Below are 247,657 nucleotides of genomic sequence, written 5' to 3'. Positions count from 1 at the left end.
TCACTGGCCGGGACTGCTGCGGACCTGCAGCCCTTGTTGAACGATTATCGGGCCGTGTAATAGGCCCAGTAAACGAGCGCCGATCTAGCAGATTGGTGCTCGTTTACATTTATTATCGGGTCTTCATCGGCCCGTGTAATAGTACCCTTAGTCAGTTGAGGTCTTATTGCCCTTTTACAAGGGCCAAGCTAACAATACTGTGCTTGTGGATTTCCAGATGGCGGTGTTGCATATTTTTACTCTTTTACTTTTAGTTACACTGATCCATTTATATTTTTAGACAAGTGTATAATTATATATTGAGATCTTAGATCTCAGCATTCTTCTTAATTAGAACACAATAATTATCTGACCCGGCTGATATCTGTGGTTGATGCGAGAAGCTATACATTATAGTAATTGGATTGTGGCTTTTCACCGTATTTAATTGACCGTGTAAAATTATTGTGTTTTAAATTCTCACTGAGCCCGGGTACTAGGTAATTAGACAAAGGAAGGAGCCACCCCATTGTTGCCCAGCGAGGCACTGATGGCTTGCTATAGCAGCTAGGAGTCCTAACATAGGCACCACCTAAAAGATTTCTTGTCTGTTTATTAATAAATTTTTTGCTAAACTGAAAATTCATACTTTATTTAAAGTATAAAGTGAGCAGTGTTAAATAACCAGAAAGAACAATGGTTGGACCCCCCTCCAAAGAAAGTGTTACTCTAAAATTCTTATGGTAAAATTAGAATTAGTTCTACAAATAAAAGCCCATATATGGCTACTTTGATGGAAAAGTAAAAAAAAAAAGTTATGGCTTCTATAATGTGGCACATTTTTCAGTGGCCATGCAAGGCTACCAGGACTTTCGCCAACACTGCATGGCCTTTGGAGAATACAAAGGGGTGTAATTTCAAATGTATGCATTTGCATGAAAATAGCCTAAGGATACTATTACACTGCTAATGAAGGCCCGATCAGTATTTTTTACTAGGCCTATTACACGACCAGATAATCGTTTAGCAAGGGCTAAAAGAAATGATCAACCGATAATCATTTTATCAGGTGAAAGTTGTCGCTATTTCTCGAGATATATTTGGCCGAATCATCCCGATCTGGCCGATTATTGCTCCCTCATGGTGCCTTCACCTTGACGTGGTGAGGGAGCTTGCGTGCCTTGGTGATCCAATGAGCTAAGCTGGTGGGAGTAATACTCCTGGCAGGATCACGCGTGCCAGACAGGTCAATGGGGAGAGGCCAGGAATAGGGAACAGGACTGCACACCTTTTTCACTAGGATAGGTGCTCTTGTAGCAATAGGTTCTTCAACCGATTATCATGCATAGAAAAGCCACGACACACCAATTTAGAATGCAGGTGAAGTAGTTTATTTACAGTGTAAGTAGACAAAAAAAGTCTTTACTCCAACCAGGGTAAGTAAGTAGTTACAAAGACATGAGACCAAAATGGTTTTGACGTTTCGGTCCTAACCAGGACCTTCCTTAAGCATAGGGGTCTCTGTAATGGAGGACAAGGAATCCTGGCTGATGGAGTGTCACACTTCACCAGCCAGGATTCCTTCTCTTCCATTACAGAGACCTCTATGCCTGAGGAAGGTCCTGGTTAGGACCGAAACGTTGTACCCATTTTGGTCTCATTTATCTTAGGAAGAGCATAAAAGATGAAGAACATGAGTGTTGAGTAGTGATGAGCAGACAAAATAGTCAAACTGTTGGGCTTCGACAATGTTCTCTGTACCCGAATGCTCAGCATTTGATTCCCTGCAGCTGCAGATTATGTCTGCAATTCTGTCTGCAATTGCGGATCTAAAGTTGGTTCAATGTATTTCAGAGGCCCCATTCATACATCTATAGTTGTGTACAGGGCTGTGATCTGCACTGAAAAAAAAAAAAAAGGCAGGCCCTAGTGAAGGCTGAAATTCCTCAACGGACACACCAATAAAACGCTATGGGATCCATATTTTTGCAAATGCAATCCACAAAAATATGGATCCACAATCCGCAAATAGTGACTAAATAATGATTAACCACACTTTAATTTTTGCGGAACAGCAAAAAATATGTATGCAATATGGATCCATTACGCATGGAAATTTGCGGATTGCTAATGAAAAATAGCAGACTCAAATTTGAAAATGTGTTAATAGATAGGGGTCGAAAAATGGCAATGCAGAGAAATGAAAGGAAAAAGTTATTAAATAGAGATGAGGGAAATGGGTTCGGGTTCGAGTTGATCCGAACCCGAACGTTCGGTATTTGATTAGCTGGGGCTGCTGAAGTTGGATAAAGCTCTAAGGTTGTCTGGAAAACATGGATACAGCCAATGACTATATCCATGTTTTCCACATAGCCTTAGGGCTTTATCCAACTTCAGCAGCCCCAGCTAATCAAATACCGAACGTTCAGGTTCGGATCAACTCGAGCATGCTCCAGGTTCAGTCATCTCTATTATTAAACAAAAACTATATAAAATTGTCATCATTGTAATTATACTGATCTACAGAATAACCTTATAGGGTATCCTCTTCACCTAAACTTTTATTAGTTCATAAAGAATTCAAAAGTAAGCAATTTTGTTAATTTTTTGCATTTTCGGCTCCTTTCTCTCTCCCTATAGTTGACAGCCTGTTGCGTAGGCTCCCGACCACCGCTCTCCGCTCTGTTAGCAGTAGCCGGGCTGTGACGTTCCTGTGTATGGGGATGACAACAAAAGGATGGGGGAGATAACTGACAGCTGAATGATCGTTCTGCTTTCATTTATGAAGGTTTATGGCCTTTAGAAGGCAAGAAGTAAAAAGTGTAAGGAAAAGAAGGAAATTCACTGCAATGGGAAGGAACCAATAATAATTGTCCAGTCTTAAAAAATGTTGAATAAGATGAAACAGTCAGCTCTTTTTTTTCTTTTGACTTACTAACATTATCAGTGCTATATATACCTTTCCAGAACTCAAAATCATTTTGGCTCTTGTCCTTTAGGCTACCTTTTAACTACCTATAGTATTTCATGCTATGGGAAATCCTGGTAGACATATTAAATGCCGTTTCAAGTTTGGAGCAGCTTGTTTATTTCATTTGTTTTGTTTTTTTTCTTCTAAACTAAACCTATTATTGTTGTGTTATGTGGTTGTTATTTCATTATTGTCTGGGAGGTATAGGAGGACATGTATTATAACTGCGCCCAGTCTCCCTGTGCCATATATCTCTTCTGTCAGAATTCTATGGCGTCTGGAATGCATTAACCCAGCAGAAATGAAATAAGTGGTGTCTAATACCTTTTTCTGAGTTCTAGCAAGGAACAAAAAAAAAAAATAAAAAAATGGAACCCAGAATATAAAACATTTCACCCAGGCAATCTGTGTAATATGCTATAAAAGGCTTGGCTGGGATTCAAAGAAGACATTAAGAAGATACACTTCATCTATACTTCGGTCGGGGCGAATGCTGGAAAGTGTCCAAGACTCGGGTAATAATAATCATGATCACAAGATTGCCACGTCGCTCTTGAGGACCAAGGTTAATTATTGTATAGAAATAAACAAAAGGCAAAATACAAGCAAATCCAAGATCTCGGAGCATATTTAATATTGTCAATGTTTTATTACTTTCCTCTGACTCTCATCCTATCTTGAATATCTACTGTAGTTGTAAATTATGAGATAGCATCCTTTTCATCTGAGTCGCTTGCAGTAAAATCCATTATCTTCCTTTTGTTTGAATTCAGTTCACATCAGCTTCTCATAGACTATAAAGAGGTTCAATCTGTTCCAGAACAGTAATCACAATCCATTAAACTCCGTTCCCTGTAGCCTTTGTTCCCAGTTACATGTGATACTGTAATTCTGAACAAGCAGGCAAGAAACTGTAGGTATATAGGAAACCCAAGAATCAGTACCTGTGTACTGACTGTGCTATGTGTGAAAGGTTTAATATCGTATCACAGGTTCATTATGGATTCCACATTGCAGAGAAAATTAGACTGCGGATAACTGCACCATCATTGTGACATACATAAACTGCACTATGTATTGGTATGTGTATAATGGGACATAAAATGCCAGCCTTATGTAGTATCACTGTAGTATATATCACTACACCATAATCACATTTGTTATACATTTTATGCAATGAAAATCCACTATACTGCAGTGCAATATTAGTGAATAGGGATTTTGGCTTTTTTTCACTGCAATGCACAAATTGTGTGAAAGGTTTATATGGCACAAAAATATCCAACAGTATCAGTGTTAGACTGGCATGCCTTGGACATAAGGAAGACATTATTCCAAAAGCCCTATAGAACATATACATATGTGCATGTCCCCTCTCAGCTCTCCTGACATATGAAGAGTAAGGCCTTAGGCACACGTTCAGTATTTTTTTTTAAGTCAAGTTTTTTTCGATTCCTCTTGCTATCCACCTGCAGGCCTGTATTTAGAGTTCATGCTGCCCTAGGCACTTTGCACGCAGAGGCGCCCCCCCCCCCCACACACACGTTACTGTACATGCATGGTATATACCCTGGCACTTGGGTGCCGCTCCGCTTGATGCCCGCTGTTCTCATTAAACAGACGTGATGGAGGAAGGAAGGAGGCCGGGGACGTCTTAGTTTGGGGACTGGTTCTGTCCAAATCTGTGACAAATCTCAGAACACCCTCCATTTATACAGCTCTCAGGGTATGCTGGGAGTTGTAGTCTCTGAGAGGACAGCCCTTTAATAAATCACTGTGTGCAGAGGCTCCTGGTGGCTGCAATCTGTGGGTGACAACCATCAGCCCTGGAGGTCCAGCAATACATCTGTCTACAGCGGCAGCTATCAGAGGATTGTACTACTGTACTACAACTCCCAGCATATCTTGAGGGCTGCAGACTGTCAGTACATGCTGGGAGTAGTAGTGCCTGCAGCTGTTGTAGTTGGGTCCTATACACTGAATGCTTTGTGGCATATAAGAATACATAGATCTGTGGGGGCTCAGTGTAGGGAAGTGACCCCAGAACAGCACTAATAGGGATAGAACAAAAACATCTCCCCCTATATCTTATTAGTGATGTTCTGGGGTCACTTCCCTACACTGAGCCCCCACAGATCTATGTATACTTATATGCCACAAAGCATCCAGTGTATGATGCACCTAGGACCCAACTACAGCAGCTGCAGGCACTACAACTCCCAGCATATCCTGAGGGCTGCAGACTGTTCTGGGAGTTGTAGTGCCTGCAGCTGTTGTAGTTGGGTCCTGGAGGCGTTTTGGGAGATCAGAATACATCACTAATAGGGGATAGGGGGAGATGTTTTTCTTCTATCCCCTATTAGTGCTGTTCTGGGGTCACTTCCCTGCACTGAGCCCCCACAGATCTCTGTATTCTGATCTCCCACAAAGCATCCAGTGTATAATGCACCCAGGACCCAACTACAACAGCTGCAGGCACTACAACTCCCAGCATTTACTGACAGTCTACAGCCCTCAGGATATGCTGGGAGTTGTAGTGCCTGCAGCTCTTGTAGTTGGGTCCTAGTTTAAAAGTTTGCGTTAGTGTACTGTAGTGACCGCAGGGCTGTGTCAGTACACTACCGCAAACAATACACTGACCCATTGAGACCCCAATGGTACACAGGCTCTGCACACTATAGAAGTGATTACAGTGCAGTTACTAATGACTAACAGGTGACGTCTTCTCGAATTGCCGTCGCTAACTTTTTGCTTTCTTCTCCATCTGGCGCAGCATCATGAAGACTTCTCCGACTACAACTCGTCTGCAGTGTGGGCAGCTGGGGGCGACTGGGAAAGGGAGGCAGCTGGGGGTGACTGGGGAAGGGAGGCAGCTGGGGGTGACAGGGGGAGCAGCTGGGGGAGCCAGGGAGAGCAGCTGGGGGAAAGGGAGAGCAGCTGGGGGGCAGGGGAGCAGCAGGGAGGGGCAGCTAGGTTGGCAGGGGAGAAGCTGGGGTCCAGGGGGGGCTGGGGCTCAGGGGAGAAGCTGGTGTTCAGGGGGAGAGGCTGGGGGGCAGGGGGAGGGGCTGGGAGGCAGGGGAGCAGCTGAGAGTGCAGGGGGGAGAGGCTGGGAGCAGGGGGAGAGGCTGGGGGTCAGAGGGAGAAGCTGGGGGTCAGGGGGAGGGGCTGGGAGGCAGGGGAGCAGCTGAGAATGCAGGGGGGAGAGGCTTGGGGCAGGGGGGAGGCTGGGGACCAGGGGAAAGGCTGGGGGGCAGGGGGAGAGGCTAGGGGGCAGGGGAGAGGCTGGGGGGCAGGGGAGAGGCTGAGGGTTAGGGGGAGAGGCTGGGGAGCAGGGGAGAGTCTGGGGGGCAGGGGAGAGGCTGGGGGGGGGTAGGGGAGAGGCTGGGGGGGCAGGGGAGAGGCTGAGGGTTAGGGGGAGAGGCTGGGGGTTAGGGGGAGAGGCTGGGGGGTCAGGGGAGAGGCTGAGAATACAGGGGGGTGAGGCTGGGGACCAGGGGAGAGGCTGGGGGGCAGGGGGAGAGGCTGGGGTCAGGGGAGAGGCTGGGGGGCAGGGGAGAGGCTGAGGGTTAGGTGGAGAGGCTGGGGGGGCAGCGGAGACGCTGGGGTCAAGGGAGAGGCTGGGGGTTAGGCTGAGGGTTAGGGGGAGAGGCTGGGGGGGCAGGGGAGAGGCTGGGGGTTAGGGGGAGAGTCTGGGGGGGTAGGGGAGAGGCTGGGGGGGCAGGGGAGAGGCTGAGGGTTAGGGGGAGAGGCTGGGGGTCAGGGGAGAGGCTGAGAATTCAGGGGGGAGAGGCTGGGGACAAGGGGAGAGGCTGGGGGGCAGGGGGAGAGGCTGGGGGGCAGGGGAAGAGGCTGGGGTCAGGGAAGACGCTGGGGGGCAGGGGAGAGGCTGAGGGTTAGGTGGAGAGGCTGGGGGGGCAGGGGAGAGGCTGGGGGCAAGGGAGAGTCTGGGGGGCAGGGGAGAGTCTGGGGGTTAAGGGGAGGGCTGGGGGGGCAGGGGAGAGGCTGGGGGCAGGTGGAGAGGCTGGGGTCAGGGGAGAGTCTGGGGGTAAGGGGAGAGGCTGCCCCGCCAGCAGGGGAGCAGCTGAGGATGCAGGGGGGCGGGCAGACGCTGTGGGGCAGGGAGGAGAGGCTGGGGGGGGGGACGGGACGGCCAGGAGCAGGATGGGCAGGCAGGCTGGTTCCCTCCCCCCATGCAGCGCCGAGGTCCGGGGCAGGGGGTGAGTTTATGGCACACACAGCCTGACAGCGTCCGGAAGCTCACAGCTGCAGCCCCGCGGTCCCGGATCTTCTCTCCTGCTCGGCGATGACGTCACATCACGTGAGCACCGGACCACGGGTGCCTAGTGGCAAATACGGCCCTGTCCACCCGTATAATCCGCTAAAAATTACAGATTGGGCATATGTTGTGCATCCGTAGTGCATTCTTAGTGCATCGACATTTTTTCAACATGTCAATTGTTAATAACTCATCCGTATTTTTTTTACGGAAATAAGGATGCCATGCCAAATAGGGTAACAATCCATAAAAAATAGCGGATCCCATTTATTTCTATGAGAGGATTCGTAAAAAAAATCTGGGTCCACACTAGGCAAGCGTTGCAGTGTTCAACTGAACACTCACAATATCACTGTTTGCCAGGAAACCACATTTCCTGGCATCCAGTCAGACGACTAAGCCTGGCAGAATGGTGGTGTCAAGAAGTGAAAGAGACCACATGTGTTGCTGGAGGACCTGCTATCAATTGTTCAGGTCTGGAGCTGATTCAACGTGATTCAATTTATTAAGTCTGGCGTTTTCTGAGCCGGACTTAAAAATGTCGCAGCAGCTCCCGCACTACGGAGATTTATGTAAAGGCGCACTGCGCATACACATATGCCGTGAGCGCCGGTGCGCATGGCAGGTAACCTACGCCAGCTGAGAGCTGGAATAGGTATTCTGACTATATTTCCGCCAAAAAAAATGCTGAATAGCCCCCGCCCCCTCCACACCCCCTCCCCCCCCCTGGCAAATGGACACTTTCCGCAGAAAAATACGCTTTTGCTGGTTGATACATGTCCCCCAATGTTTCTACATGTAGAGAAATATATGAGGCTGAAACCACTGTCCCCTATGCTCCCCAAGATGGGGCATCCTCAGGCTCAGTGCCTAGGGCAACAGCAGCTGTTAATACGGCCCTGTACAGCCTGTGCAGTAGGCTAAGAGAAGCTGAGAGTCTGTGGAATGTAGTGGTGTAGCAGGTACTATGACCAGTGGAGGCACATAGAAGTTTAATGCAAGCTGACTGACACTATGTGGGATATTTACTAAAGAGTCTAATAAGTGCAACTATTCTAATGTGGATTGGTGTGTATTTTGTTCTAATATCTTGTGACTGATTCATTAACATGTAGCACTGCCATAGTAAATGCATCTAAATAAAAAGGCGCAAAAAAGGCGCAACTATGAAAGAATTGCGCAGTTTTATTCACCTGGTTCTGAGCAGACGTAAGCTTGCGTCTGTTTATGTGACTTTTTAAAAACTCGCAAATGATTAATTGGGCGCTAATCCCAGATTATGCGAACTGTTGGGTGAATACTTAAAACAGGCAGATTAAAAAAAAGTCGCATCTAAAAATATTCACCCGTCAAATACTGGTTCACAAATAGAACTTAGACCAAAAATGGGTAAAAAATACAATTATTCACCAAAAAATAGGCGCAAACCCCTTGATAAATGTCCCCCTATCTGTGTGTCTGTGGTAGAGGGTAGCCTCTGAGACACTGCAGCACTGTAAGACAAGCTGCCTAGTTTGTGGTCACTATGATGCATCCTGACCTGGTGGGAACACCTGAGAAGTCAAGATCCCCGAGGCGTTTCCTGAGAAACCAAAGCCTGAAAAATTTATAAAATGCTTTTCACAATCTATGTTTTAATGAAGACTAGTGATGAGCAAGCTTGCAGAAAATTCGGGTTTGGCCGAACCTGAACACTTGATATTTGACTTTCGATGGCTGCAGAATTTGGATGCAGCCCTTGGGTACAGCCTATGGCCTATGGCTGTATTCTTGTTTTTCAGGACTCTCTAGGGCTGTACCCAACTTCTGAAGCCATCGGGAGTCAAATGCTAAGCAAACTCGTCCGAACATGAACTCTCTGCAAGTTTACTCATCACTATAGAAGACCCATCTTTTACAAACTTGTAGTCTAATGACTACAGAAGATTGGAAACACCCAACCGTCAGTTTTTCATACAGTTTCAAGAAACAGTGCATTGCTGCTGTTACAGGGAATGTAAGTATATTTGCATGACAAAAGCAGGAAATGTGTGGGATGTTACTTATCTGTGAGTGTTTCTGTGATTTTATGGCGACAAAATAAAGCATGATCTTTGTACACCATAAGGCCCCGTTCCCACTGAGCAAAACTAGCGGAATTCCGCGGCGGAGAATGCCGTTAGCCTCCCGCTCATAATGGGAGTCTATGGGAGGCGCGCGCTCCTGCTCTGTCCGCGCTGAAGAATGAACATGTTCAAACTGCCCACAGCAACCAGTTTTGGGCAGTTTACACCAGGTGTATATTTACACCCTTTCAGGAAAAAGATTGACTTTAGTCTGTAGGGAACTATGTTCGGTCTATTAAAGTCAGAGAGCCCACTGTGAGTATGCATTGGAATACCTACTAACGTCATGCCTTAAAAAGGTTTTCTCACCTAGTTAATTCAGCTCAGCATCGCTGCGTCCCACCTCTGGGTTTGCTGGGGGGCAGGATACAGCCGGAGTGAGAGCTGCATTAGGCAGTACTGAATATACATCTTCTTATGTCTTATTGAGATTACAGATGGCTCTGCAAGCCTTGGAGCTGACTGTGATCTGAGTGGGCAACATAGAAGCTGGCTGAGAGTATTCACCAACCGAAATGCGTTCCCTTAGGTCCCCGCCACCAGTGACATTAGCAGCCCAGGCATGGCTCACAGCATTTTACAAAATTGCCTACTTTTGCATTAAAAAATCTTAGCAGGGGGCGTGGCCTAGCGATGAAGGAGTGAGGAAGCAGACCCGCAGTGCTCCCGCCGCGAGGCTTTGTTATACCGCTCTATCCCTCCTGCAGTCCGTTCTTTTGGTGGCCACATGAGCAGGAACAGGCGGCAGATACAACCAGGCACCCGGTGTCTCCGCTCGGCGCCCCGACAGGGCAGCCTGGACTCATATATTCAGCATACCTCCCAACCGTCCCGGATTTCGCGGGACAGTCCCGTTTTCGGGGTGCTGTCCCGCGGTCCCGGAACGGCCCCCAGTGTCCCGCAATATATGTGGCCCCAGCGAAAAAAACAATAAACCAGTAACTCACCTGTCCTCCGGTCCCAGCAGCTCCTCTCCCGGCAGAGAGCACACTCCCGTCATCCTCCGGGGCGGGCAGCGGGGTACAGAGACACTGACAGTACCGGAAGTAATTCATATAGAGGCTGCAGGTCACTTCCGGCACAGTCAGTGTCTGTATATCCCGCTGCCCGCCCCGGAGGATGATGGGAGTGCGCGCTCTGCCGGGAGAGGAGCTGCTGGGACCGGAGGACAGGTGAGTTACTGGTTTATTGTTTTTTCCGCTGGGGCCACACTAATGGGGGGTATTGGCTACTATGTGGGGCACTATATGGGGGGATTGGCTACTATGTGGGGCACTATATGGGGGGATTGGCTACTATGTGGGGCACTATATGGGGGGATTGGCTACTCTGTGGGGCGCTATATGGGGGCATTGGCTACTATGTGGGGCACTATATGGGGGCATTGGCTACTATGTGGGGCACTATATGGGGGATTGGCTATGTGGGGCACTATATGGGGGATTGGCTACTATGTGGGGCACTATATGGGGGATTGGCTACTATGGGGCATATATGGGGGATGGGCTACTATGTGGGGCATATATGGGGGATTGGCTACTATGTGGGCATATATGGGGGATTGGCTACTATGTGGGGCACTATATGGGGGCATTGGCTACTATGTGGGCACTCTATGGGGGATTGGCTACTATGTGGGGCACTATATGGGGATTGGCTACTATGTGGGGGGCACTATATGGGGGGATTGGCTACTATGTGGGGCTCTATATGGGGGATTGGATAATATGTGGGGCACTATATGGGGCATTAGCTACTATGTGGGGCACTATGTGGGGATTGGCTACTATGTGGGGCACTATATGGGGATTGGCTACTATGTGGGGCACTATGTGGGGATTGGCTACTATGTGGGCACTATATGGGGGGATTGGCTACTATGTGGGGAACTATATGGGGGGATTGGCTACTATGTGGGGCACTATATGGGGGCATTGGCTACTATGTGGGGCACTATATGGGGGCATAGGCTACTATGTGGGGCTCTATCTGGGGGCATTGGCTACTATGTGGGGCACTATATGGGGGCATTGGATACTATGTGGGGCACTATATGGGGGATTGGATTCTATGTGGGGGATTGGACACTATGTGGGGCACTATGTGCGGGATTGGATACTATGTGGGGCATATATGGGGGCATTGGATACTATGTGGGGCATATATGGGGGCATTGGATACTATGTGGGGCACTATAATGGGGGATTGGATACTATATAGGGCATTTTTGGGGGGATTGGATACTATATAAGGCACTATTCAGTCAGCAGCATGTGGTGACTGTAGGGGAGTGGCTATGGAGGGTTGCTATGGGGGCGTGGCTATGGAGGGTTGCTATGGGGGCGTGGCTATGGAGGGTCTCTATGGGGGCGTGGCTATGGGGACCGCGGCGCACATGTCCCTCTTTGCTCTTTGCAAAAGTTGGGAGGTATGTATTCAGGCCGGAGCGCGGACACGGGTTCCCCCGCCGGAAGTGAGGGGAGGACGGGCGGACGTCCAGGAAGCTCCCCGGGGCAAGCAAAAGGGCCCAAGGTCAGCTAGGAGCAGTGCAGAGGCAGCGGTGAACTCTGGGACTGCTCCGGTGCGGGTGAGTGGCGGGGAGACACCTCCAAGAGCCTCCCTTGCGGTGGAGACAGTCAGCAGCAGCACATTATCTGTAGAGGCGGCGCCATTTTCCCCAGAGCACATGGCGTCCCCCTCCCTCCCTGCTCATGGTAGCCTCACAGCACCAGGGTCTACCCCAGCCCTCACTCAGTCTCCCTCTCAGACATCCACACCCTGGGAATGGCAGGAGTACATGAAATTGCTGCCCACAAGGCAGGAGCTGAAACATTTTGTGCAGCGTCTTGAAAACTCCTATAAACAAGAACTCACATCCATTACAGCAGCTATTCAAACAACTGATGCTAAGGTGGAGGAGTTAGCTGCAGACCATGCTGCTGTTTCAGTGCAACTAGAGGAAACTGTGACCCGTGTGGATGCGCATGATTATCACATTGCTCAGCTTTATCGCCTGCATGATGACAACGAAAACAGGAGCAGGCGCAACAATATTAGGATACGAGGTCTGCCAGAAGCAACTAAAACGGTGGATTTAATCCCTACCCTGCAAGGGGTGTTCAGCTCTATCCTGAAACGTCCTGTATCTAGGGAATTGGAAATCGACAGAGCCCATAGAGCCTTGGGTCCGGCCAGCTCTGATCCTAACAGACCACGTGATGTCATATGCCGGCTCCACTATTACTGTTAGGATCCCGACAGCAGGACAAGACAAGACAGTGAGCCCTAAGCTCAGCCCCGCCCACTGTCCTCTACCTACTTGCCACAATCCGTCCTAAGATGGCGGCGAGCAACTTGGCGGCGGTCCCTGCACTGTCTAGGTGGGACACAAAGACAAGACAAACAGACAGACAGACAAACACAATGAAGAATAGTCAACAGTCCGGGACACAACAATCGGGCAGCAAAAGTACAAAATCACAATCCAATAAACGTAGTCAAAGTCCAGGCAATATGGTCAAGGGCAGGCGGCAAGCAAGGGAAGTCAAGGAATAAGGCAAAGATCAGGAATAGCAAATACACAGAAGATACAAGCAGGCAGAGACTAAGTCAATAACCAGCAATAAGTGCACAGACTGATGTTTGTTATATAGGAGACCAGGGCTCTGGTCCAGAACGTAATTGGACCATCCCCCTGATCTCCAAGCACAGACAGCTGAGAACAAAACAGATCCACTGGCAGGAAGACCTGTCAGTCACAGCAGAACCAGAACACAGATTAACCCTGACATGGCCAGACAGAACTCAGCAGGTGGAGTCGGGTGTGTCTCCCAAAGAGAGCAAATAAACCAGTGTTCAGACACAGCAAAACAAAACACAGAACAGAATAAGAGAATATCAGCGCCTTCTCGGCCACACAGCACGAGCAGAAGGACGCATAACGCTCCGCAAAGATACCATCCTGACAATTACTCAATAAAAGAGGAGATCATGCGGAAAGCTAGGGGGGAAGGACCCATTGACTTTGATGGTGCCTCTTTAACCCTGCTACAGGATCTTTCCCAGCATACCCTGTCTCAGCGCCGTGCACTGAGTGGAGGATTCTGCACCCGACGGACAGAGACTATTCATACTACTCCCCCGCCCATGATTCCTACAGTCGGATAGACATTCTGTTTCTCATAATGCTCTGGTTCACTCTCTGAATGCCTCCATAGGCACAGCACTTTGGTCGGATCACTGCCCTGTATTTCTTTCTGTAGCTGTACCGGGCGGTGTCCCTACTGAATGGACATGGCGGCTCAATGAATCGCTATTGAAGGATTTGGTTTGTAAGTCAGAGATAGAGAAAGCTATATCAGAATTTCTAAGAGTTCACGAGCATGACCTGACCCCCCTCCCTCTGCAGTGGGAGGCCCTAAAGTGTGTGGTAAGGGGAATCTGTATCCAGCAGGGCTCCCGGTTGAAAAGGGAACGTGCAGCTAAAGTCAGGGCGCTGCTTTGTGACCTAGACAACCTGTCAAAACAACATAAACGAACGTCAGATCCACTACTGTTGCCGAAGCTGGCAGACATTAGGATACAACTTAAAGTGACACTGTCACCCTCATTATTCATTTTTTAATCTATAAAGATGTGTGTAACTAGCATATAGCTCTCTGCATACCTGTTATTTTTTTTTTTTTTCATGAGGCGGGTTTCTGTGAAATTGTAACTTTGGAGAGCTTCTTCTAGCACCACTGGGCGGGGTTTAGTCCCTGAAGCGCCACATAGCCCCGCCCATTACAGCGCCGTTGGCCCCGCCCACTTGGGCACATCATATGTCCCAGCCGCCGCTCACAGTTCGGAGGACTCCTTGACGTCGGGGACGTGCGCGTCCACATCCCCCGGCGTCTTGCGCGTGTGGGTCCGTCATGTGCCGCGCAGGCGCAGAAGGTGACCACCGGGTCACCCACAGCTCGCTGCTGGCTGTGAGGAGGGTTTCACAGCCGCAGCGAGGACTCCGGAGTGATCACAACAACAAGGGACTGTGCGGCTGGTGTAATCCGCGGGCTGTGCGACTGCACGCACAGCCCGGCTGTGGGTGACCCGGTGGTCACCTTCTGCGCAAGAGCCCGGGCCCAGGCGGGTATGCGGCGGTGTTTTTTAAAACGTTTAAGGAGCAGTTACTCCCCTTTATGACAAAGGTATTCAATTCCATCTCGGCGACTAATGGGTTCCCAAAGCAAGCCTTAGAGGCTCATATTGTGGTTTTACCTAAGCCGGGGAAGGATCCGTCTCAGTGTAGTAGCTACAGACCGATCTCGCTTATCAACTGTGACATTAAGTTGTACTCAAAGGTCCTGGCTACTAGACTGAATATGATTATCCCCCAGACCATAAATTATGATCAAGTCGGTTTTGTCCCAGGGAGGGAGGGGCGGGATAACACCCTGCGCACGTTGACAGCCCATGCAACCGCCACTTCCACCAGATCTTGTCTCCTATCTGTCGATGCGGAGAAGGCCTTCGACAGGGTCCGTTGGCAGTTCTTGGTTGCATCCCTGACCCAGTTAGGTCTCGGATCTGACTTCATCACCAGAGTTATGGCCCTGTACTCTTCCCCCTCGGCCAGGGTCAGGACAAACGGATCCCTGTCGGAGGCCTTCCCAATTAAAAACGGCACGAGGCAGGTGTGCCCCTTGTCGCCATTGCTCTACATCATCACGATGGAACACCTTGCCGTTGCGTTACGCAATAATCCCGACGTGACAGGCATAGAGGTTAGGGGTGAACATCATAAACTGGCGCTCTATGCCGATGATTTGCTCCTATATGTTACTCGCCCACACATAAGTCTTCCAGCAGTTCTGAAGGAGTTTGAACAATTTGGCGGACTCAGCAACTTTAAGGTGAACCTTTCCAAAACCGAGGGCCTTAACATCTCACTGACCCCTCCTGATCTCTCTCTGCTGCAGGAGAATTTTTCTTTTAAGTGGCAGAAGGAGAGTATTACCTACTTGGGAATTCAGATCCCTTCACGCTTGGAATTGCTGTTTCCGCTGAACTATCTTCCACTGCAGAGTAAGACATTGAGCATGCTCCAATCGGATGAACGGATGAACGTCCTTAAAATGGATGTGTTGCCGCGCTTTCTCTATGTCTTTCAGACAGTACCGATCCATGTTCCGGCTACTTTCTTTAGACAGCTTCAGCGTGCCTTTGTCAGATATGTGTGGGGTAATGCTAGAGCGAGATTGAGTGTCAAACTTCTCACTAAGCATAAATCACTGGGTTTTCTGCTGAGAGTATGCATATATGTGTTTTTGTAGTAGTTCGAGCATTTTATTTGGGGCTACTGAGTTATGCATACACGGTGGGAGGGCCTTATGGACGCTATCCGGCTATTACTGTACAGTGCTCTCCGTTGGACTTTTGGACCCTTCATGTCATTGTATACTTTTGCTAAAAGAAAGAGAGCAAAAAAACACAGGCACCGGCGTCTCGTGTAACACCTTAGGATAAATGGGATAGTGGGTAGGGAGATGTTGCACTCACCAAGAGCCACTTGGGCTTGATGCGTATCACCCAAAGAGGGTTAAGAAGTGTAGAAATGTCCAGATCCCGGTAGCTGCTAAGCTAGATGTACCAACGGGCGGGATGCTCCCACCGGGGGCCCGTATAGGAATGATGCAGAGAAAGTGATAAAAAACACAGGTACAGTGACTCCAGCGTTGCTACCGTAGGACCATCACAGGATTCCGATAATTAAGATCATAGAGGATTTATTTACAAAACAAAGCATGAGGTTAACATGTTTCGGGAAAAGACTATCCCTTCCTCAGAACCAGTATGCATGATGGTTCTGAGGAAGGGATAGTCTTTTCCCGAAACATGTTAACCTCATGCTTTGTTTTGTAAATAAATCCTCTATGATCTTAACTATCGGAATCCTGTGATGGTCCTACGGTAGCAACGCTGGAGTCACTGTACCTGTGTTTTTTATCACTTTCTCTGCATCATTGTATACTTTTAGCGCTATGATACTGTTTCTGTTGATATGTCTGTAACCCCTATTTCTGCAAAAAACGAAAAACCTTAATAAAATAAGAGTTAAAATAAAAAATCTTAGCAGGTAATTTTCTTAAACCACGCACAGCGCCGGTGTATTCCAGAGCATCGGCCCAGCATGAAGTACTGAAAGCGGCCCCACCGCTTCCCCAGTGTGATGAAACCCCCTCCCCTCTGTGACGCGGCTTCATTAGAATCAATTGAGCCACGTCACAGAGGGGAGATTGCCACATTGGGTGCCAGTGGGCCCGCCTCCACTGCTTCATACTGGGCCGGTGTTCAAGAGTATACCGGCACTGTGCGTGGGAATCAGGCGGTGGTTTAAAAAAAGGACCGCGTCATTGGCATCCTCGCACTGGTACCATTCTATTTATGTGAGAAAATCCAAAGTGATGTACCTAGTGGTACATTCGCTTTAACTTGATGTGCACTACGCCCTAGGACCTTATTACACCAACAGATTATCAGACAGATTTTTTTGAGCCAAAGCCAGAAATGGCCTATAAGCAGACAACAGGTCATAAAGGAAAAACTTAGATTTCTCCTTTTTTTTAATCCATTCCTGGCTTTGGCTTAAAAAAATCTGTCAGATAATCTGTTGGTGTAATAGGCCCCTTAGTCCTTACCCTCAGTGTGGTTATCAATCTAACTCTCCTATTTTAGAAATACAGTGGTGCCTTGGATTACGAGCATAATTCGTTCTGGGACCTCACTTGTAATCCAAATTCACTCTTAAACCAAAGGAAAACTTCCCATAAGAAATCACTGAAATGCAGACAATTGGTTTCACACCCCAAAAATAATGATTTTTTTATTCTTAATAACATGTAAAACAAACGAAACAAACATTTAGAAACAGCTGAATGTGTGATATTATAAGTTATTGTACAGTATAGCAATCAGCATGTGAAGTATAATGTATAGTAATTGCATGAACCTGAAAAAAAATCAGCTGTTTGTGGATACAGGATGGAACTGCAGATCCCCATAATGGCGAGGATGGGAAGCACAAGGGCTGACAGAGACTGCAGGGAGTATGAAGGAATGAGCAGGGGGTAGAGTGAGCACAGTATAGCAGCACTCTGTCAGGGGAGCTATGAAGAAATTACCTCCACAGTCCTGTCCCCTGATGCAAGCCCCAGCCTGAAGTAGATCTGCCATGATTTGGAAGGTGAGGTAGACTTCCTGGGTCAGAGTACAGTGCTGTAGACCCCGCTATGCAGACTGTGCTCCTCCCAACTCCCGCTCCCACCCAGTACAGGGAGATCTTAAACCAAAGCAATGCTCTTAAACCAAGTCACAATTTTGAAAAACTGTGAGCTCTTAAACCAAAACGGTCTTAAACCGAGTTACTCTTAAATCAAGGTACCACTGTATGTCCATACATATACGCTGTTGCCAATTCAGTCAGTAGACGATAAGTCTATAGGCACTACTTTAGATTAGTCAATAGGTCCTTTACACCGCCCAAAAGTCAGCTCTACATCGGCCACAAATCTTCTGTTAATACATCTCCTGTTTTATGAGCGCACAAAAGATCAATTCAGCCAACGAGCAAGCTGATTATCAACTAAATGAGCATCCATGGGAACCCTTGTTAGCAATAATCGACCTATGTAAAAGGACCTTTAAAAAGGTTTTCCAGGAAAAAGAAACTATTAATAGTGCCACAAAAAGTTGCAGTGTCAAACCTGTTTTTTTTTGTTTGTTTTTTAAGTAAAACACAGGTTGCAATGCAGTTAAATTGAAGTTTGTTTTTAATATTAAGTGGAGAAAGAATTGCATTACAGTATTGGAAACTGCAATGCCACCTAATGGTGTGTTTCTACTCGTAGTATTCTTTCTTTAGAATGGTGCATTCAGTTATTTTTATAGCCATTGGAGAATTACCATTTTAACAACCAGTATTTTGTGTACAGACAATATTTTAGTTTGAAAATTTGTGCTTACAAAGTCAAAGCGCCCTGGCAGTGGAAATCTACTGACCCCCATCGGCCACCCTAGTGGTTCGCAGAAATCAATCAAATTCACCACATGGAAAACCTCATTGCCGTTACCCCAGAGGTGGTCAAGAGATTCAATGCCACTTGGGGTCAGTGGTTAAGCTTTTAGGCCTTGGACTCTTATAGAGCCGCAACCGCTTAGCGCCACTGCTGTGTGTTCTGGTTTCCAGAGTATGCTCACCTCCTCTGTCTCGTGTTTCTAACTTTTGCATTGAAGCTTTAGGGGCACCACCACCTTGTTTGTTCTCCCCTTCCCCCTCTCTTCTTTTGTCATCAATAACGTGTGCCAGTGTTTCCTGTAATGAATGGGAATGTGATTATCCTGCTATTTATTTCTCATAGACAACCCCTTTTTAAGTATTCTTTATTGTTTACCTCTCGCCTTCTTCTAAATATTATGCTTGTTGTGGCAGAGTCACTATTTCTCTATTTTCATCTACCATACCCTTCTTCTACTTTCCGCCATGTCATTCATGTTGACCTGCTCCACACATAGGAGCGATTTGCTTGTTGATGTTGTTATCTCCCTCTTCATATTTTTGTAGAATTGTTTATTAGGGCTTACAGCCTTTATTTACCTTGATACTTGATGAGTCAATTTTGCTAGATTATTACTCCCTTGTGCTTTTGATTGCATCTACACAGTATGTATTGTGCATTTTACTCTTTGTCCTACTCCCCCCCACTTTTTTTTTTTTTTTTTTACAGGAACCTGTAGTCCTGCAAACCTGGAGTTTCTCTCTTTATTGTGATGGTTTTCTATTCTTGAAAAAACTTTTAAATATTACAGCACAGCTCAGTCATTCTGCAGGCACCTCTCTGTTACATATATCACTAGTAACAAGCACAGTCTACAAATGTCATTCCACTGTCTGAGTTGATTGACTGCTTTGCTTCTTCTCTGTCAACCTTTACGACTGATCATTCAAGAACAAACACTTTTTAAAAAGGAATATGTCTGTCAAGTCATGCGAAATTGGGTTTGCAGAAAAAAAAATAAAACCAGAGTATGTGTCTGTAAGTGTACAGTAATACCACTTGTTAGAGATCACTGGTCCGAAGCCAATAGATAGTCAGCTGTTTTCACTAAAATCTAATGTACAGTATATGATAATAACGAGATGTACCCTTACTATATACCATATGGGAAGATAGGGTTGGATAGTCTGAATTTTAGCCACCTGATCCCTGTGTCCCATTCTCATCCTGTTCTCATCCTCACCCTGCTCCTTATCATCCTGTTAAAATGTGACTGATAAATAGTCAGGCTATGTCAAAAGTCATAACTACATGGATAGGTTGAGCCCGCTGCACCTCTCTGCTGTGTCCTATAGAGGGAGGACCTAAATTTGGAACCCCCTTTTTGAAATCCAAGCATGTGTCCCAATATCGTTCCATGCATGTGTCCCTGGTATATCATCCCAGTGATGAGGAAAGCCCTTTAAGATAATCACTCCTAATTTGTTGAGGAAGGAATATCACCTGCATCGGTCAAGGAATTGTTGAAGACATTATCATTAGAGATGAGCGAACCTGCTGAGGTTCGGGTTCGTATGAACCCGAACCTCGGCAGGTTCGCTCATCTCTAATTATCATGGGAAATTGGGTTCCCTTAGGAGAGTACTGTATATTATTATTTTTTTTTAAAAGGTTAGACTGGATTTCACCTTTAATTGATTCTGAGTTACATTTCGAGCTGGAACTTGTCACCTTACCAAAATGATGTATATTGGAGATAGGGATTTGTCATTGTATGATTGAGAAGCTTGGCATTATTCAGTAGAGACTTTTAGCTCTGTGTGGGTGAATTTTGCAGCTGAAACTTTGTCAATGACTAAAATTGCACAGTAATGGGTATGATGGAAGAATAAAATGTAAAGAGAAACTGCAGAGCAGAATTGGAAATGGAATTGGAAAAGGTAAAGGAATAACATATCTATGAACTTTAGCACAGACATTGGTCAATTGGACCTTTTCTTTCTTTTTTAAAGTAGAAACTGTAAAAAGACTCTTTATTGTTCATGAAAAATGATCTTAATATCTTCCTTATATTCTCTCAGTATTGTTCAATGTTACAGGTCCACAACCTGAGGCTTCAGTACTGAGAGATTCTAATGACCACTTCTTCTAATCTGATTTTTGTCAGGTGCAGTCTTGTCATTGTGGCTTTTTGTAGAGCCGGATCACCAAATACTGCATATACCTCAACATCCTCTGTGGGCTATATGAATCTGCACAAAGTCTAAATGACAAACATGTATATGACACAATTCAGCATTGTAATCTGAGTCGGTGCTCTTCATGCCTTTGGTCCTTATTAGAGATGAGCACGCTCGAGCCCAGGTGTTCAGCATTTCCATTACCAATAGCTGAAGAAATTGAATGTAGCCCTAGGGCTTTCTGGAAAACATGGATATGGCCATAGGCTCGGGAGTTGAGCTCATCTCTAGTCCTTATCAAATAGACTATTAAAGAATTCAGAAGGTTTTTATTTTTTTAGAGGGAATTCTTTGACCCGAATCCTCATTGGGAGGATTAAGAAGGTTTAGAAAGAGCATTTACTCTGGAGGACATGTCCTGCCCTACAATACACAGTCCATTTATGTAAATGGACACTATGTAGTGCCTCATTTGTCCCCACGGTGGCACTGCAGGGAAACTGAACACAAACCGCCATGTGCCGAACATTATTTCTAAACAGAAAAATATTAATCATGCACTGCCTAATGTGGCAAGGGTGCCCAGTCATTGACATTAAGGAAAACTAAATATGATACAAAAAGCTATGTCAAATATAAATAATAATCAATACAAATGCTTTATTGGATACATCTCATAAGCAATAAGTAATACAACACCTAATAAAAGCATAACACTCTGAGGGACCGTTAACAATAGGAACATGTTCTAGGATAAACCGACATGCAAACTGTGCAATACCTACTTCTATAAATGAGGATGTTGTGCAAACCTGCTTGTATTTGTAAACCATAAACAATATTAGGCTATGTTCACACAACGTAAGTTCAGTATTAATCACGGCCGTTGTTGCCATGATTAATACTGAACTTACACTGTGCTGCAGCTAGAGGGAATCCTGGCCGGAGTGTATACACATAGAATACACTCGGGTCAGGATTGCTAGCGGCGCCGCAAAAAAAATTACATATCAGTTTTCTTTGGCAGCTATTCATTGAATAGTGGCCGCAGAGAACCTGTCAATGCACACAATGGAGCGGGCGGCTCTGGCTGCACGCTCTATTGGGTGCAGTGGTGAAGAGCGGTGAAGCAGTGAAGATTATCCAGTCGGTACTGCAGTACCGGCCGGGATGATCATCAGTAACACGGGCCGGTCGGTGATCCGGTCGGGTCACAGAACGACCGGTGTTTTACTATGTGTGAACATGGCCTTAAACAGCAAGTATATATATATATATATATATATATATATATACATATATATATATATATATATATATATATATATATATCCAACAAATAAATACATGTGAAAGGTATGCAAAAATGGGATGTGTAAAGAGGCAGGAGAAAAATTCAATAAATAAGAAGTTTATTACCAAAATTCCTGGTGCTTAGGAGAGGTCAATGTCACAGAGCTCCATGTGTTCCATCTCACATGGAGACTTCCTCAGGGGTCGCCCTGGGTCAGGTATCATTGGTATTATCACAGGTGTATAGTATATCGTTGAAACATTACCTGCTGGTGGGACTGGAGTTGAGAAACACCGGTCTCGGGCATCCAACACTGGCTTCCAGCACACTGTAACCCTTACAGGTAGAACATATCCTAGGCATAATAAGTACACAACATCCAAAAGGTAAGTATAAATAGGATGATGGGACCACCACATGTCAAACAGACTTAACTTTTAATGCATGGAAATGGTCACGGATACAGAGGCAAAACACAGGGCAACAATCTTTTTACAACAAACCCTCCCTGGCCCTGACATCACATTTACATCCCGTCCCTATATACAAAACTTTATTGTTAGCTACAATCAATTCCCTTTAAAAAAAACATATCAAATCTAAATAAAATCATACAGTGAGATCACATTATAGTCATATAGTACAAACAAAGGCATAATTAGTTGGAGAGAGAAAGAGAGAGAGAGAGAGAGAGAGAGAGAACCTTAGACTGTTCAGATGGTGACCATCTCACATCATACATCATCGTACCTTTCACTCAGGCCAGAAGCTAGTGCCTAAGCCCTAAGGACTCTTTTTTTCAGTAGTACTTTGTGTCTGTAATGTGTCCCACAACTTGCGTAGACCTTCTATCACCACCATGTATCTTAGACATGAGCAGCCTATTCCGGTGTGGGGGTTTTGATGTGTTCAGCGAACCTGTGAAACAATGGATGGGTGGCCTTCCCAATATAAATATGGCCACATTTTTTGAATCCTAAGAATATATTTTGCCAGCATAATAAGTATGAACAGTAGCTACAGTTACCACATTTGTTATTCCCCTTTAAATTACACTCATTAATCCATGCCGACTTAATGGGGTATTGATAGGTCTAAATTTAGATGTTGACCCCTCTCTATGGAGAAAAAGTCAAATACCCAGGATAAAGGATGGTTTTTAAATATATCCAGAGTTGTAACCTGCAGTATTACCAACTCGTCACTTATAAATCACGGACACAGATAAGACAATGTATCATGATTATAAGCCTGGATAAAATGGCCCAAGTTTTATTATGGTAATCACATTTTATAGACAGAATATGGGGCGGTACTACTCATTCATATGAAATACTAGAAAATGTACCCGGCGCTGCCCGGGTATAAAGTGTCAGTGTGTTAATTAGATTTGTTCTAAGGTGCCCAGGAGGCCAATCTAAAGGTATTGTTTCATCTGAGTTAATCAGTGGAATTAGTGTATACCTGTAGTGCATAGTTGAAGAGGTTCTGTATACCCACAATGTATAGTTTTTAAGGGTCTCGCATATCTGTAGTGCATAGTTGGGGGGGCTGTATACCTATAGTGTATGGGGGGGGGGGTTCCTGTATACCTGTAGTGTGTATTTGGGGGGGGGCTATATACCTGTAGTGTATAGTTGAGGGAGGTCCTGTATACCTGCAGTGTACTGTTGGTGAAGGTCCTGTATACCTGTACTGTATAGTTCGGGGGTCCTGTATACCTGTAGTATATAGTTGGTGCTGTATACCTGTAATGTATAGTTGGTGGAGGTCTTGTATACCTGTAGTTTATAGTTTGAGGGTACTGGATACCTGTAGTGTATAATTGGTGGAGGTCTTGTATACCTGTAGTATATAGTTCGGGGGTCCTGTATACCTGTAGTAAATAGTTTGAGGGTCCTGTATAACTATAGTATAGAGTTGGTGGAGGTCCTGTATACCTGTAGTGTATAGTTTGGGGTCCTATATACCTGTAGTATATAGCTGGTGGAGTTCCTGTATACCTGTAGTATATTTGGGGTCCTGTATACTTGTAGTATAGAGTTGGTGAAGGTGCGGTATACCTGTATTATAGAGTTGGTGTAGGTCCTGTATACCTGTAGTGTATAGTTTTGAGGTCCTGTATACCTGTAGTGTATAGTTTGGGGTCCTATATACCTGTAGTATATAGTTGGTGGAGTTCCTGTATACCTGTAGTGTATAGTTTTGGGGTCCTGTATACCTGTAGTGTATAGTTTGGGGTCCTGTATACCTGTAGTATATAGTTGGTGGAGGTTCTGTATACCTGAAGTATATAGTTGGTGGAGGTCCTGTATACCTGTAGTATATAGTTTTGGGGTCCTGTATACCTGTAGTGTAAAGTTTGGGGTCCTGTATACCTGTAGTATATAGTTTTGTGGAGGTCCCGTGCACCTGTAGTGTATAGTTTTGGGGTCCTGTATACCTGTAGTGTCCTGTATACCTGCAGGGTTGTATTTACCCATATGGCAGTGTTATTCAGTCACAGTGTGTCGGTATTGGTCATGTCTGGTATGGCGGTGTTATCCAGTCACAGTATGGCGGTATTGGTCAGGTCTGGTGTGGCGGTGTTATCCAGTCACGGTATGGTGGTATTGGTCAGGTCTGGTATAGCGGTGTTATCCAGTCACAGTATGGCAGTATTGGTCAGGTCTGATATGATGGTGTTATCCAGTCACAGTATGGCGGTATTGGTCAGGTCTGGGGTGGCGGTGTTACCCAGTCAGTTTGCCGGTATTGGTCAGGTCTGGTATGGCAGTGTTATCCAGTCACAGTATGGCGGTATTGGTCAGGTCTGGTATGACAGTGTTATCCAGCACAGTATGGCGGTATTGGTCAGGTCTGGTATGGCAGTGTTATCCAGTCACAGTATGGCGGTATTGGTCAGGTCTGGTATGACAGTGTTATCCAGCACAGTATAGCGGTATTGGTCACGTCTGGTGTGGCGGTGTTATCCATTCACAGTATGGCGGTATTGGTCAGGTCTTGTATGACAGTGTTATCCAGTCACAGTATGGTGGTATTGGTCAGGTCTGGTGTGGCAGTGTTATCCAGTCACAGTATGGCGGTATTGGTCAGGTCTGTTGTGGCAGTGTTACCCAGTCACAGTTTGGTATACCTGTTGAGCCCTGTGTATACATGTACTGTATGGATGGAGTAGGGGGTCCTGTATATACATGTACTGTATAGATGGAGTAGGGGGTCTACCAGTTATTACTGTGGATGTTGTGAGGCAGCTTCCCTAGCAACCATTGCTCCCTGTGAAAATGAAAGCAGTAATCCTATTGGTTGCTAAGGCTCCAACTGCCGTGTCTGCTGCAGCTAATTATATCACCTGTGTTTGCAGTGAGGAGATTTTCCCATTCATCTCTATGGAGCGCTCTTTCCCCTCCCCCTCCCCTCCTGTACATCTGGCGGGGACGGGACCTTCGCAATAACCTTCCCGGGCACCCAATGTATCTGTGTGCCAAATTTGGGGTCAAACGGTTCAGGCGTTTGGAAGTCTATAGAGGACAGACAGACAGACAGACAGACAGGAGGACAGACAGACAGACTTTGATTTTTATGATATAGATGTAACAGCCAATACAGGCGGGGTTCCAAGTCACAAGACACATACATGTCACACTCTGGTAGCCCAGTCCACAATTGGTCAGTAGCATCCTGTACTGCGCAGTCAAGGTAACACAATGTTTTATTATTCAAAAATTGTTTATAGATAAGTCTCTCTCCTTTGTTCCTCCGTTCCTTGGGTATTGTCACTATAAATGATAACTTTCCAGGAGCTGTTCTCATTGACGTGCTTCCAGCATTCCTCTTCTTCGTCCAGAACATCTCCCTGTCACCCTCTGATCACGCTCTGATCACGCTCTGATTATCTCCAGTCTCTTCAGAGGGCAGTATATATAGGTGTAGTCATATAGGTATGGTGCAAGTAGGTAAAATCCCAATTCCTGGCCTTATTAGGTATTCTCATCTCAACTAACATGGATGATATCTACGTTCTGCTTCTAAAAGGGACTGAGCACCTCCACCGAGGGTGATACCTCAGTGTGTGCTTAAACTATACTGCTACACAGGCCAACAGCAGCACATGGACCATCCACACTCTCCCCTGTTAGCACCAGCTTACATCAATAGGTGGCAGCATAATACAGTGTCTGGACATAGAAAGAGTAAAATAATACAATGCAATGCAAAACCCACACAATGACACAAAGTTATAACACTCCAGCTCTCCAAAAACAAGCTTGCTCCATGCAGCGGGATCTGTACTAGGACACTGCACACAGCCCGCTTCAGGTGTTCAAACTGGTAGTGCCACAGAGTATTATGACCCACTGTCCAGAAAACTAGGACTGCAAGGAGCAAACCTACCGAGCCAAGGGGCACACATATGTAACAAAACTCTGTACCAATAAATAACAGAGGTGAACAATATATTTTTGTTGGGTGGAGGTCGGCCACAGCTTTAATATTTGCATTATTCATAAACAACTGTGGTGGTTGCTCGACCGGTCACTTGCTAGATGGTACTGTGTGACGCCACTACTGTGGTGGTTGGTCGGGGGAGTGTAGCTCAGCCAGATGGTATGTTGTTGTGACGCCAGTGCTGATCCAGCACACAGGTTTGAGACACACCTGCTTTTAGTTTTTTGAGGCTGGCTATACCCTTTCCCCAATGGTCAGTTATCTGCCGGGTTGTGACAAGTCCCTTGGGGGCTTATCGCGGTGGTCCGGAGTGGAGTTATGACCCACCCGGACTGTAGGTACTGCCACCTACAGAAAGGGGAGATGACCCAAGGACAGTGTAGCCTGTGTAGGTGCTTGTGCAATGACCATTCAATCCCGGTAAAATAAATAAGCTCTTCTTTACTGAAGAAATACTTTAGCATACAAGCAGACAATAGACTTTTGGCTTGACTGGACTAGATCTGCGCTGAGAACTGTAGAGGTAGAATAGTAGTGCTGACGTGGTTGCGTACTGAGAAGGTAGGGTGAGTTCAGAGAAGTGGGGAGGAGTAGGTTGTGAGAGTTCACAGTGGTGAAGAGGAGTTTGTCTTAAGAGTCCCAACCTAATTTAGTAATGTGGTCTGCCAGAACTTTAGAAGAAAAAGAATACTTGAGAATACTCGAGAAAAGAAGAATACGTGTACCCGTGTTTCGACCTTTGTTGCTATACCACCTTTTGCCCTACAGTGTCGGGTGACCTGTCCTCCTAGGGTAACACAAGTCCCAGACCTTGTTACCTGAGTTGAGCGAAGTGTAGAAAGTTATCTGGTTTCACCTGCGTTGCGAGTACGTAGGCTTGTAGCAACTTTGCTCTATCCGGATCAGTTCCTCTGCTTATAGGATACTATCCTGCACCTTTATAGATGTTCACGGCATTGGTTGGGGTGATCCCTGCCTTGTCCTCTTTTTAGTGGTTTAGCACTGCATAGTATGATTAAGTGTTGCTTTAGAGAAGTTCCATGAGCGTCCGTCTACCACCACACATCAGACTAGACTACTTCGGACTGACTACATGTGAGACTACACTTCCTCTCCCCATGTGCCAACTTTCTACCGCGTGAGTAACAGCTCCTTTAAGTGGTGGAGAAGAAAGTGCAAAGAGAGAAGAGGATAGATATAGGTGAAAAAAAAGAATAGCTCTCATTGGTGCGCAGATCACAAACAGTAACCCTTGGTTCACTACAGCTGTGCAATATACAAATACAGATATACATATTAGCGACACCTAGTGGCAAAACCTATACATGACTTCATTACAACTTGACTTTGAGTACAGGCTTCTGCGAGGGGTGTTCAACACAACCACGGGAGGTGTTCCAACAAGTGTATGCCGGCCTCCGACCGATGGTGGGCCAGGCACATCCACCTTCAGTCTCCTCCAAAGTTAAGTTATCTCAACAACTGCCAGCTGTGACCTATATACTGCATACAGCCCAACCTGATAGGCCAGCATGCCAGGAGGCCACAATTACTTCTTCCCGATAACCACCAATAGGATTACAAGGACAGGTCGAAGAACCGTGATTTTGGCCCCAATTAACCCTATACTGCACAACCTCTACAACGCCCCAGCAGTTCTATACCCCTTACTTAGGCAGGTCGGTGTACTCAAAAAAGTAAAGTTATTATACTGTGTATGCAGTATATACAGTACAGTTACTTATATACACACAATTCATGAAGTGCAAAAACAAACTTCTGTGCAGTCCCCCAGAATACTAACAGGCCATTTAAAGAAATAGGCATCCAATGACATAGGTTATTGTACATTGACCGTATATGCTCTGTAAAAGAGAAAGCAAGCATAACATTCACCTGCTTTCAGCCTGTCCTATCAGATCATAGTATTTAGGCTTCAATGTTAAGTCCATTACTCAGGGTTTCAATAAACCTGGGATGATTCAACATTATGCAAACATATGCAGTTCTTTAACCATGTCCACTATTGCCAGGGCCTTCCACTGTCACTATGTGTATTCCACCTATTAGGGGAAATGCATGCATTATTATTTTATTATAATATAAATTAAATTGTTATATGAATGGTTTAGCTTTGATTGACACTGTTGCTAAATGTAAATGGGAATATTCTGAGCACTTTGACAGTGTTCTACCTCTGGAACAGACATTATATTGTCTCATGGCAACATAGATGACAAGGTGATGACTTGAGTAACAACAATAGGCAGTAAACAAAAACACAAAAACAACAATAAAGTAATGAAAGCTTCACCCTGTAACTGCATAAATAGAAAATAAAAAATTATGGAACAAAATTCATGAATTACTAATAAAACCTTTTGCAATGCCTAAAATTATGAAATGCAGTCACTTTCCTGGGACTTTAATTGGTATCAAGGTTTAAGGATCGCTTTACAGATTTATACATTTTTTTTATTGGAATAACAGAGCTAAAATTGGAAATGTAGCAATAAGATGTTATCAATATTAACGCTTTTAGTGCAAGACTTTTTAACAGTGAAACATGTCGATTCTATGTAATCATTGAGTCAGTTTACACATGAACGCCCTTTGGTCACGTTTAAGAGGTGTACTAACCTACGAGATCACTTGGTTCATAGTAGGATCAGAGAGGGAAAAATGCGGACTGAAAACTGGCTCAAAAAAGGAATGACATCAGGTAATTATAAGTGCAGCGACTGTAATCAATGTAACCATCCGCATAATGTAAAATGGATACGTCTAGGTAGTTCTGAGATTATGGTAAAGGGGTAATCACATGTAGAACAACATATGTGGTTCATGCAGTAGTTTGTGTATGTGTTTTTTTTCTACTTAGGCAAAACCATACCACCAATGTGTAAAAGATTTTTTGAACATCGTATATCGGTCAGAACGGGCAAGGACTGTCCCTGATTAATCGATCACATACGGACATGTCTAGCATGAAATTTATGGCACTACAAAGAGACATCCAGCATAGAGTGGGGGTGACCAGCAAAGGCTGTTATTGCAGAAAGAAATGTAGTTCATTATAAAAACGGGTTTGAATAAGCGATCTGACATAAATGTGGCAGTGTAGATCTAAAAGGATATATATTGTGAGACACTGAAGGGGTTAATCCTGGATGGTCGCTATGTTTCGCCTGTGTTCAGCTATTACACCTACTAGGACTGAGGGAAGTTCATGTCTGACTAACTGAGACATGGAAAAACCAGGGATGTGATGGGATCTCCAGCAAAGGTAGTTGCTGGGGATGTATTGATAAAATGTGTTTGGGCCTGGTTTTTAGGAATGGATGGCAGGCTTGGTAGTGGGGCTGTCCATTCCACTTCCTCCACTCCAGATATTGTTTGGCATCAGACGCCACAGGTGCTGAGGCTGGATCATCAGCAGCTTCATAAAGTTTTGCAGAGCCATGGACAGAGTGAGGCTGGGTGCAGCTGAGTGAGCTGGAAGGCTGCAGCCTCAGGAGAAACCATATACCTGACCAAGGTAAATACTGGACTGTATACAATGTTATGTTCGTGCGACTGCAGCTAGTCGTAGCGTATAGACAGGGCCGTCTTCTGTTTAGTTAGTGCTGGACAAGCAGAGTTTATTTTGTGTTATGCCTAAAGCCAAGGCTGTTTATTTGTTTTCTTGTATTGGAGAATAAACGCAGGTAAAGCCTATACTTGGACTTCATTTGTTTGAGCCTGTTGACTGCTGTTCACACTGCAATCCTGCACTCTACTGAGCAAATCCTCCCACAATATGTTATTGCTTTTCCAAACAATAAAAGACTGTTAACTAAACTCTCTATATGTTACTAGTATGTCATTTGAAAACAGTTTTGTAATTGTTGGGTATGAGTATTTTTAGGAGGTCCAGGGGAAGGAAGTGATGTAAGGGCTGTGACGAAGAGAGGTTTAGTGCGAAACGATCGTCACCTTTTTTGTATCGTTGTGCATCATTTAATTTTTGTATGGCTTAAAGTGACTGTACCCCCAGGCCCAGGTTATAGCACTGGAGGTGGGCCGACCCACCCTTAGTGGGAAGAAACTCCAGCCCCTCCATGACATGACTCCATTAGAATCAATGGAACCCTATCATAGAGGGGCTAGGGTTTCCTCCCACTAAGGGCCAGTTCACACTGAGTAAACACAGTGTAATTCCACGGCGTACTGCTCTGAGCGGCGGCAGCGGACGAGCATGCGCCCTCTCATTCACTTACAGCAGCACACTGAGCACGGCGGGATTCTGCGGCGGAGAGGTCTGCCGCGGAATTACGCCGTGTTTACTCAGTGTGAACTGGCACTAAGGGTGGATCGCCCCGCCTCCAGTGCTTCAGCCTGGGCCTGGTGGCACAGTCACTTTAAGGTGGACTGGAAATGAGTGCTGCATTGTATGTTCTTTGCCGAATGATGTAACGTGCATCAGCCACAGGTGGGAATATTTTGAATAAATATGTACTTTAAAATCTCTGACTTTATTCGTTCATTGCAAAGCCATTAACGTCTCAGCACCCCCTCGTAATGCTTCCTGTGACATGGCAACCAATGCAGGAACTGGCCATGGCATGGTCACTAAAGCACAGGTAGCAGGAAGAAGTCTTATACTTTATACTGTTGCCATAATACCGTAGGAGCTTTCATACCCTTTACAGGTTTTTGACAATCATGCCTGAATTAATCCTTGAAATAAATTATAGACTGGACATCCCGCTCAGCCAATCAGTGCACTGCCACGTCGCAGCCACTGATTGGCTGAGCGAGGCGTCCAGATGCCGGGAACCCCTGAAACATGCCATAGCGCGGCCTGGTAATGTGTGTGTGTGTGTGTGTGTGTGTGTACGGGGGCTGCCTTTAACATAGTCACTGCGGGTTGATAATACCGCTGCAAGTATGTAATCTCATTGAAAGTGACAGTTAAGAGATCCGCAGCGTATTTCCGTGAAATCCGCTGTGGATACGTTATGTGTGAACCCACCCTAAAACATTATTATCATATTATAAAGTTTATTGCTCAGGTACGCTTTCATTTAACAAGCGGTTGGGTCCTAACAATAAAAGCAACACAAAGCTAAATCTCCATTACTTTTTCCCTGCACAGCAGCACTCCCCACTGAATCCCTACTGCGGCCCCTTCATCCTCAAGATTAGTGAGGGTCTCAATGTCAAACCCTAAGAAAAAAAAAATAGACATCAGAATTAATAGCATATATTTGGTTCCATGTTCTGCATTGTCCTTCCTTTCCTTCTACATCAGTTTTCAGAGAGCAGCCAATATATTGTCTCTCCAGTAATGATCACTGCCTGTACTCCGTATCTTAAAACTAATTACAGCAGCCGCCGCCCAGTAGTCAAAGCACATCTCCCTATGGAAGTATGACTGAAGGGTCAATCTATAAATGGTTTGTCCGGAATCCCTAGACTGTAGAAGTCTAATTCAGCACTATCAATCTCTGGATGGTATTAAGAGATCTGTCAAATTATAAATTTGAAACTCACCAGCAACTGTATGAATTGTGATACACGAATAGTCTGCAATATTGCCCTCTCTTCTGCCAAAGCTACCCTATATTCGAGGGACATGGCTCAAAAAACAAGTCAACAAAACAGCCTGGTGAAACTTTAGGGTGAATAAATAAGCAAAACAAGAGTCCGTGGAGCCTTGGTTGCAAGTCTCAAAACACGGTATAGCCAGATATCCCTAGCCTTTTGCCATGGGGTGCCTCCATGATGGGGAGAGCACCTCACCACCCTGATAGATAATCCCTAAAGTCCGACTTGGTTGCGAGTATTGGAACATAAATAGGGAAACAACAGGGTGGCCCCTTTTTGTCAACGTCCAACTCAAGATGTGAGTATTGCGATCATGACAAGGGCTTGCCAAGGCAGGCATCCATCCAAAGACAGCCGTTTTAGGGTATTTGCCCCTCGTCAGTGTGGAGCAGGATTCTGGCTGGTTGGGGCAATGACAAATCAACCAACAAAACATAGTAATCACTGAACTCAAGGAGATCTGTAAAAAAATTCTAATGAAATACTTAATCAAGAGTCTCCACTGATGCCCCCCCAAAATTTAAATATGCAACACAAGAGTCCATGGAGCCTCGGTTGCAAGTCTCAAAACACGGGATATCCAGATATCTCTAGCCTGATGCCAAATTTTTGGGGGCATCAGTGGAGACTCTTGATTGATTACTTCATTGGAATTTTTTCACTGATTCCCTGAGTTCAGTGATTACTGTGTTTTATTGGTTGATTTGTCATTGCCCCAACCAGCCAGAATCCTGCTCCACACTGACGAGGGGCAAATACCCTGAAATGGCTGTCTGTGGATGGATGCCTGCCTTGTCATGATCGCAATACTAGCATCTTGATATCCTTGAGTTCAGTGATTACTGTGTTTTGTTGGTGAATAAATAAAAAATAATTTAGATTACTAGCCCCTTGTTCTGGATCAACAGCAACAACTCATTCTAAACAGTAGAGCTCTGTGCATAGCAGCCTACGCGGAACAAGCAGTAGTAATTACTGCTCTTTCTGCAGAGTACAGTATCCCAGAACCCATGTTCTGAGTTATTAAATGGGTTCTTCAGCTCTGTATATACAAAAGATGAGGGGTGAGCTGAGTTGGGCAGAGTCAGTGCTGAAGTAGGAGGGGCCAGTCCCAGTAACCCATCATGTAATGCACTGAACTGGCTTACTGTTGATATGATCCAAGATAAATTAAATAAACTGAATGTGAGCAAAGCTCCAGGGCCTGAAGGATGGCACTCCAGAGTTCGTAGGGAACTCGGTTCTGTAATTTCTTTACTCTTGTAGAAAATATTCTGGGTTTTTTTTTTTATTTATTTATTTATTTATTTTTTTGGGAGACTGGTATTGTGCCGCGGAACTAGCGTAAGGCAAATGTAGTGCCAATCTTCAAAAGGGCTCTAGGACTTCGCCAGCTAACTATAGACCCGTAAGCTTAACATCCAGTGTGAGGGAACTACTCGAGGGGCTTATAAGGGACTACATCCAGGAATATGTAGGGGTAATAGTATTATAAGTGATAACCAGCATGGTTTTACTAAGGACAGATATTGTCAAACGTAATATGTTTTATAAAGAGGGGAGTAATAGAAGCATTTGACACTGTCCCTCATGGGCGTCTGATGGGTAAATTAAGGTCTATGGGTATAGAAAGTTGAGTTTGTAACTGGATTGAAAACTGGCTTAAAGCGACTCTGTACCCACAATCTGTCCCCCCCCAAACCACTTGTACCTTCGGATAGCTGCTTTAAATCCAAGATCTGTCCTGGGGTCTGTTCGGCAGGTGATGCAGTTATTGTCCTAAAAAACAACTTTTAAACTTGCAGCCCTGTGCCCAACGGTCGTGGCTTGGAGGATCTGTGTCCTAACTTTGCACCACCCCTCTGTCCCTCCTCCCCACTCTCTTCATCATTAGAAATGCCCCTAGAACATTTTCTCCTGTCTGAACATTGCACAGGTGCCTTAACGATCCAGCCCATCTGACACAGGTGAGGAATAGTAGAAAATGTGCCTGGAGCTTTCCTAATGATGAGGAGGACGTGGAGGAGGGACAGAGAGGTTTTGCCAGTCTAATGCATACACAATCTAGGCCACGGCCGTTTGGCACAGGGCTGCAAGTTTAAAAAGTTGTTTTTTAGGACAATAACTGCATCACCTGCTGGATGGACTGCAGGACAGATCTTGGATTAAAAGCAGCTTTCTGAAGGTACAAGCGGTTTGGGGGGAAGGGGGGGGGGGGGGGGGGTTGTCAGATTGTGAGTACAGAGTCACTTTAATAATCGTACCCAGAGAGTGGTGGTCAATGATTCCTACTCTGAATGGTCCCTGCTTATAAGCTTACCCCAAGGGTCAGTACTGAGACCCATTTTGTTTAACTTGTTTATTAATGATATTGAGGATAGAATTATCAGCAATGTTTCTGTCTTTGCAGATGACACCAAGCTTTGTAGTACGGTACAGTCCATGGAAGATGTGCAGATGTTACAAGCTGACTTAAACACGCGGAGGGGGGCATTCATCAAGACTGGCATACTCATACGTCAGTCTCAAATAAAGCCAAGTCCCCCTTTTCCAGGCCGGATTTATAAAGAGGCGCACAACTTAGAGAACTGCACATATAGATAGGGGGTGACAGTTCAGCAGCGAAATCCACTGTGAAACTCTGTAGCTTCATTCCCTATGGCTCTACATTCTCGCAGTGGATTTTCATTCTGCTAAGAGAATGTAGCCCGTGCCCACTTACCCCACCGCTTTCAGGCTAATACATTACCTGTCCGTGCTCCCTGGCCTCTGCTCAGCCAATCAATGCTCTGTCCTGCTGCAGCCACCGATTGGCTGAGTGGGACGCCAGGGAGCCGAGAGCAAGAGAAGCAGGTGGGAGTGTGGGCAGGTAATGTTTTAGCCTGGCAGAGGTGGGTTAAGTTGGCAGTGGATAACAATACAGCGCATTGCAGCGTATTTTGCTGGGGAACTTGCAGAGTGAAATCCGCTGCGATAGTGTATGTGTGAAGGCACCATAAGAGGATATATGACAATACATAAACAGCCTCTACAAGAAATATAGGGAAAAGATATTCCAGGTAAAACCCCCTCAAAAGACAAGGGGACACTGATTCCTCCTGGAGAAAAAAAAGGTTCACTCTCTGGAAACGACAAGCCTTCTTTACAATGAGAACAGTGACTCTGTGGAACAGTCTACCCCAGGATCTGGTCACAGCAAAAACAGTGGAGGGCTTTACAACAGGCTTAGACAAGTTCTTTTCCAAAAATAACATAATGCATATGTATAGAATCTACCCATTACCCACCCCCTTCCTCTCATCCATCCCCTCCTTGGTTGAACTTAATTGACATTTTTTTTCCAGTTGTACTGGTTCTATTCATGTACAGCAAGCACATGCTGTTAATTATGTATGTGACAGTGTGACAGTGTGTACATGCTTGAGAGGAAGTTTGCCAGCCACCTCCTTTCCTCTGGGACAATCATTGACAAGACTCATGGGAGAGGCAGTGAGAGTCCCAATTACCCCACCCACACAGGGTGATTGACAGTTTTTCTTATATGCACACTGATAAAGGGAACGTTATCTATCACTGTGTGTGTGTGTGTGTGTGTGTGTAGCAAAAGCTTTAAAGCACTCCTTTGGCCACATAAATATATCAATGGTAGTCATTGTTTTGTGATATGGCCAATTCAATGGATATACATTTAAAGGTGAAGTCCAGCCAAAAGTATTTTTTTATGTTATTACTTATGGAAATTAGACAAATTTCTAATGTACATTAATTATGGGAAATGCACATATACTGCTATTTCCCTTAATTTATTAAATCATGGAGTGTTAGAATTCTCTCAGAAACCGTGACGTCATGACGAAAGGTGTAATTTCTATGGAGTGTCCATTGACTTCTATATATAGTGCGCCCCTGCTGGACACTCTATTGAATCAATGGATGTTTATGTAAATGTTATGTACAGTACGTTTTGATTTAATACATTTATAGAATACTTTGGGGAGCAAGTGTCCTTGCTTCCCAAAGTGTCCCATAAATGTATTCAATGAATACATTTGGAGGGCACCGAGCAGGGAGGGAGAGAGGTGCCTATGCATCTACCTCCCCCCTCCCTCCCTGCTCGGTGCTGGGCACATATACACAGTACTACTCCTCCCATCCTCTGCTCATAGTATGAGCAGAGGATGGGAGGAGTAGTACCTGTGCTATCCCGCCCGCGCCGCTCCTCACACAAGGGGCCGCTTCATCATGCCCCCTCCTACTTCCTACTTCAAACGTGTAACTATCCCACCGCCGGCTGCCGCTCCTCACACTATCCCACCGCTGACTCCCTGCCGCGTGCCGCCGCTCTCTGCTCCTACATACCGGCATCAATGACCCCAGGTTGGGAAAGGGTTAAAGTTTGTTGTTGCTTCTTGGTCTTGGTATCTAAGTCCTAAGGCGCCTCTACCACCTAAGAGAACAGAAGTATTATATATGGCATGTAACTATTAAGGGTCGATATACAAATTTTGCATAATTTCCAAGAAGCTGCCAGTTACCCCCCTGACGCCAGCCATGATTAATGGCAGCGGCATCATGAGATCATCGACTGGTGAAATAATATTCCACTGAGATAATGCTGTACAAGATTACAAGTTTTGTTCTACCGGTTCTAGGATATTGCTAGCATGACCTCTATGTTTGTGTTTGAACTGAGCTTTATAAAGCCTACTGTAAATGCCAGGAGGTCAATGAAAGATTAGTTAAAAGGGGATGATTCCAGCTCCACGCTAATGTAGTGTCATCGTCAGATGCCATATAACATTTCTGAACAAAGTGCAGACTGCAGCACGTCACCTTTTTCAGATTGAAATATCAGAGAGGTCGGGTTTAACCAACCATGTAAAAGCTTTTAACACCGCGCTTCATTGTAACAGGATTAAACAGAAAATACATTCTTCATTATAAAATTTTAATAGTGGAGATTGAAGTGTGTGAAAGTTGGGAATATAAAATGCTAATTGAAATGTATTTGTAATAAGAATGCATTATTAATTAATCAAATGTCACACAATCCAGCCAAGCATGTTGGCTTAAAAAAAAAAAGTGATTTTCAATCTGTAACCCCCCTGACCTGCGGTGCCTGGATGTGTAATAGATGTGGAGGGACTCTCTCTGCCCCTATAGTCCGATCTTTCTGCAATTTTGCTCATGACAGATTGATGAAAAGCAAATATCAGAGTTAGTCCTTCTAGTGCAATTTTCTGGATCACAGTCCTGCAAATATACTGGCACTGAGCTAGCAGTGGGTACCATATAGAGGTATTTGCTTTCATCATAGTTTTACATACACTTTTAACATTTGGCAACTGATAATCACTTTACGGCCTTCATTGTCCACAATCTTTTCTTTCTTTAGAGAGGGAGGGGGATGGGTGAGGAGAAATGGAAGTGCATTGAGTTTACTGCAGCTTCACTGCTAGATTCATAGCTTAAGGTTCCCATCCATCTTATATTTCTTTTGGCCACCAGTATAGGGTGTGTGGGTCTCTCCCGACTGTCCACCAACAGATGATGTCGGTGATAGGGTTTGGTGATAGGTGATAGGGGTTGGGTGTGATAGAAAATCACTGCCCGGCCCTTTGTTTTGGGAGAGATAAACCACAGTCAGAGCTCTATAGCTGCAGCTTACCCCTCACCATAAAAAACTCAGCAACGCTTGGCCACACGCATGACACGCAAGACAGCTTACACTTAAAAATTATGTCTATTGACATGTACACTTTAATTTAATCTGAGATGAATTAATTTCCCAGTCCTCAAGTTGCATAATTCCCCTCCCATCTCAGACTTGCTATAGGGTAAGTGTGCTTGGCTTATTTTCCCTTTTGACCTTATATCTGCTCTCATATTCATGTACGGATTAGCTACATTTAGTAAGGTTGTTTTTGGATTTCCTGTAAAAAAATATGTTAAGAAAAAGTGACATTATGGAATCCAGTGCATAGGTGCCAGAAGAACCTGCATGGTAGACCAATATCTCATTGAAACCAATGGGACACACTTTGTACACATTCTTAAGGGTACAAACACACACGGCATATACGCTGCGTATTTACTGCTGCGATACGCAGCAAATACACAGCAGATTAGGTCTAAATAACTGAACACAGCATCAAATCTGCACCATCAAGTATGCGTATCTGCTGTGCATCTGCTGCGTATACGCTGTGTGTGTTTGTACCCTAACTGTGAGAATTTTGGTTTGCATTACACAACAAAATACGCATTAGCAATGGGGGAATCAATTAAAGCTGTCAAAAGAAAAACTGTTAAGTGCTCTTTTCTTTTTTTTAAAATGCAAGCTGTGCTGCGATTGGTTGTATATCACGGTCATTGCATATAGAGCAGGAGCTGAGCATCTTCTATAGGTGGCAGGTGCTTGACTACAGGGAGCAGACTTTAGCCTCATCCTGGCAATTTAACCCTCAAAACAAGAAAAATCAGCTCACTGATATAATGCAATCCTTTGGTACTTTGACCTGCACTCAGCTGGTGTCCTTATGTAATCCAAAAAGAAGGCAGTTGATCCAGCACTTGATCAACTTGATGAAGATGAATGCTTTATTTCTGTTTGTAAAACATATGCATGAACACCATAGTCTGATTGTCTGTGGGGTCTCTGTGTGGTGTGTGCCACTGGATGATGATGTACTGGTTCTTGTGACAGTTCAGCCAGATGTAAGTGTCGTGACCTCAATGCTAGTTCAGCACACAGGTGTGATATTAGTACCTGCTTTTAGTATGGCTGGCTGTATTCCCCAGAAATGGTAGGTAACCTGCCAGGCTGTAGTGGGTCCCTTGGGCTCTTGTCACGGTAGTCCCAAAAGGCAATTGACCCATCCGGACTATCAGTACCGCCACCTACAGAAAGGAGAAATATAACCCAAGGTGTGTGGATAGCGAGTATAGGTGTTGGTACGGAGGAAAGGATGACTGAGCCCCACAGTCTCTTAATAGTAGAAAAGACTTTGGTAGCAAATAGATAATTCTTTACAAGGGATATAGTGCTTGAACTAAGTTGTGCTGAGGAGATACTTGAAGACATAGAGTATAGTAGACGTAGTTGCAGCAGTGCTTGCATAGCTGGAACTAGAGTAGCATAGAGAAGAGGAGTTTGTCAAGGTAGTCTTAACCCAATGTAGTACTGTGCTCTGCCGGAACTTGAGAGAATACTTGAGAGTGAGAAATACTTTGACCTGTGAATAGACTGTAGTCTGACCACCTTTTGGCCTACAGTGTCGAGGTACCTGTGCTAATAGGGTGATACAAGCCCCAGCCTTGGTTACTTGGGTGAAGCTAAGCTTCCGATGGTGTCCCTGTTAACCTGCACTGCGAGATAGGATACATAGACATTCTTTATGGCAGCTTTGTCCTATCCTTTGTCCTATCCAGGCTAGCTCCTCTTGTATATCAGGATACTGCCCTGCACTTTGTAGAGTGGTTCTTGGCGTGGGCTAGGAGGATCCCCGACTTTTCTCCCTTGGCACTTACAACAATAACCCTTTGTTAGCTTCAGCTGTGCAATACATAAGAGCATAGACATAAAAGACTGACATCTAGTGGTAAAACTCTAGAATACCTTCATCACCACTTAACCTGCAGTAAATAGCTTTTGCGACAGGGGGTGACTTTTTAAGGCCTCTATAGCTTCCCTGTTACAACTGCTTGTACATTCTGCCTGGCAGGGTGTACAGACAGAGCACCAATTACACTGATCAATGTATTAGCAATGTATTGATCTGTATAAGCAATCTAATGATTGCATATAAATGTTCCCTAGGGTTAAAGAAAATAAAATGTAAAACAAAGTTTTTAAAAGTATAAAAAAAAGTTCTCCCCCTAATGAAAGTCAAAATCAACCCTTTTCCCATTTTTCAAAAAAAAAAAAAAAAAAAAAAAAAGACCAGAATAGACCAGAATAAAGATAACATATTGGTTTTGCTGCAAGGTAAACATTTTAAAAGCAAATTGCAGAACTGCTGTTTTCTAGTTTCAGCCCTCAAAAATATTTTTATATTTGCTTTTTATCCGATCAAAGGGAGTCATGAACTCTGCTGATGATTAGAAAAGAGCTATTTGTATCACTAGGTCAATCCCTGACTATAATGGTCAAGTGTTGCTGACAAGAACCAAGGAGGCATAGTGCTTTCCTATTACTTAGTATACTTTCTGTTCCTCAGGGGACCTTCTGCTTACAGAAGCCTGGGTATAATGTATAGGTCTGCTGGCAAGTACTAAGAAACATTCTCAGTACTACAAACAGGTATGTATTTACAGTTTATCCTGCCCTAGGCACTTGGATTTATAGGGGAACTATAAGCAGGTTAGATGAATCTAACCTGTCGATAGCTCCCTAGTGGACATGTGGCGCTGAGGATGAAGGTATGCCTGTAACCTTCATCCTCTGCTGTGTTCCTGTACTGTTTATTGTTAAATCCTCTGCTTGGTAGGCCTTAGGAGCCCTGGGGGTGGGGCTACCACCCCCAAGCACCGAACTGGCCCAACTCGGCCAGAGCCCCGCCCCCGCACAGCGACCTCTCCCCCAGAATCAGAATCATCATTATCAGGATCATAGGATCATTATCAGAATGTTTTCACTACAGTGATAACAGTAAATCAGGGAATTGTTAGCACTGCCACCACCATCCTGTGCCGTGACGTCAGCTGCATTGGGCATCTCTTGGTCCAAGTTGTGCCTCCCTTCTCTTTAAACACAGAGTATCACAAATGCTGTGTCTGAAGAGGAGGGCAGCACAGCTTGGACCCAGAGACGCCCACTGCAGCTGACGTCCCGGCACAGAATGACGGCACTGGAACACAGTTGTGCCGTGCCATCATGCTTCCTGCGGCAGTGCAACTCTGGAAATAAGCCGGACCAGAGTACCTTTTTAAAAATCTTCAATAACAAACCTAAAAAGTTAAATCAGTATAATAATTGTAACGACTGGAGTTTTGGAGCCACTGTACCGCTGTCAGCGGTGGCGTAAGCCACACCAAGGAGCGGAGTCTAAGGGACCGCTGGTCTTCCCCAGTGCCCGCCGCAAGGCGGGATGGGCTTGCTGTGGCAGGCAACCCCCAGGTCGCTACCCCTGGCTAGGCTTGCTAATGGCGGCAGGCGAGGTGTAGCTGGAGGCACTCGGCCAAGCAGGTACACAGCAGGACTCATGGCTGGAACCGCAGGCAGCAGGAACACAGCTGGGCTGGCAGCTGGAACCGCAGAGGGCAGGAACCATGGACAGGAACAACAGAGAGCTGGGATCACACGCTTCGGGAAGCATGCAGAGGCTCCAACAATGCAAAGGCAGGACAGGTGCAGATATTTATAGTGTGCAAATGTATTGGGTGCAAACCAATCAGGGATACAATGTCCCTTTAAATTCAAGCAGAGCCGGCATACGCGGCCGCCCTACAAGACGGGGACCACGCGCCAGCCCGAAAACAGCTGAGAGAGGGAGGAAAAAGCAGGAGACCGCCGGGACTGAGGTAACAGCGGCTGTGACAATAATGTTACAAAATATCAATCACTTCACCTCCTCCAGTCCAAGTGCTCTATGCTAAAAACCAAGTAGCTGAAAAAATACAAGCTTAATTAATTATGCATATCCTGGACCTGGTCCATGTCAGGAGCATTGCTGCTTAAAGAGTGTGAGAACCTCTTATTCTTTTTACTGAAAGAGTAGCTGCTCACTTGTCACAATAAATAGATGAAAGAGCATAACTGTTCTGTGAGCGTGCCGGATCTTATTGACGGCTAACCTAAATTTTAAGAAGCTGCGTAAGGCAGCACCACGGCCAGTGATTGGCTGTGCGGGTTGTCACTCCTGAGACAAATTCGTCTTGGAAGTGGAGGTGCAGTCAGCGGGGACACCAGAGGCTCGTAGGAGGATTATTTTCTACATAACAGCAGCCATATATTAAAAGTTGCCTAATTTTGGACAACCCCTTTAAGTAGCACGCTTAGCGGGGATTTCTTAACAGGGTTGTCTGGATTAAGAAAACTTTTGACATATAGCCGCTGTTATATAAAAAATAAAAACGAACCTATACTTATCTCCCCACGCTCCCTCTGTATCCTGCTGCAGCGTCTCCGGTGTCCCCTGTTCACTGCAGCCCCTCAGCTTGCAAGACGTACTTGTCTCAGGAGTGACAGCCCTCTCAGTAAACCACTGACTAAGCCAGTGCTGCAGCCAGTGATTGGCTCAGTGGGCTGTCGTTCCCGAGATGAGTCTGTCTCGAAAGTGACGGGGCTTCAGTCAGCGGGGGAAACTGGAGACACTGCAGCAGGACACTGGGGAGCACAAAGAGGTAAGCATAGGCCCTTTTTTATTTTCTATATAACAGCAGCTATATGACAAATGTTTTCTTATGCTGGACAATCCCTTTAATACTTTCTTGCCCCACCACACCACCATCTTCTGTGTGATTCAGGAGAAGATACCTTAGATTCTTTCTGTCGCCTGTCTACCTTTGTAAATTCAACCATAAAGGATTACACTCAGTCCCACACTCAGACTACAAACTGAGCAACATACACACCCTAAACAGTCCAATCCCTGGGAACATCAATGTTGCCCGCACTTCTTGACTATGGGTAATAATAAGTATTATGAACAAGCCACAACATATACTCTTATACAACCTATATATGTGGAGATGCTTAGGTTCTTTTAGGGTTTGGGCCATGTTCCCACAGCGTGAGAGATCGGCCGTTCCATGACCCGGTCTCCCCCTGGTCAGGGGACGGAAAGTGGGGGCAGGGGGCCAGATAGCTTATAGACACACATTACAAAGTTATATAACTTTGTAATGTGTGTTAGATAAGCTAAAAAAATCATGGGAGTTGTCCTTTAAAGGTATAGTGCTTAATAAAAGACATATATAAATTGCACATATAAAGTCATAAAATAAAAAGGACAAAGACTGGAAAGGCTAATTAATAACCACCCGTTTACCATTGTATGGAGGAGCTGCATTTGTATTGACTAGTTTTACAACTATATTAGGTGTAACACACAAATGATAATATTGGTGGTTTTTCCTGGAGGAATAACAGAGGAATTACACAATGTGGGACTATAAGAAAAGACGCTCCAGCATTATTTTAGGAGGATTACAACTATTTCCTAATATATAGAAATGTTAGTAGAGCTCACACATCTTATTTATGATGTATGATGAATGTTCACACAGCGTATTTTTTATGAAAAGAACAGAAGTTGTTTTTAATTGAAGTCAATGCAAGCAATGCCCATTGTTCACACAATGTATTGCTCAATGGCTGTTGTTAGCAATGACCGTGGAAATAATTGACATGTCAATTATTTCTGTCTGTTCTGCATTGATTAAAAAAAGAGACCAAACACAGGAAGTCCCAGGCCCTTGCTTGCTCCCACAGGGAAAGGCCACTGTTCATCATGCAGGCTGTATATCAACTTAGAGCTATTAACTTAACCCCTTAAGGACAGAGCCAATTTCCATTTTTGCGCTTTAGTTTTTTCCTCCTGGTGCGTAAAAGGCCATAGCGCTTGCATTTCTTCACCTAGAGACCCACATGTGCCCTTATTTTTTGCGCTAAAGAGCTAGGAACTGATGGGTGGAGCAAAGTTGCAGTAAGCCTATGAACTCCATCTAGCAGCACTGGTGTCAGCAGGGGACCCTCAGCATTCTGCTCACTCCAGGTAACAAGTTTTGGGCCCTGTGTCACCCATTAGTACCGTTCGGCCAACACTATTGGGCATAAGGTGGTGTGAAGGCTAAAGCAAAGGTCAATACACAGGCACAGGTGTTCTTCTTATTCTATTCTATTATTCTATTCTTATTATTCTTTTATTATATCCTCCAACATCCTGGCAGAGCACACTACTACATGGGTTGAGACTCTCACGGCATCCCGCTCTCTGCTACTCTACCTCAACCCAACTCTACCAACACAACTATCTCCTACTCAGCACTTATTTCACAGATATGGTTGTCTTATGTGCAAGTGTTTATTGAAACTTTTGTCAAGTGTCTACCAAAGATCTACTGTATTACCTGCTGCACATTTACAAGTAGTAAACCAACTCAACGTTATCTCAGAATCTGTGATTATTCATCACCACCAACACAGCACATACACCGCAACCTTGGGACAATTCCCTTTTCTGTGGGTGGCGGGTCCTACTATCCGGGAGGGTCATTACACCGCTCTGGCCACCTGTGACTACATCATCTGCCCGGCAGGACACTGACCACAGAGGAAAAGGGTACAATCGGCCTTACACATTAAAAGCAGGCATGCCATCACACCTGTGTGCCCACCAGGCACTGGCTTCATGTGGCAACATAATAAGGTCCGGCTGTATCTCGACCATCCACCACTGGAGTGGCGTCACAGTACAACAAATAGCAAGTACTGTAACACCATCCAGGGGCTCACCACACTTATAACGCTTTCATCCTTTGGTCTATGGGCCCTGGGGGAATTCTAGTATAACTACTCTGATCTCTCATTGAGATCTATGCAGTATAGCTATACTGCATAGATCAATGAGATAGGTGTTCCATTGCTCTCGGCTACTGTAGCCGAGAGCAATAGATTGCCGAGCCGGGATCAGTGCCATTATGTCAACTTTGACAGCTGCATTTAAATGGCTAATTAGCAGGCACGATTGGACTCTGCGGCCCCCCTCTGAACGCCCCTAACGACGACAGGGCGTACATTTACGCCCGTGGTCATTAAGGGGTTGATTATATTAATAACTTTTGCTAATTCTATTATTAAATATGCATGCTTACCATGAGACTATTCTCTTTGTTATGCAACAACTCAGTATAATATCACCGAGTGGTTACAGAGGTTTTGGTGCCGTATGACAGGAGAGCTGACCATACAATGCAAGCACCCCCAGGATTCTCTGCTACTGAATGTGGATGTACACAAGCGCAATGAAGAGAGACATCTAATGGCCATACGTATAACATTGATTCAAACAAAGAAAAGTAAAAAAAAAATAGTATATTTTTGGACAGTGCCTCTTTAAGAGTATTCAGTGAGTAAACAGTATGACTGACCTGTTTGCAATCATATTATCCCAGTGATACGTTCTATAGCATCATTTACTTCTTAAATGAAGACTTTATATTCCGAGCTTAGTAATGAGGCTGGGGGGAAGAGCCCAGAACATTTGCAGATAGATGTTCACAGACATCAAGGCGCAACATTCTGGTTTTGGAATGAGAAGAAAAAAAAAAAAAAAAGATTAAGCGAGGATGTGTCAGCTTAATGCTGATTCAGTCTTATCTGCACTTTGACAGCATCCATGACATCTCACGTCTGTAATATAATTTCACATACGAGAAGCGGTTGGTATGACTTTATAGTACAACAGAAAGATTTATTATGTTAACCAGCATTGGTGCAGAAAATAGAGCCGGAATATATTTCCTATGGATTCCCTTTTATCTCTAACACATGAATGGGATCTAGCTGAAATGAGAGGGAGGAAGGCTTACATATTCTTTGATGTTTCTCGAAAGGTCATGCTAGAGATGTCTCTAATATGATCCCATGAAATGTGGACTATTAAGCACATCAAGATGTTTTAGGCATTAGAGCCCCCACATCATGGGTGGCGTTTAATGTTTTCTTTCACAGTCAGATATTTAGTTCCTCAATTGCTTTGCTGATACCCTGGAATCTATTTTTTGCGAGATCTTCATCACAGTTATGGTTAATGTCCCTCGAATATAAATACAGGGGAGACGAGAGGCAGACATGCCAGTAACAGCTGTATAGGCAGTGTTGCATAGCTGCCTGGCTTGGAGATATGCATCTCTTTGTTTATTGAGGATTTTTTATGTATTTTTCTACCTGGAACTTCAAGTCGAGACAGATTATTAAAAAGATTGTAAAATAGACAGATGGAGCTGCATTATGAGTCTACAGCCTATGAATAATAAATATGGATACTCTACGTCTTCTAGTTCTTCATGAAAGTATGAATACTTGAAAGACCACTTTTGTTTACTATAAGGGGAAGCCCTGAGTGTTCCTGACATGCCTCTTTAAAGGGAACCAATCAGCCCTTTTTGGCCAATATGGTTCCCTGAACCGCTGTATACAGCTCCTATAGCAACCCATGGCACATACCGACTGTGGCTGCACCAGGAGCTGTATAACCGAGAAAAAAAGGTCTAATAATACGGGCATGTGACAGGCATTGACGAGGAGGTAGTAATCTGTGCAGGTCCCCGCCCCTGTCTAGTCACCGCTCTCTGCCTGTCAGCGCGCTCGGAGGGGATGATTGACAGGTAGAGAGGCCTTTAACGGTCCTCTCTGTCTGTCAATCATCTCCTCCGGTGACTAGACTGGGAGCCAAGATGACTACCTCCCCGCCTCTGCCTGTCATGCACCCGGTTTATTAAACCTCTTTTTCTCGGGTATACGGCTCCTGCTGCTGCCACGGCTGGTATGAAGCTCTATACAGTGGTTCAGGGAACCATATCAGCCCAATTGGGCTGATTTGTTCCCTTTAAATACTCACATTCCCCATACAATACATTTCTAAAATAAGTTAGGGTGCTCTTCTATATATATATATATATATATATATATATATATATATATATGCAAATGTTTGGCCAAAACAGTAAATTTGAGCTATTTTGGCCAATAACCCTTTATAAATTACACACAATTTATGATGGCTGATGGCAAACATATGTCGGCTAAAATCTGATTGGCCAAGCTGGATTTTTTCAACCATGGTCAACTGAAAAAACAAGTGTATGTTATGGCTGGATGATTTTGTTCAATTATTTGTTGCGTTGCACAAGCTCACTTTTTTACGTTTCTTTTTTTTTTTTTTTTGTCAACAGTGAAATTTTTGCCAGTGGCGCAATTTGAGAAATTTGGCTCTGGCCCATAGGGGATAGTGTCGGTCTGCTGCTGCCGCTCCTGTTGCACAGGGTAACAACAGAAGATCGTGGCCAGGCTGATCATTTGTGTTTTCAGGCAGTTGCATAATGTCGACTGATCTTTGTCTTCTATTATACAAAGCGATTATCGTCTGTAATGGTCGATATCTTCCAATAATCGCTTCGTGTAATAGGGCCTTTAGATGTATAGGCTGTCTAGAAGAACCACTGACATCACCTTATAGAGGTGCCCTTTGTTCTGGGAGAGATAAGATTTAGCAAGAGCTCACTCACTGCAGTTTACCCCTCCCTATAGGAACGCTGTGTCATGTTGAATATCTAATTAATAGAGAATTCCTTTTTTTAAACAAATGAATAGTCTCTAAAACATACAGAGGCTAATCTTTTATGCCGATTGCACCATTTTGGGGTACTTTGTGACTTTTTGGTCTAATTTTTGGACGTTGGTAGAAGTGGGCAGATTTGATGTCACAAGTTTTTTTCTACTCCCTTGCCTTCAAAAACCAAATGATAAATGCTTTTCAATACATTACATGTACCATAATAATTCAAAGTCATGCAAAAACAATGCTCATGCTGCTACGATGATGGGGGGAAAAACATATGGCTTCTAGAAAGCATGGAAAAAAGAAAAATTAATTGCTATATAAACAATTCTGGTTACAGGTTAATGTATGTTTTAGTTCCTCATAAACCGTATTTCTTCAATCATTTTGAAATTATATAAATATGGATTAAAACCACAGAGCTGGACAATACAATAATTCTTATAGCTGCAGGAAAGGTTTAGAATCTGAAAGAACATTGAATTCAGAACATTTATATTGATTTGCTGCATAAAATTCCATGGATTATTATCAGTGACTTTACATTAACACTGTCCAACTCCAGGATAGGAAAGGGATGAGTATACCTAGTACCTTTCGCTCTTTGACTGAAACTGTGTTTCAGGTATGAAACAGATCCATTGGTAGCCATTTTAAGTCAATATGTGTTTTAGGACTTTTCTTAATTCTGGCTGACTTTTTAACCGAAGAATGCAGAGTTGAGCTACTGTATGTTCCCAGTATCCTATATCAGGGAAAGGCGGATGTCTATTGATAATGACAGCCACGAATAATAATCATTATTCGTGGCAGTGATTTTAACGAGATGGACGTCTTTCCCCGCCATGTTCCCGTCATAGAACCATAGCCTCAGTATGGCCTAACAGAGCACTAGAAGCTACTTGACATGTTTTTTTTAATCTCTTTAGCTTAAAGCATAATACTGTAAGCATAATACAGGTCTGTATTTTTAAGCCAGACATGATTAAAGATTTGCCGTTTTATGTCAGTTGCCGTGATCTTTCTTTTTTCATCAGTTATGTATTGAATGGGTTAACCATGTACTTGTGATTCCTTATGTTTGCCTCTGTATGACACTGTTTGTTTAACATATGATTGAGGTACTGAGAAAAAACTAGTTTGAGGGAGTTCTGTTGACAGACTTCCATGGCGTAACTGTACGTTCAGGTTCGTCTAGGGGTTAAAGTACACAGGCTGATCTATTCAAAGTATATTCTGCTAGCGAGAAGCTGAGATTTGTCCATATTCCACCAGCGAGAGTCTGTGATCTATAATGTCTTCTATTTCCAAGTCTATTCAAGTATTTTTCTAGTACCCAGCTCAAGTGATCTCAGTAAACCCCTGTGTATTGCACCTTACCAGGGACTGTTTATTGACTGTACTGAATATATTTTACATGAATGAAAATCCCACTGCGGGTATGTGACCCATTCCTTTCACACTACCAGGATCCGCAGTGGATTTCGCTGCAAACTTGCAACGTGAAATCCCCATGCGGATCTGGTACGTGTGAAGCTACCATAAGGGTAAGTTCACACAACTTATTTTTTCAATTAATCACGGCCGTTGTTGCAAATTGCAACAACGGCTGTGATAAATAGAAAAGATACATTGCATTGAAGTCAGAGGGAATCCCGGAAAGAGTGTATACACATAATATACATTCTGGCTGGGATTCCTAGTGGCTGCAAATAAACTGACATGTCAGTTTTGTGTGGCTGCTATTCATTGAATAGTGGCCCCACAGAACTGAGAGTTTACACAATGGAAAGAGCGGCTCCGGCCGCACTTTCCATTGTGTGATATGGTGAATTGGGATACGCCTGCATCCTAATTCAACAGAAATTAAAGGGGAACTCTGGATAAGAAAAACTTGTTTTCTATTAAAAGTACATTAAAAGTTATATAGATGTGTCTATACAATGTATTACTTACTGTATCTGTACGGTTCTGCCACACTGGTAGCTGATAGAAACCCAGGAAGTGAAAAAAATTGCCTCTGTGTCAATCCACATTGTCTCCTGCTCTTTCTGCTGTCCCACCTTAGGAGACAAATATCCCATGCCTCTGTCTCACATTGTGTGTGTCTGCTAGTCTCAGTCTGCTCGTCTCAGCAGGTGTTTCAACTTTCGCTGATTGTGCAAAAGTCTACAGAGAAATTAGGGCTATGTTCACACATGTTGGAGTGTCATTGCAGTACTGCGGTATCTGCACAAAAACGATGCAGTAACACAAATAGATAATGCTAAACAGCAGAGAGGATAAGAGCCAGCACTGCCAATCCCACCTGCACAAAAAACAAGGCATAAACAGTATATCCCATGTGAGATAATATCGGATAATTTCCTTACTGTGGGAATCAACTTCAAAGATAAAAGATGCTTGATCATAATATGTGTGTGGAAAGGGGGGGGGGATTATTTAGAAAGTTCTTTGCTTTATTCCAATATCAGCATTACAGGTAGAGAATACAGCGTGCTGTGTGGGTGGGACCACAATGAAATGATAAAGTACTGCAAATAATTCTGTAACACAATGAAACTGCAATGTGTGAACACAGCCTAGATGTTCTGCAATAGCTTTGGGCGGGGAATAGGCAGGGTGGGGGACTGTGATGGAACAGCTGAGGGAAAGCATTGCATTCTGGAACCTATAGTACTGAGTACATCTGCTCAACCAGGAAATACAGAAATACAAAACTAAACAAAACCCCCCAAAACAAATGGATTTTTGGTAGTTTCAAGACTGGAATAGATAGGTAAGTAATGCTATATGCTTCTATTATGCTGCTATTATGGTCCGCATTAGGGAATGTCAGTATTTTTTGTGGAATGAATCACGCCCAAATCATGGATCCATAAAATTACAGACGTGTCAATAGAGCCATAGAAACTGTATAGGACTGTACTTTGGCCACAATTACAGATCCGCAATTACATGCGTGTGAATGAGATCTAATAATGGTCTTGCTATTATTTGCTGGTAGTAATGAAAGAACTGTAAAGGAACCATGAGGTTTATTTTACACCAGCAATTCAGTAGAGAGAAATTTTATTGTCCATTAGAAGAAGGAAAGCCTAAAATCCAGAGCAGTGTGAGTCATAACAGCAGAATCTAGGTGCGGAAATGATGAATAGCTCCTGTCACTCTGAATAAAATCACAAGCTTCTGAAATATTACCTGTGATCATTGATCGTTCCCAAGGAAGAGTACTATCCATTCTGGAGAATGCATTCAGGGACTATTAATATGATCATATAGTGTGATACAATGTAGGAAGTGGTGATTCAGCAGATCTAATTCATACATATTCAGAATGGATTAATAAGTCCTTGTGTGTACAGAACTCATTGCTAGGTTAACGGCTGCTGAGGCTTGTGCTAAGCCAAATAATAAAGCAAGTAGATATAATAATAAGTAGATATGTTTATGCTAAATAAATGAAGACTAAAAATGCACACAGTATGCACATTAATAGACAGGACCCCCTTCACTATCATGATAAAATGGGCATAATCATCTGCATCATGACATACAGCGTTATCATGACTATCATGCAGTCCTTCATAATATAACAATAAGGTAAGCAGTGGGAGACTGTAATATACAGACCAGCTCCTGACAGTTTCCAGGTGTGAAAGAAACTCAGCCATTAACCCCATCAGTGGTACAACATAATCCTAGCACTGTGCAAGGATAAAAGGGTCATGATTTCAATGGGAGACGGAACCATCTGAACTGAGCGAAAACACCTTAGCTTGATTCTTTGATCAGCTTAGGTCTAAATCAGTGCATTTTTTGAAAAACACATATAAAAAAAAAAACTCCAGGCTAATATAAAAATAAAAAGACATGGAGGGGGGTGGGGCTAGTGCTAACATAACAATCAAGAGATACTTACCCATTTGCTACAAGAGGTGTACAAGCATCTATACCAGTGACAGCGAAACTATGACACTCGTGTCAGCACTGACATGTGCAGCCATTTTTGATGACACACGGCCTCATAGAGAGAAGTACGGGGCCGAGAAGGACGTTTCATCTTCGGTTCCTACATGGCCAGAAGCATTTGCTGTAGTGTAGTGTAGTAGACTTTCTGTGACGTGGATCTGTTGTTTTGGCCTACAGACCTCCAGCACAGAGTGTCTGCTACACTACAGCAAATGTTTTATCTTTGGTTACTGGCCGTGAAGGAACTGAGGATGAAACGTCCAATCTGGGACTTCCGGTTGCAAAATTATGGTTTCTTTCTAGAAGTGACACACCACCCGAGTTATGCTTGTTTTTTTGGTACATTTTGCCAGATCAAGTTGAAGGATGCCCATCACTGATTTAGACTTTGGTATCTGAGCGGCCCAATGACGCTTCCACCTTCCACCACCTAAAAGACAATCGAATTATAAATCACATGATGAATAGGGCTCCTGTTACTGTTATTTTGCACTGGGGTACAAAAACTTTAGGTTGTGCCTCTGAGCATTGAAAGTAATAATTGAATACATACTGTATAGTACGTTAAAATTCTTTTACCCATTAAGGTCCATATTCTTGTCAATACAATGCAGTATATAAGCATCTATTACATATGTATTCAATTGTGCATCAGGCCTACAGTTGACTGGATTTAAAAAGTGACACTGACAACCATTTTTCCTAGCTTTTAATGTGCATAGTGCAGTCGCTTTCCCCACTTTTTTTTGTGGTTCACATAAAGTGCACCGCCCTACACTGGGTGCTCAAATACTACTTATCCGCTGTGGTGTCATGTGACTAAGAAGCTTGCGCCAAAGCGATCATCATAATTACAGTGACTTAATTTGTGACTGAAATGTTATCCTCATTTACTAGCTCCTAATTTAGCCTCTAAAACATGGCTAGATTTCAGTGACAATTACATCTAATTTAAAAATAAAGCCAATATCCACTTAAAGTCTCCAGTACAATAAAACAATACCAGATAATTACAATTAGGACTCCGGCACATTGTTAGCCATTAATTATTATTCCCTCTGAATAATGTATATTTAGCAGGCTACTAAGTTCTTAAAATAGAAAGGGCGAACTGAAAAGCGGCAACATTGTGCCAAGAGTAATTTTATTTTAAATGGGAAATCTAAAGAATTTCTTCTCAATTGTAGTCAGGGTAAAGTCATTTACAGATACTCCACATTTCTATACTTAAAGGGTAAATGTGCAGCATATAAAAACACCCTCTGATGTGTCCCAGTGACATGTGAAATGATGGTATTGTGAGGAAGCATGAGCGCAGACCCTTACCTAATTCATAAACTGACAAGGTCATAGCGCTGCGTGAAGCACCCAACCAACTTATGGACAGGGGACCTATAGGCTTTTGAATGCGTGGGCTGGCTTCTTTGGCAGTGCAATCATTATTGTTGCCCATCCACCCACCACATATTATTCAGTGTTTTTTTTTTTATATTGGCTGATTATTTTATAATAAAAAAGCAATAGAAAAATGTATTTAAAAAAATTGTTGGGAAATACATAATATGGAGCAGTCTTTGAGTCTGTTTGTGTAGAAGTTATATATAAAGGCCCTAATACACAAAACAAGTATCATCCTTATTCGGCCAATAGCGTCCGTAACGGCCAATAATCGTCTTGTGTAATAGAAGACAACAATTAGCCGACATGAACGTTGTCGGCTGATCGTTTTCTGTCGTTGTCTTTCAACATATTGAAAGGCAAATGACCTAGATAGCAGCGATATGCTGCCGTCACTCCACAGAACATGAGCGGCAGCAGCAGACCACCGCTATCTCCTATGGGCTGCCCGGACGATCAAGCGATCACCGTTGCAGCCTCCCCACAGCTCTCTGCGGCCCCCCTGGACTCACCCGCCCCATGTAATAGGAGCTTTAGTCGTAGCTAGTGATAAAAAATGGGATTTTGAGTTTTTTAACCTAACGTTGTGAACCTGTTACCAGTCCTGATGGTTTTCTGATCACCTAAATGTAACCTGTTCCCAACTCACATCCTCTAAATGAATAGTTTTTATGTCTTCTGTTCAAAGATTTTATGTGGGTAAGCCTTGTTTCCACAGATGACATTTATCATTAATAGAGGAATGTCTTTTGTCAGGCTGAAAAAAGACATATGTCCATCCAGTTAATCCTATTGATTCAGAAAAAACGCAAACAAAGGTCCTAACTGCCTATCTGGCAATTAGAGGAAATCGCTTTCTGGAACAGTTTCCTCCTTTCTCAAGCCTTTTTGTGTAGTTTATCTTTTGTTATCTTCTGTTTACTTGATAGTCTTTGTCCTCTCAGTACTGCAGGTTCCAGCTGTGAGATGCATCCATTGGAGATATTGCTGATGTGATAGCCACAACTTCACTAGGCCTGACTAGAATTCCGAGGTACCTAACTTGGATTTTTCTTCTGCACTGTCTTAGACTGCTTTATGCGTACTCTACCTTCCTCCCTGAAAAGAGGTTGGGAGTAGCTTAATCTCCACCCAAGAACTAAAAAATGAAATGCTCCCAAACTTAGTTGGTCTTACTCAACAAGTCTCACTGTTTTTTTTGAGCTGCCTCACGTCTTTCAAGCTGCCGCCGTTCCTGAGTTACAACTTTTTCTAAAAGCCGGTCTATATCCAAGATGGCGCCAGCTGGGGAACTTCATTTACCAGCATGCATTGCACCTCAGAGCAAACTGCCAAGTAGCTGGCTCAATCTGCTTTTGCTTTACACTCTATCTATCTATCTATCTATCTATCTATCTATCTATCTATCTATCATAGAAGGAGAGGTAATAGAGCAATTTTAAGAACATTTAGTTTTTTTTCTAAAAATTTTTACTTTTTTATAAGCTGTAAAAAAATTAAAAGTTATATAAGTTGCCTATTGTTGACTTGAGATAGGTATGATTGTGTGACAGCCTCAGCCCATACCAAGATGAGGTAAAAAGGATCTATTTTGGCGCTGAACGAAGTAGATCCTTTTTACCTCATTCTCGGTAAGGTCTGAGGCTGTGACACGATCATACCTATCTAAAGTCCTAGACCTCGTGGCTTAGGATCCCAGACTGAACACTTGGACTGGCTGCTGCGGCCCCTCTTTACTGATAGCACTGCAAGGTGTTACACCCTCCGTACAACACACAAGGCGAGCATACCCAATTGTGCTCCTTTTGCTACCATTGTTTTGACGATATTACCCTATGGAGCCTTTCATCTCTTTTTAGCCTATTCATCTATTGTTGACTTGAGGAACATAGATAACATTACAAATAACTGTAATTATTTTTCATTAAATAGCGGCCATCCACTCCAGGAAGTTTCACACAGAACGGAATCGCAACAGATTTCACGCTTGCGAGTTCACATCGAAATCCGCTGCGATTCCTGTAACTGTCATTTTCAATAGGTTTGCATACTCGCAGTGGAATTTTAATTTCTCTGTGTGTGGTGTTTACATACTTACAGTGGTATAAAAATTCTCCTGCGAGTATGTAAACCTATTGAAACTGACAGTGTTGGGAATCGCAGCAGATTTTGCTGTGAACTGGCAAGTGTGAAATCTACTGTGATTCCGTACCGTGTGAAACTGGCTTAATTTTATATTTTCCCATTTAGTAGTAATATTGGAATAGATTTCCTCTCCCTATGTGCATGGAATAGATTTCCCCTCCCTTTACATTTATCAGCATTAACCTCATTAAACATAGTAAGGCTATGTTCAGACGTGGTAAGACATCAGTATCAGTTAAGATTATCCTGGCCGGTACTGCAGTACCGGCCTGATGATCTTTACCGTCGCTGGTGTGGCCTAGAAAGTCTGTGCATTAGGCTGCCACAACCTCTCTGTCCTTCCTCCCCGCCCTCCTCATCATTAGGAATGCTCCAGGCAGGTATTCTCCTATTCATCAGCTGTGAGAACACAGCACATGGGCTGGATCGTTAGGGCACCTGTGCAATGTTCACTGCAGAGGAATAGGAAAAATCCTGCCAGTGGCATTCCTAATGATGAAGAGGATGGGGAGAAGGGATGGAGGGGTGGTGCAAGGTTAGGGCACACACACTCTAGGCCACAGCCGTTTGACACAGGGCTTTTTTAGGAAAATAACTGCATCACCTGCCGAACGGACCCCAGGACAGATCTTGGATTAAAAGCAGCTATCTGAAGGTACAAGTGGTTTGGGTGGGGCAAATTGTGGGTACAGAGTCGCTATAATAAGGTTGAAAGAAGAAATTATCGAAATCCAATTGTAAGTGTATACTGTCTTCCTTTACCAGAAGGCATGTACTAAAAAAGAAAAGCAAAGAAATGGAACTCACCCCTGAACTCATATTGTGCACATGACAATGCAGCAAATCTCTATCCTCAGTGGTTCCTTCCAGTATGTGCTGTATACAGGTACACATGACAAACATCTACGGCTCAGCAGTTGTTGCTGACTGCCACCGTCCTCCTGACAGTTGTCCCTTGCACAATCCCTGGCTTGGAGGTCTTTTCTTCCCTCACTTTCATACTCACATCAACAGAATCAATATTAGCTCAGTCTCCTAGGTATGTTATGTGGTGCTGTCACAGCCATGGAATCAATAATAATAACTTATTGCTACATATCACAGAAAAGCTAAACCATCTGTTTTATTTCGGCAATTATAAGTCATTCAGAATCAAACTAGAGATATAGACTGTGAAACACTATGTCACAAAATATACCAAATTGCATATGGATATACAGTATATACTGTATAGCCAGGGAATTGGCAGGCAATAGAATAGGAGTGGGTAGCAAATATGTGTAACCCTAGTATACTATATTAATGCCCCTAACCATGGGCATAGCTAATGTCTCCTGGGCCCTGGTGCGAGAGGCCAACTTGGGCCCCCTCCCCTCCTTTCACGACCAAGTGATGCTATTGGTATCTATATATCTATGTATTTATATATATATATATATATATATATATATATATATATATATATATACATACACACCAAGACAGATATTACCAATAACACCAGCATATTGGAAGAGAAAGTATTATCACCGTACATATTACCGCCATACTGTTACCGACCAAATCCTGTATACTGAGACCAATATTACCAGTAATACCAGTATATAGGAAGGAAACATTACCGCCACACCACAACCACTACCATCACCACCATATTGTTACTGACCAAATCCAGTATACTAAGTCACCTCATCCAGTCATATAGAGGTGGCCCCAGCTCTACACAGGTCCTGTACACCAGCGTTTCCCAACCGGGGTGCCGCGGGATCCCGGTGGGAAATGTCTCTTTAAGCATCCCGAGAAGCATGGATCACTTTCATGTTCCGCCCGCACTGTGAGCGGGCGGAACGTTAAAGTAAGCAGAATATAGGAGCAGGAAGTGTCAGCGTCCTCCTCCTGCATTCCCTCCCATAGGCTGCCGGCACTTCATGCCAGCAGCCTATGGGAGGCTGGGACGTGACGTCTCTGGCAGGCGTGATGATGTGACGTCATCACGCCTGCCGGAGGTTCCGTCCCCGCGGCTCGCAAGATGGAGCCCGAAGAGGAGAAGGAGAGCTGCTGCCTGCACAGCGCGGATTAGGTGAGTAGGATGTTTGTTTGTTTTTAGGGGCAGAGCAGGGGGCATTATTAGTTCATGGTGAGAACCTCTCGGGTCATTATTAGTTCATGGGGGGCACCTCGGGGGCATTATTAGCTCATGGGGGCACCTCTGGGGGCATTATTAGTATATAGGGGCACCTCTGGGGGTATTATTAGCTTATGGGGGCACCTCTGGGGGCATTATTAGTATATGGGGGCACCTCTGGGGGCTTTATTAGTTCATGGGGGCACCTCTGGGGGCATTATTAGTTCATGGGGGGCACCTTTGGGGGCATTATTAGCTCATGGGGGGCACCTCTGGGGGCATTATTAGCTCATGGGGGCACCTCTGGGGGCATTATTAGCTCATGGGGGCACCTCTGGGGGCATTATTAGCTCATGGGGGCACCTCAGGGGGCATTATTAGTTCATGGGGGGCACCTCTGGAGGCATAATTAGTTCGTGGGGGCACCTTTGGGGGCATTATTAGTTCATGGGGGCACCTCTGGGGGCATTATTAGCTCATGGGGGCCCCTCTGGGGGCATTATTAGCTCATGGGGGCACCTCTGGGGGCATTATTAGTTCACGGGGGCACCTCTGGGGGCATTATTAGTTCATGGGGGCACCTCTGGGGGCATTATTAGTATATGGGGGCACCTCTGGGGGCATTATTAGCTCATGGGGGAACCATTAGCTCATGGGGGCACCTCTGGGGGCATTATTAGTTCATAGGGGGCACCTCTGAGGGCATTATTAGTTCATGGGGGCACCTCTAGGGGCATTATTAGTTCATGGGGGCACCTCTGGGGGCATTATTAGCTCATGGGGGCACCTCTGGGGCATTATTAGTTCATGGGGGCCACCTCTGGGGGCATTATTAGTTCATAGGGGGCACCTCTGGGGGCATTATTAGCTCTTGGGGGCACAGCAGGGGATCCTACATACAGGGGGCATCCCACATTCCTACTCGCTTTACTGCACATAACACCAAACAGCGCAGTTACTTTGGGAGCCTACAGGAGGGAGAAAGGAAAGGAAGCTGCTAGAAATGTGCGGAGCCTAAATTGTTTGTCTCACAGGTTTGAAGAGATGAAAAGTAGCTGGAAGAAATCATCATGGCGGATGGAGAGGAAAAGGGAAAGTGACTCCTCAGATCAAAGAAGACGTCACCTGTGAGTCACTGTATGACGGTTTTCTTATTTTGTAGAACATTATTTAGTAGGGGTGCCCCGAGGAAATTTTTTTTTCCAAGGGGTGCCCTGAGGTGGAAAAGGTTGGGAAGCACTGCTGTACACCCTCCCTTATAGATGGCCCTCTCCCCCCCCTCCCTTATAGATGGTCCCCTCCCCCCCACCCTCATAGATGGCCCCTCTTCCCCCCCACCCTCATAGATGGCCCCTCTTCCCCCCACCCTCATAGATGGCCCCCTCTTTCCCCCCCACCCTCATAGATGGTCCCCTTTCCCCCCATCCTCATGGATGGCCCCCTCTTTCCCACCACCCTCATATATGCCCCCCTCTTTCCCCCCACCCTCAAAGATGCCCCCCTCTTTCCCCCCACCCTCAGATGCCCCCTCTTTACCCCCACCCTCATAGATCGCCCCCTCTTCCCCCCACCCTCATAGATGGCCCCCTCTTTCCCCCCACCCTCATAGATGCCCCCCTCTTTCCCCCACCCTCATAGATGCTCCCCTCTTTCCCCCCACCCTCATAGATGCCCCCTCTTCCTTCCCCCCCCCCCCCCGTGCAGGCTGATAAAAGAAAACAAACAAACAAAAAAAAACTTAACTCACCTGACAACGCGCTCCCACGTTGATCCTCTCTCCTCCTGGTCTGTCCCCGGCTGCCGGGGGTGTCGCGTCTTATCCCAGGCAGCGCGCGCATCCCAGAGCTCCCTGGGCGCCGGAACCGGAAGTCAGGGCCCAAGGCACCCAGGGAGGTCTGGGATGCGCGCGCTGCCGGGGATAAGACGCGACACCCCCAGCAGCCGCGCAGCAGCTGGGGGAAGACGGAGCCGGACTCTTGTGACTGCAAGCAAAACAATGCTTGCGGTCACAAGAGTGATTGATCGGGAGGGACTCGCTATGCCACTGCCCCTAACTACTTTCCCTGTACCTCAAAAGAGTTATTGCTCTATGAAGGGATCCTATCCCTTGGAGCCCTGTAGACCCCTAGGATAATACCAGGGTCACTATTTTATAGACCACCACCTAGAGTGCTAGCCATGGCTACCTGTCAAAAGGCTCAGCCCAGTATAGGTGTGTGTATATATATATATATATATATATATATATATATATATATACAGGCTCGGACTGCGCCACCGGGGGGGCCGGGGAAATCCCCGGTGGGCTCCGAGCTGGAGTGAGCCAAAGATCGCTTCCAGTTAAATGTAAGCAGTGTTCTGATTGACAGGGCGGAAAGCCGTAGGCTTCCCGCCCTGTCAATCACTCTTGTGACCGCAAGCAGAGATTTGCTTACGATCACAAGAGTGTCGTCTTCGCCCCCCGACAGATGAAGTCCTGGCAGCGCCATCACTGACCTCGTGTGCGCCGCGGCGGCTAGGACTTCTGGGTCATGGAGCGCATACCGGAAGTCCCAGCCACCGCGGCGCACACTGAGGTCAGTGATGGCGCTGGCAGGACTTCGCAACGAAGCTGCTCATCTGTCAGGAGAAGAGAGAAGAGGAGGCCAGTGACCGACGGGGGAGCGTGTGGTTAGGTGAGTTGTCTTGTGTTTTTTTTTTTTTTATCAGAGGGGACAAAATAAGGGGGCTATATACAGGGGGAGGACAACATAAGGGGGGCTATATACAGGGGGAGGACAACATAAGGGGGGCTATATACAGGGGGAGGACAACATAAGAGGGCTATATACAGGGGGAAGACAACATAAGGGGGGCTATATACAGAGGGAGGACAACATAAGGGGCTATATACAGGGGAAGGACAACATAAGGGGGGCTATATACAGGGGGAGGACAACATAAGGGGGTATATACAGGGAAGGACAACATAGGGGCTATATACAGGGGACGGACAACATAAGGGGGGTTATATACAGGGGGAGGACAACATAAGGGGTGCTATATACAGGGGGAGGACAACATAAGGGGGGCTATATAAAGGGGGAGGACAACATAAGGGGGGCTATATACAGGGGGAGGGCAACATAAGGGGGGCTATATACAGGGGGAGGGCAACATAAGGGGGCTATATACAGGGGGAGGGCAACATAAGGGGGGCTGTATACAGGGGGAGGACAACATAAGGGGGGCTATATACAGGGGGAGGACAACATAAGGGGCTATATGGGGGGTAGGGATGGACAACATAAGGGGGCTATCTATATGGGGGGATGGATAACATGGGCCAGTTATAAGGGGGACAGCACAGGGAGCCATCTATAAGGGACACTGGATGGGGGCAATCTATAGGGAGGACAACACTGAGGAGGCATCTATAAAGGGCACTACACAGAGGGGGGCAACAATGGGGGCATCTATAAGGGTAACTATACTGGGTGCAGTGTGTATACAATAGGGCATGCACATAGGGGGCCATCTACTTTAGTGAACTACACAGAGGGGTCATTTATAAGGGGACTACACAGAGGGGGCCATATACTATAGGGCAGGAATAGGGAACCTTGGCTTTCCAGCTGTTGCACAACTACAGCTTTACCTTTATCTTTGGCTGTCCAGGCATGATGGGAGTTTTGCAGTTTTGCAACAGCTGGAGAGCCGAAGTTCCCTACCCCTGATATAGGGAATGCACAAAGGTTGTCATCTACTGTAAGGGGATTACACAGAGGGGTAACTCTACTATAGTAGAGGCACACAGGGCCATCTATATGGAGGACTGAATACTTCAGTATTCTTGCAGTATCCTGGTACAGGTGGTCCACTAAGCTTCATACCACCTGGATAAAGTGCCTCTGTTAGGTATAGCACAAAAGGGGATGAAAGTGTATATATTTCCCCACTAGGTGTCACTCTCTGTGTTGTATGTATATGCCTTTTCTGTTGGGCACAGCTGAAGGCAGGGCCGATTCAAGGGTTTCTGCCGCCTGAGGCAAACCTCAGGCGGCCGCCCCGAGTGATAGCCGGCATCCCCCCGGAACAAACCCCCCCCGCCACCGCCGCCGCTGCAGGAGCAGCCATCTACTCACCTGTCCCACACCGCAGCCGGCCCGCGATCTCTGCTGTCTCCACATCCCGTCAGGTCCCGCGATGTCACCCTGCAGCTGTCACGGACCTCCAGGCTGTGGTGAGTGAGTGGGGTGATCGGGTCGCGCGGGGCGGTCCCGCGCGACCCGATCACCCCAGCGCGTCCCCCACCGACCCCGGCCACTCACCACAGCCTGGAGGTCCGTGACAGCTGCAGTGTGACATCGCGGGACCTGACGGGATGTGGAGAGCGCGGGCGACGGGACAGGTGAGCGGCCGCTGTCATTTTTGTTAAGTGATACTTAACAAAAATGACAGCAGGGGGGACATAATGCCGCCCCCAGCCGGACCGCAAATTCTGCCGCCTGAGGCGGAAGGCTCATTCCGCCTCATGGCAGAAGCGGGCCTGGCTGAAGGAGAGAAATGGGTTAACAGTCTGTTAACAGTTTATCATGTGTTACTCTATTGTCCTATGACAGGTGCAGGTGTTTTTCTCTCACTTTTCAGCCTATTACACTTCTTCTCTTTCCTATCCACACACAGCCCCACCAATCACAGTAAAACTCAGTTACCCCAATAAAAGTGAAGATAGTTCCAAGTGGGAGGTCTTCAGTTAGTGGTGTGGAGGAACTAAGACAGATACTGGTACTGAGAGATCTACTCCAGTATGCAGTGATAAACCCTCAGGAAGGGTAACTGTGCTCTGAAGAAAACCTTGTCCATGCCAGGGACCTGTCTCCAGTATTCTCAGAACAGTTACCACAGGAAGGACATAACCAGGGCCGGCGTCAGCACCCGGCTAAGTAGGGCAAATGCCGGGGCCCCCAGCTCCTCTAGGGGCCCACTCCCGTTTGTTACTACATTTTTTTTGTTAGTAAAAAAGAAAAAAAAGTGTAGTAACAAAGAGGACTGGGCCCCTAGAGGCCGCATGTGACAGTTAGGGGCCCGCCGATACATACTGGGGCCCCCGGGCACCTGTCTTCCATCACAAATCTTCCCTACAGCCGAGTAGGAAAGAGGACCTTTGAGTCTGAAGGACCTTTGATGATGTCACGGGTCATGTGATCGGACACATGACCTGAGGGCAGCAGGTAGGCTCTGCAAACTAAGTGTCCTGTATGTGCTGGTTCTTTTACTTGTTTTGTGTATAGAGGTCCTGCTGCTGTAATATATCTATTACAGCAGGATATATATATATATATTACAGCAGGACCTCTATACACAAAACAACTAGATATCTGTATCTATCTATCTATCTCCTATCTATCTATCTATCTATCTATCTACCTATCTATCTATCTATCTATCTCCTATCTATCTCCTATCTATCTATCTCCTATCTATCTATCTATCTATCTATCTATCTACCTACCTATCTATCTATCTATCTCCTATCTTCTATCTATCTATCTATCTATCTATCTATCTATCTATCTATCTCCTATCTATCTATCTATCTATCTATCTATCTATCTATCTATCTATCTATCTCCTATCTATCTATCTATCTATCTCCTATCTATCTATCTCCTATCTCCTATCTATCTATCTATCTATCTATCTATCTATTTCCCTATCTCCTATCTATCATATGAACATGGTGAGACCTCTAGTTCTCCTATATTCAGGCCCTGCAGTGATATACAGTGTGTGTGTGTGTGTTTGTGTGTGTATATATATATATATATATATATACACACACTGTATATCACTGCAGGGCCTGAATATAGGAGAACTAGAGGTCTCACCATGTTCATATTATAAATAAATATATATATATATATATATATATATATATATATATATATATATATAATGCTGGTGCTGCTAGTTCTCTAGTATACAGCTCCTGCTCTGTGTGTGTGTATGTATATACACACACACACACACAAACACACACAGAAGGAGCTGTATACTAGAGAACTAGCAGCACCAGCATGATATATATATATAATCCTGTGACTGGGTCTGACTCCTCCAGAGTCCTGACTACTGCAGAGATCAGGAGATACAGGAGGAGAAAGATATGCAGCAGCCGCATGCTTCTTCTGCTGCAAATCTTTCCTCGCCTGTCTCTCCATGATTTGCTCCTCAAAGGGGCCCGCCGAGGCTCTGTCGCCCAAGGGCCCACAAAAAGCTGGAGCCGGCCCTGGACATAACCACATCAGATGTATCCATCCCGCTTGCTTCCTTCCACACTTTTCACATTTTACCAAGGTCTTCTTATTTATTTTAAGCAGGAATTTTGGGGTGTAATATACCCTGCTGACAATATTAAATTCTCCAAGATTCTATTCCACACTTCTATTTTACTGTTCTTCTACTAATTTACCCTCTACTAATTCCTCCCTCTACTTAAATGTTTATTGGCTCGCCACAGGAATTGTGCAAAAATGTACACCTCCGGAGCCGGCATTTAAAGGCTTTACAGGCATAAACCTTAATAAATGAGGTGTGGTAAAAGGCTACCTCTCCTCCCAGCCTTGTCATGCCGCCCCTGCCGCCCATCAGGCAAGTGGGGTTATGAATAGCATACGCTATTTTGATAAATATCCCCCCTCTAAGTTTGCCGTACCTTTCCGCCAACCCTCTCTTGTGCTGTGTATTCACTTTCATTGTTCTAATAATGTCTGGCATATTTTCCACATCCTTTTTTTTATTTCTGTTTGTCTGTACTTGTGCTGTAAACTTTTATATTCGAATCAGGCCCTATCATCCAATCCATACTCCACTTTCGTCTCTCCCATGATTTTAAAGAGCCTCTTTGAATAGATCTTGCACTTTTCTTTATTCCTGCTTAATCTCAAAATGTAAAGTTTATTTATTTCCCCTAGATTTTTTTTATTATACTATAGAGGGGTAATGTCTAAAGATAAATGGAATACCAATTTCGCTCAAAGAACTAAATTCAATTCAATAAAAGTGCATCACCAAACTTATATACAGTATGTACAGTTCTTTCTCATGCGTTTACTTAGAGGAAAAATGGTTCATCAGGGGACCTTCTTAGAAGTAAACAAAACACCCATACATTTCTTCTCAATAGCAATGCAAGAGACAGGGAAATACATCTATTGTGATGTCCATAAGAAATCCAGTTTGTGAAATATAGTTCAATTATGTGTGATTTTGCCTTGCAATCACTTCTCAGTGACTAACTCAATACTACTACTTGTGGCACTTTGTCATGATCCTCAAGCTACATTATCGCCTAAAAGCTGCTTGTAATATTTATATATAATATCAGGTCATACTATATGTTCAATCACATGCTATTTTCTTAGCTATAGGTGGAATCATTTGTAGGATCGGCAGCATTGTTCATATGGTTTAACTTGCAGAACAGAATAAGTCTCTGTATTCGCGATGAATTTATTCAAGTTCGGAATACACAGTGTAACTAGAGTACTAGTAAATGTAACTTATGCTTCGGAATAAACTCTAATGAGGAAGATTGTCCTGAGCTTACAGCAGAGCGATGGTGACATTTTGCAGAGCTTTGGGCTAGAAAGTTATCAAGCGTCATTGTCTGGTGTCCTTATTCAGCGCGACCACATGTTTTTGTATTGTATATGGCTACGCTGAATACCGAGTCCTCTGTTCAGGAGCACAGTGGGGATCCGCGTATTCAATTTGAATAACAGTAGAAATAATAAGTGCTTGACTTTATGAAAAGTAGTAATTTGAGGAATAAGTGGAGGCTGACGAAGCAACAATGATATGTTGCTTGATTGCACCCGAATTACCTTTATATCATAGGCATCAAACTGTGCATGATTAGGGGCCATTTTAATTCTAATAACATAGGAATATTTCTACATTGCAGAACGGACAATGTGAGGTCTATCATTTTTCTGTTGGATAAATGACCATAATTACAGTTAACATAGAGCATCTCTGGTCTGCAAATACTATGGAAATTAGTATAGAGGCTTCAAAGGCAAGGCCTGTAAAAAGGCATGTATTGAACTCATTTTATCTACCATGTACAATACCTGGTATCACACTGGGGTCCATGTCACGGCCGCTTAAAACATCTGAAGGCTAATTTGTTCTGGTCTTAGAATATGTAGTCGGCTATCAGTATAATAAACCTCACAACCTTTAATGCATGGTATAACTGTAATAGCAGCTGTGACATTTCTAAATAATACACCTAAGGAAAGTGGAGATGCTGCCTGGAGAATAGCTATAATTCACAAACATGTGATAAAGCTTGCAGAAAATAACCATGCTTTATGTTAGATAGTAAGGAAAGCTTAACGAAATGATGTATAACTAACATAGTTCTGTGCAGCTAATTTGGAGATATCTTTCTGAATAACAAGGTCAATAACTAGTCCTCTCTGTTACGTGCATGTGCTCAGGAGTCTTGGATATTTATGAGCGCCAGCACACTATGTGCACCAGCCGCTGATTGCTTATTGTCTATCTGTGCTATCTATAGGTAGGACAGCTGTCAGTCAGCCAATGAAGGGCAGAGTCAGTGGTGTGGCACAAAGACCATTTTCCTGCATATTAGGAGAATGGCTGAACAGAACAATGTAAGTAATACACTGTTTTGTTCAGCATTTCTAAAACTAGTTTATACTGCTCTCATTTAAGGCATCATTCACCTAGTGACAGATTCCCTTTAAGTGGAGTAGGTTTTTACTAGTGCACCTGTAGAAAAGGAAAGGATTCCATACTATCTGAGCTGCTTATAGGAAAAGTAGGAGGTCGCAGGGGTCTGACCTCTGTACCCCCATGATCTCTGTATCAGACCACTCCGGTAAGCGACCCACGACTCTATTCATTCCTATGTAGCGCCAGAAAGAGCTGAGTATGCCGGAAGAACGATGGACTCGGCTCTTTCCGTCGGCTCCATATGAATAAATCGAGACGCAGGTCCCGTGCCGTACCCATGGCTCTTTTCATAACAGAGACGGCGAGGCCTCATACGGAGATCGGCAGGGGGTACAGAGATCGGACCCCCTCGACTTTCTACTTTACCCCTATATTTCCCCTATACATATCAATTTAACTAAATAATAGAACACAGCATCAAATCTGCTGCAGATCCTGTGCGAGTGAATGGCCCCTAAAGCGGTAGTTGACCAAAAAGTGTTTTCTTCCAAATCAACTGGTGCCAGAAAGTGCCAGAGTTCTGTAATTTACTTCTATAAAAAAAAAAATAAAAAAAATCAAAAAAAAAATCTCAATGTGTCCAGTACTTATCAGCTGCTGCATGTTCTGTATGAAGTTGTATTATTTTCAGTCTGAAGAGCAGAAGAAGGTTTTCTATGTAGATTTGCTACTGCTCTGGCCATTCTTGACATGGACAGAGGTGGCAGCAGACAGCATTGTGTCAGACTGGAGAGAATACATCACTTCCTGCAGGACATACAGCAGCTGATAAGTACTGGAAGATTGGAGTTTTTTTTAATAGAATGATATTACAAATCTCTGGCTCTTGCTCAGAGCAGTTGATTTGAAAGAATTTTTTTTGTACACTACCCCTTTAAGGTGGTGGAGGGTCTGCTTACATAGGGGTAGCTTCCATGGATTATAATGTGGTCTAGATAGAAGAGTCTTCTGAACAGGGTGGTCTTCTTGGAAAGTTTCACTCTATATGGAAACCAATCCTTTAAAGCATTTTTTTTTTTTTTTTTATAGAAATAAAGGATTCATCTGGTTTAAAAGGCTCATGTAGGAAAATTATCTAAGCTCTATACTTTCTGTCTGGGTGAAGATGTCACATGAAAGAAATCCTTACTTCACCTTTGCTGAAAAACTATATTTATCATACCCTAGGAAACGTGTTTGTCACAGACCTATCTGCTTTTCAATTTCTGTATAACAGGATTGCGCTGGGAAGACTTAGTGAAAGTTTAATAGACCAATTACCCACCCCGGGTGAATACGCAGCCCCATGCAGTGTTTTTCATTTCTCATTCCAACCACTTGTTGAGTGGATTTACATTTCATTTTTGGCCACAGAAAACTTCTGTGAAATGTATTTTAATAAATGGAATAAAAAGCTTTCCATTCAGATGTGAAAGAAAAGTCAAATAACTGTAAATTGGTCTCCGGTGGCCACTTTAATAGAATGGTTTGGGCTTTTAGCCATTACTAACAGTAAGTAATGACAGTATCACAAAAATGAAACTTTTAGTATTCCTTGAGAAGTAAGTTTAGCCTATTAGTTTGGAATGTGTTTGCTTTTCCACCTCTGCGACCAGGAGAATAATGTGTCTCCCTGAGGATACTACCAGACTAGGTATGGAGCTTTACAAGTCCATTGCTTTATAGGAAGAGAATATGCAAAGTAATTGATTTCCTGAACTGGAATTATTTGCTCTACAGTGCCATCTACTAGAAGGTTACTTCCCTTACAATACCCCCCCCCCAAGTATATATATTTGTTAGTAACAATAATATTTAAGACCACGGTTGAATAGTTGTTCCTCGTCCTCATTGTGGCTCTAGTTGTGCAGAACACAGAGTAGTTTCTACAATCCTGACAGCTAAACCATTGAACACATGATTAGCTAGATAATCTGGTTGTGCCTGCAGGGCTAACATAATTAACAGCAAATCCACTGTGATCCATTCCACTGCTCTGGCTTCTGATAAAACTTTGCCAGTTTTACTGACTCTAGAAGCTTTGGGATGCAGTAAAGATGGAAGCGAGGAGTGGATTAAAAAGGAAAGGGAACTGTAGATCCTGATGGATCAATGTGTCATAATTCATGATGATGCTTTGAGTCCCGCTCCCTCTAGCCCCTTCTACTAGTTTTAAAAGTACAACATTTCAACATTACATTTAGGCCTTATTCACGTCAGTGGTCGCAGATCCGCGATCACGGACAATTTTACAGCCAATTAAATCCTATGTGTGCATTCACCACCATCTGTGCCGTCTTCATGATCCTTGCCGTGAAAAAATAGGACAGGTCATATTGCAGATGGCGGCGGGAATGTCTCCCCCCCCCGCTCCTGTCACCGCTCCCATATCCTGCTCTTGTCTCTCCTATCACCTGCTCCTATCTCTCCCCTGCTCCTGTCACCCTCTTGTCTCCCCCACTCCTGTCACTGCTTTCGTCTCCCCCGCTCCTGTCACCCGCTCCCATCTCTCCCCCGCTCCTGTCACCTGCTCCCATCTCTCCCCCGCTCCTGTCACCTGCTCCCATCTCTCCCCTGCTCCTGTCACTGCTTCTGTCACCGCTTACGTTTCCCCCGCTCCTGTCACCTGCTCCCATCTCTCCCCCGCTCCTGTCACCGCTTCTGTCTCCCCCACTCCTGTCACTGCTTCTGTCTCCCCCGCTCCTGTCACTGCTTCTGTCTCCCCCGCTCCTGTCACCGCTTTCGTTTCCCCCGCTCCTGTCACCTGCTTCCATCTCTCCCCCGCTCCTGTCACCGCTTCTGTCTCCCCCGCTCCTGTCACCCGCACCCATCTCTCCCCTGCTCCTTTCACCGCTTCTGTCTCCCCCACTCCTGTTACCCGCTCGTCTCTCCTCTGATCTTGTCACCTCTCCCGTCTCTCCCCCGCTCCTGTCACCAATCCCCTTTTTCCCCTGCTCCTGTCACCCACTCCTGTCACCACTCCTGTCTCCCCAGCTCCTGTCAACGCTCCTGTCTCCCCAGCTCCTGTCAACGCTCCCCTGACCCGCAACCCAGCACATCTAAAAGAATGCAAGACTGTTTTTCACTGAGTGGACAAAATCACTCTCCGGGAAAACACTGGACATGTGAAAAAGGCCTTACTACTACATCAGTTTTAGGATCCTAAATTGGCACCACCTCCTAAGGAGGAGCCAGACAAGAACACAGCCATCTCTAGCAGTGCCACAGTGATCCATGGCCTGCCACCTCACTGTTACTCAGTAATTACTGTGTCTAAAAGCACACTAGAAACACAGTCCTATAACATACGTATATAAAATATGTTTGGGTTTAGGGAGACATCTGTTAAGGCCAGTGAGAAGAGGAAAAGGTGCTAATGACTGCCTGATTTTAAAACTGTGATTCCTAAGAAAGGCCGGAGTGTTTCAAAGTGAATCATACTCCTTTGTACTAAAGGAGTCTGTAAGTTTCATGCTGTCTGTGGTACAAGCCTCATGAATGTAATAATTGGTTTATTTAAAAATGTAACTGTCATTTCAGAAAACCTCTGACATGCTACTGTTAGAAGTTTTGGTTGGTGGTGGTATGGGGCCTAGGATTCTCAATAATTATTAAAGCTAAGTGACAGAAGTGCCCAACTAAGCAGAGTGCCCTTTATCTGTAATGGGTTCTGCTTGTATAGTGTTCCAGTACAGGGGTCACTAAGCTTTTAACCGCCTGTTAGAATGTAACTCTCTCAGGGGTCACACCAAGTGCTGTCAGCTGTGATTTCCACTTCAGCCACTAGATGTCTCACTCTCCCCAGAGCTGCTGTGTGTGTACAGGTTTAGCCCAACTGTGTTATGTTTAACCAATCACAGGTGCCTCCACTCTACCTTTCTTGCACTCTCACACCCTTACTTCCTGTCACACCACCCTATATAAGGTATGTGTAGCAGCCTGGAATGAGGGGAACTCAGGGAGGATAGAGGTTATCTTGAAGAAATGAAAAATATCCTGTCACAGGCCAAGTGGTAATAACTAGTGATGAGCAAACATGCTCGTCTGAGCTTGGTCCTCGTTCGAGTATTAATTTACTCGATGATACTCGTTACTCGGACGAGCATCTTGTGATACTCGAGAAAATCTCATCATCCATTTCCTGTAAGTTTGGGCGCTATTTCTCAGCCAATAAACATGCAGTAGACTCTTTGGTACATCCTGCGATGACGTGGGACCCATACATGTCGATAGCAGCGATTGGTTGGCAGATCAGATGACCCTGCCATATAAAAATCTCAGCCGCGGATGCTCGGCTCACATGAATGCTGGAAGAGATTAGGGACAGAGCTGCTGCTCGTTAGGGAGGGAATTAGTTTTTCAGTAGGCAGGGAATACTAGCGAAACAACCAAACAGGCCTTGTAAGGGCTTAAAATCCTTTTTTAATTTGTATTACTTCAGACTGCTGGCTGGGACTTGCAGTGCAGCTACCACGATTTCAGCAGCACACTGTGGTGATTGACTGCTGGCAGAAAGGGGACATTAGGTGTTGCATACAGACCCCTAAGAAGTTCTCAGTACTCTTTAATTATTTTGTGGCTGGTGGTGCTGCTGTAGTAGATTGTATTGCTGTCATTTGAAGTACACCTGCATAGAACTTCACTGCTCATTGTGCCAACAACAGGTGCCATAAACCACAGACCACCACTTACACACAGACTCTATACAACAGCCTCCAAATACTAGTGTGACACTGACCACCAGTATATTTACTTATTTCTGTATTTCTTACTGAAGCCATACCCAAGTTCACTGCAAATTGCCCTGTGTTAGGGGGTGTCACACAGTGTATAGGTGCAGCCACCAACAGATTGTATACCACAGCCTCCAAAGAACTAGTGGGACCACTAGTATATTATCTGATTCTGTATTTCTTACTCAAGGCATACCCAAGCTCACTGCAAATTGCCCTGTGTTAGGGGGTGTCAAACAGTGTATAGCTGCAGTCAGCAACAGATTGTATACCACAGCCTCCAAAAAAATAATGTCACCTGACCACCAGTATATTTTTTTATTTTCTGTATTTCTTACTGAGGGCATATCCAAGCTCACTGCTAATTGCCCTGTGTAAGTGCTGCTATACACCATATAGCAGCACTTACACACAGACTCTATACGACTACCTCCAAAAGTAGTCTGAGTAATATATTTTCTCGGCTTTCTGTGATCTGTAGTGCAGCTATCTCAGTCTTGACCGTGCAGTGTCCATAAAATGGTGAAGCCCATGGGTAAGGGTCGAGGGCGTGGGTGTGGGGTTCCAAGCGATGCAGGGTGACACAGCAGCACCCGTTGAGGAGGGAGCAGTGGCACACCGCAAACATTCACTCCCCAGCTTCTTCTGGCTACTTACGGGGTCTCAGGGTACACCACTATTGAAACCGCAGCGGTGTGAACAAGTTCTGACGTGGATAGCGGATAATGTGTCCAGTAATTTATCCACCACCCAGTCTTCCACGCAGTCCACCCACGCTACCCAAGGGAGTGGAACCCTTGCTCCAGAAGCTCAGCCTCCTTCCCCACAGCCTGTGACCACCACTATATTTTCTGATTTCTGTATTTCTTACTCAAGGCATCTCCAAGCTCACTACTGCTTGCCCTATGTAAGGGGGTGTCACACGGTTTATAGGTGCAGCCACCAACCACCAAGCACAGAGTTCAACTGTCCCTATAACAGACCTTTGAATGGAAGCGCAAATACACTGCAACTCACCCACATGCACGAGCCCTAAATGTTCACATAGGCAAACTGTTGAGCCTGCAGATGCTGCCCTTTCGGCTGGTAGAGACAGAGGTTTTTAGTCAGCTTGTCAGGCACCTAGTGTTGGTGCTGTGTTAGGCTTAATTTTGGGATGTTCATATGCTACCTCTGTTTTAATGGTTCTCTGCGTCCTCACCGCCATGCTGTGTCGGGCCTAATTTTTGGGAGGCTCACTTGCTACCTCACTTTTAATGGTTCTCTGTGTCCTCACCGACATGCTGTGCCTGGCTAAATTTTGGGGTGGTTCAAATGCTACCTCTGCTTTAATGAAACTCTGTGTCCTCACCGCCATGCTGTGTCAGGCCTAATTTTTGGGAGGCTCACTTGCTACCTCACTTTTATTGGTTCTCTGTGTGCTCACCGCCATGCTGTGTCAGGCAAAGTGTTCCCTGTGTTCTCACATATATATATAAATAAATGTATATATAAATATTATAAATATATAAATACAGTATCTATCTATATATAACTATAATATATATATAAATTGTAAGGGATTAGGTAGCGGGAACGTCGTCTCCTGGGTAGACGGGCACACTTTATCAGGCACAAACATCAAACAACGAGAGTTTCATGCCACTGACCTCAGCCAGTTTTATTGGCAAAATATAAATAAAATAAAGCAAACAAAAATCCTATGCCTGTCTGGCACTAAATAAACTACAGGTTACCTCTCTAACCAGGTGCCGGCCTAATACCGGGCACCCAACATAACAGTATTGTACATACCACTGGTAAAGCTCCCACAGGCTCAAAGCAGATGACCTGTTTCCAGGCTGAGAGCAAGGTGTGTCTGCAGCCCTGGCCTGTTATAAGGCTTGCACACCTGAGGACTGACTGATTAATCAGACAGCCCAAGACCCGGACTGTCTGGATGGAGTGGGGCCCACCCTCACTTCCCACTCCAGCAACACAGGCCCTGATAACTGGATTTTTTCAACCCAAATCTGAATTTCAAAGACTAAAGATCTCTGGTCACTATTTCCTGGTTGCTATTATACACTGGACATGATGAATCTTGGGCAAATATACACCCGTCTACAACTTCTCCATAATATATATAATTTATAGTATATTTATATACTATAAATATAAAATGTAATTTTATATTTAGTAATAAATATACTGCCATTGTGTCAGGCTAAGTTTTTGGGTGGTTCATATGCTACCTCTGTTTTAATGGTTCACTGTGTTCTCATTGCCATGCTGTGTCAGGCTGAGTTTTTGGGGGGTTCATATGCCTACCCCTGTTTAAACCAGGCTGTTGCCCATAATTTGGCATTATGGTGTGATTAGGCAGCCTCAGAGGCATCCATGCATGCTGCCCCTGCTGTTTCCTGTCCATTTCCGTTGTGTTTCCATCAATTTCTGAGGTTGACAGGTTTTCACACGACCTTCCCTCTACCGAACTTGGGTCCCCTGCAAAAATGCTCGAGTTTCCCATTGACTTCAAAGGGGTTTGTTACTCGAAACGAGCACTCGTGTTTCGGGAAATACTCGTCTCGAGTAACGAGCACCACAGCATTTTAGTACTCGCTCATCACTAGTAATAACTTCCTCCCTTTCTGAGGTGAATACTGCCACAGAGGTTAAAGAGACTGCACCTAGGTGTTTAGTGATGATGGTATGAGTCTTCACTTTTTTTTCCCTACTTTCTCAAGCCAACCTCAAAGGTCTATCTAAATCAATGTTGATTTTGCTCTAAGCACCTGTGAGCAGTGTTTCTTGTTATACTTTGTATACTTGTACTTTGCACTGAAGTTTTTTGGGACTCTGTGTCGGGATCTCTTGCGCAGCACCTTGCACCTGTACTTACACACCAGTTCACACCAGTTCTACTAAGGTCCCGGGCCCGTGTGTCCAGGGGTAGGTACTACTACTCCTGGCCACTGTGACAAGTTGCCCTAAAATGTCAGTCTTATTAAGTGTCCCCCACAGTCTGTACACCACAGATAACGTCCCAATGGGGCACAATGCTCTCCCGAAATCCTCTGCCCCCTTCTCTGAGCAGCCCAACTCCCACCGATCACAACGTCTGACATATTACAATGTCATGTGAAGAGTTCTGAAATGATAGCTACACTTAAAATTTTCTCTGTAGATTAACCAACCAGAACAACTCATAAAGCATCTAATTATAATGTTAATATTACTATCATCATCATCATCATGTTTCATGTTTCAAATACACATCTCACACTTAATTTACTTAAGCAGTCAAAATCCTACAATCTGATTATTTGAATAAAAAATATAAATGTGAAAAATTCTGATAACCTATCCCCTAATCGACTGTGAAGTGGTTAAATTGACTGGATATATAATTACTGCTAGATTGTCCTTTATTATACTGGAGTAAAGATTACTTTGGAGAAGTGGCTTGCAGGAAATTGCAATTCATCCTATCAGAAATAACATTACAGTGGTGAGGAGGTTAATCCCCAGAAACAGAGAGGCCACACGTTATGGAGGAGCCATGTAATCAGCTAATGGATGAATTTCATTGAAAAGATTGCAGAAAATGTAGATGGTGTTCCTGGCAGGATAGCTGTGTTAAATACCATGCATCATGACGTCAACATGAATGTGGCCTTCGATCTGATCATAGCCATTACTAATGCTTCACTGTCTACAAGGATTTTCTTTTTTTTTTTTTTTTAAGGAAATATCAGTGGCTTTAGCACTTAAAGAAGCACTCCTGCATTTTTTTTTTATTCCTCATTATTCAGCTAGTCAGCCTATATATAGAATATAGCTAATAAGGAATCCACACACTTCTCGATAATGGGGGTTCTCAGAGGTTATGCCATACTGAGCCTTTTATACCAATTTCATATGTTTGACTAATAAAACACAAAGACTTAGAAAAATATACGTCCACTGGTCACAGGAACAGTAAACCTATAAATAATTGATAATACTAATACATATAGTTGAGTCACATTATTATAACCACCAGCCAATATCTAGAGTAACTGGCAACACAGACAGCAGCTAGATGGACTTGGAGTGATTCAATAAGGTCCTGGTAGGTTGTCATAGGTATCTGGGACCATGCTGACTGCAGAGCATCCTACAGCTGCTGGAGAGTGTGTGGGGAAGGTGCCATAGAATGCACACCATCAAGATGACCCCACAGATGTTCAACTGGGTTCAAGTCTGGGACATCGGGGGCAGGGTAGTACGTCGAAGTCATGGTCATGCTCTGCCAACCAATGTTGGAAATTTCTAGACGTGTGACATTTCATATTGTCTTGCTGGAGGATCCCATCCACCCCAGGAAAGACAATATATGATGATGAGATACAAGAATAGATTTATACCCAATTCGGTAGAGAGTGCCTTCCACATGGATGAGTGGGCCCAGAGAATGTCATAAAAACATTCCCCAGACCATAAAGTAGCCCCCACCAGCTTGTTTTCTTCCAGCAGTGGTTGCAGGCTGTTTATTCTCTGATGTTTCTCACCTGACACGTCCATCCGTTCGATGAAAAAAAAAATGTGACTCATCTGAGAGGGCAATCTAATTCGTGGAGGTCCAATTCTGATACTGCTGTGAAAATCTAAGCCTTTTCTGCTGATGCAACAGCCTTATTAGTGGTGCAGTGACCATTTGTCTGCTTCAGAGCCCCATATGCAGTAGGGTTCAATGAACTGTTGTATTAGACATGTCTGGAAGACCCCTGGTTCATTTTGGCAGTGAGCTTCTCCGTTGTAGCGTGTTGGTCCACCCTTATGAAACTTCATAGCTAACTTTAACTTCTCACATTAATGGCATGTGATACTCTGCAGTTTTCATGCTGCTTATTCAAAATGGTGGCATTTGCGCACTCATAATACACTTTCACCACAGCAGCAAACATCCAGTTCACAAACTACATAGTTTCGTAAAGGCTGCAAGCCTTGGCCTGGAAGCCAATAGGCATCTCTTTTTTGCAACTCCTTTTGTACCTTATATACCCACTGAACCATCTCATGACATGTGTTTTGATTTTTAGATACACGGCCCACAACATTTACTGAGCTGCATGACTTTCTTTTTTTCCCTAAAACAGTCTTGTGGAAATTCTACAACACAGTGTTAAAGGGGTTGCCCAGCAATTTTTAATTGTTGCCCATGATGCAAGTTCAGATATGAGTACTTCTGACAAACCACTTCAGCCAATTAACTATAGGAAGTAGCAGGACATGGCTAAGAGTATGTTCACACTAAGCAAATACGGCGGAATTCTGAATCCCGCCGTGCTCAGTGTCCCACTGTGAGTGAATGAGAGGGTGCGCGCTCCTCTGCTGCCACTGCTCTTCGCTCAAAGAGGTGACATGTCATTTCTTTGAGCGGAGAGTGGCGGCTGTGGAGTAGCGCTCGCTCTGCCATTGAAATGATACGACACACTGAGGCAGGCGTAATTACGCCTATTTTACTCAGTGTGAACCTACCCTAATAGGACACACAGAGAAGATTTCTTTATGTATTTCCTTTACACACAAGGATGCAAACGAGCAGTGATCAGCGAGATCGATGCTCATTTTCAGTTCCAATTAATTGTGAGGTCTTCTAGAGGTCAGGATCTGGGTGTTCAGACCCCATAAGAGAGCTGGGTCAGGTACTCAGCTGTGCGTTTCTCTCCCTGTCTCACCGCATCTCTGTCTTATTGCAGAAGATGGTCTGTATAGGCTTACAATGGAGACTGTCTCCTGCAGTAAGACGGGGCAGCTAAATGGAGAGCATACCTCTCAACTTTTGCTGTGAGGAAAGAGAAACATGCATGGCTATGTACTATGCCCCCTATAGCCACATCCCCATAGCCATGCCCCCATATCCAAATCGCCTACTATATTCGAAACAAACATTACTACACCTTCACCACATGGTGACTTATACCCCCATACCATTACTACATAACATACCACTTTATAAAGACAAGTACCCCCCCATACACTAACCAATATGGAGGTATATACAAATGGTACACAGGCTCTACACACCATAGTGATTGGAGCACAGCTACTTCAAGTGACTCACAGGCGGTGTCTTCGCTGATCAGATTTGCTGACTTTTTGTTTTCTTCTCCATCTGGCCAGCCATCACAAAGACCACTCCCGGAAATTCCTCATCTGCAAAGAATCTGCCAGGCTTTTTGCTTTTGCACCATCCCTACCATCTATACAAAGTCCCCATCTGCATTGCTCCATACTGTAACAGTGTTTACTCTGTACAACCCCATGCAGTGTTAAACCCGGTGTGCACCCTCAAATAGTACTTAGGCAGACCAGTCCCTCCATGACCTCATGTACTATATGAGGTCAAGGAGGGACTGGTCGGTGCTCGCTTGCTCCTTTAATATCGGCTTGTGTAATAGGGCCTTTTCTCTCTGAGATTGGACTGGCCATTGAATTTCATATAAAATGGGAGTACTTACTGACTTAGGCTATGTTCACACACACTGTAAGAGACCAGCCATTGTTGCAATCGGCAACAACGGCCGTACTTCTACGAAAATATACGTTGTGTGAACATGGCCTAACTGTATACAGCATTAACAAAATAGCTGCAGATGTGCAATTCTTTCTATGGAAACATTAGAACTCTAGTACAGATACCATCACAGAATGAGCAATTTTATTACTAATGAATCTCATTATAATCCAGCAAGCCAATGGGACTAATTACATTACAGATCTATAATGTTTGCTGGTGGATGCAGACGTCACATGGTTACCAAGCACCATTCGCCGACATAATGCAGTAAAGCAAAATATGTAATTTAATTGCCGACCTTCTAGCTTTCTGCGTATGTCGGATGATCTTAAAATGACTCCATTTCTAATCCTAATATACTTCATTTAGAACATAGTTGTTTTATAGTTGTTCATTTCACTGTTTCGGAACCCATTAGTGTTAGGGAGATTCTTAACAAACAAAGTCGTTCTAATTTTGTTTGCTGGAATCATTTGTTCCGCTTTGCAGGCCTAGTTTTTTCGTTCCTTCGTCATACTGTCCTAATTAAGTCTTTCTGTTGGATTTTTTTTTTCCCCATTGTGATTGAGTATTGATTACTACATCCCGGTGCAGTGATGCTGTGCCAGGTCTGCCATCCACTTTAGTATGCTTGAACTATTTAAGAAGCACCATATTTCTACTTAATGCAAAGAAGCAAATTAACCTTCATTTGACCTTCTTCTTCCGGTTTTAAGTGCAGTAGGGAGTGTTACTGTTAACAGCGGCCATGATGTTACTCACTGCTCACATCCATTTACCAAGCTTATATTTAGGACATATCCATTGCAGACTTGCTGTAATCTAATTGAAAATACTGAGGAGTGCCAGATTCTTTGCTTTCATTGTTAGGGCAGCCATGTCTGGCTTTAGAGCTCCAGCAGAAATTACCAATATACGTAATCAAATTTTAGCTAGAGATTTTGCAGATGTGGCAGTATTCTAAATTGGCCTTGAAGCAGTAGAATGAAGATACTGTGTGAGTTAAACTGCAGTGCAAACTGGACGTCATTTTGAAGTTGTGGTTAGTGTACAGAATATGTATCTAAAGGTCATGTTCACACAACGTAATTTTTGAATTAATCATGGCCATTGTTGCTGATTCGCAACAAAGGTCGTGATTAATTCCAAACTTACGTGCACTCCGGCTGAGATCCCTAGTGGCGTCTAAAAAAATGACATATCATTTTTTGAGCAGCTACTCTTCATTGAAGCCTACCGCACGCTCCATTGTCAGCTATGGTGAATTGGGATTCAGACGCACATGGATGTGCCCGCATCCCAATTCAGCACAAAGGAAGATCATCAGGCCGGTACTGCAGTACCCGCCGGGATGATCTTCACAAACACCGACTGTTCTGTGATCCGTCTGGGTCACAGAACGGCCGGTGTTTTACGGCCTAAAGCAGTATTACACAGCACAATAAACAGGGGGAAGCGAGCGCCTACCTGTCAGTTCAGTAATCGCTTTGCCCTGGTTCTCTGCTCACTGCCTGTGCAGTGGGTTGCCCAAAGAGCCTAGTGTTTGTTTCCCCCTCAATGCCCTTTCCTTGACACATAACGGGCCAGTTCCTTGCCCCCTTACAATGCAGTTCACCTGGCCAGTGGAGTCCTGTACAGTTATTGTAGTTTACCAGAACACTATTGGGTTGTGTTTGGCTGAGGAGAGAATTGTTTGTCACAGCTAAATGTGAATAGTTATTCAATCTAATGTGCAGTTAACCTTCTCTATTCTGATTGGGATTAATACTGTATTTCTTCATGCTGCTAAGGAATGCGGCTTCCTACGCACACGGATACACACACATAGGGCACAATGTACTATACATACTGTATGCAAATGGCTGACAGCTTGTTGCAGATTTTTGCACAATATTAATATTGCTATATTGCCTAAAATTGCCCCCAAACTTTTTGTATCTTTACAAATCCCTACAAATTCTGAAGTTAGTTTCCCACATCTAAGTATTCTTTGGCCGGTTAGGATCATTTACATACTACAATACTGCAAACATTTTGCGCAGTGGGACTTCAAGTTAGAGCACACTTATAGTCAATGGGGAAATTCAAAGTCTAACAGACTATAAACAGAGATCAGGTCATAAAGGAAAGCCTGAGATTTCTCCTCTTTTCAAATCCATTCCTGGCTTTGGCTTCAAATCTTTGGCAGATAAGCTGTCAGATAATCTTTCTGTAAATGGACCCTTACTTAGCACTTAGGGACAGATTTTTTAGCAAAAAATCTGAAAAAACCCCATTGTTAACCTGTTAATTTAAATGAAGCATAAAAGAATAAGTGTAATACTAGAACAAGAGAAAGCATGAACAACAAAAGGACAAGTTAGTTGCCAAGGCCAACCCATAAACGGACAAAGCCTGGTTCTTGCTGAATCTTTTATGGTCTGGGTATTGTCAGAGTGGCAGCAACAATGGATCAGACAGGTATTGTTTTCAGAAATCTGTCAGTTTAAACACTTGTAAAAAATATATATATATATATATATATATATATAGTGCTGAATAACTCCTTTTCTTTTAGGAGGTCCTGAAAAATGCCGCCTCATAATCACTATCGCTGTTTCATGTATCTCCAGGCTTGAGAACTCAGCCTTCTTGCATCATGTTATGGATGTTCACAAGGTTCCTTTCCATAGAAACATTAGTTGTCATCTAGAAGAACTATTAGTTACACATAAAATATGACATCAATGCTTCCGTCTATTCATGTTCTTGTAAGAGATGTACCTGGCCACTGCGCTTAGCTTTACATTTAGAGGACGCATCATGTTGGTTTGATGGTTTTTTTCTTGCTTCATTCAGCCCATGTCAAATTATGTGTGACCTCTGGCACCAGTAGGATGCATTTTATTACTGTTTTTAGTACCTGCTGTAGAGTGATTGCTGATTGTTTCCTGGACCTGACTATACGCTTTACAACTAATAGCTTGTCTTATTGTCTTTGCTGACTCTAGTTCTGTTACTGTTCCTGTTGAAGAGATTCACTTGGAAAAAAATTTTAGGTGTAATTTTTTGGTGAAAAAAAATGGGAACAAATGTCAGAAGATCCTTTAAAAACAACTGTTTCTTAGATATGCCTTACATTTTATATCCCCAAACTACTGAATATAAAAACAGGATACAGGCCACACAAGCTTAGGGCTGGTATAAGGTTATAACCAACAGATGGCTGATAAGTAAGCTTTTTGAAGAGCTTGTTGGAAAATGGACAGTTAGCAAACAGTGTCCAAACTCATTCCGACAAAAGGACTGTACAATCTCTCTTTCCAGGGACAGTCCAGGACATCCAATTTCAATTCATGACTTTCACAGGATGCTGAAAGAATACATATCCTCTGATTAATCTGGAGCAGTGATCATTGGAGGATGAGTAGGTCCCAGATAATAAAGATACTTGCGCTAGGCCTCTCTGTCCCTTCAATGTAACCTACCCGAGTTTAAAACAATCTATTTGATGTAACTAACCGTCCTTTTAAACAATATGCAAGGAGGCAGGAAAGCACTGATAAGTGAGATCGGCTGATCACTGACACTTTAACAGAAGCCGATTATTGACTGAAGGAGTGTTTTTAGAAGTGCTCCTTGCTGGTAATAGGTCCGTGTTGATGTGGCTTAAAGGAGAAGTCTGGCGCAAATTTTTATTATTGTATTGTATTGCCCCTCAAAAATTTTACAAACCACCAATGTATACTTATTACGGGAAATACGCATAGAGGGCTTTTTCCCTGCACTTACTACTGCATCAAGGCTTCACTTCCTGGATAAAATGGTGATGTTACGACCTGACTCCCAGAGCTGTGCGGGCTGTGGCTGCTGGAGAGGATGATGGCAGGGGGACCATGAGGGACACAGGGCACTGGAGGGACACTGAGCATCCCCCTGCCTTCATCCTCTCCAGCAGCCACAGCCCGCACAACTCTGGGAGTCGTGACATCACCATTTTATCCAGGAAGTGAAGCCTCGATGCAGTAGTAAGTGCAGGGAAAAAAGCACTTTATGAGCATTTCCCGTAATAAGTGTATATTGGTGGTTTCTATAACTTTTTGGAAGCCAATACAATACTTTAATAAAAGTTTTCGCCGGACTTCTTTAACACTTAACCAAGTCTGCATATTGTGTTGCAATTAATGACTGGCTGCTCTCAGGTCATGTCACTGAGGTGATTTACACTATTGAGCCTTTGGGGGAAATTTATGGTGTAAAGTGAAACATGGTGTAAAGTGAAACTGGCTCAGTTGCCCCTAGCAACCAATCAGATTCCACCTTTCATTTCCCACAAACTCTTTGGAAAATGAAAGGTGGAATCTGATTGGTTGCTAGGGGCAGCTAAGACAGTTCCACTTTACACCATGTTTGATAAATCTCCTCCTTACCACATGACTTCATGTATTGTAACTTCATTTTGTGGATCACAGAATTATGCTAAATTACTCACATAGGTTCTCTGAACCCCGATATCTCATAACACTATACGCTGCCACCGCCTACTGTATACTTACACAATAGTTAAGGTCTTTCCATTCAGAAGTATAGGTTCTATAAGACTACAAGGAGGCAATTTATTAATTTTTAAATGTACTACACAATACAAAAAATAATTGGCAGATAAAACCCCAAAAATTACCAAAAAAGAGAAATACAAATACAACAAACAGAAGTGATATCTGGACTGTGGGGTACAGCAGAAAATTATGGTCCGCTCCTCCAAGTGAATTATTCTTTTCCTGGGATTATGAACACAATTTTTAGCATCAGAATGTCTGGCTGGTGATGGAGAGACAACCGGTCACACGGTAATTTTTATGGATTTATTCTGTTGCATATAAAGCCCCCCAAAACGACCATTTTTCCGACCTCCTAGAAATATGGTATTGTCGTCACTCATCTGGGCATATCCCAAATAACCATTTTATATTAAACAGCGTTAGGTCAACGTTGTAAACCAATTACTTATATCACATTGTTCCTCTGGGTGTTTAGCCAAGATTTTGACAAATGTACACTAGCTATTTTCGCCAATCATAATTACCTTGTTGTTGTCCCATCAGTTATGATGGGGTTTTCTTCAATACATAATTTTTCCATTCAAAACTTAGTTCTGTTAATAGGGCAGCCAGCCCAGGAATGTGTGTGCGGGTCAGAGGTGTGAATCAGTGTTCCTCCTGTAGGTGTGAATATTATCACAGTGCCAAGAGGAGCCATAATGCTTTTATTTTATTGCTTTGATTTATAAAGCGCCAAATCTTTACATAAATTGTCGATTGTGGTCCTTGTCCCTAGTAGGGCTCAAAAGCTAAATTAACCTATCTGTATGTTTTGGGAGGAAACTCATGGAATCAAACACAGAGAGATTATATAAACTCTCAGCAGATGTTGCCATTAGTGGGATTTGAACCAAGAACCTAAGCACTGAGCAATCATGTTGCACATCTTTAAAGCAACTCTGTACCCACTACATGATCCCCCCAAACCGCTAGCTGCTTTTAATCCAAGATCTGTCCTGGGGTCTGTTCAGCAGGTAATGCAGTTATTGTCCTGAAAAACAACTTTTAAACTTGCAGCCCTGTGTCAAATTACCCATGTCCTAGGATTGCAACATCCCTCTGTCCCTCCTCTCCACCCTCTTCACCATTAGGAATGCCCCAGACAGCATTTCTCCTATTCATCAGCTGTCTGAACACTGCACATGTGCTGGGTCGATAATGCCTGGGGCATTCCTAATGATGAAGAGGGCGGGGCGGTGGGATGAAGAGGCGTTGCAATTCTAGGACACTCTAGGCCACGCCAATTTGACACAGGACTGCAAGTTTAAAAGTTGTTTTTTAGGACAATAACTACATCACCTGCCGAACGGACCCCAGGACAGATCTTTGAGATTTTTGAGATTTAAAGTGTCACTGTCGTGAAATTTTTTTTGCAGAAATCAATAGTCCAGGCGATTTTAAGAAACTTTGTAATTGGGTTTATTATCCGAAAAATGCATTTTTATCATGAAAAAGCAGTTTGAAGCTCTCCCCCCTGTCTTCATTGTTCTCCTATGGAGAGAGCTAAAGAAAAGACCAAAACAGGACAACAAAGGGTTAATCTACAAATCCCTCACGGGATATCTCTTCTGACCATCACCAGTGACCTGTCTGAGCTCGGATTACAGCTGTCACCCAGCTCCGTGCCTGTAATCCTCTGTTATCTGCTTTCTGCTGCCGGCTAACTCCCTCCTTCCTCCTCCCCCCTCCCCTCTCCCTAGAACAGACAGGGTACGTCTCCTGCAACAAGTCACAATTTTCAGATTTTTCAGAGTGGATGAAAAAGAGGAAGGAGGGGGGGACCTGGGAAAAGGCTTTTTACATGCAGATAATGGCAGATTTGGCTAATAAACCCAATTACAAAGTTTCTTAAAATCGCCTGGACTATTGATTTCTGCAAAAAAAAAAAAAAATACGACAGTGACTCTTTAACACATTGACAGAGGCAAATGTGTTCCCTGTGAGCGTTGATAAGGGCCATTAATAAATCAAATGTCATAAGGCTGCCTGTAATATCACAACTTGCATACTAACATCATTTGCTAATTGTGCATTATCAACAGTCTTTTGTACAATGGTGAATGCTTACTTATGGGTCATTTGTTGGTTAGAACCCTATACCAGCCCTTTTTATATATTATGTAGTAGGTTGAGTATATAAGATTTTTAAGGCATTTCTGATAAAAGTATTTTTTTTAAGTTTCTTATGATATTAGTGATTCCTGTTTGTTTTGGACAACCACAGAGTGAGCCAATCCATTGAACTGTTACCTAGGTCCATATGTATAATGTATCCATCTAATGAATTTGCAGAAAAACAACTAATAAATAAAACTCCAGGGCCAATAGTGTTCTTTCTAGGCTTCAGGGCAAAAAAGGCTTACTTTTTGTGAATAGGCCAATCTGTGGACCTTTTCCCTAAAATCTAATACAGTCTAAGGCGATGTTCCCACTACGAGAAAACAATTGCTGTCATTCTGGATGGCTGTCATTTTAGCGCCAAAAGAAAACTATTTATTCTTATGCATTTATGTTCGTGATCATTATTTGTGACCATCATTATCAAACTCAGTGGTCCAAGAAGACGGGCGCCATTTTTCTGTTGTGGGAACATAGCCTAAAGTCAGTATATAGCTGTTAAATTTTATGTTGTGAATCCTCATTAGGAATTCACTGTTCAGAGGTCAAACAGGGTAGTGTCTTGCTATAAGCCATCCAGATGTGTCTAAATAGGGAAACCACATAGTGTGTTTTATTGCTCCTATATCATGGGAAACATTAAACTGTCATTAACGTAAGGAATTTAATTGAACATTAAAGTTAGTTCTACAAATTATTCCTAGGCAGAACGCTGTGCTATAGAATGCTGTGATCTTTGAGCACATAGGAAGGTAACCTTGGCCTCCAACATTTATACATATTTAATCGGAGATTAATTAAAAAAAATAAAGATATAAATATCTTCCAAGGTCAAACATTTTCTTCTATCCAAACATCACAGGAGTGATGACCATCTGAGATACTTCTTGCTGATCAGCGCTCCTTTGCATCCTTGTACGGACCCATATCGGAGCCATAAAAGGACCCTTATTTACTATAGGATGTTGGCGGAGATACCAACTGGCAGCTTGTAGAAGAAGAAGGAAAAAAGGAATAATTAGCTGTGTATTCCACATTACTATATATAAAAAGGCAAATTACACAAACATTCTCCATACTACTGTAAAATGCTACTGTATATCACATGTATGATCTTTGCAGGTTTATTAAAGGGAACTGGGAGAAAATCTTCCTTTATTGACTCTCTGCAGGCTGTTCTGTGGAAGGAATAACAGGAGATGAATTGTGCCATCAATTTTTACATATGGTACAACTGAGACAGTAAGGACCTTTTTTATTACCATATTAAGCTATTACTACAGTATATGTGTGTGTGTGAGTGTGTTTGGGATTTCTTTTTGTAGTCACATTTTTCCATTTTTGCTGCCAAACCTTAGAAACTAGATGGGACATATATGAAGTACATATGAAGTATGGCATTATTTGCGCTGGCTTAAAAATGTCCCCACAGCGCCGATGCTCCCTGGATTTATGTAAAGGCGCATCAGTGTGCACAAGTAGTGAAACCTATATCTGCTCAGAGCTGTTGGAAAAATGTTAAATTCGGCAGATGCAGAGACTGTGCCCCCTGTTCCACCCAGTCCTCCCCACATTGGTGTAGAGGCTTTGCGACTGGCATAGACTGGTGTAGAGGCCAGAGCCAGATGCGAAATTTTTTTTGCAGAACAAGCGCGTGCAAATTAGTTTATTCGCACCTGGCCCCTCTGCACCAGAAAATACAAGGTTTGCAACTTCATAAATTTCCCCCTAGATGATGTTAGTTTCTTGTGGAAAAATAAAAAAGCTAATAATATCTCTATTGTGCTCTGATTTTAAAACTGTTTTGTAGAATCAGAACCCATTAGTATCTGAAAAATACATTGGGGCAGATTTACTACCAAAAATGCATGGCTTAGAAAAAAGCTTTGTGGTTTAAGATGCAACACCATGGGGGACATTTATGAAGTTTCAAAAGTTGTATTTTTTTTACATACAGGGGCCAGATGGGAATACATTTATTAAGGAATAACGCCTACGCCAGGTTTACGTGCGCATTGGGCCTCTACATAAATCCGGGGAGCATTGACCCTGCGGTGAAATTATTTGCGCTAGACTTAATAAATGTCTCCCCATATGTCAAGATTTTCTTAGAATTAAGGCACAGTTAAGACAGGTTCACACTTTGTAAGACAGCGGTCATTCTGTGACACAACCATGTCGCAGAACGGCCGATGTCTGTGAAGTTCAACCCGCGGTTTTCATGGAACAGCCAGAGAGCCTGGGTGGGAAAGACTGCTCCCATACTCCAGATCCACAGCCGACGAGTGATGAAAGGTATATAGAAAATAATAACGATAATGCTTACCTCTCCAGACTTCCCCAGTGTCCTTTGAGAAGCCGACCATCGTCCGTGGATCGCTCCATGTAATAGATGATCTAATTCGGCCCTAACAGAGTTGTAAGCTTGTAGGATCTGCTCATCTAGACGGTGAGACCGTTGCCTTTTTGTTCTGTGTTACTTGAAGTAAGGATGGTTATTTGGCTCGAAGTGTTTTATTTTTATGCTGAACAAAAGTTATATGCATTTATATGACTGTATCCACATAATACAGTTTTTCCGTTAATTTGACTGGAGTCTGCGCTAGTGGACTGTCTTTGCGCTACACTACCCCTACACTATTGGCTACAGGATGCAGGTGGAAATTTAACTGATATAACTGAAGTTAGAGGAATGTCTTGCTTATCTTTGCAGGTTTCTTGAGCATTAGAATCAATATTCAATAAGCGAATATTTTTTAAATGTGACTTTTTTTTAAATCTACTTGTCTTCAGTATTTACTCCAAAATTCACATTTTCCGGGATTTGCACCAAATTTATTATTTGCGACTATTTAAAAAGTCACACAAAGTGGTGAATGCCTATGTCTGGTCAGTACCAGGTATATTTGTCTGCATTATTTGTTTTGAATATTCTATTCACAAATTCATGAACAGTTTGTTAAATTAGTCCTATTTGGCTGGGTAAAAAACAGACGAATACTTGTAGAAAAAAAACACTTTTAGACTTAAAAGTAAGTGACGGCTACGACAGATGCATTTTGAAACAGATTTTAATTACTCTATTTGGATGCCATTGACTTATAATAGAGTCTGTTGGGTTTCTTTTGGGGATATTGGTACTTTTGACAATAAGAATAGTGCTGCAAAGTGTACTGTTCTAGCTGTCAAAAATACTAGAACCTTTGAAGGAAAGAGAAAAACTAAAGTGTAAATTGACACTTGCTTAATATTTTGTACGGTCTCCAAAGAATAGCAGTGAAAGACTCTACATTGCCATTCTTTACAAGACATGAAAAATTAATTTCACCCTTCATTACCCTGACGACTTGTGTAGTCCTCAATCTAATTTGTAAAATGCTAGCACACAAATTACTATGTTCTGTTAAATCAAATGCTTGATTCTGTAAATGTGAAACTGGAAACACTTCCTGACAATGTTTGATATGGGTTAAACACACATTACTGCACCGCGCATGTGCTTGTTATTAGTATATGGGGTCATATGCCACGGCTGTAAATTGATGGCTACATGATCACATTAATCTTATGTAAATCATATTATTATTTTTTTGTGTATTGAGAAATATAGCACTGTATTTATCTACAAGGCCATAAAGATCCCAGTGGAGACTTAGTCCCCCACTCATATGAGTGGCTCAAGCAAAGTGAAAGCATACCTGGTACCTGAGAGCCTACCTGCCACTTCAGGTAACTTTTCAGTAACTTGCATAATAAGTTTTTACCAGTTTTCCCTTATGCAGAACAATGATGTCTCCCATTACACTTACATACACAGAATGAGGGATCTAGCTCTCCCATGTCTCTATAAAGTTTCCAACAGTGCTGAATTTTATCTCTCTGTCCCTATTGTGTAACCCCTTCATGATCAAAGTTTGTTAATGCATGGAAGCAGGTCCCCTAACTGAAAGGCTGCTCAGCCAATAGCTGTGGTGGTCCTGACCAGTGATTGGCTGAGCAGCCTGTCAGTTCAGAGATCTGCTCTGAAGCTACAGCGGTGGCTCCAGGAAGCGAGCAGAGGGCAAAAGACAGGGAACCGAGGAGGGGTATGTATATAGTTTATGGACAAGGGCTCCAAGGACATCACTAACAATGTCTGTGCAGCCCTTGCTAAATAATAATTGAGCTTGGACTTAGTAAGCGAGCGCCAATCTACAGGAGGCATTGGGCCATGTAATAGGACCCTGAGGGTATATGCACACTGAGTAAATGTGTCGGAAAACTCTGTGCGGCTCCATAGGCTCCATTATATGCTCCAGCTATTTCCGCTGTCTTCCCAAAGAATTGACACGTCATATAATGGAGCCGGTGGAGAGTGAATCGGGAGCGCGCAGGAACGGTATATGACACATTTACTCCGTGTGCATATACCCTAAAGCAGTGCCCTTCTCTTCGCCTTCTAAGAGCCATAACTCCTAATTTTCCCTCTTACAGGGTGGTTTGGGGGTTCACTTTTTGTGTGATGATCTATAGTTTTTATTGGAACCATAATAGATGTTTTTTTTTATCACTTTCTTTTTATTTATTTTTCTGATAAATAATGTGACAAAAAATGCAATCCTGGCATTTTTATTTCTCTTTCCTCTGTACAACATGCAGGAGCAGCCTATGAAACAAATATGAAACTTAGACGACAAGGACATTTTTTATTTGTATAGCGCACACATAGCTCACATATAAGCATTCTGCTCAAGTACTAAGACCAAGCAACCTTTCCAAAGAGCAAAAAAAAAAAAGCATTTTTCTTTCACTGTGCCTACCTGCCATAAATTACTTCCCATGTAAGCAGGCTTAGTTTTGTCTTGTTTAAGAGTACAGTGACTGTGTGAGAAGAATAATGTTTGTTTTTCCACAAAGAAAACTTTAGTAATATAAAAATTCTGGTAATATACAATGTTACACTCATTGGATGTTTGTTTCATGTATATGTAAAGTCTAACTGTACTGTACAAGCGATTTTAAGAAATTCTGTAATAGGTTTTTATAAGCCAAAAAGCCTCTTTCTGTACTCAAAAAGCTGTTTTACAGCCTCCCCCCTCACTTCTTATCTGCGCATTATCAGGCAAAGCCGTCTTCATTACAGAGGTGTAAAGTAAAGATGGGTTTGCTAAGTTATAACTAGAGATGATCAAACAGGGCCGAGGTTCAGCATTACCTAGGCTGTATCCCTGTTTTCCATGCAGTACTCGGGCTGTCTCCACCCTACCCACGTAACGGGAAGGCAGCAGGAGTCAAATGCCGATCGTTCGGGTTCGTACGAACCTGAATCTCGGCCCTGTTCGATCATCTTTAGTTAGAACTGATGGAGGGGGAGGAGCGGAGGGGGATGAGTGAGCAGGTAGAGGCGAGAAACAGTTCTGCTGTTTAGTGACTGTCTGGGCAGATGAAAAGCTGATCTCACAGGTCAGAAAGGTCAGTGCTTATCTGGGAACTTAATGTGATATGTTTGCAGGATGATATGCTCTGCAGCGCTGCCTTTTCTCCTCTCCGCACTCAGTGCCTCCCTCCTCCATAGAGCGTAATAGACGAAGAAAATACTGCTTCTCCTGAAGTAAGGGAGGGGAGGAGGGGCAGCTTTTTGAGCACAGAAGGAAACTCTTTTGCTTAATACACCTATTACACAGTTTCTTAAAATTGCTTGTAATATATATATATATATATATATATATATATATATATATATATATATATAAACTCCAAATCAAACACCAGGAGTAAGGGCCCTTTTTTATAAATAGGATAATGCAAGTAAAGGTAGATGAACCGGTCACCAACCAATGACTGAATGGACTGGTCAAAGTGCTTGGAGTAAGGGTTGGCATAGGGTTGGGGGAGAAGTTGACCAGTTTAGGGAGCCTGATAGGTCTGGTTGAATAAATGAGTTTTAAAGGCACTTTAGAGATGTGTTTAGATGCAGGTGACAGGAAAGTGAAAGGGATTTAATGTGGGGACTGTTTAAGGGTTATGGCCTCATCACAGATAGACAGATGTCAGATGGAGGGCGGTTAGAAGAGAAAGGAAGTACAAAAAGCTCAGTTTTAGTAAGATTGAGTTTTAGAAAGGAGGGGGATGTTAAAGATGGTGGACACTGAAAACCAAACTTGTTGATAGTTTGTCCAATGGGGAAAGTGTAGAGTGACAAAAGGAGAGGATCCAGGGCTGATTCCTGGGGAACCCCGACAGTAAGTGGAAGAGAAGATGAGGAGGAGCCAGCAAATGATATGCTTAAAGAGCGGTCAGTGAGGTAGGAGGAAAAGAACAGAGTCCTTGAGGCTAATAGAGCGAGCATATTGAGGAGGAGCTGGTGGTCTACAGTGTTAAATGAGCCAAGAAAATTAGCATAGAGTGGTCTCCTTTAGATTTGGCAGTCATGAGATCATTAGAGACTTTAGTTAGGGCAGTTTCTGTAGAATGAAAAGTGCGGAAATGGGGTGATGATGGTGTGTTTAAAAGTGGAGGTAATAGGAATATGGTCACTAGAGCAGGTGGTGAGGTGAAGGAAGGAGAGGAGCCTGGGAGACTTCTTCCTCTGTCACTGGTTCTAAGGCTGCATTCATACATCCATGTTCACTCTGTGAAATACGGATGTGGAATCCTTGCACTGGAGAGTTCTTCACATGGCATGATGTATTAATATCATGACGGGAGCGGGGAAACTGTTTAAATGATTGCACTGGTGTAATGACACAGCTTTGCGGCTCTGTCATTACAGCAGCGCAAACATTTAAACAGTATTCCCCGCTCCTGGGGCCATGCCATGCGGGGAACATTCTAGTACAGGAATTCCACATCCGCAAAGTCAGTTTTTCACAGAGCGAACACGGGACATGTAAATGCAGCCTGGGGCCATGTTCACACAACGTATGAGACAGGCCGTTCCGTGACCCGGCCGGGTCACGGAACGGCTGGTCTCTGAAAAGATCATCCTGGTCGGTACAGCAGTACCAGCCGGATGATCTTTTCGGCCACAGGGTTCTGATGCGGGTGCATCTGTGCACACTCGCATCAGAACACTCCACTGCACACTATGGAGCGAGCGGCCGGAGCCGCTTGCTGCATAGTGTGCACTGACGTGGTTTTCTACGGGCGCTATTCACTGAATACCATCCCATAGAGCATGGGTCTTCAAACTGCGGCCCTCCAGCTGTTGCAAAACTACATTTCACATCATGCCTGGACAGCCAAATCCAAAGCTTTAGCTGTCCAGGCATGATGTGAATTGTAGTTTTGCAACAGCTGGAGGGCCGCAGTTTGGAGACCCATGCCATAGAACGTATACCATCCCATAGACAGCAATGCAACGTATATTCGTTGCGTGAATAAATATACATTGTGTAAACATAGCCTAAGGCTGAGATGGATCGGGAGGAAATGTGAGATGGAATTGGATCAATACCGCTTATGGATTGGGAGATGATTTCCTAACAGATTATATCAATTTTGTCTTTGAAGTAGGAGGCTACATCTTCAGTACAGAGGTCAGTGATGGATGTCTGCACTTTCGGTTTAAGGTACATTTCATATGTAGAAATGTAGAAAACCTCCTTTATTCTTCCATGCAAAGTGTCTCAATAGCATCCCCAAGCTGGTGACTGGTGATTTCTGAGCAACAAATCCATGGTAGGGGATAGCAGAGGATATCCATATGAGTATTTTAGAGTCATTTCTCATTAGTATCTGCTGAACAGGCAAAACCAACAAAAAAGGTGCATGATAGTTGCTCAGGATTCCCTTTGTAGCTCAGTTTCCTACCCAAAATCAGACATTTTCAATCATAAGAAAGTATTGGCCTTCACCCACAGGCCATTACCCACAAATAATGGATTTTAAAAATCTACATCTGCCCTCATATAGGAAAGGTAGGATGTTATTGTGTTATCAGGGCAAATATTGGTCCTCAAGCTCTCAGTGAAAATCAGCAGGAAATGGTGTATTTATTATTAAACAATGCCATCCATATCCTTACAAGTTGTGGACACAATGCAGTTCAGGAATTAAAGGGGACACAAAGTCTTTACACAGGAAAATGCATCGCCATCCCCGTTCAATTATTTCAGCAATTATCTTAGCACCCGAACTCCAAATATTATTTTAATTTTTTTCCTTGGTTTATTAAAGTTCTATTTGATATATGTAACTATGTCTCTATGTACAATACTACCAACCTAATGATTAGGAAAATTGAGAATTAGCATCATTAACACATATACACTCAGTACTTGTATATACAGTGCATGTATATGCAAACAGTATACACTGAATGATCACCGCGCTAGGAACAACTGGTACCTGATATATTGTCACTAGAGATAAGCTAACCAAGCCGTTCGAACCCAGAAAAACTTGCAAAAAGTTAAGTTCGCTACCGCACATCTCACATCTCACCTGTCCACGCTCCCTGGTGTCTTCCTGTGGCTCTCCGGTCCCCTCAGCTTCTCCAGTTAGGGACCGCTTAGCCAATCACAAGCTGAATGGGACGGGACAGCTCTGCGGCCTGTGATTGGTTGAGTGGGCTGTCACTCTTGAGTGTAATGTGTGCTAAGTATGCTAAAGTCCCCAAACTCCAGAGTTGTCCTTTAAGTTCCATCTTAGTTGCAAAACCCCATCCAAGCTGGAGGCAAGAGTCATGCTGTCTCTGGAAGAAAGTGGCAATGTTTTCTAATTTTGGAAGGGGTTTATGCTGTGGCATATTGTATATCATCTGGGGTTGATTGACATGGGTGCTCCTCAAAACCTTGCCCCTACATCATCACGGTGCCTTTCTTGTACCAATGAAAAATGCAGAAGAAAGTTCTTCTGGAATGATCAGTCCTGTCTCCTCCTGAACCATGGGGCCCAGGGGCAGAACGACCACCATAGCAGCCATAGCGGCTGCTACAGGGCCTGCCACATCAGGGGGCCTGGTGCCCTGCAATGTCCCTGGTGAGCTGTTCAAGACAAATCTGGCTAACCAGAGATGGTACTATAGCTGCCCCCCCCCCCAAACACACTTCAGCACCTGCTACTTCATACTCCCCTCTTCTCAGCTCCTGTAACATTTACTGGTGTGCGAGCACGGCAGGGGGTGCCCAGAGGGAGGCAGGAGAGGGACCTGAGTCACATGACCCTCAGGTCCTCACATTTACTATGTGGAGATCAGCCTGAGGGGAAGGGGCAAGACTGAAATGTAACTTCTATGTGTCAGTGAGTATATGTATGTGTCAGCTATAGAGATGAGCGAACCTGGAGCATGCTCGAATCCATCCGAACCCGAACTTTCGGCATTTGATTAGCGGTGACTGCTGAAGTTGGATAAAGCCCTAAGGCTATGTGGAAATCATGGATATAGTCATTGGCTGTATCCATGTTTTCCAGACAACCTTAGAGCTTTATCCAAGTTCAGCAGCCCCCGCTAATCAAATACCGAACGTTCGGGTTCGGATCGACTCGAACCCAAACCCGGTTCGCTCATCTCTAGTCAGCTAGTATCTGTGTCAGTGGAGTGTGTCAGTGGAGTTTGCGTGTCAGTGAAGTCTGTGTGTGTGTCAGTGGAGTGTGTGTGTGTCAGTGGAGTGTGTGTGTGTGTGTCAGTGGAGTGTGTGTGTGTGTCAGTGGAGTGTGTGTGTGTGTGTCAGTGGAGTGTGTGTGTGTGTCAGTGGAGTGTGTGTGTGTCAGTGGAGTGTGTGTCAGTGGAGTGTGTGTGTATATCAGTGGAGTGTGTGTGTGTGTGTGTGTGTCAGTGGAGTGTGTGTCTGTGTCAGTGGAGTGTGTGTGTGTCAGTGGAGTTTGCGTGTCAGTGAAGTCTGTGTGTGTGTGTCAGTGGAGTGTGTGTGTGTCAGTGGAGTGTGTGTGTGTGTCACTGGTGTGTGTGTGTGTGTCAGTGGAGTGTGTGTGTGTATCAGTGGAGTGTGTGTGTGTATCAGTGGAGTGTGTGTGTGTCAGTGGAGTGTGTGTGTGTCAGTGGAGTGTGTGTGTGTGTCAGTGGAGTGTGTGTCTGTGTCAGTGGAGTGTGTGTGTGTCAGTGGAGTGTGTGTGTGTATCAGTGGAGTGTGTGTCTGTGTCAGTGGAGTGTGTGTGTGTCAGTGGAGTTTGCGTGTCAGTGAAGTCTGTGTGTGTGTGTGTCAGTGGAGTGTGTGTGTGTCAGTGGAGTGTGTGTGTGTATCAGTGGAGTGTGTGTGTGTATCAGTGGAGTGTGTGTGTGTGTCAGTGGAGTGTGTGTCTGTGTCAGTGGAGTGTGTGTGTGTCAGTGGAGTGTGTGTGTATCAGTGGAGTGTGTGTGTGTATCAGTGGAGTGTGTGTGTGTGTCAGTGGAGTGTGTGTGTGTCAGTGGAGTGTGTGTCTGTGTCAGTGGAGTGTTTGTGTCAGTAAAGTGTGTGTGTCAGTGGAGTGTGTCAGCAGTAATTGACAGTTTTTTTTTCAAAGTTGTTCTGCAGCAGCAGCTGTACATGCTGAGCTCTGATTTTTAGTTGTAGGACGCCTTACCCCATTACACATGGAAGATGTCTCCCTTAAATATTGCCCCATTTTGCACTTCAGTAGTATTTATTAGGTTGTTGACAAGTCTGCTTCTAAAGAGTTGGCTTGGGATTCAGCACCAGCCTTGATCAGTAGCTTTACAGGTGCAGCATAGGTTACTTCAAATGACAATAAGGCCTAATACACACATCTGTTAACAGGACATAGGACCAATATTATTCAATGGCCCTGTTCACATGTCCATACGTGTGTAAAGGGCCTGTAAAGGGCCCTTTAACAAAATAGGACCTGCTGTAATGTGGAACGTAATTTGTGGCACGAATCACTATGTTATGCGGACTGCACTATGGGCACGTGAATGTAGGCTATTGCTTTCAATAACTGCTGTGATAAAAACTGATGGCTACATTTGATGGTTGGGGGGGCCTGTTCAAGAGTTTGCTATTGGGAGCAGCCATTTTTAGTTATGCCCCTGCTGGGGACACATCTAGCACCTCCCCCCCTTTCCGCTAGAATATAAGTAGTATAAGTAGTACAAAGTATAGTAATTAAAAGTGATTAAATCAATGTTTTTGCAAATACAGTGGTTCCTTGGATTACGATCATAATTCGTTTAGAGACCGTTTTAGAGCACCCATTACATTGCACACTGCACAGCGAGGATAGGCTCCATTACTCTATACACATGTACAGCCAGGATAGGTGTAGCTGCACTACAGACCCCAGCAAGCCAAGGTACAGAAGCAAAAATGAGTACTGAGAGGACTTTGGGCAATTTCTTTGGGGTCTTTGTGGACCACATGCTGTCCCCTTTCTGGCACCAGTCGCTCTGCACAGTGTGCAGCCAAGATGTTGGTAGCTGCACTACAAGTCCCAGCCAGCAGCCACGAGTAGCAAAAAAAAATGTAGTTGTAGCCATTAGAAGGACTGTTGGGTTCTTTGTGGATGATTCCTGCCTAACAGACACTATTATTCCCACCCTAACACTCTCCCTTACAGACAGCAGTTCTCTCCCTAAGCTCATCCAGCCAATGTGTCTGAAGCGAGCATCGCAGGACCTGATTCTTGTATGCCCAGGTCATCTGATCTGGCCAGCCAATCGCTGCTATCGACATGTAGGGTTCCCACGTGATGCTACAAGCGCCAAAAGCCTCTCCTGCATGAATGGCTGAGAAAAAGCCGCCAAACATGCAGGAAGAGGAAGATGCCATTGTCTCGAGTATCGCGAGATGCTTGTCCGAGTATCGAGTACCATCAAGTACCCTAATACGGGAACGAGTACCAAGCTCGGCTAACATGCTCGCTCATCACTAATTACCTCCACATTCATGTCCCCTGATGCAAGCCCCAGCCTGAAGTGGATCTGCTATGATTTGGAAGGTGAGGCAGACTTCCTGGATCAGAGTACAGGGCTGTAGACCCCGCTATGCAGGCCATGCCCCTCCCCCACTCTTGCTCCCACCCAGTACCGGGAGCTCTTAAACCAAAGCCATGCTCTTAAACCAAGTCACAAAAAAACACTCTCAATCCAAGTTACTCTTAGGGCTCGTTCACACAGAGCAAAAGCAGCTAAATTTCTGCGCTGAATTAGCGCTGAAATTTCAGCCGGTAAAATAGCTGCAGAGCTAATTTCCATTGTGTTGAATGGAAATTCTGCTCTGCAGTTCACACGGTGGAATTTCCGCACTGAACTAATCCACTTTCCGCCAGAAGAATGAACATGTTCATTCTTCCGCTAGCGGAAGCCTATACAAACCAATGGGGCTCTGATTCTCTGTTTCAGCGCGTAATACGCGCGTATTCAGCGCGGGATACAAGCGTAATACAAGCAGAAATTACGCGCTGAATCAGCGCGGAAATGGGTAAAAAAGGGGGGGGGGATTCTAGTATATATTCTGGTATAGTCTAGTTTACTCGCCAAATACTTGCTGAATTTCAGCGCTGAATGCATGCGGATTCAGCGCGGATTCCTCGAGTATTCCGCTCTGAATTTGTCAAGAGCTGATTACGAGCTGAACACTTTCCTAGCGGAATACACAGGGATTCTGCTTATATTCTGCTCGGAATTCAGCGTCAGTTGATTTCAGGCGGAAATATTTCCTCGCGTAATCCGCCCCTTTTGCTCTGTGTGAACGTAGCCTTAAAGTAAGGTACCACTCTCCCTTTAAATGAAAGGAAGATATTAGCTGACCAACTGCACCCATATTGTCAGGAGGTCTTCCTTGATAGTGTCTTTCCTTAACATGTCTACACCCCATGTTATCAGGCATGGATCGCTACAGAGTGGTTTGAAAAATATAACAATGAATTCTTCATACTGACTTGGTCCCCAAATTCACTGGACTGTTATGGGTATGGGCAGGCATGGGTATGAAAGATGTTTATCACATTGTGAAATCTGTTCCCCCATATATCTAAGCAGTGATCACCCAAAAAAGTGGACTGACATGTTATTGAGTAGGTGTTTCTAATGCAGTGATCTATCTATCTATCTATCTATCTATCTATCTATCTATCTATCTATCTATCTATCTACTGAGTAGGTGTTTCTAAAGCAGTTATCTATCTATCTATCTATCTATCTATCATGCTCTGAAAGGATCCAATTGATGTGGACAACATAGTGCTGTCTATCCTTCTTCGTTGCTACACTTTTGATGGATTTATTTTATTTATTATTTTGTATTTCTAATTACCTTTATTATGAGGAACTTGCAAGTGGGTAATTTCAAGCAGTCACTCACTTTAGCACAAAAAGGGTTAACACTGCACATTGCCCTACAAAGAACTCACTGAAACACAATGGCCCAGATGGACTTTGATTGCCTCCTATCAGAGAACACTTGTAAAAGATGGACACTTGAAACAACCAATGGAATGTAAATTTTAGTCACTTGTTTGATATATAAGTTTGTTTATCACTTGGGGATATGAGCTTGAAAATGCCTGTGTGAGACGGGAGAAACGTCGCTTGATTTTTTGCTATGCCACACTGTTTTTTTTTTGTTTTTTTTAATGTGATTGAATAAATATTTCACGTTTTTGAAGATACCGGGAAGTGCTGTTGGAATTTTTTGAATATAGCCTCCAGGATCCTAGGTCAGGATCATCCAGCCGGCACCCACAAGACGTTTGAGCTCCAAGCTGTGCTGCTTGCAATACTTTTTGCATATCTATCTATCTATCTATCTATCTATCTATCTATCTATTTATCTATCTATCTATCTATCTATCTATCTATCTATCTATCTATCTATCTATCTGTCTGTCTGTCTGTCTGTCTGTCTGTCTGTCTGTCCGTCCGTCTATCTATCTCCTATCTGTCTGTCTATCTATCTATCTACTGAGTAGGTGTTTCTTAATGCAGTGATCTATCTGTCTATGTATCTATCTATCTATCTATCTATCTATCTATCTGTCTGTCCGTCTATCTATCTCCTATCTGTCTGTCTATCTATCTATCTACTGAGTAGGTGTTTCTTAATGCAGTGATCTATCTATCTATCTATCTATCTATCTATCTATCTATCTAGAATAACCAGCCATTTGGATGGATAATAAGTTTGTGCGTATCTACAATGCTCTTCTATCAGTGCTCTTTCCATCTGTACTTGTTCGGGTCACAGCCCAGTGACTGTTACAATCTTGTTTGTATTTTGCATTGTAAAGGGAAAAAGGTAGGGAGGAAGGTATAAATACCCCTATAAGATACATATAGTATAACTAAAGATAAAAAATAGGCACATATCCTACAGGTAACATACCTGCGGTTTTGCAGCACTTCATCACTCTTTACTTGCCTTGCAGTAACCGATCTTTGTACAACATTATGACACATCATGTCTGCAACCAAGAACCCCCCCCCCCCCCCCAAAGAGGAATCAAATAAATGTATGGTAGCAGGGGGGGATCTAAAATGTCTCTATTTTTTTATTGTTAGTCATCTGTACTGCACATACACTGAGTTTCCAGAATGTTGGGAAACCCCTTTAAACCCCGCCCCTTGCATCAGTTGCCAATATGATCAACATTTATGGTCTATGCGTTCTTTCTTTTCAGTTCTTTCTTTTGACTATACAGGACGCTACAGAGACCCTGTAATGTGAATACTTTATAGCTGAATTTGCCTTCCTTGAAAAGTTTGCATTGTCCTTGATATAAGTAATGCTAAGTGGCTGCTACTTTGTGCCAATAATAATGAGATGAGAAGCACTATGCTTACTGGGTAGTATAGGGGACCTTTCCGAATCCTAGATGTGTAAATGCGTAATAAAAGTTGAATGGAGTTCCCTCTAGTCATAGTCAGCTGTTGGCTTGTATTAGTCTTTATCACCCCAGATTAAACACAGAGGCTACCCAGGAGGTGCCTAGTATTCTATTTTCTCCTCTTCATACATTGTTATTCAAGCAAAACGGATAACCCCATATGCCTGCATTCACTCCACCCCCACAGCTGCTCCAGGCTGCTTCCTACTATGAGCTGGGATTGCCCACTCCACTCCCAGCGTTTCAATTATTGATTACACACAAATCTTCCCTCCCTGTTCATTTCATCTGTACGCCTTTACCTCTCATCTTATTCGGAACAAAAAAAGCATGTGTGCATGTGTGTGACACTTTCTTCCTTCTTTATACTTCTTATTCAGCACTGCAGCAGAACAGAACTGCAGAGTAAGATCCACCCAATGTGCTGCTAGTCTTCCCTATTTGGTGGCCCGTTCAGCACTGAGAAGCGGACAGCTCCCTGCACTGACAATTACACTACTGCTGCGAATGAGCGGATAGGAGCAGGTGGACGAGGTAAGCCGGGTGCACTGGGTGGCGGATACTTTCACAGCTGCCCATCAATGAACATTAAGATGCTTACACTTCCTGACATAACACGAGACGCCGGATTTGCATGAACTTGGGAACTTTTTTTAATGCATTTAAACAAATCAGAGGTAACTTGCTAAGGATGTGCAATGAATTCATGTCAAAGGCTAAATTTGCTTATTCTTATTTTATGTGGTTTAGGTCACTTACAGTAATATATTTCAATGTGTATCTAGTGCTAATAAGTAAGACTTAAAGAATGAGCTTCTTATATTACAGTATCCTAAAACGTAATGTTTCTACATGTTTTCATAACTGGATATACCTTAAGATAGTGATGATGGGGGCAGACCTTTTTCCAGATTAATACATTCATCAAGACTGTAGTCAGATCTTACTATGCTTACTGGGAACAATAGATTGCATGGACCCGCACAGTTGCTGTCTGTGAGATATAACTTAGATTAAGCCCCTATTTAATGCATGCATTAATCTGGGGGCTATGTATAGTAGGTGAAATGATGAGGGGTTGACAATAGATTTGAATTTGTTGCTCGCTCGCAGTTAACATTGCATCAGGAAACTTATTGCAGTCTTGTACTTGGCTCAAAGTGAAGGAAGCATGCTGCAGAACTAGCGTGCCTTCACTCTTCACTGCCTCGGCTGCCTGCAGAGCTCTGCTCTTCAAGGTCCCTGTGGTAAAAGAGGGGTTAACCGAGACCTGCTGGTTCTGCGGAGTCTGAGTCATCCACAGGAGCTGTCATTTGTCAAACAACTGCACAGTGAGCCAAATGCAGAGTGTCAGGGCAAACAAAATCTCATTACCAGAATCAGTGTGCGTCAAAGGGTGCGCTGTGATTGATTGTAGTCGCTCTTCCTTCAAGTGGTAATAAAATACGGGCTGCCTGAATTAAAACACTGATAACAATAAACATTTTTTTGGACATGCACAGGATAATCTGCAGTCAACTGCAGTGCAGAGAGCTGGGGATAACCAGACACATGGATAATAAGGAGGAGGGATTCCTGTAACTAGCATCTTACTAGAGCGCTCATGTCTACAATCACCACAAAGTTGACCATAAATCTTACCTTCAGTCACTCAGCTTATAACTTCCCGCAATGCTGTGGCAGCAAGGAGAAACCTTAAATTGAAATATATAGATCTGCATTATATAATATTATAAGATATATGCTACATATGGGGTCACCTCAAAGGTCAAGAGGGAGGGTTGTCATAAATAACATAGGTCAAGCCCATATGTCAGTCCCATTATGTGCGGAATTTATGAGTGTGTATTCTCGGCTTCTTAGTTTTTCAGTGTCCAAGGTGTGCTCTGCCACCATGAGATCACATAACTATCAATTGGATTATACACCCAGTGTAGTCTTTTCCTACTAAACAGTGTTTGCTATTAAACATATTTAGCAATTTGATAAAATAATCTGAAATTTTTCATTTTTCTTCTTTGGATGGTATCTAAGTGTTCTAGACCCAGAACAGAGACTATAGAGATTACGTCATCTGTGGAAAGATCAGACTAAACAAAAGCTATTCAATTACAGTATATCTGTTTGCAAACACAGGGAAAAGAATTCAATAACCACAAACGATTTTATTTATGGACGGCCATATCTGTCTGCCGTATTCAGCGGGATGGACAGTAGAAGCTTCGTAGGCCAGACAATTATAATTCTAATAAATCTGTCATCAGTTGTAATAGAAAAAATAATATCTCTTTCTTTGGTAACTGATTTTGACCCCAGATTTGGAGTAAATAATCCATGTACATTACCAATGCTGTGCGTGTTCATAGAATATCTCCATATGGGACATCAGGCATATTAGTAACATCCAGTATCACAGTGCGGTGGTCCTCTACTTCCCTTATATGGAAGCACATGAAAACAGACATTTAAAAAAAAACAACTTCAAAATAAAGATGTTTATATAGATGATGGTGGGGCTTACTGTTACAGGTTTTACTAATTTCACAAAAATTATTAAAATTATGAAATATTCAGTAAAATTTAGGACATATGTTTAGATGTGGTGCAGGAATAGTCATTACAGTAACCAGCTACTATCACCATATACATGATGGATTGTATGTTGGGATTCTAGAATTTTTTTTTGATATCTCACAATCCTAATATTTTATAAGAATGTGGATTATATGTAAAGTCTTTTCCTTACTTAACCTAATTTTCTGTTCTGATATGCGATAGAGTGGGTGGAATTAAGTCCCCTCATCTCTGTTCCCTTTTTTCTGACACCCATGACATCCTGTTAAGGTTTTACAAGCAAGTAGGAATGTATGAGACGTCATATTGTATAATTCCAACTGCGCCAGACTAATGATAATTGTATTATGAGACTGGGACTATTAACTGTCAAGTGCGACTGGAGTATTTCATGGCGTTGGCTTCATTATGAACATTCCCAGACATTGTCCTGCATCATTCTACGGTACTGTACTGCAGAGAAAATGGCCATTTGCTTCATTGTGTCATAGATCGCTCATGCTGCATTTGTTTTGGACATAACAGGGGTATATGCCTCTGTAGAGATCTGAGTGTGGAGGTGGTGGTATTCAGAGGACTACATGAAACATAAATTGGTCAATTTTCTCAAGGGGCCCAGAAACTGAACTATTATGGAGATTGCTGAATAAATTGATCTGATATGGTTAGAATTATGGAGCTGGAACTATACATTACAAAGCATGTTTCCCAATGGTTAAGGCTTTTTTACTTTAAATGATCTATGCACGTTCTACTCAACATTTGACCTTTTCTTAGGTCAAAACAGGAATTTACATGAGCTGTCTGGGAGTAAAATGGGTGTAATGTTGGTGGTTCACCAGTGGTGGTGGTGCTACAGTAAAATGTGGGCGCGACTTAAAGGGGTAGTGCACCCAAAAAAATTTTCTTTCAAATCAACTGCTGCCATGAAGTGCCAGAGATTTGTAATTTACTTCTGTTAAAAAATCTCAAGCCTTCCAGTACTTATCAGCTGCTGTATGTCCAGCAGGAAGTGGTGTTTTCTTTCCTGTCTGACACAGTGCTCTCTGTTGCCTCCTCTGTCCATGTCAGGAACTGTCCAGAGAAGGAGCAAATCCCCATAGAAAACCTTTCCTGCTCTCCAGACTGGAATCAATACCACTTCCTGCTGGGCATACAGCAGCTGATAAGTACTGGAAGGCTTGAGATTTTTTAATAGAAGTAAATTACAAATCTCTGGCACTTCATGGCAGCAGTTGATTTGAAAGAAATTTTTTTTTGGTGCACTACCCCTTTAAGTCTATGGTTTATTGAAACATGGCAGATTTGTTGCTTAAATAGTCCCATACAGGTCAATATTGTTGTTTCCACAGCACATGTGTTGATTTCTGCAAATGTCAACGTAAACCCTATTCTTGCGATTCTTATTTTAGGCTATGTTCACACACCACCTTTTTTTTGGCCGTCTGATGGCTGTTTTTTGGGACAAGCATTATTTTGAGTCTAAATACTGTCCATTGTTTCATAATGACAGGTGTTATTTCTCCATAACAGCCGTCCAATGGCCAAAGAGAGACGGTGTGCGAACATAGCCTTAATATAATTTTTTATTGTATTATTAGAACAAGGTAACGCTAGGTCACATCAGTGGTTTAATTCTATGTCTGATGCAAAAGTATTACTTTTCCTGAACCCAGTATTACATCATAACAAGCACAGTGGAAAAGAGATGGAGATGACAATGTTCCACTGGGAAAGTGCAAAGTGTTCCATTACTGCTGCAACCATAAACATGCCACAGAGAGATAAAAACCTGGGCTTGCAGGATTGACAAGGGACCTCGTTTGGAGGCACATCGGTAGGAAAATCCTAAAAGGAAAAAAATTTTGGACAAATAAAGCTGGAATTTTTACCGGCTCTTGGCGCTGGAACATCTCTTTCTTCCTCTGAGAAACCTTGGGGGCTGATGTTGAAGTGCATGCTACTTTGACATGTACCTACCTTGTACATACCAAGTGCACCCCTCCTTCATGGCAATGCTATTTGTTCAGAAATGGTTCAGGTGTATTGCCAAGTCATAATGATGGCTCCCTGCCCTCCTATGGCTTGTTTGCAGCTACTGGAGGTGAGTGTGAAGCCAAAACCAGCTGAAAAGCAGGAATTACACAATTTTCTAAATTCCCATTGACTTGTAATGACAATTGGACAAAAAGCATAGCTCACAAGCTACATAGGTTGACATAGCTTCTGGAGTTACATAAACAGTGTAGCTAGTGGGACTAATCCATTTGCAAAACTTTGATTGAAGTCAATGGGGGAGATTTATCAAAGGGTGTAAAATTTAGACTGGTGCAAACTACCCACAGCAACCAATCACAGCTCAGCTTTAGGCAGTGCTGAAAGGAAAGCTGAGCTGTGATTGGTTGCTGTGGGCAGTTTGCACCAGTCTAAATTTTACACCCTTTGATAAATCTCCCCCAATGGATGTTACACAAATTGGGTAACTCCAGTGCTTTTGGCTGTTTTCAGCTTCTTGACTTTCTCATTTGGCTGAAACAGGGTACTGAGAGTAGCCCTCTAAGGAACATGTAATAGTTGTTCAGAAAAGATTTGAGGAACATAAGGACACACTACAGAATTGGCCGAAATTCCGTGCAAAACCCCGCGGTCTCCGTGCCTCTCCGTGCCTTGGCCTTAAAATTCCACAGTTCTCTATCCAATTGCAATATGTGCTGGTAATGCATACAGTATGTGATCTGTGGAGAGCGCACCTCACAACACACAGGACTCAAAGGCTCTGGTGCTAACATCTTGATGCCTGATACTACAGGACATCTTCACAGTGTGGAGGCAATGTCTTGATGGGTCAGAGCTGTTTTGGTGGCACCAGGGCACCTACAGAATATTAGACAAGGTGGTAATATTAATATGACTAATTTGATTAGATAGATAGACAGATTTGTAATGGGTATTGCTTTACTGTATGCCCACTTTTTCTGAAATTCTACATATTCCAGTTATTTTTAGCAAATCATCTTTTGTACTTTGTAAAGAGAACAGGATAATCCATTCAGTGCTTGACAGGAGATCAATATCAGTGGAATTTATAAATCATGTGAGTTGTATTTTTCATCATCCTCCCGGCACCGAGGGCTTCTGTTTTCTTGTCCTAATTATTTGCTTCAATTAGGATAATTGCACTTGGTGACCTGTCTTTTTTGTGGCACCAGTGATATACTTTTGGATGCTATTATATCAGTTGCTAACAGCTGATAGTTGATATGTTATATTTGTAGGATATTCAACAATACAGAACAGTGACATACAATGAAACGCTTTAAAAAAAAACTCACACAATTAGGGCTCATTTACATGATCCGTGCCGCTATCCGGAGGAGGATCGCGGCATAAATCCCCAAGCCGAAGCCCACCCACCGCCCAGCACTGATCCCCCCTGGCAGCAGAGATGACAGGAGAGAATGATGTGCTCTCCTGTCATCGCATCTAATACTCAGCTATTTCCCCGTGCTGACCGGCTACAAGAGCTTACCGGAAGTGGTCTGGACTACTCTGCCGGGAGAGGAAAGCAGCGTACTCCAGGCCACTTCTGGTGAACATGAAGCTGGTCACTTTGGGGGAGTGGGTGAGTAGTAGATGCGATGACAGGAGAGCAAATCATGCTCTCTTGTCATCTCTGCTGCCGGACCGAAGGGGGGGATTTGATCCATGCCGCAATCAGCACTAGGATATGTCCAATTTTTTTCGTGGTGTGGGTCATGACAAGTATCATGTGAATGGCCGCAGTGGTCCCTAAAATAGTTTTATGGGTCGTGTGAATGAAGCCTTAGGCTATGTTCATACCTAGTAAGAGACCGGCCGTTCCGTGACCTGGCCGGGTCATAGAACGGGCGGTCTCTAAAAAGATCATAGTCACCACAAAGAAAATATCTCGGCACTACCGCAGGTGAACCGGACCATGTGAACACTTCTCCAAAAAGACCTTACGTGACTATGGGTGGTGCTCAATCATCCGTAAGAATCCATATGAATAGCACTTCAATAAGTCGATAAAGATGAGGCACTCACCCTTCTTGTCTTCTTAAAAGCAGATGAAGTGTTATTTTACATAACTGCAGGTACAGACACAGACATGTGGACGGGCGACAGCCTGTTTCGCGTGCGTTACTCCACGCTTCCTCTCGGCCCTACGTCACCACGTTCCCATACTCCTTTTTAAGACTTAATTATTCAGAAACCAATTAAAAACATATATTTATGTAGACGTATAAGAACATGATCTTTTATGCAGCATTGATACATAAAGGCACTTGCTTAATAATATCCATATTAGTCAGATCTATCATTTAATCCTAATGGTGCAAGGGCATCTGTTTTCATAATTAGTTTTGTTTCCCTTCTAAGCAACTTGGTATTTCTACCCCCTCCCTCCGGAGGGTTCCTCACCTGTAACAATCCCATAAAAAATAAATTAGATATATCTCCATTATGTACAGTACGCATATGTGATATTACTTTAGGACATCCTTTGCCTGTCCGTATTGAACGCAAGTGTTCCGCAAACCTTACATGCAGGGGACGAATAGTTTTTCCTATATAGTAAAAACCGCAACTACACATCAGAACGTATACTACATGCGTCTGTACGGCATGTAATGAAATCGCGTATTTCCCACGTTAGACTACCTAACCGCACAGACTTTGTTTCTTTTAGATACTTGCAATGGCTACAATGGCCACACTTATAATTACCAGATATTTTACTTTTATGTAGCCAAGTATTTCTCTTCTCCTGTTGTGGGCAATAGCGTCCCCTAACTAGCATGTCACATATATTTTTACACAGTGGCGTAGCTACAGTGAAGGCAGGGAAGGCGACTGCTATGGGGCCCCTGCATGAAGGGGGCCCGAGGAAGTCTGCCCTGCCTTCATGGTAGGTACCCCGCTCCCCCAGGGGTCCAGAGAGGAAGAGGGACCCCCCACTGCACTGTTCAGCCCCCTCACTGTAGTGCTGGGTGAGCAGGCTGAACAGAGGAGCAGGACCTGCCAGACGGCACAGGAGAGGGATTAAGGACCTTTGGGTCACATGACCCAAAGGTCCTCAATACCTATGTGAAGATCAGCCTGGACTACAGGAGGAGGAGGGGGAAGCCTAGGAGCTGTAAGTGCTGTGTATGTGTGTCAGTGAGTGTATATATGTATTTGTGGGTATATGTATATGTCAGTATGTGTATATATGTATCTGTGTATATATTTATATGTCAGTATGTGTATGTATCTGTGGCTATATATATATGTGTTTGTGCATGCCAGCAATGTCTGTAGCACTGGTGTATGTGTGTGTGTTTGCTCCCAAAGATGTTCTGCAGCAGCTTCTATTAATGCTGGTCTCTAATAAAAGAACCCACCACTAATATCTGCAGCATTTTCTTTTATTTCTGGTTGAGTATTTCTTATTACACTGAGATGATTTCCCTGTGTACAGTCTATTCATGGTGTATACATCAGCACTAGTGTCATCAGATTACAGCGTATATATATATATGTGTGTATGTCAGTGGCGTATCTGTATATATGTTAATGGTGCCTCTGTGTGTGTATATGTGCGTCACTGTCTGTGTTTGGCGGGGGGGGGGGGGGGGGGCGTACAGGATTTATGGGGCCCCGTACAGTTTTTTGCTATGGGGCCCCATGAATCCTAGCTACGCCCCTGTTTTTACATCTCTTGAATGCCAGCAATGGTCTCTGCTTGCTAATATCCCTAAAGGCTTCTTAACCTTCAAGCATGTTCCAATGTTTTAGGATCACAGAACGGATCATGTGATCCACTGGGCCATGCCTGAATGTGAACACAAATCTCTCCTGTTTCTTCTTCCTAAAAAGATCATACCAACTGGTACTGCAGTACCGGCCACATGATCTTTAGGGCTGCAGGGTTCTGTTGCAGGCGCATCCGTGCGCCCCCACATCAAAACTCCCCACAGCTCCGGCCGCCCGCTCTATAGTGTACACTGACAGGGTTTTCTGCGGCCACTATTCAATGAATGGCAGCCGCAGAAAACTGACATGTCAGTTGTTTGTGGCGCAGCTCCGTATATGCTCCGGCCGGGATTCCATAGGCAGCAATGGCATGTATATTTTCATATAAATCAGGCCGTTAACAGAAATATAAGTTGTGTGAACATAACCTTAGGCTGCATTCAGATGTTCCGTGAAGTTGTCCTTGTGTACGTATCCGTGCACAGGGACAAATTTATAGCCCATTGCTATTGGGCTATTCACATGTTCAGTGTTTTCACAGATCTCCATAGGATATGTCATAACTCGAAACGGAGGCACGGATCTGATTCTACATAGAAATCAATGAAATACGTGTTTTTCATGGATGTACACGGTTGTGGCATCCGTGTTCGTCCGTGAAAAACATGGATGTGATGTAATCAATTTAATTTAAAGTGCTTTAAAACAGATCAATAAAAAAAACGAACACGGATGCAAAACGGTAGCTAGCAGACCACAATCACAGACCAGGAAAAACACTGAACGTGTGAATGCAGCCTTACACTGAAAAGTGGTCCTCATCCAAGAAAGAAGAATCACTGTGGGCACTCACCGTTCAGTAGACCAACGTTATTCACGTAAAAAGCTTACAAAAACCATTGTGGCAGGTAAAATGCAGAGAGACGCCAACCCCCTCTGCTATGACAGCTGTTTCACGCGACTTCTCCGTGCTTCATCATGAACGGTGAGTGCCCACAGCTTTTCTTCTTTCTTGGATGACTACATTTATCTGAAATCCACTACTGTGTAGAAGCACCCCGCATACAGACCTGATAACCTATATATGTTTGCAAGAGCACGTTGCCGGAGGCTCAGTTACATATAAGGTAGTGCCGACTGCTGTACCTTTTTTTGTGAAAAGTGGTCCTCTATGGGGGTGGTCTTATCAAAGGAAACCACCATGAAGGTAGACTGAAAATGTGTCATATAAGGGGTAGTCTTTTGGAGAAATGTAACTGTATCAATGAATGTTACTATACACAGATATAGCTGCCAGCTGAATAAGCATTTGGCCAGTAGCCACCCCATGTGCATGGTCAGCCTAACAAACTGGAAATAAAGTAAGAACCCTCGTAGAAGGTAATTAGAGAAAGAAAATAGAATAGAATGAAAATAGATATTTTAAACCAACTTCCAGATTTCGTTGCTTTGTAATGTATATTTACTATTGGAAAGGTTACTAAAGAACATATTGATCCATGTCATCTTAAAGGGGTTTTCCCATCTGTCTACAGGATAGGAGATAACACGTTGATTGGTGGGGTCTGATTGCTGAGACCCCCTACCATTCACAACAACAGGGACAAATGGCTTGTACATGTCCTGTGCTCCATTTACACATTATGAAAAGACCAAACAATGATGACCAAACAAATGTTTTGTGGCCCTATAGACAATGAATGCAGCACTGGACACACACACACACACACACACACATACACGGCAAGCATTATTCATATAAAAGACAATTTAATCTCCTTCTGGGGGTCCCAGTGGCCCTTGAAGAACACCCCCATAGCATTATCCTTCATCCACAAACTTTATAGCTGGCACATTGCAGTCAGGCAGGTATTGTTTTGCATTTACCAAGCCAAGACTTGACCATCAGACTTCTTATATAGAAGCCTGATTCTTCACTCCGCAGACCCTACACTAGGCATAACCCAGTCGACCAGTTTTGCTTGAAATGCTTGTTTATTAAGGACACATGACAGACTGTGAATTCTCAGGCCATCATCATACTGCAGAGTAAACATTTGGCAGCACAACATAATAAATTAGCAAAGACATAAGAGACAAGGAGATGGCACGGAGCAAAAAGCAAATGTGTACCATGTTGTTATCTATAATTAAAGTATTGATAAGACTCCCTGGGACTTATCTCGGGCCTCCACACGTGTGTGCTTTCATTGAACATGTAATTATTATGTCTTTAGTTACATAACCATTATATTCTAATGTGCTTTTAACATTCATCATGTTGTATATTGAGCCATAGTGTTGATACAACTTCATAGCAAATGAATAGAAAGAATATGAATTAAACTAGTCCAAGGACGTAACATTAAATGTTCCTCCTCTGGTGATTTATGAGGTTTCATTAAGAGCTTACAATAAATGGAGATACAATCAATGACCTGTCTGCTGTCTTCAGTCTACAGGTTTTCTTTACTAGTGGATTTTATTTTATGTTACTTTTCCACTTTTAGGCTATGTTCCAACAATGTCTTTTTTATGGCCGTTTTGGCCATTTGTGCAATAACAGCTGTCATTAAGAAATAACAGCCGTTACTTGACCTCAAACAGTAAAAAAAAAAAGACTTTGTGGTAACATAGCCTAATAGTGTATTTAAAGGAGAAGTCCAGTGATTGCTAAAATCCTGCAGCTGGTAGGGGGAGGAGAGAAATTGATTACAAGTAGGTACTTACCTCTCCTCATGCCCGTGGTGAGTGGCGGGAGTGGCTGCAGGACCCCCGCCAGATGTCATGGGGCTTATGACCACCCAAAAAGACTTATACTTTCAGTGGTGTACTGTCTCCTGGCTACACTTCTGCCATGATTTGCAAAAAAAATATCACAGTTTTTTTATGGCAATTTTGCACAAATCAGGACATTATCTGTCCTGTACTATCAACGCCAGGCTAGTGCTGCCATAGTTACAGTGGGGTGGGGGGGCCCAGGCTTGGTAAACAGCCCCAGGCCTATGGTAAAGTTAATCCACCCCTGATCAGCAGGGTCGTGACATGAACACCCTGGAGCCCAGCTGGGGTCCTATGGCAGCTCCAGCCGCTTACCATAGCCAGGTGTGGAAAGGTAAGTGTCTACTTGTAATCCCTCCCCTGCAGGCTGCTGGATGTTAGCAATAGCTGGACTTCTCCTTAAGAGGGGTTATCCAGCGCTACAAAAACATGGCCACTTTCCCCCTACTGTTGTCTCCAGTTTGGATGGGGTTTTGAAACTCAGTTCCATTGAGGTAAATGGAGCTTAATTGCAAACCACACCTGAACTGGAGACAACAGTAGGGGGAAAAGTAGCCATGTTTTTGTAGCGCTGGATAACCCCTTTAAGGAACACATGAGAAAAATGAATACCCATTCAATAACATGACATTATTAAAATTGTGCATCTATAACATTTCCATGGTCATAGTCACCAGTTATCAAGTAGATCAAGACCACTGTTTACTACTTTGCTCTATTTGATATGCAAAAAAAGAGCCCATTTAAGAGTCTCAAAACACAGGACTAGCCAGATTTCCCCTAAGGGAAGGACCCAGCCAAGGGCTGGCTCCTGTATGGAAACCACCATAACCACCTTAAGGCTGGGTTCACACTATGTATATTTGAGGCTGTATTTGGTCCTCATGTCAGGTCCTCATAGCAACCAAAACAAGGGGTTGGATTGAAAACACAGAAAGGATCTGTTCACACAATGATGAAATTGAGTGGATGGCCGCCATATAACGGTAAATAACTTCCATTATTTCAATATAACAGCCGTTGTTTTAAAATAACAGCAAATATTTGCCATTATATGGCGGCCATCCACTCAATTACAACATTGTGTGGACAGAGCCTTTCTGTGTTTTCAATCCACTCCTGGTTTTGGTTGCTATACAGCCTGAAAAATACAGCCTCAAATATACGTAGTGTGAACCCAGCCTAATAATTGTCCCTATAAGTCAATGTAATGACAAGGGAAAAACCAAGGACAGGTAACCATCCACATACAGCTGTTTCGGGGTGTTGCCCCTCATCAGTGTGGAGCAGGATTCTGGCTAGTTGGGAGCAATGCCTAGTAGAGCTAGAAAAGAAACAGATCACTGATCTCAGGGAGACCAGCCAAAGACAACACTGCCAGCTGCCGGTTAAAGCACTCAATGCAGTGAATTCCTAGGTACATTGCTCTATGGGAAACATGAATATGCAAAGAGGAAGAGCCCATGGAGCCTCATTTAAGAGTCTCAAAACACAGGACTAGCCAGATGTTCCTCCTCTCTCTATTTGATAGCCAACATGATTCCTAATATTTCTGTACATCACTTCATTAACCAAAAAACAGCAAATTACCCGAAAAAAAACAAAAACTATGGAGGGGTGACTTGTTTCCACCATGTGCTGAGTACAGGAGAGAGACATTGGCCAGAGAAATAAGGGTAAGGAAGACCATGGATGTGTATTACTGGCAAACTGTCCAGCTCTGGTCCGTTCCCTGTGGGAGGATTAATGCTTTCACCAAAAGACTAGTGTAAAAATGCCACACAATATTGCACAACAGTGTAAATTTTTGCATAAAGCTCTCAAATTATTGCGTAAAATAATGTAAAAGTCACAAATTTTTCAGCAAATAAGTGATTGCTCAAAAAGTGTCATTAGTTTTACACCAACACTCACACAAAAACCATTAATAAATTCTCCCTTTAATTTTTTTTTTAGGGGTTAATATTTTTTTATGGGAAAATATTATAGGATTATTATAGGACACACATATTGCAGTGTACTGCCAGCTACTGATCTCCTATTACATTCTGTCTCATTCTGTCCTATGGCAACAGGAAATCTATAATGGGGCCCCTGGCTGCCATGCCACCTGATCTGCTCCCCACAATTGCAATGTGAGGAGGATGATCAGAGACACGATGGCACTTGTCAAACAACCACCTAGGTGCTGTTATTGCTATTGGCCACAGCATCTAAGGGGGTTTAACTGTGAGCTGATCGCAGCATCTGCTGGGGAGCTGTAGTATATAGCCAGCACTGTTGTATATGGAGAGGGATCAGCTCCTGCAAAGTACTTGCATGGCAGAAGGGGTTAATTCTCTCTATGTTATATCAAATTCCCCCTAAACTGTTGACTAGTACTTTGGTATTGGTAATTTGAAAAAATATATATATATTTTTTAGGCGTTTTATATTTTCTATGTCAGGACCTAGTGCACATCAGCCAAAGGAATTCTGATGCCCCATTTTTTTGTTATAGGGATTTCCCAATAATAACATGTTAAAGGGGTTTCTCTTGATGAAATAATTGATAGCCTATCTTCAGAGTGTTCAATAAATCGTTGATTGTAGGGTGCAATAACTGGCACCCCTGCAAGTCGGTAGTTCAGGAGGTCTGTGGCACCTATATTATACGATAGACAGTGCCAGAAGCAATGCGTCGTTGTATTGGTGGCCCCAGATTACTGCGGTTTAGCTCTACTTGAAGCTGTGTACAGTACTTTGGGTGCCATGGATTTCTGAACAGCTGATCAACAGGAGTGTCATATGTTTGCACACTACCGATCAGTGGATAGGCCATCAATCGTTTCAGCCTTTGACAGATTGTTTCCACTGTAGGGATCTCCAGGAGACGGCTGTACCAGCGCCACCACTTTTTTTTTTTATATATATATATATATATTAGAAAATAGGTTTTCTAACCTAGACAATTCCTGTAAAGCAGTTATTTTTTTTCTCCCATAACAGTGGTTATTCTGGAAAAAGTATTAATCTTACTGTCAGTAAAAGGTAAGTGAAATCCCATCTCAAGTCATTACAGTAGATGGCGGATATAGATTGTCTGTTTTTAATTAACTGTCACAAATCTATGATAAAATATAATATATCATAAAGGTTCTCGCCAAACAAGTCTCCAGTGAAGTCATTTATTTTATGACCGTCACAAGTGCTAACGGCGCATGGCAAAGGTGGTGAGCAAGCCTACTATTAGGAGCTACAGTACTAATAATCCTCTACCCAGGAGCCTGCATTAAGCATGTACAATGTAAGATTTACACTATGTGAATCCCAAAACATAGTCTTCATTGTAGTAGATTAAGCAAGAAAAAGACGCAGATTAATTCAATTGATTTACGAGAGAGATAATTTGGGTCTAGGTCCATAGACCAACCTACACCAACATACACCAACCAACACCTACAAATCTGAGTTTTCGGATTTCCTGATGAAGGTTTTTAGAGAACCCATGCCATTTTAACACTACCTGTCATTACCATGGCCACACCTAGGGCCGTATTAACAGCTGCTGTTGCCCTAGGCACTAAGCCTGAAGACGCCTATCTTGACTCACCAATTAGCATCATGATTTTCTTGGGCGTATTGCCTATAGGCGTATTGCTAATAATCCTGGTAATCAATGATTAGAGCAGTCTGCATATTGTCTGAAGGAATCCTTGCTACAGGATTGGTAGATTGGCAGGTAACAGCTCCTGGCGTCATTTTTAACAGAGCCACACCAGACCTGACTAATACCGCCATACTGTCACTGTATAATGCCACCATAACAGACCTGACCAACCTCCCCTTTAGAAAACACCAGATTTACTGGCAAGTCTGAACTGGAGGCGAGAGACTAAAAAAAAAAGAAAAAATGTTGTTTTATTACCCCTGCTCCTGGTGCTTCCCCCCTGCAAGGTTCTGCCCTAGCCACCGGACCTTCCTGGCAGAGTTCTGGTGTGTGTTCGAGGAGCCAGCTCGAGCCTTATCTGCAGAGACTGCGCTCCTCAACCTGAAACAGGGGAACTCCTCTGTTGGGGAGTATGCGATGCAGTTCCGCACTCTGGCCACTGAACTAGACTGGAATAACGCTGCCCTAGTGGCCACCTTCAAGAAGGGCCTTTCCAGTCGAGTGAAGGACGTTCTTTCCGGCCGAGACCTCCCATCTTCATTAAATGACCTGATCCATCTGGCTACCCGGATTGATGTCCGGTTCTCTGAGCGCGAGGAGGAGCTTCAACAAGAACGCCTGCTACATCGTCCTCGCCGGGCATTCCGCCTGGCTCCAGCTTTTCAGAGGCCGTCCGCCCCTGAGATCTCGCCTGTGTTGGAAGAGCCTATGCAGGTGGAGAGAGTGCGCCTGACTCCCGAGGAGAGAACACGTCGCCTGAAGCAGAATCTCTGCCTCTACTGTGCCGAGTCTCTCAGCGATGTGGTTAGGTATCAGACTAGACAATTAATCCTTCAGGTGGGGGCGCTGCATTCGGAAAGGATGGTCTTCTATGTTTTGTCCCGCTTTTCTTCGGCCATCTTGTTGGGGTTGCCATGGTTGCAGCTCCATGCTCCCAACCTAGATTGGAAGACCGGGGAGATCTTACGTTTGGGTCCAGAATGTTCTGGCCGCTGTCTGAAGACCCCCCAGATCTGGCCTCCTTCGTCTTCGCCAGACTCCTCCAAACTTCTGCCTGGCCTACCGGCCGAATACCGAGACCTGGCAGATGTATTCACAGAGAAAGAAGCTGACACTTTACCGCCTCATCGGCCATACGATTGCCCTGTGGATCTCCTTTCAGGTGCCACACCTCCTCGTAGTAGAGTGTACCCCCTTTCGGTCCCAGAGACTGAGGCCATGGCCGCTTACATCAAGGAGAACCTGCAAAAGGGCTTCATCCGTAAGTCCACCTCTCCTGCCGGTGCCGGGTTCTTCTTTGTCCAGAAGAAGGATGGATCACTCCATCCTTGTATTGATTACTGGGGACTCTACAAAGTCATGGTGAAAAATCGATATCCCTTGCCTCTGATTTCTGAGTTATTCGATCGTCTCCGGGGAGCTCGAGTCTTCACTAAGCTGGACCTGAGGGGGGCCTACAATTTCATCAGGATCCGTAAGGGCGATGAATGGAAGACCGCCTTCAACACCAGGAATGGGCAATACGAATATCTGGTCATGCCTTTTGGTCTCTGCAACACCCCAGCGGTCTTCCAGGAGTTCGTCAATGACATGTTCCGGGATCTCCTCTCCGTTTGTGTCATTGTGTACTTGGATGACATCCTGATCTACTCCCCTGATATGCAGACCCATGTGACTCAAGTACGCCAAGTACTGCAACGGCTAAGGGCCAACCGTCTGTATGCCAAATTGGAGAAGTGCATGTTCCATCAGTCCAGCCTTCCCTTTCTTGGGTACATAATCTCAGACCATGGTCTGCAGATGGATCCAGCTAAACTCTCGGCAGTCCTTCAATGGCCATGCCCCGTTGGGCTCAGAGCCATACAATGCTTCCTGAGGTTCGCCAATTATTATAGACAGTTCATTCCACATTTCTCCACCTTGGTTGCGCCAATCGTGGCTCTTACCAAGAAGAAAGCTGACCCCAAGCGGTGGCCACCCGAGGCTGAACAAGCGTTTGCCAAATTGAAGTCAGCCTTCGGTTCTGCTCCAGTCCTCTCTCGTCCAGGTCCCGCCAGGCCATTTTCATTGGAGGTGGATGCCTCCTCTGTGGGCGCCGGAGCTGTTCTCACTCAGAAGGACTCTTTGGGCAAGACTAGGACCTGTGGCTTCTTCTCTAAAACCTTTTCCCCGGCTGAAAGGAACTATACCATCGGAGACCGTGAGTTACTGGCCCTGGAGGAGTGGCGTCATCTCCTAGAGGGGGCAAGACACCCAATAAATATCTTCACAGACCACAAGAACCTCCTGTATCTCCAGTCGGCACAACGGCTTAACCCCAGGCAAGCCAGGTGGTCCCTTTTCTTCTCCTGTTTTAACTTTGTTATTCATTTTCGTCCAGCGGAGAAGAACGTGAAAGCTGATGCTCTCTCGCGTTCTTCTGATGTCCTTGGACAAGGGGACACTCCCTGCCACATCATACCACCAGAACGGCTGATGCCGGTCGCCACCTCTGTTCTCCAGAATGTTCCTGCCAGAAAAACCTATGTTCGCCCAGCGCTCCGAAGGAGAATTCTGAAATGGGGGCACTCTTCGTTGATCGCTGGGCATCCCGTAAGACGGGGCAACTGATCTCCCGCCACTACTGGTGGCCAAGTCTGTACAAGGACGTCAAGGACTTTGTGGCTTCTTACACCACGTGTGCCCAAAACAAGTCCCATCGTCAGAGACCATCCGGCCTGCTGCAGCCTTTGCCCATTCCAGAGCATCCGTGGGCACATATTGCTTTGGACTTCATTACCGATCTCCCGCCTTCTGAAGGAAACTCCGTGATCTGGGTGGTTACCGATCGATTCTCAAAAATGTCGCATTTCGTACCTCTGCCTGGTCTGCCTTCTTCCCCTTGCCTGGCCAACCTGTTTTTCCAACACATCTTTCGGTTGCATGGTCTACCAAAACATATCGTTTCCGACAGAGGACCTCAATTCATCTCCCGGTTTTGGCGTGCTCTCTGTTCCCAGCTCCAGGTCAAGTTGGACTTTTCTTCGGCCTATCACCCGGAGTCCAACGGGCAGGTTGAGAGGATCAATCAAGTTCTAGGGAACTACCTACGGCATTTTGTTTCGGCTCGCCAGGACAACTGGGCTAACCTATTTCCCTAGGCAGAGTTCTCCTATAACCACCTAGACTCAAGTTCCACCGGCAAGTCACCGTTCTTTATTGTCTACGGTCGTCACCCTATTCCCCCGCTTCCTCTATCCACATACGCCAATCCCTGATACATGCAACCGGTCGAATGAAAGTGCAGGCAGACAAGAAGAGACCTGCCTTAACTTTCAATCCAGGTGATAAAGTCTGGTTGTCGGCCGAGCACGTTCGATTGAAGATCCCTAGTTACAAGTTGGGTCCACGTTTCCTTGGTCCTTTCACGGTCCTGAGGTGCATCAATCCGGTCGCCTATAAACTACGCCTGCCTCCTACCATGCGAATCCCGAACTCTTTCCATGTCTCGCACTTAAAACCAGTGGTCCTCAACCGTTTTTCCAGTAAACCCTCCTCTTCTCCTCCACAAGCAGTCTCTGATGACATCTATTCTGTTAAGGACATCCTGGCAATGAAGACTGTTAGAGGAAGACGCTTCTTTTTGGTTGACTGGAGAGGTTTTGGCCCAGAGGAGAGATCCTGGGAACCCGAAGCCAACATCTTAGATCGGGATCTCATTAAGAACTTCTTGCAGGCAAGAAAGTGGGGGAGGCCCAAGGGGGGGGGGGGTACTGTCACATCCGCGGCCGCGGCACATACCTCTCGCCGCGCCGCTGCTGCCCCATCTCCTGCTCTGTGCCGGGGTTCCTCCTCCTCCAGCTCCCTGTCAGCTCGACGGGCGCGTCTGTCTCCTAGGGAGCGCGCGTGCGGGCTCTGCTGTAACTTAAAGGGTCACTGTGCCTTTAATTGACTGCTGCTCTGCTCTGAGACTCTCCTATAAATTGCAGCCCTGTCCCACCACAGGTGTTGGAGCCTCTGCATGCTTTCCTTAGTGTGTAGTCCCAGCTCTCCTGTATCCAGCCAGTGTATCCTGCCCCTGTATCCTACCAGTATACTCCTCTCCGTGTATCCTACCTAGTGTTTCCAGCCTTCTTCCGTCTGCCTACAAGTCTCCAGCTGCACCTCGCCACCACCACTAGCAGCCAAGCCAGGGGTAGCGACCTGGGGGCCGCCTGCCGCAGCAAATCCATCCTGCCTTGCGGCGGGCTCTGGTGAAGACCAGCGGCCCCTTATACTCTGCTCCCTGGTGCGGCTTACTTCATTGCTAGTGGTGGAACAGGGGAACCACAACCCCCAGCATTACAAAAATTAAATAAAAAGATTATTTAATCCACCAAAATGTTAGACAATACTGTATTTTAAACTGGGTGACACAATTCGACTAGAGAAGAGTAAAAAACGGAAACCTCGTTTTTTCCTGCATTTTATCTATAGAGAATGTCCTATTTCAGACCTGTATTTTCTGCTTGTAAGGCAGGTAGCTGAAATATGGATTCATGTTTTAGCATTTCAGCCTCCTTTGTTGTTTATAAAGCTTCCGCAAGTCTATAATAGAAAACTTACCCGCTGGCATAAGCAAAGCAAAATCTTGAACATCTCTACTGGTGAAGCAACTGATGTTTGTGAATCATGTCAGCCACAGGGCCCTTATAATAACACAACTATGTCCTTTGCATAACTATCAGATCTATTCTGCAATCTAATATAATCTCTACATAAATCTTTTGGGAAGAAGTGATCTATGATTGATTTCTTCTACCAGGAAGGGTTGGGGAGGGGGCCAATGCTTGAAAACTGGAAACTTGATATGGGATGTAAGAAGATGAACAAAAGAGGCCTGAAACCGACATATGGCTCCTAAGTCATACTTTGGCCATTTGGACATTTGCTTCTACTATTGATTTAAGTTTCTTAAAACAACAATAGCCATTTAAACTAAGGGCCACATGTATCATCCTGCGAACGGATGATTTTCGGCGGAAAGTGCAGATTTGCGTATTTTTTTATACGCAAATGGCCGATCTGCGAATAAAATATTCGCAAATCGGCACTTTCCGCCGAGTACGCCAGGGGGGCGGAAAGGGGGCGTGTAGTGGCCGTTCCGCCCAAATATACGCCGAAAACCTACTCCAGTCCTCAGCTGGCGTAGGTTTTCGGCGGTGCGCACCGGCGCGCACGGGATTTATGTAGAGGCAGTCCGCCTCTACTTAAATCTCCGTAGCGCCGGAGCTGCGGGGGCATTTTTAAGTCCGGCGTAAAAAACGCCGGACTTAATAAATGCCCCCCTAAGTGTATATGTAGTGGATGCTACACATGAAAGGGGGCTACTGATCAACACAAAACAGATGTTTACTATTATAGTTCATTGATAAACTTTATGGTGCGTTTACACAAAGCGATAATTGGCCCGATCGTAGTATTAACGATGTTGGAGTAACGATTTTTTTTTCATAATGATCAGCGTTTAGACGGTATGATATATCGTACGGAAAAATCGTTTTGCGATCGCGCGCCCGCAGCCCGTCCCGTCCGCAGCCCCGCCTCCTGCTCATCCGCAGCCCCCTGCGCCGGCTCGATCGCCACCCCCGCCGCTCTCATTGCCACCCCCGCCGCTCTCATCGCCGCCCCCGCCGCTCTCATCGCCACCCGCCGCCGCTCCGGTCGCGCCCCCCACCGATGCCGCTCCGATCGCCACCCCCGCCAACGCTCCGGTCGCCCCCCGCCGATTCGATCGCCACCCCCGCCGCCGTCGCCGCTCCGATCGCCCCCCCCCCCCGGCCCACGGTCATACGTTACCTGCTCTGCACAGCAGGTCTTCAGCCATCTCTGGCTCCGCTCTTCAGTGCACTGATTGGCTGAAGAGGGGAGCCGGGAATTTCAAACGGCTCCTCTTCAGCCAATCAGTGCTCCTCTTCAGCACTGATTGGCTGAAGAGGAGCCTTTTGAAATTCCCGACTCACCTCTTCAGCCAATCAGTGCACTGAAGAGCGGAGCCGGGGATGGCTGAAGACCTGCTGCGCGGAGCAGGTAACGTATGACCGTGGGCCGGCTGGGGCGATCGAGGCGGCGAAGGCAACGGCGGGGGGGGGGGGGGGTGGCGACCGGAGCGGCGGCGGCGGGTGCCGATCAGAGCGGCGGGGGTAGCGATCGGATCGGCGGGTGGCGATCAGAGCGGCGGGGGTAGCGATCGGAGCGGCAGGGGGGGTGTGTGACCGGAGCGGCGGGTGGTGATCAGAGCGGTGGCGATGAGAGCGGCGGGGGTGGCGATCGAGCCGGCGCAGGGGGCTGCGGATGAGCGGGGGGCCGGGCGGCGGGCAGGGCTGCGGGCGGCCGGACTATCGCGCGACGACTGTTTACACGGAACAATCGGCGATTTTTTTGCGAACGACGAACGACGATTTGATGACATGTTGAAAGATCAAAACGGACGATTGCCCGTTCGTCGTTTGATCGTTGGCTGCGTTTACACGTACGATTATCGTTCGATTTCGATCGTTATCGCGCAAATTCGCCCTTTAATCGTTACGTGTAAACGCACCATTACTCTTTTTTCTTAAAGGTATTTATAGGAGACAAAGGCTTGCTCCCTATATCCAGCATTTGCACCCCATCAGCATTTTTATAAATCAGTAAGGCTGGGTTTTTTTTTCATCCGTTTTTGCATATTTGTCCATCCATTTTAATCTGTTTTTCCATTGACCTCCATTATAAAAAAAAAAATCACGGATCAGATGCACACAAATATGTTTTTCCATCCGTTTTTTGCAATGAGAAAACCGAATTGCAAAAACGTGTGAACCAAGCCTTAACATAAAGTAATATTAAACAGTTGACAATTTAATCATTATAGACATTATATATACATTTCCAAGGCCAAAGTGTACATTGTTCTGTACTGATTTCCAGCAGCGTGTACATTTTTCAAGCTTTGAACCCCTGATATATATGTCGCATAAGCCCCTATAGCTGGGAATTTACAACTGTCTTTTTCCAGATGTCACCGTCCCATTAATTGCATGCACAATTTTCTTCTCACGTTGACTATGTCTTTTTATTACCCTTCAACCATGTAACATATTCTAATATATAAAAAGCTAGACATAAAAATAAGTTAATATTGCCCAGAACATGGCACAGTAATTTGTTGTGACTATAGATTCAGCAGTTAAGGGCAAAGCTATGTCTAGATGAGTAATATACCACAATAAGTAAGGGAAGTTACTGCTGTTCAGAGTTACCACAGAGTGCACTCAATCTTGGTTGCATCCATATAACATACTGTGTGGTATCACAGCATGTGTTATCATGGGACCTGCCGCTGGGAACACATCAGTAACTAAAAGCGGATTATCTGAATTTCATTACGTGATTGGATTCCCAACACATGGTGAAATATTGGCCTTTAACTTGACACAATTATCCCACAGGACAAGGTATATTCATCCTATAACAAAAAAGGTTTCCACCTTAAATACACACTGACTGCCGTTGGAACAATTCAGAGATTCGTCAACTGTCATAGAAAACAATTCTAAATACACCAACTGCCATCAGAACAATTCTAAATGCATCATCTGCCATTAGACCAATACTAAATGTATCAAACTGTCATGTCTGTCTATTGTTCTAAATGATTTTCTTATCTCTTTATGATTTGTTATTATTCTAAAGGCATGGTGGATACTAGTTAATGCGTTTCCATATGAACAAGACTGTTGTAGAATGTTTTTTATGGAAAATTTTAGATTTTACTGCATTTTCTTTTTTACTTTCATTTTCATATATCAAAGCCAACCAAAAACTTCACCAATCTAACCAACATTATAGGGTCTTTTCATCTCAGAAAAACAGTAGAACTTGTGGTGCTCATCAAGTTAATGTAAATAAACCACTAAAACAACGTAGTTAAGATTTCCATATCACCTGATTGGCGCTGCCACATACATTGTAACAGTGCCTTCCGTTACTCCTTTCGCTATCCAGTATCTGAGATCTTCTCCGGCTTGTACTTATACAAATGTCTAGTTTGGTGCACTGGAGATGGGCCCAGTTGCTCCAGTGCACCGATATCTCCCTTCAGAGTCAAGTCTGTCCCCAGTCTGACACGTCACTGAGGGGAGCAGATAAGAATAGGAGGCAAATAGCAACATATCAGGAGAAGGAGGCAAATATACTAAGTAAATATTTAACTGGTCCTACAAGATGGAAATACTCCTTTAAGTTCTGCTATTATTAAAACAGCCTTTATGTCAAGATAATTATCACTCTAATGGCAAAAAGTCATGCATCCACTTCTCAAAGGGTTTTCTTTTTTTTTTCTACTGCAGATTGGGAGACTGGTAACTAGTCTTACATTGCCTAAGGATTTTTATTGGATTTTTAATCAGCGTGTACCTAGTAACCAGTGTAGAAAATGATGCACAAGGCCAAGTCATGAACCTGTTCTGTTCTTTTGCCAGCTTGTATTATGAATCCTCCTCCCCGCCCTCCTCATCATTAGGAATGCCCCAGGCAGGTATTCTCCTATTCATCACCTGTAAGAATATTGCACATGTGTTGGATTCTTAAGGCACCTGTGCAGTTTTCAGTGATGGATAGAAAAAACCCTGCCATGGGGCATTCCTAATAGTGAAGAGGGTAAGGAGGAGGGACGGAGAGGTGGTGCAAGCCTGGGCACAGACACTCTAGGCCACGCTAATTTGACACAGGGCTGCAAGTTTGAAAGTATTTTTTTAGAACAATAATCGCATCACCTGCCGAAAAGACCCCAGGACAGATCTTGGATTAAAAGCAGGCCTATAAAGAAACTGAAAGGTTAGTTAATAATTAGAATATGCAAAGAAGGGGTCCGAGGGTAGAACACCAAACCACCCTGATACGTAGTCCCTCAGGTTCTCACACTGTTGTGAGCTTTGGGACCTAAATAGGGAAACACCAGGGTGGCCCCTATAAGTCGAAGTCTAACTCTGTTGAGAGTGTAACGACGACATAAGAAAAAGGTTACCAAGGCTAGGCATCCATCCACAAACAACAGTTACTTGGTATTTGCCGTTGTAAGGGTGGAGCAGGATTCTGGCTACCAGGGGCAATGAAAAATAGACCAACAAAACACAACAATCACTGAGCTCGGGTAGATCAGTGAAAAAAAATCCAATGGAGTACTCATTTAAGAGTTTCCACTGATTGCCCCCCTACAAAATTTGAATATGCAAAGAAGGGGTCCGTGGAGCCTCAGTTGCGAGTCTCAAAACACAAGAATAGCCAGATATCCCTCTCTCCAGAGAAGGAAGCCCATTGCCAAGGGGTGCCTCCCAGTGGGAAGAACACCAAGCCACCCTGATACGTAGTCCCTCAGGTCCTCACTCTGTTGCAAGCATTAGGACCTAAATAGGGAAACACCAGGGTGGCCCCTATAAGTCATATTCAAATTTTGTAGGGGGCAATCAGTGAAGATTCTTAAATGAGTACTCCATTGGATTTTTCTCACTGAGCTCCCTGAGCTTAGTGATTGTTGTTTTGTTAGTTAATAATTAGCTATTATATAGAACCACTGTCCTGCTATGTTATTTAGAAGTGGAGTAGATACTCTTTAAAGGGTTTTCTGGGGATAATTTTTTTTTACATGCAGCTGGGGGTGATGTAAGAAAGTGATACTCACTCAACCTGATCCCCTGTAGTTTCTGCACTTATACTTTCTGTTGCCGCTTGCCATTATTTCTAGCTCTTGTGACGTGTCATCTCTGCAGGAAATGCCCGCTCAGCCAGTCACAAGCCACAGCACAGCACAGCAGTGGTCATTTTCAGTCACTGATTGGATGAAGTTGTAGTTCATTCAGGAATCATACGTCACTGGAACCAGGAAGTGGGGAAGTGTAGCAGAAGTGGGGGATCAGGGTTTGTATGACTTTTTCATCTTTACACCACTGCCAGCCATATATAATTTTCCTTTATCCCTGGACAACCCATTTAATGGCCAAGTTAGAAATGCCAACATATTTTCTTAAAGATGATGGCCTAAATGGCAGAAGAAATAATAGTATTCTAAGAATCTAATGGCAGAACAGGATAGACAGGAAAAGTAAGCAAAACAGAGGCAGCTTGACAACTACACATTTACATCCATTCCTGTCAGAAAGCAGTACGGAAATATAGTATAAATATACCAAAGCCAGAACCCTTAAAACGAATAGCGCAGTGTTGGTAATATTAGAGCCAGTAAATAAAACCCCAATGTAATAAAATGTAAGAACCAAAGCTCCTGAAATTTAATGTACCATATAAAAATGTATAATTTAATATGTTAAATTATTAATTTTGCCGTGGAAACTACAGTATGTACAGGAACGGACGTGATTTATTTATATTCTACAACGCTTAACTATTTCATACAGTTCATTTATTTTATTCCGCTTCAAGTATTACACAGATTTACTGTGAGTGGCATCCATATGATATATATGAGGCCTCAAAGCTCCAGAATATGAAGACTTTCTTAAATTTTTTAAATTCTATAAAAAGGATTATGATTAGAAATAATAAAGATTTTATAGAATAAAATAGGTTTCGCCGTAAAAAAAACAAAGAAGAGAATAGAAGGACAATAAATAATGTATTCTGTTTACTAACAAAAGAAGCCATTACTAGAAAAGGCTAATCAACATATCAATAGAGATCCTCCAGAGAGTGCCAGATATATGGTGCCCTGGGGACTAATCCATCTATTGAACCAGTGGCCAACAAACTCTAAATTGGGTCACTGGTAAGTGAGGCAAGGAAGAGTGATATAACAAAGAGGTTCCGCTAGCATGAAACACCCATACGCATACTTTACACCCTAATGTATAAGGGTAGTATTATTATTGTGTATTATTATTAAAAATCAAATACTGACTAGTAAATTGAGCTTTTGAATTGTCCTATTCAGTTAGTTGTTGTATTTGGCCATGTCTTTGGTTAGTTTTATATATTTGTGGATTGAGTGACAATATGTCAATATGTCTGTCTTCTCCACAGTGGTGGTTTTCTAATGCATTCTCTTGATCAAAACCAAAATACTGCTCTATATGTGATTTATTAGAAGATGAATATGTTGGCGTTATTGAATGGGACTAACTCTGCTTGTGGATCAATGGCATATAAAACCTATGGCGGAACCAGCTGGCTTAGCTACAGCAGAGCTGATCCGATCCCTTCCATTTCAAATGTTAAAATAAAACAGAACAGCATCCCATTTCAATTTGTTTCCAGGTGACCTATGACTTAACTATATTAAAGTGTTAATGTTGCTTACAGTAACATATGCCATGTCATCAGTTACTGATCACTTTGGGTCTCACTCTTGAGACCCATTGTGAACCCTAGACAAAGCCAGGGGGAGTGCACGGCTGTGTGTGTCTCTTACCGGATGTCTATCAAATCTGACTTGTTAACTTCAATACAGTCTGTGGAGCGAAGCAGTCGAATGTTCTACTGGCCAGGGTGTGGAGTACACTGCTGAACAATCCCCTACCCTGGCTGTGGATTGAGGAGGCTCTTAGGAGTAAGAGCAATTCTGGTGTCCAAATGACAGTAACAATGACAGTAATAGTTATAATGGTGGAAATCATCCCTGGTTTGTGTTCTGTCTGTTAGATATTAGTGCCAGTAGATGATCTTTTATGGTGTGCAATATTACACATTGGATCCTTTCTCTACCAGTACTACAATATTGCATCTCAGTACGAGCATAATTGGAATTTACAGGCAGTTAAACATAACAAGGACATTCAGATGATTCAGATGAATCGTTTAGGTGAAGACAACTGTAAGGCTATGCTCCCACTTCGTAATAATATCATCAAAAGGTGGCCGTCTTGTTAAATAGATGGCTGCTAATAATGATCCTGATCTATCCCCGATATTTTCCTGAAGTGGAAACATAGCCTGATAATGGAAAGCCAGGTGTCCATCAGCATCTAATGCCTGCTTTCTGCACTCACAGATGTATGTAGCAAATGGAGCAACCTATTTTTTTAGCACAATCTCTAGAGATTGATGGAGTACAGCCCTTTCCCCCAAAACACAGCCTAATCTATGAATAAAATCCTGAAGATCCAACAGCATCCAAGGTGGTTCAGGACTTCACAAGTTTATTTTGCAACCACATATAACATGATGTTTTGTCCATGATGGGTCTTTTGAAGTAAGCTTATCTATGGATGGCTATACACATTAGAGGAACGTCATCTGAACCTACTGATTTCTGTGGGACCAGCTGTAAATATCCTAAGTACGGAGGTGTTCAAACTCTCCCACAATGACAGAGGTTGACAGAGAAAAGTATCAGGTATGTTTCTAGCCCAATCCTTTGTTCCCACATAAGGCTTTTTGTCGGAGATATCTGGCCATAGCATATTGCCCCCTTCCCATGGAAAACATAGAAACACTTAAAGGCCCTATTACACGGAACGATTATTGGCCGTATTTGGCAGATATTGGCCATTACGGACAATAAACGTTCTGTGTAATAGAAGGCAACGATGATGTCTGCTGATCTTTGCAGTTGTTTGTCTTTCAACATGTTAAAAGACAAACGACTGTGATAGCAATGATCTGCTGCCGCCGCTCCATGGAATAGGAGAGGTGGCAGCAGACTGCGACTATCCTCTATGGGCTGCCCGGACAATCTGGTGGCTCAGTGGTTAGCACTGTAGCCTTGCAGCGCTGGGGTCCTGGGTTCAAATCCCACCAAGGGCAACATCTGCAAAGAGTTTGTATGTTCTCTCCGTGTTTACGTGGGTTTCCTCCCACACCCAAAAACATACAGATAGGTGTATTTAGATTGTGAGCCCTATTGGGGACAGGGAGCAATAATTGGCAAAACTATATAAAGGGCTGCAGATTTATTTGTGCGCTATACAAATAAAAGCATTATTATTACTATTACCCAGGCAGCCCCCCCCCCCCCCCACACACACACCTCCCCGCGGACCCCCTGCACTTACTCGCTCACTGATGCTGCGATGACAGCACTTGCTTGCTCCTCTGTTTGCCCTATGTAATAGGGGCTTTATCCAAGCTGATTGTGCAAGTATATTAGAGAGCTGGAAAAATAGCTTATAAGCAATTATCAACTAATGAAGGTAGTACAAAATAGCTATCATAAATGGGGTTATGAAGCGTTAGAAAAACATGGCCACTTTCTTCCAGAGACAGCGCCACTCTTGTCTCCAATTTGGACGGGGTTTTGAAACTCAGTTCTATTGAAGTAAATAGAGATTAACTGCAAACCACACACAACCAAACTGGAGACAAGAGTGGTGCTATCTCTGGAAGAAAGTGGCCATGTGGCCACTGGATTACCCCTTTAAATCTACTGACCTCTAGCGATAATGAGATGACTCTACTCATCCTGCCCAAGTCTAAACAACAAAGCTGACAAGTAAAAACAGACACTGTAACTTTATTATTATTGACTGTTCTGGTGGCCTGTGTGAAAAAAAACCCCTAAAATTAAAGGAAAAGTTCTGAGCATGATAGACTTTGTTTAATGTCCAGTCTATTGTAATAATCGTATAGCACATCCACGATTAGGAACCATAATCTGATAAACATATGTCTCCTTGTATCAGCTATAAAATTAATTCCTATACAGTTTATACTAGAAGAATATAACAAGAGCTAAAATATTTTTTCAGTGCATAATAAATGATCTGATGATCTGAAAACTTCTGATTTGTGCTCTTCGGCTATTTTTCAAGTCAGGTTCAGAATTGCTAAAAGTCACCATTATTTCCCATTTTCTAATGTCTTACTGGGAGAATGCAATTTTACTGAGTGAAGTCATCTTGTTACAAAGTCATTTTATTAAAACAGATACAGAACGTGTTTGGAAACATTAGGTCAGAGAGCCCTATAAATCAATGTGACTTCCCCGATAGGTTTCACACATCTTTTTAGTTAACCAGTGGAGGATACAGGCTTTTAAACTGTCTTAAATAAATAAATGAGTAAAAATCCAGGAGGATGTAATGGAATTTTACTTGGAATGGAATATTTTTTTCATATTTAGAGGTCAATATTCATTTTTCAGATTGTAAATCATTCTCTATTTCAGAAGCTTTTTAACCCCTTCAAGACCAAGGTCATGCGTGCCAGGATGCACGGGCCAAATTAATGCAACGTTCCTCCCTGCCTTCTAAGAGCCATAGCGCTTTTATTTTTCTACCTACAGGGCTGGTTGAGGTGTCCTTTTTTGCGCCATAATCTCTAGTTTTATTAATATCATATTAGTGTAACAGAAACATTTTGATCACTTTTTATAATTTTTTTTCTGATATATAATTAAAAAAAAAAATCAGCAATCCTGGTGTTTTTATTTTTATTTTTGTTTACACCATTTACCGTGCAGGAACAATAATGTTATATTTTAATAGATTGGACAAATCCACATGCTACGGTATATAATAGGTTTATTTATTTTATTTTTTTAACTATTTTTATTTTATATAATGGGCAAGGAGGTATTTGAAACTTTTACTGGGGGGGGGGGGGGGTTTAATGCTTTTGAAAACTCTTTTTAACTACACCTTAATAATAGACTGCGTATACTAATCTATGCTATGCCATAGCCATAGCATAGCATAGATCAGTGTTATCGGTGATCTATGAATAGAGCCTGCCTGAGAGCAGACTTTATGCATAGATGGTCCGACATGGAGAGAGAGGAGAGGCTGCACATCACACCTATGGCTGATACTAATGCTGCTAAGCCTATTTTAAAAAAACAACTTCAGGATGTTGGAATATGAATTGATCAAGCCATATCACCCCGTGTACCAACGTGCAGGTCTCCTGGTTTACACGGGTCCCTGTGCTAACTCAGTCAGTGAGTGAGTCAGTGACCGCCACCCCCGCAAAGCGTGCACATGCAGGGAAGGGAGGCCATGGAATGGCCCTGCAACCCCCATGTCACAGGACCAAACCCAAAGTGCCCCCCCAAAAAATCCCAGCCAGCCCCACCGGCGAGGAAGGCTGCCCCCAAACAACAGAAGTATGGATATGGTATTACACTCACTAAAAACTGCTGCAGACAGAATGGGAAAAACATGGAGGTACTGTCGTGTGAGCACAAGTATATGCTCTGCTGACTCTGCTGGCTGGGACTTTTTTGGGGGGGCACTTTGGGTCTGGTCCTGTGACATGGGGGTTGCAGGGCCATTCCATGGCCTCCCTTCCCTACATGTGCACGCTTTGCGGGGGTGGCGGTCACTGACCGACACAATGTGGAGTTAGTGTAGGGACCCGTGTGGACCAGGAGACCTGCACGTTGGTACACGGGGCGATATGGCTTGATCAATTCATATTCCAACATCCTGAAGTTGGTTTTTTAAAATAGGCTAAGCAGCATTAGTATCAGCCATAGGTGTGATGTGCAGCCGCTCCTCTCTCTCCGTGTGGGATCTATGCATATATGGCCCAAGCGATTGGGACCCCCGCAGCATGGCTGTGGGGGTCCCGATCATTCAGTGACAGAAGCTTGTTCTGTCACTGAGTACCTTAAACACAGTGATGATATATCTCGGCGTTTAAGGGGTTAATGAGAGGTAGCTGCGGGTTTGCAGCTGCTTCTCATTATCCTCAGCTCCCTGGACACTGATGTGAGTGGGACCCCTCTCACTGCAGCGGCCCCGCACTAATCTACAGCCCCTTCAGTGAGGCACGTGCATATACGTTCCTGCTGCACTTGGTATGTGCAGCAGGAATGTATATCTACGTATTGCTGACGTGAAGTGGTTAATTAACTTTGTTTGATCATTTGTACTCACAATTTATTAAAACCAGCACTGCTTGGTTTTTGGTTAGTTATTGTGCACTCTTCTTCTACTTAGACCTAATGCAGGGCATAGAAAACCTTAAACTTGAAAAGAATCTTTCTGAAAGCAATCTGTCATTAGATTTTACCCCATTAGTTGGATAGATACTGTAAAGTTTTCTGCCATTGCAACAATGCTGGATCTCTGCAGAAAAGCTGGGTTTTGACTGGTGCTATCTCTCTTCTCAAAAAGATTTCCAGAGTGGTGGTTTGTAGATCAACAAGAATTTTTATTGCATGTTAAAAATGCCACTTAAAGCATCACAAGCATGTAATGTCAAAAGTTACTGATCGCACCAGGTCTCACTCCTGAGACCAACAGTGATTCTGTCTCTTCTCGGCTTTCAATCATGCCTATAGACTGAATAAGTCAGATTTGATTGACAGCTGGAGAGAGACCCCTGTTGCCATACACTTCCCCAACTATATCTTGGGATAGTTGAGAGTTTCATGGGTAAGACCAGGTGCGATCAGTAACTTTTTGCATATCAACTTGACATTATCAAATGACATTTATATTTAAAGGCATTTTACCACCAAGCACACTTACACCACAGGATAGGGGATAAGTATTTAATCATGAAGGGGGTCCGACTGCTAGCGATCTCAAGAACGGAACCACCACTTCATTTATTGTTTACTGTATGTGAGTGCAGAAAATTGCCGAGTCCATTCACGCAGGAGCTTTGGCTATCCAAGTCTTGAGATCCCAGCGGTCGGCTTCCCCGATGAGATGGCACTTCGGGGCTGACAGTCAGATTTTATTTTATTTTACATACGGTTAAACGGGCACTAGCCTTTCAAACTGTTTAGAATAGGCTTTCATGTGTGAGGACATGATGGCACTGTTTCTGTTCATTATGTGACATGTATATGGGATTTATCACCAGTTCCCCCCCCCCCTGCAGGCTCCCTCTCTGATTTTCAGTTGTCCCTGAGCTAGTGGGTGCAGACTGGCTTCTAGGGGGAGATATGAATAATTCCAGTACAATATGATAACCTCCAGATTACCAGTTTACAATGACTGGCAGTTAAAGGACACCTGTCACCCCCCGTGCCGGGGTGACAGGCTCCGGACCCCCTGTTAGACCCCCCTATACTTACGTGATCCCGCCAGGTCCCGCTTCCTGAGTCGGCCGGGTCCCGGAGATATCAGCTCCCGAAGCCCGGCGCGCGCGCTGACAGCAGAGTCAGGCGCCCATAGAGAATGAATGGGGAGTCCGATGCTCCGTCATTCTCTATGGGCATCGGACTCATCTCTCAGCGCGCGCGCCGGGCTTCGGGTGCTGATATCTCCGGGACCCGGCCGACTCAGGAAGCGGGACCCGGCGGAATCACGTAAGTATAGGGGGGTCTAACAGGGGGTCCGGAGCCTGTCACCCCGGCACGGGGGGTGACAGGTCCTCTTTAAGTAAATCCACTTAGCACAGTATAAACTTAAATTATTTATCACATGTACACCATGCAGTCCCAGCTTGTTCAGCTGCAGTGTGTGGGTATATATGTATGTATGTATGTAAACCACTAATAAACAAATGGGAACACCTTACTACTGTAAAGTCACAGTAAATGGATGAAACCAAAGCTTATGATGAGAGAGTCTCATTAAGACATCAGGAAGCTTAGAATACATACAAGAGATTTCAGATTAGCTAAAGATTAACGGAGTTCATTACATTGTCTGTTATTGTACTTTGTATGGAATAATGTTTAACTCCAGTGTCCTTCATATTAACTATAACAGTAACCATAATTTAATGAAGTGTATAAAGAGAGGAGCAGAGCTCATTTTAATTACTGTAATGTGATGGCAAATATCACAATAAATTCTGTTTTAAACCGCATATTCTTTAGTACATTTTCAGTGGCATGGGACTGTATGTGTGAGTAGAAAATGGTTTAAAGGGGTACTCCGTGGAAAGTAATAATAAGTTAAAAAGATTTGTAAATTACTTCTATTTGAAAAATGTAAATCTTCCTGTACTTATTAGCTGCTGTATGTCTTACAGGAAGTAGTGTATTCTTTCCAGTCTGACACAGTGTTCTCTGCTGCCACCTCTGTCCATAAAAAAAACTCTACTTCTCTGTACAGTTCCTGTCATGGACAGAGTTGGCAGCAAAGAGTACTGTTTAAGACAGGAAAGAATACAGCACTTCCTGCAGGACATACGTCAGATAATAAGTAATGGAGAAGTAATTTACAATATAATTTTCTCAAACCAGTTGATTTTAAACCAGTTTCATTTGTCAGAGTACCCCTTTATGGTAGAGTACCCCTTTAGGAGTAGGGGTAGAAACAAAGGGTCTCCCATTTTTTTTCCCAAAAAACAGTACCGCAGGAAATGTCTGATACTGCAGCCAAGCCCTGCAAATGTGAATGAGAATAAGCTAAAATGCTAGACAAAACTCATGGGTGGTCGCAAATTGGGACATCAGGATAGCTTCTGACATAGAGGGGGGGGGGGGTGACTCCTCCAACCTGTGATAATTCAGTCTTAGGGCCCTATTCCACCTGACTATTATCGTTCAGATTATCGTTAAATCGTTCGAATCTAAACGATAATTGTTTGGTTGAAATGCAGTTAACGATTAACGACCGAACGAAAAATCGTTGATCGCGTTATAAGACCTGGACCTATTTTTATCGTTGCTAGTTCGCAAAACGTTCGCAAATTGTTCACATTGAATAAGACATTGTTCGGTCGTTTGCAGTAGATACGAAAGCAATAGCGAATAAATAGCGAAGAAAAAACGATCGCAAATACAATCATAAGTAACAATTATCGTTCCATGGAAATAAGTGAACGTTTTCAGGTCTTTCGCAATAGCGGTCGTTTGAGATCATGGAATAGGGCCCTTACACTTGCAACAATGTATAAGGGCCCTTCTACATGGTGCAATTATTGGCCAAAAAGGTTAATAATTGCCATGTGTAATAGACCCTGTGGTAAGGGGATAGATTAACCGGCTCTCTTTTAATGGGTAATCGCATGGCTTTGATAAGTCTAGAAATCCTCATTCTTTGGCTACAAATCTCCCTGTGCAATAGGGGGATGTGCAGCCCATGAATGATAGTTCAAGAGGAACTCACAAACTATCCAGTGATGGTTTCTGTGGCCCTGCCCGCACATTGGCCAAGCTATGTAACAGGCACATTAAATGAGCACTGATCTAGTTGATCATATAAGTAGTCTGATCTAGTTGATCAGACAGTAGTAATCTAATACAACCTAAAGGTTCCCATACACTTTCAATAACTCAAAATTGGTGATAGTCAGCTCACCTCTTTCAATGTTGTGCAGCACAGATGCATATCGAGAAGGGGGCTTGTATCTCCATGGATTACAGGATTTGGCAATTTGACGCAATTTGCCTGAGATGCGCTAAATCATGCTTAAAAACTTAACACATAATTTCAGTTTAAACGCAAGTGGCCACCAATCAGAAATGTGAACATTGTCATTGTCAATGTGAACAGGTGACTTAGCATCTTGAGATGCCTATAAAGCATGAGCAAGACTCTATACAGGAAAGGGGAAGAGTGTGAATACACGTTCAATAAATGATGGCTGAACGATTGTTCCACTATCAGCTATCTTTCCCATCCACCTCCCATCCTCCCAATACACAGCAACGTTCAGCACAGCCAAGCTTTCCGGTATTTTTTGTGGGGAAGGTCTATGCAGTGCAAAGGACACAAAGGAGCAGTAGTAGAAGAATGAAGGTTGCTTTTCCAGTGCTAAAGTCCCAAAAAACTTTAAAATATCCCATTACAAGTAATAGAAAGGGAAGCAGGCAGTAGCTGCCACTTTGTTCTTGTGGCCTGTGTACTTACTATACATTAGAGAGCTTAAAAAACCTTCAGTATATGCAAATCCTAATACTCACCCATCACTTGCTACAGTTTCCTACTGTGTAAGTAGTATTGATATAATCTAAAAAAAAATATTAGGGCCATTACACAATCCCATAAAAAGTAAGTGTATTTCTATTGTACTGTATTTTAATACTTCTGTACTGTGACTGGTTTTGGAGCTGAGGGCCCACATACATCCAGAAGGATTCTCTGTATGCAAACCAAGAAGTATTTCTGAGCTGCCTTAATTAAAAGCTGAAGAAATTGCTCAGAAAAAGGCCTGCAGCTGCATTTTATATTATTGACTGCCTACTGGTTGTGTATTATTACATAGTAATTTGCATTGATTATTTCAGTATGTTTTCTACACAGCATAATATAATCAGTGAATACAACCAAACAAATCTTGGTTTTGGTATAAAGCATTATTGGTATTAATAAAACAATGCATTTCTATAAAATTGCCACAAACCTATAAAACAGTTCGGAGATTCTCCCTTATAATAATGTATACTTCTCACATTCCTTGTGCTGTAGTGTATATCTACTGTTTTTTTTAATTGTTCTGCATGTCTATTACATTCCATATAAATGTTCTTAAATTAACATAAAAAAGACTTTTTTTGTATTATATTTGCTGTTATAAAAATACCAGGAATGGTATAGGCATATTCATTTCCTGCAATGTCTGCCATAGTAGGGAAGAATTTGTAAATTGAAGATTATAACTATTTTAAGTACAGATCATGACCATGGGCTGTAGCTATAGTTTGTTGGGGAAGCTGGAACCTGCAACAATGTGGTTAGGGCTAGGGTTGCTTGTCAATGTTGTATCAAACAATGGCCAGCATTTCGCATGGCCTACATAATGCAAGTCTATGGGTGATGTAAGACTGTGATTGCGGTGACTATATAGACTACGTAAGTGTACAGTGCTTAAGAGTTACAGAAATAAAGAAACATACATTGTGGTGGCAGTTAATGGTTAAAATAAATGAATGAAACCGAAATGTCTAATACTTAGATGTTCCATTTAGTAGAGTCCTTTGCTATCTGGATTATGGGCAGGAGATGTCCGCAAATCAAATATGCTTGGGACCCCAACCTGTTTGCACATAGTGGATATGGGCCATTATGTTTATATTATGTTGTTTTATGTATTATGGTGGGTCCTTGTTGGGTTCTCCCATGGGGAAGGCACCTCTATAGTTATGCCCAGTGCCACATATTCACAAACCCTGATAATGACATTTTATAGAACATAGGTCCAACCACATAAGGAACAAGTTACACTACAAAATTATGCTTTTAGGTGTCCAATGCATTGCAGGTGTCCAGATTTAGAAAAACCTGACAAATTTATTTCAAAAACAGCATAAGTTTTGTCCTCAGTTTGGAATTGGTTTTGCAGCTCAGTTCTATTGGAGTGAATTGTAATACCACACCTGACCTTAAAGGGATGATGTCTTGAAGCAAAGATGGTAAAATTAGATGTGTATCACATACTGTATATGTAAAGGAGCACAAATGTGCTGTTTTTGGTAAAGTAGCTTACATCACCGTACCATGTTCTCCCCTATGCATCTGATCACTCCCTGGTTTCCCCTCTGAGCTCTGGCCTTGCTGTTGCCATGCACTTTACTACAATGCCCCTTGCCTGCATGCGAAGTGAAAACCAACTGCTAGTACTAATGGTACAGATCATGGGACTGCAACTGAGCATGAGTGACCCAAGTTATTGGATGCCTGCTGGGCTTTAACCAAGGGCAACAGGTTATCAAACAATGTAGACACATGGGGATTAGTGATTCTATATCTCTTATGCGATACATTTTTATAAATGCTTGTACATTTGACATATGGTTAATTTAACATAATGCCTCAGTAGAGACCTAGTTTTCTTTGTGACACAATACCTTTAAGACAGGGGTGGTGCTGTCCTCCAAGAAAGTAGCCTTTTCAACTCCTGGATAACCGGTTTAATTGGTGTATAAAGAAAAGCCATAGGGGACTATTTCCATATAACACATAAGGAACAGTTTACATATTGATATGTAATACAATTATGGAATACAGTATTGTATATATGAGCTAAGCATTTGATGAAAGTATTGCATGGAGGGTTTTACACTACTGACATTTTTTCTCTTGTTTATATTGCAGATGCATACTTCAAATGTGGTGTAATACATCATCTGTGTAATAGAAAAGGCAGCTAATATATCATCCAGTCATCTGCTGCCATTGTGGAATAGTAAGTTATTGTACACAATGGGAGATAGCTATAGGGACAGGACTTCACTAGTGAGAGGTGCTAAGGACATAGCTAGGGAGGCAAAGAGACACACAGCCAAAAGTGCAAATAAACCAAGAGATGTTGAGCATGATGGATATGTTCATAGAGTCCAAGATCACTTCCCAGATGAAGAGGAGTACTATACTCATGGCAACTACAATGAAGAGGGCAACGATGATGAAGGCTCTAGTGAAGCAACAGAAGGGCATGATGAAGATGATGAGATATATGATGGGGAGTATCAAGGAATTCCTGGTCAAGGGAAAGATGGCATGGTTGCTCTAGGTCAGCCCATTCCTGATGAGTACAAGGCTCGCCATGAGCTAGAAAGTGAACGGAAAGCTGATGAAGAAGAGTTAGCACAGCAATATGAACTCATTATTCAAGAATGTGGGCATGGCCGCTTTCAGTGGACCCTCTTCTTTGTGCTTGGCATGGCTCTAATGGCTGACGGAGTTGAGGTGTTCGTAGTTGGATTTGTGCTGCCGAGTGCAGAAACCGATATGTGTATACCAGATTCCGGCTCAGGCTGGCTTGGTGAGTACCATTTATGTTGTTGTTTTTTTTTTCAGATGACATACCAATGTTTTAATGCGGATTTGAATAATTGCTAAAAATTGACAGCTGCTTTTATTTACATATACATAAGAAATGTACATGAATGTATGCAACTTTATGCACAGGTTTTTTTTACATACTGTATGCAATATATGTATTCCTATACATTTGTATGAATTTTGGCACAGATTTATCAAAATATCTAAAATTGATCCATAGCAACTAATCACAGCTCAGTTTCCCACTCTGGCAAATGAAAGCTTAGCTGTAATTGGCTGCTGTGGGCAGTCTTCCCTAGCGTCTGGTCTTCATACACGTACAACTAACGTCGACCTAACCCACCACTGGTGGTGGGTTTGGTCATCAGTAGAGATGAGCGAACCGGGTTCAGGTTCGAGTCCATCTGAACCCGAACGTTCGGCATTTGATTAGCTGGGGCTGCTGAACTTGGATAAAGATACAGCCATGGACTATATCCATGTTTTCCACATAGCCTTAGGGCTTTATCCAACTTCCGCAGCCACCGCTAATCAAATGCCGAAAGTTCGGGTTGGGATGGACTCGAGCATGCTCCAGGTTCGCTCATCTCTACTCATCAGTATAATGTGTATTGGGGGTTCCAAGGTTAATTGGGTTGGCCATGATAGATTGTCAATGCCCAACATCTTTGTTGATAGATTGGCTGTGCTAAATGTTCCTGTGTATGGGGAGGACAGACAAGATAACTTTCTGCTGAATGATAGTTTGGCTGACAGGGATTGAAGGTGTATAGCCACTTTTATAATTGTACATATACGATTATAATATATATTTCCAATTCAGTCTAACATTAAATATTATATATTGGTATATATTTCATATATACTTTTTTTTCTTGATTATTACTTTGTGCAAAATATTACCTGATTTGTTATAACTTTTATACCTCAGTGAAGTTGAAATGGCATAACTTGTCTAAAATATCTAGTGATTGGGAATACATCATGCTCCGCTTTTGTATGGCAATGATCACATATAAAATCAATAATGTTTATTACAGTTATTCACTTAAACAAGATCCCCTTTCTGCCCACTCTCATATATAAAACACATAAGCCCCTCAGAAAGCAGATGGAGCGATCACAGCTCTCAGTATAACATGTCTATAGCTGAACCACAACGTGTTTCAATGACCCGTCTTCATCAGGAGATAAGAGAAAGGATTTCAGCTGTCATTTTATGCTGATTGTCCTCGATACATGCCAAGTGCTCACAAGTCGCCATCATCATGCGCCCAGACGTCAGATTGTTGTGGTCCGGCAACAAACTTCTGCCGCTTGGGAACTGCAGCCAGGCAAGTCATTGAACTGCAGCATAGTAAGGTCAAAAGTTTGTTGCCGGGCCGCAGTGATCTAACGTCTGGGCGGAGAGCTTACAGCAATTACCATGTTTGCATCAGATAGGTATAATTCCTGAATGATAGGCCATAGTTGTATCCATGTTTTCCAGGACTCCCTAGGGCTGCATCCAACTTCTTTCTAATCCCACATAGTTATTATGTTTGACTATTGTCCAATCATTTATTATCATTTATGTATGTATTCAATAGGCTATGCTCACACAGTAAAACTAAAAGCAAAATTGGGATAAAATGTAGCCGCATTTGGAATCTAATAATGAGCTATGTTAAATTCTATGGAATAACAGCCATCTGTGCACACATTTTTTTTTACAGTGTTTTATACCTATTTTACTGTCATAATTTGCTTGTATTTAACTGTGTGTAAACATAGCCTTAGGCTATGTTTTCTATTAGATGGCCATCATTTATTGGCTGTTATTTGAAAACAGCAGCTGTTATTTGTATAATATTAGCCTTTTTTTTCTTTAATAACGGGCGCTCTTTGCAGTTAAATGATGGTCGTCCAATAAAACCCCTTCATTTTGATGGTGTGTGAACATAGCCTTATAGTGTTAGATAACATTATTGTGTTATAGTGTTCGATAACAATTACCAACCAGCTCCTTTGTTTCAATGTTAGAAAACATATTGTACATTTACCCCTCTTCAAACATATTCAGCCCTAATGTACATACATATTTGAAAATGTGATGGGAGAAATGTTCAGTAATGAAGTGATTTATTTCACCCATTCACTGTCACTCACTGTCTGATACCAGAGAACTATTTGGATAATACATGTTGACAATCCATCAACTATGTATTAATAAGCCTGGATATTTGCATACAATTTACTAAAGCAATTCAAGTGGCACATAAACCTGGTAGCAAAATTTCTGCCATCGGATTCAGAAATAATTAATAAAATAATAACAATAATAATCTATTATGTTTAACTTCATTATTGTATTGGCAGATAATGTTATATGATGTCAGATACTTTGTTAGTATGTTTAAATAATTGATTAATAATAATATGTTTGACAAAAACACTTTATGCTGTGACTCCTATGAGTTATAAGGGGGATAATAATGCATTGGACTAGAAGCCAGCATAGGCATACCATAGGTTAGTTATTTCCAACCTTATCACACTGGTGCAGTGTACCACTTGGATTCCTGTGGGGCCTGTTAAATGGGTGTTGGATCAAAGGGGTTATCCAGTGCTACAAAAACATGGCCACTTTTCTCCCTCTCTTGTCTCCAGTTTGGGTGGGGTTTCAAACTCAGTTCCATTGAAGTAAATGGAGCTTAATTGCAACCCACAACTGAACTGGAGACAAGAGAGGGGGAAAAATGGCCATGTTTTTGTAGCGCTGGATAACCCCTTTAACTTTTTGGGCTGGGTTCACACACAATATATTTTAGGCAGTATTTGGTCCTCATGTCAGGTCCTCATGGTAACCAAAACCAGGAGTGGATTGAAAACACAGAAAGGCTATGTCCACATAATGTTGTAAATAAGTGGATGGTCATCATTTAATGGCAAATATTTGCTGTTATTTTAAAACAACGGCCGTTGTATCGTAATAATGGCAGTTATTTTCTGTTATTTGGCGGCCATCCACTCAATTTCAACATTGTGTGAACAGATCCTTTCTGTGTTTTCAATCCACTCCTGGTTTTGGTTGCAATATGAGGACCACAATACTGACTGAAATATACGTAGTGTGAACCCAGCCTATACCTGTGTCTTGCTTCCATTTGCACTGCACTATTGAGGGCATCCGAAATGTCATATCGCTAGACGTCATGCAGGGTGTGGCATCTTTGACCTACATCTATTGTTCGGACCCCAATTCACCCTGCATTGCTATAAAGACATCTCTATAATTTAATTAAACTTACAAACTACTTTTTAAACCATTTCCAGCTCTCCTATATCCTTTTTTACAATGTGAATACTCAATCTGAATGCCCCTCAGCTCAACTATGTGATTCTATAAGGCTATGTTCCCAAAACAATTCTTTATTGGCTGTTCCATGGCCATTTTTTGGAATCATTTTCATAAAACCGCCTTTTGGCACCAAAATGATGGCCGTCCCAAAAAATCAACACAAAACGGCCAAAAAAGGCTTTGTGGTAACATAAAAAAAAGTTTTCTGAGATTACAAAAAAATTCAGCTTTTTCACAGGATCACTTCCACGGGCCCTATCAGATGTTATTACCTTTGTATTAGGTGGAGCTGTAATACCAGACACAGCTTAAAGGGGTTATCTGGGTAACAAAAACAATATTTTAAACAACCCCTCTTCCCAATACCACCCTAATGTCTAATATACATGTATAACCCATCTTGCACCCTTTCCATGTTTGTTTCTCATTCTTAAAGTCAATGTACCAGCAGTTCATTCACTTAAAATTTTTCACATGGATAGAAAGTCATTGGCGTGGGGAAGCCGGTGCCGCTGTCCTTTTTTTGATCCGAGGCCCAGTTTCCGCATACTGCGCTGTTCTATTCCCAGACACCTGCTGTGGCTGAAGCACTGGAGGCGGCCAGCACATCCCCAGTGGCAGGAAACCCCTGCCCCTTTATGATGAGGCTTTATTGATTCTAATGGATTCATATTCTATCCATGTGAAAAACTTTACTACTCTACTCTGGGTTCACTCTGACCATGCTCAGTTCACTCTGACCATGCTCAGCTCCCTCTTCCCACCTCCATTTGTAGTCAGAGGACATGTGATCTCCTCTCTGGGGGCCGGGTAAGCTGTCTATTGACTTGGTAACCTGACCCCCAGGAGACATTATCTGCATCATCTCCATGCACCTGTGCTGCTTCCATAGACTTACATGTGTCCCTGAGCCTAGATCTCTGTGATATGAAAAGTTATAGCTCTACCTCTGCTAGCTGTCAGTGAATGCAGGCATATGTACCTGTCTTTGTGTCACAGCTCTGTATATTGTAAGTGTTACAACAGTTCTTAGAGTTTGGATGGAACTGAAATGTTTTCATTCACAGTCATCAAACAGAGATCACTACACCCCCCACCCCCGGTAAAACAGATGCCATTATGCAGCACATAGCTACACCATGCGCACGTCAGCTCTTCTACACCATCAGCTAGTTTGCAATACATATTGGGGTGACGTGATGCAAAATCTGTGAAAAAAAAACAGTCCTGTGTTTACTGTTCAATAGTAATGACAGCAGTGGGCAGTAACGAAAACTAAGGGGGTGAGTACGTAAATGGAGATGTATGATGGGAAATGTGGTTTCCTATCTTGATAATATATCGACTTTTAGAAAAACCTGTAACTCAGGAACAGCAGCAGCTAGAAAAACGGGAGACAGCTCAAAATACTCAGTAACACTCGCTAGCAGAGTCTTATTCCCACGTTCTGTAAAACATAAAACCTACGGACGCCTGGTATCATGTATCAGTATGATGCCAGGAGCGTGGAAAATGTTTGAATCTTTGCTGCACTGTAATGATAAAGCCAAACAGCTGCTTCATTCCAAAATTCCGAATAGGCAATATTTTTTTAAAGGACAAACACTAAAAAAAAAATTAAACCTATACAATGTTGAGCATCAAACATTACTGTAAACTTAGAAAATACTATTTTAACTTAACTTATTTCCTACGTGTACTGATTTTTTCTTTTTGTTTAAATCCCCCTACAAGATTTTATGTGCTGGCTACACACGATCAATATCAGTCCAAAGGCATAAAAACAACTTTGACGTATTGTTCAATTAAAAAACACAGTGGTTTTAAAAAAAATGTCCTTTTACCATTACAAATGATATTTGTTCCATGGCAAAGGCACATGTTTGCTGTTAAATGTCTCACTCTTTCATTTAGACAATTTATATTCTCCAGACATCTGTCCAATTTTTCATTGATGCACTTCAGCAGAAATAGGCACTAGAGAAAAGATTACAGCAGTGCTTCATCACTGGCAAGCAGGTGTCCCTTGTCAGATCAGCTTCCCGTCTTTCCCCGCAGGTCAGATGTGTCAGCTTAGCTTGCGTTCTGTGAGCCAAGCAGAGACAGACAGGTACATGATTCAGCTGAGACTTATCATAACCCCTTTCGGGATTTTGTACCATAGCTTTGCACACATGCTGATCCGGCAGCATTAACCTCCTTCAGCGTTCTTTTCTGCTGCAGAATAGTAATGGCATATCATGGGTAACTCCAGGCAAGGGACGGTATACAATTATCTTTAACTATTTTTGAGCTAGAGTCATGTACAATATTAAGGTAAGTTAATGACAAAGCAGGAAGCTACCGTGTTTCATCAAAAAAAGACAGTGCCATATATTAATTTATTCTCTCAGAGATGTACTGGATCTTATTTTCAGGGGATGTCTTATTTTTCCATGAAGAAGAATCCACATGTCACATGCACAGCAGGGACAGAGCTTATGGTATCGTGGCTTCCGGCCACCAGGGGGAGCTAACCACAGCACACTCGTACAGCACAGCAGGGGCAGCGTACGCTATGGCGCCAGGTGGCGGGATAACGGCAAACTGTGTACAGCTCTACATCTGGTGATAAGGGACAGTGGGGATGGCAGCAGGAAACGGGCCTCTTGAAGCCTTGCCTGCATATTTACAACTAACAGCCGTGGAAGGGAACATCGGAGTTGGCGGCAGGTGACAGTCTTTTTGTCCTGCATGCAGCTGCTCTGCAATGGACAGTGAAGGTAGGGGACAACGACAGGGGACTAAAAATTATCAAAGCTGCATGCCCTGGTGTTTGGTGGGCATACTTCTAAATAAAAACTTTGCTAGGTCTTACTTTCAAGGGATGCCTTATATTTAGCAATTCAGCAAAACCTCTTCTAGGTCTTACTTTTGGGCAAACAGTGTGATGGCTCCCATCTCCACCATGTATCAATAGTTTAAAAGGGGTCATTTTAACCATGTACCTGGTTCATATTGAATCACTTAAATTAAATAAATTGCATTATTGAGTAAGTGAGCCATATTTGATGCTATGTATTGCCTTTAATGCATACCTGAAAAATATTATCAGAACCTAAAATTCCACAGAAGTGAAACATTTTTCACCTGGTCATCACTTGTTCTACTGCATTGTTCCCCCTGACAGATCTCAAGTAGCGTTGTATATGGACAAGAAAAAAAACAAGAGAAAATCATTCTGACAGTAATTTATGGAAATAAAAATTGTCATCATTCAGTCCAATGCAGTTCTGCCTGTGTAAGGATCTAGGACTAGGTGAAGCATAACAATATTTTCTTGTTTGCCAGGTAGATGTTTCTGCATGTCTGAATTTCATTTCACATGGCTTGATTTGATGGATTCACTCAATATTGTACTCAGAAGATAAAGAGAAATTCATTGTCTAAGATATCTTTGTTTTCATTGCAATTGGATTGCACTGAAATTGTACTTAGAAGCCAGTTCTGTAGGGTGAAATAGATTCATTGACTCGCCTTTATCATTATCACAGCAGGAACCTGCTTCAATCTGCAGAGAAAGTCAGATGAGAGAGGGCAGTCGCAGCGGGAGAATGTCCTCTGTGGCCAAAGGTATTAGGAGGCAAGAGAAACTTTACACTTAATTTGATTACAGAACCTTGGCACGCTTCAAGTCAACATCATTTCATTACATTACACAAGTTATCCCAGGACTGTAACCCCTTAGGGAAGAAGCATCTATTTGGGGCCTTGGGGACAAGGTGACTTTTTTTGTGTATTCATCACTGAGTTTTGAGATCGAAAACTTTTTAACTTTTCCGTCAGCTCACTAAATCAAAGGTTCTTTTTTATTTTAAATGTTACCATTTTGCGGCTCATGAAATATATTGAACAATTTTTATTTTCATTAGAAAACAATTGTGATTTTTGTAATATTTTTTGGGTTTGTTCATATGTGTATTGTAGCTATCCTCCAAAATCACAGCAAACCGAGATGTTAAGGCTATGTTCACATTCTCTATGAACATCGGCTGTTGTTCGACCTGGCCGAGTCAAACAACGGTTGATGTGTGATATTCAACCAGCCGATACTATAGTATCGGCCACATGAAGACTGCTTTATTTGAATTGGAATGCGAGCACTGCTATTAGCCATAGAGCACAATGTAAAGTACGGGAGCTGTACTTCACATTGTGTGCACAGACTATGTTGTGCAACCGCTGTTCACTGAACAAAATAGACCTGTGTCTATTACACCTGGGTATACACTACGGCTGTGAATCCATGAAATCTAATGTAATGTCGCAGTGTCATTAAACAACGGTCATTGTTGCAATCTGCAACAACCAACAGTTGGTTAATGAAAAAAATACACTGTGTGCATAAGGCCTAAGGCTATGTTCATACTAGGTAAGAGACCGGCCATTCCGTGACCCAGCAGGGTCATAGAACGTCCGGTCTCTGAAAAGATCATCCTGGCCGGTACTGCAGTACTGGCCGGATGATCTTTGCAGCCACAGAGTTCTGATGTCGGCGCATCCGTGCGCACCCGCATCAGAACTCTCCACTGCACACTATGGAACGTGGGACTGGAGCCGCTCACTCCATAGTGTGCACTGACAGGGTTTTCTGCGGCCGCTAGTCAATGAATAGTGGCCGCAGAAAACTGACATGTCAGTTATTTGCTGCGCTGCTAGGGATTCCAGCCAGAGCATATACTATGTGAATACACTCTGGCCGGGACTCCATAGGCAGAAACGGCATGTATTTTTGTATAAATCACGGCCGTTGTTGCAATCGGCAACAACGGCCGTAGTTATACGAAAATATACGTAGTGTAAACATAGCCTAAAGGTGCAATAATAACTTTTAAATAGCGACCCTCCCTTGTGCAATCTTTAATAGAGCGCTGCAGACTCTGCATATCATTTAGGGCTTGCTTTCTAGCAGCCAGTTACATACAATGTACGTGGGGATCATTTTTTGTAGCCACTATCTATCTAATTTTACTTTTAATAAGTTACAGTAAAAGATACATTTAGGGGTAAGGTTCATTAAGGGGTTTTTGACCCCCCAGGCCAGAAGCTGTAGCTGCCAAAATCTATGTCTAGATGCTACTCCACTCGATCGTCCTTTTCTCTATTTTGTTGCTAAACCCCCTCTTTTCCTTTCTCAACTGGGAGAAAGTGTTCAACACTGTCACTTTTTAACAGGGAGCGTGCTCAGGGTATTCCCTAAGCAGTGGTGACTCCACCCTTGACTGTCCATAGGCTTTTTTCATAGAATTCCAAGGGGGCGGTAACAATTGCTTAGTCCTTAAAAGAACAGAAACTTAAAATTCTTACCATTGAGTTATGGTGAGTGGTGGTGACCTCCTGTTGATGTGCTCTCATTAGCATTTTAGACGCCAAAACAACTCCAGTCTCTGGGGGTGAGGTATGGGGGCTAGCGGTGGCTATACATGGATCTGGAGAGCGGCAGTTTTTTGAACACATCTTAGGTCCTTTTAGAGTTCATGATAATATCAAATCATTGAAATATGATTTTTAATTTTCATAGCCAACACGTATTTCTTTGATATTTAGGTTTCTCATTATACCTATCAATATTTTGCCTATTATACTAACTCTCTATTGATTCCTCCACACTGAGTGCTGGTGGATAATGAATGCAGAATATGAAGCATGGAGCTAGGATCTAAATACAAACCTCTCCCTCTGGACAACTTCTCTAAACTGTAGTTACATTTTATTGGATTCTCCCCAGGTAATTTTGCTTTATAAATTCTCTGCACCTGTGCATCACTTGCTGCCAACTCTATTTTAGCTGGATATGGAACACCTTCCTAACCACATATAATAAATAACGCTGAACTAGAAGGGCTTTTATAACGAAAAATATGCCGATATTGTTACATGATTTTATTAGCCAGCTGTGCAGTAAATTTCATTCACTCTCTGTTTTCCGAGTTGCAGTTTATATAATTAGTATAATTTATATATTTTTCATTAAATACATGGTGGTACCAGAGGCCCTAGATCACAGGCTGACATATAATCCCATCATTCCTTCACGTACATCCTTAAGAGGCTACTCACAGAAATATCTTCTAAATCTCATGACTCACTTAGCAGTGACTTGTCTTTCAAGTGTGCAGACAGCATTGGCCCATCCTCAGGGCATGGACATGTCCACTTTTAATTGCATTGCACGCATTATTGTCTTCATTGCACCCACAAGACAGATCATCAATAATAGTTATTTGGGAATCAATCCATAAGAAATAGACTCTAATGGCAAGTAATTGGCTTCAATTTCAGCTCCAAAATGGCTCATCTTGTATTGACATAGTAGAGGCCTAGCATTAAAATGTTAGCACTTTAGAGATTTCACTGGTATCTGTACGTTCAGCTGGTGCAGTTGCAGGGTGGCCAAGGGGCCAAGTTACCTCTATGTACCTCTATGTGCCTCCCAAATCATGCGGAGGCATACTTAGATTTTAACTCCATATAGTCCATAACTATAATAATTTATCGCCATAATTCAGTACTGTGCTGAGCAGGTTGTGCATTTTTTAGCACTTTCTCTTTTTTCATGTAGTACAATAGATGCAGTTGTTTCCAAGTTAAAGGAAAAGTCCAGCCAAAATTATTTTTTGATATGTTATTACTTATGGAAAGTTATACAAATTTCTAATGTACATTAATTATGGGAAATGCACGTATATTGCTGTTTCCCTTAATTTAGTAGTGTCCAGCAGGGGGCGCTATATGTAGAAGTCTATGGGACTTTATTGTTTCTATGGATGTCTATGTAAAGTAGTGGAATGTAGTGTACAGTGTGCTTTATTGATTAAATACAATTATGGAATACTTTAGGAAGCAAGTGTCCTTGCTTCCCAAAGTATTCCATAAATGTATTCAATCAGTACATTAGGAGGGCACCGAGCAGGGAGAGATAGAGGTGCCTGTGCATCTACCTCCCCCCTCCCTCCCTGCTCGGTGCTGCTGCAACATATGCACAGTACTACTCCTACATAGTATGAGCAGATGATGGGGGTGTAGTACCAGGGCCAATCTTCATCACCCGCAGAACCGCCGCACTGCCGTCGCCCGCCGCACTGGACTATATGCACTGAACTACTACTCCCATCACCTGCTCATAGTATGAGCAGGTGATGGGAGTATTAGCTGGGTTATACCTATGACATGCCTTCCGCTGCTGATGCCGCTGAGCGCAGGGAGGAGCCGCTCATCACCAAAGTGCAGTCATTATACCCCCTCCGCTCCCCCCTCCTCCTTCCGGGATCCGGGCAAACTTCTCCCTATCCCATGGCTGACTCCTCACCTGGCCGCCGCTCTCCCCTCAAACATACTGGCTCCCCGTGCTTCCCGGCCGGCATGTGTGGGAGAGGACGGTTCGTGCGAACACAGAGAAGTACCGGGAGCCGGTATGGGAGTAGTAGTTCTGAGCATATAGTCCAGTGCAGCGGTGGCGGGGGGCGGCGGGTGATGGAGATCGGCCCTGGTACTACACCCCCATCATCTGCTTATACTATAAGCAGATGATAGGAGTAGTAGTACTGTGTATATGTTGCAGCAGCACCGAGCAGGGAGGGAGGGGGGAGGTAATGTACTGATGTACTGATTGAATACATTTATGGAATACTTTGGGGAGCAAGGAAACTTGCTCCCCAAAGTATTCCATAAATGTATCCAATCAATAAAGCACACTGTACACTACATTCCATTACTTTACATAGACATCCATAGATCATGATGTCTGTTTCTGAGAGAATTCTAACACTCCATGATCTACTAAATTAAGGGAAATAGCCCTATATGTGCATTTCCCATAATTAATGTACATAAGAAATTTATATAACTTTCCATAAGTAATAACATATCAAAAAATAATTTTGGCCGGACTTCTCCTTTACGTTTCTACTCATCTAGGCTGCACAGCAGAGGTTGGACTGGCGGACAATCTAATGGTAGGACTGTCTGACTATCCAATGTGTATAAGGGTTTCCTGATTATTTCTAGACAGATGATACCAAGAGAGAAAAGGATCAGACATATTACATGTACAATATATGAGGATGAAAAAAGATAAGAGTCGATCGAGTTCCACCTAAAACAATATTGTGTTGATCCAGAAAAAGCCAAAAAGGAGGAAGAGGCCAATTGCCTTATACTAGGGGAAAACATTCCCTTCCAGCTCTAAATATGGTGTACAAACTCCTGGATCAATTATGTAATCTAACATTTTTCAAGAAAGGCATCCAGCCCCATTTTTAAATTTAATTAATAAATAAAACCTGACAATATCATATGGTAGAATGTTCCACAGCCTCACTGGTCTTACAGTAAAGAATCCCCATCTGTGAATTTCAATACCAAATCCTTTTGCTTTGCCAGGCCCCATTGAGGGTACAAACACACCGTATACGCAGCAAATACGCAGCAGATCTGCAGCAGATTTGATGGTTGATGCTGTGTTCAGTTATTTAGATCTAATCTGCTGCGTATATGTTGCGTAGGAAACATATAGAACCTTGGACCAGGCATGGATTGAGAAGAGATAACAAACAGTATTAGGGGCTTGGGGGTGGTGTTAGGGCAATACAGATTCACTTTAAGGCTATGTTCACACTACGAAATAAACACGGCCATATTTTATAACAGCCATATTTGCGCAAACAACGGCCGTTATTTGTGAAATAGTAGTGTGAACCTGGCCTAAAAGTGTATGGTCGCCTGTAGGTACACCAATTGCTTTTGTATGTTGTCTCAGTGGGGCACCATACTTTCTCCACTACCATGCAGTGGAGCATGCCATAGTTTTTATATAGTATCAGACCATATCAGGATATGGACAATGGCCCAGACTGTCTTATTTGCCCATAGCAGCCAATCTGAGCTCAGTTTTCATTTCTCAGACTGCTCTGGGAAAATGAAAACTCTGATTAGTTTCTATGGGCAAAACAAAAAGAGACTGTTTTGTTTCTGACAGTTTAAGTAAATTTGGGCCAATGTTTTTTGAATATGTACCACATCAGAAAATATTATGCACAAGTAACATACTTAAAGAAGTCTAATTTTTATTAAAGTATTGTATTGTCTCCCAAAAGTGATACAGATTACCAATACACACTTATTATGGGAAATGCTTATAAAGTGCTTTTTTCCCTGCACTTACTACTGCATCAAGGCTTCACTTCCTGGATAAAATGGTGATGTCATGCCCAGACTTCCAGAGCTGTGCGGGCTTTGGCTGCTGAAGAGGATGATGGCAGAGGGATGCTCATTGTCCCTCCGGTGCTCTGTGTCCCTCAGTTTGCCCCTGCAATCATCCTCTCCAGCAGCCACAGCCCGCACAGCTCTGGGGGTTGGGTCGTGACATCACCATTTTATCCAGCAAGTGAAGCCTTGATGCAGTAGTAAGGGCAGGGAAAAAAACACTTTATGTGCATTTCCCATAATAAATGTATATTGGTAATTTGCATAACTTTTGGAGGGCAATACAATACTTTAATAAACATTTTCACCAGACTTCTCCTTTAATGCTGTGTATATCAAATGCTCCTCAATTTGGGTAGATAGGCAAATCACCATTAGATAGGCAAACCCCTTTAGGTAGATAGGCACACCATCTGCTAGTAGGTAGATAAGCAGACTTCATAGACCCAATAGGCTGGTAGGCCTAGTCTCCACAAATATGTAGATACCCTCTTTAGGTAGATAGGAAGACCTCCCAATAGATAGATAGGTAGATCACCTCCCCCTTCTCTCCCTTAATATTGTTCCCTACACAGACACACACACAAAGTTACTCAACTTTTCCCCAGTGCTCTTTATTATACAATTATGGTGGGAGCCAGGGCATTTGCCCTTGATTACCTTGCATAGTGTCCACTAATAGTTATGCATTTTAGATGTAGCAAGGAACCAGTGGATTCCTGCTCCACCTTTTTTAACATTATCTGCGTCCTAAAGGATGCAGATGAAGTTATTAGTGTTGCAACTGCAAGTGAGCTGCAAAAAGTGACCCCAATGCAGGTGTTCTATTTGCACTTTTTGTTAAAGGAAAAAAAAGAGAAATGTTTTTGTTAAATGTAAAAAAATGAAAAACCTTGCTGCATAGTTCTACCAGATTCAATGGGTAAAGCATAGTAAGAAAAATAAACTAGGTTATGTGGCTATAAAACCATTGGAATCGTGAGAGCTTTTCTGAAATTACTCTGAAGGCAGAGTTCTCATTTCGGAACCTTATATATTATAGAATACCTCCGCAGAGACAGGCAAGTGTGCCATGCTTTCACCGGAGAGGGTGCTTGTAGGCATTATAAAACAAATGAGCGCATTTAATTAGAGATTGAATCAATTAGACGAGAATATTGGCCCCTTTTGGCGAGAGCACAAATAAAGTAATAGTTCAATTACCATGTAAAATTCACCACCTGCAATCCTAAAAAATTAGATCTCACTGCCAAAGGAAACTCTGCTGATTTTGGTCTGTAGAATTAATTCTAATCTCTAGATGCTGAGAATATATGCATAGCACGTCACACAGACATTAAGTGGAATAGGTTTAGTAGGTTTATGTGCACGCTGGTGCCAAATTCTTTGTACACGATGGCAGCTCGGTTACCGCTGTTCAGATTAAAAACAGGGGTGGGTTTTACAGCCAAACCTTGTACATGTAGTGCTTTAAACAACTTCTGTATACGGACACTTGGGGGGGATTTATGAAGACCGACGTACAAGTACGCCGGTCTTATATTAAGCTCCGCACCCTTTTTCACTAAGGATTCACTAAGAGGCATACGCCCGAATCTGCGCCCGGCGTACCTAATCTACACCTGCTTCCAGCAAGTGTAGATTTGCATCATGATTTGCGCCTGCAAGCAGGAGTAAATCATGATAAATGAGGTGCGGGAGGAGGCCATGCCTCCTTCCTGCCTCATCACGCCCCTGCAAGCTTCGCCAGCCCACCCATCGGGCAAGCGGGGTGTACGGGAGGCGTACGCCAGGGAAAAGGGGCAAATCTGCACCTTCTCCCTGGTGTACGCCTCTGGCGTACCGTTCGCAGATCCCCCCCATTATGTTTCAAGGATTCAAATTGAAAAACTTACTTTTAGGAAAGCGTAGGGGGTCTAAAGAAGGTGCCATACAATAGCACATGAATCAGTCGTGTAGTAATTGTATTACTGTATAGAGATGCTCAGTAACATGGCAGACAAGGGTAGATAAAAAGATCTATTTTTTATTATCTGATCATCTCTCCTCTTTGAAAAAGTGAATAAAGTTGTTATCCCAAGATCCAATGTTACACCATATCCACAAGATGGGGTATAACTAGCTGATGGGTGGGGGTCCAACCACAGGCACCCCCACCAATACCAAGAAAGAAGGTCAGTTGTCTCCTTAGAGAATAAAGTGGTACACACATGCACATCCACTGCTCCATTCGTAGCCTTTGGGACTTTTGAACTTAGTGCAAGGTTCTGAAGCCCTGCAGAGATTTAATGGAGAATGAATAGAGCACTGGTACATTGCTGCTTCATTCAATCAGGGCACAATTACCCTCTGTTTTCACAATCAGTGGGGGTTCCAGTGGTTAGCACCCCATCAATTAGCTAGTTATTCCCTATACTGTGGATACTGCATATAGGAAAAACAAAGTCAGGTACGGTGCATCCAAAAATATGCTAAACCTTATTGAAGATCCATAAAAGCATGTTCACATAGAGCAGAAAGTCATAAACAATATCAATAAAGTTTTGCATATTTTTGATTGTGCCGGACCTCACTTTGTGTTTCTTCTAGATTGATGTTCCGCTCAGACAGCAGTGAGTGCGTTGGACCTATGCCTCGTAGTCTGAGGAAGAGTCCATATTTTTGTGTAAGAACTTTGCCTTTTTGCTTGGTTTCAGGCTATGTTCACACACTATTGAAATGATGACCATTCTTATTGGATGGCCCTTACTAAATGAGTAATAGCGGCCGTTATTTTATATCAACAACCATTGTTTGGGTAATAACCACCGTTGTTATAAAACAACGGCCATTTTTTTGACAGTGTGTGAACTTAGCCTTATACTGCATATAGCTTTGAATCTTGGGATAACCCCTTTATTGCCTTGTGGTGTTTGGGGTTTACTCCTTTCCCCAGGCTCCATCTGTAAGGCAAGGATGGAGAACCTTCAGTCCTCCAGTTGTTGCAAAACTACAATGCCCACCATGCCTGGACAGCCCAAACTGTCATCTATTAATTTATAACTCTGCAGGTCAATGGTGTAAATTTAAAAAAATGCAAGTCAAAAATTGCTCATTTTTGGTCACATTATTTTGCAGAAAAATAAATAAAATGGGTTAAAAAAAGTCACACCTTTGCAAATGTAGTAACAACAAAAAATACCTACTGTATGTTGGCACAACAGATTAGCTGTGAAAATAGTGATGGAACATGGTGATGCAACTTGCTACTGACATGTAGAAAACATTTTGCATGTCAGTTTTACTGTGTGCTGAACTAAAAAAAAATTGAAAATTGCCATGGATCTTAAAAGCTGAGGAGGAAGAAAACATAGGCCAGAAAAATTGCATCCATGCAAGGAACCCCCAAATTGGACAAATGGAAAAACTATTGATGTAATAGTGGGGAAAAAATGCTCAGTGTCAGATATGTCAATGTCAGAGACTGGTGAACAGTTATAAGAAATGCCTGCTGAAAGTTATTTCTTCTAAATGGGCAATATTAGGTACTAGGGCTGTAGACAAAAACGGAATATCAGTGAATTTTATCAATTATTGTGAAACTGAAGGAGATAAGTTTCTCAAGGAGAGCACCAAAATAGTGTGTAGCATTTTGTAGGCCATGTAATGCTCCACTTAGAAAAAAATATGCACAGTAGCTCTGCTCTAGAAGATAGAAGAACTTACTCTCTGGTGCCACCTATTGGAGGCAGCATTCCTGCAAGTCTCTTCTACTCTCCATAGATGGCATCAGAGAGCAAGTTATCTTCTATTAGGAGGAGAGCTACTTTGCATAACATACTATAATAATTTATACCCCAAAAGGGTATAAGGGTATAATAATTTATTAGCCCACATGAGTTGTCCTTACTTTTCCCATGACTATGTGTAAAGCAAATGTGTATACACCTGTATATAATGGGGGACATTTATCAAAATGCGCTCCAGGCGTACGCCACAGAAAAGGTGCAGATCACGTGATGATCGAAATGCATCAGTCTGCTATATCTGGTCTATATTGTATGTGAAGCCTAAATAAAGATAAGAAGTTGGATTTTATCCCAAGTTTGCGGGCTCCTCTTCCATATTCCGTTTGGTGAAAATTTCACGTCCATGCACTGGACCTAATTTCAGACCACTGTACGAGTACATCATTCTTTATAAATTTCCCCCAATATGTAGAGTTTTTTTTCCCCCAACAGTTCTGCAGAATCTACAGAAATATGGGCACCACTTATATAGACAAGTAACGTTTTTTTTAAAAAAAACTCTTCCCCTCTGTTTTTCTTTTCTATCACTGAACTTTACAAATCCTTTCTATTTCTGATAAATGAAGAAGTTTGCCTTCTGCAATGTAACCCAAAATGTCTTTGTTATGTTAGAAGAATTTTTGAAGCTGAGTTTGACAGCGGATGTGGGTTGTGTAATTACCGCACTTGGCAAGTCGCTGAATTCCCTGTTCGCTTGTTATTGTCACAGTACAGCCTACACCTTGTCACATATTTCTATATACATAATACGCTCTCTCCAACTAAGTGCTTCATCAAAAACTTACTGCTAAAAGAGTATAAAGATTCATTTATTTTGCTTCTTTTTAGTTTTGTTTACCACCCGACTCCTGATCAGCTTGGTTCAGTGGCTGATAAATTATATTACATAACGTGTGTATAGAGGCATGTCCACACAGATACTATATTTGATAATTTGCATCTGTAAACTAGTTGTGTCCTATTGTTCTACTAAGGATATTATTCTAAAGCCAAGTTTTCCAGTTATAAACAATAGGTGAAATTTATTAAACTATGTATGGCAATTTTCTAATATAAAAAAAATGTACATTTTTGTATAAGTCTCATTTTGAGCAAAAGTATTGTTTGCTGTGCACTAATATGGTGGGGCTGGTTGAAATCCAGTAAACTATAGCATTGATCCATAGATTTGTGCATACTGTAGTGTCTGTTTACCAATGTGGACGTTTCGGCCAATTGACTTTTTTCAACCAGGTATACAGAGTGAGGCTGGGTTCACACACAATATATTTCAGTCAGTATTGTGGTCCTCATGTTGCAACCTCAACCAGGAGTGGATTGAACACAGAAAGGCTCTGATCACACAATGGTGAAATTGAGTGGATGGCTGCCATATAACAGTAAATAACGGCCTTTATTTCAATATAACAGCCGTTGTTTTAAAATAACAGCAAATATTTGCCATTAAATGGCGGCCATCCACTTAATTTCAACATTATGTGATCAGAGCCTTTCTGTGTTCAATCCACTCCTGGTTTTGGTTGCAATATGAGGACCACAATACTGACTGAAATATACGTAGTGTGAACCCAGCCTGAAACTGGAAATTGGATTACATTATAATTGAATCTGTACTGCCTATCAACCCCCCCCCCCCCCACACACACACCACTAGTACTGTTTCATAGGTTGATGGAATTCATGTAAAAAACATGCCAAAGAGGTGAGGCCTAGGGCATCCATACCCTAGGCCTGCTCTGTCTCTGTTTTCTTTTTGGCTATGCCCCTGGGCTAGCTTCTCCAAATCATTGACAGAGGAGCTGAAAACGAGGGATGCGTCAGTGCGTCTGCGCAGACAACAAGAGCTCACAACGTGAGTGTGACTGGTCCGGTGCAGATTAGTAAAAGTCAGCCCAGGGGAACAGTTAAAAGGAAGAGTGGGCAGAAAGAGAGAGAGAGGTGTTGCAGGTGTAGAGCACAGTTGCTTTAGGCCCTGCCTCTTTGACCCTTAGCCGCCAGAATAAAACATGTGTTTTACATGAATACCGGCACCAGAAGCGAAACAGACCCCAGCTCTAGACATGAATTCAATCAAGCTATGAAACCAATGGTTTTGGGGTGGGGGTGGGGGGTCTGATTCGCTTGACTTTATTGCTAGTTTATAGCTGTTAGAGATATTAGTTTAATTCATGCATAGAGCCAAAGATGCGCTCTTTACATTTGGTGCATCTTGCTCTAATGAACTTCAGTTTAACACCGATGTGTAAAATATCAGTCATAAAACATGTGCCCCAATGAAAGCGAGCCTTTTGGTTGATTCAGCCAATATTATTATGATTGTACACATGTGCTAAATCATCTATGAAAAAAAAAATATGCCATCAACCCCTTCCCAAAACTCACCAAATGTACTACTTGTTAGGGCTGGGCCGGCATCCCTTGCTGGGGGCCGCTGCACCCACTCTCTCTGCCCCTCTCTGATTCACTAAGAGGCGTACGGTTTCACCATTGCTAACAAATACACAACTCTAGTTGTTAGACTACTTACAGTTTCAGCCCATGTTCACATAGGATAAGACAACGAGTCTTATTTGACACGGCCATGTCAAACAACAGCTGTTGCCTTACATGGGTGAACATCACTTTATTCTAATTGGAATGTGGGCACATTGGGGTTTGCCTCCGCTCCAATTTACCATAGCCCACAATGTAAAGTATGGCTGTGAGTACAGGCCGATATCTTGTATGGCCGATGTTCACTTAATGGCGGCTGCAAAAAATAGATGCCAGTTATTTTGTGCGGCCACAGAGAACCACGACCCTAGTGTACACACACTGTATACATTATGGCCGTGATTCCATACACTGTAATTGATCAATGTCATTTAGCAACGACCGCTGTTGCAACCTGCAATAACGACCATTGTTTAACGCCAAAATACAGTGTGTGAACATGGCCTCAGATGGTATTATCTGCTGCTGGGATGGAGGCTGATTATTGTCGACACTCCTTGACCCACCAGAGGATTCTGTGGTCTGTTTGTGGTCTTTTCCAACCATCTCATATCATGTATGGACAACAACAATACAATAAAAGGTTAGACTAACCTTTGCTGCAACCTATCTGTAATCGTTTTCTAAGTATTCATTTGATTATATGCATGAAGGAGCATTTCTAATCTTGTAAAGACTAAAGATGATTTTTGGAGCAGCATGACTACCATGATCAGCCAATAAATCTCTGGGTCTTTTACACAGGACAATAATCCATTTGGCCCATTTGGTTTATAATCACCCTTTTTAAAAAGACATTTAAAGTGCTTATCCAGCGCTACAAAAACATGGCCACTTTCTTGCAGAGACAGCACCGCTCTTGTGGTGAATAATCCCTTTAACCACTCACACAAGTGTCATTCAGGCACATTTTTTTTTGCTCCTCTAATAAAGGCGTATATACTTGTCTGACCACTGGCCTACTGACCTGACCTAATGGCACCTTAGCGATATATCAGGTCTGGCCTGTATTAATCTTGTGAAACCAGCCCCACTCTGTCAACTCAATCCAGTCAGTTTACGGCTTTGTTTTTCAAAGTGAATACATAACAGGGACACAAAAAGCCTTGTCATTATGAGACTCTCTATCTTTGCCTCTGGGAAGAAGGCCTAGTATTAGCCGCAGTATTAGGGTTGGATTAAATAGATCACTTTTATCTTCTGATTAAGCATTGGAAACGTGAAGGATATCAGAATTGGTTAAGTGGTAAAAAAAAAACTGACAAAAGATGCAAAGTGGGTTGAATTAAGTTGCACTGATTGATGTATCTGAAGACATGGCTATCGATTGCCAGGCACCGACTATGACTGTAATTTGTAGGGAGAAAGTCAACCAAACAAAACAAAAGAAAATGATGTCGGCAATAACAGTGGCATGAGGAATGGAAGCGTGTACTACACAGCGTTATTTCTTCATGCAAATAATATTAGTGGAATAGATAGTGTTCATGAAAACTAAGCTGTAAAGCTCATTTAATACAGTCGCTGGTTCACCAGTTCACTGTTCTGTTCATATGTATTCTCCTTATCACAGCAAACAGCTGTTAGCAGGAAGGTTCTCTTGTGACAGTACAATCTATTACTCCTGATGACATCCACAGCCATACCTCTGTTGCTAAACAGGCAGCTAACAGATCATTGGAGGTAGAGAAGAAATATAGCATGATATAACCTTTGCTAATATGGGACTCTTTGTCTGCTATAACAACATTTTGATGGGTCCATAATAATAAATATTAATAATGGCTTCAAATTCATATGTGGGGGCAAGTCCCCAGATTTTATAAGATAGGTGAGCAGAGATGCTTAAAGGGGTTGACCCCTTCACAGTAAAGTAGTTCAGTGGACAGTATTAGTAAGTGTACTCACTGCACTTACTGAGAGCAACTCCCTGTGTACCTCATAGAACTAAAATCTCCACTAAGCCTGTATATTCCTATGGAGGGCACTGGAGGCGGGGCATGGTCACATGCTCCTCCAGGTCGGCCATCTTATGGACAGAATCACCACAGAGCAGGACAGCACAACCTGGAGGAGGGGAGTCTGATTTAGCTCTATGGGGAACAGAGGGCGCTGCTGTCAATAAGTAATATGAATACACTTACTTCTACTACACACAAAACAATCTTACTATTATTATCCAACTCCTTAAAAGTACTGTGTGCATTTGTTACTAATTTCCGTTAGTAAGTGGTGGTGATTCATACAGTACTTTGTCAATTGCCACTTACTTTGGTTACTTATCATAGGATATGGACACATGGGGCCTCATTTACTAACAACCCGTCAATTTTAAGCCGTTATGCTGTCAGTTGTGTCTGTTTTTTTGTGTCAAATACATTAATGTTGCGCCCCTTCTTAGTAAACCTGGAACATTTTTCACAGGACAAAACTAAAACCCGACCATCCCACCACACTAGAAGTGGCTGGTTCTTAGAATAGAAAAAATGGTAAAGAAAATGGTTTGCTTAGTAAATTTGTCGGTTATGGCGGGTTTTAAAGGACACACCCATAACACATCCACTTGACGGCTTTTTAAATAAAAATTGTGTCGCACATCTTTAGTAAATATGTCGGAACACTAAACCGACAGTGAAAATTGACAAAAAACATCAATTTGTTGCTGGGAAGACATTAGTAAGTCAGTCGCATAGTCACTATGTGTGGTTTATGGGTCACAGGTCGGACAAACAACCACTAATGCCTTGTTATAAAAGTTTTGGTAACTGTGAATTTCCTTGTTTCCTGCAGGCAGTATAGTGTATCTAGGAATGATGGTTGGAGCGTTCTTCTGGGGAGGACTAGCAGACAAAGTGGGGCGGAAGCAATCTCTCCTGATCTGCATGTCTGTCAATGGATTTTTCGCCTTCCTTTCCTCATTTGTCCAAGGATATGGATTGTTTCTACTCTGCCGATTGCTTTCTGGATTTGGGTAAAAATTTCTTTTTTTAACTTTTTAAATGTTTTTGCTGAGAATATTAAAGGGAATTTAGCATATACTTTTTTTTTTTTTTTGATTAGAGCCAGGTACTGAAAAACATTCTTTTTTCTAATCTATTTCTATAATTTCTGGTTCTATTTTCTGTTTTCTTTATTTTTAATAAGAAACAATAGACATAGAGTCCGCGGAGTCTCGGTTGCGAGTCTCAAAACACGGGACAGCCAGATATCTGTAGCCTGTTGCCACGGGGTGCCTCCATGATGGGGAGAGCACCACACCACCCTGATTGATAATCCTCTTAAGTCCCACTCGGTTGCGACTATTGGAACATAAATAGGGAAATACCAGGGTGGCCCCTTTTTGTCAATGTCTAACTCAAGGTACGAGTATTGCGATCATGACAAGGGCCTGCTATGGCAGGCATCCATCCACAGACAGACGTTTCGGGGTATTTGCCCCTCATCAGTCTGAAGTAGGAGTCTGGCTAGTTGGGGCAATGACAAATCAACCAACAAAACACAGTAATCACTGAACTCAAGGAGAACAGTGAAAAAAAACTCCAATGAAGTACTCAATCAAGAGTTTCCACTGATGCCCCCAACAATTTAAATATGCAAAACAAGAGTCCATGGAGTCCATTTAAATTTTTGGGGGCATCAGTGGAGACTCTTGATTGAGTACTTCATTGGAGTTTTTTCACTGTTCTCCTTGAGTTCAGTGATTACTGTGTTTTGTTAAACAATAGACATAGGCAGAATATAAACATACCATTTACAATGGCTTTTTTCTGATTGAACTTTTTTTATTTCACATTTTCTTCATTATTATGTGGGCAGCGCTATTGATTTTGCTCTACTCTTAACAGCACTTTAGCGTCATCCTTTAAAGGGTCTGTTAATCGAATCCGACTTTTTTGCTTCATTATAGCCGATGGAGTGAACAAGCTGAGTGCCGGGTAGTGACATGCACTGCTGTCCACTCCCCTCGGCTGTATCTTGGGATTGCTGGGGTCTCAGGAATGATCAGTAAAAATCCACAATCTCTACTTTCCATCATGGAAATCCTCTAAGTGTGGTTTATGAAGACCTTGTCTTAGGGTTGAAAGGGGGTTTCTCATGACAAATATTGATAATATATAGTTGGATATTATTAATGTCTAATAGGCGGGGATTTGACCTCTGTGACCTCTACTAATAGATTCCAATAGGTCAACCATGTGCCCTCAGGAAAAATGCTGCTATAGCCAAAAGGACCCCGGGTGGCATGGCAGTTTACCAGCTGCTACTTCATACTACAGTGGTCAGGAAATTGTAGAGCTCCTAATACACGAATACAGCTTTTATTTTAAAATGTTGCTATGTATCCTTCCAAGTTAGATAAAGCATGTGTGCCAACGCCTTTAAACAGGACCTGAAGCCAACCCACCATAAATGAACTGGTACTATTTAATTATATACTAAATAGCTTAGGGCATTCTGATTACACATCTTTTTACAATCTCTTGATATGCCCTCATGTTCCAGAGATACTGTATGTGCGTTTATAATAAGAGGGTACTCTGAAGGAAAAAAATCAGCTGCTGTTATACAGATTTGTATCTCGTCTTCCAGAACTTATCAGCTGCTGTATGTCCTGCAGGAAGTGGTGTATTCTTTCCAGCCTGACACAGTGCTCTTTGCTGCCACCTCTGTCCATGTCAGGAACTGTCCAGAGCAGGAGAGGTTTTCTATTTGCTATTGCTCTGGACAGTTCCTGACAGGGACAGAGGTGGCAGCAGAGAGCACAATATCAGACTGGAAAGAATACACCACTTCCTGCAGGACATACAGCAGCTGATAAGTACTAGAAGGCTTGAGAATTTTCAGTAGAAATCATTTACAAATCATTTTATTTTTATTTTTTTGCAATCTATTGATTTTTTTTTTTTTTTCCCTCCTGAGACAAAAGTCAGATGGGTGTGAACTTAATAGTAGGAGTGAATATCAGGTGATGGATGTGACTATACAGTCATGGGATGTGAATTAGGTGTGCATGTCCCTCACAACCACTGACTGTATAATCACACTCATCGCTATCACTCCTGTTATTAAAATTAAGTTTACACCTGTCTTACTATGTTAAGAGTCAGACAAACTATACCCCACACGTCTTAGGAGGGCATATCAAGACTGTACTAAGGCTGGGTTCACACTGCGTTTTTGCAATCCGTTTTTTTTTTATCCGCTTTTTCCAAAAAAAACGGATGAAAAAAACAGATGCATTTGTGTGCATCCGTTTTTCCGTTGACTTCCGTTGTAAAAAAAAACGGATCAAAACGGATCCGTTTTTTTTTTGACTGACACAAAAACGTAGCTGACACTATTTTTGTGTCCGTTAAAAAAACCGTATCCGTTTTTTTTTTACAATGGAAGTCAATGGGAAACGGATCAAAACGGATGCACATAAATGCATCCGTTTTTTTTTTCATCAGTGTGAACCTAGCCTAACTATAAAATGGTGTGAAATTGGGGCACCATTGCAAATTTTATGGTAGTCACCACATGTAATTTTTTTGTTTGACTAGTCCTTTTTGAGAGATTTGTAAGTCTACCCAAATAAGTCCCCATCATTTCCATACTTTACCTACTCTTCTAGTAATATCTAATACTACTACCACCACCACTACAATTAGCTCCACGCCCACTATTGAGCATTCATCAGGACTTTGTTTGGGAGAATGACAAGTCTCTTAATGCTGGATCGCAGCCAGATGGAAATATACAGTAAGTGCACCATTGTAAATTACCATAAGGCCAATAAATTCCCATTGAGTGACGACTGCTCACTAATGAATATATTGATAAGTGACTTTCTAAGGAAGCATATTGATCCAATGTGGCTTTAATTAAATGGCTTTATTGATTGTGACTTGTAGGTTTGAAGTATGTGAGAGTTACACAGAGATGACAATAAGCCTACACAGTGTGTAATGTTTTTACATGATTCAATAGTAGGCTTATTTTTAGACCATAGTAGGATCCTTGCGCCATTGGGTTGTATTCTAGCACCGCTCTACTCCACAAAAGAACAGGATATAACATTTTACCTCTGTTGATCAAATGATGTGAAGTCAACATGCAAAGCCGATCGGATGTTACTGTTGACTGATGGAAATGTATTACTAATGCGAACAATCTCCCCTGAATGGCTAATGGATCACTAAATGTATGCACACATTAAACAGGGCATAAGTGCTTTCTTTAATAGTCTGCTTGTTTAAGCACCTCCAGCAACCATAAGCAGCCATTGTCTCCTGGGTCACCCAGCACAATAACAGTACTCACAGATCATTCCCTGCTTTCTCCTACCTGCTTCCCTTTAGCTGAGAAGAATACAGCATAGCTAATATCTGGTTTAGCCCCTTATCATTATTGTATAAATTTCATTGTTTGATGTTTCATCTAGATTTTTTTGTTAAGAGACTGCATTTTTTTTAATGTTATGTAGGTTATTATGGGAGCATCCATCATACTTGAGTTGCATTTGCATTTAACTGCATTTATAGATGGGCTTTACAGCAATTTCCATGGGCATAGAAACAATGGCCTTCTATGAAAGAGTTTTCTAGGCATGCTATGTGATCTTTGCAGAGGTCATTATGAAGGAAGTGGGAGATGATGAGCTGTGAACATCACCTATTGTGAATGGCCTGATCCCATCATTGCAGAATAGATTTACAGAACAGGGTATGATAAATCCGCTATCAAGTATTTATGGAACCAGCGTGGACATCAGCTTCGGCAACCTATGGATCTACTGTAGACGACAAGCTGCAAGATCTGGGGGTAAATGTGGTGCAGGATGCCACCTTCATGCCCAAACATCTCATCTTGTATCCAGGCTAGATGAGGCTTAACTGGTATCCTAGAGCCTCCTTTTAGTTGTACAGTTTTCTCCCCCCCCCCCCCAAAAAAAGTACCCTTTGACCCTAATATAGTGATCACTTTTATATATCATCATTACATTCACATACAGAAAGCTTCAATTGATTCCAACAAATCCTTCCCCTGCTAATTTTGTAAGTGAATGTAGTTTGTAACATGAAAAATAATATCCAGAATGTCTTTACAAAATAGGTAAATTATTTATAAATATATAGGTATAACATAATATTATAATAGTATAAATATATTATGTTTAACCTACAATTCCATGTAAACAGTAAGGGATTTTCTGATGAAACATTCAATTTTAAGGATTCCGCTAATGTTTTATCCAAAGGGTTTTCATAAGGATGTTGCTATCATTTCACATTATGGCATATACCTCTAGCTAGAATGTCATAACATTATGATCGCTGAGGGTCTGACTTCCGGGACCTGACTGAAGATCAAAGTGTCAGACATCTGTTCTGCATTTCCCCTATGCAGCAGTGCTCATATCCACCAACATGGTTGTGTTGTAATTTCCTGCATAGCAGGTGGTTGGGAGCATTATTATTATGTACAGTTTAAGGCCATGTTCACACAACGTATATTTTCATAAAATTACGGCCCTTGTTGCCGATTGAATCAATGGCCGTGATTAATGTGAAAGTATACGTTACCTTGCCGTTTATGGAATCCTGGCCGGAGTGTATACACATAGTATACGCTCTGGCCGGGATCTCTAGCAGCGCCTTAGAAAACTGACATGTCAGTTTTCTGCGGCCGCTATTCAATGAATAGCGGCCGCAGAAAACCTTGTCAGTGGAAACAGTGGAGCAAGCGGCTCCGGCCGCACGCTCCATTTTGTGCAGTGGGGAGTTCTGATGCGGGCGTGCAAGGATGCGTCCACATCAGAACTCAGCGGCGCTAAAGATCATCAGGCCGGCACTGTACTACCAGCCGGAATGACCTTTAATGAGACTGGGCGTTCCGTGAGCCGGCCGGGTCACTGAATGGCCAATCTCATAAAGCGTCTGAACATAGCTTAAAAGTTGTAGCTCTTAACTAGCAATGCAGACAGCAGTAAAACACTGTGTAAATGATATCATATCCTCGTGTTATGCCATCCATGTCTATAGTAGAAAAACACATTAAAATCAATGCATGGGACTTCCGGTTCCGGCGCCATGCAGTGAGGACGGCTCAGACCGCAGCTCCGGGTCCCGACATTGCTAATTAGCTGCTAACACCCGCACCACGGCACAACTTACCCGACTCAAGTGCCCAAAGGTACAGTCTATCACCATGGACCGGTTTCTGCAGACTCCTGGCCCGAAAACCCGAGGTTCAGTGAAAAATCTTGCACAGCGTGAGGAGACCGGCATGGCGGAGGGCCGAGATGACGCAGGTCAGAGAACGGCTTCTCCCACTCGCTCCACAAAAGGATCATCAGATGGAAGGGGAGAAGCGTCCTCAGTACACGTGGACTATGTAAAACTGGCAGGTGAGGTAGCCACTCGGTTAGCCCCTGACCTACAAGAGACCCTGGCAACCACCATAGCCCACCAATTTCATCAACTCCAAGCTGAAGTGAAGCAGCAGGGGGAGCGGATAGAGGAGATAGAGACACGCATCCAAAATATGGAAGATCAGATGGACACTCTATCCTCTCCGCAGGGTATGTTCACCCAAGAAACCCGCAAGTTGTGGGATAAGATCCAAGATTTAGAAGACCGCTCCCGGCGGAACAACCTGCGGGTTATAGGGGTGCCAGAAACGGTTCTCCAAAAAGATCTAAAGCACTTCTGCGAGGTACTGATCCCTGAATGGCTTAACATCGACCGAGTATGTAAAGTAGAGCGGGCGCACCGCCTGGGTCCAGACCTAAGACCTGCAGCGGGCGACACATCTCACGCTGCGCTGCAACACCGCGCGCGCCCAAGGCAGGTGATTGTGCGTTATCTTGACTATGCGGATAAAACTGACATTATGCGAGTTTTCCGCCGTCTGAAAGGGGGCCTATTTTATAAAGATCACAAGCTCCTGATCTTCGGAGAATACTCCGCTGAGACGACAAGAAGGAGGAAGATGTTTTCCCCTATTTGCTCTGTGCTGTACCAAAAGAAGATCCGTTTTGCCCTCCTCCATCCAGCTATCTTGCGTGTATTCCACTCGGATGGCTCGTTTTCCACCTACCACTCTCCCGATGATGCTAAGGATCATCTTTCACAAGAACTTAACATTGACCCCGCTACGCCACGGAGAGCTCGCAGCCCCAGGAAATCTCCCGCATCGTGGGGAGACAATACTTCACCTCGCCGGCAGGGATCAGACTGGTTCAGCCCGCCAAGGGAGCAGAGACGCCGACGTTCTTCTCTTCCACATGCCTAAGACAGCCTCACGTGTTGGACTACTCCTGCTCAGCTGAAGGGTTTGCCTTGTGAATGTTTGTTACTTGCACCGCCAAGCTTTTCGGGGTTAACACTACCTACAGTCTTAACATGCTGTGATCGGGGACTTGTCCAATTCAGCGAATCTCTTTACTACTGTTATACTTACTCCGGGACCGGGGTGAAGGTTTATGTGTTATCTGGTGTTATTACTTGCAGTTGGTTAGAGTCCTGCTGCCTGGAAAAAAGTGGAGTCCAGAAACGGCGCTTCCTTGATAGGAGAATGTTTTCAAGGGAGCTTGTTTTTTCTTTCGGTTGGGGGGGAGGGGGGTTTGGTTGGGAGGGTGGGCAAGAGGTTGGGTGGGATCCTGCAGGAATGGGGAACTCGCATGGGCACTGTCTAGCTATTAAGTTTATCTCATTATTACTATGTTACGTGTGGTATCCTGGAACATAAAAGGCCTTCGCTCCCCTCACAAAAGGATGAAGGTCCTCCGCCACCTGAAAAGGCTTCGGCCCGACTTAGCACTGCTTCAGGAGACCCATTTGGGTAGCGGAGACTTTTTCAGGTTGCGGAAGCTATGGGTCGGGGAGGTTTATGGATCATCTGCGGTAAATAACAAGGCGGGAGTGATCGTTCTGATCCATAGAGCGTTTCAAGGTGAGGTCCTGCATTTTTCCTGCGATGACGCTGGTAGATGGTGTGCATTACGTATACGCCTCCCTACAGAGGAGATATTGATTTATAATGTCTACGGTCCTAATGGCCCTAACAAGTCGTTTTATGCCAATCTCTCCCGTCATATGGCGTCTGCTCAGTTACCACTGACACTAGTGGGGGAGACTTTAACGAGGTTATATCTCCTGTGGAAGACCGCACTGGTTCACGTACCTCCTGTGCTGCTGTCACACCGCTTCGGTCCCTCTGCCAGTCCCAACACCTCACGGACACATGGAGGTACTTACACCCAGACGCGAGAGAATATTCTTATTTTTCACCAGTACACGGTTCATGGTCACGCATTGATTATGTGTTAGTTTCAGCTGCTCTTCTCCCTAGATTAAACACACACACCTTAGAAGATATGGTCATATCAGATCACACTCCTTTAGTATGTACTTTCCATACTCAGTTACCTAGAGGTACTGATTTTTTATGGAAATCTCCTATTGGTTTAGCCAAAGATGATGGCTTTAAATCATTGTTGAAGGCGTGGTGGTTGGAATATTCCACGGATAATGCGGGACATGTGTCCCAACCGCAGCTGTTTTGGGACACTGCTAAAGCGGTTCTTCGGGGCCGCATAATGGCATATAAAGCTGCTATGCAGAAAAAGGTTTCAGTACTGCTACGGCAGTAGAGTACTACACTACGAGATGCTTATACAGCTTTTCTAACCTCCCCCTCAGTAGACACAAAAAAGAAGTGGCAGGACACACGTCAACATTATGAGCAGTGGATAGAGCGAAAGGAGAACCTGAACAGATCTTACTATGATGCCTTATTATTTCGCCACGGTAGTAAGGTTGGTAGACTACTGGCTCGTTTTGCAAAGGGGACATACACTCCTCACCACATATCACAACTCACTGATGCTAATGGCCTTCCACAGAGAGACCCTCGGATAATTAATTCTGTACTTATGAAATACTATGAAACTCTATATTCAGTCCCGCCTAGGACTGATAATAATGTGGTGCCGGATTGGCTCCAGGACCATACACTACCAGCGTTGTCGGAGGAACAGCTAGCTATTCTCAACTCACCTGTCACACTAGAGGAACTTAAACAAGTTATATCTACGCTGAAGTCTCATAAGGCGCCCGGCCCTGACGGGTTTTCAGCCGATTTTTATAAGATCTTAAGTGACGACATCTCTCCAACACTGCTATCCCTCTTTTCTTCTTACTTGGTCGGTGCCCCTATCCCTAGCTCGTCCAACACCGCTCACATAAAGTTATTACTGAAACCCGGCAAGGACCCTCACTCCCCAGCATCTTATCAGCCAATTTCTTTAATGAACTTGGACCTGAAATTGATATCCAAAATTATGGCAGAGAGACTAGCTTGCATTCTCCCAGATCTTATTTCTCATTCACAGGTTGGGTTTGTCAGAGGGCGTTCTGCAGTAATGAACGTACGCAAAGTGATGGCGGTGTTGGATGAGATAACACTCCGACCCCATGTGCATCCATCTCCAGCTCTACTCTCTATTGACGCCGAGAAAGCTTTCGACAGCGTGAGCTGGGGATGGATGTTGCGGGTGCTGGGCCAGATGGGTTTCACGGGGCCCTTCATGAACTATATAGGAGCTTTGTATACATCTCCCGTAGCCAAGATACATACACCAGGGTTCCTCTCTGCCGCCTTCTCACTGCAAAGGGGGACGCGGCAGGGATGCCCCCTTTCGCCCCTCCTCTTTAATTTGGCTATCGAACCCCTGTCCCTTAGGCTACAGAGAGCGGTGGATATTGAGGGCGTCAAAGTCCGGGCACATGAGGTACGCATTGCTCTTTTCGCCGATGACCTTCTGGTTTTTTTGAACAACGCTGGTAGAGACCTGGCAAAAGTTTTTAAATATTTGCATGACTTTGGGCAGCAGTCTGGATTCAGGGTCAACGTGGACAAGAGCAATTTATTGGACCTCTCCCGTTGTCCAGCCCCTGGCTCTCTGACGCCACTATCTTTACAGGTTCGATCCACTAGGCACTTTATTACATATTTAGGTATTAAGATCGGCACCAACTCGGGGTCCCTTTACTCCTTAAATTTCCCTCCCATAATACAAAAAATACGCTCTGACCTCCTACGCTGGTCCCACTTACCTCTCTCATTTTTCTCCAGGGTGGCCCTAGTTAAAATGGTAGGATTTGCCAAGCTTCTGTATCCACTCCAGACCATTCCGTTACTATTAAAACATGCTGATGTAAATCTTATCAGAACAGCTATCTGTAAATTTATTTGGTCTGCAAAGAGGCCAAGAATAGCTCACAAGAAGCTCATGCTGCCTAAAGAGAGGGGAGGTTTAAACTTGCCCGATGCTCGTTTATACAATATTGCCTGCCTTCTGAGACATGGGCTGGACTGGCTACGAGGATCTAGTACTTATTCCAACTATACATTAGAGGCCCATCTGGCGCATCCCTGGTCCCCTGCACACAAAATACGGGGACATGCCACGTGACATCAAACTTAGCTTGTTATTTCGTGACTCTATTAAGGCATGGCAAATAGGGCGGAAACTCCTGGGGCTCCCTTGGCAAGTTAGTGCCCTTTTAGATCTTTGGCACCACCCAGCGTTCCCACAGGGACAGCAAAACCCCCTTTTTACCCACTGGAGGATTAGAGGTATTTTGAAAGTACAGGACTTGGTGTGCACCTCTGAGAAACGGTATCTTACCTTCCCCGAGCTGCAGACTAAGTTTGGGCTGGGTCCGGGTCACTTCCTGGCCTTTCACCAAATTCACAGTTTCTTGCTCTCCCGCCTGCGCAACTTAAGTACAGAACTGTCTTCTAATCCCATAACTATGTATGTTACTACCTCTATTCCCATGCACTCTCTCTCTGCTCTGTATATGACCCTTAGAGATGCAGTTACCAAAGGGCCGGCATCCACTATCTTGAAATATTGGGAAGCTAAGTGGCCTATGGAAGATTTATTGGTTCAAGCCTTGAAGGGGTGGAATATTATACGATCAATTGTTATTTCAGAACAGTGGAGGGAATCCCAATTTCGAATAATGCACCATGCCACGTTTGGGTTCACATTCCCTAGAACACCGGCTCATCCCAATAGAATTATAGCATGCCCGAAATGTGGAGAGGTGGGTACGGATCTGGAACATGGTTTATACTCCTGCCCTTTAGTCCAGACATTTTGGTCGACATTGTTGACCTGGTTGGAAAATAAACTGCATTTCACCTGTCCGCTTACTCCCCACCTAATGTTGTTACATATCCCCCCACCTGATGTTAAGATTACACATCTCTTACACTTATGGATTTTGGTAGCTAAACGTGGTATACTGGCAAGGTGGCTTAAAGGGGTAGTCCACCCAAAAAAATTTTCTTTCAAATCAACTGGTGCCATAAAGTGCCAGAGATTTGTAATTCACTTCTATTAAAAAATCTTAAGTCTTCCAGTACTTATCAGCTGCTGTGTGTCCAGCAGGAAGTGGTGTTTTCTTTCCTGTCTGACCCAGTGCTCTTTGTTGCCTCCTCTGTCCATGTCAGGAACTGTCCAAAGCAGCAGCAAATCCCCATAGAAAACCTCCCCTGCTCTCCAGACTGGAAATAATACAACTTCCTGTTGGGCATACAGCAGCTGATAAGTACTGGAAGACTTAAGATTTTTTAATAGAAGCGAATTACAAATCTCTGGCACTTTATGGCACCAGTTGATTTGAAAGAAATTTTTTTTTGGTGGACTACCCCTTTAAGGGAGAGATGCCCTCTGTAGAACACATCCTTTCACAAATGAAACACTACTTGCAACTAGACCTATTGGACGCTGAACCAGCAAGGGAACTGAGAGCAAAATCATTTTTAAAAAAATGGAAGACGTTTGTAATTACTTTTCTAGACCAGGCAGAGATTCGGAGGGTGATGTTCCCCTTCCGGAACACCACATGGTATCTGAAGGCAGATATTGCGGGCTCCTTAGGAGTCCTGAAAATCCAGGACTAAATAATGTATTTGACAGGTGGATGCAAGTTCCTATTCCTGCCGGGGAGGGGGGGTTGTTTTAGGTGAGGGGGGGATGTTTTAGGGGAGGGGGGGATGTTCTGGGGGAGGGGGGTGTTTTAAGGGAGGGGGGGAGGGTGAGGAACAGTTTGGGGTCGTTTCTTCTAGTATTTGATGTAAGAAAAGTTTATACAGCAGGCACCTCCTTTATTTGTCTCACACTCTGGATTTTATCTGGATTATTCATTTGGCATGCAAGTGTGATTCTACTGCATTTTTCTTTGCTTACCTGCTGTTATGTTGTAAATGTGAAAACAATAAAAATATGTTTGAAAAAAAAAAAAATCAATGCATGTATACAGAGGTGATGGGACAGTAATAGGGATTCCCTGCAGTGATGCCTGCAGATTGCTATGATGAGATCTGGAATTCCATCAACAGAACCTACAATGATCAGCAGAATTATTACAGGAACCTGTAACAAAAACTCAAAAACAAGCAAGAAAAGGCAAGGAAGAATAAAAAGATACAATAGCAACTAGATGTGTATGAATTTTTGCATTACATTTATTTTCGATGCAGAGCTCCAAATCCATTTCTTTCACTGATGTCTATAGGGCGCTTACTGCATTTGGTTTTATACAGTTCATTTTGAACCTATTGGAAGCTGTATAAGGCTATGTTCACACACAGTAAGAGACCACAGAACGGCCGGTCTCTGAAAAGATCATATCGGCCGGTACTACAGTACCGGCTGAATAATCTTTATGGCCGCAGAGTTTTGATGCAGGCGCATCCGTGTGCGCCGGCATCAGAACTTCCCACAGCACACTATGGAGCGAGCGAATGGAGGCGCTCGCTCCACAGCGTGCACTGACATGGTTTTCTATGGCCGCTATTCAATGAATAGCGGCCGCAGAAAACTGACATGTCAGTTTTTTGTGGAACCACTAGGGATCCCGGTCGGAGCGTATACTAAGTGTATACGCTCCAGCCGGGATCCCATATGCAGCAATGGCACATATATTTTCGTATAAATCACGGCCGGGGTTTTATGAAAATATACATTGTGTGAACATAGCCTATATGCAGGGGCGTAGCTAATGTCTCTTGGGGCCTGGTGCAACTTGGGCCCCCCCTTCCTCGACCAAGCGATGCTATTGGTATATCTCAAGACTAATATTACCAATAATACCAGTATATAGGAAATATTATCACCATAAATAATACCATCATACTTTTACTAACCAAATCCTGTATACTGAGACCAATATTACCAATAATACCAGTATACAAGGGGCAAATATTACCACCACAACCACTACCATCACCACCACCATATTGTTACTGACCAAATCCAGTATACTAAATCCAATAAAACACAGTACCAGATAACAAGTAACAAATATTACCACCACATTCTGACTAACACCGCCACATACTGACTAACACCACCACTGCTACTGACTAACACCACCACAGCTACTGACTAACACCACCACATACTGACTAACACCACCACCGCTGCTACTAAATAACATCCACTGTACACAGATCACTATCACCTCATCCAGTCATATAGAGGCTGACCCAGCCCTACACAGGTCCTGTACACCATATACATTACAGTGCAGTTATATCAGGTGACTCACAGGGGATGTCTTCTCTGATTGGAGTTCTCCCTTTTCATCTTCTTCTCCATCTGCTCTGGGCCATTATGAGAACTTCTCCGAGCCACGAATAAACAGAATCTGCCAGACAAACATATTAGGCTCCTCACTCCATTAAGCACCATCCTCATCTCTCTACAAACTGCACATCTGTATCGGCCCCTTTAGACCCTCATTTAGTGGGTAGGCTGGCGCTATATGATCCCCCTTATAGTATATACCCCCTCTGTGTGGTCCACTATAGTACATGCATCCCCTATAGTTTGTGCATGCCCTATTGTATACGCCCCCCGTGTATTCCCCCTTATAGATGGACCCCCAATGTTATCTCCCTTACAGATGGACCCTTGTATCCCCCTTATAGATGCCCCCCTTGTGCTATCCCCCTTATAGATGGCCACCTTGTGTTATCACCCTTATAGATGGCCCCCTTGTTTTATCCCTCTTATAGATGACCCCCAATGATTCCCCCTTATAGATTGCCCCCTCTGTGTTGTCCCCCTTATAGATGGCCCCCATGTTATCCCCTTATAGATGTCCCTGTTGTCCCCCTTATAGATGCCCCCCTGTTATACCCCTTATAGATGCCCCCCATGTATCCCCCTTTTGTTGCCCCCATGTTATCCCCCCTATAGATGCCCCTCCTGTTATCCCCCTTATAGATGCCCCCCATGTATCCCCCTTATAGATGGCCCCCTCATGTATCCCCCTTATAGATGGCTCCCTCATGTATCCCCCCCCGAAACTCGCTCCCCCACCGTGTCTCTCTTCTGCAGGCTCAGTCCTCGTCTGACGCGAGGCTCCCGGGATGGTCCCGTCCCCAGCAGCACACACACCAGTGAGCTCTGTGTGCACTGGGAATGTTACTTCCAGCTCAGGGACGCTTGTTATTGACGCTGCCTGCGCCGGAAGTACTTCGCCGGCCCACACAGAGGTCACTGATGTGTGCTGCCGGGGACGGGACCGAGCCGCGAGCCGTGCGTAAGCCGGGGGACCAGCCTCTTGTGACCACAAGCGAAACACTGCTTGCGGTCACAAGAGGGAGGGGGGCAGTGCGGTATACATAAAATGCTTCTTAGAGGTAGCTACAGGTAGCCAGACTTCTATTCTGAAAGTAGTAGCCATTCAGTGTCAGAACCCATTAACCATGGGCCCCATAGCATGGTTGGCTTCTATTGTAGATATGGTAGGAAAACTTTTCAAAGAGTTTTACAGATTGACAACCTATTTAAGGCTATGTTCACACAACGTATGTTTTGCAAAAATCAATAAAGGCCGTGATTTATACAAAACATATGTTGTATGTGAATGAATGGAATCCCTGCCGGAGCGTAAACACGAAGTGTGCGGTAGGGCGGGGATTCCATCCTGACGCAAGAATAACTGACACGTCAGTTTTCTGTGGCCGCTATTCATTGAATAGCAGCAGCACAGAACATGTCAGTTCACACAATGGAGTGTACGGCTCCGGCCGCACACCGCTGTGTGCAGCGTTGAATTGGGATGCGCCAGCATCTGAATTCACCAGAAATGAAGATCTTTAGTACCGGCCAGGATGATCTTCAATAACACCGGCCTCTCTGTTACCTGCAGAATGGCTGGTGTTATACGCAGTGTGAACCCTAAGGGCCTAAGGGTGCACTTTTCTCTTATGGGTGGCGCAGATCATAGTATTGTTAGGCTGGTTTCACACAGTTTGAGAGACACAGCTATCAATTAGCAGAGTCTGAACAACATCATATTTGATATAATATCTATTGCAGAAAATTGTGGGTAAAATACTCGACAAAAGATCAATGCGATCATCTAGATAGTGACAAAACTTCATCGCTGTTATAGCTCACAGTCATATATGCTCCAAAAATAATTAATTACAATAATAGCTGTCACATGATATTGGATCTTCCCTGTGATTTATGATCTGGAGATCTACTTTATTGTGTCTGCCAGCCTCACAAATACCAATTTTTCATGTTTTAGATAATGTGAATTTGGACAGGTAATAAATAACAGAATTGAATGTCAATATTAATCTACAAAAACGTGAATTATTTCTGAAATAGTTTAAGATGGTACGTCTAAAAGCAATGTATGGGAATTATCATAGTTACACTATGATTTGCAGTGTGAGAATATTTAGTACATAGTACTAATAAAAAAAAAAGGTTACTGCATTTACTAGTTCATCTCAAGCCTTTCACTAAAAATCATTGCATAGATCATAGAAATGAACAATGTTTGGCAACTGCATGCTTTTCAAAGTGATCCAGTGAACTATTATGACATATTTACTTAAAGGGGTTTTCTGGGGACATTTTCTTTCTTTTTTTTATAAATCAGTTCATATTTGTCTGCCCTAACACTGCTATTCCAACAGCACCTACTCCCCAATGCTCTCTGCTTCTTTCCGCTTCCTAAAAAGTCCTGTTAATGGAGAAGTTTCTAATCACTGGGGCTACATGTCAATTCTTTGAGCGGAGAGTGGCCGAGAGTGAAGGCGCGCAACACATTACATTGAGATACTGAGGCAGGCGGGATTCTGAGTGGAGTCCACTGCAGGGGTTCCATTTACAATTTCCGCCTGTTTTACTCAGTGTGAATGGGACCTGAAGGGTTAGAGATGGTGGTGGACTGACTGTACTACTACTAAGGGTAGCATAAACTAGTGACAGAGAAGCTGAACAGAATGATGTATCGTTTAAATTGTTCTGTGCAGCTGATTTGGAGAAATTCTCCTGAATAACAAGGACAATAAGTAGTCCTCTCTATTATGTGCGTGTGTTAAGTAGTCCTGGATATTCATGAGCACCAGCTATATATATATATATATATATATATATATATATATATATATTTACTGTGTGTAGGTAGAAAGCTGTCAAACAGCAGCTGGTGGGGGGTGGGGGCGTTGAGTTAGTGGCACAGCCTAAAGTCCATTTTCCTGCATATAAGAATGGTTGAAGAGAAGGATGTAAGTAATACACTGATCTGTTCAGCATTTGTCACCAGTATATGTGACCCTTGTTTGAGGCACTATGAACCTAGTGACAGATTCCTTTTTAAAGAGCAGTATGACATTGTTTAATTGAATTACTAAAATATATTTTAGAAAGCGTAAACTTAGACTAGACAGTCTACAACTATCTCAGCTTCAATAGTGTACCTCCAGTTAGACAGTCCCACACGCTCTACACAGCTATGCCGGGCAGTTGGGTTTCTGACCGTAGAATGCCCAATGAGTTCTGTGCATGAGGCCTAATAAATAGAATAGGGTCTGTACAAGGAACTTGTTGAGCATTGGATACCTCAGCTGCGTCTCTTCACACTGGACTGTGCAGAGTGTCTTTTTTGTCGCAACTCGCAATAGTAAACCTGCCTCGAATTGTCTGTCCATTGAACCCAATTAAAAATTGACAAATCTATTTCATAATCTTTATAGGATCGGTGGAGCCCTTCCAACTGCATTTTCCTACTTTTCTGAAGTACTTGCAAGAGAAAAGCGAGGAGAACACCTCAGCTGGTTGTGTATGTTTTGGATGATTGGAGGAATATATGCCTCAGCTATGGCATGGGCCATAATTCCACATTATGGTAAGTTGTATTTTTAATAGTTTAGCAGTAATTATTCAGCGTCAGAGAAGTAACAGAGGTGTTTCACTAGTGAAATGGCCACTTTAATTGGTGAAATCATCTAGCCTTTCACATGTCGCAGATTCTGACTATACTTGTCCAGCACAGTAACTCAGTGGTTAGCAGTGCAGCCTTGCAACGCTAGAGTCCTGGGTTAAAATCCCACCAAGGGAAATGTCTGCAAAGAGTTTGTATTTATCTCTGGTTTTGTGTAAGTTTCTTCCCATACACAAAACATACAGATAGGTAAATTTAGATTGTGAACCCTAATGTACAAAGCCCTAGAGGAGGGGTAAGGAACTTTCTGCCCTCCAGCTGTTGTAAAAGACAGCTTTGGCTGTCCAGGCATGATGGGAATTGTGGTTTTACAACAGCCGGAGGGCCGCATTTGCTATTTGAATTTTTATGAAGAATTATGTTTTTTATGTATTCTTAGCAAAGTTGCAGACATGACAGTGCCACGGTGAAATTTTTCATGTTAAAGCTGATTTGATATGTAAAGTTTAATACAACTTTCATTCTGTCTGATGATGATTCTTGTTTTCATGACTTTATGCTCAATTTAACTTGCCTACTCGCAGAAATGCCACGGGTAGCCTACAGGAAGCAAAATTAATGGAAAAGCACCAAATGTCTTAATGAAAGTTGTGAATGTTAAATGTCCAGATTGTTATGCCCAAAGTGAAATTTAAAATTTTCGGCAGATGTTTTATTATAGGAAAAAAACAAATATAACATTCAGGAAAATGTATTTAGAAGATGCTTATCGAAAAGCGTGGAGGAAATGTGAACAGCATGAAAATAATATCGGACATGTGTTTACTGACTGATCTATAGCTCACGCTGTGAATGAGATTAGTCAGGGGTACAGTCACTCCATTTATTATACCATAACTAAAGCTTTTAGTTACTTGCTAATCTCCCCATTATTGTGTACAGTATATATTTCTATATAGCCGTTAATGGGCGGTAGGGTGGGGCTAAAACATTCATTTTCAGTTTACTTGTATGTAGTTGCAACGAAATGATTACACTAGAAACATACCTAAGCAATACATAAGATTTTAAAGGTTTATATAATATTCTGATCAACAAAATACATCCTTTATTTACCCCCTTGCTGCAAAATGACATCCAGATACATCATGAAAAGCAGCGCAAAGCTGTTCTCCTGTCACTGTCTGATCAGGACTGCAGGGATAATTTTTCCTGTCTGAGGAGGTCTAATAATTACCTCCATGCAGGCAGCTTGGCGATCTTCTCATAGAGTCTGCCTCAGGCAGGTATACCCTGACGAAAATTGTCAGTCCCCCTGCAGACCCACCACAGGTCAAATGAAGGATTGCACAATTCAGTTTTCAATGAGATCCATGAGATGCCTGTGTAATGCACAGAATCCTACAAAGAGACAGATTTTCTTTTTAGGGCCCTACATTTTTTTTTGTTATCATGCTGTAAAACAAAGCTGAACTTACCAGAAATCCAGGTCCAGTCACCTGAAGGCAGATTTTTAGTCTAGAGCTAGTTGAAAAAAGAGGCTAAACACATGAAGTCTGACTTGTACCTAGAGTCATGGAAATTAATCACATGACTGTCTTCTCTGTGAACGCAGATGACCTGGGAAACACGGGACTTCCTGTGTTTAGACTCTTTAGAAAAAAATAAAAATAAATCAGAACCCAGGAAGTGGCCTGTTTTCCAAGATAATAAAAATAATAATGAACATAAAGTGCAAATTTGCTTTATATCACATCTACTGTTGATTTACATTTTGAGGCTGGGTTCACACTACGTATATTTCAGTCAGTATTGTGGTCCTCATATTGCAACCAAAACCAGGAGTGGATTAAAAACACAGAAAGGATCTGTTCACACAATGTTGAAATTGAGTGGATGGCCGCCATTTAATGGCAAATATTTGCTGTTATTTAAAAAAAACGGCTGTTATATTGTAATAAGGGCAGTTATTTACTGTTATATGGCGGCCATCCACTCAATTTCACCATTGTATGAACAGATCCTTTCTGTGTTTTTAATCCACTCCTGGTTTTAGTTGCAATATGAGGACCACAATACTGACTGAAATATACGTAGTGTGAACCCAGCCTTAAAGTTATAACCACAGTGACACTTTAATAGCTAAGAATTAAATACACATATATTGACTCTCTAACTGTGAGTTAACATTAAAAGGGGGACTCCAGAAGTCATAACTGCATGCCCTTGTCAGGAGTGCTTGGAGTTAAAGGGGCATTTGCAGAACCCAGGAGGCCTGCTCGACCACCTGGTGCTACAAATGATGACAGCTCTTGGGGACCAGTGTATTGCAGGAGCGGACAATAGGGCCCCCTGATGTGGTGGGCCCCATAGCAGCTGTTACAGTGGTAGTTACTGCCCAGCCTTTAACTGCAAATACTGTGAGTTACAACTACACAAATACTGTAAATTCACTCTTATTTTAATTGAGTATATGAAATATTATACCAATGAGAAAGCCTTACGTATAAGTAATGGCTTCTTAAAAATCTTCCTTACATTTTCGGTTACTTTATTTCTAGTATCATTCGAATTCAGCACATATATAGCTGAGCAAAAGAAATCATTCTGCTCTTATTTCTACTCTTCCAGCTGGTTTTCATATTGAACTGACAGTTATCTAGAATCTCTTGTTGTGGACAATATCATGACTTTATACGGGGGGGTCAGATTCTTGTTACTTCTCTTGCTGGATCTTGGTACAGGTCAAAAGAAGGTATTATTCAAAGGGAGTCTTCTTACATATTTAAAAAAAAAAATGGTGATTTTTTTCCCCCCCTATTTTACTATCTACAGTATTAATTAAAATAATCCTTAAGGGTGCGTTCACACCTACAGGATCCGCAGCAGATTTGATGGTGCAGATTTGATGCTGTGTTCAGTTATTTAAATGAAATCTGCTGAGGATCTGCAGCGGAAAATACGCTGCGGATCCGGTAAGTGTGAACGTCCCCTTAATCTTGAAGTTTCCATCCTATCCAATATTTGCCTTCTTATCAACACAGACAGTAGTACAGTGATCGGGGACACCATTATATAGATAACAGAGGTGAACACTATAGTTGTTGTTTATAACTCAGCACCCCCCTCACGGTGTAATTACAGCTATAAAGGTCAGTGAGCTAGCCCAGAATAATTTCCCATTCATCTGAATGGGACAGTTCCTGTCTATTGTGGCAACGGTCCAGAGGTCTTGCTGTAAAGTAGATCACTAAATGCTGTTAAAACTGCCCCCCATAACAATGAACAAAAATGTGATTTAAAAAATTACATAATAAAAAAATAAAAAAACAAGATGTACCAGTATCAGGGCCTGATGAATTAAAAAATCTAGGTGATACACTCCCTTTAAAGAGAAACTGACAGCACGGATATGCACATGCTGTCTGTTTCCATTTCCTGATCACATACCAGCACTGCTCTGTGTTGCAGTGGAAAAATCAGAGGCAGTCTGTGCCACTGTCTGTGCCCACACTGCTCTCCAGCCACCGTGGTGTCCTTAGGCCTACTCCCCACCTCCTCCAGAATGATTGACAGCCATCTCATCTTTAGCTGCATGGGATTTTAACATGAGTCAGCTGTCAACCATTCTGGAGGAGGCAGCGAGAGAGCTGGGTGGGTGCTGACAGTGTCATACATCTACCTACATACTGGATCACAGAACAGCGCTAAAGGCATATATGTGATGCTAGTGCAACAGGCGAATGGAAACTGTCAGCATGGATATATGCTTATCCATGCTGTCAGTTTCCCTTTAAGGGTCAATTCAGACAGAGTCTATCAACGCATGATTACTGTATGTGCTGAGGTGGGTCTTGACATATGTGGTAAATGTAAACATTGATCCCAATCTTCCTATGGAAGTATAAAAATGTGCCATTGTTTGGGTGGTATCCATCAGAGTTTGCTGGGGGAATAGCAACTTTTTGGGAAACCACTAGAAACATGTCCTTATAGTAATAGTGCTTTGTGAGAGCACTCTATTACGTTTTTCTAACTTAAAGGGGCCTGTGCTGGTGACAGATTCGTTTTTTAAAAGCTTTTTTCTCTTACTTGATCTTTTCTGATCCAGTGAGAATAAATTTCATTACCCAAGCATTCATATGTATTTCATATAAGTAGATGGCAAGTTTCCGATTTCTGTGGAGGGCATAGCTCTGCGGAGGACCTGACTCTATGTTCCATAAGGGATCATTATGCTCAAGACATATTGATTGCTTTTTAAAGAATATAGGTTTGTAGTACTAGTACCCCATTGTTGCTTTGTAATACTCATCTGATCAAATACTCTCAGGGGTCTATAAGCAATTCCTTGGGCAGAAGGATGTCCTACACAGAACTGGAAATTAACAACCATATATACTTAGCTTTCTTTGCACATACCTTAAAAGTTAGTTAAATTAATTTTTAGAGATAAAGGAAATTTTAGACGTTCTTCTTGGAATATAATTGAATAATTTGTCTTTCTAAAGAAAATAGCCATTAGTGAAACAGCTAGTGTACGCTGAGTCAATGCCATCTCCTGAGTGTTATTACCGAAGTGGCGGCTCTGTATGAAATCATTGAAGCATGATATGCTTCGTTACACATGGCTCAGGACTCCCAGCTTTTTTCCGTCTCGGCAGCTGCTTGAGTGCACATCCAAGGGTTTCTGAAATACAATACACAGCTTCCATTAGGAAGAATGGTTTCTTCAAGGCACACTGGTTTATTTGTCACAGGGGACCTGGAAGGATCAAATGAAAAGTGTACAGAATGGATATAAACCATGCTGGGTTTTAGTGTACATCTCCAAGCTATTTTACTATACAGTATATATTGTTTTTACTGTACATAGGATAGTCGTTTATATAAACCAGAATGCAGATCACTGGAGCTATGGGATGACATGATGTTCTCTTTATTTATTTTACCGGTGCTTTAGGATAGTCAGATTTTCCATTGTTGAGACGGTCAAAGGGCAGATTGACTTGTAAGATACACCTATACTGTACAAAGAATGGCTCAGCTGCGCCACAGTGAGCCACAAAATTGTTGTTTCAGTACTAAGTGTTCTTATAAAGGTGCATAACATTCGTGGCTTTGTGATAGTTGTATAGTAGTTGCCATTGTGTTAGTGAAACGTGGGTCATTGTTCCTGGTTAGAAATTCATACAGTTTGGGGCTGGGTTCACACTACGTATATTTCAGTCAGTGGATTAAAAACACAGAAAGGATCTGTTCACACAATGGTGAAATTGAGTGGATGGCCGCCATATAACAGTAAATAGCTGCCATTATTTCAATACAACAGCCGTTGTTTTAAAATAACAGCAAATATTTGCCATTAAATGGCGGCCATCCACTCAATTTCACCATTGTGTGAACAGATCCTTTCTGTGTTTTTAATCCACTCCTGGTTTTGGTTGCAATATGAGGACCACAATACTGACTGAAATATACGTAGTGTGAACCCAGCCTTAATAGGAAAGTATTATAACTTCTACCAGGCTAAACTGAAGTCCTCTACCTTCTTACATAGAGGGACTTAGATGCACAATTTATTGAGTTTTTATCTCTCCATGTATTCTATGTTCTATTAGTGTCAATTATTCTACATTGTATTTTCAGCAGAAAGGATGAAGAGCCATTACTGACACGTTAGGTGGATATTGACTTATGATGTGTAGCCTTCTTTACCTTTCTGTGTTTGATCTTAGTAATCGCTACCCGCTGTACCAAGGCTGCCACACATGTGATACTGACAGGCAGCCTTTTCAAGTGTACTGTATATTCTAATAAGACTATACATTACAGGGGAGGAACCCTTTTCCATCTGGTAGTATTGCATCAGAGCAGAGGACCAGAAACTGCAGGGCTTAAACAGCTCTGCAGTTCCTGAAACAAATGTAAGGCCCCCTTCACACATCCGGAAAAACCATCCGGATTTCCTATCAGGAAATCCGGACGGATTTCCGGACCCATACACTTTAATTAATCACGGACACCCTTCCGGATTTTTCCGGAAGGGTGTCCGTTCCGGAAAATAGATCCGGGAAAAATAGGACATGTCCTATTTTTATCCGGAATTCCGTCCCGGACGCCCCCATAGAAGTCTATGGGAGCGCCGGAATCACGGGCACTTTCCTGATGTACCTGTGATTTATGTTGGCATACTAGACCATATTATCTCATCAGGAAATCCTGAAGGTTTTTCCTGATGGTTTCCTGCTGTTAAAAGCGGATTACTGTCAGGAAATCCTGATACTTTCCTGATGACATTTGAGGTCTCCTGATCAGGATTTCCTGACAGTAAAAACTGACACGGACGTGTGAATGGGGCCTTAGTGGCAGCAGAGGGGCCCATGTTGCCCCTTACTGCTGCCACTCAAAAATAATACTTTTATATTAATGGATTTCTATCTGTAGCACCCCTTTAATAAATACATTGCTCTTAATATTTCACTCCACTGCCCGATTACCGAGATATCCGCTGACCTGGATCTATGACAGGGGTACTCAACAACTTTTAGTGAAGTACACTCCTATACTAACCACAACTAGGCTGGTCCCTCAGCCCACTACAACATCTCCTACAATAAGGACACTTCTGTATTCAATATAAGTAATCTTTATTCACAAAATTTCATAAAAATATAATTGCACATACAGGTAAAAGAAACCATATAGCCATGCACTAGAGACAAAATGATCCACAGAGAAATAAATAAAGATAGTATTGCACAAGAATCAGTAAACAAGATAAGTAGTGATCTATAAGTAATGATTCATTGCACAATCCCCTTATTGAAGAAGTATTACACAAAAACCCAGTGGCCTAGTATAGTAAACATAAGGAGAACAGAATCATATGTTAGTCATACTACCTGTGGCTTAGCAGTGTGTGCACGCTCCCCTCCAACGCACGTTTCGCGCAAAGCTTTCTCTAGGAGGTTTTAGTGAAGGTCCACTATTATCAGGTAAAGGTCTGAGCTGAACATCAGTAGTAAACATGTTGCTATGTTAACTTTTCACAAACGTTGTTAAACTATTTACATATAGAATTGATGCTTATTAGGAAGAAGACTGGCATTTTTTCTCTCACCAGCCCTCTCTCACCAGCCCTTAAATCGGCCATATTTACAGCTACTGCTAACCTAAAGACGCACCATCTTCATTCACCAATTTGCATCATGATGTTCTAGTTTCTGAAAATCATATTGATATCCCTCGAAAAGACACCAGATTTACTGGCAAGTCTGAACGGGAGGTGGGAGACTAAAAGAATTTAAAAAAAAAATTGTTTCCTTCCCCCTGTTCCTTGGTGCTGCCCCCCTAAAAGGTGCCGCCCTAGGCACCGGATCATGGGTGCCTAGTGGTAAATACTGCCCTGCCCTTATATAGTCCCCCTGTGCGCTCTCCCAGTAGTATATAGCCCCCTGTATGCTCCCCCAGTAGTATATAGCTTCCCTGTGTGCTCCCCCAGTAGTATATAGCCTCTCTGCAAGCTCCTCCAGTAGTATATAGCCCCTCTGTGCGCTGCCCCAGTAGTTTATAGCCCCCTGTAAGCTCCCCCAGTAGAATATAGCCCCCTGTGCGCCCAACAGTAGTATATAGACTCCTGTGTGCTCCCCAAGTAGTATATAGCCCCCTGTGCGCCCAACAGTAGTATATAGACTCATGTGTGCTCCCCCAGTAGTATATTGTCTCCCTGTACACTCCCCCAGTAGTATATAGAACCCTGTGTACTCCCCCTGTGCGCTCCCCCAGTAGTATATAGACCCCTGCTTTGTGCTCCCCAGTAGTATATAGACCCCCTGTGTTCTTCCCCTCCCATATAACCCCCCTGTGCGCTCCCCAAGTAGTATATAGACCCCCCGCTTTGTGCTCCCAAGTAGTATATAGCCCCCTGTGCTCCCCCTCCCATATAGCCCCCTGTGCGCTCCCCCAGTAGTATATGGACCTGCGCTTTGTGCTCCCCAGTAGTATATAGCCCCCCATGCTCCCCCTCCCATATAGCATATAACATAAAAGAAAACACTTATACTCACCTGGGTCCGGGCGTCTCCTCTTCTCTTCCCCTCTTGTGGCCACACTGCAGCGGTCACAAGAGACTGCTCTCCCCTTGTCCTGGCACTGGCGCTCCAGTGACGTCACTCGAGCGCCGGCACCAGAGACAGTGATCGACTTCTTGTGACCGCTGTGGCCACAGGAGCCAATAGCTCCCTCTCTGTCAGTGCTGCTGCACGGTAACACATTTTGAAACTGTATAGGGAGTAACCCTGCAGCCTAGCAATAATTCTAATGCCAGGATAGGCCCCCTGGGATCTCGGCCCACATCACCCACAGACAAAGCAACATAGCAACAATGGCCGCCATACCAAGAAAAAGCATAAAAAAGTGTCTTTCGCCTTTAGTCTCAGATAACAGAGAGCAAATAGGTAGAAATCCACACAAATACCCTATTAACCCCTTAACGACATCGGCGTGGTACGCCCCCGCAGCTTAACCTTAACACAAACGGATGTACATTTACTCCCGATGTTTACCCGTTTGCTGTGTGTAAACACAAGGCGATCGGGTAACGATGGCTGCTGTAACTTACACAGCACCAATCACCATCAGTGTGTATACTGAAGGAGGCCTTGGTGCCACCCTCCAGATCGCCGCTATTAGCGGCGATCTAAGTAAAAATAAATATTTTTACTTTTCTCTGCACCCCTCAGTCAGTTAGCTGAGAGGTGCATGGAAGGTGTGTGTGGTGGGCACCATACTCACCGGATCCCGACGTCGGAGAGAAGATCTGCGGTCCCCGGTGTCCTCTTCAATCTTCGTCGGCTGCGTTCGGCTCCTGTCGACTCTCGTCGGCTCCCGTCGTTTTTTCTTCAGCAATCTTTGTCTAGGTACCTTGTACTGCCCCCTAGCAGCTGATTAGTGTATATAATACACCAATCAGTGGCTTTGGGGTGAAGAGGTAGTTTTTTTGTTTTTTTGCGCCCTTCTGCCGCTGAGTGCTGATCAGCATCACACGTAAGTGCTCCGCTGATCAGCAACTCCTCTTTTTTGGCATAGGGGCTTCCCCCCCCCCTTTTTTTCTATATCCTACCACCGCTGTCTACTGATAAGTACCGCACATAAGTGCTGCATTTATCAGCAACTATTTTTTTGGCGTAGGTTTCCCCCCCCCCTTACTGTTAAAAACATGTATAAAACACTACATTACACTACAGTAGCCCACATTACACATTACATTACTTGAAATAAAGTTTCACACTACACTACATTACATTTACATACCCCCATATACCAATCCCCGTATAAAAATGTCCCAGAAAGTGTTTTCGGTGGAGGAGGCTTATTGCCTCTGACACGAAACAGCCAGTGAGGATGAATGGGATCCTTCTTTCCTCCATTCATCCTCATCATCATTATCATCATCCAGTGATGATGACTATCGACCTAAGCGTCCAAGGAGGATGCCTCGGGCTCCCCCCCAGACACGTCATCCCATCCCGCCTCCTGCCCCCCAGACACATCATCCCATCCCGCCTCCTGCCCCCCAGCCACGTCATCCCATCCCATCCCCTGCCCCCCAGACAGGTGACCCCATCCGGCCCCCTGCCCCCTAGACAGGTGACCCCATCCTGCGCCTGCCCCCCCATCTGGACCCCAGACCCCCAAAATTATCAGCCCCGGATTCCTGGCTTTATGGCAACGGCGGGAATCTAAATTAACTCCACAGGTCTCAGAGAAATAGACTTTTTCAAGCTCTATTTCTCTGGTGACCTTGTAAATTTGATGGTGGCGCAAACAAACCTGTACGCGCACCAATTTATAGCCCAGAAACTCTCCTCTTCTTTTGCTAGGCCAATGGCGTGGACCCCTTGTGATGCAGACGAAATGACAACATTTTGGGGGCTCCTGCTGCACATGGGCCTAGTAAAAAAAAGCACAATTCAGCAATACTGGAGTGGGGGTATTATGTATAATACCCCACTTTACACTATGGCCATGGGACGGTTTCCATTCGAAGTCCTCCTAAAATTCTTGCATTACAATAACAATGCAAGGTGCCCTCCGTGAGATGATCCCTCATATGACCGACTGTACAAAGTACGGCCAGTCATAGAACACTTCTCAGCCAAATTTACTGAGATGTATATCCCAGAGAAATACATCTCAGTAGATGAGTCCCTCCTGAGCTTCAAAGGAAGACTCCATTTCCACCAGTACCTTCCCAATAAAAGATCACGGTATGGCGTGAAACTATACAAACTTTGTGAGAGTACCTCAGGGTACACTTACAGATTTAGGCTATGTTCACACTACGTAAAACTACGGCCGTAGTTCTCGCCGCAGAACTACGGCCGTAGTTTTGAGGGAGGAACGTAGCCTTATTTTCAATGGGATCCCAGCCGGAGCGTACACACATCGTATGAGCTCGGGCCGGGATTCCAATGCGGCGCCGGAAAAAAACTGACATGTCCGTTTTCTGCGGCAGGAATTCAGTAAATTTCGGCCGCAGAAAGACCTGTCAGTTCACACAGTGAAGCAAGCGGCCGGAGCTATGGGAAGCTCTGATGCGGACGCGCGCTTGCTTCCAGGCTGAGACCGCCCATTCCGTGACCCGGCCGGGTCTGAAATATACTGACTGAAATGTACGTAGTGTGAACATAGCCTAAACCTGAACAGGTCCCTAAAAATATCAGATTTAAAAATTTTACAGAAAATTTGGAAAATTGCTGCTAATGTTTTAAGCTTCCTATTTTCTAAAAAAACTGAAATATAGTTTAATAAATGCCGCCAACATAAAGTAGACATGTTGCTAATGCTATTTAATATATAATTTATGTGGTATAACCATTTTCTGTATAAGCAGAAAAGTTTCAAAGTTGGAAAAATGCATTTTTTCACAATTTGTCACGTTATTTAGTTTTTTTTCCATAAAGATTCATTATAAGTATCGACTCCAATTTACCAGAAATGTAAAGTACCATATGTCACGCGAAAACAATCTCAGAATCAGCCGGATAGGTAAAAGCATCCCGAAGTTATTAATGAATAAAGTGACACAGGTCATATTCATAAAATTTGTTTCTGTCTTTAACCCCTTAAGGACAGAGCCTGAAATGGCCTTAAAGGGGATATTCCAAGATTAGATTTTAATACCTATCTACAGATAAGGTAAAAACTATGCATTCTGTAGGGATCCAATTGCTTTAAGGTGGTTATACACCTTCAATAACTGTTTATATAATATCTTTCCCGACCTTTCCATACATAAGAATGTTCGGTATTGCAAAGCATTCCGGTGTTCTATATGGAGAGGGTAAAACCAAAAACGACCCTTTGCCAAAAACCAAAAAATTCTTTAGTCTACAAGGGACACCCAATAAATGCTCAAAACCATAATCTATTGCATATATACCACCAAAGAACACTTCCTTCACATGGAAGAGATATTTGAGCCCACTACAGATAAATTAATCATTAATAAAGTTTATTTGAAGCAATTGTTATAAACAGACACGATTTAAAAAAACTCAATTACATAATATAAACATACAAGCAGGCCTGTATTTAGAGTTCATGCTGCCCTAGGCACTTTGCATGCCGAGGCGCCCCCCCCCGGCGAACTAGTGCCCCCTTCCCCTCGGCACTGGCAGGTTACATGCATGGTGTATACCCTGGCACAGCTGGCAGGCCGGCACTCCAGCACCCAGTACTACTGAGCGGCACCCCCCGACTGTCAGTAGTACTGGGGTGCCCTTTTGCTTGATGCCCGCTCTTCTCATCATCAGACGTGATGGAGGAAGGAAGGAGGGCGGGGACTTAATTTGGGGACAGCTTCTGTCCAGTGTCGGACTGGGGCACCTGGGGCCCACCAATATAGAACCAGTGAAACGCGACATGCTGACCCGCTCCTTTCCTGGATTTATCTGTATCTGTGACAAATCTCAGAACACCCTCCATTTATACAGCTCTCAGGGTATGCTGGGATTTGTAGTCTCTGAGAGGACAACCCTTTAATAAATCACTGTGTGCAGAGTCTCCTGGTGGCTGCAATCTGTGGGTGACAACCATCAGCCCTGAAGGTCCAGCAATACATCTGTCTACACTGTACTACAACTCCTAGCATATCCTGAGGGCTGCAGACTGTCAGTACATGCTGGGAGTTGTAGTGCATGCAGCTGTTAGGTCCTAGGAGGCTTGGTGGAAGATCAGAATACATAGATCTGTGGGGGCTCAGTGCAGGGAAGTGACCCCAGAACATCACTAATAGGGGATAGAACAAAAACATCTACTCCTATCCCCTATTAGTGATGTTCTGGGGTCACTTCCCTGCACTGAGCCCCCACAGATCTATGTATTCCTATATGTCGTATAATGCACCTAGGACCCAACTAGAACAGCTGCAGGCACAACAACTCCCAGCATATCCCGAGGGCTGCAGACTCAGTACATGCAGTTGTAGTGGGAGTTGTAGTGCCTGCAGCTGTTGTAGTTGGGTCCTAGGTGCATCATACACTGGATGCTTTGTGGGAGATCAGAATACATAGATCTGTGGGGGTCAGTATAGGGAAGTGACCCCAGAACATCACTAATAGGGATAGGGGGAGATGTTTTTGTTGTATCCCCTATTAGTGATGTTCTGGGGTCACTTCCCTGCACTGAGCCCCCACAAATCTATGTACTCTGATCTCCCACAAAGCACCTAGTGTATAGGACCCAACTACAACAGCTGCAGGCACTACAACTCCCAGCATGTACTGAAAGTCTGCAGCCCTCAGGATATGCTGGGAGTTTTAGTACCTGCAGCTGTTGTAGTTGGGTCCTAGTTTAAAAGTTTGTGCTAGTGTACTGTAGTGACCGCAGGGCTGTGTCAGTACACTACCGCAAACCATACACTGACCCATTTAGACCCCATTGGTACACAGGCTCTGCACACTATAGAAGTGATTACAGTGCAGTTACTAATGACTCACAGGTGACGTCTTCTCCGATTGCCGTTGCTCACTTTTTTCTTTCTTCTCCATCTGGTGCAGCCATCATGATGACTTCTCCGACCACAACTCGTCTGCAGGCGGGCAGAGCAGGGTGACTGGGGAAGGGAGGCAGCTGGGGGTAACTGGGGAAAGGAGGCAGCTGGGGATGGCAGGAGGAACAGCTGGGGTGACAGGGGGAGGGGGAGAAGCTGGGGAGTAGCTGGAGTGACAGGGGGAGCAGGAGAAGCTGGGGAACAGGGGGAGCAGCTGGGGCGATGAAGGCAGCTGGGGCAATGGGGAGAAGCTGGGGCGACAGGGGGAGAAGATGGGGTGGCAGGGGGAGGGGGATAAGCTGGGGTGACAGGGGGAGGGGGAGAAGCTGGGGAACAGGGGGAGCAGCTGGGGCGACAGGGGGAGGGGGAGCAGCTAGGGGTGGCAGGGGGAGAAGATGGGAGGGCAGCTGGGGTGGCAGGGGGAGAAGCTGGGACGACAGGGGGAGAACCTGGGACGACAGGGGGAGAAGCTGGGGAATGGGGAGAAGCTGGGGAACAGGGGGAGCAGCTGGGGCGACAGGGGGGCAGTCGGGTTAACAGGGAGGGGAGAAGCTGGGGAACAGGGGGAGAAGCTGGGGTGACGGGGAGGGGGAGCAGCTAGGGGTGGCAGGGAAAGGCGGAGAAGCTGGGGAACAGGGGGAGCAGCTGGGGCGACAGGGGGAGGGGGAGCAGGGGGAGAAGATGGGAGGGCAGCTGGGGTGGCAGGGGAGCAGCCGGGGGGGGGGGGGCAGAGGGAACAGCCGGGGGGGCAGAGGGACCAGCCGGGGGGGGGGCGCAGAGAGACCAGCTGGGGGGGATGCAGAGGGACCAGCGGGGGGGGGGGGGGATGGCAGAGGGACCAGCTGGAGGGGGGTACAGGGACCAGCGGGGGGGGGGGGGGGGGTGGATTAGCCGGCCGGCAGGGACAAAGGCAGGCTGGGAAGGAAGGTCCCCCTATGCAGGGCCGGCGTGAGCTTCCGGCACAGACTGTCACACAGGCCGGAAGCTCACATTGCAGCCCCGCGATGCCCAAACTTCCCTGCTCAGCAGCGTGCGTGTGACGTCATCACGCCGCTGCTGAGCAGGGAAGTTCGGGCATCGCGGGGCTGCACTGTGAGCTTCCGGCCTGTGTGACAGTCTGTGCCGGAAGCTCACGCCGGCCCTGCATAGGGGGACCTTCCTTCCCAGCCTGCCTCTGTTCCTGCCGCCCGACTGATCCCTCGGCCGACTGATCACAAGACCCACCGCATGCATGTATGCCGTGCGGCTCCCTTACCCACAGGAACACCCCAACGCCGTTTCGGTACACCCTTCGTCAGAAGTCCTGTGTTTTGAGACTCTTAAATGAGGCTCCACCGGCCCACATGATGTCGGTGGAGTCCCTTATATTGGTTATGGGGACCTTTAATTACAATGATCATAAAACTGGGGATCTCATTTGGCCCCAAATGGAGCAGTGGAGCTTATCCAATGGAATGATGACAAGTTATAATGTTGGGACAACCCCTTTATTACCTGTTGCTCATTGTGACAAATATCTAACAGTAGGTATCAGAAAGGGGCATATATTTCCAAACAGCACATTGTTTTTTCAAGCTATGGATAATCAATCATTCCTGTTCCTAAGTCATGCCTCATGTCATCTCATATCTATGTTATTATCCCTCTCCATCTACTTCAGGCTCATCTGCATAATCATATTGCATAAGCGCTATTGTGTAAAGAATTATAACTGGCATTGCGTGGGCTGAGGTATAATAATCACCCGCTTTCAATGCATTGTAGTATCATAAAAGACATTATCAGAGTGTTTGTATCCTCTTGAGAATCATTTTGCATCCCACAGTTTTTTATGTCCTTCTATGATCTGTTGCTAACTGTCTTTTTGCAGTATATACAGATGCTCTAACTCAATGTTAGCCTACAGTATATAAGGAAACTAGGCTAAATATATGACCTGTCTGGTGCCAAGACTTTACACAATTTAACCTCCTTAAATACATATGTGATTATGACTATGGGGGAGATTTATCAAATATAGTGTAAAGTGAAACTGGATCAGTTGCCCCTAGCAACCAATCAATCAGATTCCACCTTTTATTTTCCAAAGAGTCTGTGAGGAATGAAAGGTGGAATCTGATTGGTTGCCAGGGGCAACTGAGCCAGTTTCACTTTACACCATGTTTGATAAATCTCCCCCATATGGGTATAAAGCATGCTCTGATTGATGTTATTAGATCATTCTTTCAGAATGTGGACATGGATGAAGATGGAATAAATCTTCTTCTTCCAGCCGACAGCTGAAGTGTAGTGCGGAGAGGTGCGGAAACATGCAGTACCCCCAGGGGCGTAGCTAGGGGTTCAGCCTGGGGGGGGGCGAGTGAGTCTTAGTGGGCCCCCAACCAATTATGTTACCCATAGGGAACCTCAGTAGATTACACTTCTTTCTGAATATTAAAGGGAATATTCTACTACATTATTCATAGTGAACAGGGACTGAGAACAGTGGAAAATACTTTTTACATTTCACGTATATAACCGTGTAATAATTAAAGGGATTATCCAGCTTTGCAAAAACATAGCTGTCTTTTTCCAGAAACAGCGCCACTCTCCTCCAAAGCTTGGATGTGGTAGTGCAGCTCAGTTCCACTAAAAGAGAATGGAACCAAGTTGTAATACCACAAACATCATTGAGGAAGCTGTGGCGCTGTTTTCGTTTTTTAATTAGCAATCTATCCATCCATTCTTCTATCTCTTTATCTCATATCTATCTGTCTAATATCTATTGGGCAGCATGATGACTACACATAGCTGATGGTCAATGACCAAATAGGCAACACCCAAAGGTTATACCTGCAATACTAAGAGTAAATGTATAGTACAAATGCTGGGTAATAACAATAAATAGTCCCATGCAGTTCAAGGCAACTATACTAAAAAAATCTATAAACAAAAAAGCCAGATTACTACAACATAACTAAATGGAATAATTACTTTACTAATTCATAGAAACAATACATGACAATACATTACAAATGTAGGAGAAATCAGCCCCGATAATGATGGTGTAAAGGGTATAGGAGAACAGCCAATTTATGCCTCCATGTAGTATTTAGACCCAATATTAGCCCTCATATACTTTGCAGGGTCCCTCTGTGCTCTCATATAGTAAAAAGGCCACAATCTATACCCTAAAATAGTTGATTATCCCCCCTTGTTCCTCCATATAAAGGATAGACCCTCCCTGTGCATCCCCATATAGTAGTCAGGCCCCTCTGTACCTTCTTGTTGAAATTCAGCTTCTGTGTGCATCCATATGTAGTTAGGCCCTCTAAGTAGTTAGGGCCCTCTATGCCCTCATATAGAAGTTAGTCTCCCCTCTGTGCATCTATCTGGTATTTAGACCACTCTATGCAGGCAACGGTAGTATCCTTCATGTAGGCATCCCCTCCAGCACCATCTCATGTAGGTAATCCCCTGGTATGTATTCCTCATGCAGCCACCCCCTTTCCCAGCAATTATCTCCACCACCACTGTGAGTAGACTGTACCTCCAAATTATGTACCCCCTTTTCAGTTAGCCAGGAGTTAGCCCCACCCACCTACATATGTCTCCTCATCACTCATGTTCCACAGCTCTAAGGGAGGGAACTGCTTCTTGTGGTCACAACAGTGATTTGCTGGGTGGAGAGCCAATGCTCTCCTCACCTTGTCAATCACCCTGCTGCATTCAACTGTATGTTCTCCTTGCATACAAGCGCATACAGCTAAATGGCCAGACACATTTGGTAGCCGTGTGGGCCCCCTAGGAGCACGGGTACCTGGCCAGGGGCCACCTACAGCCAATTTGTTAAGTCTGTCTGCAAAAGCAATAGCTTTTGCGGGCAACATTAACTGGCCAAATCTTCAGTGGGCCCCCTCCTTGTGTGGGCCCGGGAGCGGCCGCTCCCTCTGCCCCCACCAAATTACGCTACTGAGTACCCCTATACTCATTGTGTTTTGTGGATGGTTGAGTAATGGTGTTGCCATCAGAGGTATACTATGGTACCCTCTGCCCAATGCCACCCTCTGCTTTTTCACGGGGAGGGTGAAAAACAGGGCTGTGAGCAGTGGCGTAACTCTAATGATCACAGGGTTTGCAGCTCCTCAAGTTAAAGGGGCTTTCTGAATTAATTTTTTTTTTTTTTGCTGATACAGTGCTTTAATAAAGTTTCATAACTTTATAATATAACTTCATTAAAATAAATGTATAGTTTTAATATACATATATACTTCCATTCACACACCATTCTTTTTAAGTAAAGAACAGACTCTGATTGCAATGAAATCAGCGTCCAGTCTTTACTGCAGGGGGCGGCATTGCATTGAAGCATTTAGTGAACAGCGTCTGGAAATAATAGCTGTTCACACAATGTAATGTGCGGCGGACGCAAATAACATTGAAGTGAATGTCTAATTGATTTGTGGGCACACCTGACGTTGCCCACAAATCAATAGTAAAAAAAGAAACGTTCTTGCAGCTATGCTATGCAACGGACGCTGTTAAACATAGTGTGAACATAGCCATTGACTGGCAGTAGTAAAGGGCAACACGGCCCTCTCCGCTGCCACCAACCTTTTTTCAGGAACGAAAGGGCTCTGATCAAGTGTTGCTGCACAGCGGTATACAGAGTAGGGTCCCTTTCCCCCCTTGAACTATACTGTATATTTATATATGCACTACCCTGGGGAAGACTGCCTGACACCATCACTGTTTGTGGCAGCAGCCTCTGCACAGCGACTGGTGATTGCTACCAATATCTCTCAATGCCCCATCTGCCTTCTCACAGCGTGACTGACAACCGTATCTCAATCAGGTTATGAGGAGGAGCAGGGGGGTTGTGTGGTAGCGGCCATCATCTGTGTGATAAAATGCATGTATACAAGTAATATAGAAATGAAGTCAACCTCTGTGTATGTGGATGGCGTACAATGAATTACTCTCTAGTCTTCTTTGTTCTCCTCCAGGTGACCTGGCTTAACCAGCACCTGTGGTATACCAAGGGAACCTCACTTTACCGTCAGCCAGGCACTGTAATCACTGGGTCCTGGGAGAAGTTTAAAGGATTACCAGCCCCCTTCTATTACCACTGCCATGTACACAGGCGAGGTGCCCATTGGGTTGGTGACATGAGAAATGCTGGTGCCTCCTGGTGGCATGCTGCAAAAGGGCCAGGGCAAAATTGTCAGAAGGGGTATTGAGCAGTTGTATTGTCAGTTCACATAATTTTTGGGTGTGTGGTCATGATGCACACGCTTATACATATGGGAAGTAAAGTATTGCATCATTTCTAGGTGGAAGAAGGGTGTGTCCGCACTACAGAAATAACGCAGATAACTTGCTGCGTATTGGGCCGCTCGTCCCCACGCGCTCCCACTTCACTTTGTGCCGGTCCCATAGGCTCCATTCTATGATCAAGTGAATTCTTTGGGCGGACGGCGGAATTTGCCTGACCATAGAATGGAGCCTATGGGATTGACGGAAATTTGAGCGGGAGCACGGGGGGTGAGGTGGAACGTCAGAATCTGCAGCAAGTTGATTTCCGTATTGTGGACATAAATTTTAAATTAATGGAAAGAAGTGGTCTTCAAGGACACAGACACAAACGAAAATAAAGGTGCACGTGCTTATGGACCACAGGGTCCTCTGCTGCCCCACGATGCTTATGGTAAAATATAAAGTCTCCCACGTTGTTACCCTTGCAGAAAACTGACAGACTGATGAAACTGGAAGCACACATAAGTATGGCATAGCTTTATACAAAACTGGTCTGTGTATGAGACCTTTATTAAAGACCTAGAAAGGGATTACATAGAATGTATTCTGTCAAGCACAATAATCAGATGGTATAATCAAGTTTTCCCTTTCATTCTGATAGACATTTGACCTGTACTCTGTATTCTGTGTTTACTGTCTGGCAGAATTGTAAGGTTCTTTGTGTTGACTGCCCTAGTGTCTAATATGGAACCTCAGTGTGGTTTATTCCTTTTGTTTGTGTGCACTTCCTGCATTTATGGTGCGTCCCTTTGATACCTGCTCTCGGTGCTTTTGAAAGATATTGTCCTTTAATCTTATTAGCTGTTTGTTCTCTCTGTGTTTTATTATTTGTAGCTGTGTCCTTAGTTGGCCTTGGCTGACTCTATCTTTGTCTTTGCTTTGAGATTTAGCACTAAACCTGGGCTTTTGCTTTTCTTAGCTGTTACAGATAATATAACAGAACACTATGCAGATAAGAGATTGCCTTTTGTCCCAGTTTATCAGCTACAGTTTACTAAATAACTTTTACTTAATAAAATCAGATACTGACTCAAAATTATTTTCTCCTTGTCTGTTTTTATTTTCCCATTGCAAATTTGCTTTATTGTTTCTTCCGTACGTGGTTATGGGGGCAACCATCTTTGCTGAGCTGTTTTTAACAGCATTTAGAGATATGCTTTACAGCAGCCTCATGCTGACTCATTGGCTTCTATTAAAGAGTATTGTAGGAATGCCCTGTGACCTGTGCGGAGGCCATTATGCAGGGAGGAGTAACATTGTGTTCATCACCGATTGTGAATGGTGTATCATGTGTTATTTACTGTACGTATAGTTGTAATCCTACCTGTGATAAATGCTGTATGTGGCGTGTCAGACACACACACACACACATATATATATATATATATATATAATTTATTTATTTTTTTGCCTTTTTTTACATCTTGCCCATGAAAATTCTTTGGCACCCCTGGCGTGTTCATACAGTGTTGTGGTATCCTAGATTCGAATCCTTGTCATAAAGGCTGATGAGGCAGCTGCTATGGGGCCTATGAAAGAGGGGGAGCGGCTTAGATTGGAATAATCTGGGTTCCTATTAAGTGATAAGACTCTACAAATAACTAATACAAAGTTAGTAAATATAGGAAAAAACAGAGGACCATGCTGCCTACTACTTCTAGAAGTGATGAGCTGCATCCAACTTCTCCGGGCAACGGAAGTCAAATTCTGAGTGTTCAGTTTCGGCCAAACCCGAGCGTTTGGCAAGTTTGCCCAACATTAGTATACATATAAGGGGAAAATGGTGGAAAGGGAACAACCTTATTAATATATTTTACACCCTGCCAGGAGTTCGGGGGGAGGTGGGGATGATTTGGATATAAGAGTGCTGTCATACTTACTGTTCGTGAAGTTTGTGCACACGTTTGCACAGGAGAATCATACTGATAGGGTTTATAGTCAAAGTACATCTCATTTATGGCAGACAGTACATATATATCCTGGGGGCGGGCATTTTTCTACTAAGGCTTGTGTCATTATTTTGTTGTCAGAGATACAAAAAGAGTTAAGTGCATAGCACCTTACTTAACCCTTTGAGGACCAGGCCCAAAATCACCCAGTGGACCATGCAAATTTTCATTTTTGCATTTTATTCTAAGAGCTCTAGCACTTTCATTTTTCTATTTACAGGGCCATGTGGGGGCTTGTAATTGGGAGTAGTTGTACTTTGTAATGGCATCTTTCATTCTACCATAACATGTATGATGGAACCCCAAAAATATTATTTATGAAGATATAAATTGGTGAAATCGTAAAAAAGAATGCAATATGGTAACGTTTGGGGGGTTATATAAATTTTAAGTAAATTCTTTTTTTTTTGCCATTAATTATTAATAAAATGGGCCTATTGTGACGCTTATAACGGATTTATTTGTTCACCTACTGTATGTGGTGTCATTTTTTCCGCCATGATCTCTAGTGTTTATTAATACCATATTTGTGAAGATGGGAAGTTTTGATCACTTTTTATTAACTTTTTTAATATATAATGTAACAAAAAATCGGTAATCCTGTCACTTTTTTCGCTCTTTTAGTTTACGGCGTTCGCAATGACGCTTGTTATATTTTAATAGATCGGACAATTACGCATGCTACGGTATATTATATGTTTATTTATTTATTTTTATATGTTTTTTTATATAATGGGAAAGGGGGGTGATATGAACTTTTATTGGGGGAGGGGCTTTGGGGTAGTGTAATAAAGATTTTTACTCTTTTTTACACATTTTAAGTCCCTTTGGGGGAATTTTACATACATTTGTTTGATTATTCACACTGATCATTGCTATGCCATAGGCATAGCATTGATCAGTGTGATAGGCGATCTGTTCATTGGGGCTGCCTGTGCAGGCCCAGTGAGCAGATCGCCGATCGGACCACGCAAAGGCAGGTGAGAGACCTCCACTTCAGGGGTCCTGATCGTTAAGTGACAGGGGACTCCCTCTGTCACACTTAAACGTCACAGCATTAAGAGCTTAATGGCACGCTGCAGCGTTATCGCTGCAGCCTGTCATTAACGGTGAGGCCCCCACCTGCTATGAAGCGCGCTCCGCCCCACCTGACATCCTCAGCACTATGACATTCAAATATAAAACCTCAATGACTGTATATAATAATTATTTTAAGATCAATGAAATCCTAGTATTTCCCATACCCATATATGTGTATACAGTAATATTTATCGTTCGTCTTAAGTCTGATATAAATACATCCTAAAACGTGTGTAATAAAAAAAATACAAATTTGAGATGTCCAGAGTTGATATATGTCTCTGATCCCCATGTCAACATGCACATGCCTTTACAAGATCATCAAAACTAAAGGTCCATAAAATGTCTCCATTAGTAGTAAAAGGGACCCCCCTCCCCTAAAATTTACAACCAGCATATATTATTTCATTGGTGTGGGAGAGGGTAATAAAGAAAGAACATTGTGGTGAGGCATGTAAAATAAAAAATAAAGTCAATATATTCACTTATAGTATCAAGAAGGCCCCCAAAGAACCTATCATCATGTAGGAGATAAGCAGTATTTGGAATTTAGTAAAACTGTATGCCTTGGTTATGACTATGGTAGATTTTATATTGTTTAGACACTTCCTTGTCTGTGAGCGCCATTTCATTTAGCCCATGAACATCTACTGCATTTAAAGGGTGTAGTTGTCGTCATCCAGTGAATTGTCTGGTACATGATTCCTCAAGCTACACTGTATATTTTGTGTCCAGAATAGCAAAATTGCCCCCGCATTAATGGTCCCTGCCAGCCTGTACAGTGACAGGTTTGCTGCTGATTCATGGGAAATTTTATTTCTCTCTCAGTGTAAAGCACTCTCACTGAATAGCAGCATTGAACCAAACTCAATCAAGGACTCTGCAAAGCCGAGGGTCTATAAATCTCCCCAGCCGCTGACTCAGTCATCCATGGAGTCAGTTCCATCGCCTCACGTGACCACATTGTTCTAATGAGATTTTTTCCAGCGTCAGCTTATCATTAGCTCCTAGAGGGTATTTATGCAGCAAAAGAGCATCATACAGAAGATCCTTTTCTGGGATAATACAGCATACATGTAAACTGTGGAAGAAAGACAGTATACAGACTATGGCTATGATCACACAACATCTTTTTGTTGCCCGTCTCACAGCGATTTTTTTGGGACAGCTGTCATTCCAGCGCCAACATTTTTTATGCAAATTACATCCATCATTTGTCCAAAAATGAACAAAGCCTATAGGAGCAGCAGGGGTATATTAGATTGTGACCCCCTGATGTGAATGCTGAAAGCCACTTAATAAGTCACATTTCCTTCATTTTGTTTTCCAGCCACATAATGCCCCAAAATTACCTTAGATGCTCACGGGCTCCACAGATACAATTAGTGTGCCAGTCGCAGACACTCCAAATGCCGGCCATACTGCTTTTGCCTGTATCCATGTTTTCTCGGACTCCTTAGGGCTGCATAGATCTTATTCAGTATTCAAAAACTGAACAATGCGACTAGAACATGCTCATCTCTAGATGTCATACATGAAGTTGCAATAGTTGGCTTTTAGGTAAAGTGACCCTGCCAACAAAACAGTACCAATACGCACAATTAAATTTCCCATACTTTTCCGTTTATCAGGTAGGATGCAAAAAGTATATAAAACATAATAAATGTAGAGTTTAGCAGGTGCACTCATTTTTCGGTGTGGTTTGCACCAGAATTCTGCAATAGTAAACTTAAACCATTAAGTTTAGTTATTACCTACAATAGTATAAATGTTAGGCTATAATAGTTCAAGCTACCATTCATGATTTACAAAAATAATGGAAGTGGCACCAGTTTCAGACTGGTTCGAAGGAAAACAGATGGATCCCTTGGTGGGTTCCTGAACATTGGTTATATGTGTCTCAGCATTGTGCTCTGATATGCACAAAATTTCTGCAAAATTTTCTGTTTTGTGAAAATCACAGTCAATTTGAAGTGTTTTTTATTTCTGTATCCTAAATTTCAAAAAAAGGTATAATAAACAATAGCTTCATGTAACTTTATGGTGGTAGACCTTAGGCATCCCGGTCTGATAGTGGGTGACACTGACAAGGTTTTCAATGTCAAAATTTGACTTTAAGCTCTAAACTTGAAAAAGGTTTCATCAGCAAAAAAGTTGCATCAGTGAACTAAAATTACATACTGTATACAATTTCCCAGAAAATAAGACAGTGGCTTATATTAAATTTTACTCAAAAACAGTCACTATGGGGGAGATTTATCAAAGGGTGTAAAATTTAGACTGGTGCAAACTGCCCACAGCAACCAATCACAGCTCCATCTAAATTTTACACCCTTTGATAAATCTCCCCCTATGTCTTATTTCCAGGGCATGTCTTATTTCACCAGGCCCTTCAGCCGGGGGAGAGAAATAAGAACCTCCCCAGAATACTCACCTCCTCTGGACCTCCCCAGAATACTCACATCCTTGCGGGACAGATGGTGGCGTGCAGTGGGACGTGCTGGCAGGACGGGGGCAGGGGCGTGTGGAGTTGTGCGTCGGACTGTGAGGCGGTGTGCGTTGGGAAGGGCAGTGGGACGGGCGACGGTGTGTGTCGGGACATGCAGAGGACGTGGGGGCCATGGACCAGACTGCCTGCGGTGCCGGCAGTGAAGCCCCACAACGGGTTTAGGTGGCGATGGCTGGCAATGGACTGCCTTACTTTCGGGGGGCACCTTACTTTTGGGGAGTGCCCTAGGTTAGGGTAGGGGGTGCCTTATTTTCAGGGGGATGTCTTACTTTAGGCTAGAGAGTAGGGTAGTTGGGATGTCTTATTTTAGGACGGTGTCTCATTTTTGGGGAAAACATGATAGGCTTTGAATTTCCACTCTTTTTGATACCACAGCCCAACATTATGCATCACATGTGCATGCGGACATTTGGGTGCTGCTTTAAATTCTATTCTTTTCCACATATCCAGTGTCAGCTGCCCTGATATACACAAGTAGATTAGGTATATCTGAAGAATTATATTATAGGTTTTTTTTTTTCTTATTTTGCCTATGTCCGCAATCCCTTTCATACATGAGTATTAGTAAATTGGACAATGAAGATAAAAGCATTGGAATGAGCACCTAAGCAATATATTTGCAGGCAAAGCAATAGATGTGTATCTTATGGCTTATGTTTTTGTGGCATAACCAGTGAAGTAAGCAATTTTCCAATGTCTTTTACATAAGCTCCTGTAATGAACTTGCTTGCTCTTGCCAGCTGCTGCTTTTTTCATGCACCATATACCTTGCTGATAACCCCTTGTTCTGTTACGGAACCACCAGAGTAGGGAATCATGTAAGTCACAATTGGCTTGGTGCAAGACGGGTTGATTTCAACAAATTTCTGTATTTTAACCTCAGACTCCTCAAGTAGAATGATTGTTCCCAATAAGATTCCTAAGTCACCAACTCCAAAATAGTCATCTATTGGTGACAGGTTCACTGTTAGTATCAAAGTCTGAAATATAACCAGGGTTTTTCAATAGAATCACAGTCAGAATTACACAAATCAAAAGATGAGAAGGAACTGTAATCAGTAGTCAAGCCAGAGGATGAACCACAGGAACCAGGCAATAAATCCAATGGATGAGACAGGAGTGTAATCCAAGAACAAGCCTCAAGGTCAGGAAGTCAATAATTAATGCCTGATGTCATCAGAGACCATTGGGTGTTATGGAAATCTGAAATAGTAGGGAGACCCATCCACCATTGGAGCAACAGAAGAGGTAGAGGTAGCATTCCGAGCCTAGAAAGTATCAGTTTTTATTATGTCTGGATTGCTTACTACTCTATTTACTCTCTACATTTTTTCACAATATTTTTTCCACTACACAGTCAAGTCACCATATTATGACAACCAACTAATATCCAGAGTAAATGCTATGTAGAGCACACACAACAGCTAGATTGACTGGGAGTGACTGACTAATGTCCTGGTAGGAGCCATGTTGACTGCATCCCACATATGCTGGAGGGTGCATAGGAGAGAATCTCACGTTGCCTTGCTGAAAGATTCAATCTGCCCCAAGGAAGACAAGCATGTTTAAAGGGAATCTGTCAGCTCCTATGGAGGGGGAGTGGTTATGGCTTCATGCTGCACTTCGTGACGCACTTTGGCCCACCTCACCGCTCCCCCTCCCAGCTTGTATCAAATATTCATTGCGGTCAGTGTAGTGCGCGGACGCTCCCTCAGGGATTCGCGCATGCGATGTAGTGCGTCGGAGTGGCGCAGGTGCACTGAGGGCCAAAGCCTAACCCCTCAATGGCTTCGCTCAGTGACACTCCGTCGCACTGCGGCACATGTGCGAATCGCCGCGGGAGCGTGCGCGCACCACACTGACCGGGTGAGCGCAATGAATATTCAATACAATCTGGTAGGGGGAGTGGTTAGGCGGGCCAAAGTGCGTCACGAAGTGCGTCACGAAGCCATTACCACTCCCCCTCCATAGGAGCTGACAGATTCCCTTTAAGTGTATGTGCAAGGATGGACTTATACCCAAATTGGTTGACAGCACCTTCCATGTGGGTTGGATCAAAGAATGCCAAGAAAACTTTACTTGACTATACCACTGCCACCACCAACAGCAGTGGTTGCAGGGTGTTTGTTCTCTGATGTTTCTCACCTGACATGTCCAGTCATTTGATAAAGCAGAAAAAATGACTTTTTGGGAAGACAACCCTTTGCAGAGGACCAATTCGGATACTGCCGAGAAAATTGAAGTTTTTCTGCAGATCCAACTCCGTTAGCACTTAGTATGCCCACCAAGTACCAAGACCCTATATGAAATTTAAGGGGAAGGATGGTCTTGCAAAAGAAATTGAGTTTGATTTCTACATTAGATCAAACTCACGTTTTATGTTGCCTATTATGCATCTACACTATGTCCTGCTCTCATGTATACAACACCCCTTGCTTTACTCTCCTCTCCTGTGGCTTCTACAACTCCTTACTATTTCTCTAGTATAAAGATTCCCAGCAGTCATCTCTTCAGGCAGCAGCTTAGTATTTCACAGTGTAACAACAATACCTTCTATCATTCATTCCTGTCTTGCTTATGAATTCCGCACTACATCAAACCGTTACTTTCCCTATTATTTTAATTTGTCTCAGTCACCAAAGAAGATCAATCTATAATTGCTACAAGCACCATGAACCTGTCTAGCAGAAATGCATATTTTACCAAGTCTGTGTAATACAACGTTAGATCCATTAAAGTACAAAAGACAAACCTTGTACAAAGGCAAATACCGTTGAACAAATGTTCAGAATGGTTCTAATCATTTCAATGGACAATGTAAACCAGGGTGTGATAATTGTAATGTTCCATTAGTATATGAGACTTCACGGTAATTTGTTTTACTATATTTGCTTCAGTGTTCCTACTTTATAATCCATCACTTTGACTGATTAGAGATTCTTGGTGATTCATTTAGTCATTCCATGCAAGCAGCGGACTGAGAAGGTGATATTGAATTTCTGCAGCGAATTACAGTGTTTCCATGGCTAGAACTCTACAAAACTGTATTCATTTGCTAGCTGTGTGGCCGACTTTGTTCTATAGTCTGTAAAATTGGGAATAGGACATAATACTGGTTACTTTAAGCTGTATTGATTTACCACTTTTTTCTCTTAAAAAGGTGAATTATGGAATTATGGAATTATGCAATGTTTGTTTGGTATAAGTTTAGTTGGTAGGTTAAATGTAATGGCCTAAAGCTAGCCAAACACTGGAAAATGTTGCTGAATTACTAAATTGCTTTTCTAGATGTCACTGACAGTATTAAACAAAATTACTTTCATGCTGCCTGAACCATGCTGCTTTGATTGATAGATCTCTCCCCATACCCAATTAGAAAGAGAGAGAGAGAGAGAGAGAGAGGGAGAGATGTTCTAATCAAAGCTAGTGGGCAGTCAGAAGTTGGGGGACCACCAGACTTGTGGTTCGGGCAGCATGGAAAGTATGACAGGTTCCCTATGACAGATGACAGATCTCCAGTTGATCTGTGACATATTAGACTTCTATCAATGGGGGGCATATCGCTCATTTGGCTTGCATAAGTTTCACTTTATTGATGCTGACTGTGCTCTACATTGTGTGTCAAAAGACAACACCTAAGATCGATTAGATAAGTGTCTGATATATCAGTTTTGCACAACCACAATAATGTAAAAGTATGAATGCTTTATTAACATATTGATATTTATTGTTTGTCCCAACTTACATGTGTAATTGATTTTGTATGATATATATATATATATATATATATATATATATATATATATATACACACACACACACACACACACACACACACACACTCTAACCTCCTACCTTTACCCCTGAGGAAGTTTTTCTGCAGAACAGAACACGTGGGGCATCTTCTCCTCTACTCACCCTGGTGAACACTAGCCATGTTGCCTTTTTTACCTGTTTAATCTTTGTTGAATTGGTTGGCTTACCTTGTGGATCTGTTAAACTAGCACTTTTTTGTCGGTGACACACTATATTTGAGCCAGGAGTGGAGTTATGGTGTATGTTTTAAGTGTTTTTAAGGTTTTGGAGGTTTTTGTCTAAGTATAATTGTTAATAAAGCATATTGAGATTTTTACATTATTGTGGTTGTGCAGTTCATATATACCTACTTCCCTTTTCTTTTTGGTTGTTTGCTATTGTTTGTAGCAGGTGGACTAGCACACCCTTTTGGCTACCTGTGGTGCCCGTCTGGACTTTGGGTATTAGGTAATATATCAGTTTTATCAAAATTATGAAACGTAGGCCCACAAGAATATAGAAGACTATCTTGAGAGAAGGAACAGTTCAGCTCAATAAGTTCTTCTCAACCAGGTGGTTTCTTTATTGTCAAATATGCATGCATTAAGGAGGGAAATCTTATGTGTTTCAGTGATATACACCTTATACACCAAAACACATAAGAAGTCCCATCAACACAATAACACAATAGTTGGTCCCTTATACAATGGGACCTAAAAAGTCCAACAGGGCAAAAAAGGGCAACTTCATTTGGTGTTTACTTTGGTATCAATCATTAATAATAGGGACTTTTTTTTTATTCATTTACAGATAGTCTGTATTCCTATTGATGCTGCATCCAGCATGTACAATGATAATATACTTAACAATACAAATAAGAGTTGCAGATGTTCTATATAGATGGGAAAAAAGTCATAAAATGTCTTCTTTTTGTATGCCTGAAGGTTGGAATCACACACAGCAGGGTTGTTTTTTTTTAAACTGTCATTGCAGTTTTTGCGCCAAAGCCAGAAGTCGATTCAAAGGGGTGGATCTCAATGGATAAAGTCATTAGAATAGACATTATGTAAAAAAGCTATATTATATTATGAAAGAAATGTAATAACAATTATTTCTATTTCCTGGAATACACCTTTAAGAGTTGTATAAATTAGATTTGCATTGTATTGGTTCCAATAATCAGGCATCTCACTGTTTCTTTGGACGACAGAGTAAAGAATGCTATTGTAATAAATATAGGAGAATAAAGAATTATATCAAGAAGCTACACAATACTGTTATTAAGCCTACTTAATACTATGCACAATGAGGACTCTCACTGATTATATCCCAAAGATACATTGTTGTGTTAAATATCTGGAGCCAGTTGGTAAACCATAGGAGAGAAAGCCGGCGTAAAAGAAAAAGTAATTAAATAGTTGGATCCATGACTGTAGCAGATAAGATAAACACGTAACACAAAGGGTGGAAACACATTCACTGCAGCTTCAATATTTGGATGGGAAAAGTGACTCAGCCGCAGCTCATTAATCATTTTATCAAGGCCGTTTCCGCATTATACCATGATCATAGCCAAGAAGAAATCTACATTCATTGCACTTATTGTGAGCTAAAGGGTGACGGAGATAAACCTGCACAGTGGATATGGTGATAGATGGTGTATCGTCTGGACGAAGAATAGACAGGGCACTATGGTAGCTGTGCTCAGCAGGCATCGCTGCCGTGTCACTGAAGGACATAGGATAATAAATAGAATGGACTGATACAGAATGTAAAAGGCAAAGAAACTTTCTACAATATGGAAAAACTGTATAATATGTTAGAATGTGTTTTATATACTTAAAAATAAAGAGAAAGAAGCACACATAGTAACTTAAAAAATTGCATTGCGGTAATTGCATTCATCTCAGGCTTTTTCTCCCCATGGGTTGCATCTGAAATTGCTGGTGTGTTCTTGTGTTTGGAATAGGCCTGAGTTGCAATACTGGAAAGTACCCCATTGGAGATTAGTGGGGCCGTCCGTGGAAATTAGGATTAGGATTGGGGTATTTCCATTGGAAGATATTATCCTCATTCCACAAGGAAGGGGATAACAAGCTGAGCTGTAGGGGGTCTGACTGTTGAGACTCTCACTGATGATGAGAACAGGGGTAAAATGTCCCCTGAAATTAATGGGGTGCACCACAGTTGCGCAGCAGTTTGCGTGTGCTTTGTGTTCACTATAATAAAGAGGAATTCAAGGATGAAACAGTGTTGGTAAACAGTCAAGAAATAGATGAATTACAGCACCTAGCCCAGAGGCCAGGGAGTGGTCAGCCTTCTCTGTTGGTATCCCACTATATGTAGGCCGCTGACAGTGCAGTACAGCTGCCATTAAGTCATTGGGATTTGAAGCTCCCGGCATCATAATTAATCATAAAGCCAGGAGTTCTGTGATTCTGGTCTGTAGCACATCTTCTGTGCACAGACCATAATCCCGGATCGCATAAATGCTCCCTAAGCTTTGGTAAATAAAGTAGTTTACAAATATGGTAGGAATTGATCATTAATAGTTACATAAATTTAATAAAAACCTGCATCCTGGGCAAGAGCCCCGATACAGCTGTGTGCAGATTGACGTCTTCCTTTTGGTGGAGTTCCTAATGGAGCTGCTAATTCCTAATCATGTTTCAAGGCTCTTTTAGGGGTTGGGCACTGACTTACAGGCATTGACTTACAGGGTAGTTACATTCAATATGTGGCAGTATCTTTCTTCCTTCTATAGGAGAGCTGCTTTGCATATGTTTTGTCTGGCCTAGCAGACTCTCCCGGAAGATACCTCACCACCTTAGTAATACATACTTTTCCTTATATCTTGGTAAATTCTTTTCTCCCATTGAATAAGCTTTCTCCATCTATTTCCATTTCTCCCCTCCTCCAATAGTAAACCCTTTTTCTGTGCAAATGTCTAATGGAGTCAACTGAACCAGAACTGGGTTATGTATTATTAGATTCAGGATCAGAGGTCAGATTATTAAAAAGCTGGGCAATCCATATGACACTAATCTTGTTGACTATATGACTATTCTTTATGTCTTTCAGGATGGAGTTTTAGTATGGGATCAGCCTACCAGTTCCACAGCTGGAGAGTGTTCGTCATTGTATGTGCATTACCCTGTGTCTCCGCAGTTGTGGCTCTAACATTTATGCCAGAAAGTCCACGATTCCTATTAGAGGTGAGAGTTGAACTAAGAAATAGAGTAGTAGTAGAATATTGACTATATCTTCCTAAAGAAATAAAAGAAATGCAATATTAGAAGATTTCATACTGTCTCTTCTCATCACAGCCACGGATCACCATCTCATGTCAAGGACAACACAAATCAGATAGCAGTCTGCCCAGTCCAATCTTATCATTTACACAACATCTATCTTCTGTCTATAGTCATTTAGGTTCAATGAGTCATCGAGTACATTTCCCATAATGCATATTGACCTCCAAAGTGATTGGTTGTATAGATTGACACATCTCCATTTTCAGAAACTTTTAAAAGGAATCTATTATCACATGCATGCATAATAGCCTGCTGGTGTGCACTTCTAGCTTGTAGCACTCTGCAGTTTTCCTTTCTCAAATCTCTAGTAGAGTTCAGCAGAGGTTTATGCCAGTGAGGTGCTTTGGTGCACTGGTGGTCTAGAGGGCACCATTTACCACGCCTAGCAGCTTTATAAAGGAATTCCCCTTTTCAATATGCATGAAACTGTTACAGTGCCCATTATTACAAATAAGTATATATATCCCCCATGTTCCTAACGTCCTTACAGCTGGCCAGGAACTCACCTGCATGCACCGTAACAGCACTCTCTTAGTGGCCCCAGGCTTCTACTGCGCATGCGTGCAAGTTTCTGGCCAGCTGCAAAAACATTTTGGGAGGCATTTATTAAGTCCGGCGTTTTTTACGCCGGACGTAAAAATGCCCCTGCAGCTCCGGCGCTACGGAGATTTATGTAGAGGCGGACTGCCTCTACATAAATCCCGTGTGCGCCGTTGCGCACCGCCGAAAACCTACGCCAGTTGAGGACTGGAGTAGGTTTTCGGCGTACATTTTGGCGGAACGGATGATAAATCGCGCGGACTCTGAGTCCGCGCCCTCCGTTCCGCCCACTCTCCGCCCCTTTTCCGCCCCCTTTCCGCCCCCTGGCGTACTCGGCGGAAAGTGCCGATTTGCGAATATTTTATTCGCAAATCCGCCATTTTTGCTTAAAAAAAGACGCAAATCGGCACTTTCCGCCAAAAATCATCCATTCGCCGGATGATACATGTGGCCCTAAGGGTATAGGGATATTTATTTGTATCGGGGTGCTGTATTATGAAAAAGGGGTAATTCTGTTGATTTGTGGGACGTTGTAAAGGGTGCACTTGTGGGCTCTGCACCATCCCCAGTGTACCCAAGTGCCTCATTAGCATAAAATTATTTTTGAATGTCCATTTTGCCAGTTTCCCAGGATAGTACAGCTGATAGGGCCACACTAGCATTGCAGGGGGAATGTGGCATCACATGATCAATAGAGTGGGTCATCCACTGTCTATTACATCAGTGTGCCCTACTGGAGTATAGACAAGATTGCATTTTTAGGACATCCCCTTTAGGAAATAATACACAGTTTGTTATGGTGATTTCTTTTTAAACAGATGCACTCCCATCTGCATCCAATTATTCTCTTAACACTATATATTATTTCAATGGTATAGATTGGAAAACATGATGAAGCCTGGATGATCTTGAAACAAATTCATGACACAAATATGAGGGCTCGTGGACAACCGGAGAAAGTATTTACAGTGAGTATTTGCAGTTTACTGCTTTTTGTGAGGCGTAAAAATGGCCACCTGCTCCTCAATCATAGAAGTGTACAAGACAATAAAACTGATCTGCCAGCATTATGCTATAAAGGAGGACTAACTAAGCAGATTAATATGTAGTTTAGTAAAAAATGATTCGGGGTAACTTTTCATCTAAAGCATAACTATCATTTCAAAAGATTTTTTAAAAAGCTGCACCTCTTACTACTGGCATTGAGCCCGCTTTGTAGTTCAGAGATGAAAAGGAAGCCTTGACTTACCTTTTCAGAAACATTGTGGATCATCTCCGGCAGGTAGAAGGCTCAGCTTGCAGGTACAACGCCTAGACTTTTTCTCTCTCCTTCTCTCTTCGCACTTAGTACATGCTAAGCCCTACCCACTTTCTATGGTCTGTCCTGATTTAGCTGTTCCTAGAGACAGATTTTCCCTAATAAAAAGCAATGGACGGCAGTTTTAAGGGATGTAAAACACCTACTGGACATTACTTTGAGTTGTTTTTCTAGGGCAAGGAGTAATTTTTGGTCAAATAAGAAGGCTTTTCATATGGAGGGAAATTCTTTTCCCTCCAGAGTGTAAATATCTACTCGTTTTAGCTACAATGAACATTGTGTAAGCAATGTAATTAATTAGAGTAAAAAATTAGAATGTGAGCCACATTGGAACTGATGTGAATTGTGTCACATTTATTTAGGTGCTATATAGGAACATGTCCAGACTGGACAACACGATTTGCTGTTTTGAAAATAAAATGTTTTTTTTTGTTAGGTCCATAGAATCAAGACTCCAAAACAAATAGATGAACTTATTGAAATTGAGACAGACACGGGCACTTGGTACAGAAGAGGTTTTGTAAGGGTTCGCACTGAACTGTATGGGGTAAGTGAAATAACAAGAATAATCTATTGACGGGAACCATCTAAGGGTTCCTTTGTTGGGCAGATAATTCTCCCATATGAGTGTTAAACATCTATGTACAAGTCAATCAGTGGTGCTTGAAAGGACAGCTTACACACTACAATTGTCAAGAATGAAGGGGAGTGCAATTAATCACAAGTTAACTTACATAGATCTGTTCGAGTCTGCTTGTTCAGACCTGTACCGATTGTAAGAACGAGCCAGGAGATAACCATGATAAGCGTGGTCCACTCCTGGCTCTGTGTCACGTGATGAGTCGGGCGCCTTATGTAAGTCTATAGAGCCCGACTCTCACTCACGCGGAGAGCTGACTGCGCTATAGTGCGGTCCTCTCCTTGCTCATTCTCACAATCAGATCAGGTCTAAACACTCAGACCCAGACCGATCAAAAATGTTGACATGTCCTCATTTCTGAGGGTGTGAAGTCACATTGGGACCTGGTGTCAATATTATTGGGGGCCCTGTTACTGATTTTGACTTTGAGGCCCAGGTGCATCAGTATACACTACTATTCCATCTTTCTTAGATATTCTCCTGTCTTGACATAGCCATGAAATTCCAGCTACAGTGTATTTGACTAGTTAGATTATACTTTGTGCAAAAAGTTAGCTTTTCTTATAAAAAAAAAAAATATTCTGCCCCAATTTATGTTTATGTGAATAAAAAATGGATCTATCTTTAACAATATCTAAAAGTAATCCCATTTTTTCCCTATTTTTCGTGTTTTTTTTCAAAAACTAGAAAGCAAAACACAGTTTCTGGTATAATCCTGATCTAAATGCCTAATTCTATTCCCAGCTCAAACCAACATGTAACAAGTGATACAGATCTACTAGTATCAAAATCCCTCAGCTTTACAGCATCAGATGTCTGCTTGATCTGTGATTACCCCGATACGGCAATGTTATCTTTTATGATATTATCCACTAATCTTTTCCTTCTGTCTGACTAGGTACATCTAGGCTGCCAGCAGTCATAAAAAGCAAACCCAGCAGGAGCTAATATTAGCTAGCAAAAGTGCAAGTTGCAATAATTTCAATGCATTCATCCTTTAAATATTAAGCAGATGGCAATCTAAGTAGCACTGCGTTGTGCCAGTCTGCACTTTTTGTTTTTCAAACCTACGAACTTCTAGCGCAATCTTCCATAGATAAGAAAACTACGGAGAAATCAGTGAAGTTATGGTCAATGTTAAAGTCATTTGTCAGATTTATCTGACAAATTTTCGAAGCCAAAGCCAGAAATGGATTTGAAAAGAAGAGAAATCTTTGTCTTTTCTTTACGACCTGTTCTGTGTTTATAGTCTGTTCCTGGCTTTGGCTTCAAAAATCAGTCAGATAAATCTCTGTGTAAATGCATTCTCATATAGGAACGTGATCAATTAAAAGGAAATATGATCCAGACGGCACCTGTATGATAATATACATTATCATCATCATCTTAATCATCATGTTTAGGCTGGTTTCACACATGGCAGCTTTTTGGAAAACTGTCACTACAGGTTTAGAGCCAAAGCCACTGGGAATCCGACTGTTAGGAGACATATAAGTGTTTTTTTTTTATTTTGCCTATTACTTTGAATTCACTTCTTGTTTTGGAGAAAAAACTGTTATGGCAGTTTTCTAAAAACCTGAAATAAAGAAGGAAGAGTTGTATGCAGGGCCGTATTTACCACTAGGCACTCGTGGTCCGGTGCCTAGGGCAGCACCTTGCAGAGAGGCAGCACCAGAGAGCAGGGGGAAGAAAACAACTTTTTTTTTGTTTAGACTGTTTAGACTTGCCAGTAAATCTGGTGTCTTTTCAAAAGGGGGTGGGGGTTTGGGGTACAGTGGTATTGGTCAGGTCTGGTATGGCGGTGTTAAATATGATGCCTGAGCTATCACCTACCAATCTACCAATCCTGTATGAAATTTGTTAATGTTTTAATCAGTTTAAAACCATGAAAAACGTGATTCAGACAATAATTCTACATGTAGAGAAATGCATATGGCCAAAACCACACTCCCATTTCTCCATGATGCTAACTGGTGCGTGAAGATGGGGCGCCTTCAGGTTTAGTGCCTAGGGCAGCAGCAGCTATTAATTACGGCCCTGGTTGTAAGATAAACATTTGTGCAAGTATTCACACCCAACATCTGGACTAAGTTGGTCTTTTCAAAAAGTGTCCATTAACATGTATATGCAGTGTCCCAGAACATACAGACTACTACTCCTATTATGGCCATTTCTATTGCTGTGTCAATGCCTGTTCTGGTAAGTGTTTGCACTGCAACTGCTGCTGGTTTTCCCCTAGTATTCTCTGGTAATGTGCATTTTCATGTGTATTGTCATGTATTCCTGTGTATTAGTACAGTGTACAGTGGTATGCAAGGCTGTTGATCACGTGACCTGTAACCATGGTTCCTCCAATGGCCGACTAGTTCTGGCCAGGAGCAACCATGTGACCTCCCACTTCCTCCTAACAAGTTAGTCTTCCCCCTGCTTACAAGCAAGGAGGATGTGTGTCGTCCCTCTCCTGCCTCAGAGGAGTTGGGCTTTTTCTCTGCAGCTTCTTCACCATAAGAAGAGTGACTGAGTCTGCTGCTATATTCAAGTCTTCGGCTGTATCTGCCTGCTCAAGTGTCCGGAGTCTTCTCTCTCATCTGGGTGTCATTCCGATATCTCTCCTCATCGCTACAAGGATTCACAGCAAGTATTATTCTCAAGCTAATCCACCCAGCAACGCTATTCCTCTCATACTCCTACTCCCATCATCCGGCACGTATTCTCACAGCCTATGCAACACCACTCCTGCTTTATTTGTCCAAGCCTGCTATATACCCGGTTGCATCCGGACAGAACTGTTGCTACTAGTTACCTTATCTATAATAAAACCGCTGTTACTGAACCCTGGCATTGGTGTCCACTAACTGGTGCCCTGACTAAGTGCAGCGAAGAATCGCATGCCCATCATCACCCGCAGATTCCACAGACCGGCCCTACAGCTGTGCCGCCCTCAGGCCTATACCGTGACAAGTATAACCCCTGCAGCTGCCCCGGTCATTGCCCGCTCATAACACCAGCACTGCGGAAGTGGCCCCCAGGGGCCAGGGCATCGCATTTGGCGTCACGAACAGGATACAGACTGTGTTGTGCCAACTGTCAGTGCCCCCAGAACTGTACTGCTACCCCCCAGAGACTTTGCCGATTACTATGGGGGTGATTGAGGTGTTTCGGGCCCTAAACAGTACACAAGATGGCCGCCGTCTTCTTCAATTTCTGGCTGCGCCATACCCCGGAGAGGAGGGGGTTAACTGCCATTCGGCCGAGAAGCGGGAATTGCTTGGCGCCATTGATAATGACTGTGTCTCTCCTGATTGGCCGGCCGCTTCCACTGACGTCATTGTTGCTGGGCAGACTTTGGAGCCTGATCCTCCAGCCTGGCGCTCCTCCCCTTCCTGCTACAAGTTCCGGCCAGTGGAACGCAAGATGGCGGCCTATGAAGAGCACCTGCCTGCAGCCCCAGCGCTTGTGATGCCTACACTGCCTGAGAGTCTGCCTCTGCTCAATCCTGCGTGCCTGCTAATGCCGCTACCCTCCGACAGCTATATCAGTTGGGGCTCTACACCAGTCTCCAACGGTCCGGAGGAAGAGCCTGTCTCCATCGCCAGCGTCTCACCGGGATCTCGTTGCTCCAGCACTCCCGAGGTTGCCTTCTCCACAGGAGGATCGACCTCGCCAGAAAACGATGGATCTGTGAGTACCGGGGTTCCGGGCGCCCCTCTTCCTGCCTCTAGCCAGGGGGATAACTTTAAGGCCACCTGCTACGCCAGTCCCTGGAGGCTCCCCGGGCCCGGGACACCATCCCTGCCTCAGTGGGTGTTTGGGGACGACCCGGTTATCAAGAAGTTGGCGGATGAGATCAAGCAGGCCCTAACCTTGCTACCTCCGGTGGCTAAAGCCCCCCTCACCATGGCTACTACGGTGACTCCCCCTACCACTGCCGTGGCTAAAGCTGCGACCACCACCACTACCTACCATGTGGCCCCTACTGTCTCTCCTGTGACCACCGTGACCCCTAGCCTCGTGGTCACCACCGCAGCAGATGATGCTCCTGCTCCGGCTTCCTCCCGGTATTATCCCTGGGAGAAAAAGAGGGGTGCCACTTGGGATCCTCCAGGACATTTCTGTTAAATGTCCTCCCAAGGGCTGAGTTCTATGACTGTGTTTTTTTTTTGTGTGCTGTTTCACCATTCTAGTGTATGCAACGTTCAAGGTTCGTGCCTGGTCCTCCTGACCAAGTTCCCTGTACTAACCAGCCATGAGCTGATGGACACTTACAGTAACAAAAGGTTCTCTAGTGCCTGTCCCAGAGCCTTTTACATGGACGATGTCTAATTGCCTAAAAGAGACTCTACCTCACAGAGACACTTAACCCATTCCTTCCTAATGCACTTTCCTGTGATTGTGTGTTCCACACAGGGTATTATTACACTTATTTCATTATTGCACTTTTTCTACCATTGCATTCCAGTGTTATCGAAGTCTTTGTATTTCCTCCTCTGAGTAAGCAAAAGGTTATTTAGATTGCCTCAGAGTAGAGTGCCTCTTTTGTAAAACAGTATATTTTCCAGTGTCAAAGTCAGATAGCTCCTCCTCTGAGTAAGAGAAGTCAGTTTACATATACCTCAGAGAAAGTCCAGTTTATGTAGGAGTGTATTTTCTCATCCAGTCTCATTATTGTGTATTATCATATCTATAGCTGGAAAAATTTAGTTGAGCCAGTTTGTATTCAGATTTTTTCTCAGATTTTCATTCAGATTTCTCTCAGGTTTCATTCAGATTCATGTGAGCCAGTTCTCCTCAAGACCTTGCAGTATTTGTTGTCCCTTGTGTTTTTTTTCCTTTTGTTTCCAGTATTTGTTTACCTCTGTCTTGTCCCAACGCAGTAGTTATCACACATAGTCTTACCTAATATTCACACTGGTCCATACATATTGCACCTTGGATACCCTTTCGTGTGTTTGGCCTATTGAGTAATTGTGTTGTATGATTGACCGGTATGTAAGGGGCCCCCATGTATGTTTGCTTTTATTATTTTGTTCTTTTCTCTTCCAGGTATCCAAGACACTACTCAGACACGCCAAGATAGTACACAGGTCTTCACGTTCTCCTCCAGTAGGGTAACACATTTAACAGAAAACCTACTGTCTAACTGGCTGGAATATTGAGGGTCCCCCGCCAGCAGTTAAGTTGTCCTGGCTTACACGTCAGATGGTTCACGCACTAGCTACCTGGTCGCCAGAGTACGTTAGGCACCCCTAGGTGAAGTCCTGCCACTAGGGTTTCTCATCTTCTCTCTCTTCTCACCTGTGCCTTGGGCGTGGGAAACACACACCTCATCACACTCACTCTCATCATTCATTCCTGTTGTTTGATTGTCCAGTCTATTCATGTTTGCTGCCTTCTAGATTCGCCGAGGTCAGCTCAAATTTGCTAGGGAGGTATGCAGTGTCCCAGAACATACAGACTACTACTCCTATTATGGCCATTTCTATTGCTGTGTCAATGCCTGTTCTGGTAAGTGTTTGCACTGCAACTGCTGCTGGTTTTCCCCTAGTATTCTCTGGTAATGTGCATTTTCATGTGTATTGTCATGTATTCCTGTGTATTAGTACAGTGTACAGTGGTATGCAAGGCTGTTGATCACGTGACCTGTAACCATGGTTCCTCCAATGGCCGACTAGTTCTGGCCAGGAGCAACCATGTGACCTCCCACTTCCTCCTAACAAGTTAGTCTTCCCCCTGCTTACAAGCAAGGAGGATGTGTGTCGTCCCTCTCCTGCCTCAGAGGAGTTGGGCTTTTTCTCTGCAGCTTCTTCACCATAAGAAGAGTGACTGAGTCTGCTGCTATATTCAAGTCTTCGGCTGTATCTGCCTGCTCAAGTGTCCGGAGTCTTCTCTCTCATCTGGGTGTCATTCCGATATCTCTCCTCATCGCTACAAGGATTCACAGCAAGTATTATTCTCAAGCTAATCCACCCAGCAACGCTATTCCTCTCATACTCCTACTCCCATCATCCGGCACGTATTCTCACAGCCTATGCAACACCACTCCTGCTTTATTTGTCCAAGCCTGCTATATACCCGGTTGCATCCGGACAGAACTGTTGCTACTAGTTACCTTATCTATAATAAAACCGCTGTTACTGAACCCTGGCATTGGTGTCCACTAACTGGTGCCCTGACTAAGTGCAGCGAAGAATCGCATGCCCATCATCACCCGCAGATTCCACAGACCGGCCCTACAGCTGTGCCGCCCTCAGGCCTATACCGTGACAAGTATAACCCCTGCAGCTGCCCCGGTCATTGCCCGCTCATAACACCAGCACTGCGGAAGTGGCCCCCAGGGGCCAGGGCATCGCATATATATTTGGTTGGTGCTTGTAATGGGCAGTAATCTGCCTGTATAAAAGGACTTTAGACTCCACTCAACAAGTCAATCTAATGTCTTTTGAATGTTTGTCTGCTCAAAATAAACAGAACATTGTATTGTGCCCCTCCGCAGCCTTCACCTTGTCCATGTCTATCTTGTCCATCCCTGGGTGTCATCTTTTCTCTCCGAAAGCCCTAATAAACATATAGATACTAATAAAGGGCAATACATAGATACCATTCAGTGCATTCAAGTGCGTTTACTCTCTAGTAACCAGGGCTTTAGATCTTACCCTGATCTGTGTCTATAACCTGCAAGAGTCCAGCCCTGAAACCGAATAATACCTGATATGCAATATGTCACATGCAGCTTAGACAGTGCACTCCATTGGTTGTTGCCGTTTTTACATTGATCCATTACACCGGGATTTAGAGACACTCCAGGCTCTAAATATTCTGCTTTTGACCAAAATTCTGTCTCTCTGCAAGTCCCTAAAATTTTATTGCATTAAATAGAGATCCCTAGGCTATAGCTGAAGCGTATGCTGGCGATACAGCAAAACAACAGAACAGCAGTCTTAGGAGCTGCTTTATAGTCAGTATTAAAAGTAGCGGAAGGTTACTAATATTTAGATGAATCATAACTCATGGAGATACTAAACATGTGAATATGTAATGTAGAAACTGTACAAGTACAACAAATCACAGTACCTGAACAGTGTATAGCAGGGATGGGGAACCTTCTGCCCTCCAGCTGTTGCAAAACTACAATGCCCATCATGCCTAGACAGCCAAAGCTAAAACTTTGTCCAGGCATGATGGGAATTGTAGTTTTGCAACAACTAAAGGGCCGAAGGTTCCCCATCCCTGGTGTATAGGTAAATATTATATGAAGCCTGATATGATTGTTGATCTTTGACTAATCTGGGAAGTGTTTAATGCATGGTAATGTCAGGTCCTCTATAATATAAAGAAAAAAATGGTAGCAGACACTACCAAATAAAATCTCAATTCCTTTAAAGTGTCACTGTCGTTTGTTTTTGTTGTTTTTTTTTGCAGAAATCAATAGTCCAAGCGATTTTAAGAAACTTTGTAATTGGGTTTATTAGCCTAATATGCCATTATCTGCATTAAAAAAGACTTTCCCCAGGCACCCCCTCCCTCCTTTCTCTCATCCACTGCTCATTATTAGGAAATCTCGTCTTTTTTACATCAGTTGGACCCTGTGTAATCTATGGAGAGGGGAGGGGGGTGGAGGGAGATAAGTCTCCAGCAGAGAGCAGAGAACGAAGGATTACACAGCGGGAGCTGTGTGAAAGCCAGTATTCAGAGGTCAGAGAGGTCAGTGCGGACTGTCAGAGGAGATAGCCCGATGATGTAGCTGTAAATTAACTCTTTGTTGTCCTGTTTTGGTGCCTCATCTCCCTCCACCCCTCCCCTCTCCATAGAAAACCATGAAGATGGGGGGAGAGCTTCAAACTGCTTTTTCATGATAAAAATGCATTTCTCAGCTAATAAAACTAATTACAAAGTTTCTTAAAATCACAGGTACAGTTGGTTTCTGCAAAAAAAGTAAACAACAGTGACACTTTAACCCCTTAACGACATTGGGCGTAAATTTACACCCTCACAGCCTGGTACTTAACGCACCAGGGCGTAAATTTACGCCCGATGTTTACCCGACCGCTGCTTGTAAACACGCGGCGATCGGGTAATGATGGCTGCTGTTACTAACAGCAGACCACCATAGCTTGTCGGCACGGGGGGGGGGGGGGGGTGATTAACCCCCCGTGCCGACGATCGCTGTAATTGGCTGATTTATTCAAATCAGCCAACTACAGTGATTTTCCGGTTCCCGGGTCATCGGTGACCCGGGGACCCGGAATTTAATGATGATTGGTGCTGTCCGAGACAGCACCAATCATCATTAGTGTTTAGAGTGGGGGTGGCCACTGTGCCAGCCCCCCGATCGCCGCTATTGGCCGGCCAAGCCCGGCCGGCAAATGGCGGCGATCAAAGTAAAAATAAATATTTTTACTTTGATCTGCACACCTCAGTCGGTTAGCTGAGGTGTGCAGAGCAGGTGTGTGTGTGGTGTGTAGTGCACCATACTCACCTGATCGCAGTGTCCGGTGCGGCGAATCGGCAATCCCGTGGCGTCCGCTTCTCTCGGCGTCTTCGTTCAGCTCTTGTCGGGTACGTTCGTTTTTCCGGAGATCTTCGGCTATTTCCGTCAGGTACTTGTACTGCCCCCTAGCGGCTGGTTAGTGTATATCATACACTAATCAGTGGCTTTGGGGTAAAGAAATAGCATTTTTTTTTTTGCGCCCTTTCGCCGCTGAGTGCTGATCAGCGTCGCACGTAAGTGCGCTGCTGATCAGCAACGCCGCTTTTTCGGCGTAGGGGTTTTTTCCCCCCCTTTTTTCTATATCCTACCGCCACTGTTTGCTGATAAGTACCGCACATAAGTGCGGCATTTATCAGCAACTCTTTTTTTACGTAGTTTCCTCCCCCCCCCTTACTGTGAAAAACACGTAAAACACAAAACACTACACTACACTACCACACATTACATTACAATACATCTAATAAAGTTTTACACTACACCACTACACTACATCACATTTACATACCACCCATACCCCCCCTACCCCAATCCCCGTATAAAAATGTCACAGAAACGGTTTTCGGTGAAAGAGGCGTACGCACTTATCGCCTCTGACACCGAAACAGCCAGTGAGGATGAATGGGTGGATCCTTCATTCCTCCATTCATCCTCATCCTCATCATCATCATCCAGTGATGATGGTTATCCACCACGGCGTCCAAGGAGGACGCCTCGGGCTGCCCCCTGTCATTCCATCCCACCCCCTGCCCCCCCGGACAAGTCATCCCGCCCCCTGCCCCCCAGACACGTGATCCCATCCCACCCCCTGTCCCCCAGACAGGTGACCCCATACCACCCCCCTGTCCCCCAGACAGGTGACCCCATCTGGACCCCAGACCCCCAAAATCATCAGCCCTGGATTCCTGGCTTTATGGCAATGGCGAGAATCCAGGTGAACCCCACAGGTCTCAGAGAAATAGACTTTTTCAAGCTCTATTTCTCTGATGACTTAGTAAATTTGATGGTGGCGCAAACAAATCTGTACACGCACCAATTCCTGGCCCAGAACCCCTCCTCTTCTTTTACTAGGCCCATGGCGTGGACCCCTGTGGATGCAGCCGAAATGACAACATTTTGGGGGCTCCTGCTGCACATTGGCCTAGTAAAAAAAACCCACAATGCGGCAATACTGGAGTGGAGATATTATATATAATACCCCACTTTACAGAATGGCCATGGGACGGGTACGATTCAAAACCCTCCTAAAATTCTTGCATTATAATATTATAATAAAAATGCAAGTTGCCCCCCGCGAGATGACCCCTCATATGACCGACTGTACAAAGTACGGCCGGTCATAGCGCACTTCTTAGCCAAATTTACTGAGATGTATATCCCAGAGAAATACATCTCAGTGGATGAGTCCCTCCTGAGCTTCAAAGGAAGACTCCATTTCCGCCAGTACCTTCCCAATAAAAGATCACGGTATGGCGTGAAATTCTACAAACTCTGAGAGTACCTCAGGGTACACTTACAGATTTAGGCTGGGTTCACACTATGTATATTTGAGGCTGTATTTGTGAGGCTGTATAGCAACCAAAACCAGGAGTGGATTGAAAACACAGAAAGGCTCTGTTCACATAATGTTGTAATTGAGTGGATGGCCATCATTTAATGGCAAATATTTGCTGTTATTTTAAAACAACGGCTGTGGTATTGAAATAATGGCCGTTATTTACTGTTATATGGCGGCCATCCACTCAATTTCAACATTGTGTGAACAGATCCTTTCTGTGTTTTCAATCCACCTCTGGTTTTGGTTGCTATGAGGACCTGACATGAGGACCAAATACTGCCTGAAATATACATAGTGTGAACCCAGCCTTAGAGTATATGAGGGTAGGGACACCCAAATCCAGCCCCCAGAATGCCCCCCCATCCTCGGAGTTAGTGGGAAGATCGTTTGGGAACTGATCTTCCCGCTGTTGGATAAAGGTTATCACCTGTACGTTGATAACTTTTATACCAGCATCCCCCTGTTTCGGTCCCTTGCTGCCCGAGCTACTGTAGCTTGTGGCACGATCCGAAAAAATCAAAGAGGCCTCCCAAGTCACCCTGTTAGAGAAACAATGAGAAGGGGTGCGTGCAAGGCCTATGCCTGTGAAAACATGCTGTTGGTCAGATATAAGGACAAGCGCGATGTGGTGAACAAACCTGATTGTATTCTAGACTACAATCAGTATATGGGAGGAGTTGATCTCTCAGATCAAGTCCTCAAACCATAAAACGCCACGCGAAAAACAAGAACGTGGTACAAAAAGGTGGCCGTACATCTGGTACAAACAGCGATGTACAACGCTTTTGTGTTGTACCGATGTGCCGGCCACCTGGGGAAATTCCTTGATTTCCAGGAAGCAGTAATGAAAGCCCTGATATTCGGCAGCCATAGAGAGGGCCCCAGCCCTTCTGGATATGAAGGACCCCGTATCGCACCAGGACAACATTTTCCAGGTGAAGTCCCCCACACTGGAAAAAAGGGGAGATCCCAAAAGAAGTGCAGAGTGTGCCACAAAAGGGGGATCAGGAAGGACACCATTTACCAGTGTGACACCTGTCCTGATCACCCCGGCCTCTGCATTAAGGATTGCTTCAAGGCGTACCACACGTCATCGGAGTTCTAAATTTTCAATATTCTGTCCCTTATTCTTATTTCAGGGGTCACGTTGATCCAGGGATTATTCTGATCGCCATTATGGAGTCGGGAAGGAATTTTTCCCCTGTTATGAGGCTACTGTTTTCTGCCTCACGAGGGTTTTTTGCCTTCCTGTGGATCAAAACAGGTTGAATTTGATGGACACCTGTCCTTTTCAACCTTATAAACTTCTAATTGGCCCAATACCCCCAAATTAATTAAAATAGTCGCTTTTCCCCAACTAAATAGACATGGCCGCCATTCCCATTAGAGGATGCCATGATGCAATTAGAAAGCCCCTGTGCGGCCAGGACAGTACAAACCCCCCACAAGTGACCCCATTCTGGAAACTACACCCCATAAGGAATCTAACAAGCGGGGCATTGGGGATATGGACCCCTAGTGACGGCCACATTAGTGCTGTGAAAGTGAAAAAAATAGTATTTTTCTTCTTCACAGCACATGTTCTACATATGTGCCCGTCACCAGTAGGGTCCATATCCTCACTGCACCCCTTGTTAGATTCCTTGAGGGGTGTAGTTTCCAGAATGGGGTCACTTGTGGGGGGTTTCTACTGTCCTGGCAGCACAGGAGCTTTGTAAATGCAACATGGTCTCCATCCTCCATTCCAGCCTCTAAATGGCACTCTGTCCCTTTGGTGGCTTGCCCTGTGCCCATATGGCACATTATGTCCACATGTGGGGTATTTTCGTACACGTTTTGCATTTATTTTCTCTTTTAACCCCTTTTGGAAATGAAAAAAATCAAAGCTGGACCAACATTTAGTGTAAAAAAAATATATAATTTTTACACTAAATCATTGATCTAGTCTTTATTTTTTCATTTTCACAAAGGGTTAAAAGATAAAATTAACTTAAAATGTGTAGAGCAATTCCCCCTGAGTATGGAAATACCCCACATGTGGACATAAAGCGTCATGCGGGTGCATGGTAAGCCTCCAAAGGGAGGGAGCGCCATTTGGCTAGAATTGATGGTGAATGCCATGTCGCATTTACAAAGGCCCTGTGTTGCCAAGACAGTGGAAACCCCCCAAAAGTGACCCCATTCTGGAAACTACACCCCTCAAGAAATTTAACAAGGGGTGCAGTGAGGATATTGACCCCTTGATGACGGGCACATTTGTGCAGTGAAAGTGAAAAAATGAAATTTTTCACTTTCACGTCACATTGTTCCACATTTGTGCCCATCACCAGTGAGGTTCATATGCTCTTTGCACCCCTTGTTAGATTCCTTAAGGGGTGTAGTTTCCAGAATGGGGTCACTTGTGGGGGTTTACCACTGCCTTGGCACCATAGGGTCTTTGTAAATGAAACATGGCCCTTGAAATCCATTCCAGCCAAATCCAGCCTCCAAAAGCCAAATGGCGCTCCTTCCCTTTGGAGGTTCGTCTTGCGGCCGCATGGCGCTTTAAGTCCACATGTGGGGTATTTCCATACTCGAAACAAACTGCTCTACACGCTTTGAGATTTTTTTCTCTTTTAAACCCTTGTGAAAAAATCAAGTATAGACCAACATGTAGTGTAAAAATTTTTTAATTTTTACACTAAATAATTGATCTAGACTTGTTTTTTTCATTTTCACAAGGGGTTAAAAGAGAATAAACAAAACAAAACGCGTAGAGAAATTTCCCCCGAGCACGGGAATACCCCACATGTGGACTTAAGGCACTAAGTGGCCGCAAGACGAGCCTCCAATGGGAAGGAGCGCCATTTAGCTTTTTGGGGCTGGATTTCGGTAGAATGGATTTCGAGGGCCATGTTGCATTTAAAAAGTCCCTGTTCTGCCAAGCCAGTGAAAACCCCCCACAAGTGACCCCATTATGGAAACTACACCCCTCAGGGAATGTAACAATGGATGTAGTGAGCATATGGACCCCACTGGTGACAGGTACAAATGTGGAACAATGTGGGTGAAAATGAAATATTACATTTTTTACACTATAATGTTGGTCTAGCCTTGAATTTTTCATTTTCACAAGGGGTTAAAAGAGAAAAAAAGCACAAAATGTGTAGAGCAATTTCCCCCAAGTCCGTAAATACCCCACATGTGGACATAAAGCCCCATGTTGGCGCAGGGCAAGCCTCCGAAGGGAAGGAGCGAGCGTTTGGATTTTGGAGGTTGGATTTGGCTGGAATGGATGATGAACGCCATGTCGTATTTACAGAGCCCTCGTGCTGCCAAAACACTGGAAACCCCACACAAGTGACCCCATTCTGGAAACTACACCCCTCAAGGAATCTAACAAGGGGTGCAATGAGGATATGGACCCCTGGATGACGGGCACATATGTGCCGTTAAAGTGAAAAAATGAAAATTTTCACTTTCACGTCACATTTTGCTACATTTGTGCCCATCACCAGTGGGGTCCATATGCTCACTGCACCCCTTGTTAGATTCCTTGAGGGGTGTAGTTTCCAGAATGGGGCACATGTGGGGGGTTTCCAGTGTCTTGGCAGCACGAGGGCTCTGAAAATGCGACATGGCCCTTGAAATCCATTCCAGTGAAATCCAGCTTCCAAAAGCCAATTGACGCTCCTTCCCTTTGGAGGCTTACCCTGCACCCAAATTGCACTTTATGTCCACATGTTGGTTATTTCCTTACTCGGGAGAAACTGTGCTACACATTTTGTGTTTTTTTTTCCCTTTCATCCCTTTGTGAAAATGAAAAATTGAAGGTTAGATTGTTTTAGTGTAAAAAATAAACTTTTCTTTTTTCACGCCATATTGTTAGGAAAAACTGTGAAGCACCTGTGGGGTCCAAATGCTCACCGCACCCCTTGTTATATTCCTTGAGGGGTCTAGTTTTCTAAATGGGGTCCCTTTAGGGGTGTTTTTTACGTTTTGGCACCCCAAAGCCTCTGCCAACCTGAAGTGGTACAGTCAGAAATGACCAAATATAACGGAGCCATTGAAATTCACTAGGCGCTCCTTTGTATCTGAGGCTTGTGGTTCCGTCAAACAATGCATTAGGGCCACATATGGGGTATTTCTATAAACTGCAGAAACGGGGCAATCAATATTGTGGTGAAATTCTCTGGTAATAAGTTTATAAATATGAAAAATATTGGATTACAATAAAATCTCTGCACAGAAAATTAAAATTTTCAAATTTCTTACACACTTAGCTTTTATTTCTGTGACTCTCCTAAAGGGTTAAAACACTTTCTGGATGTGCTTTTGCAGAGTGTGGGGGGTGCAGTTTCTGAAATGGGGTGCTTTGTGGGGCTTTCTAACATACAGGCCCCTCAAATACACTTTAAACCTGAACAGGTCCCTAAAAATATCTGATTTTGAAATTGTACTGAAAATTTGGAAATTTGCTGCTTATGTTTTAAGCTTTCTATTGTCTAAAAAAAATGGAAGATCGTTTAATAAATGCCGCCAACATAAATTAGACATGTTGCTAACGCTATTTAATATATAATTTATGTGGTATAACCACTTTCTGTATAGCCCAAAAAGTTTCAAAGTTTGAAAAATGCATTTTTTTTACAATTTTTCACGTTATTTGGGTTTTTTTCATAAATATTCGTTATTAATATCGACTCCAATTTACCAGAAATGTAAAGTACAATATGTCACGAGAAAACAATCTCAGAATCAGCCGGATAGGTAAAAGCATCCCGAAGTTATTAATGACTAAAGTGACACAGGTCCTTTTCATAAAATTTGTCTATGTCATTAAGGCCATTTCAGGCTCTGTCCTTAAGGGGTTAAAGTCATCTCATTAAAAATTCATCCATGACATAAGGACAGGCACACATGGGAAAAAACGGTAAAACAACTGACACGTTTTGGATCAGCATGGTCAACCATGAGAAATAATCATGTAGATCTGAAATGCGTCAATTTTTATTATGTTTCTCCGGATGTCATGGATACATTTTTAATGTGACAACAATAAAGGAATTGTGCTTTTATTTGGAAGTGCTGCCTACCTGCTTTTTCTTCTGTTACTACCGTATTTGGTGAGCTGCCATTGCTGGATTGCTCCTCCATAATATGAGTTCTCTTTCTAGTGTATCTAAATTAATACTTCTTTTACAAGGGCTATAAGAGTTTGCTGTAGGTCCATACATTGTCTGACAAAGCACAGGAGTCTCCTCATAGTTGCAGGTCTTGAAAGCAACCATGTTTTTCTAAGCTTCTTTAAATTTTACACAATTTATTTAGTACTTTACATCCGAACTTTCCCTAATTTGTACTTATCTCTGTATATGAGCAGCAGCATTGTGTAATGAGAGACAGGCTAACATAACCTGATGATACTTAATCTTACTAATAGGCCAGTAGATGACAGTCCCTCCTACACGGCTTCTATTTCAGAATCTGTATGAAAATTAATTAAAATGAAAGCGTGTAATTACCGAGCCCCCTAATTATCCTTATCTTTTCTTATGGAACGCTCGGTATTGTGATGCGCTCTATCATTTACTTACATCATCCCTAATATTACACATTATTTTACAGATCTGGTTAACGTTCATGAGATGCTTTGATTATCCTGTCAAAGAAAACACAATCAAGCTGACGATAGTGTGGCTCTCGCTGTCATTTGGGTACGTTTGAGTTTGATCCCGTGTAGTTCTTTTCAATTGGAATACACTAATTTTTTCTTTCTACTTGTTTTATTTAACAAACTGATTTACAAAGTTCTGAGTTTTCAGTGTACAGTAAGCTATAAAGAGGAAGGCCCATGTAGTTGAAAAAGGCATCACCAAATGTAGTTGTGCCACCCTCCGTTGCCATTGATGGTCACGGCAGTCATCTTTGGCTGGAATTCGGGTACGTCACATACCCGGCTTTTCCAGTTGCAACTTCACTGCCCAGTTGAGCGTTTGCTCGCTCAGCCTGTCAGTGACTGGGGCAGTGTCCCGCTCATGTCACTGATTCAGTGAGCAGGTAGTCACTCAGCCAGGTACATGACGTTGCATCTGGAAGATGTGCAGAACACCGGCGACTGTCAAGGGGACCTGGGAGCAATGCTTTGGGGCAAGGGGATGGGTACGTTTTCTTTGTTTATTATTTTCCTGCACCCCCTTCCTGCATTTGTTTTATTTTGTGGAACTACTCATTTAGCTAAGTAACTTATTTTAGAGGCGAATGGAAAGGTCCAGAAATCCTTCTTCATTCAAGCATCCAGACTAAGTGTATGGCCACAGATTGGACACTGTGCCGATAAGCTGTTTGGTGGGGGTTCCTTGGCGTTGGCACCCCCTTAAACAACCACTGATGGCCTGTCCTGTTGATAGCCCAGCAACATTTTTTGGCCAGAAAACTCCATGAAATTTCTGATTTTGAATTCAACTATACTATATAAGGCTATGTTCACACTACGTATGAGACCGGCCGTTCCGTGACCCGGCCGGGTCACGGAACGGCCGGTCTCTGCCCGGATCATCCTGGCCGGTACTTAAGTAGCGGCTGGATGATCTTTCCAGCCGCAGGGTTCTGATGCGGGCGCATCAGTGCGCGCGCGCATCAGAACTTTACATAGCACACATTGAAGCAAGCGGCTGGAGTTGCTCGCTTCATTGTGTGAACTGATAGGTCTTTCTGCGGCCGCAATTGCAATTATTTGCGGGTCTGCATGGGATCCCGTCTGGAGCGTATACGATGTGTATACGCTCCGGCCGGGATCCCATTGAAGTAGAGGCATTGTTCCACCCCGCACTTTTACGTAGCTTGAACATAGCCTAATAGTGCATTTCCTTAACTAATACACTTTATACTATACTACAGCTTCCTGCTGTCATTCACAGTGGGTGAAAGGTCTTGTAAATTTTGGTACTTTAAATGTGTTTTTTATGGACCTTTATTGTACAAACCTACCAAAGCTGAATCTGCCAATAAAGGGGTTCTCATGCTATATATTACAGTAATATAATGAATCATTAATGTTAAAAAAAAGAACATTGCAGTGTTCCATACTAACTGAATACTTGTAGCAGTATGCATCTTAAAGATACACACACGATTAATAGTTTGCTCACCTGGGAATCCAGGAAAAATGTCCTGGATTTCTGCTACGGCTCTGCAAAGTTGCACATCATTCAGGGGATGCTCCGGCGGCCCAGTGCAACTTGCCAGATCCAACAATGTAAGATCAGCTGTGGGCAGTTTGGATAGCCGTGGACCCCCCAGGAGCCTCAATCCTTGGGTGGCTATCTGGACCACCCACATTATGATGCACCACTGCTTGTAATGCCTAACATATAGTATGGCATATGAATACTTCTTAAACATATGCCGAAAGGACATTACTTCGGCAACAACCTCAGCTACAGTTACTACAGTAAAAGTGTGTGTACAAATGCTTCGCCAAGAATCAAGAAAGAGGTGAAGGATCCATCACTATGCAGGTGCGCCTAAACCATGATTAAGTGTACCTGCATGAAATGCGTTGGTTTGTCATCCAGCCATGGATTTTAGTTTGGATATGAAATAAAGTCTATTTTTAGTCGCACATGTAGGAGTGATGGGACCTCTTTCTTGTCTTCTATGAAATTCTGGTTGACTGCCATATGGACCCGTGTACCCCCCATGTGCACACTTTCATGCTGCAATTCACACAAAGGAGGTTAGCTGACCATCATTCTGTTTCAAACGTGTGTAATGTATAGGTTGTTTCTGTTTTTACAGCTACTATGGGTTATCCGTCTGGTTCTCGGACGTCATCAAACACCTGCAGGCGGATGAATATGCACTAAGAGTGAAATACTTTTATGGAGAAAATATTTCAAACTACAATTTCAATTTTACTCTGGAAAATCAAATCCATAAAAGTGGAGAATTCATCAATGACAAGTAAGAATCTTCTTATCCTTGGTGTAACTGGCCTTCTTTGTAATACAAAGCATGCGAAACAGGCTGGCAGAATGGGGAGCCTATAATACCAAACCAGCACAATGATAATGGAAAACCTAAAATCTAATGTCATACAGTAAATAGTATATAGGGGTATATATTCTGATAATTTGTTCCATTTTCCATACAGAGCAGAGGGGGGAGGCTCCTGCTTCAGCTAATTGTCTTACAAACAGGTCAGTGAGGAGGACCTGCTTTTTTCAACATGTGTTGGCCCTATTACATGGATCGATTATCTGTGAGATCATGGAGTTATTGCTCCATGTTTAAAAAGTTAGCTGTTGAATGCAAAACTCCCCATGTAATAGGAGATGTGCAGCTGATTAAAGTAAAGGGCCACACAATCAACGAGCTATTAAGCTATTAGGTACCAATCTAGGAGATCAGAATTCATCTACAGCGTGGATCGGGTTGTGTAATACAGCTTTTAATTAAGGATCTACAAATTCACATTACAGTGGGAGTAAGGCAGGCTCTCTCCCCCTTACTTTGGTCCATCATCTTTTGTAGTGTCCCACTGACTTTGTCTAACTTTTGCACAGCTGAGGAAACTACAGGGTTAACTGTTTGGTACCATGTGTTGTCTTCTAACCACTTACAGGTGCAGGTGCTTTCTCTCTTATGCTATCCTATCCTCCTTTTCTACACACACACACACACACACACACAGCCCCTACCACTCACAGTAGGGTTTAGTTAGTCCCTGTAGGAGGAGTTAGTTCTTGGCAGAAGGAAGTGTTTAGTCTTGGTCTAGTTGTCAGTGTGGGAGGAAGCAGATAGAGGAGTCTCTGCTGAGATTAAGGCAGGGCCTGGCTTTGGCTAGGTCCCTTGACAGGGACACAGAAACAGCAACCTAAAGACTTAATTTATGCAAGTAATTATGTAAGTGCTATGCAGTGCTAAGCTTCCATCTAGAGAGAGAAGCCAAACAGGGATTTACCTTGCCCATGCCAGGAACCTCTCTAAAACATGCAGGGCATGAAAGCTATAGGAACTGACCCCAGTGGGACAAATCTACGGAATGTCTACGTATCCCACTGATGCTTACCTGTCCTGGTTTCACCACAGCTGCATCCTCCAGTCTCCTGGGTTTTCTGGGTTCCTTTATCATCACGATTCCACAGGAACTACTGTACCTGCTCAGCCAGTCAGTGACTGCAGAGATGTCCCACCCCAGTCAATGACTGGCTGAGCGGGCCATTCTGAGCAAGGCTGTAATTGGGAGATACAGGAGACCAGTGGGTGACTGTGAGTGGTGAGATTGGGAAAGTTTCACTTTATTATTATCTCCGACCTCCCTGTTTTTTTTTTCTTTTTTAATTACTTTTTGGATTACCCCTTAACTACACCAACCCCAGATGTCTCCAGTGCATAGGGTTGTTTGGTAAGAGGCATGGGGCAGAGGAAGTATAGTCATACATGACTAGAGGAACAGGGCTTATTTGGTGTCTCTTACCAGAAAGCAGCATGGTGCACAGAACTACCTGAAAACTGTATACACAAAATAAGGAGATAATTCTAACCAAGACTTGCAATAATTGTGCTAGAAGAGAACACCATGGTAACAGGTGGATAACAGAGTGGAAGCAGTTATTATAACTCTTTTCCCTAGATGTAAGCCTAGTCTAGTATTGGGAGTTCACGCTCTGTCTCATACACTACACACAAGTTGAAAACATTTTTAATTTTGCAGCATAGAGAACATAAAGAATAGATGGATTTTTTAGTGCTTTACACGGATCTATTGTTTGTTTATTCAACTTTTACTTCTTGTTCACATACCTAAAATTCTTTATTTTATAGATTCACTTCCATGAAGTTTAAGTCTGTAGTGTTTCAAGATTCTTTGTTCGAAAGATGTTACTTTGAAGATGTGACGTCGCTGAACACCTACTTTAGGAATTGCACTTTCATACAGTCACATTTTGTAAATACAGGTGAGGATTCTGGCTGTATATGTATTCCCTATTTATATAGGCCCACCATGTATTCAGTGGAGCCCACCATCTAATCTTATCCCCCATAGTCCATGTTCACATGTTATAGCAATGTAAAAGTAATTTTCCATCCTGTATCAGTGAAGCAAAGGAAGCTTTCCTGAAACTTTACAAAGAAGTTTTGGCCGTGTACAATGTAAATGTAAACTCCCCCTGGGGTTTACTATACTTTGCATGGTTTCTTCTAGGTTCTTGCAAAAACATATAGGTTATTTTCAATGAAATTATCTCTAATGGGTGTGATTATTCCTGACACAGGGAAATTAGACTGCCAGCTCGTCGGAGACTGTTATTTTGTAGTTTATTCTGATCCAGCGTTAATGTAATGTTAATGTATTCTTTGTTCTACTGCATCTAGGAATTGGAAAATACTTGTTTTGCATCAGGAATAATACATATGGTAAAGTATAAAGTAGTATAGTATAGTAAAGGGTCAGCTTCAGATATGCCTGGGTAAAATAGAGGAGAGAGTAGCTACAGAGGCATATGTACATATTTATTAGGCTTGCTTCGCACTGGCATCTCAGTCCAAACCTATTGGGGCACATAATTTAAATTACAAATCAAAGGGATATTACGGCTGTGTTAAACTTTTGACATGTTGTTGCTCTGGCAGATAATATAACAGGCTATTCTGGCAGAGAGTATAAGAGGCTATTCTTACTTCTCTGTGCGCCCCTGGTTTCTCCCTAAGGCATCTTCAGGTCCCCCTCTGAGCGATCCCGCCTGCACTTCAGAGATGGACTTGTGTTGGCAGTGACAGCCCGCTCAGCCAGTCACTGACTAAGAGGGGACAGTGCTGTGGCCAGTGATTGGCTGAGCGGGCTGTCACTGCCAAGCCAAGCCTATCTCGGAAGTGGAGGCAGAATCATTCAGTGGGGGACCCAGAGATGCTGTAGGAGGATATGGGGGAGCGCGGAGGGTTAAGAATAGCATGTTCTCAGCCAGGGCAGCAATGTATCAAAAGTTTAAAAATGTAATGTGAGTGGGGATTACTGTAATTGTTATTTTTCCTCTGTTTAAAAAAAATAAATAAATAGGAATAGCTGTAAAGAAGAGAAGAATAACTGTTCCCATTATATGCTTCTATATTTAGGATCTACCCCTGGTAAAAATTACTGATCAAACACACATATAAATGAGGTCTTTGGCTGTCTATACACATAAGCTTGCTCTCCCCCTTGCGCGTAAACACTCCACTCATCTGAGAGTGCATGTATTTGAAATAAGCCATAGAGAGAAAGAATTGGCATTTTCCATCACAATCATGGTGACAATATGCTTGATCTCTTCCATTACAGTGTGTTCACACACACAGAGTTTTTATTGCAATTATTAAAACCAAAGTCAGGAACAGATTATGGCTAGGCTCATGCTATGTAAAAATGATGACCGTCTTTCATAATAAAGTCAGTTATTGCCCCAATAACTAACCAATGGGGTTATTGTCTAAATAACTGATGTTATTTGCACAATGACGGCCGCTGTTATAAAAGACGGCCGTCATTCTCACATGGTGTGAACCTAGCCTATAAATGGAGAACAGGGGATAATGGAAAGACTGAGATTTCTCCTTTCTTTCAAACCCATTCCTGGCTTTTTTTTCATTAATTGCCAATAAAAACCTGAATGTGTGAGCATCCCTTGTAGGCATACACAACCTATCAATGCGTTTTTGGAGTACAGAAAGTATACAAGCCCAGGAGAAATTGCAAACTCTATGTAGATGATGTCAAGCTCAGGATTTCATTTCTATAAAGCTAAGATACAATTCAGAATCACTCAGCCGCCACCTTATTTAATATATCGCTGGTAAACTTACGGCATAGCCATAGGAGTTATTTGCTATTTAAAAAAGATTACATTTTTAAATATTCCAATAAATCTTTATTACTGCAGTAACATTTTTCATGTGGACCATATGAGAACAGTGACATCTAGTGTGCAGTAGTGGAACAACTGCTGTAGAAGAGGAATTCACTTCACCCAGCAGTGTTGTTATACAAAGGCAATATATAGTTTATTGTAATTTAGAATGCTGGATGTTTTATGTTGCTTTACTAACTTCAGAGATGTGTCATTTTTTTTTAGTTCTGCTACCTATATTTGACAATTGATATGTAATTCTGATATCTATTTTTCAACAGACCTTGAAAAATACAAGTTTACAGATAGCGAATTGATAAACTGCACGTTTCATGATCCAAAGGTGGGATGTCAAATCACATTTGATGATGACTACAGTGCCTACTGGATCTACTTTGTGAATTTCTTGGGAACACTTGCCGTCCTTCCGGGCAACATTGTCTCAGCTCTTCTGATGGATAAAATTGGCAGATTAACAATGCTGGGTATGTAATGTTCTGCTTATATAATTGCAATTAAAGGGTCTGCATGGGATTAGACAAACATGGCGGATTTCTTCTAAAAGCAGTGCCTCACCTGTCCATGTGTCTGGTTATAAAGGTAGAGAAAGTAGCGAGCCTGCAATACATTGCAAAACTGATACTGATCAGTACTTACAAATACAATGTAATAAATATACACGTATACGCTGCCATGGTTGCAATGCAAATTAACATACACAGGTTTCTGGAATGCATTACTTCAGATAGTCAGAAACATTTCTAATAAACAAAGCCTTAAAGGGGTACTTCAGAGAAATTTATTTTTTTCAAATCAACTGGTGTCAGAAATACACTGGTACGATGCAAACGCTCGGACATGTGAGAATGTTAAATGTATGAATTAAAGGGGTACTCCGGCGAAAATATATTTCTTTCCGAAAGTTATAAAGATTTGTAATTTACTTCAATTTAAAAATCTCCAGTCTTCCAGAACTTATCAGCTGCTGTATGCCCTGCAGAAAGTGGTGTATTCTTTCCAGTCTGACACAGTGCTCTCGGCTGCCACCTCTGTCCGTGACAGGAACTGTTCAGAGCAGTAGCAAATCCACATAGGGAACTGTCCAGAGCAGGAGAGGTTTTCTGACATGGACAGATGTGGCAGCAGAGAGCACTGTGTTAGACTGGAAAGAATACACCACTTACTGCAGGACATACAGCAGCTAATAAGTATGGGAAGACTTTAGATTTTTAAATAGAGGTAAATTACAAATCTATATAACTTTCTGACACCAGTTGATAAAAAAGAAATCGCCAGAGTGCCCCTTTAAGTTGAACTGCATTACTGCTATATTTGCAGAGGTCAGGGCCCCTTCTTTGGATGGTTGTTCAACAGATAAATTGGTGGTCTATAGAGATAAGCGAACCGGGTTCGAGTCCATCCGAACCCGAACATTCGGCATTTGATTAGCGGGGGCTGCTGAACTTGGATAAAGCTCTAAGGTTGTCTGGAAAACATGGATACAGCCAATGACTATATCCATGTTTTCCACATAGCCTTAGGGCTTTATCCAAGTTCAGCAGCCACCGCTAATCAAATGCCAAACGATCGGGTTCGGATGGACTCGAACCCGAACCCGGTTCGCTCATCTCTAGTGGTCTATTTTGACACTTCAACATGTATAATTTCTAGGTCTGACACATGCAGAATACTATACATGAACTTGGATGAAACTAATAAAAGGCATTTATTGCTGAATACAAGGACAACACATTTTGAGAATAAACCTCTACGTAATGTCCTATCAGCTATTGTTACTGGGGGTAACTATACTGCCTGAGCTGTTTTTACCAGCCTTTAGTACTATTCTTTACAGCAAAGCCCCATTGGCCATATAAACATTAAACATCTCCAGACCCTATTCTTTGTATGGGACATGTTTGGAAGTATGCTCTGCGATCTTTGAGGTCATTCGACAGGCTGAGCTCCTATAGTTTTCTCTAATCTACTGTTGTCACCATTTACTGCAATGCTGTACAGATCACTGTGCAGAAGTCTCCTACTTATCATCACAGGCAGAGTCCCAACTTAGGGCCCTTGCACACTATGGAAATCGCACGGATAACTTGCTGCAGATTCTGTCACTCCCGCTTTAAGTTTCAGCTATCTCATAGGCTCCATTCTATGATCAGGTGGACTCCATTGTCCACCCAAAGAATTGACATGTCAATTCTTTGGCCGGACAGTGGAATCTGCCTGAACCAAGAATAAAGCCTATGGGATGGCCAGATGTTCTAGTTATCCGCGTGATTTCTGTTGTGTGCAAGGGCCCTCAGAGAATGAAAACTGCAAGATTTCAAGATGATTGTCTAACATAAATAGTAAAATGGCAAATTATATTTAAAAAAGAAATACTTTTTTAACCCCTTAACGACAAAGGGCGTATAGGTATGCCCTATTGCCGGTAAGGGCGTTCAGAGCGGGGCCGCACGGCGACCCCACTCTGAACCGCGGCGGTCCCGGGTGCCACTTGTAGCCCGGGACCGTAAGTATTAGCGGGCACGGTCCAATCGCCGTGCCCGCTAATACAGTAATCAGATGCAGCTGTCAAACATGACAGCTGCATCCGATTACCGGATCCAGCGTCTCCCTGGTGTCTAGTGGCGGAGATCGCTCCTCCGGGATGTTATCCCGGAGGAGCGATCTCCGTTTCTGAAGCCGGCCGGGGACCGTTCCAAGATGGCGCCGTCCCCGGCTCGGCACTCGTTTACTTCCGGCTGCAGCAGCCGAAAGCAAACGAGTGCCGATCTCATGGATCTCTGCAGCATATCTACGCTGCAGAGATCTCAATGAGAGATCAAAGTGTATATACTAGAAGTCCCCCAGGGGGGCTTCTAGTATATGTGTAAAAAAAATATATATAGTGTTGTTGTCAATAAAAGAATCCAAAAACAACCCTAAATGTGCCTTAAAGGAATGTGCTCTGATGGAAATATGACAACTATATACAGAAGGGCCATAAGCCCAAAACTCATCAGAGCAAATTCCCACTAGCAAAACGTAACCTTTATTGGCTCATATTAAAAATAAATCTTAGTGTGATTTAAAATATACGCACTCCTCATGCCCAAGTATATATGATCACAACAGGGGATACTACCCCAATGGTGGTGTAGCTGCAGACTACCTACCACTAACTATCAAATAGTATTTGTCTTTGTAACTAAATGGACAAAGGAGGTGCTATTTAAAATACACAGCGCATAGCCCCTCAACTAGTTTCACCCGCTCTCGGGCGTCATCAGGAGGTGGGCTTATGACCTCCCACCTCCTGATGACGCCCGAGAGCGGGTGAAACTAGTTGAGGGGCTATGCGCTGTGTATTTTAAATAGCACCTCCTTTGTCCATTTAGTTACAAAGACAAATACTATTTGATAGTTAGTGGTAGGTAGTCTGCAGCTACACCACCATTGGGGTAGTATCCCCTGTTGTGATCATATATACTTGGGCATGAGGAGTGCGTATATTTTAAATCACACTAAGATTTATTTTTAATATGAGCCAATAAAGGTTACGTTTTACTAGTGGGAATTTGCACTGATGAGTTTTGGGCTTATGGCCCTTCTGTATATAGTTGTCAATAAAAAGCCCCCTCCCCTAATAAAAGTCTGAATCACCCCCCTTTTCCCAGGTTATAAATAAAAGTAAACAAATAAATAAATAAACAAACATGTTTTCTATCGCCGCGTGCGTAATCGCCCGAACTATTAATTAATCACATTCCTGATCTCGTACGGTGAACGGCGTAAGCGCCCAAAAAATCCCAAAGTGCAAAATTGCGCATTTTTGGTCGCATCAAATCCAGAAAAATTGTAATAAAAAGCGATACAGCCCCATAGACCAAAGGATAAAAGCGCTATAAGCCTGGGAATGGAGCGGTTTTAAGTGACGTATATTTGTTGACAATGGTTTGAATTTTTTACAGGCCATCAGATACAACAAAAGTTATACATGTTACATATCGTTTTAATCATAACGACTTGAGGAACCTGCATAACAAGTCAATTTTACCCCAGGGCGAATGGCGTAAAAACACATTTCCCCCAAATAAATAAAATGCGTCAATTTCACCACACTTTGAATTTTTTTCTGGTTTCGCAGTGTACTTTATGCAAAAATTCAGCCTGTCATTGCAAAGTACAATTAGTGACGCAAAAAATAAGGGCTCATGTGGGTTTCTAGGTGGAAAAATGCAAGTGCTATGGCCTTTGATGCACAAGGAGGAAAACACGAAAACGCAAAAATCGAAATTGGCTCTGTCCTTAAGGGGTTAAAGACGTAACTTAATTTAGCCAATCTATTAGAAAATTACATTGTTATGGGACAAAAGGAAAACTAAAACTAAATGTAGATACTAAATGACCAGTATATTTCTGTTGTATTTCCATTCAGGAGGCTCTATGGTGCTCTCTGGTATTAGCTGTTTCTTCCTCTGGTTCGGTACCAGTGAGTCCATGATGGTGGGAATGTTGTGCGTTTACAATGGTCTTACCATTTCTGCTTGGAATTCTCTGGATGTAGTGACTGTGGAGCTGTACCCAACAGACAAAAGGTAAAGATACAAGCATGACAAGCTCCCAGCTACAGGCTGCACTATAATAATCAATGCAAAGTCCTCGGCATTGTTGATGTGTAGCTTACTTTGGTTGAATTCCTTTTGTACATATGGAGGAACCAGATTGACAGCCCTTTAGATTGTGTTTTAATTTTCTCCTTTATTAAATTTGGAGAAGCAGCTGGTGTTTGGTTATGAGTGATTGATTTCTTCAATCCTGATAGATTATTTAATTATCGGGTAACGTAATTGGCATCATTTACATATAGTCTTTCAAAGCAACACACAACAGGCCAGCCAAAAATATACCTGACAATCTATCAAGGTAATTGGCTCCAACTGTCTTTTGTCTGACAGATTCTTTATACTTGAGATTAGGGGAAGTCTTATATGTTCGAATTAGTCAAAAGAAGAGTTAGGAAATAGAAGAAAGACGGTACAAAAGAGAGCTGAAAGAGTGACTGAAATGTTGGCTTACGGGTTAACATAATCACAAGGATAATGTGTTGATACAGTATAGTCAGCTGTGTGCTATTGAGGTAGTCTAAGCAGCCCCTGGCCAAGAGAACTGGGAGGCCAGGGAGAACTGACCCAAAAATTAGGCCTCCTATTGGTTCTACAAAGGATAAAAAGTTGGTGGGATGTGAGGTTGGAGCAAACAAGTACCTGCATGGTGCTATAGCTATAGGAGTGAAGGGTCACAATTCTATTTAGGCCTTGGTGCAAAAAAAAAAAAAAACTATTGGGGCACAGAATTTAATTTTGGTCTGAAACACCAGTGCAGTGGGCACCCGGGCATGTGCAGATAGTCATCCATAGGCCAGATGGCACTTTTATAGTATTTGTAGTTACTAGAATTACTATCATGGCAGCAGGATCGGGATCTCAGGCTCTCAGGCACTTTCCTGATTGCTAAGTACTGAATAAGGAAGGGATATATGCCAAGCCAAAAACCTCTCCAAAAGGAAAAAAGATTAACTATTTGCAGACAGCTGTTTCAGGGTTATTGCCCCTAAAACCCATGACAATAGGCCTCTCTCTAGCCAGTCAATGCCCTACTCTAAAGTGACAAGGGGCAATAAACCTGAAAGTTGTCTGCAGAAGGGAAGTCTTTACTTTTGGAGAGATTTTTGGCTTGGTAGAGATCACTAGTTAATGTTCTAAGACTCATAGATGGATTGAAACACTGACTTGAAGAAACACCACATTCCCAAGGGGGTGTAAGAGCTATTCTGCATATCGTTTCTTCCCGGAATTCCCAGTGGCGGAGAAAAAATAAATAGATATAAGATTAAATTGTTTCAGTAATAGAGGGAAGACCAGTACTGTCTGAGGTTGCATGGGGGCCAGTAGTGAATTATGGAAGATAATGTATAATGGAGCAGATATGGATGGGGCTTTATTAGAGGACTAGGAGAGAGAGGACTAGGATCAGAACCCAATAAATGTGATATTATGTAATGGGGGCTCCTTTCTTATATGTACATATCAATATCTGCAATCTGTCTGATCTTATAATATGTATTTCTTTCCAGGTCCACAGGTTTTGGCTTTTTGAATGCACTGTGTAAGGCAGCAGCCGTGCTCGGAAACTTAATATTCGGTTCACTTGTGGGAATCACTAAAGCCATACCTATACTTCTGGCCTCAGCCGTGCTTGTATGTGGAGGTCTGGTAGGACTTCGACTGCCGGACACAAGAAACCAGGTGTTGATGTAAATGGGAACAAAAGCCATTGCGGATACAATTTTTTTCTGTATTCCCTAAAAAATAAAAAGGAATAAAATACTCAACATTTCATCAAGAAGCCCAAACACATCATATTAACAAAATGTACTGTAGATGTCCTTGCTGTGCTGTGTGTGTAGAACTAGAGCTGTCCAAATTAATTTCATTTCCTTAGCTTTTTCCATAGGGTTTAAATTGTATGATGCCTTTTTTTCTTTTCTTTTACTACTTGTTTGTTTTTAATGGTCAATTCACCATTGGGCCAGTTAAATGCACTCAGAAACCAGGCACTTATACTGAGCAAGTTATAAGACCACAGGAATAATGCCAAAGATAAGTCCAAAAACATGGTTCTAACAGTTGTGTCTCATCAATATAAATGTCTATACCTGTATGTTTCTCTGGTTGTTCAGCATTAATAGCTTCATAGTATCACACTTTTACAAAAATATTATTTCAATGAATATACAGAAAAGTGATACTATACTGTATATTCTATGAGGCTCCACGGGCTCTTCTTTTGCATATTCATGTTTCCCAGGGAGCAATGCACCTAGGATTTCACTGCATTGAGCGCTTTAACTGGCAGCCGGCAGTGTTATCGTTTGACTGGTCGCCCTGAGATCAGCAATCTGTTTCTCTTATGACTATAAATTCTAATCTATGCCCGTTCTGAAGCAAAAGATAAAAAGCAATGTGCTCTACAAATGGATGTTCAATATGTTTAATAAGTAATCATCCCACCAAGACCTTTATATTGCTATAGCCAAGAACCCAGAGGAGCAGCAACAGCAGTACACATGCTCGTCCCTATTTAATTTACTTTCTAATTTACTTCCAAACATTGCAGAGCGTTAAACTTGCAGTAACCCAGCTTGGCCACTACACAATGTATGGCGCTGTTGCTTCAGGCTCCATTGACTGTGTTTTGCTGACGCCACTGCAAAGAGCCTCAAATACAGTGGTTTGCATATTTTTTTTTTGTTTAAGCCTTTCTGCAATGTCTTTGATTTCTAAGCAAGAGTTTTCTTTTTAATAAATTGTTTTTATATTTAAAATGATAAAATAAAAGAAGCTGTTTACATTGGGGATAAGAAAACCTCCCTCTATAGCTAATATGTTTCAGATTCAGAGCTCTAAATCCTCTGCTTTCCTTCGGCTTCATGATAACATTCTGGCCGCCTGCAGCCTTCACTGGGGGAGTTGACTTTGATGGGAGTTGCATAAATACATACATAGTGAGTTTCCTTTGCACACAGTTGGATTTTTATCATGTAATCTATGGCTATGTGAAGAAAAGTTGGAGATTTAGAGCTCTGTATAAAAAATGGAGCTGGAACTCATTCAAAGCTATCTTACAAAATATGTCAGCAAAGACAATGAAAAAGATATATTTATGGGACCATAGTGCAATATATTTAGTTTGCTCTGTAAAAAGTCAGTGGAATATAGTTTTTTTTCTCCATCTAAAATAGATATAGTCCAAATAACAGAGGCGAGAAGGATGATGAAAGTTTTGACATCTTGGCAATCAATGGCAAAAGTGTATTCATCTGCAGATGCTATGCCTGTTCCTGCTTCTAAATATACTACATATTACTTAATTAGGTTTCTTATCTTACATGACGTATACATAAGACAGGCCATAAATGTCTGATGGGTGGGTGATGGTCTCACCTCCAGAACCTTCATTTAGTGCCATATTACACGGCCCGATCACTTATGTGAGTGCTGATCTGCTACTGAGCCTATTACACAACTCGATAATTGTGTAGCAAGGGCTGTATATGTATATATTGTTAGCGATGTCCGTGCAGCCGTTGCCCCTAGTGTAAAATAATAAACCTTATACATACCTCTCCATGCTCCCTGGTGTTCTCCGGTCTTCTACCCTCTGCCTGCAGCCGCCACTAGAATTTCTGAGCCGTTATCTGAAGTGACAGGCTGCTCAACCAATCACTGGCTGAGACAGGACAGTGCCACTGCCAGTGTGTGCAGAGGACAAAAGCGAGAAGGACACCAGGGAGCATGGACAGGTATGTATAAGGTTTTTTTTACACAGTCATCAGCCACCAACCACGCATTACTAGTACACATATCGATGCGTGCCCAATGGCCAATGATTTTTGGGCTGGAATAAATGACAACGAACAGCCGATGATCATTTCATCAGCTGATCATTGTCTTTATTACATTAAGCGATAATCTGCTGAATCAGCCTGATTTGGCAGATTATTGCTCCCTTTCTTGGGGAATAGTGGTTCCCATATTCCAAGCTCTACATACCCCAGGGCTTCATTCTGCAAACCAATGTGGCCAGTAGCCAGATACAGATGGACATTCCCCAATGACTCCCTGACTAGATGTGGCTAGATTCAGCTCCAAAAAGATTGTGAGTCCCAGACATTTGGGCAATGTGATGGGAAGACAGATGGGGAACTTCTTTAATAATTAATAGGTTTTTCCAGGATTACAAAATATTCACCCCTATTGTGTTCTTGCTGGCTGCTATCCATGGGCTGTAGCCACTGTAAACATTGACCACATCATGGCGTGCGGTCTAAAGGATGGAACATCATGCGGCAGCTAGTTTACAGTAAAGACATGGCCCATGGAGCATTGGAAATGCTCCCTTAGATTTATCATTCTTATATGTTTTCTTTTACTTTTGTTATGTTTCTGTATCCATTTTTTCTAATCCCAGAAAACCTCTTTAAAAACCCAGATATCAACAACCAGATAACAAGAATGAATAAAGTGAAGTCAGCCCACCCAAAATATGTTCTCAGCATGTGCAATAGCTCTATGTAGATAAATGAGGGTCCACAGATAACTTCATAGACTGCACATCTCCAAAGCACTGTTAAAAATCCAGCATCACCTGAAATAAAAAGTTTATTTTATTTAAACTTTTAAAATGTGATCTGCGTTAGAAAGCCGCCTACACGCTTTAGGCTCAAAATGAATAAATATCTTTCTAACAGGGAATTAGATTTTAAAGCGTACCTGTCATTAAAAAAAAACAAGATGTATCAAAAGTTTTTTTTATCAGTCAGATTATGAGTGTTCAGACCATGATCGATCAGTAGAATGAATGGAGAGATGACCGTGCTGCCCCACGCTTCTCGCCCTGATCTGTGTCTGAGACCTGGACGGCCCCATAGACTTACGTTGAAAGTCCATCTTGGTCACATGACACAGATTCGGGAGTGAATGAGCTGCATGCAGACTTCTCCAGACTAGTTCTGATCAGTTGCAGTGTGAACACTCAGACCCTGACCAACCAAACGTTTCATGTCTCTTTGATATATCAAAAGTTTTTGAAAAAATTCAAATGAAAAAATAAATTCATGTTTTTATTTAAGGTAATGATTTTTTATTATTATGTTACAGAAGTATTACCAACGAGAGGTTCACTTTGTCAATTTTGCACAGGCCATTGTACATGTTACTTGTACCATGTATGTCAATTCCTGTGTCCTGTAATTTGTTCAGGGTAACCCGACCATTCGCAAGCACTGTCATTTCTGTTCCTTTGTACAGTATCAACGAAGATATTTTTGTAATCTCATACCGATATTACTCTGAGCCATAGAACTACTAAGCCTAGTATTTCTAACACAGACAGAGGACTTGTAGGTTTGCCTTTCCTCTAAGATTCACTTCTGCAAGGTTCATACTGATATTTCCTATTCCAGCTCTGCATCCGAGTAAGCAAGCTTCACTGAGCGCCATGTTCCCCAGTGTATGTTCTAGCATGATGTGTGGATTTATAAATGTTCATTTTTTATCTCATCTCATCTGCCGGAGTGGACTCATATAAATTACTGGGAGCAATGTATGTCCCTGCTAGAGTCATATTACCGATCAGTGCCAAGATGGAGGTTTACTCAAAATCCATCACTGGACTAAACCATTGTGCAAAACATTCTGCTCCAAGAAGTGAAGATCCATGAAGCAGCTGGAACGTTCCATTATGAGAATATTAGTTTAGGGTCACCAAGCCCTTCAAGTGCAAGGAATACTCCTGGCCTAATGTTTAGGTCAGTTGCCTACTTGTGGTCAGCCAGACCTGCCTGCTTGTTGTGTAAGTGTTACAGTAGTGACCCCATTGTCCTGTATGCTACTGCTATATGTGTCCAGTTGCCAAACAATCCTGACCTTTTTACAGATGTTTCATGAGCCAATGCTGTGTGTACAATTGTGAAGGGGCATGCTCTATGTCACATGACCGTCTGTACATGAAACTATCCCGTGTGTATAAGTTTACCCGAAAAACATTCATTCTACTTGTAATTAAACACAAAGATATTTAATGAAGAGCAAACTGAGAAAAGAGTATTTTTCCTTCTGCTATATACAAATAAAGATTGATACTATAATGACTATTGTGACACAGCCTATTATTTAAACAAGGTTTAGCTGTAGGCAAAGTAGAGATTGTGGTTTCACCTAAGCGTCGGAGCTTGAAAAAGCTCAAAAGGCCTCTCTGCTTCATTATAAGAGACCAATGCTACAAATATGGTGGAATAGTTGGGGGTCCTGTTAAAGATCTTACATTGAAGCAAAGGTTCTCAAAGTTATACAATTAAATAATATATTAAATATACTACAAGGGTTGTTATTTATTTTTTTTTCTCTCCATTTAATAGCTAATATGATTCTTAACATATATGTAATTCACCTCATTAACCGAAAATGACTATTTAACCTACAAAAAAAAAAAAAAGCTTTAAAGTCTTGGCCACTTCAATGCAATCTGCTGTCCACTGCAAAAATCTGTCTCTAGTAACTTCTAGACCAGAACAAATTACAGGAAGTGGGGGTGGGGTTTAGCATGTGCTTTGGCAGGAGAAGGAGACATCCTGGGCTGTGTAGCTGCCTACTGAAGACGACCTATGCTGTTCTTCAAGGGTAAATACATTTTTTCCTCTCATCTCTCACCACCAATGAAGTGCTGGGCAGCTGTCCCTTGTGTGCATACCAGTGTACCTCCTGGTAGATATCCACAGTGCGCCATATATAATAGTGTTCTGTGTAAATCACCCCCTGTTCAGCCCAGCGCACTTTCTCCTGCACTCATGGCAAAGCAAGGTATAACAACTCCGCTCTGGTCAGGACAGCCACGTGCACTCTGCATACAGCATGTACTAGGGCCCAGGAAATAATAGGCTCTGCCTTTTTGTCACCATTTACAGCCCAAATAAAGGTGTTTTTTGATTTTAAAAAAAGACAGTATAAAAATTAGAGATGAGCGAACTTTTCAAAAGTTCGGTCCGACCGAACTTTTGGATTTTTTCGGAAGGTTAAGTCTCTCAGGATAAGACGGATGTGATATACACACTTTCAATCAGAAGGGTCCAAGTGTAGAAATTGGGTATATAGTACTTTTTTTTAAGATACAATGCTATACACCTAAATCAGGTATTTTTGTCTCTCAGGATAAGACAGATGTGATATACACACTATCAGAAGTATAGGACTTGTATATCTGTACAGCACGTTTTTGTTCCATGCACCCTTTGCTGTCCTATGCCTAATCTATCTTTCGCCCTCTCTATATTTCTCTTTTAATCACTAGATGTTTCTCCTCTCAGCTTTTCTAATCTTTCCTTTCCTTTCCCACAATATCTTCTCAGTAGTCTGTAGTACACAACAGCAGCTTGCTTCCACTCTCTCTCCCTCTACACACTGCTCCTTTTAAAGCAATACCGACGTCACACAGGGGGTGGGCTAGTACAAGATCCCTGTTGATTGGATGTGTTCCGGGCAACACTTCCTGCTTTCTAGAATGGGGGTGCCATTTTACAAAACAAGGAAAAAAAAAATCAGAGGGGATTTCCAAAAATCCAAAACCGATCGGACTCATCAGACTCAGATTTTTGGGAAAATCCGAACCGGACTCATACCGGGCGAACCGGTTCGCTCATCTCTAATAAAAACACTAAAAAACAACTCCACAAGGACTATACTCTATTCAATATAATGTATTTGTGTGGGGTCCATTGAGTTCAGAGGACCTAACATTGTCTACTAGTTCCTGAACAAAGTTGGAGCTGTATCCAGAGTCAGAGAAAGAGTCTTCTTCCAGAAGCCTACACTTTCAGAAGCCCTCCCTTCCTGGGACGGCTCAAGCAGTTCCTGTGTAGCTGTGTTGCAGTCTTCCAGTGTGTTTCAGTCAGAGCTATGCAGTGATAACTACCTGAGGTGCGGTCAAGGTTTCACCAGTCCATGCTGCAAGGTCCGCTCAAGTCTTTGTCAGGGGTTAGAGAGGTAGCAATTTGTCAAGGGGCTCCTGGCTTTGCTGTTCCTCTTTCCGGTCCCTGGCCAAGGATAATGCTGACTGGCTGTCATGTCAGTGATTGTGCTCCCGTATATGATGTTTTATGACAGCTTTGGCATTGCCTGCATTGCCTGGAATTAATTTAAAATTGCCTATGTGAACTGTTTTCTCTTCTTTCTCAAATTTTAGTCAAGCTAAAACTGCGTAGGGACTCACCAGTAGTCTTATTTTCACTGCACTTTGCATCCTTATGTAGTTATCACCTTGACAAGGCACCTGACCAAAGACTGGTGCCACTGATGTCCACTGCCAACACACTGCATGACGGGGATAACACCTAGCTAGCCTGCACTACACCAACCTTCTGCAGACCCCCAGCTCACTCCAGCACTCTACATTTTGAATTAGACAGAATGTAGTATATCATATTTGGTCTGTTTAAATCATTTGACTCTACACATGTACTCCACAGTACATGTCAGCAAACCATTCTGCCGGTATGTTGACATACCCTGAGCATAGGCTACCCACTTAGCTTAGTCTGTCCACCAGCTCATTGCCTTCTTTCTGGCTACCCATCTCTCTCATCCCATGTCCCAACCTCTGCCTCCAGCCCATTTGCTTATCTCATAGTACTTGTAATTGTACCTCGCTGCTGAGCTCCACTTAGGCTAAGTAATTTTGCATTCAGCCCCTCTCAGCACTCAAACAACAGACCCCTTTGGTACTACATATGGTTGTTCTCTTATTTAAATATCTTTACTGTGACCTTCTTTCACCTTTTGTCACAACACAATACTGATCATGTAAACCCAGAATAAGAACAGTTTCACAAATGTAACACGGACGCATTTCTGCAAGTCCTGGCCCAACCATGGGTCTAATCACCTTAGATTAGCAGGTGTGTGGATTTCTACCACCCCCTTCAGGTGAATGGAACAGGCACAGATTTTCTTAAACAAATCTACTGCATGTGAATAAATTGTGGCAGTTTGCAGAATATTCTGCACCTGTTCTAGTCTATAACTGTCCTATTCATCTGAATGGAATTCTCCCACCTGGAGTACCCATTGCTTACTTGTAGAGTTTTGGTTGCAGAAGCTGCACATAGATTTTGCAACAAATTACAGCACCACATTAAGGATAAGCCCCAGGATAGGGCATAACTAACACAATCTCAAAAACAGGGACCCGAATCTCCGTTTAGAAAGAAGTGGTGGGTCACGCATGCAAACAGCCACTGAATTCATTTTCTATGGAAGCTGCCAAAGATAGTCAAGTGCAAAGATAGGCTAATTCTGGTGACCCCCATAGAGAGTAAATGGAGTGGTGGTCATGTGTAGTACCACAACTCCATTTTAAGGGGAGAGCTAGGGCCCTATTCTTGAGATTGTAGGGGTCCCAGTGGCCAAACCCTTTGCAATAATCTAAGATAGGGAATGCATTGATTTTGTGGGGAAACCCCTTTACTGTCATTCGCTTAAATAACATTCATATCATTAGAAAATAAAGCTTCACCTAGTGATCTGTGTTGTACTTCTGCCTGTCCACTAGATGGCACCTTGGTCCCTTGCATTGAGATGGTCATAGCTAAGTAGTTCTGTAAACTGTACATATTGTATCTGTTGCTGTAGTTTACCGACCCAAACTGTTACTTTTATACTATACTTCATTCATTATAGCAATTATTCATATAGGAATCCTCGGAAGACAAGCAGAGACTGAGGTGGCCATTTATCCTACAAAGTAAAGTAGAAGCAGCACAGATGTTTATTTGTGCTCTATGAAGTCAGTGCACATCGTATTTTAGAACTTTGAAAAATTTCAGAGCCGATGGAAAAACTAGGAAATCCAATGTTAACTATTACTGGGCTTATATTTCAATGTAATGTAACTTTTATCTACGTCTGAAACACATTTTATGGAAGATTTATCTATATCACAGCACTATGTTGGCGCATATCACATCATCACATGCATAAATGAGCTGTCAGATAACATGATAAATCTTACCATCATACCATGTATGGGACCCTCCCGACTGTCCACCGAAGGTGACACCAGTGGACATAGGGATTGGACATGATGGGAAATCACAACCCGACTCCATTGTTTTAAGAGAGAGAAGTCGATAACTCTCACCTTCCCATAGAGAACACAGGGCTGTTCCGTCTTCACTTATCAAAGGTGTATGGCCAGCTTAACATAGCCGACATTAGGAGCCAACTTACAGAAGAAGGTTTTAACATCAGAGGGGGCTGAGGATGGAGACCTATATGCTGACATAAAAGTGAGCATTGTGACTTTCTGGACCAGCTTAAACTTTTAGGGGAATCATGGTGCACCTTCGGAATACAGTAAAGAGAACACCCTAGAAATCGCTAAATTGTTGTCACTGAAACTGTCTAGTATGCAATACCTCTCTGTGAGGAGAAAAGGAACATCCACTTGTTCTTCTAAAGAGGTTCTGCATCATTTTATAAGAGGGGCATTATTAAGGGTCCATGTGGTTAACACAGTAATCATGACAAAGTGTGGTTTACCTCTTATCTATATAGCTCCTGGTCATATTTTTAGCTGTGCACCTATAACAACCTGTTCAGACCTTACACTAGTGGTGTAGGTGAAAGCTACACTGAACAAACAAGCAATTCTAGGAAATAGTCTTAGAACCTCTGTGGAGATCTGCGTAGCCTGACCACATGTATAAACAGTATTTTCCCCTAGTGCTCATCTCCTATTTCCTGGTAGTGGTGAAGAAGATGCTGCACATCCCTAAAATGCTCCATATATCAGCCTTAATGTGCGCCAAGATGTTTCACTGATACATGGCGATGGCTGAAATACTGTAGGAAGACCAAACATCCTGATCCATTGGGAATATAATGGGTTTACCTTGGTTTAGGTTTATTTTTAAAGATCTGCTGCGGATTTCCTGCTTGACACATGAAGGATTAAGTTATGTGCATGGAGTGTGAGCCGCTCCAACTAAATGTCAGAAAATAATAAAAGCACAACCTTTTTTTCTTTAATGAAGTATTGTTCTGCGTCACTCTTCACTCTCATCGCACAGAAACATGTGCTCTTAATCTGGCGTCCAAACACTCAGCAAGATTTCCAGCTCTGACAAACACAATGAGGTGTCAGATTTAATAACTTCTCATACTGTTTGGATTCTCTACAAGTTTTGGTCATGTACAGTGCATTTCGTGACAACATTTCATTTTCCAAGTTAAATCTGATTTGTGCCCTACATTAACACTAAGAAGCCCCATTGCTCCCAGTGCTGGAAATTACTTGTAAAAAAAAAATCATACAAGATTCTTCCAAGTTTTCTCAGTATGTGAACTACATCAAATCTATGTGTTATTTGCATTGCTGATACAATTGTTAGCCTCATTCTAGTGGTGGTATGCGTAATAGTATTCAGGACTGTTTCTAGCTTCTATGCTGTAAGGATAAAAACTGGAATGCAGGCAGACCACGCGACTGCTATGGGGCCTGTGCAGTAAGGGGGCCTAGAGAGGCATAGTCTGTCTCCATGATACACCACTGACAGTATTCCCTCCCCCAGGGGCCTGGAGAGAGAGAGCCGCCACTGTACTGTTCAGCCCGCACACTGTAATGCAGGGTGAGCGGGCTGAACATCAGAAGAGGAACAAAGGAGCAGGGCCTACAAGCGCCCTGCACACAAACAAGAGTGTTGAACCACCCAATCACATGACCTGCAGGTCCTCAATACTACTATGTGGCGATCAGCCGACTACAGGAGGAGGAGGGGGGAAAACTGAGAGCTGTAAGTGCTGTGTCTTTGTATGTGTGTGTGTCAGTGTGTGTATGTATCTATCTGTGGGTATATATGTATGTCAGTGTGTGTATCTACTATATCTATGTATCGTTGTGTGTGTGGGGGGGGTATGTATGTCAGAAGTGTCTGTGAAAGTAGTGTATATGTGTTTATGTATGTCAGCAGTGTCTGTGACAGTAATGTACACGTGTGTGTGTGTTTGTATATGTCAGCGTCTTTCAGGTGATTGACAGGTTTGCTCCCAAAGATGTTCTGCAGCAGCTTCCATCAATGCTGGGCTCTTATAAGAGATCCCAGCATATACTGTCTTTTATTTCAACCATTTGGTGATTGAAAGATCTGCTTATAAAGATGTTCTGCAGCAGAGATTATTTCTGGTTCAATAGTTCTTATTACACTTGGCAGATAATTTCCCTGTATATGGTCTATTCATGGTGTGTACACCTGCACTAGTGTAATCACATTCCAGTGTATGTGTGTGTGTGTGTGTGTGTGTGTGTGTGTGTCAGTGGTGTATCTGTATATATGTTAATGATGAAAATATGGTAAATAAGGTTGAAATGTGGAAATTACCTGGTGTACACTTCTGATTTATACTACTTTGCAGTATCTAGTCACACGTTTGTGAGTGGTCCTCAATCTTTTCAAATGCTCTGTCAGGTAAGTAAGGTTGCACCAAAACGTGCCTCACAGCCTGTCTCATTGTGTTACTTGATCGCTAAAAGGCTAAAAGGCTACTCTTTACAACAACTTTACAAGTATGCACAACTTACACACTGCTTGAAAAAGACTCCATTGAGGAGTGGAACTGTGGCGTTGCCTGGGTGAAATAAACACTTTTTTATTTTTCACAATTTTGGAGTGCTTCAGTGATTCCACTTACTAGATAGATACCGTAGATAGATAGGGCATAGATAGATAGGAGATAGATAGATAATGTCCAAAAATGTAGCGGCACTTCCAATAAAGTTAAGAAAATTGTGTTTTTTTTGCTCAAGGAAAAAATAGCAGCCACGTTTTAGACAGACAGACAGACAGATAGATAGATAGGAGATAAATAGATACATAAACGTATATGTTTAAATGTATCAAAATTTCTTCAGTAGTCCTGGGTAAGGTGAAGGTTAATGGCTGTTTTTAACACAATGATAAAATCTGGGCCATTTGTAAAGTGGACTCACTGTGTGATATTTTAGAAAATCAAGAACATCTGCACATTTTAGCCATTACAAAAAAAAAAAGATTGCATGGCTGTGTGAGAGGATCCACCAGTCGTCACATGAAAGAATATCCCCTGCTGAGATTCCAGCATAAGGCCCCGTTCCCACTGAGCAAAGCTAGCGGAATTCCGCGACGGAATTGTCCGCCGCGGAATGCCGTTAGCCTCCCGCTCATAATGGGACTCTATGGGAGGCGCGCGCTCCTGCCCTGTCCGCGCTGAAGAATGAACATGTTCATTCTTCAGCGCGTATAGAGCAGCAGCGCGCGCCTCCCATAGAGTCCCATTATGAGCGGGAGGCTAACGGCATTCCGCGGCGGACAATTCCGTCGCGGAATTCCGCTAGCTTTGCTCAGTGGGAACGGGGCCTAATGTTGCATTTAAATCCTAGCTGCAAACTTTCTAGAAATATTATTAGGCATATTATAACAGATGATTTACCTGTAAGCCATGTCCTCACATGCTGGTCACATCCACACTGCTACCTTTCTAGGTTTAACAGTCCACTCATTTCCTTACATATTTATGTGGATTTTGATAGTGCTGCCTCCCTGTTTCTCTCTGTAAATGATGCAGGCATACCTAAAAACAATATACCTAACAAACTATGAAACTTGTATTATGGGACATCTAAACTCTGTTCAATGCAGGAATAACCCAGAAATCTGCCTTCCTCTTCAACTACAAGAACAAGCAAAGACAGAGCTCCATGGTGTAGAAGTATCAAATAGAAGAATACAAACAGAGGTAAAGGTGGACTCTCTCACCTGGTGGAGTTGAGCAGATCGAGGCACAACTCTCACTACAGTGGATGCGGGACTATAGGGCCGCAGCCCTCCTGTGAACCCACGATGGGGAGACACAGCAACCACACCTCTAGTCCACTTGGTCC

General features: G+C 43.1%; 1 protein-coding gene across 2 annotated transcripts; it reads left to right on the top strand.

The window, feature by feature from the left end:
• The first annotated feature begins 98,661 nt into the window (after positions 1 to 98,661).
• On the top strand, positions 98,662 to 239,781 carry SV2C (synaptic vesicle glycoprotein 2C). 2 transcript variants are annotated; one of them, XM_069962771.1, is made up of 13 exons: positions 98,662 to 98,795; positions 134,916 to 135,585; positions 157,260 to 157,440; positions 173,538 to 173,689; positions 204,492 to 204,625; positions 206,143 to 206,232; positions 207,019 to 207,129; positions 222,873 to 222,961; positions 225,045 to 225,209; positions 227,073 to 227,206; positions 229,414 to 229,617; positions 233,565 to 233,724; positions 235,263 to 239,781. In XM_069962771.1, the coding sequence occupies exons 2-13, from the start codon at positions 135,024 to 135,026 to the stop codon at positions 235,444 to 235,446; spliced, it is 2,166 nt and encodes a 721-aa protein (XP_069818872.1). In that variant the 5' UTR covers positions 98,662 to 98,795; positions 134,916 to 135,023; the 3' UTR covers positions 235,447 to 239,781. The 2 variants fall into 2 exon arrangements, with proteins under 2 accessions (XP_069818872.1, XP_069818873.1); XM_069962772.1 differs by lacking the exon at positions 98,662 to 98,795 and adding an exon at positions 105,962 to 105,993.
• The last annotated feature ends 7,876 nt before the right edge of the window (positions 239,782 to 247,657 follow it).

The sequence above is a fragment of the Dendropsophus ebraccatus genome, chromosome 3 (genome assembly GCF_027789765.1).
Source record: "Dendropsophus ebraccatus isolate aDenEbr1 chromosome 3, aDenEbr1.pat, whole genome shotgun sequence".
Lineage (NCBI taxonomy): Eukaryota > Metazoa > Chordata > Amphibia > Anura > Hylidae > Dendropsophus > Dendropsophus ebraccatus.
This window is presented reverse-complemented; position numbering and strand designations above follow the sequence as displayed.

Excerpts from the sequence above, each read along its gene's own strand:
- SV2C (XM_069962771.1), top strand. The coding sequence starts at position 135,024 with ATGGGAGATAGCTATAGGGACAGGACTTCACTAGTGAGAGGTGCTAAG. Across the intron at positions 135,586-157,259 it reads TTCCGGCTCAGGCTGGCTTG|GCAGTATAGTGTATCTAGGA; the intron begins GTGAGTACCATT and ends TGTTTCCTGCAG. Across the intron at positions 227,207-229,413 it reads GTCACATTTTGTAAATACAG|ACCTTGAAAAATACAAGTTT; the intron begins GTGAGGATTCTG and ends ATTTTTCAACAG.